The sequence below is a fragment of the Centroberyx affinis genome, unplaced genomic scaffold (assembly GCF_046629955.1).
Source record: "Centroberyx affinis isolate AG114_WGS23_722 - 3 ecotype Tasmania unplaced genomic scaffold, CSIRO-AGI_Caff_v1 ptg004275l_1, whole genome shotgun sequence".
NCBI classification, from domain to species: Eukaryota; Metazoa; Chordata; class Actinopteri; order Beryciformes; family Berycidae; genus Centroberyx; species Centroberyx affinis.
The window spans coordinates 39,335-326,032 of NW_027281998.1; the positions used below are offsets into that span (position 1 = coordinate 39,335).

The window sequence follows — 286,698 nt, forward strand, 5'->3', positions numbered from 1 at the left end:
GACTATATAGGCCTATGTTATATAGATGATAAATATTAGGACATAGTACAAGTTTGTATTTACTGGTACACACCAGTAAACTGTATGTGCAGTGAGGCTGTAAACCTACATATTTAGTGTTAAATCTGCAGATTTACCCTTTTCCCATATCTTTTACGAAAACTAGGCTATAGTAACCTAAATTTGGGAAGGATATTATACTTCCAGATATCACAGCAAAACCATAAGTCCTATAGTGATACCATAGGACATAAAGATATCCATTAAGTACAAACTATAAACTCACTATTGAGCAACGCAGACACAATTCCTACATAGGAATATCATAGTGATTTTTCGTTAGGAATGTAACATGATATATAGCCTAACTACTGAGAATCAAATGTGTGTTTTTGGCCTGTGTCCAATCTCTCATTGTATTCCACTTAACTCCCGTCATCCTTTATGGCTCAGTGTGTCTCCCATCAGACAACCAGTCCAACTTCTTCCCACCGATTTGGCGGCAGCTAAGAGGCGCGTCATACCCAACAATAGAGCAGCTGGCTCATCAGCTTCAATAGGATGGAGGCTTTACAAATTTGCGCGCTTTTTTTTCTCATTATGATCATCTCATTATGATCACTATTAATGTAAGTGTTTTATGCTGAATTTGTGATCGGTAACAACAAAATTCAAAGATGAAACAACAAAACAATTTCAGACGAGTGTATTTTTATTGAAGATCTTTTTGTCATTGACAAAACATTTGAAGCGTCACAAGACAAGTGTTTTTCTTCTTACATGCTGTCAATAAATAATACATAATCCTATTTAACACATAGTGTTTACAGACTATTCTTTTGCACAGACCAAAATACTTTTAAGTCCATCGTGCAAACCTCAAACAAAATAACCCTTGGGGTTTTACAAAAGTGTTGTCTACAACCCATATCTCTGAAACCCCAAAGAGGATTGCATTTAACAAAGTTCATAGACTTTACGGTTTCTTTGAGATCTGTGCTCGTTTGGCCTCTAGCAGTAAACGCGTAATGAGCCAAATGCTGAATTCAAATTATCACACAGCAACTGTAACAATTCTTTTTCTTAATCTCTACGGCTAATGCACGAGTTACTGGAATACAGAATGCATAAATAACATAGTAAAATAAATAACAGGCGTAACAGAAATGTCCATCTAATCTACCAAGGTCTCCACATGCCCGCACTGACGGCCTGCGGCCCCGGCTGCGCTCGGCTGGGAGCTGCAGCGCTGTTGTTGTGGGACTGGCTCTCCAGTCTGGAGCTGAAACTGGACTTGAGGCTCAGGAGTCTCTGCTGGATCTGAGGGAGAGTCCTGGAGCTCTGGGCGCAGCAGTTCAGACAGGTTGGGGTGACTGTGGCAGACATGGACTGCTGGATGAAGTCGTTCACCCGCTGACAGGCGTCCTGGTCCAGGCTCGTTTTGGGAAGCAGAGCGGAGACGCGCTGGAGGCAGGCTTTGTAACCTTCCTTGTAACTGTCTGCGGAATCTGGAGGGAGAAAAGGAAGAATTTGGTTAGTGGCTGTGATTCAAAGTGCACATTCTGGCTTATAGAATTTGTGAAATGCAAATGTAGTCGCCGAGGGTTTAAGAAATGATGCTCACTTTTGACTGGGGTGGAGGGGAGGTCTCTGAGGAACCGGACGGTCATCTCAAGAATATCAGCTTTCTCCAGCTTGGAGTAGCGGGCGTTGTCTTTGCCAACGAGAGGCAGAATCAGGCTCTTCAGATTACCGAGGCTGTCATTGATACGAGCACGTCTTCTCTTTTCCAGCAAAGGTTTCAAGGTCTGGAAAAAAAATTAGGAAAACGGTTATTCAATTGCACTGAGAATCAAATCAGAGTAAAACACTTCCAGTAAGATCAACAGTTGTCTAGTTTCTCCCTTTTCCTTACCTTTCTCAGTTCGTTGGCTTGTTTTCTCTGGGCCACAGTGGACCTTGCAGGGGAAGGCTGGTTAGCCTCTGGCGTGATGCTGGGACTCATTTCGTTTGCTGCTTGTTGTTGTGCTTTTTTAGGGGAGAGGTTTGCTCTTGGAGTGACTGAGCTGAAGTGTGCCGCAGAGCCGGAGAGCCTCCTATTTATGTGGCTCCGGCGCGTCAGAGGGGAGGGAACACAAGCCATTGTGTTGTGGTTTTGACACAGGGGGGCAAAGCCTCTGGGACAGCGGACTGGAGCTGCTATCTGCACCATCTGGTCGTGTTGGGCCGCTGCGTCTACCGCTGGTATGCATAGTTTCATGTTGATGTTGCGCTTTATTGCTTAAATTTTAAAAGCTCAACGCTCATCCAAGATCCAGTTACAAACACATACAAATAATGTAGCCTACCAACATCGTTATCTTGACTTAACAGCTAGAATCATATATGCTACACCAGCAATAATTTATCTGCAGTAATATGCAATAATCATATATGGGCTGTATTTTTGCTTTTGTTATTAAATCTTTTAGTTGTGGTTTATTTTAGCATTGGAAATTACGCACATTTAAACGGCTAGGCCAGTTAAGGAAGGCTTTTTCATTGAAGAAACGCTAGAGCATAGCCTTTATGTGAAATGAACTATAATAAGGTTAAATCATATTTCAGTCAGTTTAATATAAATTATGCTTATGGACTCCAACGTTTGTCTACCCGCCTGAACTTGGAAAAAAACAGCCAGATGAGTGATACTGAGGTAGCAGGACTAATCTATTCCTAAAATTAATAAAGCAGATACCCAAGCCACGCTATGTATGGATTAACATCTGCTTGTGAGCCCTCAGCAGCATGTTTTCAATGTCATGAGCAGGGTGTTTACCTGCAGCAGAGGCAGACTGCTGTGGGGGAGGAGACTGGCGAGAGGGACAACCTGCAGCAACTCAGGCTGTGCGGAGTGATGCATGTATGTTGTATGTATTCGTGGGGGAAATAGTTACTTACTGAGAGTAATAACCTAATCTAAACGTATGTAATGGGTTAGAATATAGCCTACAAAAAGATTGAGCTTCTGTAAGTGGTAGTCCCTTAAAATATTCCATAAATATATAAGATATTACATAATATATATTACATAATATATTCGGATAGTTGGACTTTAATTAAACACATTTTATTTCAACATAAGCACCATACATTTTCAGGTTATATCTGTGGGTTTCCAGAGTTGACTGTATAACCATGTGGTGCAGTGGGTTGCAGTAGGACTCACGCGTTCGGCACGCGCCACAACCGCGCAACAGATGGGCATCATCCCCCTCTCCACCCTCCACCCTCCCCCACCCTCCCAGTCCCACCACTGCACTGCTCCGCTCTGCAGCCCGCTGCTCCCATCAGCAGCCCAGTCTCCGCTCCTGTTTCGTGTCTCTTCACCATTGAGTTTCAACAACGTTTTTTTTGTGTGTGTCTTTTTTCAAAAACCGGGAGGCTTTTCCATCTGCATGGAAACTGGAGGAGGGGAGGCTTGGGTCAGAGCTCATAGACACAATGACGCCGTTATAGCCTATATTAATAGGTCTACTAACACTAATAAATAAACGGCACCGCAAGATAAAAGAGAAGAATAAAGAGTGGAAAACAATATATATAAGAGTGGATACAATAGAAAAAAATAATAGCAAAAAAGCAAGTATATAAAATATGTTTTAATTAGTGAGTTAAAATAATATGATAGTGATGATTATCGTTCAAATCAAATGGTAACTCAACCCAAGGTATTGTTTTGCCTTGATTTTGGAGGCCGCAGTATAGAGATGACTACAAGAATATCATATATTATTGTCGTTTTAACGACTTCACATATGGAAAATAGACGCTTTACGCACAACATTTACGCACGGGATTGTATGTGGTTTATTGAAGTAGTTTTGCAGCACTCGTTTAAACATAAACATAAAACATAAAGCGCAGGAATATGTTCAACATATAAAAATATAAGGTAGGATTTGAATTAATTTACATTCGAAAACAGGGATATTAAACTCTACACACTTGCATCAGCTTATTCCAAGAGGGGCTGCTGTCCGGCTGCAAGCTGGTCTGCTATAGCTTGAGGGTCTTTAACCCTTTTTTTTTTTTTTTTTTTGCAACGATACAGATACGCGGTTTTGCACGCGTCCTGCCCCATGGGGCCCCAAATAACTGCCACCAGGTCCAGTCTGGGAACGGGCCCTTCGAGATAAGACAAAAAATCCAGGAGAGGCTTCGGTTAGGAGCCTTTTTGTCCCTGTTTCAGCGTGGGTATCCATCTGTGCAAGCTGACAGGACAGTGACCCTTTGTTGAAGGACATACAGAAATGTGGAATCTCTAAGAGTTTTGTCGGCAACTGTATGGGAAAGGGATATGATTAGCATCTTTGCTTGAGTTTATGCATAAAATATGCGGGGATCGCATTCAATTCAATAGGCTAGTATAAGCCTAACTGGAGAAACACAAAGGTTTCCTTGAGGATTATAGAGGAATACTATGTATTCCATGTGGCCTAGTAAGGAAAGTCGCACGGACCTTATTTTCTCCAAATTAAGCAATATGAAGTGATGCAGCCACAGTTCCATTTTTTGTCCAATCAAATGGATAAATATTTTAAAATATCCAATGGGATTGTTAGTCTTGAAATTCAGAAGAAAGACCCGCAGGCTTTGTATTGAAGGAAATCCAATATCTAGGTTACCTAAATCTTTTGAGTGACATTTTAGTGTCAGAAAAAGGCGACATACTTGTACCTTTCTTCTGAGAGTGCATGGAATAGTAAAGTTACAAATAGACTGACTCCCAATAGATATATTGTAGCCAAAGATATTTTCAGAAATTGTGTTTTTCCGGTTGCACCACCTAATGCTTTTTCACAAGAGTAGGCTGAATAAAGCCACGGACATTCATGTCAGCTAGTGACTTTTTATCTTGTTTTTTTCTAGAATACATCTTAAATACCAATCTTTGAGTGTGAGAATAAAACAATGACAAGGAGAATTTAAGTCTGAACTCCCTGGATAAACGGCATGAGACCGACACGAGCCACAGCGTCCAGACAGATGGAGCCAGTGCAGATTTACTGAGGCGTGAAACCAAAGCGTCGATGTTGTCTCTATTTGTCTTGCTGGAGGTGATCCTCTCCATCACGGGCCTGCAGGAAGCATCCAGACGTCCCGGATCCAGCCCCTCACATCGTGACGGTGGCTGAAAGGATGTCTGGCATCCCAAGCCAAAATCTACGCCAAAACTATCCACAAAACATGATACTGCAGCATCTGTAGCGCTGCTGATGGTGTTTGGGTCTGAAACCAACAAACAAGCTGGGACATCTGAATTTAAGGCAACCATGTGAAGTGTTGAACTTGAAGTATAGAATGTAGCCATTTTATGATCAAATTCAACTATTCAGTGTTTAAAACTGTTTTGTATCCTAAAAACTTACACCCTTAAACCAGGTTTTGTATACTAAAAACGTCTTGTAGTAGTAATGAAACAACATTACGAGAAATCGTAAACGTGCACGTGTTGATCTGAGTTTTATGCTCATTCACTTAGTTATTTCATCTAAGAGTTAATGAATGTAAGCCTGTGACTGGAGAGACTGTATTCAATTGACTACAATGTATTTAATAGCTCATGCTAACATTGATCAGATCACTATACTAACTACACGTTATAAATATTATGGATATTATGTACGTGATCTACACTAAAATGCTATTATCAGCAGTACATCACACTCACTCACCCACTTTATACTGTAGATAATGAGAAATACAGAGGTCTGGAAGTCTTTTTGAAGCGAGAGGTGAAAAGCCATAGCTTTACTAGTGTAAAGAGACCAGAAACCTGTGACATAAATTTTGATTATATCTAAAAGTCAACATCTTGAATGATCTGTATACTGCTGAACGCAGTAGGTGTTGCAGCTGAACCACAAGCTACAGATTCGAGACAGCTGTGACAGACGTGATTTCAAAGAAAAATACTGATACTACTTTTTAGGTTTAAATGTTTTCATGTCATCACTCACTTCTCAGATTAACATTAATGTGCTTTTCAAAATTTAGGTGGGGTAATGAACTTTGAGGGGCTAAACTGTCAAAATCAACTCCTACAATCATTCTGAAACCTGTGGATAATTCTACTGTAGGCAAACCACTTGACAGTCTTGTTATGTGGGAAGATTTGAGTTAAAGAAACAGAGTGACAGGTAGGTCTAGTAGGTAGAGAGACTGTCCGTAACCAAAAGGTCACAGTTTCGATCTTTACAACAGACAGCATGTCCATCAACAGCCACACATCCAATCAAAGTGTCCTTGAGGAAGACACTGAACCCCTCCCTCCCCATTGTAAGACACTTTGGACAAGAGCATCAGCAGCAAAGTGCCTGAAAAATATTTATGCATCATGGAACTATAATAGTAAGCCTCTGGCACAGTCTGACCAGTCACTAAAAAAGACATTTGGGGCCAACTTGGAAATGTGGTTCTTCCCAGACCAGTGTTTCACTCCCACAGTGTGTTTGTCAGTCAACAGCTTTGTTGTAAGAGAATCAATTAAAGGGAGAAGGGTTGAGAAACATCCTGGGGAAAGTGGAACGGAGAGAAACAGGTTGAAAAAGTATCCTGGCACAACCTCACCCACTAAAAATGGTGCATGGAATGGACAGGTCACACTGGAAAAGAGTCCATCTGCACTCACATACCTTGTCCCTGTTCATTCTTGCACAAAAGCAAAAACAAAACAATGTGGTTGGAAAATAAAAGTGACAATGCCCTAAGGTTTCATCAGGTCATGATATTAAACATGCACATGACTGTCTTAAAGGGTGGAGATCTGCAAATCTATGGGTAACCAGGTGTCTGGAATTGGTTGGACCCACCCACATGACATCTGTCTCAAACCTGCAAAAACAATATGATGCCACATAACTGAATAATTGTCCAAACACTTGATCCACACAGACAGTAATTTTCAAAGACTGCTAAGGCAAGACCAAATTTGACAACACCAAAAACACCTATATGAAATAAAGGACAAGAAAATCTGCGCAATCACAAGCTGTACAATCAGAGATAAATTTCCATTTTCAAATTCACAAAAGGGCATGCGGCTTTCGTGAGTGTTTGAGGGAAAAGACCAAGGTGAACAGAGACTCGGCCACAATTCTTTGTTCAGTGTTTTTGTTGGGGTTTATCCACTGCATTCAAGCCAGTAGTCCTTGATCCATCCTATAGTCTAGCACATCCAATCGATCCAAACCAACACTCTGTACATTAGCACTCTTACAGCTGCGTACCAGTCCCTCTAGCTTTGGGACTGCTTCCTCCAGTGGAGAGCATCCGGCTGGGAGAGACTGTCAGATGGTTAAATCCTGGTGTGACCCATCCACAAGTACAGAATAACTGATAATATTAATTGCCGATGTGATACTCTTCTGATTCCGGGATTCAGGATGTCTTGCTCAAAGACACTTCAGCAAAGTGGAGGCTTTCTGTCACGGGGGATTGAACCCGAAGCTTCTAGTTGCTGTCCTATAGGTCTTCCCTTTGGGCTGCAGCACTCCACAGCTTTCCCCAGTCCAGCCACTGAAAAGTAAAAAAAAAAAAATCTAACAGCTAAATTCAAACTATTTATTTTAAGAAGCAAGTGGTGTGATTCTATCAGTTTTCAAAACACTGTTACCCCAAAATACTAGGCCTTTACATCAAATATTCCACTGTTACAGGTGGCATTCTTACCAACAACTAACCACCAACCTCAGCTGGACAGCCAGGCTCAGCCAGCCATGCGATTTTGGTTACAGCACCAATGTAACAAGGAGTCATCTGCTTACTGTTTACCAGCATGCACTGGGCAGAAGGCAGGGAAACACTCATCATAGGGCCAACATACACAGACAAACACATTCACATTCATATCTATGGGTAATTTAGAGTCTCTGATTCACTCGCAGGTCTTTGGACTGCAGAAGGAAACCAAAGCACCCAGAGGAAACCCACGCGAACACGGGGAGAACATGCAAACTCCACATTGAAGGACCAGGGCTGAGATTCAAACCCAGCACCTCTTTGCTGTGAGGCGACAGCTCTAACCTCTGAGCCACTGTGTCGCCCCAGAACCATTTTCGTTGCTCCTTTTGAGGCTGCCATGATGAGGCCAAATTAAAAAAAAACTTTCCATCCCAGGTGGAGTGGAGTCAGGTGTGGGTGATTGGGTGACCTCTTGGCTTCATGGGATCTGTCAATTGTCTGTGCTCTTTATCAATATGTGTTCTTGTGTCCTCCATGACACGTTTCACATAATATCTAACCACTGAAGCACGATTCCAAAACAAAAGAACGAAAGGATGGAGGACGGATAAAGATCCCAGAAGTTCACTTGCCAGCCCATGATGCATCCAATGGTGATTTGACTGACAAGAACAAATTTAAAGTCCCAAGATTCATTGTGAGAATGACGCATCATGTCCCAGCAGCATTGGAGTCTACAGTACACCTGTTGTAACAGGTGGGAAAATGAACAGCTGTGTGTCTTAAATAATCATATGTGCGACCTGAAGCACACAGTCCATCTCAAACTCGAAGCATTTCTGTGCTCACTTTCATGAGGAGATCGTTCTCTCCAAGACAAGTTGGGAAGAACTTTCTCCACAAGGTCACAAGTATCAACTTGGCATTCGTGGGTTTGATAGTCAGTCTGTGTGTCAGGTGACCGCTGTCCATGGTGCTGAAGATTGGTAGGGTGTTTTGAGCAGTGACTGCTGTCCGTGGTGCTGGATTATGGGTCTGTAGCCACCTGTCCAGGCCAGAGAGCAGCACGAACCCATGTTTTGTTGGGACCTGCCATCACACCTGTAACCACTGGCTACACACACTTCTGATAAAACATGGAGGACAGTGTTTAACTGACTGATTTAAATGAGTTTAGCTGACTTTTCTAACCCTATCACACATCCATTTGTAGTCATCTCTGTGGTTCCCTAGAACTTAAAGTGGATCAGGTTAGTACAAAGGACGAGGTACTGCTGTTGCATCTGCATGTGTATTTAACTGATAATCTGCAGGAGTTGTTTATAGAATGGAGAATAAAGAAGGCGCATGTTCCTGCCTTTTTTTTTTGTGGGGCTAATTTAAGGCATCTGAGGACTGAGATTCCTGTGTCCCTTCAGTAATCAGTCTACTCTGGTGACTTCCTTTTCCTGTCTTTATCAAATTGATGGCTCTAGGTTGGGGATTTGCTTCTATTGAACAGTGCAGAGTAAGAATGGCATCCATTTGATCAAAGTATCCTGTTCAGGTGACTAGAGAGGTTTTACAGAGATGTTGGTGTGTTGGCTGTAGGGCTTCTCTTTGTGTTGCTTAGGGGAGGGAGGGGGCAGGGAGGGAAAATACAACGGTTGGATTTTAGCTTAGGCTACATATTTAAATAATTTAGGTTGCACCACATTGTTCTCTCAAAACTGAGCATGTTATAGCTATTAGAAGTCTAAATCCCTCTTTTTGGAAGTTTATTTGCAATGCAATAGCAAAATTATATTCAAATACAGGTGTCCTTTGCAAATATTTTCATTTGTGCAACGTTGTGTTTGTATTGTTTGTGGTACAAGTAAAGAAATCTACCAATGCATGGGTCTGATCTGAGTGTATCAGGGTCTGATCTGAGTGTATCAGTGTGTCTGCATGGTGTGTGTGTGTGTGTGTGTGTGTGTATCTGTGTGTGTGTGTGTGTGTGTGTGTGTGTGTGTGTGTGTCTGTCTGTGTGTGTGTTGCCTCTGGGGATGTTGGTGTTAGTGTTAGACGCAAAGAAAAAGGTAGACCTATCAAAATTTGCCAAGAAGCTTCCCACGCCTAAACCAACGCCATTTCCCTAAAGCATCTGCCACAGCAGAGACGAAAACTTCAAACTTTTTCTCCTCGCACGAAGTCGATGTGACGTCACTGATTCTGTCCCGCATCTGCCTCGGCATCTTCACAGCTCACGCGCGAAATGAGATTCTAACAAATACGTGTCTATAATCTAAGCAAAAGACATATATCTTTCAATGTTTAAAATCACTTAATAAGCCTACCACTTTGTAAGCTACAGACATGAAATGTTCCTTTTCAAAACACTTTAGCCTATATTCATTTTGGGGAAAACGCTGAAGTGCAGCATTTAAAATCTTTAATGCAATACAATATATACATAACCCAGTCTGTAAAACTGTTATAATTTTGTCAGCTAAGGATTTTATTTGCTTCCTATCATTTAAAACGTAGGCTGTTTAAATTGTAGATTTTGCAAAACTTGGTGTGACTGGATATCAAATTTATTGTCACTATGTTTCTTTGATTTGTGTGTTATCTATTGTTATCGGCACCATTGCATTGGGTCGTTCTCTCAATGTGTCCCCGAGGATTAAATAAAGGTTTGAATGAATGTCATCTAGGAACAAAGTCTACACATGGCTATACAAATTATATCAGTTGGAACTGTGGGCTCCTGTAACACATTTAAGAGACTTGTGAAATCTATAGGTTTACCCAGTTATAATAAATACAAAACACAACCTAAAATGATGGTATATAATAGCTAAAATATCTCGAGGAATCGAATGATGAAGCACAAATTATGGTTATTGTCTGCATAAAGGATGTTATAAGAAAGGCATGAGGAGACTGGGTGCTTCTATATGAATTGTGCCTTAACTTTACAGACATTTTGCTTTTCATTCTGTGAATTCATTTTCCACATTTTCGACATTAGAAATAAAGCGTCCACAACAGTGTAAAGCATCAAGCCTGGCGTCGTTAGTGGATTCAGAGGCGGAGAAAACATTTTGCGTAATTGTGTATAAATCAGATGGATAGCTCAGACAGGATTTGAATATCTAAAGAGCCAACCCAAGCCAAAACCCAAGCTCTAAGGTAGGCTACACATCTGGTGGCGTACATGTTTTGGTCTTCCAAGTTGCCCAAGGTAAAACTATAGCGTCGCATGAGGGATTTTCCACCAATAGCTGTCGTTTCCATGCAGCTCCAGCAGACTCTTAACTCATCCACCTCAACAGAAGCCAGTCTATAGCTTCAATAGAATAGATTTTGCCATTATGCTAATAGGGAACGCATAAGAATGATCAAATGAACACTGGGTAAAGTTCCAAGACAAATAACTGCCTTTTTCTTTATCTTTTCGTTTATAAATAGAGCCCATCGCAGATTAAAGTGGCCCCAGCTCTAGTCGAGGTATTGGACAGCCGGCTTGTTGGCGGGTTTTTTGAATATTGGATGTCTCGGGGGCTTTGGGCTGAATCCATTGTGCGGCCTTATCACGGGCACGAGAACAGCACGAGCCAGCAGAACAAAGGCACCAGATGGCTTTCCTGCTCTGATGAATTATTTTGAAGTTACTGAGATATTGGGACCATTAAGAGTTGTTGAGGGGTGGGGGGAGCTGTCTATCACAAAAAAAAACATGTTATTCTGTATCAACACAATGTCGACTAATGTGATGATGAAAGCGGCCTATCAATGATAATAAAGGCTTATAAATAACACTGAGTAATGTTAATAATAGTAAATAATAAAAGTGATAGCTTTCTTTGGTATATTTGCCTAAGAGATGAATGTTTTTGATTATATTTTAAACTGAAAATGGTAAGAATAAACAGGTTAAGAATAGTGTGGTCTAATTATTGCAAGCATGAGTCACGTTTGCATTTATCATCTTCAGCCCAGAACGAAATTCAACTCTATGGGTTTATAGAACAACTTCAATTCTTAATATTCTACATTTTGCTGTATTGTTGGTCCAAAACAGATCACTCATTATTATCATTACAGCAGTTGTCGACATGCGGCTGAGCCAAGCTGAAAAGAGGGCGTGGCCTGTGCGTGGTGTCCGCCCACAGAGAAAACGCCTGGCTCTCATTGAGCCTCAGCCTCGTGTTGTAAAAGGGCGCTCAATACAACTGCAGTCCTCAACCAGCTTCAACCTGCAAGCCGTCCTGGGCTTTAAATGATGAGCAGCGATGCTACGAAGTCATATTCTGGTAGGTTATTTTTCTACTTTAAAACTTTTATACGTATTTTTACAGACTTAATTATGTTTTGAGCATGTCAGCTAAGGGTAGAATGGGACTTGGAAATGACAAATAACTCTATAGACACCTAATGAAATCACAGCCAGTTCAATGCAATTTGTAGATAATAATGAACAAATGTTTGACAGCTTGTAGCTATAAATGAAATAGTACTTGACTGTTAATATCTAGCAATTGAAATACCATTGTCTGTTCTTGTATAAAGAGCTGTGTTAATCAATTTGAAAATGCAAAAAAAATGTCCACCGCTGTGATAACTTTATGATGGGATTTGTTTACGTTTGGATTAGTTCTTTAAATGGTCATGCTGAAATAAATACCTGTGCAATTCCTTAACATTGTTGCATGGGATATAGCCTAACATCATGCTTTGGTGCACACGTGATTCATGTTAGCATCGTCATTAAAGGCCTATAAGCTATATGTTATAAAATATAATCGATACAGACATCTATATGTACATTATATAGGCCTATCTATCGACTTTTTTACAAATAGTCATTTCCAAAGAAGGATTCGGCTACAACATCAGAGTTGTGCAGCTCAAACTTTTTGACTTTCCGCTGCATTGTTGAAACGTCCGTCTTCATTAGTAGTCCTGTGTCTTTCTGTCGCTAATGAGACAGAGTGTGAGAAAGTCTGACCGTCTACATTCTCACTGCAGCTCACGGATGACCGGCTCGCTGTGGGAGAGACTTCAGTCTGCAGGGTGAGTTGGAGGTGACTGTGTGTCTCAAGGTTGTGATAAAGATAGAAGAGGAGTTTAGGATGGAGTACTGTCACCTGTATTTGTTATAATTCACCCTATTCAGTCACTTGTGGCTTTATCTGCAGTTGTCTAAAGCAGTGATGTAATGGTAAATGAAAAGTTGGGTAAACAATGAGCTCCAGTCACTGATCATCATTAAGACAAACGACTATCAACATAAACAAAAATCAATTAGCCTATACTTTCAGAAAAAGCATTAGCATAATTTATGGGGGGTTTTCCTGAAAAGATCATAGAACTTACATCAGTTTGAGCTCTTACTATGTCAGAAACATTTATGTCAAATTAACTTACATAAATCTTGTAAAAGCTTGGGTAAACTCATGAGTTATGGATTTATCCTCCACTGTTCCTGCTAAATTGCAGTAGTTTAACAATAGCAAGCTTTTTCTTATTCGATATCAATGATTTACTAAATGGTTATAATGATTATAACATGATAATATGTGATTATTAATATGTTGTTAATTATATTGTTAATATTTGAGAATTTAAATGATAGCCTACCATGGACATAGACAATAGCCAAGCTGAAATTTGTTCATGACTTAAAGTAGCTTCTGTCTACTAGAAATGTAAAAAGAGGAAGCTCATAAATGAGACTCAAGGGCTTTTATTAAGATTCAATGATTCTGTGTTCTCTGAGGGTTTTTTGAGTCTGAAAAAGGTTAATCCAATTCACTGCAAGATCAGTGAGAAAAGTCTTACTACACCAAACTGAAAAGTTAAAAACAGTGCCAGAAAATAAATTAGACTGATTTCTCTTCATAGAGCTTCTCAAATCTTTTTTTTTTTTTGCTCCCTTTATTCCAAAACTATAAGAAGTGTCAGAATTTCAGAGAGCATCTTATATTGGGGCAATACTATGCCAATACAGATTTTTGAGCACATTTTGCAGCAGTACTATATTCACACAGTCAACATTCATGAAGAGTTTGACTTGAAAAATAAGCTTTGTTGGAAAGTCTTCACTCATCTTACAGTAACATATCTTAACATATAGCCTACCCTACCTGGATCGGTGCTGTCAAAAATTGCAAATATAAATCCTTTACTACCTCGAAATATAGAAACTCGTTCAGCTGTTTTCCTCTTGTCTTTAATGTGGTTATAAATGTGATTATTAATATATATATACACAGCTCCCGTTTTTAATTTACCAGGCAAGAGTAGCCCATGATGCCAATCCAGGGTTACAGTCAAGAACGAAAGAAAGAAAGAAAGAAAGAAAGAAAGAAGCAGAGAGAGAATAAAGATAGAGGTAAAAAAAAAAACAAAGAAGCAGAGAGAGAATAAAGATAGAGGTAAAAGAAAGAAAGAAAGAAAGAAAGAAAGAAAGAAGCAGAGAGAGAATAAAGATAGAGGTAAAGAAAAAAAGAAGCAGAGAGAGAATAAAGATAGAGGTGAAAGAAAGAAAGAAGCAGAGAGAGAATAAAGATAGAGGTAAAGAAAAAAAGAAGCAGAGAGAATAAAGATAGAGGTAAAGAAACAAAGAAGCAGAGAGAGAATAAAGATAGAGGTAAAGAAAAAAAGAAGCAGAGAGAGAATAAAGATAGAGGTAAAAGAAAGAAAGAAAGAAAGAAAGAAAGAAAGAAAGAAAGAAAGAAAGAAAGAAAGAAAGAAAGAAGCAGAGAGAGAATAAAGATAGAGGTAAAGAAAAAAAGAAGCAGAGAGAGAATAAAGATAGAGGTAAAAGAAAGAAAGAAAGAAAGAAAGAAAGAAAGAAAGAAGCAGAGAGAGAATAAAGATAGAGGTAAAGAAACAAAGAAGTAGAGAGAGAATAAAGATAGAGGTAAAGAAACAAAGAAGCAGAGAGAGAATAAAGATAGAGGTAAAGAAACAAAGAAGTAGAGAGAGAATAAAGATAGAGGTAAAGAAACAAAGAAGTAGAGAGAGAATAAAGATAGAGGTAAAGAAAGAAAGATGCAGAGAGAGAATAAAGATAGAGGTAAAGAAAGAAAAAAGCAGGAAGATTAAAGATACAGGAAAAGAAAGAAAAAAGGAGAGATAATAAAGATAGAGGTAAAGAAAGAAAGGGGAGAAAGAAAGATAGGCCTAGAGAGAGAGAAAAGAAAGAGGTAGAGAGAACGAGAGGTAGAGAATGCAGGAAAGAAAGAGAGAGATGGCACTTTCGGAACGGGTGGGTGGAGAGAGACGATCAAATAAAGCATTTTTCTCTCTTTTTGTGTCTTGGTCTTCTTTCAGTCTACTCTGCTGCCGAAATGCTGCTAAATAAAGTTTTTTTTGTCTGGTCTCGTTTCTCATAAACAGCCTATGTAGCCTACAGCTTGTATTAAATAATGCAGAACAACAGTTTCATGGTTTTTATGTGGGTTTTATGACACAGATAGGCTATATAACCGAAACAGGTTTTATTATTATTATTATCATTAGGCTATTCTTGTTATTATTGTCATTATCTTATTATTATTACATGTATTTATATCAGTCAATCATAGTATATATATATCAATTATATTATATCATATATTCAGATACAGACATGCCTGCTTTTCTTATTCGGCTATTGTTCAACACGGACTGACGGCCTCCTCCCTGCACGCGCCCAGGTTTACTCAAGCGAGAGCAATTACGGCACGCGCCAACCAGCTGAGCCGTTGGACAGATGGGCGCGAGGCCATGCGAGCTAGTACTGCACAGCAGCAGCGGGCCTACTGGAATTTCACTATAGCCTTCTTTTAAATACTGGCTGAAGCCTGCGATGGTGAATAAAGAATATGATTTTTATTTTCTAAACTGGCATAGAGTACCAAAAAAAAAACAAAAAAAAAACAAAACAACATTCAAGTGATGATGATAATAATAATAATAATAATAATAATAATAATAGGCCTAATAATAATAATAATAATAATAATAATAATAAGAAGAAGAAGAAGAAGAAGAAGAAGAAGAAGAAGAAGAAGATTTCTCTTAATACATAGCCTATTATTGAGTTTTTTAGTTATGTGGTCTCAAATCTACACAGCAAATTCTCCAGTGTTCATAAGTCTTTATGCCATTTATTTTAGATTTGAAAGGTATTTATTTTTGAGTTGAAAAGTGTTGATTGTTGGTTGTTTGTCCATTCATACAGTTGACATGACTCTGAGGTGGCTGATCAAAAAGTGTTGAATAACTAAATGGGTGTAAACACTGACATAGTGTTGATTTGTTGGTTTATAACACTGACAATTATGAATAGATTCACAAATTGTTGATTTTTATAACGGATTTAGGACTTAAATCTGGGTTTCTCTGTTCATGGGTTATTTACAGCCATTTTGAACGAGCAGTGCCATTAGGTTGTAAGCAACATGATCTTCAGCAGAAACTGTCTTGATTTGAATGTTCCCGCGTGCAGCAGCAGATGTGACGACAATAGAGGCCACGCACTGAATAATTGCGACCAATTTGAATAACTGTCGCACGTCTGACGCGTGCAAGAAATATCCCAGCTTTCCCAGGCTTTGGGCTCAACGCTGCTGCAGGAAAACCGTTGGCAGGCCTCCTGCTATTCAATGGGGATTTACTCATTGCTTGAAGTTATGGGAGCGTCTATAATGAACCCTGGGAAAAGACTCCAGATAACCTACACATGATTAAACCCTATGTCAAGCTATTAATTACACACAGCCCGCTGCAGCTGCACCATAAAGGCAGGAATTGGTCTAGTTCTATTTATCAAGTTCAAGTATGCTTATTTAAAAAAAAAATATATATATATAGCCAATATATATAGGCTACATAATGGCAGCGCGATAGGTTTCACACGACCGAAGCAAGTAGGCCTAGATTAGTTATAGCTATAGGCTAGGTCTATGAATTTAGATAGGTTAATATGAAAATCTAAAAAAAATCTAGTCATAATCAATAAATAGCTTAAATAAAGAGTTCATTTCCAAAAGACAATAGCCTATATCCATTATGGACAAACATACAGAGGATTCAGTTTGTATAAGCATTATCATTTTGTCAACCAAGGATTTAAGTTACCCACTAGCCTTCAGAAAACACTCAAATCTGTTCCGTTTATGTGCCATCACCAGTCATTTTACAAAAGTGGGTCGGGTGTCACTTTTTTTCAAAGGTGGATAGTCCCATCTTATTTTTGGAACGAAACTCTCCCGAACGAAAATTCACTACAATATCATTGTAGTATAGCTATAATAATCTATAGTGTGTCTGTGGTAGCCCACTCACTGGTGGGTTTATAGTGACTTTATTACACATTATGATATTTTTTTATATGGTAGGCCATTACTGTAACGTTCTTATAATATTACTATATATTATCTATTATCTATAGATAAGGCCTGTAGTCTTGTTATTATATTAATACAGCCTATAGTTCCCTTCTAAAATGTATTACATGATTACTATAGTTCTTTTTCTTAAGGGAATTGTACTCTTCATCAGACCCCTCGTGGGAATTTCCCTTCCCTCCCCCGAATTAACATGGCGCGCGGTGTCTATGACAGTTGGACCTGTGCAACAGATGGTCCTAGGAGGCACGCGCCGAGCACGAGTCTCACCCCCCTCCTCCCTCCTTCACCCGGACACACCCGGCAGAGGCCGCTGGAGCGGAAATCGATAAACCACATAATGATGTGACAGGGTTAAGTGGCTGTGATGTAAGACGACACGTTTTGCTGCTGCTTGTTGTTGTTGTTGTTGTTGTTGTCTCCTAAATGGTATTCCCATGCAAATATAAGAAAACAAAGAATGGATATAAATAACTATGAACACGAGAAGCTGTTACTGACTTAAATGTTTTACTGTATAATTATTAATAATTGTTCTATTTTCTATATTTTCACAGTGGATAAGCATGGGGGTTAGCTTTCTAAGTGGAGAAATGACCCAACTAAAAAAAATCTTACTAGAAATATAGTTAGTGATTATTCACATAAAATGTTACTGTCCTTCAGTGTGTTCGAGGTGGCCTATAATGAATCACAGCACTCAAACTCCTGAACACCTCTACAGGTGCACCTTCATGAATATTAAGCTTTCCTGCCACCGTTTGGTGATGGCAAGTACTGCAATTCATCACAACAGATACATAGTCAAACATCAAGCTCACCCACCTGACTTAACTCAGTCTAATAGGCTACGTATAGGACTATAAGCCTATCGAAACTCATATGGATGAAGTGGTTAATTCTAAATAAAATGAATTGCTGTATCATGTACTATGGCAAGTGTGGAAGCAAGTGTGGAGTTTTAACTGAGGAGATGGATCTGTGTCTAAGACTTGAGTGATGTTGACTAAATAGGACTAAAATGTTTTGTGTAGGCTTGGACATTTTGATTTTCTTTGGTTATAATGGCAGTCACCTTTACCTCTGCAGAATGAAAGCATGAATAACAAAGAAGATTTTATAATAATAATAATAATAATAATAATAGGCTAATAATAACAATAATAATGCATTTTATTTGTACTGCGCTTTTCATTCGCAGTGAATCTCAAAGTGTTAGAGTTAAAAACAAAACAAAACAAAAACAAAGAAAATAATCACCAACAAAAGTTGACATGAAAAAGTTTTATTTCATAACCTCTGCCAGGCTATATAAGTCAGAAACAATCCCGCTATCCTGAGCGAGGAAATTACTGCAGATTGAGTCAATATAAATATAAAGAAGAGTTCTAGCTGTTAATTAAATAGGCGTTACAGGCCTTATATAGCCTAGGTGCAAGAAATGTAGGTGGGCAGGTTTAATCCCCACAGCACCCATCGGGCCTGCCCAGTGGTGGAATGTAACTAAGTACATTTACTCAAGTACTGTACTTAAGTACAATTTAGAGGTAGCCCACTTGTACTTTACTTGAGTATTTCCATTTCATGCTACTTTATACTTCTACTCCACTACATTTCAGAGGGAAATATTGTACTTTTTACTCCACTACATTTATTTGACAGCTTTAGTTACTAGTTACTTTGCAGATTTAGATTATTAATACAAATTATAAATCAACTAATAAATTATGATATATTTTTTATAGGTTAAGCTACCCAGCAGTATATAAAGTAATTCAAATTAGCTCCACCTTTACCAGCTGCAACATTAAAGTGATGAACACATGAATGCATCAATAATTATAGTCCAATAACATTCTGAAATGGGCCATTCTGCATAATGACCACTTTTACTTTTGCTACTTTAAGTATATTTTGATGCTAATACTTTTGTACTTTGACTTAAGTAAGATTTTGAATGCAGGACTTTTACTTGTAACAAAGTATTTTTACACTGTGGTATTGCTACTTTTACTTAAGTCAAAGATCTGAATACTTCTTCCACCACTGGGCCTGCCGAAGTGTCCTTGAGCACGACACTGATCCTCTACTAGCCTACTCCTCAGTAAACAGCTAAATGCCAAAACCTAAACACACTAGGGTTACATTTTGCAGTTTCATTTTTCCTCAGAGCCACCAGGTGGACCTCTGCGGTCTGGAGGCGGTGGATTTCCGCTGATGGACAGACAAGCTGCTGGTTTCACTCTGATATGTAAAATTAATGCCGGCGAGGCTCCATGCAAACAAGACTGACTGGGCGTGTGTTCAAAAGCTCCATTGCTGAATTACTATTTGTCCGTATACTTGACTCCCCACTGCACTTGCATAACTTTCTCTCTCCCTCTGATGTAAGTAGCCCCGTCGTCGTACTGCCCCTTTAACTTCTGAGCCGATTTCCTGAGACCAACAACAGCTATCCTCCCCCCGATGGATTATTTAACAAGCGGTGAGTCCCATGTCGCCATCTGCGATAGGAGGGAAAAAACACTACGGGATATTCTCTGAAGCACATGATACGCAGCATAGTTCGGGGGAAAAAACAAACAAAACAAGCTCGGTTTTTACTAAAGAATAACAACCAAGTAGTGGTTCGGCTTTGCAACAGGTGTTTATCATCCTGCGGGCGAGAAAACAGGCGCACAGGTGAGCTGCATCGTCGGGAAAAATAGTAAAAGGAGCTCGGTTTTTCGATTATATATAGAATATGGATTAATATAGGCCTATGCGCGTATTTCAACATGTAAAAAACGTGTGTTTTGGTAAAAACTGTGTAGCCTATGAGGGGAAACAGCACAATCTATTGAAGGATTTACCTGTCGCTTTTCATCAGACTCTCATTCGGTAAGATGCGGATTGAGAGTTTTTCTTTTCCCCTAAATTAACCCGATGACTGAGATGAACCGCACGCAACTCCTACTACAAACCACGATGCTGACCCCCATCTACACGGTGAACTAATCGGGCTTAACGCGGGCTACTGAGGGAGGGAGTCGTCGGGCTGCAGCCATGGTGGTGGAGAGGACGCTGCTGGCCGCCAGGCAAGGCGACGTGCAAACTCTCAAAGTGCAATTAGCGGAAAACGTGCTGAACGGCGACGTGAAGGATGTGCTGGGGGCTTCGCCTGTCCACCACGCCGCCCGGGCCGGGAAGCTCACCTGCCTGCGGTTCCTGGTGGAGGAGGCCGGGCTGCCGGGGAACTGCCTGGCCAAGAACGGAGCGAGCCCGGCGCACGACGCGGCGGCCACCGGCAACCTGGCCTGTTTACAGTGGCTGCTGACACAGGGAGGGTGTCGACCTGCGGTGAGTGGTGGTTGCTTTCTACAGGGAGGTTGGTGTAAGAGTTGGACTAGCTGAAGGAAATGGCAATAATAATTTAGTTTCTTCTGTCCAACATTCATCTGTTAAAGGCACTATCATGTAGGGTCTGACCGATATATAGACTGAAGTCGACAATAGCCGATACATGTGATCGTTTTCATGCCAAAAACGTATCCAGTGTTACCTCAAGAACTTGATTCTTGTCAGGGAGGAGGAGGAGGAGGAGGAGGAGGAGGAGGCTCTGAAACAGCATTTACACCATCATGGGATACTAAAACTCTCCACTGAAATCCAGTGTATTGAAAGGACTTCCTTTTTCTTGAATGAAAGTCAGTTTCTCCACTGATAATAAAAGATGGATAATAAATAGCTTAACCTCATCCATTAGGGCAGCAACAGTTAGCCCAAATTCATCTCACCTACAAAACGTTGAGCTTGCAAAACGTTGTTGCCATTTTGATTAATCATCTTGAAAGGGAGCATACCCATGGATACTCCCACCCTGATATTATGATGTTAATTATGATGACAGTTGATTCATCATTTAATAACACCAGATTAGAAAACATGATAATTTGACCATATAAACCATCAAGTGTCATTCATCAAGACTTGAGACTGCTGTTCCCGAGAAATCAGGTGAAACAATGTCACCAAAGTATATTTAATCTACATAATGTTGACAGTGTGATAGTTCTCACTGTAGAGTAACAATGATTTGGCTCGTTTAAATTATTTTCCAAACTGATCACCCAGTGGATTGGAAATGTAAAAGCACCCCTTGGAAACTTGTGAGGCTTTTTGACAACAGTTTGATCTGTTACTACTATATTGCACTGCCTCATGTTCCTGTGTTAATGAAGTATGCAAATGGATTTGCATAGGTTATGCATATAGCACATGAAGAATAGAAATACATAATAACAGTTCAATTTAGCATGATGGGGGGAGGTTGTAAAGTAGTATGATGATATTTTCATATGCTGAGTTATGCTAATGAGCCCTTATCATTCAGTTATTTCATTGCCATGCTGCTGCTAGTTGAAAAATAGAAAGTACTCACACACTGTATTTACTGACCAGGTAAGGAGGCACTTTCAAGGGCTCCTACTAAAAGCTGCAAAGTACTACAAAGTGTTCCCCAAAGTAAACCCCAGTATACTATTAACTTTACCACTAAGTCCCCAAAGTACCACAAACTTTCATAAAGTTTCACAGAATACTACAAAATGTACTAAAAAAGTATAGCAAAGCACCCAAGAGTACAGATCAGCTTTTCATTCCATGAATTGTTGCCTCTCTGCATGTATTCCATTCCAAGCAGTTGTCGCCACCATGAACGGTTAATAATTTCACAGAAGGCCTTACTGGCATTGTGGTCCAGTTTGCCCCATTTCAGTGGCTTTTGCTGTAGGATTAGTGTAAAAAAAAATATTTGTTTAACTCAAAGAGTATGTAGTACAACACGAGTCAAGATACGCACCAAGAATCAATCGGGCACTCTATCTGCCCTCTTGTAGTCCGTGATTCTAAATTTGAAACAGGGAGTAATAAGAGCTCTTTCAGCTACTTTTTGTCCCCATCACTTTCAAGGGCTGAATGCCTGATAGAAGAGCAACAAAGAGCGCACCATGCCGCCGACCAGCTGATAAGATACTTGGCTGACATTTAGTGAAACCTCTCAGTTACCACTATAGCAATGCAATCTACTTGATGGGTGGTCTGTGTCGGTTTCCAGTTTTTGCCGTTGTTTCATTATTACACTCTGATCATGATTTTATCTGTTAAAAGTCAGTAATTTGATGTGCTCCACTGCCTCGAACTACAAATTTAGCCTCTGTGTTGTTTGAAGGCTCAACTATTGACAGTATGTGACGGGTAAACGTGAGTTTCAAAGTAACATGGGAGCTGTAACATGCCTGTTTTGAGTAAGAGTAGGATGACAAACTTGCGAAAAGCTGTATGTCTATCTTTCCTTTAGATAAAGAATTATCTTCTTTTTTATCAGTAACGTGGTCATAAAAAGTTTTGGGCCTTTAACCTTTGGAGAATGTGATCCGGGCCCATACAGTACATCTCCCCTTTTCTGGATACATTGGTTGCAGATCAATCATTACTTTGGGTGCAATCATCAATAGTCTGAAACACAGTAAGTTTACTTGCATGAAGAGTCTTGTGTGAGTGGACGCTTTTCTCAAACAAGGGACGCTGTTACACATGAGCTAAGGACCGGGTTCATTTCCTCCATACTTTCAATCCAAATATAAAGAGTTTTAATCTTTGAACCAAATCAACCAGCTGCCAGTTGTTTTCTGAATGAATTACTCCTCCCATACTGCACTGCAAGTGATGTCATTGATTCTGTTTTCCTCATCTTCAACAGTGCTACAAAATAATAATATACTGTAGTAGTGATTACAGTTTTGTAATGATTTTCACTTTATACTCTTCTCCTCATCCCTAAAAAATGACATCATGTCTGTCAGTAAAAGCATTGCCAACAGCACCAATCACTGATACAGGTTCCTAGCCGGCTAACGTTACTTCCTTGTGGTCTGGCTACTGACCATGTGCAACTTTGGTGCAGGTAACGTTTCTATGGTAACTGTGATGGCTCCGATTGATGGGAACTCGCTCAAACTTGTGGGTAGTGTTGTATTTCACATGGAACTCAGGAATAAAAGCAGGAAAAAAACTACATTTCTTAATGAAGTTGAAGGTAGATTGACTGATAGCTTCTGCAGGAACATATAGTTGTTTCACATTCTGATAGCTCATGGAAAGTCTACCTTACACTGTTAAAGTGTTATGGATAATAATCAAGTTCTGTATAGGAAAAATGAATGGAGAAATTGACTTCCAGATGCCGATGTTTCAGCTCTGTTGCTCCTCTGTCTGGTTTCCAGGACAGGGACAGTTCCGGCGCCACCGTTCTCCACCTCGCGTCCCGCTTCAGTCACCATGAGATCACCGATTGGCTGCTGAAGAGTGGCGACGTGGACCCCGGGTCCTCCACGGACACCGGCGCCCTCCCTGTTCACTACGCTGCTGCCAAGGGAGACCTGCCCTCCCTCCGACTGCTGCTGGGGCACAGCCCAAAGTAAGCACAGCCCAACATGATGCTTTTCTCCTCCCAACAGCCTGCAATCCACTTTTCATGTGGGGAGGATTCTAGTGACGCTATAAATGTTCAAATTCTCACCTGACTAAAATTGTGAGCTCTGTATTGTTGGAGATTTCTACAGGCCTCCACCACACACACCACTGTTTCATTTTTATTGACATTGGGAGGAAAGGGAGATGATTACAGGCAAATGGGGGTAACTGCGGTTGGTGTAAGATTTGATACCCATTCGCACAGGGAATGTAAATAATAGTTTTATTTACAAAGCACTTTTTGAAAGCAGATTACAAAGTGCTTTTGAAATTTACAAAACACACCTTATTCAAATGTAGTACTGTAGGATTATGTAATGTTTAAATGTTATCAGTGCTAAAATCTATAGCCTCTGTGCGTCTTCCATCTGATTTGATTGATGATTTTTTTTGAGTATTTTGACTAATTGAACTTTAGAATTCTAAACTGAAGCTGATTTGTTGCAGTCGAGACGTCACATTTATATGATTTATGATAACGTTAGAATATGTCATCCCAATAAGATTCACAATGATATATCAAACAGAATATCTGACATACTGCATCTTTGAGATGGGCTACACAGAACAAATACATATAGAAATACATTATCTAAGTTATTTATATTGCATATAGGATACTAAACTTTCTTAGTTTCTCATCATTGCATAACAGCAGTGTTTTCCTCATTGTGCCTGAACCTGATAACCAATCCACTACTCTCATGGTTACCACTGAAATCCACACTTTTTACTTTCTGTGAGCTACTGCTCTTAGACATTGCTTTGAGCCGTAAAGACACCAGCCCAAATTAGATTTTAAAAGAGCCTTTAGGTTATGACAGCTTTAACTTCAGCACTAGTCAGTTTTCTTATTAATTTGTAACTGAAACGAGCTGCAGTGGATCGGCTGGTCTGGAAGATTCAGATTTCAGATTGCTGCCACTTTAGAAGTCTGACTTTGTCAACTGAACTGTCAGATCTTGAAGGTCAACCAGTCACTGCTTCTTTTTTCTTTCGAGGAGCTTCTTAAGCTTTCCAAAACAATCCATGACTGTTACAGGAACACTGCAGCCAGAGGTTTGGTCAATAGATTGGCTTTTGTTTATACAAAGGGCTTAGGGAGGATTTACATACTGCATTGGTACCAAGGAATCTGAATCTTGCTTTTTTGGTAGCTGTGGAGCAATCTAAATAGCTTCAGTTGAAATCCCATTTGGAAATAACCTCTTTGTGGTGTAATTTCCCCCAAATGCTGCACACCAGCCTAGCCTCAGTTTGCTCTTTTGAATAATTTTCATATTCATAATGTTGCCAAAAGTGGGTGTGAGTGCATTATGTGTAACCAAAACAAGTGTGTGTTCTCTAGTGTTTGTGTTTGTGTGTGTGTGTGTGTGTGTGTGTGTGTGTGTGTGTGTGTGTGTACGCATTCATTCATGCGTGACAGACTGCCCTGTGTCTTACGTCTTACCAAAGTAGGTGTGTGTGTATGTGCTTGAGAGTGTGTGACTGCATTGTGTGTAACCAAAATAGGTCTGTGTGTCTGTGTGCATATGTGTGTGTGTCTGTGTGCATACGTGTGTGTGTGTGTGTGTGTGTGTATGTGTGTGTGTGTGTGTGTGTGTGTGTGTGTGTGCTCGTATGTGCCTGAGCTTGTGTGTGAGTGATTACCCCTAGATGAATGTCATTGCTAATCAGTGCTGTGTCAGAGGTCCATGCCCCATAGAGATAACACCTGGCCATATGGCCCATATGATTGCCATGGACACAGAGAGGCATTAGGGGGCTGCACCCGTCCTTCACCAGGCAGCAGCTGTGCTGACAGGACAGGATGAGGACTGGTTAATGATGCAGACTCATTATAAGTAACAACCAGGTCGTTTGCAGGTATTACCTAGTAAAAAGGAAAGCAGGGTCATAGTCAATTTACACTTATTTTAATCAACTTAATACTGGAGAGGTCGGTCTTTACTGTGATTACGAGTATGATGATGCAACAACGAAGCCAGGTTCAAACCCAAGACGTCATATCACATGGTGCACACCTTAGCCCACTGAGCCACCAGGACACTCACAGCTAGCTGTACTTAATGGGAATTATGGCTGATACATCCTGTTGTATAATTTGAACTTAGTGATAGGAAATCCTTTTGTGTCAGGCAGAGTAAGGGTTCTTCTATTCAGTTTGAAAGAAATTAAATGAGAAGGAATACTGTTTTATCATTGTGAATTGCAGTTTGGGTTTATATTTTGAACTGAAAAGTGAATTGTCCCAAACTTGATGCAGTGGTTACATAATAAGTATTCACAGGCATGTTTCACAGTTGTTACTACCACCCGATATTGTTGACAGTAGCCAAGTAGGCTAATTATTTGTTGCTTCATGATAGCTCTGTTGCGGTCTTACAATGCAATATTTTGTAATATGTAATTTTACAATGGCCTTATTCTAGTGTATTAACCCGTGTATTAGGCTGTGGAAAAGTATTGTAAATGCAGATACAATTTCCTTGAGGGACTAAGAGTATTATTGTCTTCTTACATTGCTTTCCCATAGGTTAATACACACGTTAATACACTGGTGTCTTCACTGTAAGGGAAAGTGTTACCCCTTATTCTAAAGAGAACTGTTCTCTTGATTTCATGAACAGTTTCAAGTTAAAAACCTGCTGAGTAATTGTCATGTTGTTTTATGGTTCATATGTTTTGTTACATGGCAGCCCTCCAGCACTGTATACTTAAGCAAATGCCTCCTCTGTATACATTATACACTTGAAGCATGTAGCTGATACTCTTATCCAGAGCTTCTTACAGTGAGTGAGCAGGGAGTTCAGTGTCTTGGTCAAGGACATTTCAGTAGCGAGGCTGTTGATGGACGCCTCCCCACAGACAGTCAGAAACATGCTGCTGTAACTTCAGTTATTTGGTTTTGTTTAGCAACATTAAAGTGAATACAGTACAGAAACAGATCCCACTGAGTAGCGTTCAATAAGCAAGGCTATTGGCACTGGATATTGCTATTGATACAGTTCATACATATACAGTTCAGCATTATTGATAGCAACACCAGTCACAGTTATAAAAGAATAAAAATGGAAACTACACAGATAACTGCTGAGCCTATGATGGATGTTCTCTGTGCCGGTGTGTACTTCAGCTATCAACAGTGATCACGGACCGCTGCCATAAAGTAATGGAGATAGACAGAAATGTAATTAATTTATTGCACGACCTTCGAGCTAAACAGCCGTGTTTGTTAAACTGCTTTGACTCTGTTGACCTGAGGAGGACGAGGAGCTTGTCCAGGCGCGAACCTCGGGCCGCGCACCTCCAATATTGTCGGGTTGCACCCCAGACAGCTGCACTGCTGCTGAAAATTTAATGAGCCTGAGGGACACGGTAGCTCCCTGATAGCTGGGCTCCATTCACCCCTCTCCACCTCCCCTCCCTCCGCTGCTGTTTACCACCATCTCCACGGCGACACACAGTAGCGCCAACCGGCGATAAGATAATGAGGAAAACAAATACGTTTGAATAGAGGGGATGCTTTGTCGCCACCGGCCTCCGGCTTTGTTTAGGATGGAACTTTGCGGTGGGGAGATAGCTTTCTTGTTTCAGGGTTTATTACAAGCCGTAAAATGTTGTATCGCTAAGTTTTAAGAGGTAATTGGATGGTTTGGAGATTGTTCTACTTTAGACATCACAAGGATAACATGACCTCCTGCCTTACATCATCAATTTGATGACTGGTGGCCTAATAGCAGTACAGATATTATCAGTGAGGTAACAGTTCATACGCTAATGAGGAAAAAACAGTAAACAAGCTAGAACAAGAGCCCACGGGTTTCCTTCACCCTTAGGACACTGAAAGACTTGTACACTGTACTTCACACTTGAAACTGGGATTTGATCAATCAAGACACCGATAGCCGATATTTAGCCATTTTCATGACAAAAAATTACAAGGATTTAGTGTTTCCCCCATAACTGTATTCTTGACAAGGTGGAAAAGCCTCTAAAACAGCATTTAGACCAACTAAAACCACTCGGCCACTAAAACTCTCTATTGAAATACTGAATGAAATTCTTTTAGTTTTAGCAGCTCCTTAAGGCAGAGTGACCAACCACACACATTCAATAATAGGGGGAACTCTAACTCTAACCCTTTAAATGAATAATTAACTTAACAGAAAACATAACTGAACAATTACATGACAAAATGAAATGTACAAAGAAAATCTAATTTAATTGCATGTTTTACAGACTGTTATGTAACCATAAAGGCCAATATCCATCTAACCCTACTTGCAACATCCACTGAGAGAGTTGCACTCAAATTGTTTTATTATATAATTATTGTATTTGCATCAAAGGATTAAAAATGCTATACAGCTTCTTTGTGAGAAGGCCGCTAAAGAAAATTTGGCCTGCTGTAATGGCTTTTCTTCTGAATGGCATGCAGACAGGTTTACTACGCTCTGTGAAGTGAAGCCAGGAGCGGCGAGGAGTGTGTCACCATAAACATGCCGCAGTATTCATCTGTCTGCAATGTGCTGCTCATTAGGCTGTCATTGTTTTTCGTGGTACAATTTGAACGGCACAGATGCGGATTTGCTTCCAGATAGCGATTGTTCGATTTATGAGTCACTTCTGAATTGGTGTTTTGTTCACCCGTCCATCCCAGTGAAGCAAAACCAACAGGCTAATGTGCCGTGTCTCCGCCGATAGCCTTGGCACACAAAAGGCTGAATGAATGAGAAAGAGAGGGAGGGAGAGAGAGAAAGGGGGGGGGGGATAGAGAGAGAGAAACAGACAGGTTATGCAATCAATTAGTGCAGATTAAGATCTTTGGCCTCGGCATAATTCCAGCATGAGGTTGAGAAGGGTATACTTCTGGAGCGGGATATTCTAGAAAGTGAGGCGTTCAAACCGTACTGTTGGACAAACTTCTTACAGGTCGGACTATAGCTGCGCAGGGAAATCACCAGTCTTAGGATTTGGATTAGCCTCTTCAGCCTCGGACTTTCCCCACGTCTCCTTTACCACACTCAGTTACAGCACAGCCGCCTAAAGGAGAAACTGACTCCAATGGTCTTCACATGCTCTAGGATAGTGCAGTTTGTAATGTAATAGGAAATACTTACTTCTGTACCCTCAAAAAGGAGATAGTCTCCCAGAAATGAGACAGGAGTTTATCTTACAGCCAAGTCTCTGATGCTCCAATGATAGAAAATTTGAAAAAGATGATAAAGATGACAGCTGGAACACCTAGGGGAATTTTCTAAGGATATCAGTACTTTTTCTGCTTGAGATGAGTTAGCACTTCTTTAAAATGAAGCTCATTTTGATGTAAAGGTTAAAAGAAAGATTGTATGAATACATAAAGTCAGTCTGCTGTTTATTATAATGTAGCAGCTCAGAAAGGAGTCTTGTTTCTGTTGTTTCCAGCTTTGGGAGAGTTGTTCAAGTTCATGAATGTGGACTGAGCTAGCCCAGGAGCAGAGGAATAGGCATATATGAATTCATAAGTTGGGTGGTGTTTTGCTTTAAGATGGAAGAGTATGGAGAGTAAGGGGTAAGTAGGTGAGGGGAGTATTTCTCCCAGCTGAGCAATAACAGTGGGCACTTATTTCCTTCAGCTCTAATCTTCTTAGTAACGTCTTGGTACAAGTTGGAAAAAAACCTGCTCTGTTCTCCCTCACAAGACGGGTAAACTCATAAAATGCAACATAACACATGCTAGTTGATGGTTGCGTTTATGCAAAATGCCTTACAGCGCCACAAGTGCATATACCTTGTTAGAATATCGTTGTTGTTGGGCGAAAACCGCCAATTTTGGTGATTTTGGTTTTACATTACATTACGTCATTTAATAGACGCTTTTGTCCAAAGTGACTTACAGTAAGTGCATTTGTCAACAGTATTCAAACCAACTGCATATCTCAGTCTTCATCAGCTAAACCTTTAGTAGGAATGGGAATTTTAGCTTAAACTGAAAAATTACATTTTCCTCTGTGGGACAGTTCTGCAATGGTTAGGTCTTTGAAACACTTTGAAACCCACTGGATACACTGAAAAATGCATGATCGTCAAGGTGAAAACAAGACTGTTTTCCATTAGTTCCTGAAAAGTTTATGTGTTGGCGATGCAAAGGTTTGTACCGTGTATCAGCTGGAAACATCCCTCTAACCCTGGCAGCCCTTGACCCAGTGAGGATCACATCAAATGTCTTGTTTTGTCTTCATTTTATTTTCTGATTGATTCTATCTAAATTATTGTAGCCTCAATCGGAAGATATACAGGCCAACCAGAAAATGAGAAATGGTATATTGCCATATTGGAATCTACAAAAACACACTTAGGTCAGACTGTTAAGGAGGATTGTGGTTGGTGCAAAGCATATAATTTCTCCCACACCACTCTTCATTATTGAGACAGGAAAAACCACTAAGGAGGCAACAAGCCTTTATCAGGCAAGGAGACTATTAGTGCGACATCAATTACTTTGCTAGTAATGAAGATAACCTTAGCCTTTGTTACTGTGGCCATGGGGGAGGGGAGGGGACAGTGTACAGACAATTACTGAGGTAAATTACTCATTGGAGCTGAACTGGAAATATATCAAATGTCTACTACTTTGTCACTCAAAGGAAAAAAACACACACTCCAAAGTGAGTGACGAGGTATCGGCCGTTGTGGCACTTTGTCTTCGTGTCGTCACACAAGGCTAACCTCTTTCTTAAGCCCTTTGAAATCTACACCTATACTCCAAAAGCACTTCTTCAGCGAAGAGTGTTCAAGCCTGTGTGCTGTTCTGACAACAGTGGTACTTGCTGTAAGAAGCGTATCGGTTTGACCGTGAAAACACTCGACTTTGTCATTCCCGCTATCTTTGCGGTTGGTATTAATGATAAATGTGAGGTTCTCCCCTGTACGGACCCCAGTGTGCAGGTGAACCCCGGGCCCACTTTGGTTACACTCATGAATAATTAACCCGTCTGCCCACTTCCTGATGACAGAACCGCAGATTACTTCCCCTTCTTATTTTGAAATATTTAAGATGTGCTTGTTTTTTTAGCTGGATCCTTTCCCTCACTCACCCAAACATGCCTCATCACTTTTTCCCCCAAAAGACGCAGGGCTGACCATGCCTCAACCACATGTCTGATTCAGCTTATTCTGTATGACCGTATCTGCAGAAGACGTGTTATTTCAAGGCTGAGCGTCTCCTTTCTGACAGCAAGCCAACGCGACTGGTGGCTGTCCAGGACTAAACGCTTGATCACCAGAAATAAACAGAGGCAGCTTAAAGTGTTGGATTTGGACCAGAACGTAACCTCATCCACACATAGATTAATGTGGGGTCTTTAGTCGGTGCAGTTTTTGGCTTCAAGCTGCAACCTTTTCAGGGAAAACTTGGCAGGGTCATGTTTGCGTCTGCAGGATCCGCCCCTCCGCTTAAGCCCTACCCTTCGTTTTCCTTACCTTCCATCCGCTGGTCTTCCTCTTTACCCTACTCAGTCTCTCTCTCTGCCATTGACGACACTTCGTTAAGCGCAAAGCACGGCGGGCAAAGCCACTGGAGTGCTAATCCTCTTAGGAGACTCCTTTTGCTCATTTGTCAGTGTCCAAATAAAGCATGGCCTTATGGGATTTAGAGGGGAAGCGCTTGTTCACTCCCTGACCTCCCACTGTGACTGGAGAGATCTGGGACAAGAGGGGGAACCGTCATTGAATGAGCTTTCCCAGGGGAGGCGGGGCTAAGGGCCTTTGGATATGAGGGAGAGCTGGATTTGGCTCACTGTCCTTACTGTCTGCGCTCAAAATAGCTCTCCTGTTGTATATGTTGAGTTCAACAGCGGCGTGTTTTCTTGTCACACTTTCCTGCTGCTACAAGTTATGTCATAAGCCTTTTAATATAAACCAGACATTAGCCAGTCAGTGTTCACCAAAGCCGATATGATGGAGGTGAGGATATGATATTACTCAGCAGCTTCAGGTGTGGCAGCTTGTAAAACCTGCAGTGAAACCTGCCTCAGCCTGCCTTAAGGTGCTGATAATCAAATTAAAAGACCTTCATTAGTATGGCTTTCAATGGGGAATTTTACTGGTACCCATGGTTCAAATGTTGTTTCAGAGGCTTTTCCACCCTGGCAAGAATATAATTCAGGGGGAGACATTGCAGCCTTGTAATTTGGGAGACAAAATATCGGTACTGGCCGTCAAACGCCCGTATCAGTCGAACCCTAATTATGAATAGGAGAAGGATAATGGATATGTTTTATCTGACTATTTCTATGCACAACAACAAAGAAGCAAGATGGTGTTTTCTTTCTCGACAAGTTTAGTGTAAAGGTTTTTGCGTTCAATTTAAATGCTGTTGCAGTATGTAGTGCAGTAAGATGTTGCAGTATCATGGGTTGGGATCATCTCAATCATAAGTGACCTCATCTCCGCTTTGTTTTTCGGTGTCTCAGACCTAAAAGGAGGATAGTTGCAAATAATTGAGGATTTCATTCTGCTCCAAACTTTATTATTATTATTGGCATGTACAAGTAAGTACAGGCAATCAGTTATGGATTTCCACAGTTCATTTGCTTGTATGTTTGAGATACTCTACAAAACCCCAAATACTGAATGTGACTCAATGGGTTGTGACCAGCAGATAGATTGTGTTCTACATTAGTGTGGAATCCGTGGGTTAAGACTAGATGACTGAAAATCCAGGCCGTAATTACGAGTAAAAATCCTTTAATCTCCCAACACAATACTTCAAGTTGTTTAGGATCACTTTTGCATTTCACCCCACTGCCTCAAAGCTTTTACCACTGACTGTAGATCAGTCTTGACCTGCTGTCACAAAATGATTTGTGGAATCTGTGGAGACTTTCAAAGAGCAGCTAAAGACTCATCTGTTCAGACTGGCATTTGTTTAGCCTCTGTGTCTGTAATTCTGGGTGTTTATATGTTATATTGTTGTTATGTCTTATTGTTTTTTTGTTTTTACTGCTTTCTGGTCTTATTGCGTTCGTATTTCTTGATTTTTTTTCTGGTCTTATTTTAACCATTTTACTCTTGTGAAGCACTTTGTGACTTTGCTCTGTGAAAGGTGCTATATAAATAAACTTTATTTATTTACTTACTTACTTAAATTGTGACTTTGCTCTGTGAAAGGTGCTATATAAAAAAACTTTTTTTTACTTACTTACTACTTACTTACTTACTTAAATTGCACACTCAAGTTTAACCAGGGTGCTTTGGACAACAAGATCGATAAACTACTAAACACCTGCTGCAATGCTACCAGTCTCAGGACCTTCTTGACAGAAATAAGGTCCTCATCTTCCTCTTACGCACCTTAATCTCTTTCTTTTCCTACAGTGTTGTCAATACCCAAACAAAGAATGGTGCCACACCCCTCTACCTGGCCTGCCAGGAGGGTCATCTGGAGGTCGTCCAATACCTGGTCAAGGATTGCGGGGCGGATCCGAGCATCAGAGCCAATGACGGCATGACGCCGCTGCATGCCGCCGCCCAGATGGGCCACAACACCGTCATCGTCTGGCTGGTATGTTGGAATGGCTGGAACGTATCTGCAGACAGATCAAAATCTAGACGGGACATCCCATACTTTGTGCATTAAACATAAGACTTTTTTGTCATTGAATTTTAATTTATTACATCTTATTTTGATTATACAGAATTGTGTGCCCATATTGCATATTGATGTTATTGAAATTATTGTCGACTACGCGTATAATCCTGTAACCCTGATGAAGGCTGAAACGTGTTGGGTTTTAATAATAAATCAAGCTGTTCTTTAAGAGTTGGTGACTTGTTTTCATCCCTGACGTTTCAGAACATAATAAGTTATTTGTCTCGCCCATCAGATGAGTTTCACAGAGATCAGCCTGGCGGACAGGGACAGCGACGGGGCGACGGCCATGCACTTCGCCGCCAGCCGCGGCCACGCCAAGGTGCTCAGCTGGCTGCTGCTGCACGGCGGCGAGATCGTCACCGACAGCTGGGAGGGGACTCCGCTGCACGACGCTGCCGAGAACGGGGAACTGGAGGTGTGTGTGTGTGTGTGTGTGTGTGTGTGTGTGTGTGTGTGTGTGTGTTCGTCTTACTGCCACAGTGTTGAGAGTTAAACCAGACTTCATGGTAGGGCTGGGTGATAATTCAATATTATCGTTGATCGACTTTCAGTGGAATCATATCGTGATGATATGAAGATATTTTGATATCGTGACACACATTTCTGCTGTCTGAATTGATGATGACAAGCAAATTTTACTTAAAAACTCTGTGAGGTATGGTAGGAATATTATTTGAATATTTCTGTTTTGTTTGTTTGACATCACACCTAACATTACCATTCAGTTCAATGAGATGAACACTAATTTGATTATTTAATGTGATTTTGCATACATGAACCATATCGTGATATATATTGATATCGAGAAAAATCCTTATGATTATCATGATATTGATTTCAACCATATTGCCCAGCCCTACTTCATGGTCACTCTGAGACACAGATAGCCCAAGTTTCAGTTTAGAAGTGGAAAGAAACGCGCTCAAGCAACCAGGGGGGAGAGCTTCCTCCTAAATTGCATAAAGTAATGTGCAACTGTTGTGGAAATCTGTCAAAACACTGGACACATACACAAAATAAAGGCACAGACACTGACGGATTTGAAGATTAATGAGATTATTATTGATCAATAAGGAGACAGAAACTCACACCCAAAGCTTACATCAGTATGTCTCAGCTCAAAAAACAGAATACTTAATCTTATATCGTTTTCTAAGAGACAAAGAAATGATTTGTGATTGGTCAGTGCATATTTTCTTAAATACTTTCAACCAATTGGCATAAAGTCATGAGAGAGCACATGCTCCGATCATGCTCCCAGCTCATGCACATATATGAAGTCATGTTACTGGAAACCTTCAAAACAGGGCCTCAACATCTGGTTCCACTTAAATGTCTCTAAAAGGTTCTATTTGTTTCACAATATAATTGAGAGTTAAATCAGAACAAAATGAATAAATGATAAAACTAGATATTTGACTTACTTCACTTTCACACAACACTCTCTCAATGAAAGCAGTGTCCAAACCTTCAGAGTTAATTATGTCAAAAATATGATATTTTAGGACCTGTTTGGACCTATGATATAATGTGAAAATTACAATAAAAAGACCCTGATCAAAAAAAAAAAAAATGATATTTTGGACCAAATGGGCCTTAAATCACCTAAAAATACAAGAAGGAAAGGGTTGTACAAATATCCTGGGCTCTTGATGAAATCCCTCCAGGCCTGGTGTCAGTTTGCCATTTATCTATCTGTAGACTCCACTATTAAATGGAATGTATTATCTTGTATTAGCATGTTAGCATGAGAATGTATAAGCATGTTGCATTTTACATTGTTGTATAGATATTGTGTTTGATCAGGTGAGTTTTTAGCAGACCAGGGAGTTTGTTTGTGCAGAATATTAACTTTCAATAGTGTTTCCTTTTCCTTTTCTTTATTATTGTTAAAATTAGTTGTAGTAATAGCATAAACGAATACTGAGATAGCCTAGAAATAGCATTGTTATTTAAGTCTTATAGGTCTTATAAGATATACCTTTTTACCTGCCACAGTATGGTTAGCCTTATGATTCTGGGTTCGCTGTCATATTTGGTTTCACATTGGACCATCTGTTTTGAATGAATGGCCACTGGCTGATGGTTTTTGCCACTGTTCAAACCTGCTGCTTTGACTAATGTTTAGTTGTATCCCAGTCTGGTCAGTCAACAATATCAACACAAGCTTGATGTAGTAAACCTAGAGAGAGCTGCATTTACTGCCTGATATTTGCATTGTAGCCAATATGGTGGTTCTTTAAGAAGCGTTTGGGGTTGAAGTGAAAGGGAATTGACCCCGACCCTGACATGCAGAGTGCTGGTCCAAGTTTAGGGGATTGGGGCGAACATTTTAAGAGGCTAACTGAGACATGAGTCAGTACGGGAACACAAAGCTTGCTCAGTCTGTAAAATCGGTAAGAACGGCCAGCTTTAGTCCGGCTTCCTCCTGGCACTTGACAGAGCGTTTCAAAACGGATTCTTTGAACTGTTCTCAAGTTCCTTTGATTGCCAAACAGCCAGGATTTATTTCAGAACAGACAATGATTTGCTCTATCATTTACAAAATAACCAAGTGACTCATAACAAACTTAAGTTTCACACCCGCACTTTCCAATGTAGCTGTTTGATGGACTTTTGGCAGGTGGCTGGGAAGGATATTTAGTTTCCGGTCCTCTATGATAGTGATCTATAAGAGAGATTGTTTTCTGTGTCAAGTCTGCCTTGATAAGACTTGTCTGATATCAGTAAATTAGATGGTGGGACACGTCTGGTCAGTGTATGACTGGGTGATGCTTTACATCCTCCTGTGTACAGTCTAGGTGTAACGACTTGAATTGAAACGTAGCGTTTACATGCACAAGGAACGGGCATTTTTAGATTTTAAACTATAGTAGAAGCAGTCAAGAAAAAGTATCAGGTGGTGGTGCATTCCCAGCAGTAGAATAAGAGGCTCAAATCACTCGAATCACATGCAAGACAAAAGCACACCCTGCTGAAAGCTCTGTGAAATGTTTGGGGTCTTTATACCACCAAATACATTTTAAATCAACATTTGAGCGTCTTCCACTAGGAAGTTGGCAAAAAATCAGTAAGGGAATTTACACCTGCGATGGATTCAGTCCATTTATCTAATCACCCAACTTCAGGTCAGCGCTTTCACTTTCAATCTGAAACGTGTCCAGCAGAATTAATCATCCACATTGCACTGACTGAAGCTAATTTCAAGTACAGCAGTTGAAACAGACGCTCACATTCTCTCACACTGTTGTCTCCTCCATCCTTTTATATCTGGCTTCTACCCTCTTTTCTTTCTCCTCTGTCCTCTCTCTCCTCCTCCCTCCCTCTCTCTGTATCTCCAGTGCTGTCAGATCCTTGTCGTTAACGGGGTGGACCTGGGCATCAGGGACCAGGACGGCTTCTCAGCAGCGGACCTGGCCGAGTACAACGGCCACTCCCAGTGTGCCAAGTACCTGCGCACTGTGGAGAATATGGTGAGACACGCAGCCATGCTCCACATTATGCCCTGCTCACACCTGCCACCTTTACATAGCAGGAGATTGCATTAGCACAGATGCTGATATAGGCGACAGAGCCATTCAAGACCTGTCATTTAGGCAGCTGGGACACCGTAGTAAGTGACTAGGGACACAGCCATTTAATCAGAGGAGGGAATTTCCTTATGGTGATCAATAAAGTACCTCATTATTATGATTTACACTAATGGCTCCAGTCTTCACATATTAACTTAACTGAACACTTATGGGAAGTTCTTGACTGGTGCCTGAGATGGAAAAAATCAGCAAAACACAAAGTTGTTTTCCACTGGAGGAATAGTGTTGCATTCCTCTAGCAGAGTTCAGAATATGTAAAATCAATTCCAGGTCGAATTGAATTGGTCTGGTTTTTCATGTTGGACTATTAGGACAGTTGATGATGACTTTTACCTCTATTTTACACTTAAATGTGTATGTTACCTGTATATGGTGACCCATAAAGCCAAGAATACCACAGTACTCTTTACTAACAGTGCTACTTTTCATCTCATCTTTCACATATAGGAATGTGGACATAATAAATAATAGATACTGTATATAGCAATTCTTATAAAAATGTTTCAACTGACGTACACAAACACATTCAGCCCTCAACTCATACTAAATCCATAGCAGCTAATCCTCTGTTCCTTTGTGAATTCACACCAGCTTATTTGATGATGAAATAGTGTTTAACACCATGGACGCAGTGCTGAGGGCGAGATGAGGGCGACAAGTCCCTCTGTTGGGACGCGGCTTAATTATCTCCTTCCTTCTACTCCGGTTATCTCTGCCTTCTCAGACACACAGTATATTTTTACTCACTGTGGATCAATGTCGGCCCAATTGAGTTGTCTTGTCATTAGCACAAACACCCAACACTTCCAAATTGCATCCCAAACTCTGCGCAACATTAGTCAGCAACTGTGTTAGGTGTTCTAGTTAATGTGTTAGTTTACCCTCCCTGGAGCTGAAGTGAAACCTTGAAAAACACGTCAGGACTGTGCAGACAGCAGCAACAACATACCACTCACTGAGTCAACATGTCCCTCGACTGAGACCAGCTTTTCTCTGCTAATGAACAGAGCTGTTGACACTTGGCGTACTCCGGCTCTCACGGCTCCAACCCGCCGAAATCCCTAAGAGGCCTGAGAAATAATAACACCTCCACTTAACTCCCTTTGGTGTGTGGGCAACATATTTCCCCCTCTTGCGCTCTGTCCCTTGGGGGAGGTTGGCAGATTGAGTTCTGTGCTGTGGGAAAAGCAGAAGGGCCCCAGAGCCTTTTTGATCACCTGTGAGCTGTGTCATTAAAGCACAGTAATTAAACCCATAATGCAACTCTTCCCCTTGTGCAAGTCATCTGAGACTGAGGTGTAGTGGGAGCTAAGAATTTGCACATCCGACTCCTTACAGTTCTTTTGAGACATTGGCAACATTGACTTCATAAAGCTCAATTTAAATCTTAAAGCATCGGCGTGAAAGCTGCTGATCATTCTGCATCTGTCCTGCAAAATGAATTAACCTTTTGCACCTAATTTAAAGTAACCTAACATGTTTCAGTATACAGTAATCAATTAAAGATATGTTTTTGTTTTTATTCTTAGTCATGTCTATCAAAGACAAATCGAAAATTAAACAGGAATAGATAGAAAATAGATAGATAGATAGATAGATAGATAGATAGATAGATAGATAGATAGATGGATGGATACTGTAGATAGAAAATAGATCGGAAGTACCTTGAATACAAAAAGCACTTTTGTGCATTTGTTGTTTTGTGCACTTATATGGAGCATTAATAAACCTATTTTTGCATTCAAGGTACTTCATATCTGTTTATTTTTTTATTAATCTTTGGGCTATCTTGGAAGATCTTTCCCCACTGTTTTTTTTATGTGTAAGTCATGTCTGCAAAATAGAAAGTTCAGTAAAATATGTAGATTTCATAGTGCTTCTATTCATGACCTCCATCCTCTGACAGAGTGTGGAGCACCGCGTTTTGTCCCGGGACCCCTCGGCGGACCTCGAGTACAAGCAGCCGGACTCGGGCCTCTCCTCCCCAAACACCACCATGCCCCCTGCCAACCAGCCGGCGCACTTCGACATCAGTTCGCCCTCCAGCTCGCTGTCCAACTACGACTCCGCCAACTCCAGCCAGTCCAGCACCGGGGAGAAGAGGAGCAGCTTAACGGCCTCACGCGCCCCGCCTGCCCAGCTCAACACCGTCACAGGTCAGGGACAAATAAAATTAAACGTTATGTATTTAAAAATGTTGTCAGAAGTGATACAGCAAAGTAAATATGTCATACTTTGATTTTGTTACTCTTGTTTTCGTTAGTCTTGTCTGATTAATTTTACTTTGATTACAATTAATTTTGTGCTTTAGGTAAATTGAAATCTAACAAGCTGATGAGCAAAACAGTTAACGTAAACAAAGTAGAATATGAAACGTTTTTTATCAGCTCATAGTCAGAATGTTGGGTGAAACAAATCATGTCTTGTTCTATCAGTATTTCTATCATTAGTGTGTGTGTGTGTGTTAGCCACTGTGTTGAAAACAGCCATGAATCCTTCAGTCTTTTACATGCCATTCTTTGGCTAATGCCAAATTTAGCGCCTCAACAGTGGTGGGAACCTCCACTATTCATTGAAGTGGAGCTAATAACATGCAACAGTTTGCATTCTTTTGTTTTGTGTCACAGTTGCGTGCCATACTGGTGCTGCACCCTAGTGGTCTGTTGGCAGACAGTTTGTTTTGGGTAGAGAGATGGAACTTCATTACAGTTAATTTGAATGGTGATTGAGTAAATTGAATGTAGTAAATATTGAAAGGTTTGCTAAATGCTTTGATTCAGCAATTTAAAACAACAGTACACCATTTTTGTATTTGTGTTTCTGTCTTATGACTCAGTAATTTCATGTGAACTCTGAAACATGCCTACCTTGTTACAGGTGCGTCAGAGTCGGCCATTACAGACATGCAGGCCTACATGGACATGCTGAACCCGGAGATAGGCACTGAGGTCCCCAAGAAGGACGAGTCTCCCCCGGCCGCCGCCTCGCAGCTCCCGCCGCCGCCGAGTTTTCCGCCGCCGCCTCCCCCTCAGTGTCCCCCGGCTCCCCCTCAGTGTCCCCCGGCCCCCCCTCAGTGTCCCCCGGCACCCCCTCCGCCTCCCAGCTACCCGGCTCCGGAGCCGCCGCAGGAGCCGGCGTCCGCCGAGTTCCTGAAGGTGAAGAGCAACCTGCGGCACGTGGAGAGTGACACCAGCAAGAAGGAGGTGAGAGAGAGAGAGAGAGAGAGAGAGAGAGTCCTTACTAGATGAAGCTGTTCATGACTCATAGCTGCGTCATGGCTGTCTTCATTTGGAGGGAATCTGTAACTCTTAAGAATTGGAGTTTCAGGCTATTCTTTTCTTTTTCTTTAAATTGGACTTTACCGATTTGTGCTTGTCCATCAAGCTGCCTCACTGTACAGAAATAGTTAGTAGGCTCTCATCTTGTCGTTCATTTTTAGTTGGAAGACAGGCTTACTTATTACGTACAAGTAGATAGCCAAGCTTTTCCAAATGGTTTATATGTTTACCCCAAACAGTGCAGGTTAGAGCATCATTTAAAACCTATAGTAGGTTAGGGTATCATTTAAAAACTGCAGCTCAAAAAAAATCTAAAAGTACAACACTGAATTAACAAACTCTCTTCCGCATATGCTTAGCACTTTAGATATTCCACGTTTATGTTGTTTGTCTAAAAGTAGCTGTTTGCTGTGATATGAAACAATCCTAAAAAAGCAGAGGAACTAGGGTTTTTTGTGTTAAAGGGGCCATCGGGGGCCATTTTCCCTCACGCACCACTAATCAGTTTGGCTGGTGCTCTTGTGCAACAGTGGCCCTTGTCCGGGTCTCTCACAATGTCACAATGTTGTCATTGTGTTAGCACGGCTAACGAGGCTAGCGAAGATGCTCATTAGGGAGGCAGGCCTCTGAGTTGGCACAGACAATGATTGTTGTGATGGATCTGATGTTAATTCCAGTAATTATTCTGGCCACACATGACTGAAAGTGTTTGAAGAGTTGATCAGCAGGTTGAGACTCACCGAAAAATGTCACTTCCCAGCTTGGGAAGGGAGTAGAGTTGTTTTTACTCTACCTTTAGTCGTGCTCATGTAAGGGTTATGATCAAATTAACATTGGCATCAACGCGTCTTAGTTGTAATTGTCACTTAGAGTGCAGGCAACGTTGTAATTACGACTAAGATAACAATTCTGAGAGATCGCTTTCACCTCATGATGCATTTATTTCCCGATGGTTACCATGTCCTTATCTGCAAGACACAATCAGCCGCCCAGCTGTCTGAACATGGTTACAGTTACAGTCATTCCAGCTGTATGTCTGCGGTTTTGCTTTAACCAGAGAGCGTCACAATTAAGCATTTATGGGAGATTCTGAAATCGTGTCTGCAAACATGTTTTCCGTCACCATTATATAGTTGTTGGGACCAGATGACCATTTATTATAAATATGCTACTGACAGTCATCTCCATTAGTGAAAGCATCTTCAGTGTTTGCATTGTGTTGATTATACCTTGTATTTGTCAAATAGAAAACCAAGTGATTAAAGGTTGTCAGCGCTGTTTGTTTTACCTGAAAGCAGAATTACAGAGCCAGTTGATTGAAAAGAATCAAATAAAATCAGTAGCGTAAGAAGAAAGGAAACAAACAAACGTACCGAAAGAAAGAGGATTTGTTTGCTCTCTGCTATACAAAGTCAATTGTTATTAGTTGTTATAAAGCCCACAGGCTGCTATTGTGACTATGGGCTGTGGGGCAGAGTCATACAGGTGTGTGTGTGTGTGTGTGTGTGCGCTCCATCAGTCATGTGGGGGAGGGTTTTTAATTAGCGACGCCCCCTCTCTTCTCCCTGACCAGGTGACCGGCCCGGGGCGCGCCCTCATTAAGAATTAAACAAAATTCTTGCCTCCCCTTTGAACACACACACACACACACACACACTCACTCACTCACTCTCTCTCTCTCTCTCTCTCTCTCTCTCTCTCTCTCTCTCTCTCTCTCACTCACTCACATTCACACTCACACACACACACACACACACACACAGAATAAAGATCTGTGTGCACCATATACTTAGGGAAAAACAATCTGCCCTGGGCGCCATAGCAACAGGGCAGTGTAACCCCATCCTGGGATACAGCTGATCAGATAGACCAATCTAACCTGTGGACTTATTAGAGCCTGAAACAATCTAATTAAAAAAGACATCATTTTGCACCGCCGGTCTAAGAAACCTGTTGAATGTGGGCATCAGTGAGGCTTGAGTTTGAGTTTTTTCTTCATGACATTGTATAGGTTTTCTCCGAATCTGCTTTGTTTGCTTTGCGGCAAGTCAAGTGTTTTGTGTAGCCCGGGCCATACAAATGACTGCTTTGCCTCCCACATTTCTTAGCTTTCTTAGACCTTTTCACCCCGAACACTATGGACTCTGTAAGCTCGGCCATCAACGGTGTATTTTGTGGCATTCATGCTGCTAATTTACAACACCGGAGCCTAGAATATTGTGATAATCCGTAAGCCTGAGAGATTTGAGCGGTGAGGGCAGCACCTGGGTCTTTGTCTCTGCGCTTTGCATAAGAGGCGCTGGGCGGGGCCCGGGGAGTGGCCGGTCAGTGGGCCGGTGGTGATATCACCGTCACCGCTGTGGCCGGCCCGATAGGTTATTGATGAGGCCTGTGGGTAAAGTGAGAGGGCGGGTAGAGTGACAGACGTAGCGCTGAGCCGAGGAAGGAGGAGGCGATCTGGTGACAGAGACTCTCGCTGCTCCTCTGGGCTTCTGGCTGAGGCTCCGTCAAGACCGGAGGAGAGCTGCGGGAGAGGACTGTTAGCGCTAAGGTAAGGTGTTAACGGGGGCAAGATAACTTTGTTGGCAGTGATGTCATGTAACCGTTTGTGCTGCAGGTAGCCAGATTATACAGGCGAGTGAGAATTTGTCTTATTACCAGATACTTGAGCTGTAGGAGCTGCAAAACAAGCTGTACGTTGGACGTTGAATGTGTATTGTGCAGGTATTGTCCGTTTTTAGCTGTGGACGTTTCCTTAGCCTTCCTGTCTTTATAAGCAGTCATATAACTTTTCAATGGTTGTTAAGTGATGCAAACATAGCATATATGACCTTTTTATAATTTGAGGCTCATGCTTAAACCACATGCAAAGTTGTTGAACCATGTCAACCCACATCCAAGCAATACAGCCTTTGATTATGCTTTTGAAAACACCAGACTGTAAAAAAAAGGCAACAATGACTTTATGCTGACAGATAGATCTGTTTAATGGGGAGAATTGTTGTGTGTGTGTGTGTGTGTGAGTGTGTGTGTGGGAGGGGGCGGCTGACATGCTTTGTACACTGGCTATTGTTGGCCCACCTCCCAGGAGGATGACAATCAAACCATCTGTAGTGCTCCCCTGCTCACATTACCCTCCCACCTGATGATCGCTCCTTTGACAGCAGACATGAGTCAACAAAACTAAACAGTCCCATAAGAACTCAGAACATGACACCCACAAAGGAGGGGAGGTCAGGGGTTGGCTGTCAATTATTTCCACTTACGCTGACATTATCTTGGACGTCGGACATCTGCTTGACGTCTGAGGCTCCTGTCTGCGTTTCGTGAGAAGTCGCGGGTGGGGTTCAAATGTAAATGACTGCGTTTGCCAAGTTAATGCTGATGCCTAGATTTGACAGGCAAAGTAATTTCACTAAGATGGTCAAGGCATGCATGCAGTCGACAGCTTCTTCTGGTTATTTCTGAGAATAGACCATAGGAACAACCTTCTTCCTTATTCACATTTGCACTATTTTTCTGATACACATTGTTGGAAAAGATCAGTGGCTTGGAAAAGTAAATCAAATGCAAAGATCTTTGAGCTTTGAGTACTGAATGCAAATGCAAATCCTTTAGCATTAGGAAAATCCACTGCATTTGTAATATGTGCACTCTGACTCACATGTGTGCTAACAAGAGTCAGTGACGTCTTTCTAAGGTTTAGGACTTGGATCTCGAGTCTTTTAAGCAGCAGGTGGTCGGCGTAGAGCTCGGAGCGGAAAGTGAGAGTGCTGGACTGGAAGGGCCGAGTTACTGACCTCTGACCCCGCTCTGAGGACAGAAGGGTCTCTCTTACATTGGACCAAAAGCCACACGTGAATGCTTATGTTGTGTGGCCCTGCAGGCTTTACATGCAATATTAATGCTGATGTTTTACTGGAGCTGAATAAAAGCCTAGTTGTTCTATTATTCTATAAAGCTGCTTTGGCTCTGGTCACATGGGAGAGCTGATCTGGAAAGAAAAGCTACTAAAGAAGTACATACACCTATACAGTGAATTCAACCCACAAATGAAGAGTTAATTTGCAAAAAACTGCCAAAAAAAAAAGTTATTTTGTCAACCAAGGACTTACTTGAGCTACTCTCCTTTAAAAAGTATCACAATCTGTTTTAATTTTCTGCTATTCATCTCTTTTTCAAACGGTGTACTGTATATCTTTTTGAAATAAACCCTTTTAATTTGTAAAATATGAATAGTAGATTACTATGCAAAATGTCACAATAACATATTTTGCATAGTGTGGATTATACATTTTCTATTTAACTGTCCATTTCCTGTATTCAAAGGGAATTTACTGTAGTCATAATTTGGAGGGTTTTTTCACCTAAACATTTAAAAATGCTAAAAACAAAAACAAAGTAGATTTCTCTTACAAAACTCATCTGAAGAAAACAAAACAAAACTCTGAAGTTTAATTTCTGATCTGTGAACCAAGTGATCCAAAAACTTTGGCTAGACTATATTTTGAAATACCTGCAGATGGAAGCCAATGAGAAGTCAGAACCGAAGCTGTGTTCCTTTTTAAGTTGTTCTTTGCTACGTTCTTACTCATGTCTTTTTTCTGTCTCTGGAGCAGCTGAGTCCTGGAGAAAACCCTGATAAACTGCGGCGAGTGGACTCCAACAGGAGGTCGAGGAGCTTCAGCAAGCAGCCCAGCACTGGGGATTACTACAAGACGCTGGGCAGCGACACGGCCGAGCCCCGCGGGAGCAGAGGGATGGCGCCCAACGAGGAGGTAAACATGACCGCGCTGTTTATCACATTCAACAACATCAGCTTCCTCTCTAAACTTAAGTAGGACATTCACAGGGATATTTGAAGTCTTTTTCATTCAGGGATGCTGCCTCCATCTTCCGCTATCTATGTTTGTGCCAGTGAACACGTATTACAAAAAACAATTACATTTCCCCTTTGATATCCTCTGCTTGTTATTTAGAAATGCTATGTATGGGAGGGTGTAGGGAGACATTTACAGCCTGACCACAGCAGGGGTTGGGCCTGTCTGTATTCCTCTGCTCTCATCTTGATTATCATAAAGTGAACTGACGGCTTAAAGGATAATTCCGGTGTTTTTTTAAGTTTGTGCCAATCGTCTAGGTCGCCCCTAGATATATCAGGGCTCGTTTTCTTCTCTTCAGAAAAAGCCATTTGCTTCATTGTGCCCGAGTCGAGTGTTTTCATATCAATGTGTGCATCACGTTATGCTCTGCTTCTGACACCCACGGCAAAATTTTTTAATTTGTGCCAGGAAATAATCCCTCAAAACATGTCGGCTTGTAAATTTTACTGTCAGATCCATGTCTTTCTTATTTAGGGTGTCTTTGTTAGCTGGAACAGGAGTTAATTTGACACTGTAAAGTTCGTATTTTAATAATGGCGAAAACATGTAAATGTTAAAAAATCTAATTACATATGGCATGCATTGCAAAGTTCAGCCAGTCTTCCTGCTGTAAAATATACTACTAAAGTATACTACTACTTGTGCTGTTTAGTGTTGAAGTTGGGCATCTCAGTGCCTTATAAGGTAATTTTCAGGGTGAGGTTTGCCCTGGGTATGGTGTGTTGGCATTAGGTTACCGCACATTGCGCTATTTGCCTGTACATTACGCCACTCGGCGAGTTACATAATCTTGTGTCCTCTTGAGCTTTTGTTTGCCACCTGATGCAAACTGCCCCCTCATTTCCATCGCCTCTTGAGTCTCCACCCCACTGTGTAAACTGTCCAAGAACCTGCAATGGAAACAGCTGAGGGCAATGCCAGACAAAAAGTAAAAGCTTAGCAGCAATTGAACAATGAACAGTAGTCCTTTAAAAGGAGAATACCACTGAATGTCAGTATTTACATGTTTTTCCTGTCAGAGGACTTTTTGTATTAGTGAGTGCTCATGACTTCCCCCTATTTAAATAGAGAGAGAGAGAGACTTTGTGAGAGAGTTTGATTTAACGCTCCATAGAGATTTGAATGGGGGAAAAAAAGATGTAAAATGTTCACATCCACATTAAGGGATTTTATGGGGGGATCTGAAAACACTTTGTAGGAGATAAACACACTCTGGTTCATAACATTTCCTTTGATGCACATTTGGGTGTAAAAGCACAAAACGTCTAAAAAAAAAATATGGTTCTTTGGTTCTTTTGGTTGTGGATGGAGCTGTCATAGATTGGTAAATTAATATGTTGGACACTGTGCTTGTGTTTACTGAGGCACTAGTGATTACTTTGGGTGCACTGGCTCAAAAACATACTACAAAAACATCATAAAAATGCAAAAGGAGTCCGCACACCAGCCAGTTAAGGCATCAATTCTCAAAAAAACACTTAAACACTTATTTTCTTTGTCTTCACTTTTAATTTTTGTACCATGTCAGAAGAATCTTTTTTGAGGCTTGATGTCGAAACTGGCAGGTGTGCAGGCTCCTTTTCCCTTTTTGAAGATGTCTTGTAACTTTCATACGCCATAGGAATAACATTGTGAATTCACAAGTGCTTTAAATAGATAATGGAGCCTCTCTTTGAGCTGTCCTTGGTTGCTGTGGATCTTATGTATAACACTAGAAATAGCTTATTTTTCAAGAGACAGTTTGTGTGAGGATGAGATAAAGACTAAATACATTTTATTAAAGAAAATATAATCCTAGAAAATTACATTTTTATTTGGCATGAGCCCAGACAACATCCAAGTCAAGAGGACAATGACTTGTGTCCATGACTTTTTTTGTTCCCCAAGAGTATTTTCTTAAACCACCTGTTTGCTCACACATAGCTGCACACATAATTGAATACACTCTGTGACACTTGGGTCAGTGTCCCTTGAGAGTTGTTCCCATAATCCCCTGGGTATCAGGAGCGGGGGTGCACTGGGCGATACAGGGTATAATCTACATTGAGCCAATTAAGGCCTCAGTGGGGCCCCTCCTGGTCCCACAGGCTCCCTAACAGATGGACCGGCTAATCAACCGGCAGCACGCGCCGGTGCTGCCGAAGACCCCGTCTGGACACCCCACCCCCCACCCCCCCTCACACACACACGCCGCCCTCCCCCAACTCTCTGGGGGGTTAACCAAGGCAAGGGAGCTACAATGACGAGCACGCGTCTAAAGGAGAAAGGAGAGGGCGGGGCAGAGGGGGGGAGGAGTCGGGTTAAATGTCACGGTCCATTAAATCGCTTCCAGCAGAGTTATGGCACGCTTGCAGAGTGTGTCGGACGCGTGTGTGTCGGGGGGCGGGTGGGGGGTGGGGTTAAAGCACTATCGCTTGCAGTGACAGATGGCTCCGTCCCACCAGTTTCCCCTAGAGATCCAGATTAGGACATATTAGCTCCATTATTAGCGATGGGGCATTATGTCTTTATGAGATGATTAAAGGCGGCAGCAAGCAGAGGGAGGACACATCGTTAGAGTGTCAACACACATCTGTCACCCTCAGTACACTGCCAGGAGCTTCAGCTGACATGCCTGTACAGGCAGGGCAGAGGGCTTCCTGACTCCATCAAGTAATGTGACAAAACAGACTTGGAGCCCCTGACTTTTTTAATTGATTATTGTCCATAAAAAGTGAATCATGAATTTTTTTTTATCAAGTTGACTTAAGGGTGGTGACATCTACTTTGTCGCAGCAAATGTGTATTAGTTACGAAATTAATTAATCTGAATTAATTAATATAAATGTATATGATCCTTTTAAGTTCAAGGTCCAAATGTGTGCATTTTCTATGAAAAGGATGATTTAATCAATTGGCTGAAGTGACATAAGTAGCCTAAATTTAAAATTTCAGATGTGTGTCCCCCTCACACCTTTTCTTCATGCAAGATAACTAAATTCCCGTTATCCTTGTTGTGTTTATGTCTTTCACGGATAAGCTGACAAAATAGATTGGTCCTTGGCTTTTTATCGTACTTTCTGGAGGCTTCTATAAGTCTAGGAAAGAGATCTGAATTTGTTTGTGAAAGCTATACAAAAAGTATTGGCTGGAAGTCCATTAATTTCTTTCTATTATTATTTCATTCTTTGAGAGCTGAACACTCAAGACAAGTCATTCAATTTAGGAAATGGCCTATTTGTCAGTGAAGAAAAAAAGGAAGCAGCCTAATTTGGTTACATGTGCCACCTGTCGCAGCCGTATAATTACTGACCAAATATCGGCTAGGAGACAGTAATACAAAAATGTGGTTGCAGGTAGTGTGAATAGACATTTGTGATGGAGGAATCCCTGCAGGAACCATTCATAAATAGAAATACCTTTCCTAATTATCTGTAATGTATATGCAGCATTGACTCATTCTCTTCTCTCTTCCCCTCTAACTTGACCAGGGCTCTGTGTTATTGGAGGAGCCTGCCGATAGCCCCGCCCCCAACCCGGAGAACGGCACCATAGAGGAGCTGGTCCCGCCCCCACCTCCTCCACCTCCGCCCCCTCTCCCCCCCAGCAACCCGACGCCGACACCCCCTCCGCCCCCTCCGTTGCCCCCGGAGACGCCAAGCAGCCAGAATCACTCTGCCGGCAGCGGCGCCACCAACCAGCGACGCCTGTCCTCCTCTTCAGGAAGTTAGTGCACCTTCACTTTACCTTTCTGTGTCTTTTTTCCTCCCTCTTTCCCCTTTCTCAGTCCTCTTTCATTTTCTGTGTCTCTTCCTTTTGTAGCTCTCCTTTATCTGGCACTTATTAGAATTTGGAAAAAGCATAATTTGGACTTGTGGATAAACAAGAAATAGTTTATCCACACTTGCCCAGTAGAATACACTTCACTGTATAATTATTCCTAGAAAGCCGAGTTCCTGGTATGAATGGGAACACTGTAATCTCACTGGGTGAAGATGAGCTGAGTCTGACCCCAGCATCCTAAATAACTGATTATAAATTAATGCCGCGGGGCTACCGTTACCCTGAGAACTGGTTTAGTGTTCAGCCATTTCCTTAAGTGCCCCTCTGCCCCGGCTGCTGCTGCTGCTGCTGCTGTCTGACATTATGGCTTTACAGGCTGTTCTACCTGCAAGGAAAAACTGACTATCTTGTAATGATGTGAGCTGAAACCCGCTTTTTTAAAACAATAAATAGGACTGTCCAGGGTTTCCACAGGCCTTGACAATCCGTGAAAGCTTTTGGATTTGAGAAAAAAAGGCCTCAGCGATGTCTAATGTTGACCAACGCCATGTTTTACCCCAAATAATGCAGATTTTGAGTCTTTGAATTTCTCCAAACAAGGCCTTGAAAATGATTGAAAAGTCCTTTAAGTGATGGAAGAAGCCTGTTTATTGTTTTCTGCCCAAGCCTCGCTTTTAAACGGCTCACAATATTACAGTAATGCTGTTCCATCCATTTACTGTTGTTCATGTCATTGTCAATCCGACACTCAGCTGTCTTCTACTAACACTCTCTAACCCTGCCTGTCTTTCATCTTTTTAAATATATTTATGTTTGCATGTGCCTCCTTTCTCCTGCTCCATCTCTATCTGTTTCTCTTTGTTTTGTTTTTTTTTTGTTTTTTTTGCCTGCCGTGGTTTTTCTTCACTGCTGCTCTGTCAAGGCGGGGGTCTTCTCTCTGTCTCTCAGGCAGAGGGAGGGGTGCTCAGGCAGATCAAGAGTAAGTACAAACCACTAACAAGTCCTCCAACTGATCAGCACAGTCCATCAAACACAACATATGCCATTTGGGGAACGCAATACTTCGGCCCACCACCACTTTGCTCTAACACGTTTTAAAGTGTTTTCATAATCTGTCACATTTTCATATAAATAAATGTCCGTTTTGCCACTCTCTAATGATATAACACAACAGTGATTCAACCTATAGCCGGTTCATGAAAGCTCTAGGTCTGTCCTGGGTTTTGCCCGATGAAGGTCTTATTGACTGAAACGTCGCCATTAAGTATCATGCAAGTGTAGACAGTGTGCAGGATTGTATTTCTTTCTCAGTATCTACCTCTTTGGCTTTTGTCCTGCACACCTGTCACTTTTAGGTGTGCAAAGATTCCCTTTTTTCCTTTAGGTCTTTCCTGTGAAAAATCCTCTGGTGCACAGAAAGTGACGTGTTTTCTTCCTGTTCTCTGGTTTGAGATCAGATTCTAGAATCCACAACATTAACATTTAAAAAAAAAAGTGAATATTATTATACTGACCTTCTTTCTTATAACACACCTCCATTTTGATATCAGGGAAGCAGACCCACATACGACAGCTTCTGAATAATGAAGCAAAGAGAAATGCTAATTCAGGATTTCTTTTTTGGTGAGAAAACTATTACTATTTTCATGCACACAGCATGTAATGCAGTTCATCACATTAAAGTCAAAGGTTTAACTGAAGGTTTAAATTGCAGTCTAATATGGGATCAACTTTGCATCATAGTAGACAGGCAGTTTATTGGGTTATATACATTATCCTTTATAAATCACTAATAAATAACATCAATTTGTAAACTGTCCGTTTGTTCATTTTACTATGCCTGGTTTTACAAACTGTTTATCTTTAAGCTTTCTTCACCCTTCATCCATTTGACTCTGTATTACACTCCACCTGTAGCCTAACAGTAGAATAGTAATAAAACACTTAAGACAGCTAAAGAATAGCGTCTGGCACTAATTTCCTTATTGGTGCTACACTACTAAGCCGGTAATAAACGGGCAGTTAAGTACAATCAAATGAACGTCATAAAATGAACAGCCACCGAAAACAACTGATGGGTCATGATGAATTTACAGCTCAGATCCCTAATGAAAGGACGGCAACACACCAGGTGGTTCATGTACATTTTAGATGGTTACAGTTCTCTATTGATAAACATGGAGGAGGATTAGACTTGTTCTCTATCTGAAGTGCTGTGTGGCAGTCAGTCCCTAACAGCTGCAGTGGCTTGACCGCTCTTACATTTCCAACCTCCAGCTGTAAACCTTTTGTGTTGTGATCCGCATCATGAGGAGCTATTTGTCAAATGTTCTGTACCTGTCACAGCTCCACCCTCCCTCCTGCTCAGTCCACACCCTTAGCCTAAACAGAACTTAAAACACACACACACACACACATGCACAAGCACTCAGAAAGTGTGCACAAATGTCAAGGTGTGTGCAAGCACATACACAGAGACACCAGCTTCAATCTGAGCAGGACTTCCTTCATCCTGCAAACTCATCTAGTTTGGACTATTAGCTGTTCTGCTGCTCTGCAATGAAGATTTGTGAGGGAGAAATGGGCGAAGGTAGGCTGTATGAGTTACATACCATCACCTTAACAAGATATTCATATAAAAATTACAAATAATCTATGATTTTTTTTGTAATATTTTGTGAATGTAGTCAGGGAAATAGTTATGTAGTCAGGGAAAACTAGAGTTCATCTCTTGGAAAGACGTTTTTCTTACCGCTCAGCAGTTTGACACAACTGTTAATGCAGACTTATTGAACAGTAAAATGTGTTAATAGCAGTGTAATTACTGTGTCGTTGTCAGAGGTCAAAGTCCATGTAGGCTGTTTCCTTTCATCTGCAGGCTTTTCAGTGGCTGTAGGTTGAGTGTGTGCACATGTGCGTGCAAGTGCACATTGTCTGGGGAGGGGGGGTCGATCACCAGGCTGCTAGTCTTGCTGACTGAGACTCTCTCTCTCTCTCTCTCTCTCTCTCTCTCTCTCTCTCTCTCTGTCTCTCTCTCTGTCTGTCTCTCTCTCTCTCACTGTCTTTCTCTCTATCTCTCTGTCTTTCTCTCTCTCTCTCTGTCTCTCTCTGTTTCTCTGTCTCTCTCTCTGTTTCTCTGTCTCTCTCTCTCTCTCTCTCTCTCTCTCTCCCCCCTCCCCCGCTCTCTCTCTCTCTCTCTCTCGTGATAATCCAGTGATTGTGAGGTGAGACCTTGGGGGAGGAAACGGAGTGAGCTGAAGTGCTGAAGCTGGGGATGAGTGTACGCATGGCATGTGCGTGTGTGTGTGTGTGTGTGTGTGTGTCAGGTTTGGTGAGGTGGGGATTGGTCCGGGAGAGTAGACGAACAAGCAAGGGATTGGAGGATGAGTGTGTGTGTGTGTGTGTGTGTGTGTGTGTGTGTGGCTGAGCACATCCGTCCGTGCGTGCGTGTGCATGTGTGTGTTAATTCCTGCCCGGCTTGCCAATGTGTCGCTGTCACTTCCAGTTACCGGTGATTCCTTTAGATTTCCCCCAACTGTGATGATGGGTCTTTAATAGAAAGCTGCTCTCTCTTCCCCTGGAAAGAGAGAGCGAGAGGCAGAGAGAGGGAGAGAGAGAGAGAGAGAGAGAGAGAGAGAGAGAGAGAGAGAGAGAGAGGAGGGGTGGCTGGGCAGAGAGGCTTTATGTTCAACCAGACTATTGTGGTTGCCTTACAGCGAACACTTTTGCGGGAGGCTATTTTGCATTCCCCGAATAGAAAATGAGTGATCGCTGAGGGAGTGAGGAAGTTCAGTTCACTGGGAGTTTGACATTCATTCAAACAGGTGAGGCGGCCACTGGCTCTTTGGTTTATTTGGGACTAAAATGTGTGGAACTGGAATGTTGGCAAATAAATGTGTGTAGCTGCTGGAATAGTTTGATACTTTTGTGCATTTTCCTATTAGATTAGAAGTTTTTTGCATAGGTAATACTAAAATAATGGCTTAATTGTCATGGTTGCATATTTTAGTTCTGTCCCTTCGATATTAAAAATCATTGTTGTTTTGGGAAATCTGTTAGCTTTGTAAAGGAACACATTTTGCATTCATATCAGGAAGTAATGTATACAAGATTATGTGCCTTCACACGTTAGCGCTATGTCGACTTTGCTCGATTGCCATTTCTTTTCTTTTCTTTTTTTGTCTATGATTTTGTCTACAAAATGAACACAAAGTGCCTTTGTCATGGCATTACCAAAGAGACCACAGCTTAAATCTGATCTTGAATCTGATTTTGTAGCTTTGTTCAGTATAAGCAGATTAGGGCCCTTAGAAGCTGGATGTATTTTACCCCAAGCCTGCTTTAAAAAGTTTTAAAACTCAGCTGTAGTTTTGTCGTGTCCATTTATCTACACTGACACTTTGGAAGAGATTGTGTGCCTCCTCTCTTTGGGTTCACTGTAGTGAAATAATTTTGGAGTAGTTACTCCCTGTCCTTTCTCATCCCCTTCCAGCACATTGCAACTCTTCATTCATTAGTTCACTAATGGGCTGAATTTTCACCGTCCTATTTGCAATGGTTTTGAAACTGATCCAAGGGTTGGAGGTGGGGAGATGTTTGATGAATCCAAGTGGTATCCAGCAGTTTCAGAGCACCATGCCTTTGTTTTGTGTCAAGTACTTTAATGTGCTAGTTTTGTGTGTTAAACTTGGTTAATGATACAAATTGTTCTTTGATCATTTAGTCAAATCAGTTTCTAAGTTGCAGTGAAAATGTAGGCATGGTGTTTCCATACTTTTTAAAGTATCTGTATATCTTATCGACAGTTTAGACATAAACTCTTTAGATGAGAGTAATACATGCTCTATTTAAAAAATATTGCTTTAGATGCAACTCACTGCTAAAATCGTATGTCCTGTGTAGATTATGCTGACAGTTGAGGGAAAAAACACATTTCAACTGGACTTGGAAAGTGGCCTGGTGGTTAGGAAGACCGTCCGCTAACCTCAAGTTCACAGGTTCAGTCCCAACAGCCGCTTTTGTTCTGTCAAAGTTTCCTTAAGCAAAACACCAAACTCCAACCTGGGAAGCTGCACTCTGACCCGTCTGCTGAAGTGCGTGTGTGTGTAACAGAGTGACAGGTGAAGGAGCAAATTCAAATGGTTGATTGAAGTGTCCTAAAACACCTAAAAAGAAACCTGTCAAGCTAACCCGTGACAGACAGGGACTCGGTACGCCATAATGAAATAGATTTCTCTCCACACTGACCTCACATCACTGCCCTTACATGCTCCAGGTCAGCATTGTTACCTGCCAGGTCGGATGAAATATTAAACACTGAAATGCCACCCAACCCCTCTCTCTCGCTCTCTCTTCTTCTGTGTGTCTCCCTCTCTCTGTCTTCTCTCTCTCTCTCTTTCTCTCTCTCTTTCTTTCTTTCTTTCTTTCTTTGTACCCGGTCTCACTTTTCTGCTCCATCCTTTTGTCCGCAGGCACAAAATCTTTCAACATGATGTCCCCCACTGGCGACAACTCGGAGCTGCTGGCAGAGATCAAAGCGGGGAAAAGCCTGAAGCCCACGCCTCACAGTAAAGGCTACACCACCGTCTACTCCAGCAGCGGACCCAACAATGTAGGTCCACCTAGGTCCCTCTGCCGCTGCTGTCCATGCATTTACATTACAGTCATTAACAGCCACGACAATGTAGTTGTCTTTTGTAGATAAGCAGTAGTCAGTCATTCTGTTGGCTTGGCGGCTTTAATGTCACTCTGACTCCATTTTAAATCAAGTGCCAGTCACCCTGAACACATGTTGACCTAAACGAATTTGGTAGAGAGGATACAAGCAAGATGGAGGTTGCTCCACTAAGCCATTGAAGGGGATCCCTGCCTGTCCTCTACTTGGTGATGTTAGTTAGTTAGTGAAACCCTCTGCAATGCTTCCTTCATGATCCCGCTTAGAAATCGGTGTTTGAATATGATGCAAAGAATGCAAAATAATTCATGAATGCTGTCAGGGTTCCTACACAAGTCTGGAAATGTATGGAAAAATTGCTGGTTTTCATAAGTTTGGAAATTGCACATGTTTGGAGAAGTATGGAAAAAATATTGTACTGTCTTTCATCTACACATTTTCTGTGGTTATATAGCACTGTCATCTCATATATTCTGATATCTGTCTCTGAGAAGAATAAGGAGTTAGTAGGGGCAAGACGACTGTCTACATAAATCATGCTGAACACCAAAATTTTCAAATCAAATCAAGAAAATAAGGTCTGGGAGAAGTATGTGATTTTGAAATTGAAACTGAGCCCTATGCTGTTCAGTCCACCCTCACACAAACACCCTCACACAAACACAGTTGGCTCTAGTTTGTTAGGTAATTATTAATTAGTTAATAATAAATTACTCGGTTTACTGGCCTGAAAAAAAAAAAACCATAGTCATCATTTGAGGTCACAGTTAACCAGTCTGTGTTTATTTGTCCATGTTGGGGGGATTGGGAGTCGGCATGCAGTTGTTTTGGGGGGTTGCATGCCACAAAGAGTCAATTCTCTGGAGTAGTAGAGTTTCAAATTCCAAATCCCCATCCAAAATATGTGTATGCATTGTGTAGAGAATTCATAGTAGTACACTACACATAATCTTGCATTTGAAGCCAATTTCATATGGAAAATACTAGAATAGAGCCAGGATGCAAACCTCAAGCTTAAGGTAGACTGTGCTTTAATAACATCCCTATTCTATTATGAAATAAACTGCTCACATAGGATTGCAAATATTTGGACCAAAAATGCCCTTCTTGGTTCCATTTAGAAACAACAGGCCTCAGATCAATTCAGCCTCTAACTTTAATACTCTCTGTTCATATTGTCTTGTAAGAGTTCATCAGTCAATTCCTCTTGGAAAGCTGATGGCTTTGGGAACCAAATAGTTGTCAGTTGTTGGATCAGCAGAGAAACGTATTTGCATTTGCTCATGAAAACCACACTGGTTTGACTATTACCATTGCTCTGACACGTAATACCCTATTGCATTATTCCTGATAAACAGTGTGAACTTCTACAGTGTTGCCATTGGTTCTTTAAGGCCAACAAGGAACTGGGATTTCATGACCTCATTCACTTGACACACATGACAATGTCACCATTTAGACTGAATGAGTCAGATGAGTCAACATGCCATGTCGACTTGAGGTGTTACTCAATGCCAACTCTGACATAAGCTTGAATTCAGTGAGTGTGACTAGAGGAAAAGAACCGACTGGAGTCATTATTGTTATTCCTTGTCGGCCGTAGCATAACACAGTCTACACAAAACTGCATACAGTAATAATCTATTTACATGAGTTGTGATGGATCTAAAGGTGTTGTCCTCCCAAAGATGGAAAAAACATGAATTTCCCACTTAGAATGACCACTTTAGAGTACAATTTCTTGCAATTCCTTGAATGAATAAAACAGAAAGTAGCCATTCCAGCCAGCTTTTTGATGTCAGTGTGCTTCTAGAAGGATGTGAAAACAACTAGGAGCATAACTTCAGCATGATAATTTCCCCATTAGATATTTCACCTAGGCCAAATCCATATTCAATTCAATCAATTTGGGTCCAGTGATTGAAAAGCGTTTTACGAATTCAGCATGATGCAGCCAGTAAGGCATTATAACTCTTCTTAAAACAAGACATATTGACACAAAACATGGCTGAGATTGATGCTTTATCTTGAAAAGTTGGCTGGGGTGTCAAGTTTGTTTGTTTTTGCGTTTTTTTTAATCTGGAAGAAAGCTTGTATTTTTCCACCCAATTTGATATGTTAGGCATTAAGGTGCAGATTCATTAGGTTTCTCACAGGCAAGCACTCCCACACACACGCACTCTCTTTGATAGGATTTTCTTTGTAATTAAAGTAAATTTCTAAATCTAAACACAGCATACAGACACCAGTTTGGGCCACATTTCCCCAACCTGGCCTGTTATTTCAATGTGTAGTTCTAAGGATATGGTCAGGTCTTTGGGTTTGATACACAGTTTCTCAAGAGTCCACCACATATCAATCTTCTCCCATCCCTCCACGTGTTTCTTTCCCTCCAGGACACCGCCCCGTCTCCACCAGAGACCCGCACTTCCAGCCCGCCGGCCAAGCCCCCCTCCCCGCCGCCCTCCAACACCTGTGTCGCCTCGCCGCCCGTCACCCCCAGTCCCAGCCCCAGCCCTACCGGCTCCGGCTCTGCCAGGATCCTGTCGTCCTCCACGAGCTACGAGCAGCTGCCCTCCAACTCCGTCATCAATGGGAACGGCGGCACGGCGGGGGCGGGGCGGAAGACGAGCCTGGCGGACGTGGAGGCGCTGGTGCCCACTCACGACGAACAGGGCAAAGCCATCCCCGAGTGGAAGAGGCAGGTGATGGTGCGGAAGCTTCAGGTCAAGATGCAGGAGGAGGAGGAGCACAAGCGCAAGGTAGGTGTGGTGTTGGCAAGGCTGTGGGAAGGTTGAGAAGTTTTTGGTGTGTTTCGGCGATCCCTCTTGTGCTCCTGTAAATTTCAGTTGCTCTGTAACCTCAGTGAAATACGGTTTCACTTTCAAATGATTTACAGGACAAAGGGGATGGCTGACGCTTGCATTTGAGTGTGGATTTTTGTGATTTTGAAATGCAGTAGTGTGTATGTATTTTGAGTATTAATGCATGTCCAAAGTTTTGCTGTTGCTTTTGGCTTATCACCTATCACAGAAGTAGGATTAGTAGTTCACAAGGTCACTTCATGCTTTACTGACATTATAGCTAAAGTGGATATAGACTGTCAAAATATTTGCCCTAGATTTTAGCTTTCATCGTCAATATATTGTTTCTGTGTTGTCACACTAGCCTCAGTGAGAGATTGAATCACTGTTGGAAACTTTTTGCAGTTGCATTACCATCACCTGCCTGATGCTGATATTGGTATAAAAACAACAGATCAAATGCAGTGGTGTCTGAAGTGATTCAAGGGGTTTTCAGTCAGTCCCTTGAAGTTTTTGTGTGAACAGGCTTTGTATCTAAACTCCATGATTTGGCTTTAGAATAGACAATGTATCTACCTCGGTTTCTCTTCTGAGGGATAGTTGCGGTGTGTGTAGTAATATTATGTGTATTTAGTCAGATTATGACTTGATAATTCTGGCTGCAGCAATCTGAATAGAAAAACCTCTTAAATTATTATTCTAGTGTAATACAAGGACTCAATGCACTCGGCCACTGATTCATGAATTATTGATATCAAGGGTTGCGATTCTATTCTCTTAAACAATGGTCGTTCAAGCAGGTAGAGAGCTCTCGCTAGTTTCCTGTAGTGATGTTGACGTGTAGCTTTGTGTTTTCGGTTGAGATACAGAAGCGTCATTATCAGAATGTCTGACTGGCTTTCAGGTATAAAAGGTAGTTTGTGTTTTCAAGCGTGTAAATTCAACATAAATTAGTTGAGTGCTATATTTCCTCCTGTAATCAATAGGCTATCACACAGTGTTACTTTTTAGTAATCACATATGAAACTGAAATGGATCTAGCTGGCTCTAAATGTAGACATTCATGTGCTCGCATTTTTTATGCATGTTTTTTTTTTTTTCATTTTGATAGCCTTTGTAATAACTAGAGACCTTTTGGAGTGCAGTGAATTGGATACTTGGCTACAATGCCCATCACAGCATTAACACACTTGACTAATGGATTCACAGTGTGAGCTGGTGTTTGGTGATGGGAGTTTTGCGGTTCCAAGTTGTTACATGCTGATTCAGTGGTGTGATGCCGGGCCCATTCACACTACAGGTCAACCAATAATAATAAAAATACTAACAAAAATGATTAAAAAAAAATAATAATAGTGATAATAATAACTATATTGGTATACCACTTTCCTTTCTAAAATTACAAAATGCTGCAAATAAAATGTGCACGCAATGTCGATAAAACCCAAATAGAAAATTTCTTTCCAACCACTTCTGATCTGTTAAACTAACTTAGAAAATAAAATATGATTTATCAAAATGGGAGAGGGAAATTGTGGAGAAGGATAAAACGTGGTAATGGATTTGCAGTGTCAAGTGCCTACAATGTAAGAATGTAGACATACTGTAAACCTGTAACACATTGATCGGTCTGCTTATTAATATCAATATGATTAATATACGATTTCCACGCTACTTTCAAAAAGGACAAAGCTTTCTTTGTCTTCTTTGACTTAAAACCAATGTAGGGGGTTTGATGCTTGTAATGAGGCAGTGCCATTGCACCACTAAATCCATGTAAATCCTGTGTGTCGAGGAGGATTTGCACTGAAGCGTGTGTGTTCACACCAGGAACTCCAAGCTGAAGGAATCCCCCCTTCCTTCCCTTTTCTCTTGTCCTTTGGTCTCCCTTGATCTCTGATTTAGTTTGCGGCAAGTGGCCACTACCAGCCTCAGGAATGGCACTACTCCCATGTCCACAATGCCATTTTGGGCCCATTCGGGGAACTGATGACAGAGGCCGACCTCATCCGCATTGAGAAGCAAATTGAGAACCTGCAGGTCATGCACAAGGTGTCTGAGATTGAGAAGGAGCTGGAGGCACTGGAACGAGAGCTTCACCAACTCTTACCAGTTTCTGCTGCCCTCAACCAAGAGTACTTCTCTGTCAATCCAAAGCAAGTACATGGCCAAGCTGAGGATCTGCCAGCCTGGTGCAGCAAGATTTCCACCCTGCTCAAGAGTATGGCCATTATTCTTGCCACCCTGGGGGGCAAACAGATAGACATCATGGAAATTATATCACCTGGATATTCTCAGGAAGAGGCAAAGAACATGAAGTCAGGTCAGTCAGCAGGTTCAGTTGCCACTGGATTTATCGGGCGGTCTCAGTCCTTCTCAACAAGGGAAGATGTGGAGCAGGAGATCAAGCAGTGTGGAGTTTCAGTGAAGAACCTCAAAGCTAACTATGAAATCCAGAATCAGACACAGTTTGCAGATAACGGAGGAAACAGGGTGTACAAACGCAAGAGGTCGCTCCCTGTGGTAAGTGAGTCCGGCTATCATCCTGAGACGATTCCCGAGGATAATGTCCCTTGTCCCCCTGCTGAGGTCCTCCAGTCCCAAACCAATGGACATTTGCCTCCAGTGGAGGAATCAATCTCACCACTTGTTGAGGAGCCTATAATCACGCCATCTCATGCTCCTCTGACATATGCGCCCTCCGAGGTAATGGTCCAGACTAACATGGAACAGTTCAACCAGGTTGTGTCTGCAGACCCCATTCTAAATAATGATCAACTGACCAGAACCTTGGAGGTACAGACAGATCTAAGCTACGTCCAGGAATGCATTGAAATGAGGAAGGAGAGAATTGTCTTCCTGTTTCTTGAACATTGGCGGAAGTACACCCTCTCCGAGTCTTACCGGCCTAAATATACTGGCAGGAGAGGAAATTATCTAGACGTAGGGTTGGACGATTACAACCAATTTAGCGCGCAGATGGATGGGGAGATGCAGAGTGAGGACGACAAACTCATCCTTTTCATGAAGTCAAAGCAGGTCGTAGGGAATCTGATTGGCCACTGGAGGACAATCATGAGCCAAGTGCCCACGCGCCAGATCCGCAGGCTCAGCCGTGCCCAGATGATCTACTGGCCGGAGCACTTCTTGCCACACATCAACGGGTCACCTGTCAGCTATGAGAGCCTAACCCTCGACCTATTCATGCTGGGATACTTCCAGCTACTGGAAATGAACATGTCTCGCAGCGAACGCAAGTTCCGCCACCTCTTGTGCTATGAGATGTTTGACCGCCTCGGCAGCCATAAATGGGAGGTCATTCGGCAGTTCCACAAAGAAGTCATGGAGGAGATTGAGAGAGGGAAGAGAGACTGGGCGGATGGCTTTGAAGACATAAAGCTCAAGTATTTTGGGGACTCGGGTGATGGGGGAGGCATGATGACTGCATCTCTACACTCCATGTCTCCTGACACATCCGTTACGCCAGTGCAGGAACCACCGCCTCCACCACCCTCGCATCCTCCACCTCCTCCACCACCTGCTCATCCTGCACCACCTCCACCACCTGCACAGTCTGCTCCGCCTGCACCACCTTCTCAACCTGCCCCACCAGCCCCACCTTCATCACAATCAAATGGTTCCCCATCATTGCCACCTGCTGCTACCCAGGATGGTGTGCCTGACACCCTGAAGGACACATTGGGGGATAATGCGCCGGGGGATGGAAAAGCCACTGACCATATGTCATCAAATGAACCTGTGGTTTCTAATGGCACAGTGCAGGACAATATGCAGAACTCAATGGCCGAAACTGCAAAAGTTGAGGCACTGCAGGACACAAAAAAAGATATTCCACCTGTTACTGTTCGGATCATAGAGGAACCTCATGTTGATAAACCCCCACCTAGGGAAGAGCCCAATGAAGACTCTATTAAAGTGATCTATGAGCTGAAAGAGTTCAGCAATGAGGAGATCATCAGATACATTGACCGAAGCTTTGCTTTCTGGAAGGAAAAGGAAGCTGAGCTTTTTGATATCTGACAACTCTGTGGACTACCAGTGTGAAAGACTAAATGTAATTCACTCGGATAGAGCAGAGAGGAAATCCATGAAGGGCAGGGTCAAGGAAACTGACCTCCACAGTGGGGTTATGCTGAGAGAGAAAGCTAATCTGGTGCGTTAGCTTGTAGGCCTCATGTAACTTAAGGGACTTAACTACAGTAAAGCAAAGGGCATCGACTTAGCTGTGCTGTCAGTTGTTTACCGTTTGCATATGCCTAAGTGGATGAAAAGGCAATCTCTGATGTCAAAAGACATGGGAAATTGCTACAAGCATTGAATTTTGAATTGCTTATGGACCAAGAGCTTTATGAATCTTATTTGATTGATTGCCATGGTACTTTGCTTTTAAGAGAATAACTTTTTCAAGGAAACGATTTGCCATAAAAAGTGATGCAGTGTGTTTGTTGTTGAAAACTTTGAATGTAATGAAGATGGAGATAACTTTGGTTAACTTTGCGTTTGCGTTGAATACTTCAAATTACACTCAATGTTGAGATAGCCTCAATGATTCAATATTTATCTCGGAAAGGCAAGGCATTGACTATTGAATTCCAAAGACAGATTATCTAATCAGATGGTGACTTGAAATAAATTAATGATGGCTTAATAAAACTTAACCTTTTCTTCTTGATACCCAGTGGGGGCAGAAACAGGTATTACTTTAAGTGCTGTTTGCTGCCGGAGCTTAAAGGCAAAGAAAGTAGGTCTTCAGTGTTGGGTTCGCAAAAGTTTAAGGTTACTCAATGGCTCACATGCTGACTTTGTTCTCAAGCCTGTGGCCTTATGATTATGTAAATACAATGTATGCCTTTCAGTATAGATTACAAAGATTATTGTAAACATGTTATTTAGAAACAGCTAGGCATTTGTTACTAAATGGTTTTTCATGAGTAATTGATCATTTGAAATTTGACATAAGTAAATTTGGGTTAGCAAATTGAAGCGTTTATCTGACCAGACTGGCATCAAAATGAATACTCAGATCAAGAGTTGATAACTGTCCCGTTAAGTTTTAATTTTTTTTTTTTATGTTACTCTGTTTATAATTTGACATAGATGTTTTTGGAGATAATTGATCAAATTTTCCATATTTGAATTTGTGTTCCTTTATGTCTTGGTTTCTAAAATGCTTGCTAGAAATAAAGTTTGTTGACATTTTTGTGATTATATGAGTTATATGAGTTCAGTAATTCTGTGCTGCAGAAATTCTACATTAACTGTAACGGGGAGGAGTTGCTCTTTTAGCGCTTTACTGAAACACATGGCTAACTCGACACTGCAATAATCCGGACAGCAGTCAGAACTAAATAATGGATACTGTACTGCATTAAAACACTTATAAACCAATGCAGAAGCCAACGTGAAACATTCAGCCCTTGAATGTGTAATCCTCGCTGTGAAGACCCACAGTATTCTTATAGTGTCTCTTCTCCAGCCTCAAGATTACCTTTGAATAACCCTCTTAGCACCGCCCGCTGTCATGCTATCCATGGCTTACAGGAGCCATAAGGAGGTTACAGTGACTCTTGATCAACTCTCAGCCCAACAGGGAGGCAGTCGGCATAGAGGTCGATATATATAGATTTGTATACAGGTTAGAATCAACTATTAACAGCAAGAGAGTGTGCAGTGTAGTCACTAATACCTAGAGGTGGAAAGAAACTAAGAAGGCTACATTTACTCAAGTACTGTACTTAAGTACAATTTTGAGGTACTGGAACTTAACTAGTATTTCCATTTTATGAGACTTTATACTTTTACTCCACTACATTTCAGAGGGAAATATTGTCCTTTTTACCCCACTACATTTATCGGATGGCTGTAGTTACTAGTTACTTTGCAGAATAAGGTTTTACATGCAAAACATACGATGCAGGACAACGCAGGTTTGATTCCCAACCCTTTCAGTTTGCATGTCCTTTCCATGTTTGTGTAGGTTTCCTCCTGCACTTAGGTTTCCTCCCATATTCTAAAGACATGCCAGTCAGGTGGATTGGAGACTCTTAAAATGAATAATATGAATATTAGCCCTGTGATGGACTGGTAAACTGTCCAGGAGTCTCGCTGCCTTGCACCTAATGCATGCTGGGATAGGTTCCAGCTCCCTGCGACTCTTAAAAGTGAATGAATGAATACTCCTGTATAGCTCAAATGGGAAGTGCATGACAGTAACACTGCCACAGTTTGGGGTTCAGTCTGCACAGGGGCCACCGATGATAACAGTGTTTCACTGACAGTAATGTAAGTTGCTTTAGATAGAAGCATTTACCACATGGCCTATACTACCTTGGCCATTTGTTGGTTTGATTCCACTCTTGATTGGTTCTACATCTTTTTCCTCATTATGCCATATTGGCAAGTTCTTATTTGCTTTTACAGCTGGTGATGAATTAATAGTTGGGCTAAAAAATGGACTTCTCTATTAGATGACTTCTTTCTATCAATGAAACTGTGTCCCTGCACTGTGACCCCTGTAATGAAATGCATTCATGTAAGACTGTTCCAGATTTGCGAAGAAACAACTTCCTAATCACACTGTAATAAGCTGATTAAATGCTCCAAATTCAATAATTCCCAATTACTTGATCTTTGAAAAAAGCGCCCCACCAATGCATAGTTGACCAATTACAACTGATTTTATGTAGCCTTGAAGGGATAGCTTGTCATTTTGAATTTAAGTCAGTTGTTTATTTCTTTTTGACCAGACGTTTTCTTACAATATGAGAGAAGACACTACTACTTCTATTAACTATAACATGAGACATTGATGAGGCATTGTTACCAATCCTAATTGGAATCGATGGGTACTTAGCCTGGTATCCAGGCCCTATGAATCGCAGTTTTCACCACCTTTCGAATTTGCATGCTGATTCATAAGGAATTATGAATCGCCATGCAAATTCGAAGAGTGCTGAAAACTGCGATTCATAGGGGCTGGATACCAGGCTAATGGCTACGGCTATCTGCAAGCTAACAAGCTACAAGCACCCATTGGTTTGATTGAGGTATGCTAACACTGCTAACAAGCTGTATTTAGGGTAGATGAAAGACAAATGCAGAAACATTTTTTTCCCACAATGTGACAAATGTATATGGTGAAGAAAAATAATTACGTGCCTGGCTGAAATTGACTACATTTCACATGATTACAATTTCAAATGTCAAGGTATTTCTTTCAAAGTCTAGTCCTGTGTAACGGTCTTTGATTGTTTATGTGTCGTGGGTTTAAGGTAATCTTTGCACAACCGTGTGTGTGTGTGTGTGCCAGGTGCGTCGGAGGAGGAGGAGGACAAAGTAGAAATCTGTAGACTCCCACACACTGTCTTCACTTATAAGAATTTTATTAAATGACACAATGTTTTTCGGTCAAGTGACCTTCGTCAGGTATCTCTTATTAGGTTATGTGTCGTGGGTCCCATGATGTGTACCATTTTAGAACAAACACAAGGAAAGCTCTGGCTTCTGCCCAGATGTCATGTAACTGATGGATAAACAGGGAAAAGTGAAGCAGTCCTATTCCAAAGCAACACAGTTCACATCTGACCATATAAATGAATGAACAAACTTTTGGCTCGCTCGCCATAGCAAATCTATCAGTTGATATTTGTTTTGATATTTTTTTTTTTTCGTGTTGTGTAATTCCCAAGGGAATCATTAAAAATTGATTGTGTAGATAATCTTACCTGGATACTGTTTGCCAGGGCAAGTGAAATGCCTCAGTAAGAGGAATGCAAAAGGGTAATGTATCTAGTCAGCTGAAGATGAGAAATCCAAGATGGCTGCCCCCTCTCTCTCTCTCTCTCTCTCTCTCTCTCTCTCTCTCTCCCCCTCTCCCCCTGCTCCACCTCCGATTACAGCCTGAAAGAGAGAAAAGGATCCAGTTACCATGTGTGTGAGTTGTCTGGGATACGTCCAGTAGGACTGCAGCCTGTCCATGTGAAAGGCATTATGTCATTTTAAAGAAACAGGAGAACACTGTCTGTTGTGAGCTGTGTTTGCTGTTTTAAGTGCATATTTCAGCATACACAGTACTGTAAATGCAGGGTTTGGTCTTTAGTCTTCCACTAATGTCAGCTGTCTAAAAATGACATTTGAGTATGTGTATGAACGTATTCACCTACATACGCTATGCTAATATTTCATTCTAGTTCATTCTTCTCCATGCAGATTATTCTCTGCTCTCTCCAATGGGTTTACTTTGTGACACTGCAGGCATGAAAAGCCTCAATACAATACTCAATACAATACTTTTGAATGTGGTTCCCTAAGTCTTTAACATAAAAAGAAAAAAAAAGAAAAAAAAATTAACTATAAGGCCCATTTAGAAATCCTTTCCATCTATTTGGGTGTAGTAATTTTTTGAGAAACCAGTCCAGAGATTCCAAGGCCTGCTTGTGTGTGTTGTTTCTATGCACTCGTAGCAGTTGGGTGTTATTTTCGTGATATCATCAACTGCATTTGTTATCAGTGTTATTAATCCTTTCCAGGAAGTCAAACTTGTAGTTGACTACATTTACAATTTTTTTTGCATTTAGCTGATGCTCTTCTCCAGAGAGAAGGGTTCATGTTACAACAGGACACATGACAGTTGATGGACACACATTGGTTGTTGTAGGGATTGAACCTGTGACCTTTCCATCTCAGTTAGCCCACCCTGCTACCCCACAACTATACAGACCAGTGAATTGAGAGATTAAGGTTAAGGTTTACTTTTATTGTCTCCCTTAGGAGAAATTTGTCTTGATCAGAGAGACACTGCTGCACAGTAACAGACATCTCACAATTCATACTTACACAGAGCCACATAAACGTACAAAACATACAAAACATAAAAGAAATCACATAAAACACAAGCATACTCATGTCATTTTATGTGCTTGAATCTGGTTCCTTAAATCCTTAACAAAAAATGAATAAAAAATTAGAACTAATAAGCCCTTTTATATTGATGGGATTGATATGGATTGAACCTGTGAACTTTCTGTTACAGGATGGTGACAGTCTCTCTAACTATTTGCCCACTCTGCTGCCCTGCAGCTATAAAGACAGAGGCAAATGTGTTTGACAAACAGAAGAGATTAACAGAGCTGGACACTAGCCGGTGATTTAGATCTGGAAATAATTTGAATTTGAAATGGTGAAAGAACCTTAATAGGTTTTTTTCTTCCGTGTTTTATGCCTGTATCAGAAATAAATTAAAAAAATAATAATAATTTGAGAGAGAACTTAAATTTCATTTCAAATTTGAGGCTGAGGTCATTCCAAGTGAAATGGGAGGTTTGGTATTAGCATAATGATCCTTTACTGACTGTTATCGGCTCCTGTCCCTCTCTAAACCCCCCTGCCCCGCCCCGTCCTGCCCCTCTCCCCCTCTGCAGGCCGAGGAGGAGGCGGCCCGCCTGGCGTCCATGCCGGCCTGGAGGAGAGACATCATGAAGAAGAAAATGCACGAGGAGAAGTGAGTGATCAAAGCTGTGTTCCTCTGCACGTCTGTCTCTTCCTCCTCTCTCAGTTTGTCACTGTTTATTGCATGCTGTGTCAACACTGCATATTGTGTCCATTCTGTCCCTGTATGTCTGTCTGTTTGTGTTTTAGCTGTCTGTCCACCAAGATATCCTTGCAGCCACTCAAAGCCGTGAAAGGGGGCGAGGCACAAAAAATAATCAGTGACCTTACTGCAACTAGCCTGAAGGGGCACTGTGAAGCTTTGGCTTATTATATAATTGCCTATAACTCCACTTAAATTTACATCAAGTCATGGATCTAACAAGGTGCTGGAAACAGAGATCTTGGTCCATGCTGACAGCGGCACACAGCTCCTGCAGATTTTTTTGGCTGCACATTCATGTTGCAAATATCTCGTTCCCTCGTTACCTGATGCCAAAGGTTGAGATCTGGGATGTTCCTGGAACCGTCTGGAGATGATGCATGCCTCGTAACATGGCACATTATCCTGCTCTAAGTATCCATTTGCAAAAAGGACTAGACTGTGAAGGGATGCACCTGGTCAGCAAAAATGTGTATTTCATTTCATTTATTCATTTATTTGACAGGGACAGTGCACATTAGAAGAGGAAATGTGTTAGCCAGATGCTAACATTTGTCTCTAGTCCCCGAACAAGTAAAAGCTATAAATACATATTAGAGACTATAAAACATAGGATAGTGCAGAGCAAGAGAGACACACAGAGAGTATGATTCAACAACACAAAAAGCACAATTGCAAAGCGTTATAGATACACAGGAAAAGTATTGCTAAAAACATCAAAGCAACACATAACACTGTTCAGTGCAGGCAAGGAACTGTCTGCAAAGGTATTTTGAAATCTGGTACAGATGCTCTAGGGCTAAGTGTTAGTCAAAATCAGAAGTTTGGTTGTGATTGGTACATGTGGGATCGGCCTATTAGATAATGGCCTGTAACTCAAGTTGGTATTTTAAGATGTGAGGAGTCAGGTGTTGGTGGGCAGACCGGATGTCGAGTTCCTCTGAACTTCTTGTTGTTTCTTATCATCTGTAAAACCCTGAAAAGGAAAGCTGTTTATAATCTGTTTTAACCTTCTGCTCTGTCTTTCAGTCTACTTTCACACGTCTGCTGTCTTCATGTATTGTTTTGTTTTGAAACATGTTTCTTGATCTTCGTCTGCTCACATGATTTTTAATTTCATATTATTTATATACTGTATATGATGTATTATTATTTATTATTATTATTATTATTATTATTATTAGCAGTAGTAGTAGTAGTATTGTTGTTATTATTGTTATTACCATTATTATTATTTTATTTATTTATAGTAAGATGGTTAGATGTAATGGATTCTGTTATAATTTCTCTGAATTGTGTTAACTTGTGGACTATTGCTGTCATTACTACATTTCTTGCTGTGCTTGCCTTAACCTGGTCGGGCAGGGAACTCAAAAGGTAAGAGCATATTTACATTTACACCATAATGCTTCCATAGCATAGAGCTTCCATTCAGAATGTCTCAAATGGTGGGAAGATTTTAACTTTAATCATTTGACAAGGCAGACTGTGAAGCTGAGATCAAGGCTTCCACCTAGTGGCCAGAAACTGTCACATATCTTCCATGGGGATAAAGCATTGCAGTTGAATTACAGATGGCTGTGAAGATAAATTAAAATTGTTACGATACTTTATCATAGCTTATGAGAATCAAACTAAAATACTAACTGATATCGTTGTGTCACTGTATCTGTATAGTAACTAATTGTCAGCTTGTGTTGATTATTTTGTGCACAGGTAAACCAGTTAGTAGTGTTACTTATTCTGATGATTATCCTATTAGAAGGCCCATTTCCTATCATGAAAACCTTGTGTAACCTTTTTGTACAATACTATTTTCTGTTTTTTTTGTCCCTCGTCCGTCCTTTCTCACGGATGCATGCAGAAAAGAAGAGCAGCAGGCGAAGCAGGCCAAGGAGATCGAGGAGAAGACGGAGCAGGAGCGACTACGGACCCTGGGCTACGACGAGACCAAGCTGGCCCCCTGGCAGCGGCAGATCATCCTGAAGAAAGGGGATATAGCCAAACAGTGAGCCCGGCCGCTCCCCCCCCCCTTCGTCTGCTCCCCACCCCACCCCCCTACACACACACACACACACACCCCACGGCCTTCATCGAACGCCTCCCCCCTCCCCGGTCTTCCCCTGTATTACACACTGGAGCATGGGGAAGCGCCTCTCTCCTCTGAACCCTGTCTCACTCTTTGGCCTCCAGAAACACAGGACCAAGCTTCGGTTGCCACTGTCCGCTCAGGCTGTGAAGCTCAGCCTGAAAACACAGTGCTGCGACCCTCTGCCTCCCACTGACCGTCTCATGGACACACTGTTGGTCTTTTAGCATCAACATTAACAGTGTCGGATTCACAGGACTACATTAGCAAGCTGAATAGATGCGCTCCTTCTTATTCTCCTCTCTCAAGACATTTGCTTAAACTAAACGCGTCCGAACGATATCAAGATTATCCTTAGTATCAGATCTTTTAATGACACTATTTGCTTCACTGTTATTAATAGATGCTATTCACATGGATGTCCATAGATTTACTCAAACAGGTTTGTGATAGACTGAGCGGGGCTTGTGTGGGAGCTGTCATTTTTGCCATGGGGAAAATGCCTGTCATTGCATTCATGTTTTCCCGTAATCAGCCACACTCACCAGCATGGAAATCTAAACCCACAGCAGTTGTGGGTAATATTTTTAATTTAAAGATGGCATGATGATCAACAGCAAACAGCTTATTACAACCTGAAGCAGCTAATGCATACTGTATGTAGACAGTGTCACAATCTCCAATAATATCATGTTATGTACTTTGCTTAGTGATGAGATTTTTGTATTGAGCTCATAGCAGCATTTTCTAAATGGCTTCATTTTACTGCCAGAATTGTAATTCTTGTAAGAAAACAGATCCTAACACTGCTCCAATTAATCTGTGTTTCTCTAGGTCCGCTTGTCGTCATTTCTCTGTGGATTTGGAATATTGATATATCCTATTTCAAATCATGTAAAGTTTATGTAGTTGTGCAAATTGAAATTAATGAATTATCATTGGACAAAAAGCCCAATGTTTCCATTTCATTTTTCTATACATGTCCTAAATTTTAAGCTATTGTGATCATGAATGTGAATGTTGTGTGCATGTGTTGCGTAATGTTTATCATGCATGTTGTGATGTATTATTAAGCACGTTTGACTTGGGGCCCTGGATTTTATGAAAGCAGAAAAAAAACACACACAAACACAAAGTCGATTCAATCCTGCAAGGTTTCTTTTTTGATCATGGCCTTTTTAAAACAAATCAAGTTCACAGGAAGAGCAGCATCTTACACCAGACATCTCATCTGCACACTGAATATTGCAAAAGTAGAGAAAAGACATCAGTTAGTTGTGTGTCTTTTTCCGGGCCTTGTCCCACTAACCTTGGGGATAAATCTTTGATGAGCAGATCTCCTTACCGACTGAAGAGAGTGCTCTCTGTCTGCCAGAGACTCGTACACTCACGACCACACCCAGCCTGAGCATACAGTTTCATAATACAGTTTCATAATGCTCTGCCCCTTACATGATGCTGTGTGTGTTTTAGTAAACTCCTCTGGCCGCTGAAGAGTTCACTTTCAATCCCAGACTGATGTTTTTGGCTCAAACCGTCCACGCCATGACTCTGAGACAGAATAAGAGGAACTATATGAAAACATGTACTGTATGGCTTACTGTAGACATTCCAGGCAGAACATTTGTGCACGTCAAACCCCACAAACACATAAACGCCAGGTCGAAATACAACTGTTTTTATTCATCATTTTGCTGTTCTAAACAGTTCCTTCCAGTTCCAGGTTTTCATCAGTCCCTTGGTTTCACATGGTTTAATCAATCTGGGACTAAACGTTGGGAATGTGGGCAATCTGTTTTGGATGTTTCCATAGAAATGAGGCGACACATTTTAGATCTCTGTAGAGCATGAATCTGTGCACATGTTGTCTCTAGAATAACTGGACCTCAGAATCGTGCCGGATGTGTCTTTCTGAATGTGAATATAAACAGACGGGCATCCCCGCATGATGGAAAATATGCTATATGTTTACTTCATTTATGTCGGATGTACATTTTTGCAAATGTAGCGTATCGAACGTACACATGTTATCATGAAAGACATGGTCCTGGTTGGGCAATCATTTGGAAATATTCTAATTCACTGTCATTGGATGCCATATTGATGTTGAAATTGAAAACGATGTAAACGTCATTGCCATTTGATTTTCTATATATAAACTCTGTATATAGTAACCCTCTAAATTTTGTTGTTTCATTGTTTCCATATTACATGATATTACAGTTCTCAGCCTTGCTTAAATAGAATGTTGGCTAATGTATATTTTCAAACTGTCAAAATTGAGGAAAATAAATCTTTAATCACCAAACGTGTTTACTATGCTTATGTCATCTACTCAGTGGTGAGCATTGTCATGTTACATGTATGCATAAATACATAAGAAATGTCATCATGTGTAATACACTGAATGTACAAAATATACACTATTCCTGTGCACTACTCATGAAACACTCTAACGAGGTGAATCAGGCAAAAGCCATTATTCCTTATTGATTTCCTTTATTAAATCAATACCAATCACAAAGGAGGAGATGTACATAAACAGAAGCAGACGAGTTGGAAAAGGATTTTTAAGATTTGAGACACCTGAGATGTGGATTGTGCAAAATGGGCTGCAACTCAGTATCAGGAAGGTGTCCCTAATACAGTATTTTATCCATTCAGTGTATATGTATAGCACAGAAACTGCAATGCAAACTATTGAGCAGCAGAGGGTGGCAGAGAGCCATTTGTTGTCGAACAGGTAGCCAAGATGTTGACAAATGTCCCACAGGTAGAAATACAATTGAAACACAATGGAACATGCAGGAGATTAACACATTTTATGGTCATATATTTGCTAAAAGGTTATGATATAACTATGTGGGCAGGAAACAGCCGAGATTTTGACTGTTTTAACTGCATTTGATAGAAAATCGAACTAGTAGATATATGGGCAAGTCGGACTATATGGTCGTAAACAGTTATCAAGTCGTGGACCAAATAGTAGACTGCTGTCTTGTAAAAAGCTGCTGCAGTAGCTGCAAATCTGTTTTAATCTAAATTGAGGTTTCGACTGATTGGCACTCACCTGTGGTGACGTCAGCAGCACAGATTAAGGGTCCCTGCAAAACAGAAGAGGAAGTGAGTTAGTAAGAAAATGTGACTGAGTGGAGCGGAGGACGCCGCACTTCCCAACTGACTGGACAGCCGCTTCTGGACAACAGCCGCACTGACCTATGGTTTCATTTAAGAAAGCTGTTTACGAAGGCATCTCGAACAGGTAAGGCGGCTATTATACTTCATTATACAACTATTATAATCACAGTGCGAAGTGGAGTGGGTGTCACTCCGCTGTTATGAACCTTGGGAATGTGAGGCAGACATTTTTTCCCTCCCTAATCCGTCTTTCAAGCAGTGAAGTTATTGGAAATGAAGACTGCGATAGAAATCCGGTGAAAAATATAGTTCAGTAACTTCTTAATGTGAGTATTATGGCGCGTGGTCCTACATGTTGAAGCGACTTTTGAAGCTCAGCATGTTAAATTGATTGTGATGAAAGTCATTGTGGGAGTTAGTTGGGAGCTAGTTGCCATTATAATTATATGTTTATAATAGTTTGGCCTACCTGATACTGTGCTGCTTCTGTAAAAGCGACTTTACTCGCGGCGTTTGTATGCGCAGTTTACCACATAGCCTATACTTTACAGGGCGAGTTAAAAGCATTCAGTATGGAAATGCATTTGAATTGTTTCTGGGTGTAGTTTCTGTGGAGCACAGATTTGCTGGAGCAGGTCTTTTGTGTGGGCAAGTGCAGCGTAGTGTAGGAGGGAGCAGTGAGTCACGGGTTGGTTCCCTTGATACGAGTTTGAGGACGGGCAGGACTGGTCCGACTCTGAGGGGGAATGGGATCACGAGTTATTCTCCGATGGGAAGAGATCTGGGAACCCCACTGTAGGTCACTGCTGGTATTTGTGGGTCATTGAGACAAAAACACTCATATTACCCCTGTTGTTTTTCCTTGTCTCCATTTAAAGTGCTAGTTGTATAGATTATCTTATGCAGGCAGTTTGACTCCTGTTCGTCTCCTGTTCATGCATGTAATTTGTTTTTGTCCTGTCATCTTCAGACTCCTTCCATATTGTAGATGCTGAAGAGCTGAGTGGACCGGGCCGAGGTCACAGGCGGAGGCCATGTCCCATAGACAGTCAGACAGCACCATGGGCGACCAGGCCCCTCTCCTTCTGGAGAGCCGCTTCCCAGACCTCCAGATAACTGTGACGGACAATCATTTCAGCCAGCCGCAGCGCTCCCCCACACCCCAACCCCACACATCAATGCCCCAGCAAGATTTAGCGGATGGGCTGGTGGTGCCTCAGCAGGTGGTGTTGAGCACCCAGAGTCCCGCGTCGCTAAAGCTGGGCAGCCAGCAGCTCATCCCCAAGAATCTGGCCATGACCAGCCGGCCCAAGAACCGGCACCACACCACAGTGGTGACTTTCCCGGTGGGACTGGAGAGCGGCGGGGCCCGGAGCCGTCACTCCACCCAGGGGCCCGACCTGTCCTGGGAGGATTACGACAGCGACGGGGAGGGCTTCGCTCTGAGGAGGAACCGCAGGAACAAGTCGTACAGAGCGGCTGTGACCAGCCTGGACATTGAGGCCATGGCGAGGGGACGAGTGGCCGAGACCACGCTCAATCCCGTCAGTGAGGACCGAGCCCCCAGCCCGAGTCCGGCCCGCAGCCCCAGACGCAAGGTACAGGGTTGTGTTGTCCTCAGTCCATTTACCATGAACTCACAGTAAATGAAAAAGAATTGGACAGGTAGTAGAAGAGGCTAATTCAAGTTTAATAGGTCATTTATTTTTCAGACCTAGTACAAGAGTCTAATGGGATGGGTGTTGAATTATTTCAAAAAAGAGAGATAACTTTTCTCTCTAAAAAGCAGCCATATTCAAGCAATAGATCCTCATTTATTTGTAGACTCCACATGCATTGAAACTTATTTTGCTTTGTGTCTTATGTGTCCCTGTATGACACATAATGGTATGAGAGAGCACCAGAACTGTGCTTGATCCCAAATGTAAATATACCAAGCTGATGAATAAATGAAGTCTGTCAGCAGAGGAGCCATGGCCAGATGCCAGTTACGCTCTTCAAATGAAAACAAAGCCCAGTTGATAACCCACACGGCTTTGTCTCTCACATAGCTTCGTAGGTCAGAGTCAGCATAAGCCAATGGTGGTGACTTCTGTCAAATTCTCCTTTAGTCATAGGGGTTGATGGCATGTTTCCACAACTGTTTCCTATCTTCCAGACTGAATACCAGTGTTGAGGAAGTCCACTTAACAACTCATAGGCTATTACTAGAAAATACTTGAAAATTCAGCATTTAAAGAATGAAAGAGGCAGTTTTAGAGAGAATTAAGGAGCAAGGGAAGAGAGAGAGACAGAGAGAAATAATACAAATGGAGTATCTCTGTTGTTATGGAGGCCCATGCATTCCACAGTGATAAACTCAGGCTGTGCTGCTGTCTCCCCTCTAGCGAACCCTGGGGAGAAAGAGGAACCAGAGGCATGGGGGATCCTTCAAAGACGGTATGTGCACTATGTGTCACTGTGTCCACTTCCCTAGATTTTGGTCATAGGAATACAAATAACTGGGAAAGAACTACAAAGTTTGGCTTCATTTTCTTAAAAACTTCAGAATTTCTCTTTGTCAGCAATTGAAAATGTGGAGTGGAGGAGAGTATGAATTGGGATTGATATGCGGATGCCAGAGTCACTATTTCCTATCGCAGAATTGATGCCTTCTGGGAAGCAGCAGAGGACCAAACAGGAAATCATTCACTCTGAGTGCTGTCAGCATACTGAACGTCAGAGTGTTAGGTCCTGAATTTTGAGATTTTTTTAATGTCCTGTACTTTTATTCACCGCAAGATTTCCCATTGCTAATGTGTTGATTTTTTCAGTGACAGTTATTTGGAGTTGGCCAAGTGTTGATTGGAGTGTTGTTTGTCCACTCATAGAGCTGGAATGATGCTGGGGTGGCTGTTCAAAACTATCTAAAAGTGTTAAATAAATTAACTCTGATGGATGTGGACTTATGTAATTACTGGCATAGTGTTGATTTCTGCACTCTTAAGAGAAAGAGAAATTAACACTGATGATTTTACTGTGTATTGGCCCATGAGATAAGTTTATGTCCCAAAGGAGCGTGATGCAAGTGTGGTCAGCTGATGACTGGGAAAAACATCTCAGTTGTTTTCCATGTAATGATAAGGTACCTGATAAAGTACATGATGCCTACACATATTAGACAGACACATTTGGGCATTGTGGGGATTGCACCTGTGACCTTTCCGTTACATAACGCTCCTACCAGCCTCCCCAATAATGACAATGCTCCAGACAGAACTGTGCTTTTAAACCCAACTGAATCTCAGCTTTATTCCAGACAGATGCATTCTCACCTCCTACGCTTCAATTCCCAATGTGGCTCATGTTATTATGTTGACAGATTTCAACAGTGGTTGATCATTTCATTTGTTATACTAACAGAATACCCATAATTTACTTCTCTCAGTAAATGTGACAGATTTATGGTTGAATAATAACAGAATCCTGCATACATAGGCTCATAGCAAGAGAAACATTTCAGATTAGTCCCATATTATCAATACTTTTTATAGAAACCTGGTATTTCCAGAAAGTAAACGTCTAAACTTGCACATTTTTCAGGAATTTGCAGTGTATTTTCAGTAGTTTGTCTTGGTCCCAGGCTCATGAAAGTGCAAAATCGGCTGAATTCAAGTAATGTTTGCTGATGTTGATGCGGCCCTCAGCTACGCCGCGCCTCTACCAGGAGATCCGTGAGCGAGGGCTGCACTCCACCAACCAGGACGAGCTGCTGGACGACTTTGTGGTGGTGGAACCTCCTGTGGAGAACCAGGGCATCGTGGTGAAGAGCTACCGGCCGGCACAGCTCACCTGGAGCCAGCTGCCACAGGTAAACCTCCACCTGCATCGACACACGCACACAATCCTGTATGAATACCGAAGGAAAGGAAATCTACTGAAACATGGAACTTCTACCAAGGTGCTTGAATTGTATAGTGAATTGAGCTAAATTTCACTGAACAAATTCCAGCTGGAGCTTACTTGGTAAACAAGTCCAGAAGTGCTTTTCAGCCATCACAGCCTTCAACAGAGAACACTGACAGCCAGTCGAAGTGTTGTTCAAGTGTAGCTGAATGTTTCTTTTTGTTTTAAGAGCTGTGATATGAAAAGCTCACTGTCTTACATTCGGTTGCCGCTGCAGAAACTCCCACACTCCTTGACCCAGTGTGAAAATGCTGGATAGGTTTGACTAAAATGGCAGAACATCCAGCAAGCCTCTCTGACAGGCTGGAGACATTTTGCCGTTTCATTTTTACCATTTCCAAAACAAGCTCCGTAATCAAGTGTACAGTCACATGTGAGCGCCTAACTTTGGTTTTTGCTCATGTTTTTGCAAAGGTGAAGGACACAGGCATTCTGACGTTGATCTCACCTGAGGAGAGGAAGAGACAAGAGGTCAGTGTGTGTGTGTGTGTGTGTGTGTGTGTGTGTGTATACTGCAGAATGTGAAAGACAGCTAGGTTAAAGGACAAATCCACCCTAAAACACTTAACATTGTGCTCTTGGAAATGTTTTTGTAGTTCTGTGGATATATTATATTCCAGCTATCTAAAACTTCAACAGTAAACAAACATCAGGTTTTGGTGTCAGTCCCTCAAAGAATCAAAAGGGCGAGGGTTTCAAACTAGACTCACCATTTTGCACCGACGTTCAACAGTCATACAGGGAGAAATCCATCGTAGAAGAGAAAGAGAGACCAATTTTTCCTCCCACAGCAGCCTCAATAGACCAGAATGCAATGCAGCCACATGAAGACATATCGTGTTCTGAGCAAGGGGCGCAGCTGCGATCATCCACACATATAACCTACAGCTGAACCATTACACTTTAAAGCTGTTTATATGTCCATACGCCCACCATTGAACGACAGCAACAAGTTCAAACCTGTTTTCTGTCGGTTGCTGAAAGTCAGTCAGGGAAATACATAAACAGAAGTAGAAGTAGACGAGGCAGGTTGAGGAGAAGTGGGTACAACAAAAAAAGTAAATAATATTTTATCTCAAAATAACTCAAAATAATGCACTGATCATCACAAATTGATAAGAGTGTAAGAGTATCTGAAGGTGGATTTTTCCTTTTAATGAGTCTGTGTTAGCAGTCTGAGCTCCTGTGTCAATAGCAAAGGTCCACCCTGTGTGCTCTACAGCACCCTGAATAAAGCCACACCCTGCTAATGTAATCAAGCTTGGTCCCTTTCCTGCACAGGTGCTTGTCTAACTCTTTTGTATCTTTAGCTGGCTCATAGGTCTAGTTCAGTGGTTCTCAACCTTTTTCATATCAAGGACCCCAAATTTAGTCCACATTAGAGCCATGGACCCCCATTTGATGAGATTTTGTCTCTCAGACCCAAATCTGAGACCCCACGTTGAGAACCACTGGTCTAGTTCTAGTGCTTAACCACTATACTACAAAATGGTGCAACAGCTGTCCATAGCATTCTAGGGATATGAAAGCATTTGGATGAAGTTTGGGACAAGCTGGATCAGTTAACAACAACGGAGAAATATTGCTGCTCCACTGGGCATGCTGTAATGTCAGGCACATTTGAGGAGTTAAAAAAAAAAATAGTTGTCCCATTTTACTCTTACAAAATGCTGTGTGTCACCAGCAGACCTCTACAAGTTTCACCAGTTACAGCGTAGGAGGCACATGTCACCTGTTGTTATTTCTGTGGTCCAACTTTCCTGGTAGGTAATGTCTTTGGAGAGCTCAAAACATCGGTACGGATGAGTAACAGAAACTGAAATGTACGCACAACCCTTGAATGACAATGCACTTTGGTCTTCTGCGGTGTTGCCTCTCTTCCGTTCTGAGCCACTTCAGCCTTAACAGTCATGTAGGAAGTAGAGGGGTGGAAGGTGTGTCAGCTCCACCTGTCTGTTAGCTCTACTTCAAAAAATAATAGAAAACAATGATGCCTGATTTTGTCTGTATATTTACAACTTTTATATAAATGTGTTTTATTGGGCTGCTGGCTTGGGTCTGGTAGGTTACATAGATCCTAATTGTCAACAGAGGTGAACTTATCTCAGGGATTGTTCTTAAAAGAAAGATTTTCTTGTTTGGTGGTGGATTTTTCTTATTGCTGCGGACAACTGGCCAAACATAGATAATGCTACAATGGAGTTTAATAGCAGAAAAAATGTCAACTATCTAAAACATCAGGTTTTGGTGTCAGTGCCTCAGAATCAAAGAGCGAGGGCTTCTTTCTAGAGTCACCCATTTAATCACACAAGGAGAAATCCATCGTAGAAGACCAGTCTCTCCACAGACTGCAGCCTCAATAGACCAGAATGCAATGCAGCCAGAAGACATTTTGAATTTTGCGTAAGGAGCGCAGCAGTCGCTTTTTCTTGCCTGGAAAAACTCTCGCTCCGCTATCACTAACACTATCGCTCTCTCCATCTACATGTACTGAATGCAACAAGTTCAGGCACTTTCTCTGGGAGCTGAAAGGCATTCTGGGAACTGTAGGAAATCAGTAACTGAAGGAGCAGTAGACGAGGCAGGGTGAGGGAAAGTTAGTACAACAAAAAAGTAAATTACACTTCATGACAAAATAACTCCTGGAATGCACTGAACATCACAGATTGATGATATCTAACAGTGTAAAAGCATCTGAGGGTGGATGTTTGGTTTAAAGTTTAGGCTGAAATGAGGGATGCAAATGTGAACAGCTCCTTCACATTTGTTAATTTATCCGTGTACATGTGGTCATCCGACAACAGGCCATCTTTGAGATCATCACGTCGGAGTACTCGTACCTGCACAGCCTGGGCATCCTGGTGCGCCTCTTCAAGAGCAGCGACGCCCTGCGGAGGACGATGACGGCCACCGAGCACCATCACCTCTTCTCCAACATCGCCGTCATCCACGGAGTCAGCCAACGGTCGGCACACCGCTCTGCTGTGTGTGTGTGTGTGTGTGTGTGAGAGAGAGAGAGAGAGAGAGAGGGAGAGAGAGAGAGACAGAGAGAGAGAGAGAAGAAGGAGGTTGTGGGGGAGTTTCACCTCCTCAGAGAGAAAAAATCTCATGATGCTATCAGTGCATGAGGCATTATCATAGATTTTTATTTTATCTACGCATCTACTTACACACACACATAAGTTACTTGTTTTTTTTGTTTGTTTGTTTTTTTTTGTTTATTGTTGTTTCCAGTATATACATCATATAACCATTTTCTTGGTGAGGTTTTTTTTTTTTTTTTTTTGGTGCGAATAAAACCTAAAAAAAAAAAAAAACTCCAACCTACGTTGCAGATTTTGGAAGGGAAGGCACATTGTGTCTTGTGGTCGGAAACGTCTTCTCGTCACACAAACTCAATTTTTATTCCCACGCAAGACGCAGGAGGGAGTGGTTTCTGAAGTGGAAATAGGTTCATTTAAAGTTTCAGCGAGAGCATTTCTTGCCCTTAGCATGTCTCCAGTATCCTGTGGGCTCCCTCAGCATGTTGGGACACGCTGGACAAACTGGTTCTGCTGCCTGCTTGCTTTTAGAGGTATTCGCTGGCTTTAAGATGATAATGTCCTCGAGAGAGCAGGCTGTCTTCTGCTCTGTGAAGTGCCGCACGTTACCGGCTGCTGTGCTTTTGGATGAAAATGGATTCCTGTTTCGGCAGCAACAGGAGAAGTCTCCATCTATCTTTTCTGTCTTCTAAATTCCCTGTTGGCATGTAAAAGCTCAATCTGCAAAACTGGCAGGCAGAACGTGTCCCAGAAGCTGCTGAAATATGACAGATCTGACACCCGTGTGTGTTTGTGTGTGTGTGTGTGTGTGTGTGTGTGTCGGTGTGTGTGTGTGCATGTGTGTGTGTCAGTCATTCATAGGTTCCTGGGTTGGGCTGCTGTTTGGGTGTCATTTTACTCACATTTTTTTGTTCAGAAAAAAAAAAGCCGCTTCAAAGGGTGGGGCTGAAAGTTGTTTATCATATGTTATAGTGGACAGCTTTTACAATTATACTCATATTGGACAGCTTTCACACAGCTAGAAATCTAAATCATGTACATAAGATATAAGAATAAAATCAAATTTTACTTAACTTGAGCATTTGGTATGAAGAATAGTTTCTAGCTCATATTAGATCGCTGTAACTGACTTGCCGCGTTAAACATGGACAAATTTATTAATTCGCTGATGGTGCAAGTGTCATTATCATATGCGAACAGTCTTTGAATTTAAAACAAAGTCAAAGCAATTCAGCCTACACATTACATGCCCTCACACAGCTTTGTATGTATGTGATGAATGCATTAGCTTTTATCTCGCTCAGGTAACTGGCCTGTGGGAGGAAAAAAGAGTCCTCTCACTCCCTCGCTGCTCTCTCCCTCTCTCTCTCTCTCTCTCTCCCTCTCTCTCCCTCTCCAGGTTTTTTGAGGACCTTGAGCGGCGTCACCATGACAACCCAGTGATCCGGGACATCAGCGATATTGTGCAGAACCACGCTGCCCACCACTTTGAGCCCTACATCGTCTACTGCTCCAACGAGACCTTCCAGCAGAGGACGCTGCAGAAGCTGCTGTGGGTAGCGGACGAGGGATGCAAATTGCGAAGATGCAGTTGATTCTCTGCAGTAAAAAGGCAGCAGAACTGATCTCCCCCTCTGTCTGTCTCTGTCTTAGAGCCGGTAACACTGCCTTTAAAGAGGCGCTGAAGCAGATAGAAGGGAGCAGTGAATGCGGAGGCCTCCCCATGATCTCCTTCCTCATCCTCCCCATGCAGCGAGTCACCAGACTACCACTGCTGCTGGATGTCAGTCTCAACCCTTACTCTCTCTCTCTATATGAATGGTTCTCAATGGTCTTTTTGGCTTGTGACCCCAATAATGAAGCGATGCCTTTTCATGACAGAAGAGTGCTGAACTTTCCCATTAAATTATGTTGGGTTTTTTTCCATTCCTGGGTATTTTACTTGATTGGAAGAAGCTGCAAATACACATTATTTCCCAAGAGAAAGGCATTCATCACAAAGATTAAAAACAGAATAATACATTTGTATATTTGAAATAGATTTTTTCAGATTCTATAAATATTTGTTATGGTTGAAACCCTAAATTTATCTCTCTAGCCCTCTGGGGATTCATGACCAGCAGGTTGAGAACCATTTTTACTTTTTTATATTATTGTCATTGTAATAATATAAACAATATAGTCCATTTGATTGATTGATTGATTGATTGACTCCCCTAATGATAATTTTTTACCTGTTATTCTAATGTAACCGTGGACTCAGTAGTTGTGGTTTATCACTTTACCTTCATGTTATCCACTTTTGCCAATCTCTACTCCTTTAGAAATCTAATATGAAATTCCCCATAGATTGGCTCCCAAATTCCATAGAATCCACCATCCGTTATACATTGCAGCCAATCATTTAGGAACCTCTTGGATAGTCGGATCTGATTGTTGGATTCAGATGGATGTCTTAGAGGGTTGCACAGACAGTTGTTTTGACTACAGAAGTGAATAAAAGGTTATTTAAGAGCGCCAAACCCTTTCCTCCTCACAGACCATCTGCCAGAAGACTCCAGACAAGACAGCAGAGTACTTTGCTGCAGTCTGGGCCCTGCATGCCATCAGCAAGGTAGATATGCAACACATACAAGCATGGTGATCCTCTGTGAAGTCAGCTGGCTCATAACCTAATTCTTCTCAAATGTACACCCTCTGGTCAATGATCTAGTATCAGACCAGTATATACAGTAAGTGTCTTCCGGACTGTAGGGATGTAAGATAAGACAAGATAAGATAGCACTTTATTAATCCCCTTGGGGAAATTCATGTACCAGCACCACTAGCAGATCTCAGGAAAATAGCAGCCAAAAGTATCAGACAATTTCCCCAATACTAAAAGCTGACATGCATGTGTCAGAAATCCAAGAAAAGTGTTCTCAATTGACACTGGCACTGAAAAACTGGTGTTGATGCATCACTACTAGGTGGATCTGTCACTCTTTAACTCTGTGTTTCATAATTCAAAATGAACTATAAAGATGATGTGTTGCCATGGGCTTGATGATGATTTATGATTATTATGATGATGATTATTATCTTAACAGTTGGTCGCTAGCTGCAATGATGGGGCGAGGCGGATGGAGAGGACAGAGCAGATGTACACCATCCAGAAGCAGATGGATTTTGGTAAGATCAAGGTAAGGGCCGGCCATGTTTTGCTGCGCGCACACACACACACACACACACACACACACACCTTCCATGAAGATTACAGTTGATATAGGGTTTGGTAAATTAGCTTTTAGATTGGCAATGAATGCAGATATGAATGGGATGGAATACATTAGAAGTTGGAAACAAGGTTTAGACTAATTTTTTTCATATAGTAATGATGCAAGACGTCTCAGTCCAATTCAAAATGATTTGTTTGTTATTGCCCACTACAGAAACATTTCTACATAATGAACTTTCCACGTTGTCGTACCCCTCTGAATACAGAGTACACATTAGCTTGATTGCTGACCTAGATTGGTAACACTTGTGTCTCCAGCCGTTTCCTTTGGTGTCGTCATCTCGGTGGCTGAAGAAGTGCGGAGAGCTGGCCGTCTGCACCGAGGAGCTCAGCATCTGGAGGGCTTTCAGCCACAGGAGCTACTACCTGTTCCTCTTCAACGACGTGCTCATCGTCACCAAGAAGAAGAGGTCAGTGGGACTCTGCTGGGAACTGTAGGCTGAACAGGAATACATAAAGGTTGTGTTCAATATTAGTCTTTCATAGAATACAATGACTTTTTGGGAATAGGGCTGAAAGATAATGACAAAAAATGGAATTGAGATTATTTGACAGAATATTGCAATTGCGATTTAATCTGTGATTCGTATCATCACAAGTTTTTCTTGTCATCATATTTTAGAACTTTAAAATTGTTTAAAGGAAAGTGATTTTGTAAAAAAAAAAAATGATGAAAGGTTTTCACCAATATTGTACCTGATCATGGACCAAAGATTACCTGCAGCTCTAAAACACCTTGTTCAGAAATCCATTTTGGACGCTGCTCTCTCTCAAGTAATTTATTGCAGCTTCTGCGATTTGGAAATGGCAGAAGTTCATATTGCGATTTCAAATTTTTTTTGTAATTAATTGTTTAGCTCTATTTGGGAAATAAGCTCTCTGACCAACTTCAAGTCTTGCGACAAGAAGTTTATCCACACTCTCACCTATTCAGTCTACTATTTAATGAATTCCGTGAAGTTTCAATGGATTGAACAAGCTAGTTTTGCAACATTTCAAAAGCGCCTTAAGGCACAGAATAGTGAACACAGAGGTGAAACTGGCATAAGTTCCCATGGTTCCACTGGCTTCCAATAGCTGTAAACCTAAATAAACTCATGTTAGACCGCCACAGTATCAGGGGACATAACTGCAAGATTTTCATAGCCTACTAGCTCGCAAAAATCTCTACCACAAGCTCTCCACCATGTCAACACAATCACCAAAGTGTATCACAGCTTGACAGCCAAAGATTTGACCTTGTAGCTTCACTATAGTTAGAATTCAGCTCACTCTAAGGCCCTTTCCCAGATGGTTCCATAACTGCTATCACTTCACCACTGAGTCTCACTCCAAATGAAGTCACAGTCCCAGCTGTGAAGGGCCTCCTTACTAAGAGACAGGGTAAAAATGAACCGGGAACTGTGGGATGCCCTAGCCTGGTATCCAGCCCCTATGAATCGCAGTTTTCAGCACTCTTCGAATCGAAAACTGGACACCAGGCTAGGGATGCCCTCCACACCATCCACCGGAAGCAGGAACTAGCCGTTACCATGGCTACTGATGGACGGCCTGCTCACCCAGCTGTTGTTATTATATTACCTTCTTGTTGACTGTCCCTTTTTAAATGCACGATAACAACAAAATAACCCAAGGTTCTAAAATGAGATGTGTTTTCTTTCAACAGATAATTAAATATACTTAAGGACCACAGTAATTGCTTCCTTTAGACAGTTCTAACATGAAAGCTATGATTAAAATTATAATTATTAACCACACATTCCCATTCCATGATTGTGTTTAAAGTCCCTGGACTGCGAGGAAAAAGCTACAAAGCCTGATTACCTATGTGCATTACAAAAAATACTACATGACAAAATCACTCAACAGGGAACTTACATTTAGATAAGATCTTTCCTCCGTGTATCTTGCATTTGTAAGATGTTTCCTCCATGCGTCTTCGCTGTTGCACTTCCATCGCGGTACGGTAACGGTGTATGGAAAGTCAGCATCAGTATGGTGAACACCTCATGTGAACGCGGAACAGAGGTGGAGTGGATATATAGGGTGAGGGAGTAGGGGATGGATGAGACGGAGCCCACTGAATAGTAATCTGGTATGTTCATGAGAGTCACTAAAGAGGGAAACTAACTTTTTCAACCTCTGGCCACAGATTCCAAAATTCAAAAGGTACTTTTACCAACAAAATCGCCTTTTAGAATCAAAAGGCACCTGGTTGGGTAAAGTTGCAGTTGGATAGAGTAGACAAACTTACAAACAATCACAAGCAAAGTCCTCTAGAATTTTGCTTGTAGTTCAGTGGTTATTTTCCACCCGGGTGGTGACCCTCGTGGGCGTTGAGCAGACCCAGCTGGTGGCTGGCAGGGAACATGAGAAGCATCGAGAGCAGAAGAAGGAAAGAGCGAGGAGGGAGAGAGAATGGATATGGTGCATGCTTGGCATTCTTAAGTCTCACATGCAACATGTCAACTCAGCAGACCGCAGCTTTGTGTGCGTATGTTTTGAGTTAAGGGAGAAATCAAACTATGTTAACTAAGAGGAAGGAGTTACCCACAAGACTAGAATCACTTTCAGGTTTTGAAAGTTGACCCCATGCCCCTAGCCTGGTGTCCAGCCCCTATGAATCGCAGTTTTCAGCACTCTTCGAATTTGCATGGCGATTCATTATGGACACCAGGCTACCATGCCCCAGTTCTAGGGTCACAATAGCTAGAAAGTGCTGTTAGCAGATGCTCATGGAATGTGCATTTGAATGTGTTGTACATGTGTTAACATATAAAAACCTGGCTGAGCGGCAATTGCACTTTTTACCCAACCTTTGTGCGTCCCCAGGAGCTACAATGTGACATGCAAAAACTTTTGTGTTTCATTGGCATCATTTAATTTCCCTGTGACAATATTTCTGTGGTTGTTCTTGCACCTTGTCTATAGATGAAAATGTATAAATACTAGTAGAAGAGAAGAGAAGATACAACGAGCGCTGCACTGTCCATAAAAAAAATGAAGTTGCTGGAGTCAAAAAAAGGTGCGCTTGGAAACCAGGGAGTTACATCATAGAGACAGATCATGCACTCTATTGCTGGAACATGCAAAATGCAAAAATAAAATAAAAGGGCCATTCTCAAAAAATAATACCAAGGCACACTTTTTGCAGTGAAAAATATTAAAAAGCCTTTATTGTATTGGCTTACACCCCTTCATGAAGGTACCCCGATAAAGGCATGTAAGCCGAAACACGACGGCCATGATCTATCTCTTTTCATAATAAATACTAGCACTTCAAAGCCCCTATTCTCAGCATTTTGAGCCATGGCTTGCTGTGGAGAAATGTCTATAGAGTAAAAAAATAGGTTTATTGTGCTGTCTGTCCAGTGAGGAGAGCTTTGTGGTGATGGACTACGCCACTCTGGAGAAGGTGGAGGTGGAGGTGGGGGAGGCTGTGGAGGGACGGATGTCTCCGCCGGCCAAAGGAAGCTCCAACCATCTGTATTTCAGACTGCTGATGAGCAGGAACAGCGAGGGCAGACCGGAGCAGATCGCCCTGGTGGCCGAGTCCAGGTACTGCTGCTCTCAGCCCCCCCCCACCCATGTTTCATAACTGCAGCTTTTTTTCCCCCTCAAATATGTATTTGCACACATTTCCATTTGAATGCACAGGATTTAAATCCTGTGTGAATGAATGTAGGGTCAATTTCACATGGAAGGATGGGGATTTGGGACAAATAGCTCTGATTTCCTCAGCTGCAAAAGACCTGATTTATAATTCTTTTTGTGGCAGGTTCATGCATAAGTGCAAAGAATCTTGTTATGAATAAAGAAGAAAAAAGTGCACACATCCAAAAAACTTCCTACAGGTGCTGGATCAAAAACATTTTTACAGCGAGAGATAGAATCCACACACTGTATTGATAGCTCCCAATAATTTTGCCATTAAACTTATTAGGAGCTATCAACACAGTGTGCAGATTCTACCTCTTTCTCTCTCTAAAGACAGTCTTGTTGATATTGGATATAGATATTTATTGTTTAGATGCTCTCTGGGAAACTTGGCCCTAATGTGATTTATTCAAAATCAAATTTACTTGTATGCTTTGTAATCTAGCTCCCTCTACTGACAGAACTCTTCCATGCACTTTGTTAGACTCACAACAAAATGGACATCATTTTTCCCTGTGTGATCAGATATATTGACACTGGGTTTGGAGTCACATCTAATCCTGTTGTTTTGTCTCGGTTGCCCAGGGTGGACCGGGCTCGCTGGGTCAGCGCCCTCACAGAGCACAAGCAGGCGGGTGTCGTCACTAGTAAAGATGGTAAGTCAGGGAGGTCTGTTTACCAAGGGCCTCGTTTGTTAAAATGCACTTTGAATTAATCTATTAATCTTGAATGTCATTTTCACAATGCGTGTACATCTGACTCATAAAAACGATAACTCATGATAAATCTGTGCACCCTCCTTTCATGTAAGCACCAGGATCTACAGCCATCTAAAATTTTATCTTGGTCACATTTCTATCAGAACTGAGAACAATGTTCTTTCCTACTTTTTCATACAGTTCTCACATTTTCAAGACCTGGAGATTATCAAATCTGTTTCTCATGTTTTTCCAGATCTGTGTATGAACCAGGGCAAGAAATTAACTTTTTCTTTTTTTCAGAGTGCATTTTTTTCCCCCCTTGACCTGATTTTTAGGGGCATTTTGTTCCTTTCTGGGGGCAATATTATTAAACTATGAAACAATACATTTGCACTGCACATTGCCAAATAAACAATTAGTTTTAACCTTTTTTCCCCCACTGCTGGAACTTGGCAGCAGTCTTTACAGAAGAGGATGGTGCCATTTTCCCCTCTGTCCCCAACCAGTCCATCTTCCACTCCATTGAGTTTTTTTTACAATATTGGTTGTTTTGTTTTGCTGACAGTGGTTTGTGTTGGATGGCATTTTCTTCTACTGTTGCGTAGTGCCACCATTTTCTCCTGTTTCAACCTGCATGCCTGGTTGACATATTTGCAGTGACATTGCAGGCTAGAGTAGGCATAGAGTTGGGAACTTTAACGTTAATGAATAATTCTGATGTAGACTTCGACCCTCATAAATTTTTAAGATTACGCTGTCGGGTGAAAACCTTGCATTCCCTAAATGTTAAACTTTTCAGGAATAAGCCTTATTTTTCCATTGAGGGTGATGACCATTCAGTTTGCAAATTATATAGTGGGTTTTAAAAGGTTTTAATAAGCCCAGGTTTTTTTTCAACCCATCAGAGGACCGTGTTCTTTTTCTGACAATAGGAATACCAAACATTCAATTTTATTTCCAACAATTACACTCTAGTTGGTAACACATGGAAAGTTTGTTCAGCTATTAGCCGCTTCATGTTTTTTGCTCCTTTTTATGTGACAATGAACCACAGTGCATTATGGGAATGTATTTCAGGTCTGCCACAGTACGAGGCCACAAAAGCCTACATGCCCAAGGAGCCAGATGAGCTGGGGCTGCAACAGGCTGAGGTCGTCATCGTCCTGGGGAAAGAGGAGGGTGAGGCACACCGTCTCCTGCTTCACTCACACAAATATCTGTAACATGCTATCCAATTCAGAGGTTCTTAATATCCTCCTGCACGAGTGCCTCATCTTCCGTGTTTAACAAACTGTGTAGAGCTGCTGAACACAAAGCATATTTAATCTTTTCTGCTCTTAGATTGGTGCCATGGGGAGAGGATGCGGGACGGAGAGAGAGGCTGGTTCCCTGCCAGCTGTGCCACAGAGATCACCAACCCTACTGCCATGGAGAACAACGTGCAGCGTATGAAGCGCCTGCGCAAAGAGACCAATGTTTGAGTGGCATCGTTTGGCTGTATTATTGGGGTATATTGTACATGGCATCAAAAAAAATGGACAGGATATACTGGTGAAAGGTGGTGACTTTAACTCAACTTGTACAGCTTTGTCCTGTAATTTTCTTGTGTACAAATGTTGGTGTGAATGTATTTTGAACTTAATTGCTGTAGTAATTAATCTTATGAGACACAATCTAGGGTTGTTGTTTTTTTTTTTAAACCCTAAGTGCTAAAGAAGTGTCTGCATACAGTGTAATGACGAGTTGCATGCAAAAAGTACCAAACTTTCAGAGTCCATTGCCTACATTGTCCCTACTCTGGTCTTGTTGCCTCACCTTAGGATGAGGAACTTAAAAGTACTGAGAAATGTATCCAACATTTAACATCACATTGTAACAGTCAATTTAAAGATGCTATGTGTAGGGTTTTTTCATTATAATACTGGTGTTAAAGCAACTGTGCTAGCACAAAGATTTAGCAAAAAACAGTTCACCATTGCCGTTAGAAAAAGTAGTCTATTAAGTGCTTTAAGGATTTGGTTGATTTTGTGAAATCTTAATGAAACTATTATTTCAACATTATATTTGTCTATAAATATCAAAATGCCTTTCTCCCTTCAAGCATGTTTTGTAACCACCTATTTTTGCTGTCGTCCCCCCCCCCCCCCAAAGATTTTATTGAATTGTCTGCCGCACTCAAAGTAGCTGACAGTTACTCATTGAGATTAAACATAAATCCAATGTTTTTGTGTCAATGTTAGAGCCCATATATGTGACAGAAATAAAGCCAACAGTCGGGACAGTTCTCCTTTGACTTTTATTTGAGCTTGCATTTTGTTAAAATGTTTGAATACATAAAAAGTTATTTAAAAATGTCAAACTGACCAGATATCAAATTCCATTTTTTTTCTTTAAAAACCATTTGGTGTAAAAACTTAGGACCGATTTAGAAAAACATCTGCTGTTTCCCCAAAACTTTTTGTAGCTGTCACGTAAAAATAATGGAAAAAAACAGGTCTGCATAGATTCTGCAGGCAATCGGTGGTAATCTGGTCAAATGCATGGTGCAAGCTTGTGACGATCGTCAAGTCAAATCTGTTTCTTATTGCTCAGATCTTTGATGTTTCTTCTTGTTGACAAAAAAACTGTAAGACAGAAAAAGGGAAAATTAGTCGTTCAGCTGCATTCAGCATTGTGAATAATGAGGTTTGAGTCATGTAGCACACTGTGCACCACTGTGATTGGAAATCTGCATCATTATCACCAGATAGCAGGGAGCGAGTCTAAAGCCAAAAGCTACAGCTCATACGGTAGCGAGACAATGGCCAGAGGGCTGCACTGCCAGACAGTTTGCTTTATCAAATCCACTGCATTACCTCATGCTTTGGATCATCCATCACAGAGCCAATGAAAAGTGCGGATGACAGACTAGGCAGCCTCTTTCACAAAATAATCTCAGTTAAAGGCACAGCTGTTAAAAAAAATAATGGTTTTAACTTCTCAGTATGTGATGTCGACATCCTTTACAGTCAGCTGTATATTTATGTCCAGATAAAGTGGTACAAAAGCTGCACAAAATAATCAACTTTTTGTATATAATTTTCCCCATAAGATTGCTTTTATCCTGTTGTTGCCCATTTATCCTGACATGTTCACAGCAGAGGTCAAACACGTGAAATCAACTATTCATTGCTGTGCCAAAAATCTAATGTCTGGCTTTCATGTCCCTGCATTATTTTAAAAAAAAATTTAAGTGACTGTGCAATGGCACAAAGAGGCCACAACAATTATACAAAGAGCGAAATAACAAGACCAAGAAATTGAAAATGTTGAAATAACCAGAAATGCAATTCCACAAAGTCAATTCCATACTTTACATGAGGATGGCATACAAACATCAAAATACTTTGCTACAAAAACTGAAACGTGATCATGATATGACGGTGTAATCCACACAACCAAAGCAATAAGAAAAGACAGAAGTACTCATTTTACCATGCCAACAACATCTGGACTTGAAGATTAGTAAATGCATCACACTTGTAGCTAGCTGACAAGAGTGAACAGCCAGCTAGATCAACACATGTTGGACAAAGTACATTTACAGAAGACCAAAGACTCACCCGGACGATGTTAAGAGATGGTAGGTGCCGGTGGGCGGGTCGTTTCCTACTCAGCCCCACCCTGCTGGGCCTCGGGAGCGGACGTTTTCTCTGCGGATGGGTCGCCTCCTGCCTTGGCCTCCTTGCCTTCCTGACCGGGTTTGCCGCCGGCCTGAGGGCGTCTGCGGCGGTAGTTGAAGTTGCGGCGGTAGCGTCGCTGGCGGGGCTCTTGGTTCTGGCCGCCCTCACCGCCCTGATTCTCCTTGTCCTCCTCTCCGTCCCGCACCGGTCTGGGACGTGGTGGACCTCTGGGAGGGGGCAAGCACAAAGAATAGAGAGAGTTTAAAAACATAGGCAATGCAGCAACAGGCTGGGATTCACTGCATCTCAAGCCGATTGCATTGCAATAACTACAACATAAAATCTTGCATAAATTTTTGTGCATCACAATGAATGCAGATGTCATGCAAATTACACAGATGTCATCAAGAGACCAGATGCAATTTCAAAGTCACAAGACAATTTTTGTTAAAAAAAAAATCATAAACCGTTATTTGTATGTGCGGCTGCCATTCAAGGTTAGGCTGCAATAAAGGAGAAAGCAGACTTCTCTGAAGTCGAGTGGCATAAATTACTTTAAGGTAAATTTTTAGTAGGAAAACTCCCAATTGATATCAAAATAAGGTTTAGAAGTCAGTATAGCCCATTGTGCTGTTCTCTCCAATGTTGCAGCCCGGTGTCAATGAAGCCAACATGCAAACCTTGGTCTGAACCTTGGTCGGAAGCCTCTGTAGTAGTTCTGCCTCATTGGTTTGTTTCCCTGGTCTGGACCTCCCTGGTTCTCGTCACCTTCACCTCCCTGAAAGCAAACAGATCAGTCAAACAACAACTGGTGGGCGGCTCCTTACAGAGCCAAACAGACAGGGAATTTCCAGTCGGGCTCAAAATAAATTTGAAGATTCGTAATGCGTTTGCCCTACTGAACACGATCTTGAACTGAAATGGTCCAGCTCAAAAGGTTTCGCTGCGAGGCCGATAGAAATGCTAGAGCATAGTATAGCTCCTAGCTGAGACGAGGGCCTGTTTGAGTCAATTTGCGGTATATTGGCCCCCGATACACCAAGATTTATTGTCCAAAACCACGTGAATGTTGGAAAGGAGAGGGTTGAGAGTTGTGTATGACATCACTGGAACAGGGGTCCCAACTTTGTCATGGGACCCCTGGGTGCCTGCTTCAGGATAGTAGCCCTGTGACGGCGTACCTCAGTCATCTCTCCTCGTGGTGCGTTGGTGTACGGGGGCCGGCGGCCGTAGCGTCTACGTACAAAGTATGGAGGGTAGCGCCGTCTGCCAGGGTAAGAGGGCCTGCGCTGCTGCGGCTGCGTCTCTCCCTCCGGGGCGCTCTCTGCCCCCTCGCGGCTGCTCTTGTCACGGCCTCCGCTGCTTGGCTCGCCCTCGCCGTCGCTCTGGTAGTTCTCTGGGTACTCTCCGCCACGGGGTGGGCCTCTCCTGCGGGGATAGCGCCTATAGCGGTTCCTGTCAGCGGCATACTTGCTTCCCTGGACTGGAACGCCTCCTGGGCCGGTGACATTTGCCGCCTCTGCTCCCTGTGCACAGAATGATATGATTTTTATTTTTTTTATTAATATTATATTTTAATTATAGGTCCCAGTGTTGAGGTCAATTAACTACTCAAACACTCCTTTGAATAAATTAAATCCATTAATAATTATGGAATTATATATGTGTTAGAAGCTGCAAACTATAATCAGGCCAACTCCAAATCTGGTCATACAGAAGGTAATTTGATCTTTGATTTTGAATAAATAACCACTTCGTTCCCAACCAAAGCGTTTTGTTTTATTAAGATGTTATAGCTTACCTTCTCCCCTTCAACCACATCAAATTCCACAGTTTCTCCATCTCCAACACTGCGAAGGTATTTCCTTGGGTTGTTTTTTTTGATGGCCGTCTGTAATGATATCATTACATGTGAGATTTCACATTGGAGTTCATTTATGAACAACAACTTAAACACTGGCTATGGTCTCTTACCTGGTGTACAAAAACGTCCTCTTTTGTATCATTCCTAAACAAAGGAAGAAAACGGGTTTCAATTATATCCAGTCAGCAGTAGCCCGCTGAGCCACATTGCATCTGTGGACAGATTGTGACTAAACCAGCAAGTGTAAAGACTAATTAAGTACTGCACGTAACAAGAGCATTGTGACCGGCAGACAAATCATCTGGTCAGCTTTGTAAGCAAATCGAAGCCATAATAGGATTGGGAATGTTCCTACACACAGATCATATTAGTGTCTTTAGGAGGCAGAGATGGGGGTGGGGTCCACTTACCTATTGATAAAACCGTATCCATTCCTGACGTTGAACCATTTGACTGTACCCAAGACTTTTGTTGCTGCAATGAGACACAAAAAACCCAGTTAACCCGGTTTAACCAGAAGTCATTTCCTTTTTCATTTTACACTGCTAATGGGGCGGCATGCTACAACTTCATTGGCCAGTTGCAAACCAGCTTCTACATACTTCAGATCCCTAAGGATGAAGAACAGCAAAGGAATCAAATGACCAGACAGATGATGAAAAACTAAGGCCAGAGATAATGTTGAAGTTATATTTACCCCCCAACTGTCAGCCTTTTTATAGATACTGATGCTTAGGAGTGTTCCATGCCAGCTGCACTTGGTGTGAGGCATGAACCAAAAGCATTATTATTAGCTAGTAAGGACTAACGTTACACTAGCTCTGATCTCGCCTGGACCCAAAGCTTCCTTATGAATTCAGTATTTCAGCAGGTCCATTTGAGAGGCGGCAATAATGTAGAAGAGCCAATAATGTACAACGGGTGAGGATCACTACGGTCACTTGTGTAAACAACGAGGTGATTTGTGGGTACAACTACTGGAGACCTACTGCCCCATTTTAAGCCACATTGCTAAAAAGTACTTGAGCGTTTACACGTGGTGGTGTCGCGCCCTGAGAAGCTAGCAAGCAGGAAGCCAGTTGGCTCGCTAGCATAGCCAAGTGGCTAACTGGGTCTCTCAACCATGTGGTTGGATTAGAGCCAGCAAGCAGAAACTGTCGTAGCACATCGGATATCATCTCTTGTGGCTAACCGTAGTCAAGAATACAATGAACCAGATCTGTTGCCAGAATGGTGTCAACGATTCAGACAACTAATGGACGAAAGACACCCGAAGAATATCACGGCGGACATTTTGGGTGTCCCCATCAGCCATGTAAATAGCAAGCTAGGCTAGCGTCGTTAGCCAGCAGGCTACCATCGCTGTTAGTCGGCCATAATAATAGCTGTTAATCCAAGCGAAATTTGTGAACCTTTTGACAGTTGCGTTTTGGTGAATTGATAAGACAGCCTTAATATAATCATTTAGCCGATTACACCAGCTATGTGGGCCCCGACAGTCTTGACGGAAAAAACGGCTAACACGCAACTAAAGCACATCCCTGTGAACAAAGGGATACCCGGTAGCTAACGATAGCTCGCTAACGACGCAAGCAATGGTAGCCGTGTGAGCCAATTTCATGTTCACATCATGTGTGGTTCACGGTTACAAAACGCTAGATAGCTACCATCGCAGTATAGCTAACATTGCTTGGCTATTTAGCAAGTAATAGTAACGCTAGCACAGATAAACCTGTCATGATCAAGGCCAGAAACAACGTTAACGGTCGGCAACATGGCAATGGCATTCTATGGCCGGGCTGGTTAGGAGGCCAATGAACCGGCTAGATTAACCAACTAAAGGATTAGCTTTATCTATCGTATATTCTCCCTTGGAATTACCATTAGGAGCCGTAATGTGGATATGAAATATTACAAAAAATACGACAAATTCTAAGCAGCACACAACACGTATATCTAACAGATTATGTGGTTGCCAACACCATCCAACGTCCAACTGACATTTTTGAATTTATATCGTTAACATTGCGCTGCTTCACTGCTAACGATAATTAATGAACCCTTGTTTGAGGTAATCGGTTTCCGTTGTAAAATCAGTTAAACACCCCATTTTTATTCAAAAACACTAGTACAACAAACATCGCCAAAAAATGATTCAGAAAACTACTGCATGTGAATGATCGTGTTAGTTAACGTCTATTTCGCCTCGCTACTAGCCAACTTCAAGTAGCTTAACGTTAGCTAGCCGTTATGCGAATTAAGGCAAGTGTCAGACAGTTAACGTTAGCTGGTTAACGTCGTTTAGCATAACCAACGGTTAACATTAACTAGTTAACATTAGCGAACGACGCTTGTGCGCATCAGTTCGACGGTGACCGAAGCCACACGTCAGCTAGCTAGCTAGTTAGTTCGTTAGTTTCCAGCAATCTTACCGATGACCTTCTTATCCCCCGCGGAAGCTGCGGCTGCCGGGCTGGATGGGCTCTCCGCATCGGCAGCAGGCTGCGGTGGTTGTTGCGTCTCGGCCTCGCTGCTCATGGTTACTGGTTGGTAATGGCTTGTGCCGGCGGTGACTCTCTAGTGTGTTTCCCGGTGCTAGATGGTAACCTGGGCCGGCGGTGGTGGGGGCTGCTGCCTTCGGGCTCTCTGCTTCCCTCTCTCCGCTCCCGTTGCCGATCGAACTGGGCAGAATAAGAAATTATGCTAGGGAATATTCCCGGTCATGGGTCCGCCCAACTTCTCTTCGAATTGGCTCGATTCTGCAACGACTTAGAAAACACGCTTCTATTGGTTGAGGAAGCTGTCCATCTGCTGAGAGAAGACCTAGCTGAAAACGATTGGCTAAAAAATGTACCTGTCCATAGTTACCGCCCACAGTGATGCAAAAGCCAGACGAGCCAGACAGACAACCGAGTACTTTTTCTGGGACAGATACTGTTTCCCAGACTGATTTTTAACAAAATTGTCTTTAATCAAGCCAATGCTTTACATACAGACTCGACTGAATACTATGCAATACTAACACAATGGCTTCCGGAATTTGTTTTGTCTAGCAAGGCACCCATGGGGGTTTACCCATCAACATGACTTTGAGACATAGCCTATCCTCATTTTGAATGTGTTTTTGATGTTTGAGTAAAGCAGTTTCAGTTTTCAGTTTCTTGTTCTGCTGAACAAATACAAAGAAGACATAGGCCTACAGTGAATTCAGCTAGAATTTTTTTTATAATTAAACCTTTATTTAGACATGTAATCTCATTGAGACACAGGGTCTCATTCTCAAGAGAGACCTCCAATCAATTTGATTGGAGGAAATTAGAAACTTAGAATTTCAATTTGACTATGTATTGCCATCCAGGTTGTTCACTGCTATCACTGTTGACAAAATATTAAGTGGTTGTAGAAATTCAACATAGTGTTTGTAGCCCCACCCATCTGTGCAGCCCTGTGGAAATGTATAGTGGGATAGTTACTGACCTATATTAAGGAGAAGAGTAGTAAAGCCTCAACGTTTTATTTACTGAACATTGATATAAAGGGTATACTGTATCATAATGATTAGATTCTCACACGCTTGTACTTCTAAAACATCTATATGCATGATAGGAATGGGAAGAGAGCTCCATTCAGTGTGCTGTGCTGAATTTTAAGTCCTCGTCGGCCTATACACAGCGCTTGAATGTCAGCAGCAATGTAACACCTACACAGAGAACAACTGTGTTCATTATTCCACACCATAGGAAATTTCTCAAATAGTTACTATAATACTATAATATATACTGTAATTTAGTATTGCACCTTTTGCAAAAAGATCAATCCAAATCATCACTTGACTGTTTTGGATGTTTTTGTTCCCATTGTTATGTTACAGTGTGTGTTATCTACAGGGGAAATAAGCACCCATGATGAACATTAACCATAAGTCCCTTTACAATTTAAACACTGAGCATCTAATTTTATTGTATCCTGGAATCACTGGGGATTTACGGAGAGGATATTTCAAATATTGCATGCCCTACATTTCTGTTTCTCAGATGATAACCCTTCTTAAATTATAAGGGTATACACACAAAAGCCCAAATAGTCACACGAAATCCTTACGTAATAACATACAATTTGCTTCTCCAATCAAATCGCCCAGCACAGTACACTTAGTTAAATGCAGTCATTATCCTCAGCTTTAGCCAGTGAATTCAGAGAGCCTCCACTTCCAGCAGCACGGAGCAGACAGACCCAGACTGAGTGTGAGACAACCCCCACCAACCCCCACCCATTGTCATGTTAATGCTCCACTGGCACTGTTTATGAGCACTGGTTGATGTGTGAAGAGCTCGTTGTTAATGGCCGAGCCCTGTTCTCCCACACAAAGATGGGCTTTAGCATTGACCCCAGAAAGCCTCCCCACGAAGAGAGAGAGGACCCCCCCACCCACCCTACCCCCCCAAAAAAAAACTCTTCCTGCCTCCATAAGAGAACAGAGCCTCCATCTGAAAGGATTCTTTTGTGCCAAGGGAACGGGGTCCAAGGCAGAAGAGGGAGAGCGCGGGTGGGGGAGGGGTTCTGGTGGGCTGGATTTGTATGTAGGGCTGGGATAAGAGGTAGCCATAAGTTCAGCAGAGGAGTGCTTGGCAGTGGGGAGAGAGAGCGGCTTGGAGGACTCTTGTGCCTCTCACTGTAAACGCTCTCCTTTGAGAAAGACAACGGTGAGGACGGGCTTGATTATTGTCCACTGTGGATGTAGAGGCCGACTATACATATGTGCACAGTCCCACCCTGATAAATCCAGTCTCTTGTGTTTTTCAAGCTATCAACTGTTAGGACAATATTCCCATATTTTCTATGGTTCAGTTGTTGCAGAAACTGATTCATCAGAGGAAGGAAATTAAGCACAATATGACAAACAAGGCTTTAACAATATACTCAGAAAATAATAACTGTATACTCACAAAATAATTCACAATTCACTACTGGGTTCACAATGTTCTCACAGTATCAGAAATGAAGTTGAAAGGTCCTTCATCCCATGTTGTACTCTTACTCTTTTTGTGTGTTGTATTGCATTTTTTTTTTATTGTATTGTGTCACATTTTAACCAACCTGTGAAGCCAAAGGCAAATTTGCACTGCGGTGGACAATAGAGTTCTATTATATTCTATTCTGATATCAAAACAAAGTTTCCAACCATGTGTAGGCGATGAGTTTCAATGCAACAAATGAAATAAGGAAGGCAATGTCTTGTCAGTTTTAGGCGTCACCATAGTTGACAGCAATTCAAATTCCATGTTACTGCAATGCGCCTAATGACAAATCTAATCAAACATGCATACTTTTAAAATTATATACATATATATATATTAGGAACACCTTACTAATACTGGGTAGGTATCAACTTTCAGCTCAGTGTCAACCGGCTACCAAAGTGACATCCGCCTCCAGGTTTGACGTGTTGCATTCTGAGATGCTTTTCTGCTCACCACAGTTGTAAAGAGGTTATCTGAGTTACTGTCGCCTTTCTGTCAGCTCCAACCAGGCTGGTCATTCTCCTCTGACCTCTCTCATCAACAAGGCGTTTCCGTCCGCAGAACTGCCGCTCACTGGATGTTTTTTGTTTTTTTGCACCATTCTGTATAACCTCTAGAGACTGTTGTGTGTGAAAATCCCAGGAGATCAGCAGTTTCAGAAATACTCAAAGCAGCCCGTCTGTCACCAACAACCATGCCACGGTCAAAGTCACTGAGATCACATTTTTTCCCCATTCTGATGTTTGATGTGAACGTTAACTAAAGCTGCTGACCTGTACCTGCATGATCTTATGCATTGCACTGCTGCCACATGATTGGCTGAATGGATAATTGCATGAATAAGCAGGTGTACAGGTGTTCCTAATAAAGTGCTCGGTGAGTGTGTATATATACATATACACACACATTATAATTATTGGGGGTTCAGTCGAACAAACTGACAAACTAACCTAATGATCTTAAAAAGCTCTTTACCCCAGTGACATCTACAGATCTGAGTCACCGCCTTCTTAAACAAACAAGATCTGCTGCAAAGATTTATAAAAATGTAAAACAATTTATTGATCAACAACTTGATACAAAGTGTGACTGAATTATGAATGGGAATCGTTCACATGCCATCTAAGTCTTTCTTGAAGCTTGAACAAAGTCACCATTTCTCATTTGTCCTTCCATCACAGGATACGCAATTGTCCTAAAATTGAACAGAAAGTTTCCACATTACCCATTTTCAAACTAAACCGTCAAACCCATAAATTAACTAAATTCAGTCAGTACAACAACCCACCAGACATGATGTGAATCTGGGTTTTTGATGCATCAGTTAACGTGGAATTAAATCTACCAAACCCATCGACAATCTATGACCATTACAGGAAATGATGCACTGCTGAGTTGTATAATGTACTTCATGGTGCATTATGGGAGATTACATCCCTACAGCCATTCATTTATGGAAAAAAACATCAGGTTGAGGTTTAGTGAGGGAAACTTATGAATGATAAGACACTGGTTCATGTGTACAGAGGTTGTATAAGTTTCACATTGAAACTGGATGGTGTTGTGAGGAGCTGGATCACATCTCTCCACACTGGGCAATGAGGATGGGGAGCTTGGGTTTGTTGTTGGGACCCGTAGGAACGTTCTGTTGGGAGTAAGGAGCAAAGATGTAGGACAAAACACTCGACTCTGAAACGACTACACAAACATTAAACCCAACTAAAATGAGGAATGGTAGTTTATGGACAGAATCTAATCTCGTCTAATCTCTAATTACTTATTGCTAAAATGTGAAGCAGAGTATGATTTGGTTGAATGTCAATATTTCGGTTACAGTCAGGGTGGGACATCAGTTCTGAAAAATTTGGGATTGAAATGTTCTGGACAGCTAGATGCAGCTAAGCAAATTCAAAATATTGAACATGCTTGCTACAGTCTGACATACACAATCCTATTGCAATAATGAATTGCTTAAAGATATGTGTAAAACTTATTGACTGATATATTTCTGCCAAATATAATAGTACATGAATATAATAATGAAGAAGAATACATTTTATTTGTACTGTACTTTTCATTCACAGTGAATCTATATAATATAATATAATATAATATAATATAATATAATATAATATAATATAATATAATATAATATAATATAATATAATATAATAATTTGCTTTAATTTGAGAGGATTTGGAAGAAGTTGGGTAAATTTCTTTTCCCTCAGCAAAATGTTGGACTTCAGCGCTCTACACTGACATTTGTTTCTCTAACGAGCTCCTCAATTGAAAAATGTAGGAAAATAACAAAGAAATTTGGAGCATCAAACACCAATCCCTGCTTTGACAACCAGGTTTCCCTTGTTCTCCTTGACAGTTGTCAAGGCAGCATGAAAATATGTTAAGAGCATACAGCATGTTAGTGACGCTGTAGCAATCTGAAGTGGCGTGTCTTGACCAGCAGAGGGAATGAAAACACTGTTAACAACGGACGGCCATATTGAGCCACTGCAGCATTGTGGTCGCAAGACTAGACACAAAAAATCTGGAGCTCTGCAGTGATACTCAAATGAATTCATCATCATTTGAGAAGTCTGATTGTTAGATAGACGTGATTCTTCTTTATATCAAAAAAAGAGAGCCAAAAACATATGGACACAAATATGGCAAACAATGGGCAGCAGAGGACTATGAGAACATTTTGTACTCTCTGTACATTTGGGGCACTGACAACCCTGAAAATCCCAAACTAATAAATATTAAAATGAGAGTTTTTACCTCAATTTTTCTCATGACCAGCAAACCATCGACCACTTTTCCTGAAATATTGCCATGAATGAAATAATCAGCATGTATGGAAATTCAATTCTGACACACAAATGAATGCAAATACAGTTTATCACAGATAGAATATGGGAACATAATTCACATTGTACTCACCGAAAACCACATGCTTTCCATCTAACCAGTCACATTTGGTACAGGTGATGAAAAACTGACACCCATTTGTTCCAGGACCACTATTTGCCTGAAGGACAATTTTTGGGAGAAGCTTTGTTAGCGTCCAAATAAGAGTAAGACCAATATTACTGTGAAAGACTGGGAGTTTTAAAACATCTGTTTGTCTATCAGGTTTGGGTTCACTTTCAATGAATTTAGATCCAAATGTAAAACCAAGAACATTAATTCTAAATTACTGCATGCAATATGGGATATATTAACTGTTTAGGAAGAAATTCTTTTGGGTTTTGAAGTAAATCCACTTTTTGAGAAAGTACATTGACCCTTTTTGATTCAGGGAGGCAGTGTACTAATATAAGAGCATTGATCTTACACACCATGGACAGAAGACCAGGGGCATTATGCTTCATCCTGAAGTTTTCATCTGCAAACGGACCTCTGTAGACGCTGCAGATGCCAGTGCCATCACCCTGCACAAAAAGACAAACAGTACATAGGTTAGGGCTCGCATAGGAGATTTAGAAAACCATTGAAGCCAAGCATTCATAAAATGAAGATGTAGTTCACCACATGTCCACTACAGGGCGAGAGATGGAAATATTTAGCCTCCTGCTGAATTCAAAAGGCAGCTGGGGTTTTATCTTGCATCATGGTGTCATGCAAATTTCATTCAGGACGATAGGCTGTAGTACTGTAGAGTTTCAGAGTTGTGTAAAAATCATTGATGGTCACTACAACAACATACATATTTCACCATGATCATTTTAAAGAGAGAAAAAACTCCCACACACACTGTCTACTGAACCTTGCAATTACAGCATCTTTATTGACAATGTTTTGGTAGTAGGACCTTCATCAGGTTGTCTTTTAAAAGAAGCTCCCGCACACCATCTACTGAACTTTGCAATTAGAGTAGACAGTGTACAGGAGCTTTATTTTTTTTTTTGGTCAACCTACAGCCTTCTCCCACATACCTGTCACCTTGTACTCAGGCATGAAAAAGCTCAACTATATCATAATGATTTTTAAGTTTAGATTTTTTTTTATGCTCTAAAAATGGCACTCATTTTGGCTATGACACAATCTTGCTTTACCTCAATCGAGCTGTATTATCAGATTCAATTGGATCCATTTGGCAGTGGTATCCTCCAAGAAGTATTCCTATCAGAAAATATCTTTTCTTACTTCTACAATTGAGTTTGCATTGACCTATTTCATCCATTCAGGTGAGGTTCAGTGCTCATAGCAGATAGACATCTAGGGTGGAACCAGCTGAGTTTCTGGTCTATGACAGAAGGTTGTACTGATGGCCTAGCAGCAGGGAGGCCCTGTGGTTACACACACTTCCCCCCCCAACTGGTGGCCAACAAGCTGGATCTCTGTTACAGCCAAAGTGGCCCTGCCCATGCATGTGTACATGTATGAGTGTCTCAGAGATATGCAAGGAAACAAATTCAAACCACAGAAACAAATTAGTTATATTGTGAGTAATATGGCACTTCAGGGTCCTAAAAGTTCTGAAATATTGATTATTACAGCCTTAATCCCAGACAGAAATGTTGATATGGAGAGATGCAAAAAAAAAACATACTTTGAATTGCACTTTCCTAGCGAAAGAGACATCTGTCGTAGAGACAGAACAATAATTAACCAGACAGAGGAAGAAGTGTGTAGGTACTCACATTTACGAAATCCCCTCCCTGGATCATGAAGTCTTTGATCACCCTACCAGGGAGCAATAAAAACACATCAGTAAGGTGCTTTCAGCCAAGCAATCTGTCTGGTTGGTTGTGCTGATAATTCCCATAAAACACTACAAGCCTGTAGTGGTTACTATGCCCACTTCTGTGGTAACCAGGGAACTAGTCAGCTGTTGTTGTTGTTTATTATGTTTGTTGTTTATAATGTTTATTATTTCTCCTGTTTTGTTTTTTATTCCTATGTATGTATTCTTTCAAAAGAAAATTCAGGCAGTGCACATGCATTAGTAACCGCTGAATAAATACCATAATACTCTTGAGGATGTTCTTTAATGAGATTATGGGTGCTTCAGTGCTGCTGACAGGATTACATTATTCCATCTCCATTGTACCCATAATCACAGTACAGATTGTCCACTCAGGTATTATTGCTGTACTGGTGTAAAGACCTTGTGAATGGTCGGCTAACAAAAGTGCTCAACGTGATCAATGGTCGGCATCATGTTCATCACTTTCATTTTGAAAACCTACTCAAAAACATTATTTCAGCAAACACAGAAAAGCTGAACCAGCGAATACAGAAAAGTAATATTATTTAATTCTCCCCAGGATCCTACTTTTCAATAAGTAATTTTTGTGGTTTAGAACAATAAACAGTAAGGAAATATTAAGGTAAACTGGGACATAAACAGTGTGAATGCCAGTGGTGACAGTGGATCCCCAGGGGAGGCTGTTCCTGAAAAGAAATGTTCTACCAAAGTTTAAATAACACTTTACAAACACCAGATGGTTTGGAAATCAGAGATTAAGAGAAACACTGTTTTTCTGTATGATTTCTGGTTCAAATAAATTCACATCACTTTTCCAACATCCCAGTACAATGTGAGCTTGGTATGCAAATCTTACTGGCAGCGTACCTGTGGAATGTGCAGCCTTTGTAACCAATAGGGACGCCATCTTTCCTGCAGGACACAAGTTTAAGACAGAACAAGATGGAGTTAATGGTAAACACAAACATATAACCTGCTGCCCCATCTCTCCACTTCTGTTTTCCACAAGACAGGTTTGGTAACATGTTTGAACTCTAGTTTGGGTTAGGTAGGAGGCATCACTAAATACCTGGGTGGGAAATTAACACACGCCAGCAAGTCCTGTTTATTATGCAATCAATTATCAAGAAATATCCTGGCATAAGTTGTTTTAGGCTACTGAATGTCTTTGTATGTCATGTAAATATTTCAGAAAGAAAGCAGGATAATATACAAGGAGAACTTGATAACTTTTTGCTGTGATTAAATACATGACTAATTCTGAAGAAAAAAAAAAGGACATAACAGCAGCTGAATGTTGCAGAAAACTCAAGTCGCACTGTCATGGATTTGACATGTGACCAATAGCTAGCTAGTCAGCTTAGCTAAACTGCTTAGCATCTAATAATAAAAATCGAGCCCATGTCACACATCCTTTAACCACATGTTCAGTGTAATTTGTCTGACAGTTCCTAAGGTCTCTGGTTGACATCCCTGGACTGACTGAGGTACATCTGAGTGGTGAATATGAATAATTAACACTCTTCCCTCCAACAATTGAATGGTGTCACTGTGAACAATTACAGTGAAGCAGGGCAGTGCTGAAAAAGAGCTCAGCAGACCCTGAATAAACAAAGGTTAAAAAGGGGATATTTCAGTCAAATCAACCTCTGCTTTGTCTTATTTGATTACAAGTGAATGGCCTGAGTGAGAGGGAAGGCTAGGTAAACAAAGGGTAGGTGAACAAAGTAAGGAAAGCTCCTAACAACATATGAATATCAAGTAGCTATATGGGGTAGGGCCACCTACAGCCATTCAATCCTCCTTGGCAAACTGCCATACAAGTCCTGAACAATGTATGGGATATTGGACCTTTCTTTGAGAAGGAAAGCCCCCAGTTCTTTGAGGGATGAAGGAGGTGGAAATCTACTTCTCATGAAAATTAAATGTTTAGATCTGTTAACTGGGGAGGTTAGATTCATCCTGGTGTTCATTAAACCACACTTGAATTTGTTTAGCAGCGTGTATGGTGGCATTATGTTGAAATATGGGAACATCATGAAGGACCAGTGTTATGAAATTGCCTCATATTCCTTGGAGGTTACATTACCATACAGAGCACTCATCAAACCTAATGACTCTTACAAGATGGCTGCCCATAACATTACAGATCCACCACCATGTTTAACAGCTGGCAGCAGACATTGTGGGTTGAATGAGTGATTAGTTTACTCTGCAAGATGTTGAATCTGTGTTTCTGTACCATCAATGAATGTGGCACTTCACCACCTTACCTGAACTCTCCCGTGCAAAACTGCCTGTAAGAGATGGAGAAGCCATAAGTAACATCTTTCCCAATTCAAAAATGGCCTTTATAAAAGCAATACGTTATGCATATTAACATATATGGCAAAACAACTGTGACAATATAAATAAGTATGCTCGATGCTATCTTTTCACATGGGAGATCTTTTAACTATTGATATCACTGTGTAAAAAATTTAACTTTGAGCCAGACAGTGATTGGATGACACAGTGTGAGCAGTCAATTATGCTGATTCGCTCCTTACCGGAAATTCTCTGCTGTCTTTGGAACCACATCAGCAAACAGTTCAATCTTCATTCGTCCGACTTCCTGAAAAACAGTTGAGCGAACTATGTCAAAACAGTTGACCACAAGCACACCAAAGAGACTCAGTGAATAGAGATGCCTAAAAGATAAGGTACACTGCGTTGCCCCAGGGGAACAGGCCCCATCTTTTGAATGGAAACAGGTCATTCGTGCTCCTATAGCTATGCTACATGAAACTGACAGCTTAACCTGGCCCAACCAGTTTGTAAGGCGTGGTACCAGTGTTTCGGTTAAGGATAAGCCCTAGTGATATATGATATATGATACTGAACAACTGCCATACAATTTCTTAGCCTCAAATCCCTAACAATAGCACGCAGCTGATAAATGAATCAGACAAGCTTGTTCCTATAATACGTTTCGGTTCTGTCTTGACTTTGCAGAAAAACCCAAGCTTCGACTTAACTAACATGACAAAACAGCTTCCATTGTTAACTTGCGAGACTCTGTTTCATCTGGACAATACAAACCATTTTGTCCCAATTCTGACGGCATTTACCAATGGTCAGCGCATACATAATATAGGGTTGTGAATGAGAGGTTTCCAAGCTCTTTATGCAACACATTACTGGACAAAAAAATCCTTTATGGGCTTTGTGTTCAAAGTCCTGCTTATCTATCATGCTATTAAATGTGTATGTGTGTGTGTTCAGCAGCCTGGGTGTCTTCCTACAACCCACAGAAGCGTGCAATTGGAGGACAGAAGAGACGTCTGGAGCGTGCATATCTCGGGCTGTCACAGCAACGTGTGTGTGTGTGGTGTGTGTGAAAACAAACAATATGCTGGTATGAAAAGAGTGGTTTGTCCAAAAGACATCACTACACAACTCTCCCTGCTGACGACTCACAGTAAAACTGACCGTCACTGGGTCTCTTGCCTTTGCGGTATAGACCATACATTCATAGTGTCTAGGATATCAAATGTTGAAATACAAAACCTGACTGTTGCAGAGGAGGAAACAATGATCACAAACATGAAAATACTAATCTGTGGATAGCTTTCTCTGGCTGGAGTGTAATGTCCACTAATGTCAAGCTGCCTGACAACAGGTAAGATTAAGCTAATCGTCTAAAAATAACTTTATATAACTTTATATAACAGTTAGCAAAAGTTTTTTATCAGATAATATTTCAAATGGCAATAGGCTTCCCTGTTTTTTATCTTTATATCTAAATCCTGAAGAACTTATATTGTTTAACAACTTTTGTTGCACTTTGTAATGCTGGAAGGTTGCCAAATTTAAAGGATCAACTTCACAGGCCTTGAAGCTGAAACAAAAAGCTAAGGAAGATAACTACCTGAAAAGTATCAAGTACTCCATTTTGAATGCACGGAGATGACACAAAGGTTTCACTCTCAACCATCATGTTAAAGAGTCGAAAATGCAAACTAAAATGGCCACATCTGCCACACCTGCTCTTATCTCTTCTGTCAGACCCTTGCAGCCTGACATATGGGCCAAAACATGTGAACATTAACATTTACTCTGTGATAACAGAGCAAACAAACTAAAGCAGGACCTAGAAACAGGTTGTACAATAATAAGACTGTGAAGTTGTGTAAATTGGCTGCACATGCAGGGCCAAGCAAACTCTTGGAAGAATCATATTTGGAATAGAGCAAACCATTAGTGATTATTTCTGTTAAAATAGATCATTGGTTGATTATATCCTCACTGTTGCAGGATGATAAGTCTATTGGAGTCAATTTAAAATGTTAGCAGCAAGTGTTCAAGTCAGCAAACTGTACAAGCTACTTTTCTGAACCAATTTATATTATAAAATACCCACTTAAATAACAAAAATATATTAGTAAGGTTAATAATGTAACCAGAGGTAAAGTATATATTTTTTTAAAACCCCCTAGGCTACATTTTGACTTGGTTGATTCTGTGCCAGCTCAATACCAGTACATTTCATTAAAAAGTAGGCATAGCATTATTCTTTTTTTGTCTGTTGAGGGAAGCAAGAACTTCCTTTGGCCTCATATGTTCAACACTCGTATGATTTCACACGGTTTCCTGGGTTTCTAGTGTAGTTTTCTAGGGACAGAGCGCAGCTAAACAAACCCAACCAGAAAATGCGGCCTCCACACATGGCATCGTTAGGAGAGGGTGTGATGCCGTCATGCAGTTCATCTACAGCAGGATAATGCAAATCAACATAACCTACCCAAGGTCTAGCCCAACCTCTGGGCCATGTGGGCGGGGAACACCGACAACATACTTCCTTAAAGACACAGCAGGCGTATCATAGAAGTTGCTTGGTTTCACAAAGGAAGGTGGGGCCATAATGAGCTGCCTGGATACAACTACTGTCCTAAAGGGAGTTGCTCCACCTGACACACCAGGCAGTCACACACCTCAACTCTTTCGCTGGCAAGCCTTGACAAGAGCACACAAGGCATCTGGTTTACATAACAGCAGAGAGTTAGGCACTGGTGTAGCATCTGGATCTCCACTGAAACACACTGGACTAGGAAACCCTGGACATACAGGTAGAGGCACATTAGTGTCACACAATGTGGAAGTAACTTAATTTTATTTGTTGTGCTGTGCAGAGTATCCAAATGTTGTATGTTTCAAATGGCAGAACCTGTTTTACCTGCAGTGAATGCTACAATTAAAATGGCACTGCATGTGGAAATACGTAACTGTCCTGCAGTTAAACTCAAAATGCTAGAAATTCAGGACAGTGTGTGTGTGTCACTGAAATGAATGACAACATCGATGTAAGATTTCAATATGAAATACTGACACAACGTATGAAAAAAAGGCAGGTCAGACTATATTTTCAAGATATTTTGGTGTAAAATGACAGCGTATATGGCAGACTAAAGTGTGAGACAAATAATCCACTTGAGAACCATTTGTGTGACAGTATTACAGAACTTCAAGGAGAAGACTCAATATCCTCAAAAAAGACAAAGTGCACCAGCAACCACCAGATCATTACCAGATCAATGATAAACTGTCAACTTGATCAATGTCAGTACTGTATCATAATATGTTGGTGCATTTGTATCAAATGTGTCTGCAGTGTGAAGTTTGCAGAGGCTTTCTCCGGTCATTCTTTGTTTGTCTAGTTCTCAATGGATGATTTAGTTTTTTGCTCTTTCACTAACAAATTTGGAGTGACAATGCTTGTGCCTACTTGAACCAAGTGTGGGATATGACTCCAAATGGTAGTAATAGGTTAAAAAACGCACTGTAGTCCTACTCATAAAAAGCCTAAACTGAATGATCATTAGCCTCTGACAGGGTATAGACACTGATTTAGTTATCACGTACAAATCCATGATGTTTATGACTTATACCAAGAAAGGTATGGGCAAATAGGATATACCATGTTTTATAAATCATATAAAAAATGTGTACACAGTACACACGGTTTCACCTTTTTGAGTTTTCTTGGTAAACCAATGCCAAGTTTTGTACATCTTTGATGCAAAGGGTGGTAAGAATCCAGTCTGCTCTTTTAGTCTACTCAAGACGATTCTGAGCATCTATAGTTTCACATGGATGTTCTGCTCATTTCAGGGCTGCACCTCTACTCAAACCATCCTGCCACTCCATACATGACAAATGACAGACCGCAAATGTCAGCCGATTGGCGTATGAGGTGGCCCACGCAACTACATGAATGAGTGCCTCCTGATAATTGCAGTTTTTTCATTTGTATTTTTGAAGCTGCTAACCATTATCATCTTGTCTTTGACAGCATTTTCTGAAGCATCGTGGTGCTGGACTGAGCATCGATAGAGAAATAGTTTAAATGTCGACTGGGTTGCCAATACCTCAGGAAAGCCACATCGTCAAAATGCTGGGCATCATCGAGCACTGGGACGGGAAGGGCAGCTGTCACGCAGACAACACTGGGCATTATCTGACCCTCATGCTCTTCAAGGCGGGCTTGGATGCAACAGTCTTGTTCCTATGCTGGCGCAGACTGCATACTTCCTTTTTAAGTATGTGCGGCCTGTCCATCGCCATGGCCGACGTGGTGATGGCCTGGTCCTTGACAACTGTGTGGTTTCTTGGGTCTCAACAGTCTCCTGTGTCAGTCTGCTTCCTCCTGGCTCACGCCTCGGCCACATACGCTGCACTGCCGCTGCCCATGATGTGCCTGGGTTTACTGGACTACATCTCAGAGGATAACAATAACAATTGCATTGGCAACCAGAGCCCCTGCTGCAAATCCCTAAGGAACATGGTCTTCACCTTGCTGGTGTGGGTGTTAGCTGTTGTTTACTCCTTCGGATCAGTGACACCTGACCTGCTGGAAATCGAGTATTCAGGAGGGGCAAAGGCTCTGGTGTGTGAAGTGCAGGAGTCGACGCTTGCTGTCTACTTTGTTTTGGGGCTTTTCATAGCAGTAACTTCCACACTGCTGCCCTATTGGTCGAGGATTCCCCGGTGGATGAAAGAGGCCAACAGGTTATCTGACCAGAGGGAAGAACCTCAAGAGAACCAGAAGAGCGACTTGCTGTTCAATTCCATCATGTACACCGAGACAGAAAGTGGTGAGGACAGTTTCCTGGTGGAGACTGTCCAGCAGCGGCCGCCTCTGTTCCTCAGCTTAACACTGGGCTTTGCTTCAATATGGATGCCTTACCTGATCATATCTGTGGTCTGCCAGCTCTTAGGCTTTGGAGTACCTGCCTACATCATCGTCAACCTTCTGTGGCTGGAGAGCACCAACAGTCTACTGGTTGGTGCGGTGTTCTGGGTAAAGAGCAACAGGCTAGGACCATACTGTCGCCTCCCAGACGATGTTTGTTTATGGCGCGTTTACTGGCACTTGAGTAGAGGGACACACCAGCAGAAACTCCCCATCGCTGTCTTTAACCCATCAGAGGGCAAGAGAAACACACTTCTATATGTGTGAGGCAAAGCAAAGAAAAAAATCAACCAACCACCATCTTAGATACAGTAGTTTTAACAGTCTGGAAACAGGTTAATCTCTCCAGAGATTAACCTGTCTGGCCTCTAATGACTAAACCATAGACTTGATATACTGCAAGTGGAGACCATTAATTCAAGACCGGAGGCAGCAAAATTCCACCAAAATAAGGAAGCAACACCACATTTGCTAACATCCATCAATGGATAACCAAGTTCAATCAGACTGTGAAGAGCAAAGCTTCTAACTTTTGCCCGACAGACTGGCTGTAAAAATCTTGACAGGGAGAATGTGTGCCTCTCTCTTCCTTCCCTCAACAAATATCGAAGTGCCCTTGAGCAAATCATTTAACTGCGAAATGTTCTAACAAGAGAAGACTGTGATTGCACTGGGTGGTTTCCAAGTGTGAAGATGTGTGTAGGAAGGTAATGCTGAAAAATGGCAAGAATGTGCAGTGAGGATAACTTTGTAAATAATTCTAGGAAAAAAACTAAAACCCTAAAACGTAAAACCTTCTAGGTTCATGTATGTTTATCGTTAATTTCAAAGAGAATTGTAGAGTATGAGGAAACCCTAATATGATTAATGATTTATATCCAATCCCTTTGATTTTCTGTCCCTAAACATGCATGGCTTGCAAACGGCAACTCAATAAACTACCTGCTATATATTTCCAGACGGCCGTGTTTATGGCCATTATGCATTTTGCTTGTTTTGTTTTAAACTCATAACGCCCAAATGTATAAAAAAAAACTGTCAAAGCATTCTAAATGATCTATGACTCCTCTCCTATGAGGATTTTACAACGTGACTGAAGTTTTTCTGTCATGCTCAGTCTGTATTCACTCACAGACAAAGAGCATAAGCTGCAGACGTGGACTGACCTAGCCTGTTAGGCAGCTATAAATGTAGCCTTATTGGTTGATAATAGTGAATTTTTAAAATTACAAAATATAATACATCTACTAGTGATCACATGCTAAAGCCAATCTTACTGGTTGTACATGACTAGTAAATGAGTTTACTAAGATTATAGATAGACATAAACTCACACAAAAAATAGGCTGTAAAAAAAAAAAAAAAAAAAAAAGTCCTTGTTTACAGCTTACAGACAATTAAATTATTTAAAAAAAAACCAGGGGGCGTCCTGGTGGCTCAGTTGGCTAACCGTGACATCCCGGGTTCAAATCCAACCCATGACTTTTTTCACATGTCATCCCCCTCTCTATCCCCCTGAGCCATTCCTGTCCTTCTCTACTGTGGCTGTAAAAAAAATATTCTTAAAAAAAAAAAAGGAGCCACTGTGTCAACTCCACCTTGTGGTCAAGCTGGAGTTCACCATCTGGCCGATCAGTGGAGTTGTTTTTGCCTGAGTAGAGGGAGAGAATTGAAACCCATTCACCAAATTTGATGGTTCTCAGATTTTGAGGTACAGATCATTTTAAGGCAGAAAATGAATCCTAACAAAAACAATACCATTCCAGCGCCTACAGTGCTTGGACCCCAAAAAAAGTTGATACTTTGTTGGTCCCTGCCTGGGAGGTCAGACCCTATGTGGTATTTTGTGGCTTTTGACCATTGCTAGCTTTAATAGGATGTATCACAACTGAGGAAGCTCAGCAGCTCACACACACTCCTGGTCCATACTTATAGATCAATAATCATCATCATCACATCCTCCATTATCGCCTGGCACACCTCTGCTCCAGCATCTTATCCACCTCACTTCACTCCTCCTCCTCATCCAATGGAATTGCCTGTAAACCTTACTAATGCCACTATATATTATCATGCATTTTATTATTACCTAAACTGATATTTCGCAAATCTTGCCTTAATACAAAAACTGTACAATAGGATGCAACTGTACAACTTCAAACCTTGCACACTGTGACTCACACTGTTTCAGCCATAGAACTATCTATATCCCGTGCTGCTCAAACTCACACAGCTACAGAATGTCAAATGTGCTGTTTATTCATACAGTGATGGTTTCTGTCCATGGTAGATGATGCACTGTATACTACATTCTGTTGTCTTTGCACTGCGTGTGTTAGTATGTACTGTGAAACTAAGCTGTCAACATATCACTACGTCACCAAGACAAATTACTGTATTCATTCCATCTAGCAATTCAAGTGGTTCTGATTCAAAAAGTGCTCATTAATAATTAATTTTGTGAGAAGGATAGACAAGTTTTTCAAGTCTCAACAGTCCCCATACACTGGCATGCAGTAGTTCAGGCAGGTTGTGAGCTACCATCCATCTACTCTTCTTTTAAAAACAGTACACACCTGCCCACCCAACCTGCTTTTCCAGTGTAGTAAATCTGCATATCCTGCTGCCACTCCTATCAAATCTGTCTGAATGCAACAATGGGGAAAATATCTACATCTGTAAATAAATATTACAAGTTAATAAATCTGTATTTATTCAGTAGCCTATCTTCTGTTCGTCAGCTCTTCTACTTTCGGATATATTTTATCTCCAGGAAGATGTTTAATGTGTATTAATTGTATAAAATATAAGAAACGTTTCAAATTAAAGCTTCAGATTTCACATTTTTTGGATTTTGCATTCCCACCTCTCCTCCTGCCTGCGATTTCTATTCTCCCAAGGTTACATCTCAATCTAAGCTTCTTCAAAGATAGCTCTGCTGGATCATTCTACACTGGCTGTCAACTAACAAGTGATATCCAGTTATACATAATATATAAAGCCGGTTTCTCCTCTGGAGCACGGAATTGGATGTAAAGAAAGGGAATACATTGGGTTTCTCAACTAAAAATGTTTTATTATTATTATTTTCTATGAAAAGTCAAAGATGGGAAATTACTCCAAGTAATTCAGAGCTTTCTTAGTGAAATTCTCAAAAACGTGAAGTGAAATCATTTCATGGCGCGCAGTTTGACTCTTCCTGAATAAGACTTCCTTGGATTTCTGGACGTCCTATCGGGTTAAAGGCTGTCTCTTATGATATGGCCATTATGTAAATTGAGTTTTCAGGTGAATTTAACTTGCATTTTCTTAAGAACTGCACAGTAAAATGTCTTCACGTGTCACATTGGCACAGAACTGAATAATGTAAAGAAACGGAATGCACTGGATTTGCAACTTAATACTGACAATACGTCTGTGAACCATCAGATCTTCTCCTACTGTACAAACATAATTTGAGGTTTAGGTTTTGGCTGTCTGTTTTTCACACCGCGCAACGCCGCCATCTTTGACCCTCCGTTGCTTTCGTATCAAGGAGGTTCTGGGTTCTATGCGCAACGCTGCGGAAATACCGTAATTACACGTACTAAACGCGCAACACAATGTAAAGAGCTGAGAAAGCCAAGTCCCTCATCTATAACCTTTGCAATGTTCCCTGGTATAAAACGTTATCTGAACCAAGTTATTAGTATGCTGCTCAAGGTATTCAGGCTTGACGAACGGAGTTTACGTTAGAGAGTCTGGAGTGATGCATTCAGGAGTCATAACAGACTACAGACTAGTGATTGGTCAGAGAGAATCGTCATTATTTCGCGACACGGGACATATGCAGTATGCTAACGTTAGCTACCAGGTTAGCTCACCCTCTTGCGTCGCCTTTGAGCAACTAGAGAGCAGGCTTTTGTCTTGCTGCCTTCAGCCTCTTCTGAAATAAAATCTGTCTCCTTGCTGTGACTAACAGCCACATACCGAGAATCAACACTGAACACTGAGAATATGCTGATATGCTAACGTTAGCTGCAAACTGCAGACACCACTGACAGTGAGCGCTTGTCTCCTTTCACTACTCACCTGCCCTCCAATGGTAATATCGAAGAAAACAATCGGGTTGTTGGGATTTGTTGGCTGGACATTCATGGTGATACTTCTTGCGCTTTTGAAAACAAATATATCACTCAACTATATACAGTAACGCTGCTCAAACGAAGCGCACCAGAACAATTTGAAAACCCAGCATCTGCGCTGTAAGGACCTACGGTGGCCCACAAGAGACATGTTACGGCTCGAGATTTAGGACAAAATGCCACACTTCCAGAAAACCTAGCAAATATGTCATTTTTACTGCCATCTGGTGGTCAAATAAAACATTGCCAATTTATAATGTCACTGCAAAATCTACTCTACAAAAAAAAAAACTCACTGTAAAAAGAATTGTCAAAGGCTGTAGCACCATGCTGTAGCACCATGATCAAGACATTTTTTGCTAAAGGTGTCAAAAGACTAGTGGGTCAGGAAGGAGATAAACGAGCAAAAGCAAAAGGCCTTTAACAAAGAAAATCCTATGTGAAGTTATAAGGTTTCTTGACATTGACGCTGTATTCTGAGAGGGCAGGAGACAGGTCCTCCATAGTTACAGTGTACTTCTTATCCTGTATTGTGGAGAGGAAACAAACGTCACCATCATCCAACCACACTCATCCTCATACACACACACACACACACACACAGCTGTAAAATCTATATCTAATGCATCTGTTAAGCACCAGAGAAGCACCAACCTTTGCCTTGCTCCTGGAGCTTCCTGAGGCGGTGCCCTTCATTTTACAGTACTGCAGTGCATCATTGGCAATATCCGAGATGAACTTCTGAGAAGCCAGGGAGATCAGTCGGATTCTACGGAAAAAAAAGAGCAAGTCATTAGTGTTCTGGTTTTTCCTGTTTGTACTCTGGCAACCTGATCCACACACAATTCACAAGTCTTTGGTGCAGAGGGTGTTAACAGTCCAGGGAAATCCTGTCTGCTCTTTTAGTCTACTCAAGATGACTCAGTTGAGTGTTGCATCTATATTTTCACATGGATGTTCTGCTCATTGCAGGGGCGCGCCTCTACTCAACCAGCATTTCCTGAAGCATCGTGGTGCTGGACTGAGCATCGATAGAGATAATGGTTTAAATGTTGACTGGGTTGCCAATACCTCACGAAAGTCACATCGTCAAAATGCTGGGCATCATCGAGCACTGGGACGGGAAGGGCAGCTGTCATGCAGACAACACTGGGCATTATCTGACCCTCATGCTCTTCAAGGCAGGCTTGGATGCAACAGTCTTGTTCCTATGCTGGCGCAGACTGCATATTTCCTTTTTAAGTATGTGCGGCCTGTCCATCGCCATGGTCAACGTGGTGATGGCCTGGTCCATGGCAACTGTGTGGTTTATCGGGCCTCAACAGTCTCCTGTGTCAGTCTGCTTCCTCCTGGCTCACGCCTCGGCCACATACGCTGCACTGCCGCTGCCCATGGTTTGCCTGGGTTTACTGGACTACATCTCAGAGGATAACAATAACAATTGCATTGGCAACCAGAGCCCCTGCTGCAAATCCCTAAGGAACATGGTCTTCACCTTGCTGGTGTGGGTGTTAGCTGTTGTTTACTCCTTCGGATCAGTGACACCTGACCTGCTGGAAATCGAGTATTCAGGAGGGGCAAAGGCTCTGGTGTGTGAAGTGCAGGAGTCGACGCTTGCTGTCTACTTTGTTTTGGGGCTTTTCATAGCAGTAACTTCCACACTGTTGCCCTATTGGTCGAGGATTCCCCGGTGGATGAAAGAGGCCAACAGGTTATCTGACCAGAGGGAAGAACCTCAAGCGAACCAGAAGAGTGACTTGCTGCTCAATTCCATCATGTACACGGAGACAGAAAGTGGTGAGGACAGTTTCCTGGTGGAGACTGTCCAGCAGCGGCCACCTCTGTTCCTCAGCTTAACACTGGGTTTTGCTTCAATATGGATGCCTTACCTGATCATATCTGTGGTCTGCCAGCTCTTAGGCTTTGGAGTACCTGGCTCTACCTAGCACGGGTACCAGGCTCTGGAGAGATTAACCTGTTTGGCCTCTAATGAGTAAGCCATAGACTTGATATACTGCATGTGGAAACCATGAATTCAAGACCGGAGGAAGCAAAAATCCACCAAAACAAGGAAGCAACACCACATTTGCTAACATCTATCAATGGATAACCAATTCAATTTCAATCAGACTGTGAAGAGCAAAGCTTCTAACTTTTGCCCGCCAGACCGGCTGAAAAAATCTCGACAGGGAGAGTGTGTGCCTCTCTCTTCCTCCCCTCAACAAATATTTAAGTGCCCTTGAGCAAAAAATGTAACTGCAAACTGTTCCAGTGGCCACAAGAGAAGACTGTAATTGCACTGGGTGGTTTCCAAGTGTGAATATGTGAAGATGTGTGTAGGAAGGTAATGCTGAAAAACAGCAAGAGTGTGCAATGAGGCTAAACTTTGTAAATATTTCTAGAAAAAAACTAAAACCCTAAAACGTAAAACCTTCTAGGTTCATGTATGTTTATCATTAATTACAAAGAGAATTATAGAGTATGGGGAAATGCAAACGCTATTATGATTAATGATTTATATCCAATCCCATGTAACTGTAATGTATGTAACAGTATTATGCCATCTGGTGGTCAAACACTTTAACCAACACCCCCTAAACACATAGTACATGGATACATCCCTCAATTCAGAAGCACAAATATACTTAGATTTTAGTTGGTTTTATTTTTCACAATAAAACATTGTCATTTTACAATATCACACAATGCAAATTTTGCTCTACAAAAAAAAAACAAAAAAAAAACAAATGGCAAAAATGACTGCAAAAAGAATTGTCAAAGGCTGTAGTAAAGCACCATGATCAAGACATTTTTTGCTAAAGGTGTCAAAAGACTAGTGGGTCAGGAAGGAGATAAAACGAGCAAAAGCAAAAGGCCTTTAACAAAGAAAATCCTATGTGAAGTAATAAGGTTTCTTAACGTTGACGCCGTATTCTGAGAGGGCAGGAGACAGGTCCTCCATAGTCAGAGTGTACTTCTTATCCTGTATTGTGGAGAGGACACAGATTAGTACACCATGAATAATGAGGAACAAAAAGATGGTAGCACTGTCACCATCATCCAACCGCACTCATTTCATACACGCACACACAACTGTGTGTGTGTGTATGAACTTAGTGAGGTACTATATCTAATGCATCTGTTAAGCACCAGAGAAGCACCAACCTTTGCCTTGCTCCTGGAGCTTCCTGAGGCAGTGCCCTTCATTTTACAGTACTGCAGTGCATCATTGGCAATATCCGAGATGAACTTCTGAGAAGCCAGGGAGATCAATCGGATTCTACGGAAACAAAGAGCAACTCATTAGTGTTCTGGTTTTGCCTGTTTGTACTCTGGCAACCTGATCCACACACAATTCACAACCCTGTAACTGATAAATATATTCAATACACTTGTATTCAGTATCATTGGTAAGAAACTTTCCCCTTTTCATTTGAGTGTATTCATACACTTGTCAAATAAAAACAGTGGTCAGTACAGTTCCTGGAACCGTTTCTTCACAGATTACCTTGCCTACTTTCACTTTCTTTCTGACATTGCTGTGTCACCTAGGCAAGTACACAGACTAATACAGCCAGATACCAACCTGAGGAAGATGCCCCCCCGCCCCACACTCCCATGAGACTAGTTTTTTTAATGGGACAACTGTGAACAGCTGTGATTGTGGAAAGTGACATAGATTTGTGTCAAGGTTCGATTTGGTATTGGACAGATGGACACTTTGCTAGTCGGTCTTGGTAGCACTTACATTCTTGGATCAGACGCCTCAAAGCCGGCCCGGTTGAGGTAGTAGCCTGTCACTGCATCAGGAATCTGGGAAAAACAACGCAATAGACCTCAAACATTAGTTGAGATTCAGTTAGCTTAGATTTCACTGCTACCAGCAACCTATTTTAGAAGAACACCTCTGTCATTCAGTGATTATCTAATGAAAATGTACTGTATGGTACATCCTCTGACCGGGGCAGTAAACTAACCCTCTTGTCTAGCGAGGACAGTGGCTAGTAAATGCCAAAATCCAGCCACCACTTTCACCATTTTACCAGCCAACTAGATTTTTACAATACGACTTCTCGGTGATTGCTGGTGATCTGCCAGTGTGACCAGAAGCATAGGCAAACTTACCAGCTGTTTCCAAAATTAACCAGACTTTGGCTGGCAGCTAATGCTAATTTCCCATGACCTTTGAGTAATGCTGCATTCATATCATATGGGAAAAGAAAGTATATACAATCTCCCTATTTGAAAATTCTGTTCACCTCAGCTTTCAGGTTGTAAGTACTAGGCCTACTTGGGAACTAGAGGTTTGGCAATGGATCCCAATTTCTTTGACTTCCTGAATTCAGACATTTGTCATCACATCTCTTAAAATGACAAGGCAGGACTGAACTACTTACTGGATTTTTAGTTAGTGGTTGACATTGCTATGTTCGGTTTGCCATAATCTCAACAGCAAGTTCATGTGTGAAAAAAGCTGATCGGGAGCAACCAACGTCTACAGAAATCTTCAATCGTGGCATATGACGACTTCAAACGAGTTTGAAAATATGAACACATTCAAGTTAGTGGTATGAATCTTAAGTCGCACTGATTATTCCCATATGACGTGAATGCAGCATAACCTGCCTGACACAACTTGACTCACTGTAGGAGTGTAATCCTCCAACTGCATCAGGAAATCTGCCAGGGGCGTGGTGGTGATGGCAGGCTTTACATCCCCATTAGTGATGCCACCGGGAACATAGACGCCATTGGATACAGATGTGTCTGATGATGGTGTCACCATGGCAGCTGAGGCTGAAGCTGCAACACAAGGTTTAAGGATGGATGCATATTCAGTTAAACGAGAAATAAAAGTTCATAATCATCTATAAATAACAAGAGGCCACAGTTTTTACTCCTGGGGAAAGGTATTTTTAACTGCTTCAAGGTATGTGGTGTACAAAATCCAAACCTTGTTTGCTGGTGTTGCACAGAATCCCAGGTCTACAAATCAAGTTGCATGTCGTGGGAAAATGTTAATTACATTTAAACCAAAAACATCGAACATCCACAACACCCTAGCCTACCTAGAACCATCAGACAGAACTTAGTTGGCCTAACTCACTGTTAGGCTCAACACCGCCTACCTTACTAAAGGTAACGTTAGCTACATAACTTACCATTACTAGTGACAGAAGGGATGCTGCTGACACTGGCTGTAATATTATTATTTGCGATACAATTACTTGAAGTTGAAGACGTCGTCGATGAAACACCTGTTGTGACAGACTGGTTAACGTTATCAATGTTCATGTTGATGTTGTTTTCGTTCTTTGCAGGTCAGGAGCTTGGCAGTGTTAGCTAGCGTGCTAACGTTACCTAGCTAGCTGGCGCAGAGAAAAGTCCAAATAGACGTACACGTTAGCTATTTCGGCAAAAAAAAAACACGATATATATGATACCAATCTTCTACGAACCGTGTGTTGTAAACTAATACTGTTACTGTAACTTATAGCATATGGAAATCGCAGCGTCACAAGCTAGCAGTCCAAATGTTTGTTACTGGGCAGCGAGTTCACACACCGCAGAGCTGACTGAGTCATGTGACCCAGCGAACTGACGGAGATAGCCGAAGTTTTCCGAAAACGTGCTGCATCCGACATTGTTCAAAAGAATGTCAGGATTTAGGAGTTTAGTTTTCGCTTTCAGTTTAATAGTCCGCATCAATCTCTTTTGAACTCACTTATTTCCCTTTTTCGTCTATTTTACAGACAGACAGTTAGAAAACATATGACTTAGTGTACCACTGTGAGTGAGCAGATAATTTTCATTTTGAACCCCCACATGTTTTATTTACTAAGTATTTCTATATAGTGAACCTAACAAGTTCAATGAATTTGTTAAGAAGAGGCGCGGAAATGACCGAAGCCTAAAATGGATAGCTAATAATGCTGCCTTCAGGTACTGTCATATATATTCACAATTACGAGTTGTATCTCACATGCGCGATTACCGAGTTGCAATGAAAGCCGTGTCAACAACTGATGGTAAACACGATGTACATGCATAATGCACATTTCTTCTTGCCGCGTGATTTCTAAAATAAAACAGCTACTAAAAACGACTTTCGTTACAGGGACATTTGTTGTCATTACTTTCGACCAAAACCAATTGAATTAGACTCTCTGTTTGGGGGCTTGGATTCGCTGCTAAATTGTATTCACGACTTCTAAGTTAGGATATGGCAGTTTACGAGGAGCGTTGAACGCAGCAGAAGGACCTTTAGATGGCTCTGCTTTAGAACCAAGGAGGTTCTATATTAACATACATTAGAACACAGTAGGGGGCGATGCGGAACTTCCTGCCAGAATTCTACCGGAAGTAAGTTTCCTTATTGTGGCTAGCTTCACGCCGCTGACGTGTTGCACTGCTGTTTGTGTCACAAGATATTGGTGGGAGTATAATGCACATTGTGTATGTAGGAGGGTCAGACAAGGTTGTAACTTATACGGAAGACAGACAGATACGTTTGGACACTTACATGGGACAAAACAGGTAGCTAAGCAAAACAGGGGGCAATTCTTCAATCTGTCTGTTTAATCAATGATGAGTGTGTCATTTTCATATTATCCAATATGCGATATCGTTGGCCTAATCTGTTGGGTCTTTTAGTAACGTGATTGAAAGGGAAAAGGTGTTTTTGATCGTGAAATTAAAGACGTAATTTACATAATTTCAGATGATGGCTAATCTGTGGTTGTAGAATCTAATTGAAAATAGTAGGGATATGTTTCCATATTCAGCAGGTAATCAATCGCAAGTCCCAAATCATTTCTATGAATAAGATTTAAAAAGATTAACGACTGTTTTAGAGGAATACGGATAAACTAGCTCTCAGCTGTTCATTACCTTGTCAGATATTGTCTAAATCAGTGGTTCTCAACGTAGGGTCCGGGGACCACCAGGGGTCCTTGAGTGAGTTCCAGGGGTCCCCAGCAAATTGATGAATTGTTAAACTTCAGCATTATTTAATTTACAATAAGTTAACTCAATTAGAATATGTAGAAGAAATGTAGAATATTTTGGCCATAGTTTCACTGTTATCTCTCTTCCTACAATAGGTCCTACAGATAGTCATGGGATTCTGGACAGAATCATTTCTTGTAGAGTTACCGCTTGTACCACTACTTAAAAGGGATGCTAGTGTGGCTGACTGGCACTGGAAAAATTTCAAAAAAAGATGTCGATATGCTGAAGAAGGGAGTCATGAGACAGAGGCATAATGCAAAAGAGGTTGTGGTTTTATTAACCAAAAAATAAGACAAAAATCAGGAAACAAAAAGACGCAGCCCCGGGATGCTACAAATATCAACTCAAATCATAAACACTTCCACAGCCTCACAGCAAGCTGTTACTCTCTCTCTACCAAGGTCAGAATGACCAGCTTATATACCTTCCTCAGCCCTACCTTGATTGGACTGAACTATTATCACAGGTAAACACAGGGTAGGCTATACAAGAGGAGGTATCATAAATGTTCTTAAGATGTAAATGAAAAATACATTTTCAAACATTATATAGGTTGACTATCTAAATAAAAAAATAAACAGTCACCATTCTGTGTGGGCAATTTAACTTCCACATTACACTTTAGCCAGGGTAACTCCCTCCCCCATTGCCTTGGTATGGCCCAGTCCACACCTTAAACACAGGGATGCAGACACACGCTGTCCCTTTTACTTTTGGGGGAAATAGGGTCAGGTGAAAAAGTAGGGGAGAAGCCTTTTCACAATCTAACAATAAAAATATTCTCAGATTTGGGTTTGAGAGACAAAATCTCATCAAATAGGGGGTCCGTGGCTCTAATGTGTCGTAAATTGGGGGTCCTTGATATGAAAAAGTTTTACAATGGCTTTGTACTGTTTCAAAGTTCACAGGCTGTTACTATGTCTTCTTCCCCTGTCCGGGTCATCGTGGTGGGAGCTGGCAGTCGAGGGGAGATCTACTCCCAGTTTGCATCCATCCATCCTCAACGCATGAAGGTCTGCAGAGGTTCAGGTCTTACAGAAAGTCACGCTTTACAGCTTCATGTCAACATGCAGGCTACTCATGGAATAATGATTTATGTGGATAAATTAATTTAAATCCTGTTTCAAATGGGTCCCTGAATTGCCAAAGTACTGGTATGTTTTAATCAGCCTGGGTCCCCACAGCAAGACTGAATTTACTCAGTTTGGCTCTTGGATTGAAAAGGTGCACAAATCCATGCTCTAATTCTTCCTTCTAGATTTGTGCGAAATAAATACACAAGGCAAGGGTGTCAAATAGGATCCCTGAATTCTTCTGAAACAGTTACTTGGTAAAAAACTGGTTTAATCTTTTCTAAGGTTGAGGTTGAGATTGACATCAATTATTTGACAATTTGGAAACACTTGATCTCTTTCCAAAAACATTTGGTCACTAACTCTTTCCAAGCCTGGAAAATATCTTAAATTACAACTGCCCAGTTTTTAAGATGTAATATCTAAGACAACAATTATTATGGCAACATTAAACACTGAAGTTGTCAATTTCAGGTTGTTGGAGTAGCTGATCCCAGGGAATTTGCTTGCAAGAAACTTCAACAGCAGCACAATATTGTAGATGACAACATATTTCACGGTGAGCATCAAAAGAAAATCAGAATTTCCCTTGTTTGTTGTCCACAGGAATTATTTCTCTGCGTCATACTAATGAATTCCCCATGATTTTATTCCTAATTAGACTGGTGCAGTATAATAGAAAGAGAGAAGTTTGCAGACGCCGTGTTAATCTGCACTCCAGACCGTCTTCACAAGGTAACTGATTTAAAACAAACTTTCATTCACTGTCAAATCTTAGTTTTAGGTTTAGTGTCTCATTGTTAGTCTGAACTATTTGGAAATGTGAAGTCTGTTATTAACCCTGTTTGTCTTCAACAGGAACCTGCGGTGGCATTTGCAAAGAAGGGCTACCATGTTCTGCTGGAGAAACCGATGGCAGTGAGTATTTTACAAATAAAGCAGTATTTCACCCATAATGCATCTGAACTTTGACCTTACCATGGGTGTAATTGATCCCTACAGATTGGTTTTAACTGAAATCCTTAGTGTGCTAGGTTGTAATGCTTTGTTTTGATTGGAAAACTTAACGCCCTATTCACTGTATTTAGTGTGTAAAACAACTCTTAACAGCAGGGTCCCTCACTGAATCTTTGGCTCTTATTGATCTTTAATCTACATAATTTTATTGATCTTTAATTAACAATACAAAGATTCTGTGTCTTCCAAACATAACACTGGTGAGCAAAGTCAACCTCATTGACTCTTAACAGCTCAATCCAACTGAAATTGTGCAACAATGTTCAAAGTTTTCAGATATGTATAAAGTAGATTTCTGAAGCAGTGGCCCATCTAAAGATGCAGTTTATACAATTTTTAAAACTGAAATGTCCGTAAAATGCTACTGTGAACTGTGAGGGGCAAATAGGACTACATGAAGCTCTTCTGCCTCTGGCCTGTCATCTTAGAAACCCCTACTTCTCTCAATCACCCAGTTTGTGTGGCTCGGTTATTCAGAATGTGTATTGTCGTGCCATCATAAGCCTATACTTATCTGTAGGATGCACATTTATTTTCATGCATCATTTAACCGGATGATGATACGATAGCTTGCAATAATGTTAGACATGAGATTTGGCGAGGTTGTTTTCCTCTGTAAGTGTTTTCCTGGACACTTAAGAATTCTCTCTCTCTGTTATGTATGTGTGTGTGTGGCACTTCTGCCCTCCACGCACATTTGTTAAAATTATTTTAGCAAACTGCCAAAGACTGCACAGAGATTGTGGAGGCTTGCACTCAGAGCGGTGTGATGCTGACAGTGGGTCATGTTCTCCGATACGATCCTGTCATCCACAAGATCAAGGTGAGAACTTTCTACCACATCTTTACCAAAACATATGACAGCTTTTGTGCAGCTTCCATTGTAACAAGAAACAAAATCATCCTCTATGAAGTTGTGTTAACCTAAAGGCATAACTAGTTTTTCAGTTTTAGTTTATTATAAGTTTTCTTCACAAGGCATGTGTCACTAAAGAGCAGTATTGTTGCCATTCCTCATTCAAACTAGCAGTGCATTTATAGTATCAGTATTATCAGGATCGACGGTGATCAGCAAATAAAGCTTAAATAAGAACATGTTTTGACGCGATATAATCCTTTTCCAAGGGGAGGATAAATGTCTCCTGACATGAAAATGCCGAATTGCCTATGCAGGCTAAATGACATTATATTTTTTTATTAGACATAACCAACGACACTGTTGTGTATCTGTTAACTCCTATTTAAAAATATGTTTTTGAAAGTCCGTCAATAAGTTGTGTATGTAAAAAAAAAACAACCGCTTACATTATTTATCACTATTCTCTATTTTATCAATTGCCGCTTTTTCCTGATTGAGGATGACTGGTCAGAATGAATGGTCAGTGCATTCTGTGATCAAATGAATAAATGAACTCAAATGATGCACTAGTTATTTTTTTATAGTAGGCCAATATCGATCGATCATATTGGTTGATCTGCTTAATAAAGTGCTTGGTACTGATATTGATTAGAGGTGAGCCTCTAATTCAAACTGGCTTACAGTCCTAATGCTGAAATTGTGTTTTTGGTTGAAACTGAAACCTTTTCCCACATTGCGACAAGTGGTTAAGAACTGTTGATCTTCTAGGAGCTGATAGATGCTGGAGTCATTGGTGATGTGATTCATATTCAGCACCTCGAGCCGGTAAGGAGGCAGATAGTGGAAATATTATGATATTGTAAATCCTGAATGCTTTTCATTAAACTCTACTTAACAAAGTGGATACTTACTTTAACATATTCCTTTTCCTTATTTCTTAGAATTAGGGCCCAACTGATACAGACAATGTTTTGTCCACTATTGATACCAATAACTAGGGAGAATAAACTGTATCCAGTATACCCTATAATTTTTTTGTGATTACCTGAGATACAGACGTCTCTTTGGAAAATATCTTAATAGAAATTTATTGGTGGAAGACATTCTGCCAAAACATTAAGTTGTGAGCTAATTTAATTTTATCAGTGTATTATTCAGGGAAAATGTACCGATACAGATATATATATGTAATTACAATATACTTGTTTGAGTGCACCTTTTTACCAATCTGGCCAGCCCTTGTCACTCTAACCAAAAGTGTTTCTAATTAAATGTTATATTTCAGTTCTGTGTATACAAGCTGAATCACTCTCTTGTTCCAGGTTGGGTTCTATCACTTTGCTCACTCATTCGTTCGAGGGAACTGGAGGAACGAAGCGGAGAGCTCTTTTGCTCTTCTGGCCAAATCGTGCCATGACATTGACCTAATACATCACTGGGCCGGGGCGCGCAGGTAAACCATCAGACAGCAGTCAATCATCAACTCAACAAGTTTCCTGGATGTTCATAGATAAGATTTGCCTTTATCCAAAATGCCTTGTAGTTGAAGTTTTTTTTAGAAGCAATCGAACCCCTGACCCTGGCAGTTTTGTTGCCATAGAACACTCTTTGAGCTTTACAATATACAGGCAGCATAATAATCAGCAGAGGCTGAGGAAGAAGTCAGACAGCGTTCTCTGCCTTTGAAAGAAAAGTTCTTTGTGGTTTTATGTATCCATGCCGCAGTTGTGGGAGGTTTAGGTTGTTTTCTGCATTTGCCTTTCTGGTTTTCTTGAGATGAATCATTAAGCATGCAGTTTGTACATGGCAGGTGTGTGAAAGTGTCATCATTTGGAGCTGTCAGCCACTTCAGGAAAGAAAACAAGGTGCGTAGTCCATCCAAACTGACCCAGCAGAAAGACATCATGACACTATTATCACAAAGAAATCAATAGCCACTGCACATAGGAACACAGTTTTTTTTTATTTTGGTATTTTTCTTTTTTCTACTGTTTTGTATGTTTTATTGTGTAACCCCTGCTGCCATTTCTTGGCCAGGTCTCTCTTGGAAAAGAGATTTGAATCTCAATGGGACTTACTGGAAAAAATAAAGGCAGTTTCTGTGACTGATGCACCTGCAATTCAGGCACCAGAAAACTCACATATAAAATGTATTTTAATTTTCCTGTTCGTCAATTAGACTAACTTACACATTGAATGAAGGACTCAGTTACAGTTAAAGCCAACCTTACCTTCTCCCAGTAAAAGTTTCATGTGGAGCTGATACTGCAAAAGTATCGAAAAAGTTGAAAGATGGGGATCAGGAAAAGAAAATGGCATCAGGAAAGGCTATTATTCATTTTCAAAGACCATAGAGCAGAATTGGCACTCACATTCACCAGTTACCAATTGTATATAATCAGCCCTAATTAATCAAACTGATTTAAAAACTAATTTCTGTTTTTGTTTTTCAGCTGTATTAAGTCTTTGACAGTTTCTCAATACTCTGCTCTGCTACTAACCAAAAAGCAATGAAATGTCAATATACATTGAGCATAAACTGAAATGTGACATTGGTAGTTTTGTGTCAGCCAACAGGTGCCGCAGATCGCTGCCTGGAGTGTCCCATAGAAGGAGACTGTCCGTACTCGGCAGGCAAAATCTACCTGGACAGAGTGAAACGGGTTATTATTCCTACATGTCATCTATTCCAACCAATTATCTGCTATACTTTTACCATCCATGAGCACTGTGCTGCACTTGGTGGCTAAAAGAGAACTGTGTGTGTGTCTTAGGGTCATGCTGGCTGGCCAGTGTCAGTCATATGCCCTAACTCGCTCCCAGACATTGAGTCAGTGACGGAGGCGCTCAGGACCGGACCGTACGGCCGCTGCGTCTACGAATGTGACAACGATGTCTGCACTAACCAGGTGAGAAAGTACTGGGTGGAGGGCAACAGGAGTCTGAGTCTGGCTGTTGATCTCTGTGGCACAGCATCCCTTTTCTAACCCACCATTTTTGTTTGTCTTAACTGTTCACTATTAAATGCAGCACAAATGCACTGATACTGATGGTATTGAATATACAGTACTGTGCAAAAGTCTTAGGCACCCAAGAGTTTTTGTATAAATTGTGTCTTAGATGTTTATTCATTTTTTTCTGCATTAGTGTCAGTAGACTCTTTATAGTACATTTTTTGATATTTAGAAACCTTTCATTTAATTATTTTTGAAAGCATCTTCGCTTTACTTTTTTTCTTTTACATGAGACTTTTGCACAATACTGTAAGTCTGAAATAGGGTGTAGGTATCAGTGAATTTCCCCAATACTTAAATCCAAAACCAAGAGCCACCTAACATGCCAGAAATCAAAGTAAAGCAACTTTCTGCCTGGGTGGCTTTCACATTAAATAATTAAATATAATCTGGTAATTTAAGATAACATTATGTAATTTCAGGCATAATGCTTCTTTCCATTTGTGTCCTTTTGTCTTATTTTGTTCTGCTTGTCCAGGTTGTGAACATGGAGTTTGAAGGCGGTGTAACAGCAGCCTTCTCCATGGTGGCGTTCACTGAGGAGATTTGTAAGCGAAAGACAACCATCTGTGGCAGCAAGGCAAGATTTTGCATAGAAACTCAAGAAAAGGGGGGGGAAGCGCAAATCCCAAAGATAACACAGGTGCTGCAAAGAAAGGAAGCCGGCAGAAAAGATCACAAGATCAAAAGCTATACTAAAGCTCAGGATGGCAAGGTGGATTTGTGGTTAGAGAGACTGTCCTGCTGTAACCAAATGGTCAGCCAGGTAACAGCCATGTTTCCTAGCAAAGCGTCGTTAAAGAACACACTGGACTCCTACCTGCTCACTCTAGCCTAATGTAAGAGAAGTCAAATCCCTGGACCAGTTGGGAAATTTGGGCAGGGGACGTGAATGATTCATCTCCCATCCCTCAGCAACAACTGTTGTGACAATCATGAACCAGATTGAACCAACCTTGAACCTTCCACCAGAGGACAACTGGTTATACTGAGCCTCTGTGTATAGAGTCAAGCTGGGGCCAAGCCACTTATCGCATTAAAGGTAATCCATTGAACTCTAAAATTCATTGTTGGTGCTGATATTTGCTCCAAAAAAACCTAAAGATCCTAACTGGTGAATAACATCAAACCAAGATAAAGTGCTATAATCTAATTTCTTTCAAAAACCTCTCACATCTGTTAGGAGGGTGTTCAATATTGCGAATCATGGTAGAATAAAGGTCTTGGGTTAATCTAGCTCTCAGTAATAAAACGCATTTCTCTTGCAACTTTAGCTGCAATATTGAATTGTCAACCAATCAAAATCAAGTGTACTATAAATATACAGATAGGTAAAGATCAATTCTGTGGAAGTATGTAAAGGACTCTACTGTCCTCTGAGGATACTGCCTCCACATCTTCAGTATTCATATAGATCCAAGATGGATGCACAAGCAAACTGCTGTGTAATGAATCCTGTCTTCCCACAGGGGGAGCTGTCGTATAACGGCCACGAGATTTCCGTGTTTGACTTCCTCACCCAGAAATCCACCAAACACACGGCGCCCAACAAAGCCCCCTGGCAATTTGGCATGAGCGGGCACGGCGGAGCAGACTACCACCTGATGGATGCCTTCATTTCTGCTGTGGCGGTGATTATGCTTATATTTATTTTTTATGTCCAGTGTTTATTCTTTCAAATCTATACGCACACTTTGAGGTGGTTGAGTGGTTTGGTGCTATTAAATGCACAGAATCTAACCTATAACTGCAGAAATCAGTTTTCAGAGTTTCCTGTAGAACCTTTCGGCCAGATGATGAATTTTCATTTTCTTTATATTTTCTACTTGTGGGGGGCACTGACACTGAGGAAAAGGAAACACTGAGAACTAAATGAAACACTGAGAATTTGATGGTTGATAAGTTGTGTGTGTGTGTGCAGAACAACGATGCATCCCTGATCCGCTCAGGTCCTGAGGAGACGCTGCAGAGCCACATACTGGTGTTTGAAGCGGAGCGATCGCGAGTGGAGAGCAGGGTGATCTACTGTGGTGATGCTAACCATACTAACATCTAAAAAAGCTAAAGATTCAAACACTGATGATATCTGGGTAATTGAAGCCACAATACAATTATGAATGATGGGCGTGTGTGTGTGTGAGAGAGGGAGGGAGAGAGAATGTGTGTGAGTGAATTTTCAATTAATTACTGTGGAATGTCAGCAGCTTAATGGAAGAATTTGATTTTTCATGTAATTTTTACAGAAGAGATGTGAATGTAACATATTTTAATAATTTCTTTTCATAAAAAGTTGCTGATCTGTTTAATTTAAATTGTCTTTGAATTGTGATTTGCTCAAGTGCTTCTTTATGTCACGCCACGCACAATATGACTTTCCCACCTGTGGTTGTATGAATAAAATATCTTTGAATTTTATTTGAATTTTTGAATTTAGGAGTGCTGACAAGTTTGCTTCTTCAGTTCATATAGCCATGCCAACTGTCCTGTGACTCAGATCACTACCTTTATGCATAGAGGCGCTGATTATTAGACCCACTAATGCCAATTTAACATTGGTTCAGTTTATTAGAGAGAGGATATGAATATAAACTGAAAAGACCAATTTACTACTAAGTACTGTGAATAGAAATATGAAGTAGAAACCACTGGCTATCAGATTTCTGTCAAATCCAAGTTCGTTATCTTAAACAGATTATTCCCCGTTGAATAATGTTGTAGATTCTTGGCTTTTTATGCCGCAACATATTCGCATCTATGCTGAGCATGTACTGTGTATCTTTTCTAAAGGCGGGTGCTGCTGTATTTTCCTAAATGCAGATTATATAGCCCTTGGTAAGTTAAAACCACAAAGCTCAGTACAGACTTGTTTCCAGTGGTTTGTGTTGCTCCAGGAAGAGCGCTGTAGGTCACAGCATCTCAGAGGAGCGACACCGGCTGTGAGCTTCAGGACACGCCGTCTTCTCCCTCCTCAGAATCTGAGGGAAAAATAATAGAAACCTTCCGGTTAGTCAAGTCTGCCAGGGAATACAATACGCGGAAAACCTGATGAAATCGATGGATAGCTTTAAATATAGAAATGCCATGGAAAGCAGGTTGTGTAATCTCATGTCTGTTCACTGGTCTTGCTCCTCATTTCTACAAGGACAAACACACTTATCCAGCTGAGCTTTTCTTTGGCAGCTACTATTCCAAAACAGTATATTTGCATTTGATAAAACATTACCAGAAGTTCTGTACAGAAATTAATTCTGTACAGAAGGTTTTGTAAGTAGCAGCATTTTGTCAACCATGAAGTTACATACAATCCTTTAAAAAGTACCATAATTTGGTTTAATTTTGTACTATCAATCATTTTGCCAGAGTAGGTGTCACTTTTTTCAAATTTCAATTTCACGTTGAACAAGAAATTGTTAAGAAATCTTTTCAGCTGTACTCACCCTCTTACTGACCAGTGGCAGTAAACTCCCTCTACTGATTGGCTCATTCTGCTCTTGCAGCAGAGACTCCACATGATCTGTATCATCCCTGGGGCATCAGAGAAAATAATAGTAATAATAATAATCAAATACAACTATATTTGGACATCACTTCTAAAATCTCAAATAAAAACCACAAAAACAATCTCGCTCCACAATGGGCCATAAATGCAGTTTTTCAAGCACACACCAAACAAGCAAGAAGACAACAAGCTGCACTGAGACGGATTAAATGTGACCTGACTAATGAGATGTCTGATACATTATGCTCACAGATCCCAGCATCTGAAAAAACATGTACCCCTGTTGGCCTGGGACTAAACCCTGCCAGAACTTCCTCTCCTGTGTTTCCCATATTGTAAGTCCCTCTCATTAGCCCCCCTTGTCTAAATAAAGAAAAAAACATTTGAGGATTGTCCCTTAAATTGCCCCTTGTTTTGGACTTTCTTTGGCTAGACCTATATAAATTTGGGAAATATTCCTGTAGATTCTTGAAGAACATGACACACATGGAAAAGAAGCATCTACTTTCCTAAGCCATAACTCAAAATACAGGTGTGCTTTACTTCAGTGTATACAAACTTTTCACAGCCCAAAAATACATATATAGTTGTCACATACTGTCAAGAACTCAATCAATCAATTTGAGAGTAAAGAAAACCTCTTCAGTAAATCAAAACATGATGAAAGCAACTAGTAGGGCAATGGTGTGTCGACAGGGGGCGCCATACTACAAAAAAAGCTACTTTGATGTTTCAGTATGATCTGACTGAGACCTCACTTGATACAAATACTGTACACACACTCTTACTCTAAGAATAAGACCTACCCAGCTGAAGGGGCCTCAACTGCTGTGCTCAGGCTGGGAAGAGGGGGGTTTATCCCCAGGAGCTGCCCAGCAATGGTAGTTAGATTGTCTCTGTTCAAATCCTGGAGGCGAGAAAGCAATGTACAGTAGCAACTGGCAGATTCATATTAGTTTATACCCTTTTATGTTGATTTTTTCAAACTGTTTTCACAGGATTGAGCTTGTTACAACACCCCTCAATGGCCTTAAAGGATAAGGCTGGTGTTTTTTAATGCATTGCTTACCGTCAACAAATCCTATGAAAATACCAAAATCAACAATGCGTTTGCTCTACTCCCGTTACTTTCTGACTTCCCACGTACCGTTTTTAGCCTTCAGCCCGGAAGTCATTGGCTCCAATTGTAAGCTAAAAACCTTGAAATACAGCTCATAAAGACATAGTTTCAATTTAAAAAATTGCTAACCATGTTACCATGAAAAGTCAGGCTGTTGTAGTTATTACTAAATCAAATTCAAATGGGAACAAATTCTTCATTACGCCGGGGACTATTTTCGGTGCTACGGAACCACTTTCCTGAGATCACAAATGTGTTTACAGCCGGCTTATTAAGGTGTTTGAGGAAAAAGTCGGCTGGCCCGGTGCATCGCGATGATGAAATATGCTGTCCAGACCAGCGGCAGGGCTCTGTGACGTGTTTTTAATCATTTTTCTAATACAATGGAGTTCTATGGCTGCTGGGACATGGCTTCATTGGGCACCGGCTACATGGACGAGACTTGTTGGCAAAACAAAATCATTGCTGATTTTGTTATTTTCATAGAGTTTGTTGACGGTAAGCAATGCATTAAAAAACACCAGCCTTCTCCTTTAAACATTCAGAAATCTACAATGAAAAGTAGGGTGTTGTTGGTGGGAATGCAAGATACACAGAAACAAATGTGTATGAGTTTAAAATGCACAGCAGAGTGGATGGGATTGACAACTAAGGATAGCCGTATGAATACTCACAGCTCTCATACTAGAAGCTATGTTAAAATCTCCTTTACAGATCTGTGATGATGCCTGCATCTGGTTTGTACCATGCTGTTTACAATCTTTAATGACAGTCTCTCACCTCGCCACTGACCAGGCCTAATATGTCCACAAACCGTTTGGCTGATGTTTTCCTGGGAGCGAAGGTAGGACTGCAGAGTGAGAAGCTCATTGATCCTCTCCTCCACCAGTCCCAGGTAAACCGTGATATTGTGGTCCTGGATTCCAGAGGAGGAGCCCAGCTGGTCGTAGATCACCAAGCTGTCACAGTTGATGTTGTGGAACAACGTTTCCACTCCTACGAAGTGTCAAATGTTGAAAAAATCATTATAATATTCCTACAATTATTGATTACGTCATTACCTTTACCGGTGAGAAAAAACTCTCCTTGTCTGACAACATAATACCCTATTTACTACATAATTATACTTAAATATACGCAATTATACTTTTCACTGAGTAAGCCTATACACATTACAGCTGATTACAGGTTCTTTATTTTTGTAAACTGACTCTGTAATCCAAGATTGCATTTACTAGAGACAGACAGTACACCTACAGCATTTATAACCTGCAACTTGCTGATGTCTGTGTTTCTTTAGATGCTCTCTCCAATAGGTGCCATTCTCTCTTTTCTCTCTTTGTATGGGGAAGCAAGTCACATCAAATTGCATGCCGAAGCCTGACAGTTTATTTCCTTGCTCCCCGACAAACACACATACCTTGTTGAACATAATTCCCCTCACTCTGGTGTAAGTTACATCCAATCCACAAAGCAGCAATTATGTCAATTATGTCAATTTTCTGCTTGCGACTGCCTCCCACAGTGTCCTTTGGTGGAAAAACACAAACGCAATTTTATTGAAATAAGTGCTGCGTTGGGACTGGAAGTACATTTGAATTTGAAGTCATGTTATATAAGATATGTATGTTTGCTGCTGAGGAAAGAAACATTAAACTGCTGAATTTTGACATGCAGTTTGCTGCGACACTTTCTCCTAGTAAAAGGGATGCATACTGAGGCAAGGGCGCCCTATGTAGTACCTTTCTTAAGCTGATCCAGGATCTTATCCACAGAGGTGATGCTCTGTCGACAGGCCGCCAACTGTCCCTCGGCAGCTTCCTGTTTGATGGAAACTCCTGTCAGCAGAGCCTGGTGCTCCTCCTGCTGCCGCCGCTCCTCGCCACCAAAGCTCGCCATCCCATCACAGAGCTTTTAGTCAAAGACATAATGGAAGACAGCTGACAACAGCAATAACACTTTTATACCAGATTTCTCCTTTGTCTGTCTCTCTCTCTTTCTCTCTCACACACACACACACACACACACACACACACAGACGATACCAACCTGAATGATTTGCTCACGAATGGTCTCTGCTTCATTGTGCTGAAAGTTGACGAAGTTCAGTAAAGCATAGTTCTGCTCCTCCACTGTTGGATAAGGGAACATATAACAAGACATTTACATTACTGAACAAAGGCACAGTTTCCTTTTTTTGAAATTTTGTATAGCGCTATCCTTCCACTAAATGCTTAAGCTCATAACGAGATAATGAGATACTTGTTAGATACTTCATTACACCCCAAGGGAAGGCTGGTTCTTAAATTAACCGGTGTTACTGGTTAAATAATATTTATCATCTGCCTCTCACTGAGTGATGTTTGGCAGAGACTCACTCTCTATGAAAGTCCTGGCCAGCTTGTCCAAGTCCCTCTCCCCTGTCTCTTTGTGGATCTTGTTGACAGCTTCCTCAAAAGCTTCCAGTCCCCATTCCCTAGACTCCAGATTCTTGCGCTGCTCCGCTTCGGGGGCAAAGGTCAGAGATGAAAAGTCAAATAAGCAAGAGGGCATTCTCTACTGTGATTATGGGTACGACCAGGTATAAAACGCAGCCAAGAACTGTACGGGAGAATAAAAAACAGGAGAAAGCAAGAAAGATTGCTGACTGGTTTTGGCATAGCAACCAACAAAGCAAACCAGTGGTGTGATATTATCACAACATATGAGGTAATGTTTTTTTAATATGTAACCTGGAGTGTACTTGTTTTCAGCAGCATCCTAGTTTTGGGAGTCATAGCAATCATTGTGTTTAAGTGTTTTTCAGTTGTATGAAACCAAGCATGGGGTGTATGGTCACCTTTCCTGCTGCTGATCCCCTGGGTGATGTGCGCAGTGGCCTTGATGTCGAGGAAAGCCTGGAAGTTGCGGTCATCTGAGATAACTCGTTCCAAGTTGCTCTTCTTTGTGATGTACAGGGCCACGTCTTCAGCAGTCTTGTCCTTCAACATCCTCTGTTTACCCTGGATGTCATCACTGGGCGTGGCCATAAATACAGTATATGACACATTGGACAATGATAGGCAGTGGATATACTTTATCTTTATCTTTTTTATCTATTTTTATGAATCTTTTTTACCAAGGTACTGCATGAGGTACTGTATGAGATATTAGATATTTACGGGAGAGTGAGAATCAGTGAGAATCAGTCTCAGCTGGCTGTGACACAGCCTGTGGCATCTGCTGATTTTCCATCTTCTTTCATGTATTCAAAGAGCAAAGCAGAGGAACACAACTTCTGCACACTTATGTCCATGCAAGTTTCTTTAAACTTTTGGTCTAGTTGACGTGATGAAGACTAAAGAAAATTGCATGGACCTACAAGTGTACAGTAGTTTTGTTCCTCTACTTTGATTCATTTTGGCTTCCAGCACCTTAGCAAAGATAGTCGAGTGTGTGATGATCTCTCTATAGAATGTATTCAAAGAGAAAACATAATATGTATACTAACCTCACAGCTGCATGCAGGTAATGCAGGTAGATTTAGAGCACAGTATTACAGTACGCCTCACCTGGCCTGAAAGGCTGCGGTGCACTTCGTCATCACGTTACGGATGTCCTTGCGAATCTCATGCAGCTCCTGAACGATACGATACGGACTCAATGGTCTACAGTCTAAAATATTAATTCCCCTTCCCTGCCCGTTGGCCCTGACATCAGAACATCTGTACTATCTAAAGCCAACTAAAGCTTGAAGATCAGTGGAAATGACAGGACACAAAGAAACCTGTTATTATTTAAGTATATTCTGTTGTACACTATTTCAAATTCAGATCTGGCTATATTTCCAAGGAGATTTACAAGTAAGAGGGCCATCATTCTGCCACTTCTCCCCTGGTATCTCCCCTTCACACCAAAGGTAAGATGTAGTAGCACTAAAAGGTTAATTTGGATAGAACTGACTGAGCAGAAATTGGACCTGCCTTTTCCACCCGAGAGCGAACATGTAGAAACTGTTTCCTCTCCACATGCAGGATCTTCAGCTCCTCCCTCAGCTGTCCATTCTTGGCCAGTAGCTTACTGAAGCAAACGCGACCCTAGCGTAGAAACATGGGTTTGATTAGTAACAGTTATTATGTTGGAGTCAGGGAATGACAAAAAGAACAGGGCAACGTAAATATGAAGGACAGCTGACAAACTTTTTGAATAAAAAGAAGTCAGCAAAGATCTAATTCCAACATGTGGTTTGAATGGTTTCTCTGTGTGACACTAACCCTCTGCAGTTTGTTTTCCAGAAAGCAGGTGGTTTTCTGTAAGTTGCTCTTCTCTGATTTCCGTCTGAGGCATTTGGTTCCCCCTCCAGTCCTCTGTCCTTCCAGCTTCCTCTCCCATTTCAAAATCTGAAGACAAAGCCAGTAAGAAGGGTCAACTGTGGTCAGAAAGTCAGGAGACAATTCACAATGGGGCATTCTGTGGAGTATCACGTTTCTCACGTCTTATTTGTTTTCTTATCTCACTGCCATTGTCCATGTTATTGTCCATTTTATTGTTTCATTCCAGCACCTATTGCACGCTCAGCTGTCCTGTTGCAGGATCCCTATCTGAACTAGCCTGCCCAAGGTTTCTTCTTGTTTCTGTTGTCAGAGAATTGTAAGACTATAAATGAGTGATTTGATTGAGGGTCTCAAAATGCTAACAGCCTTTTTGTCTTGCTGTCGTCCGACAACAGAAACACAAAGATATGTCAAAGAAAACACCTGCATTGTGTTATAAGCTATGCTGAAACCCAAAATAAGTGATCGCAGACAGAGTCAGAGGCAACAGAAAGTTGGGTTCTTAACATTGCTGGCAATGGTGAGAACCAATCTATACCCTGCAGAAGTACGTCAGCCATGTTTGTGAAGAGCGTCTATTGCATCAATTTGTTTTATGATTGATTGTTGATTAGTTAAGCTCGTTCGCTGTAAAGTCCTTTGAGACACGCTTTTGTGATGAAGGGGCTATATACATAAACCTGATTTGACCTGACTCACCTGATCTTTCAAAAAGGCCACTTCGCATTTTTCTGCTTCCAGCTCCTCATCTATTCTGTCTCTAGAGACCAACATGGTGCTCAGGTCGTGGGTGATGCTAGCATCAGTCCAACGGCGAAATGGACTCTCAGAAATTCTGAGACTGCGTAGGATCTCCTCACGCTCATCCTGCAGCTTGTGGATCTCACGTCTGATGACACACACACACACACGTGTTGGACGACTCAAGCATTCGGTAAAAGTTAGTGAGGATAAACAACAAGAAGCATGCAAATGTGAAAATTTTGAAAAAACAGAACTGACAACATTCAAAGCTACAATGAGCTCCATTCGTATTTGAACAATGACACATTATTTGATGTTTGGCACCATACTCTTACTACTTCTGAATTAATGTTTGCTTGAATTTAACCCACTGTGTAATTGAGAGTGTTCTAGAGCTACTAGGCATCCTTATAATGGTACAGCTGGGCATGTAACCACAACGTCCTGGTCTTCAATCTGGCCCAGAACCCTTGTTGCGTGTCATTTCTCTCTCTCTCTCCCATCTTTCCTTTTGCTCCCTACTGCCAACTATCAAAGAAAGCAGAAATGCAAAATCAGAAATAGAGTAGTTATGAGCCAGGTGTTGCTACAGTGAAATTCTCAGAGACATTAAGTCTGCTGATGTTCATATGTTGCAGACTGTATGTGTTCCAAGTACTTTGGGCAAATCGGGGATCATGCACAAAAAAGGTCCATAGTTCTTTTAAATTGTTCGCTCAATATGAAAATACTCTCAAAATATAGACGACAGTCTGCATTTTAATGTCATCGTCAATGAGTGTGGTTTACATCCACACAGTATTACCAGGATATTGATGTGTATGCAAATGCGTTATTTCACATTCAAAGTAATGAATGTGGAGTGGAGTCAAAACTGTGTCACTGTAAATATACTCATGGAGATTTGCAGTGTTGTTAAATCAAGGCTGCTGCTTACATCTGTGTGCAGATGAGGTCTTGGGCTTTTAGGCTATATGCCCGCTTAGCTCCATCCACTCTGCGGTACTGCAACTGTAGTTTGTTCAGGTCTGTTTCAGCTGCATTGAAAATAGAAGTCAATGTCCGTCCTCATATCATTTGAACCACCATTTAGTGTATCTTTATATTATAACCCTGATCTCTTTCTGCATGCATAGGACAAAGCAGTGTTTCTGTGTTGGTGGTAAAGTAGCACAGGTGAGATTAACAGTATCAAGACAAAAACAGGGGGGGTACATGCAACAAGTGTGCTTGCAACACAAAAGTCCATCCAATGTTACTGTGTCAAATTAGGAATTACAGTATATTGGTGGTGGGTCTGTCTGATATCTTCGGGGAGGGGTTATGAAATATGAGAAATAGAGTAAAATCATGAATGTAAAATCATGTGAATAGTCAAGGCATCTAATATACGAGATGCATAATGTTACCAAGATCAATGTTTAATCGGCTTGAAGAAGAGCGCTGAGCTGATGTCCGCCGCCTCATGTCGCCTGATGATAATCTGCCTGAAGGTAAATTAACGTTAGTTTGTAACGCTACAAACCTGGTGACAGCTACAAACTGAACGTGAAACTCACAATTTAGTAATTGTTAGCCACTGATTAATAATAACGTTGACATTAACTGAATTAGTGGGTCACTAGTTAATGGCATTACTGATGTTATGGCAAATCATCGACATCAACTTTCCCAAACTAGCGTTACGTCAGTTTAGCAAGCTAACGTTAGCTAACATCAGCTAAGTAGCTTAGCGTTAACGTTAACTGTAATTCATCGATGGTTTTTAATGTAACATTGAATATACTTAGCTATATATAAAAGTTAAAAACTAGTTGACGTGATAGTGGAGAGTAAGATATATCATAACTAGTTAACTCACTGTTGTTTATGTTGGGTAATTTAGCAAACTTACCTTCTAAGTTAACTTAGGTGCAATGACTGTTATTTTGAACCCGATCTGTTGTGAAGCTCCCTGCTGTAGAATGTTGAATTTTAGATTGGCTAAAGGCAAAATACACCAACATCTTGTTACACATTACAAATAGTTACTTCCTCATCAAATATATTGAAATAAATTATGAAATACCACTGCCAAGAAATGTATATTGAAATATATGTAATTAGTATTTTCAAAATACAAAAATACAATGAAGAAACTGTAAATGTGCTGCTTCACAACAGGCATATACTGCTGAATGCATTTAGCTATTATTTAATTAGCACCATAGAGATAAATCTCTATGCACTGACTAAAAATAATGTACAAATAAACAAAGTAGTTAAAATTATTGAATATTTGAATTCCCTACACTGGTATGTAACTGATGCTTTATAGCTAGGATATAAGCAATAAGCCCCCGAAAGGCATTGTCAGGCACAACACATTTGTTGTTTATTGGTTGAATAACAAAATGAGTCTATGTTATAGCTTAACAATGAGAAAGAAACCAATATTGGTGATATTGTGCTCATGACTTTATCATTGCTAAAGTTGGCTACATTTGGCTAATTAACTAATTGACTGTGTCTATGTGGAATGTGGAAATTTTTTATTAAAAGTAGCATCTCACTTTTATGAGATGCTACTTTTGGCGCCCACGTTTACTGGCTCAACATGTGTAAACATGTTAGCTAGCTAGTCAGACGATGCCTCCAGCTAGCACTGCTCACTGTTTTCACCATACTTTAATATGATGTTCTGCTGGTTTGGGCCTAATGTACAATACTTGAAATACTACTTGCGTAATATGTGCATAGTGACCTTATAAGTGGGTATAAAGAAGTTTATTAAACAGTGAGGAAGCAGGGGTGGGGTTGGTGAGCCTCCACATCCATCAGGATGGACATGAGTGCTCTCACTGAGTTTTGACAATCATCATTCTGTAGCCAATATAAAGTGTACAGTATCTGAATATGATGATGCCTTTTTTTATTTTCTAAAACCCAGATCAATTCTAGGCAGCACTGTAATTTGAGTAGCCTATTTACACTGCTACCAAAAGTAACTTGAAAAGAATTTTCAATGACAAATCTTGATAAAAAAAAAAAAAAAGTCAAAATACTGTCCATTTTTGACAATGCAGAACATCTTTGTTTGCAAAATAAATCAGCAGTGCAATGAACTTGTCCAAGTCTCTGATTATGGATATACTTTAACACATCTTGAAATAACAGTTGTAAATTATGGTACTAATAGGCTACTCAAACTGTAACCAATTGTTTGTTCAATTGGACATTCTCTATGGCTGTTGGATGCAAAGTAAAACTAATAAAAAGTAATCAGATTACATTACTATACTACACTTAGTTTGACTATCCCTGTGGATTTTGTTATTAATTACAATTTTTGCCTAAAAAGTAGGCTAGGTTGGCTTTAATGATTAATATTTTCCTTCCTGACCCTATATATAACTTTGACCTCATATGACTCACATTGTATCACACTCAACCAGGTAAAACAGCACTCCAATTTTATCATGCCATTAATGAGGGAGGGCCCTTTCAACACATCCAGTATGACTAATTCTGGAGTGCGTCCCAGAGTCCATATTGCCAAATGGATCACGTTGTGTTGATGGCAGGACTGACACCGTTATAAGACTACTGTGGCAATAAGGGTGTGTAGAGTAAACAGACGAAATGCCTTAGTAGATGACTGAATCACAGAAACAACTCTGACCTGGCGCCAGCCAATGGGATTACATCAGTCGTGTGAATGGGCACTCCTTTTGGCAAGCCTTAATTTTCCTTTCCATGTGATGTAATCTTTTTAGTAACCAACTCTGAAATTCTTTGGAACATTTTTGTGAGTTCAACTGAGGACAAATGACTACCATTCAAATTCTGATGGTTTGAAACTGAAACTATAATCTTAACTCCTATCCCTAAATTTGCCCCTTTTCAGAATGAAGACCAAAGAATCTCCTCACTCTGGATGATTTTCCTTATCCTTCTGTCTCTCTGAGCAAGGGTGAAACTAATATTTACTCACATTACTGTAATTGAGTAGCTTTTTTGTGTACTTGTACTTTTTTGAGTATTTTTTAAAGTCAGTAGTTTTACTTTTACTTAAGTACATATTTACTTAAGTATTGTACTTAGCTACATTTATCACATCACATTCATCACAAAGTACAGATTTTGTGTCTCTCCATCAGCATCAGAAACTGGACCATCGTAAACTGACAAATTGTGGAGCCATTCACAGTGAGAAGAGTAATTTGACTTTACTTTATTTGTGCAATTTATTTTGTAACTTCCAAATTTTCCTATTAAAAGAATCTAGTTGAACTCTGTCCTCTAATCCTTTTATTATTGCATGGGAAATATACATGCAACAACGTTCAGTTTTCTAAAAAGTAACACAGTCAATTTTTCTCTGAGTACATTTTAAATTAGCTACTTTTTACTTTTACTTAAGTCGATTTTTACACCAGTACTTTTACTTCTACTTAAGTACAATATCAGCAAAGTAACGGTACTTCTACTTGACTAGGACATTCTAGTACTCTTTCTGTTTGGCACTCATAAGAATAGGATTAGGACACACGCGCACACACACACACACACACACACACTGGGCTGGCTCTTGGAGACAAGCTTGCTAACTGAGTCAGCAGCTGTATTCTTGAATGAGTCAGTCGACCACAGAGGCCTTTCGTTTCTCAAAGCCCTGCCTCATCCCTCCCTCACACACACACAGGCACGTAGCCTACGTTTACTCTGACTGGCCCTTACCTCACTACAGCATCACTTCCCTCCACTTCCAGTTTAATCAGCAACTACTATATGATACGTTCGCAAATAGCCAATAGCAATGTAGCAGTCAGGAATGTCAGGAAGGTATTTGATTGGTCTGGTAAAATCAAGTGAGGCTCCACCAGAGGTAATTCAAGTCAATGATTAAAGTTATTGGAAATGTTATGGAAATATATTTGTTTATTTTAGCTGTAATTGTGTGTATGTGTGTGTGTTTGAACATCACTGTGCTTTTCATTATTATTCAACATTATGTGTCTTTCATTTCCAGTGCTCCCCTTTTTACTTGAAGCCTTATTTTTATCTCAGTAATGATATACAGTACTGACATGCTGCGACGAGTAATGCGGTTTATGATTTTCTGCAAAGCTAATAATCCCATATGATCCTTCCAGTCATTTACCGTATGAATGAGCCATGTTTTACCAGGAAGGGACTCTTACATCTGCTTTGAGTTTTCCAGGATTGTACCTGCTTTCATGTAGTAATATCTCCTGGAAGGCTGCGATAATGTAACACTGCCTTACACGACAGGCGCACGTGAACAAGGAAGTGGAGGAGGAAAGCAGGGAGGGGAGCAGTAAAAACCATAAAACACGGTCCGGTCCATTTCTGCCAGTGACTCAACAGGAAATGATGGAGCGGGAGTGAGGTGACAGAGAGAGATGGAAAGGGAGGAGGAGGGTGGGAGTGAGAAGGAAGATAGAGAAAGGAAGAAAGGAAGACTGACTTTGTCATGCCTCAGGACTCCAAAGCATGTTGGGGGAGAGAGACAGAGAGAGAAAGACAAGAGACAGACAGAGAGAGAGAGAGAGAGAGAGAGAGAGTAAACATCATCAGGCACCATTCCATTTTCTTTTATTTGATACATTTTACTGTATTTTCTATTACACTATACTCTCTGATATAATGTTCTATACTTAACATGGACATCAATCTATTCTGTACTTTACATCTATTGTTATATTACAGCTAGTATTTTTACCATTATTCTAACTGTTTATTGGATTTTTTTTTATCATCATTACTGTTATCATTATCGAAGCTGAATTGTACTTCATGCCAATAAAGCTCATTGAATTGAATTTAATTGACAGAGAGAGATAGAGAGAGAGAGAGCAAGAGAGACAGAGAGTCAGAGAGAGAAAGCAAGAGAGACAGAGAGAGAGTCAGAGAGACAGACAGAGAGAGAGAGAGACAGCGTTCAATGGTTTTCTGAGGAAATCTGTGGGCCGTGAAAACACAGATGGCCTCGTCATTTCTCCCCCCCGCAACTCTGCACAATGGAGTTATGACATCCACACACACACACATTAAATCATCAGCGGTCAAACTGTAATATGAACAAACTTGTGCATTCAGTCATCTTGGTCAAATTGTCACTGGCACAATTCAGTGTTCCGGTGATTCAGATCGACTTTAACCCCAGGACAAGTGTGGACACTGAAAAAAACAAGCAAATATTTGCAGTGTCTCCCTGTCACATCCATTTCCCAAAAATCGTTAAGGATTTCTGGAAGTGAGTTCATTGGTCCATGACCTGAGTGAACTCAAGTGTTATTGACAAAAAAAAAAAGATTTTGTGTTGAAATTGTACCCTGATGATGAGGTGCTTTATGCAGATAGCTCCTTTCAATGAGCCAAAGAATATATTTTTGCGCTTAAAATGTAAAGTCTCTCCTCTCCCCTCCTCCCTCCTTTACCCAATTCAATAGTAATTCCTAATGAATTGGAGAACCTCACAGGGAAGCGGAAGGCCTCCTGCTGGGCCGGCAGACCCTCGGCCCTCACTGAGGCCGGGGACCACGGGTAGGGAAGCTGCCCAGGCCTCCGACGGCGTATCCTGGGCAAACAGCGAAAGAATCGCTCCTTTCATGCTGGAGTCCCGGCCTTTCATTGTCGCTGTCACCGTGAAATCAGTCGTCATGGGGTTTAAATCACTTGAATCCCTGCCACTTCCTCAATCACTGCTTCACTGACGCTCTTCTGTTTCTCCCTGTTGGCATCCTGGGAAAAAAAACTCTTTTGCTCTCTTGTCTTTCATAGGGGCAGCAGTACAGCACATAATGAGCTGTGTGTGCGAATGTGTGTGTGTGTGTGTGTGTGTGTGTGTGTGTGTGTGTGCACCACCTCTAATCCATTAGCTTGCCCGTGGTCAAAGGAAATAAACATACATTACATTTTGTTCACATAACACACATCTGCAGTCTTTAATGCTAAATGTATAATTTTCAAAATTGCAGATCAATTTTGCATCACAAACTGCATCAGCAGCCCAATAAAGTTTTAATCTTCAGTATGTAGCCTATTTTTTTTCTTCTGGTTCTCAGCACAGTTCCCAGTGCTAGCCAAAATATCAAAGGCAGCATAAACATCATCCCTAGCCCATCCTCCTCTTCCTCCCATGGCTGTTGGTTCTTTGATAACTGAGCTGTTTTTCACTGGATGAGGTCAAAGGCTGTGGTGGGTAGCCCACTCAGACATTTGAGGAGTCTGCTTCCTTCCTGACGCCTCCATCTTGTCAGACCAACCAGAAATCCAGAGTTAATGGACTAAAAAACGTGATTCTGTGAAGCGTGTTTTTCCAATCACACCTGTATCTCTGCAGGCAGAATTCCAAAGTATGAATGAATGGTATTAACTCAGAGCACCATTATATCAAACTTTTTGAGACATTTCCTACATTTCTCAATTAAAGACTGCTTATGAAACAGCTAAAACATCTGTCTGAACATATACTTCTGTTGGCAGTCAGCCCAGGAAGAAAAGTGGCAAACATGACTGTTCCATGTCAAGCATAACCCTTAGACAAGGAAATGGTGGGTGGGGAAAAAAGAAGTGCAGTAGGTTAGACGTTTTTCACAAGAATTACTCTCTGGTTTTTCACAATAATTCTGGCTTCAATCTAGAACTGGAGGACAATTCCGCAATTCGCCCCACTACTGACTGAGCTTGCCACTAATGGATAGCAAACATTTTTTTCCCTCTCAAACTGACTGAGAACACACCACCACTAACAGTACAGTATGTACAGTGGCAGCTGTAACTGAGCCATTTTTGAAGTAATCATCCATTACTAAATGTGTATATCTCATAAATGTAACAGTGATATTTTTATTGTTACAAACAGCTTGTAACATTAATTGACAGACAAGACTAGGAGGAATGTGACATGTTGCTGCGTTACCTACTCAGAGGTGAATAACAACATACAAGACAACAGAGAAATGTGTGTTACACTGGAACATGGACTAGATAAACACTTCATGAGTATTCAGATTTCTGATCATAAGACAAATCAAAGATGAATTCTGGTATTGATAATGCTATATCAATCATAGAATCTGATGAAATGCCCCGGAAACTAGTTGCAAATCATTTGGGAAATGAGAAACATTCCTGCAACAACCTCATAAACAGGAAAAAAAATGTAAGAAAATTGTTGTGTATCTTCCAAATAGCAAAAAAACTCCTTATTTATGGCTGAAATGGTGCATTGAGGATATTAAATCAAGTCAACACAATAAAATGTGAAATGCAAAACATTCCTGTTATAGTATCACAACATTCTCATTCTCAATGTGGCAGCAATCACAGGTTTTATAGCTTTGTTTTAAAGAGAAACACATTTTAAAGCCATTCACTTCAATGCATAGTCAAACGTTCACAATAATCATACAGTTTGCTTTGTTTTTCCAAGTGAAAACGAGATGCTCCGTATGCACGTGCACGTAAACATGAACTGTCTGATAGGTTGAGCGTGACGTCCAAAATGGCAGCGGGCTTGTCTGTCTGCAGCCTGTAACGAGGCTCTAATTGCTATTACATGTTTGTACACAGCTGGTTCCTCTATAAGAGAATTCCCCTTGACGCCGTGTCAGCACATCAACCTACACAAATGTATTTACCATGGAACATGTATGTTAACACCTACTGACTGAGATTCTTCATTTCCTATATGGCAGCGTGGGCAGTTGTTAAATGAATAATGGCAGGACGTTTATATAATTAATAGTTAATTCATATTTCTGTGCTTATCTGCAGCTCACAAAACACTCTGGATAGATGTGAAAACACTCTGGAACTGATAGTCTGCAGATGATGCCTTTGGTGCAGAATATCAGGATCCCAAAACTCAAAATCACAAACCATGAATTCCCCCTCCAAGGTGAAATTTCAGGAACTATATTTACTTTTGATTACTACCACAATCTCTAGATCTTTCTTGCCGTAAATCCGCTTGAGCAGCAATTTAAAAAATTCTCTCACAAACGCTTAAGCCTTGATTTTGCTCCAACTTTGATGGTTCAACTTTGATTTTCAAGCAGCATGAGGGAGTTCAATCCATGAGAGAGCAATCCATCACATCTTTTAAAAAAAAAAAAAAAAAAAAAAATGAAAGGGGGAGGAGGGGTGTTCAGATGTGGGAGGTGGGCTTCTGACTGCACTGACAGCTGTGAGGGACGGAGGTTTCTCAACGCAGGAAATGACTTGACCTCCCCTGTGGGAGACTGGCCCACCCTGACATCAACCCCCACAGCTCCGAGCATCCTGGGTCACTGTTAGCGCCTGCAGAGGGAGCAGGGTGAGGAGAACATCTGATGGTGCAGGTAGCAAGAATTTGAGATTTGGATGAGCGTTTACTGAGCAGTTCAGTAGTAGGTGTCTGCTGTGTGTGGAAGAGAATTAGGGAGTTAGAGAATTATTTGAGTCCTGAGATTAAAAGAAGAAGAATTCCCTATGAAATGAACTCACATTACCTTTACTTTCTGGAAAACAGAGCATCTTTAATGGTGACCTCATGCTGCGTCAGTAGGTATAAATATAAATTCCAACCAGTAAAATCATTACAGATTTATTTATTTACAATCCCGCCCCTCCCATCAAATAAAACAGCCTTTCTCTCCCTGACTGATATTCCACTGGTTTACACGTTAGAATAGTAAAGACGCAAGGTGCTTTAAAGTCAGAATTCTGAGAATAAAGTGAAAAATTCTGACTTTATTTATCTATTTATTTATTATTTTCTCAGAATTCTCAGAAAATCTCAGAACGCAAATACATTTTTCACATGCAGCCCGTAGAACAGAATAACAGAATAAAACAGACTAAACAGAAAGCTTTGCAGACCAACACCTTTAAACGTCTTTTAACTTGTAAGGTCGTACTGTATAAGGCGTTTACCAATACGCTGTTTGAGAATCAAGATGTGAGATGTGCTTCATCACTCTTTGAAGTCACTCTTTGAAGAAGATTGATAGCAGTTTCACCTCTTTATCTCTGAAGCACACCGCTGAAACTGCTGCCAACCTTTTCATTGCACAACAGGAAGTTGATCAAACAGTTTATTTGCTTAAAAACTCTTGTGTCACTTTAAACAAAGACTTTGAACTAGTCTGTGGAATGGAGGAATTAATAGACTGGTGCAGTAATACAAGCACATTACATATGAAGTATCTATTTTACAGTTTTATGATGAAGTTATTTAGGTAGGTATTATGCAGCAATCCTTAACATGACATAAGTGTCTTTTGTACTGTATGGTATCCTCTATGACCCTAAACAGCATTTTATTGGAGTATTAAGCAATAGAATGTGACCATTTCGCAATTTGGAGGAAGTTTACAGGGTTATTTGGCACTTTTACAGTTTTATGATGAAGTTATTTATGTATTATGTCGTACATTATAATACTTAATATGACATAAGTATCTTTTCTCCTGTGCTTTGAGGCTCTAGGATTTCCTTTGAGTTTTACAACAATAGGATGACCATTTGGCAATTTGGAGGAAGATTGCAGGTTTATTTTGCATCTGGACTCTGTGGTAAAAACAAGAATGGACTGAATGGACTCTGTTTGTTTGTTTTCTGGTAACTGGCCTGCTGTATCATCATTCCAGTTCTCTCAGGGTGTGTGAGGACAAACACAGATAGTAAACTCCTCTGTAAGATGCAGGCTTCAAAACAAGCTCATCTACCACGACTGGGCTGCTGATCTTGTCCTTGTTACTCTGTCAGTCATATATTGTGGGCTTACTCTTGCCAAAAGAATCCCACACACTTTTTGACTCCCACTCAGTCCACACCAAAATTGTTTACCGCTTTACCAAGGACAATTTCCCATGCATTTATTACACTTGGAAAGTAAAGTGATTCTAATTCTGATATATCTGAATATCAATGGCCATTTTTTTTTTTTTATAATTTAGGTCATTTTATACAAGCTATATCACTTTGTTTTTTTTAATTACAATTTTTCTATTCCATTGATAATGAGTAGGGACACAAATTTTGTGGATAATGACAGCTGCACCCATGGTGATTTTCCTATGTGTGAAGACAGACCTATTTATCCTATTAGTACCAGATATTCTAGTGGAAATCAATGGCACTGACAACAGCTGCTCTAAATTATAAGATATTAAATCAAGCTGTTTCCTTTAGGCAACGCAATCCTTGTCTAATTCTTTGGAAAGCTACATATCACGTATTGATGCAAATGAATCAAGAATGACTAACGTGAATTCATTTTTAGGGAGATTTTTCCCCTTTAAGCAGACTTTGGGTGGAGTTATGTTCAAGGTGCTGGATGCATTTATAAGGAGATGGTGGAAACCCGCGTCACTCTGACTAGATGGATTTCACCTCCCAGTGTTGACAGGCAGGATGTCGCACATGGTTCACTATTGACTGGAAAGTGACTCGTCCCAAGTACATTTTCTTACACCGGCCACAGATGTGATGTAGAAGCGGCGTTATCGTCTGCATTTTCATGGTGAGTAGCTCTACTTCCCGTCATTCGTTCGTTTATTAAATTAATCAGTCAATCGATGAAAACTGGGATTTAATTTAGACTAAATTACACGGACAGGGAGAGTGATATATGTGATATGAATATCGATTTACGCCTACTTTTTTACACTTATTACTTAATATGAAATGCCTTAGTAGGAGGAAATGAACTTAAAGATCGGAATGATATAACGCTATCTTACATACGTTAACGTTATATTTTAGAAACCAAGGTCGACGAAGCATGTTTGTCTGAACCCAGTTTAATTTTTCTGGTTTCTTTGAAGCGGTCCAGTGAGTAAACAATGTAAGCAGTGATTCGGCTAGTCTAACCGGGTTGTATGTGTGCGAGTAGCGGGACTGAGAGTCCTCCTGGCCCGCCGAGACCGAGTGAGATTTGGACGGCTTGGCGCCTCTGCTGTTGGCCGTTAGTGGGCGCTGTGGAGCGAGGCGACCGGTCCGAAACGAGTTGGGTTGTGCATCTGAAGTTCACAAGGATTTGTGGTTGTTTCGTGTTGTTAATTCCATTTTAGCCTCATAAGATCGTGTCCATTACATTTATGACTGGTTTGGGAAATGTAATTGAGAAATATGTGAAATACAGCTATGCTACTGGTCTATAAAATCAGACAAATGTTACCTAGGCAGGGCTCCCACTCTCCTGGAAAACCTGGAAAGGTCATGGGAGTTTAAAAATAGTATTTTCCAGACCTGGAGAAAAAATTATAACAGGGTGAAAGGTTTTTGAAAAGTCATAACATTTTATTTGTGAATTTGATGATTTTCTTGAATATTGTCAACTATTACAAAAAGCCGTGGCTGGCCCTAAAATAGTCTAGACCTGTTGGAGGAAAATATTGCTGTTTTATGTTGACAGAGTTCAAATAATATAATCTTGATTTTTAAAGTGAAAACATACTAATGCTTAAAATTAGTGTAGTGGAGTATTTTAATTCAGGCTCATTAAAGTTTGGTCATGGAAATTTGAAAAGCAGTCATGGAGAAGTCATAGATAAGTTTTGGAATTTGATCAGTGAAAAGGTCTGGGAATTTTAACATTCAAAATGTTGACAGGGTAGCCCAATGTGAATTTGATACAAAATGGACTTCCACTGGAATTTGGATTTTGGGAAGCTAATCTGTGAATAGGTTAACCTATAAAAAACATAAAGCTTTTTCATTCTACAATTATTCTCTCCACCATCCTTGACAGAAATTGAACTAGGACTTGTTTAATGGCGACTAACAAATTACATGTTCTTTTAAAATTACTCTAAAGTGAGTGATGTGATCCACAAGCATGACTGACTGAAACTTTCAGTGTACAGCAGCAGTCACTCACAAACTATCAGATTTGTTCATTGTTCAACATTAAATGTTGCCACACCTGCACTTCCCCATTTGCCTGACTTAAAAAAAAACAGTGAGTGAAGGAGTTAGCAATTCACCTGGTGAATCAGACTGGATATTTTTTCATTCCCACGCCCACACCTACTGAATTGGTTGCAAATCACACATGTCTGCTAATTATCTAAACAGTGCTTGTATGACTCACATCATATCAAATTGCATGACTGCTATTGGGAAGACTAGTTCATGAATGAAATGACCCAATCCCAAAGACCAGTGAATCAATTCTCTACTATCAGTCACACAGCCGAAACTATTTGAGTCGGAGAATAGGAACAAACGTTTAGCAAATGACGAGGAGAACAAACAAGCTGGATTTTATTTGCCCAATCAAATTTGTTGTTCACGCCTCAAACTTTGCCTTCATGAGCATTTTATTCTGACAAAGTGCATTTTCTCCACATGTGGCCACAAGCTTGGGCCATGCATGCATCCCATCATGCCCCATGCAGCGAATGCTCATTTCCCACTAGAAGTAAAAGGAGGCAAAATGGCTGCTTGATGAACTATACCTGGTGGATTGGCCCTGTGGCACCTAGAGAACTAACCTGACACAGCAGACCACATCAAGTTATGCCTCCCACTGGTCTGACGTGTTGGGCTGGTAGAGCACCAGTCACACATTTCCCTTCCTTCCTCTTTTAAAACAAATAACAATTGTCTAATCAAGTGATTTTGTAAAGCAAACTTTCATATAGGCTGCAAAATTATTGTTATGGGGACTGGTCCTTAAACTGTGTCACCTATTATTGTATTATAGGGATGGAGAGTAATTAAGTGTGGAAAGTAACTAAACATTTTTAATTGAGTATTCTAAGTATTGTGGCCTATTTATGCTGTGTTTGAAGTTTTACCATTTAAGGCATTTGATTAGATTTCTTGGTTTATTGCGCAGCTTGTTGTGAGTGTTAGCTGGACACAATAGTTTATAGTGAGTTGCAGTTTGCAAGCAGGTGATGTAAAGCACATACTTTATGCCAGCGCCAATGAAGGCCAATAAGGAAGGTGGGGGTTGCCGAGGACGACACATCAAGGCTCCTGCCTGAGATAAACAAACTGTTTGATGGGCTGTTTTCTCTGTCTGTAGTACTTTACTGTGCCAGTACCCTCAATCTTCCTGCAGGGGATTTGCAGCACAGGCTCATACCTTGGCCATCTCTGGTTGTCTCCATGGCATATCTTCAGTCCTGACCTCATGGGAGAGTTCGCTTGGATTTTCAGGCTTGCTTCACTGCGCACCGAAGTGACACAAAGGCCCATTCATGCCCGAGAGTGGCCTCATTCATGCACACTGAGTAATTGCCGGTAGAATTCATGATTGTTCAGCTTCTTCCATCTCCGAGACTCACTGACGGAAATGACGCCAAAGGCGGTTGTTTTAAGAATTACATAAATATTCAAATAGATGCATAGGTCAGTGTTTTGTTTGTAATGGGGTTTTGTTGCATTATGCATGCTCTGCGGTTTTTGCAGCCCACATCAAGTGTAGACCTAAACCTCATGTATTGGTTACATGAAACAAAGCAAGACCACATTGTGCTGGAAGATCTTTGAAGAATGAACTTATAGTATGACTATAAAATTGAGGCCTTTCATTGTTCTCGGGTCGGGGGCGAGGAGTGGGTTCCTGTAATTAGTGGTTTTTGCAGGTGAATGGGTGCATGATTCAGTTTCCTACATTGGAAACAAAATGTACGGTGCTTTTTGCATGCTGTGCTGTCATTTTATTGTCAAATGTAGATTTTGAGGTGATTAGTGCAATATTCTGTGATTATGAAGCATCAGTCAGTATTATTAAGAAAGGTAGTTCAATTCAATTTTTTAAGAGGTTGGGTAGTCGGACTAGCATTTTGAAAAATTTTATTTTTAAAGCTAGACATGGTACATTCCAGGTCTGAAAACCGATGTGGCTGATAGTCAAAACTCAGGAGTTCCATGCACTACTGATCTGAGTTACCCAAAGCTAAAGTATTGCATTGACATTATAATTCAGTAAACCATCTTTTAAAAATACACACAGGTGGTTCCTAGGTCCTAAGTTTGAATGTCACTTCCTGATCTTGATGTCAAATAAAGATATCGCTTTGGACTTCCTGGTTGTCCAGTTGGGCCTGTTACATACATAACGTAACAGCAATGTGATGCTTCATTCATTCTGTTTGATATTCCTGTTTTTTGCCTGTCTCTTATGAAAAATTTCTACACATCCTGCATTGAGTCTGTTCTTACTTTTACTCTTTACTGCTGGTTCGGTAATCTAAATCAGAGAGAAAAGAATTGTGATGTTGTGCTCTAAAATCAGAGGCAGTGACCTTAATGATCTTAGTTATATCTATCAGAAGAGAGTTACTAAGAAAGCTCAGGATATTCTTCAGGACCCCCTGCACCCTCTCTTCTCTGAGTTTTCCCTTCTTCCCTCTGGGCGTAGGTTCAGGCTCCCTAAAGGTAGCAGCAACAGATTTTGGTGCTCGTTTATCCTTGAAGTAATCCGCAGATTAAATATGGGCGTGGTGTGAAACCAGGGCCTGTTCCCTGCTTATGCATACTGGGAGGTGGGGTGTAGTCCTACAGCTTTTTGTTGGTATAAATTGATATTGTGTGATACTGTCTGTGTTTTTGTAATATGTACTTATATTCCTTTGATGTTTCTAGTGCATTGCAACTGCTTGCTGTGAACTGAATTGCCCCATTGGGAACAACAAAAACAATTTCTACTACTACTACTACTACTCCCTCCATACAGAGGTCAGAGGTCAGAGTTCGAAACAGGGTAGTGAATCAGTGCCTTGCTTACAGACACTTCAGCAGGGTGGAGGCTTGTTGACCTAGGAGCTTGAACCCCGGGCCCCCAGTTGCAGGACAGTCTCTCCAACCACTAAGCCACCTTGCAGACCCCATCTTGAGTAAAATAAACTACACGGCCAAAGAGATCAGGTGACACATAGCTTAGTCAGCCTTCGCATAATGGTAGCATGGCCTTCGCCTGACCCAGAATGCATGTGTTCATCTCCATGCAAAGGGATATCAGTCGGTCTTCGCGTCATATCAGGAAACAGGAAGCAGCTGCCATATGCAGAGTTAGATATTAGAATGATGATCCAGGAACACGGCGGCTGTGTTTGGTCTCCATTCTTGGAGGGATGTAGTGATCCTGACTGTAAGGAAATGGCAGGAAGTCGCTGTAGGCTTTTTTTTTTCTTTCTTGATTTGTTCGGATGATCTGCTGTTTTGGTGGACGTAGTGTTCTCCCTGCAGGGTAAATTCATAGTGTAGGGAGTATGTAAAAGCATATACATTCATCACCAAAACATAACTGTGTATCGATATGTAATTCTTACTCATTAACTATTTAAACTGACTGGACAAACTATACTGTGTTTTTACTTTTCAGACATTCAGATATTTCCCCATATACCTTTTTTTGATTTACTTTTTTTTGTAGGACTGTAGTCCACTTTAACTTACACTTGCGTAGTTGAATTGAAATGCTTACTCATTTTAAGTGAGTAAATTGTTTGTTCAGCTGTCACTGAGATCTGCTATTAACAGTGAAATTCTCACCTTTACCTCCTTAAAAATAAATAATAAATTCATATAATCTTAAAGTCTCCTATTAATGAGTAAGTGAAAGACCTGAAATCTTTAATAATATTTAATAATCAGGAATTTCCTAGACAAGTGCAAAGTAATATATTTAAGTTTAGTTTTTTCTCATTTTCTCTCTGATAAACTCTTATATTCTATAGTCAGTTAGGATCCACAGCAGAATTTGAACTAAACAGACTTCATTTGAGCGTGTGTGTTTGCTCTGTACTTGGTTGCGCTGCCACACTGGTGGAGTTTGTCCTTCAGCATCGCAGGAATGCTGCACAATTAGCCGCTGTCGAAAGGTCCGATACCGCAGGGCTTCCACACTGCGGGCCTACGCAGCATTAATTACTACAGAGGATGGCTGACATGACCGCAGAAAGGAGGGGGGAGAAGGAGTGCTGCCGCCCTCCCACATCTGACCCAGAGGTTGCGCAACACCCCACTCACCAGAAAATGGCTTTAAGCTGGAACCACAAAAGAGACACACATGGCATAAAAGTCAGCCAGGCTATAGCTGCCGCAGAGGAGACTGGAGGAGTGTACTGGGTTTCTGTCATGACTATAGTTTCTTACTATATTTAGGTATGTGGCATTTTGGGACAGATTTAAGATGACAAAAGATCCTGTGCACCTCTCTCGCAAAACAACACTATTTTCATTTATTCACTTATGTTTCAGGCCAGTCGGACCTTCGTCAGAGTGTGAAACATCCATAAACAGGATTGTATATATTAATCAGGCAATTAGGTATATGTTATCTTTTTTCGTTTCCATTGTTTTGTCTCATGGTGATGTATATATTATGCATGATTCCAGCTTGTATAAAATATTGATCTGGATTATTATCTGACCCTTGCTGTGCATACAGCTGATTGTGCTGGTTGACTTGGTTTTTAAGCTATACATACACTGTTTATATGCCCTGTTTATGGACGTTTCACACTCTGACAAAGGTCTGACTGCAACAAATGAGAATACAGTATGAATGTGAACGAGCAGAATATGGGATCTTTTTTATGTTAAATCTTTCATGCTTCCCTCTGACACACCTGCACTAAAAAGGTTTGGATGTGCGAGTTTTCCCTGTTACTCTGGGGAGAAATTAAAAAAAAAAATTCCCAATTCCCAGAGAGATTCCCATACCATTAATTGTGTTATGTCTCTCTCTCTCACAGATTACCACTGGCCAGAATGAAGGTATAATGGTCTTGACGGAGCTGACGTGTGTTTGGGCTTCAGAGCGACACCACACAGACCTTCATGCTCTGTAAGAACGCAGCTTCCCTTTCTGCCACAACATGGCCAGGAGCCAGACTAACTACTGGGGACAGCATGACATGAACAGGTACACAGACAGACACCACTTTCAAACTGAACTGCACAAGATGGCATCAAGTATCAGTCATTATTATATAATAACATGTGACAACAGTACAGAGACTGTATTCACTTTCAGCACACAGCATCAGTAGTTTCGTTCTGAAATGTTTCATATCTATTTTATAAAATACTTGTTACCTGGTATTTATTGTTCAGTATTTAAAAAGCACAGATAATTAAATTCTCTTGCTAGTAAGGATCGGTTTGCATACAAATACAAATTTTATAAAAATGTAGAGTGTAGAATATCTGCCACTCTTTAAACGGCCTTCTTGCTTTTCTTTCACTTAATCAGAATACATTTGTTTCTTAGATAATGATATTACATATAGTACACAAAAAAAATAAAAAATAAAAAATAACTGGTATTGTGTTACATTTAGTGCATATGTCATGCTTGTTATTTCACTTATAATGACTTACTCATGACAGGTTATGTGTAGGAATGATTTACATACATGCTCGGCTCTGTATGGATTTCTCAACCTCTCTTGTTTTGCAGACTGTGCTTTGGCCTGAGTACTGACCTGACTGAGCTTCAGCAGCAGCAAGTGGCCAAGGAGTTTGACTGTGAGTGAACTACATGTCATTTTTTACATGTGTACTCTTGTCTTTAAAACTATTTGACCACACAGACTACAAACTACAGTTTTCAAACTACAATTTGAAAATTTCATTATTAGTACCAGTCCACTGAACTCAGATGCAGCTGATGCTCTTGTTTGTATTTTTTTTTTAGACACTATTGGTTTTCAAGCACAATGGGTTAAAGCTTTGATAGAACTTGTTGTATTTTTCTTATTGATATTTAACTAATAGTTTTAGAAGCACTTTTTTTAATTAATTGCTAGAATAATCTGTGTCACTTATAAGTGAGGAACATTAGAATTAATGGTCAAATCCTTGATATACATTAGACTAGGTGTTCAAAACACGGTACACAAAAGTAGTTACCAATGAAATGAAGTGCTACACAGTATGGTAAAATAAAAGGTGGAAGTATTCTTGTGAGCTGGTGGTCAAGATATTTTGAAAAACCACTAATACAAACAAAACACTGAGATTTTCAGAATACTATTAAGTTATCTTTTATTTTCTTGAATAGGTCATATTTTTGTAGTTTTTAAATGAGGCAAATTTATTGACTCTACCATATATTAGAAGTTTATATTGGCTTAAAAAGCTAATGGCTAAACCACAGTTCATGAATAAAAAGTGTGTAAACTGGGTGTAGGTGAGTTTGCCATCACATCGGTGTTAAAGGAGAGCAGGATGGAGGAAGGGGGCTATCGCTGTCTGGTCACCAGCTGTCCCTGCGGTCTGGGGCACATCGGATGTTTCTTGGGAAGCTCAGCAGAAGGTTATGGGAAGCTCTTTGCGATTACGGCCCGCGTCTCAGATAAAAACGATTCCTGTAGTAATCAGGGTGTTGTGGCTGATGTTTGACGAACAGGGTGATAGGTTAAGCGGTTGTTTTCACCGTGCTTGTACTCCCATTTCCTGTATGTATGATAGGTTTAGCAAAACAGGAGGGTTTTTTTTAAAGGAGAGTGGGCAGTCCACTCCCCATGGTGTTTTTTCCTTCCTACACCATCACTACACACAAATCAAGAGTTGTTTTTTTCATTGCAAGTTGTTTTCCATGTTTCTTCCTCTGAGAATTGTTTCCGCTCGGAAAGAAACAACAGTCCATTCCCTGTGATAGCAAAACCTTGCGTTACAAAGCAGCAATATCAGGTGCACAGTGCAACTCAGGATTTATCGATGACCAGTCTTTAATGCACAATTGTTTTTCCCTCCTCCAGCCAACTTCCCCCTGTCCCAGTCTCCTTTCTACTCTGATACCTATCGCCTGACGTCCCATAACATGCTGCGGCCCCACGAGGGAGACCAGGTGGTCCCTTCTTTCCAGAGGCTGACGGTGTTCGAGGGCCAACACAGAGAAGCCAAGCCCCTCCCGCCTCTGCCCGACCCTGAGGAGCTCATGTTGGTCGAGGCGGCCGATAGCGAGGTGGAGTTTTTCACCAGCGACCGCCGCCGCCTTCTGCCCAAGAGCTGCCCCAAGGCCCTGAGCAGGGGCAGAGGCTGCGGCCGAGTGAATCAGGCCTACCAGGAGAACAGCGGAGGGAACGGCTCTATGGCTTTTTCCTGGCCAGGCACAGAGCATAGCGGAAACAACACGGGGTTCGCACTAGGTGGCGCTAGATGTGGAACCCAGAGAGAAGACAGTGAGCAGCTGGTGGCAGCAGTCAGGAATACTTGTAGAAAACAGCCTGATCACTTCCGGTATTCCTACTCCGGCCCTGTGTACCCCCCTCTCCACAGACCCACCGTCAAGCCTGAGATCCCTCCCCGTGTCCCCATCCCGCCGAAGCCCCCTGCTCTCCCAAAAACCGCCATGGACGAATGGTCCGTCGGCAGCCCCGAGGACGGCAAGCCTCCCAAAATTCCCCCGAGAGTCCCCTTAGTCCCGGTCTGCCCCCCGCGCACCCCGAGCCCTAAAAGCCTCCCGCTGTACATCAATGGGGTGATGCCTGTCACACAAAGCTTTGCTCCCAACCCCAAATATGTGAGCAAGGCATTACAGAGACAGCAGAGTGAGAGGGCGCCGCCTGCAGACCAGACTTCTCCCTGCATCGTTCCCGTCATGAAGGACGGCAGGCAGGCGAGCGCCACGCACTACTTCCTGCTGCCCTGCCGACCGGCCTACATGGACCGACTGGAACGGCTCTTCAGGGAGCCGGACAGGAAGGACAGCGCCGGCATGTGCAGTCCAGAGCTGGGTTGCCAGAACAGATAAAAACCCCCTCTCTCTCATGTCATTCTCACTGTGTCTGAAATCTGTTCAGTACATGCACAATCGACTGCCATCTCTACCGTCCAAACAATAGTGTCTAATGTTGATATTATTTTCAGTGGTTGGTGTATTTTAAGATCTCTTATGTCATGCAGCATTGGGAGTGTTTTTCTGTTTTACTCAACACATTGCCGGTTTAGCATTTTAGTGAAGTCTCCTCTCGTCAAACCTGGAAAAGAGTGTAACATCCTGGTATTTTCAGTGTGTACTAATGTTGGAGAAATATTTGCCTCCTGAAACCATTTTAAAATTGGCTACACTGAAACAGCCTGCTGATAAGAAGGTATTACAGTTTTCACACATGGAAACGGTCTCAAAGTTTCTGGACTGCATACTAAAATCACTAAAACCAACCTGAGATAAAAAATAAAACCTATATTTCATGTAGGTGAATAAATAGTTGCCATAGGTACAAGCTGGGCTTGTACAAAACTCTCCTTCCCATGTGCTTAACTAAGTATTTTTCTGTGACGATGCTGCTTGAAATCCATACCGTAACCGTATTGATATAGATTTATACCGTATTGATATAGATTTAATGATCTCTTTGATTTCTCACATAAAGATACAGATTTTTGGTTAATTTAACAATGGAGAAATTGGATAATATTGGAATGACACAATAAAACTAAAAGAATGTTTTGAACTACACTGAAATGAAAAGACTTCACCCAGGAAAACTGAATTTAACTCATTGACACCTCAACAGCTTATCGGAATAAAATTTTTAATAATGAACTAAGTGGCACTTAATAACGACCCTTTGACAGTTATGTGAAAATCCAGTTCTAATGTTTTAAAATACTTTTAAAACATTTATATTCAGCTGACCAGGTTTAGTTTCAGTTCACCTTGCTGTATTTTCTTATTTTCCTCTGTAAGTCTTTTGAAGGCTTTTCAGCATCTAAGTCCAAGTGTATTGAACACAATTTAAATTTTCTGTTAAGCAGCTCTGATTATCAGAAAGTTGATCGTTTTAATTGTAAGTTACACGCAGCTACATTTTACCTGTAAGATATTCAGATATTCCGCGTTTTCGTTTTCCTGCATTGATTTCTACATCAAACTCTACGCTACTGTGCCCAAATTTATAATTTATTTGCCAGCTGTTGTTAAGTGTTAACCCAGTTATGTCATAGTATTTATGGGCATGGAAAGCATGTTACGTTTATACTGTTAAGGTGCAGACCCGGGTTTACATACTTTGTTACATCAACGGGTTGAAGTTCTCATGAAGGTTCTTTGTGTCTGATTTGGCCTGAGCAAAGGCTGTCTGTAAGTTCATGATGTTGTGTTTGTTTGTGTCAAAAGTAAATTCTCGTGAAATTATGTATTTTTAATCTATTTATAGAAATAAAATAACTTATTCAGTTTATGATTGGCTCAATGTCATTTTTTTTCCACAACGCACAGTTTCTTTGTATTACTGACATTCATCTTATGTCAGTCTTCAATTTTTTTTTTTTTCTCCCTTTGGATCCTCACTGGCCTAATTTACTACATAGCTGTCCTATGAAAAAAACACAAGAAAAATATGGCACCTCTTTATTTTGCCATTGTTATCGTATCAAGATGTGTCATTAGTGTCCAGGGATGTAGTTCATGTAAATATTCTGCTAGTTTGTGACAGAACTTTGAAGAAGGTAATAAGGAGGAAGCTGGACTGTTGACGCTCCAGTCAAGTTTTTGTACTGATAGTGAATCAACTGTGAAGTGTATCTGAATACCTGCTGAGACAAAACTTACTGTAATGCAGGCAAACTGAAATCCTAAATGCAGTTCTCTCATCTCTCACATTTTCTCCAATCAGTACTCACTTCCACACTTGACTTATCATTGATAAAGACCAATCACTGATATATGACTTACCACTGTTAAATAATAAGTGTGAAGCTGATTTTACTGATACCAAGTTCATATTGATAAACACTAATGTTTGGGGGAAAAAAAAAGAGCAACAACCTGGGTGAATACGTGAACACATTCTCAATATTTAACAAAAATCACATCTAGTGTTCATGAGGAACTGTCAGGGGAAGTATGTCATCTTCACTTGAAAGAAGACAAATATTTCTAACCGTTTCATGCGTTTTGGAGGATACAAAGAGTGATGTTTTGTTTGGCTGCTTTTCTGAGAGGATGGAAAAAACACAAAAACTAGAGGTCTGAGACCACAAATTTTAATGGCGCACCAAGAGTAGCCGATAGTGGATCAAAGCAACTCACAAACAAGTTGCAGGACACCTGATACATATAAAATATAGGCCAATGATGATCATTCTCTGCAGTCAAACGTGATGGTGATGACAGCGTGACCGAAGCTTTTGGTGGAAGAATCTTCAGGAAAACACAAATGGACGATTCTTGTCCACGCTACATTTTTTCCTAGTATTCACAGTTCGTTTGCCATCAAAACTAATGGCATCTTGGTGTCTTGGTGACTCAGCAGGCTAAAGGACATAACATACAACAATGGTATGGTAACAAATCATGCTCACGTTTGTTGCATTATCATCATGTCTCTCTCTCTTCTCTCTCACCTCCACATTTACTGTCAGTCTCCATTAGAACTGTCTAATGAGGCAGAAATGTCACGAAAATAATCTTGGGAAAAAAAAAAAAAAACTAACTCTGTCAAAGTTTCTAACTTTCACATGTGCAGGAATTTCCGAACTCCACAATTTAACAAATTCAAAATTCCTTTCATTCATTTGTAATTACGCTCAAGTGTTAAACAGTTAATCAAACTGACATGTCACACAAAAAAATAATTTTACCATGAAATTATTTCTTGTGTTTGCAAAATAAGTTAAAAAAACAAACAAAAAACAAATGAAACCTTTAACAATCCCTACTTTCACCCCCACCCCCCGACCCCAGCAGTTCCACATGGGCCTTAATGAACTTTGACCTTTGTTCTTCAACAGGTACGGCCTCAGCGGTTCCGTCTCCATGGCCTGAGGTCTCTATCGGCAGCCTTGGGGTTGTCAGAGATGGGATTTTGCCGCTCAGTTTACCGCCAGGCCCGGTTGAGCAGTTTGACTTCTGCCAGCCGTTTGCTGATCATAGTGGCAAAGAACAGGGCAAAGAGGACGCTGCTGATCAGCATGTAGTCGTAGTCGTCCTTCAGCACGTCAAACTGCTTGGAGGGATAGACTCGGGTTTGGTAGATGTCAAGACCGTATGCCACCACCTGCATGAAAAAAAACAAAACAGTTTTTAATTTAACGAGGGGAAACAATATCTCAACTGTATCAAAAATGCCCTGTTTTTAGAATTTTTTATATATATATTTTTTTATATATTTAATTTTATATATAATTTTAGGTCTTCATTAAGTAAAATACAGGTAGTTCAGATTAGGTAAAACAGGGAGTCATTGCTCTGGATGTTCATGATTGACCCTAAATAGTGTCACAATGTCCTGAAATATTGGTACATGGGACCAAGATGAACTGATAAACGTTTAAGAAGTTGAACACCACAAATAACACGTTGTATTGTTGCGACGGAAAATTAGGATTTGGAGGCCTCCTCCTGCTTAATTTTTGCCTACAACACCAAGGGTCTTTTTTTTTATCATTTTGTCAAAAAATTTAATGTAAATGAGGATATTGGTGAATTTGCATGGAACTTTTATCTTGGTAATAGTCAAATGCGGTTGCCAGTATTGTAATGCCAGACTCACCAGGCAAGTGGATTCCAGTCCAGAGGGGGCGGTGTAAATTCCTCGCACTCTTGACACAGTCTGGTTGTAGTTGATGAACCACTCTGTACGGATCGGCATCTCTGGTGCATATGGTATCAGGTTCTCTTCACTGGAGACCAAGTTAATAGATAAGTTAGATAGATAGACGACTAATACACAAGAAAAAAAGTGAGTCAAACAAATGCTTCACGCCAAATTTGACTGCAGTACGTACCGGCTTTGCTCAGATACTATTTCCGGCCTCCGTGGGTCGAGGAACATCTTGGGTAATGACAAAATTGCTCCTGATGGCAAGCCAACTGTGACAAAGCATTCCCAGAGAAACAAAAAGGTAATGGGTTGAAGAACGTTGAAAAGACATTTTTGACTAGGAGAGAAGGCACTTTGCTTTGAACACACTGAGCAATTTTATATTGAATAGCCGTTTAAAAGACTAAATGGTTATTGGTTATGGACGTCTAGGCTAAAATGAGGCTCCATAGGGTTTAAAAGTTAAAGTGCAGTAGACGTCTACATCTTAGACTACATCTTCTGGGGTAAATGACAAAAGCATGATCTTGTTCTTCCCTGGTGCATATTTTGATATTTACAGCTGTTTTTGCATAATAATGTATTTACTGCTTGGTCTAAAACATCTAGTGCCCCGTGGCAAATATCTGAGGTTTTAAGGGCATCTTAAAGGGAAAATTTGCCCAACAACAGATGAATCATTTTCCTAAATTCTATACTGTTAGGTCGTAATTTGTCAACATGAGTCAAGTCTCTCTCAAACACACAAAAAAAATATGACTGTTGGACTCTGCCTCTCTTTAAAAGGATGTTGTCTAGCAAAAATCACATGCAGTCTTGGAAAGTTGTTACATCACTACTGGAAATTCGAGCACATATGGTCTCAAATCTCTCATCAAAAAGAAAATACAGTGTCATCACCCTGGATACACAGCCAGCGACCCCAATGTTCAATTCCTCAGAGTAACACAGCGAGTTACGAATTTTGAACGTTCAATTTAAGCGGCCACTTGATCGGGTGTTGAATCACTGAGCGCTTCGGTTTGAGACCGACACTCACCCAGCAGATGGCGGCTGGTGATGCCCTTCTCCGTCAGAGTGGCTTCCAGGGTGGAAATGGAGGAGGGGAAAATGTAAGACTGCTGAAGCACCTGGGGGGGATGGGGCCGGTCCAGTGAGCTGAACACAGTGCTGTTGTACAGCTCCATTCCCTCATAGAGTTCAAGCACAGAGAACTCATTCCTTCGTGACTTGGTGCTCCAATATTCGTACTGTAGAAACAGAGGCGGGGGGGCGGGATGGGAAGAACACATTCGTTAGTGAGAGAACATCATGTATTTCTTGTCTGTTACACTGTCACAACGAGGGAAACATTGACACAATATGTCTGAGTAGATTCATTTCAGTCATCCACATAGTAAGAAAAATAGAAACAAAATCCACTGGATCCACTGGTGAAACGTCTTCAAAAGTTGAAGACGTTTCACCACTCATCCGAGAGGCTTCTTCAGTTCTAGTTAGGGCTGGAGAATTAGAACTGAATTAGAATTGGTGGTGAAACGTCTTAAACTCTTCATTTAAAGTTCAGTGGATTTTGTTTCTATTTTTTTGGCAGGGGGGACACTGACACTTCAGTTCAAAGGTAACCTGAGTAGGAGGGCCACATGACCCTCAAGGCAATGTCTGTGTTTCTCCTCTGTTGTCAATGCATTTTACCTCATCTTGTGATGTGTTAAATGTTCAATTCTGGGCGATTTCTACATGTGAGGATTTTAGCTGACGAACAGAATAACAATCTCTCACTTGAAGTCATTTTAATGCAATTTCTGTGAGCTAACACTTTACTGATAATTATGAATCATTTTCATGAACTACCAAGCAACAAAGCAACAGTAAAGATTTCTTATTCCAATCCCTAGGAATGGGCTGTCAGTAGTTGTGAAAAATACTCACCACCACCCAGTTTTCAGAGTGCACCAGATGCACTGGCCCTCTGGCCTTCCTCTGAACAGCCTCATGGATGATGCGACCCGTCACGCCGTCGATCAGGAGGATCCCGACAAAGCTGCGCTCCTGGTGCAAGTCTGTGCTTTCAGTCACCACAGCCAGTAGATTGGGGTTCAAGTACTGTGAGAATATGAAACAAAGTAACAGTGAGCACCATAACTAATGATGAAATAATGTTTGTATTAATGGGCAAGAGTGTAGTCAAATCCACATTTCCCTAGCTATTCACTATTTCACCAGCTGACCTAACTTTTAGGATAGTAAGAACCTCCATGTGATGGTAGTTTATGTGCCAAAGGGGCACAAGATCTAAAAGACACAGCCAAAATTTTTTGTGTTTGTCTCATTTTAATTTCCCACGATGACCATGCCCAAGATGCTGACTGCCAAATTTTTCAAATGTATATTGTTGTAGGTTTAGCCGATTACACCACACATGTGGGCATCAGATTCATAATGAATCAAATAACAAGGCTGCTCTACTAACAGGACAATACATTTGAGATTATTTATAGCTACAATTCAAAATGTATTTGACCATCTAAATTTTGGTTCTTGAGGAGTTTGAATTGTAGATAGAAAATAAGCTTTCTTGAAACTACCTTAACTCATCATGACTCCAATACGGGACTGTTTCAGTTTCATGTTCCAAACATTTCAAATGTAAACAGCCTCAAAAAATAAAATGTCATGTTTGGCTGTCAAATTCTGACAGTTTATAAAAAAGCTTGAACAATTAATTGTGAAATGTCTTTGACCCAATAAATCACTAAATAAAAAAGCCAGGGTTTGGGTGACAGTGTTTGAATAGGAGGCGACGTTCTGCAATTACAGATTTGGCCTTTAACTCAGTGACCAATGGAACAGAAGAGATATGTAAATGTTTTTTCATGAGTATGATGACTAATTTTTATGCTATATGTTTGGATTTAGCAGAGTGCAACAGTATGATTAAATTCCTAGGTCACCAAAATTACAAGCAAGGACTAAATAAGGAGTGCATGACTCCGGGCAAAAGTGACCACAATATTCCTGCGAACATAAAATGATGATGTAAGAGAGAAGAAGCTGGGAAAAGTAACCAAACAAAAGCTAGAGATGAGCTAAAAAGATAGAGGGGATTTTTTAAAATTTTTTGAGTGGAGGGAAAGGGGATATGATTCACTGGGGAAAAGGTGATGAGTTAATTCTGGGAAAGCCGGGTTTTCAGCCTGCGGTGGAAGATGGGGAGTCAGTCTGCTGTTCTGACTGGAGTGAGAAAAACATTCCACCACTGGGAAGCCAGGAGAAAGTAGAGACAAGACCGGGCCGTGCAAACGTCAGCAATAACATCAGTCCAACATTTCTCAACACCACTTCCATACCACAATACTAGTGTGGGTTTGGGGCAGGTAAGCAGTGAGCGTCTTACCTTATAGAGGACACTGCGGTCTCCCATCACTCTGCCCTGGGAGTGCACATGCTCATTGGGCCTCTTCCCTTTAACCGTGACGATCCTCTGCACCTCCGTTGGGATGATCACCTCCCAGATCAGCTCAGTGGACAAGTCCTGAGAACACAACAACAGCTTCTGGGTCATTTCTTCCTGTAAATCAGCCATCTGTTTTTTGTTTGTTTTAAAGATTATTTTTTAGGCATTTTTTCCCTTTATTAGACAGTTCAAAGTTTAGAGAAACAGGAAACAATGGAAGAGAGAGGGAGAGGGGGATGACATGTGACAAAGGTCCTGGGCCAGATTCGAAGCCAGAATGTCACGTTTACATGGTTTGCGCCTTAGACCACTGAGCTACCAGGACGCTCCAGTCATTTGTAATTATATAATAATTTCAAGGTAGTAAACCGAGGGAAAAAGAAAAAAACAAACAAACAGACCTAATGCTGTAATTTCTCATTCTTTTCATATTTAAGCATTATTGTGTGATACTGCCAGCAGATCAGAGCAATCTGAGCAGACGCTACTGAACCAATCACCAACTTTGTTCAAAACACTTGCCACATGAGCAGTGGACCCCACAATCAAATGCTCATGCTCAAACAACCTTGAAATAATTCAGCAAAAAATAAGTTTCACTTGCCGTGCGTAACCTGTAGCCAGACAGTCTTCCCTGGTTGGAGTCGACAAGATAAAAGAAAATGGAGCCAGCCATCTCTTGGAGCTGCTGCAGTACATTCTTTGTAGAGGGGAAAGCAGACACCTGGAGAAAAATGACATGAATAACATGAGTACTCTGTAGAAAGAAACAAACTGATTCTGGGGAGCCACTGTCACTGGCTGAAAAGATGGGGACACCAGAATCGACTGTTGAACCTGCTGGAGGTGATGTGGGCCTCGTTCAACAAAACAATAGAGATGGGAAGGAGGGGCCCACTGGATCACCCTAATACTAACACACACACACACACACACACACTCACCCTTGTTTAATAGCACAAGGGATCGCTACATCACATTGTGTGTAATTAGTTTATGAATGCTGGGTCTGGAGAGATTAATACCAATAACTAAGACAACAGTATGCATTTGTATACCACTATCCTTACAGTTACAAAACACTAAACATCAGCTATAATTGAGGGAAGATTTGTGATGCTGACCCTATTAACAGCTGCAGTTTAACATGAGTTTAACACAAACATAAAATAGGGTGGTTTACAGTTTGACACTAACCTTGTACTGGTCGTCGACGAGAAGCAAGACCTTAGCGTAATCCTGGTCAATAAGCGGCAGCATGAGTGACTGAAGTATTGGTTGAGGCAGAGCGGGTGGGGTGATGTGACTCTTCCTTCCGAAAATGGGATTAAATACGTGGAGTGTGGCGAGTCCCGTGTCCTGGACGAAAAATAAACCGAGCAGAAATCAATAAAATTAACAATGTTATCACCACAACTAGTTTTAGTGAAAGGACATCCAATTCAACTTAAGACAGATATTTTTGGCCATTTATATTTAAGACTTATATTCTTGGATGTTTGCTGGGAAAATCTCTATTGGAACAACTTCCACTGATTGGGTTTAAGAGGCCAAAAACATTCGTCCATTTGAACATGACTACAGCTCCCAGACCATACACCCATCTCATGAGCGAAAGGTCAAAGCTCTAATCTATCATACCAATCTATCATAACAGTTCTCTATCGCTCATAAGTGGCGGCCATAGCCTTGAGATTACAGAAGGGAGTAAGTGGCTGGTGAATAACCGATCAAATCCCAGGTCTGGATGTGAAAATCTAGGCTTTGAATGAGCAATACTCACTTCTCTTTCAGCAACTACCATAAAAGTGCCTTTGAGCAATGCACTTGACCTCAAACTGCTGCAGTAGAGCTGCTCAGTTTCCCACAGTAGGAGACTGTGGTTGTATTGGGCAACTTCACTGGACCTCAGATTTCACATCCTGTCGGGGCTGAATGCTAATACAGAACAGATATTCTCAGCAAAACCTTCACTCGGTCAATAAATGTTTAAAAAAAGCTGTCCTTTTCTCCTAAGGCACTTAAGTTTCCCTTCACTCCTTATTCAGCAACGTAGACAGCATTCTGGTCTGTTGTTTTCACTCTAATTGGCTTTGCTTTCTCTGTGTTTGTAGCCAACAAGACACTGAAATTGGCTGCCACCACTAGCTGAAGCCCCCTACCCCAATTATTCAGTACCATGGCCCTTATACTCCCCCATTTTACTCTGTAGTTGCTATTAAAAAGTTCCCAAGGCTCAGCTGAGATCCCAGGATCAGTGTCTCACCTTGTCTTTGATGAGCAGTGTGCACTGTGGGGGATGAGGGAAGTGTGCAGTCGTCCTTTGCACCATCAGCTTGAAGGCTGCATTAGACGGGATGTTGTCCAGGTAGTGCCTCCATAAAATTGTGCCAGTCTTGCTGTCGATCCCAAAGAGCTTAACACAAAAAAACAAAACAATAAACAACTGATGAATTGTACAGAACAGAAAAGTGACTTTAAAGAGGCCTGTAGGAGTCTTTTTCTAATATTTGTTTCTTAACGGAGGCTTATCTGAACTTATAAAAGTACACGAGTGGTAATGCCAATAAACGCCATGGGAGCCATTTTTAGTGTGCAGACTCTATCTTTTAAATATTTATCTGAACTTATACTAATGTAAACCACTCTTCCCTCCTAGTCCAAGCAGACTCTTAGGTCAGCAAATAACTATAACTGCACAGTGCAGTTTCTCTCTCCCCTGAACAGCAGTGAAACCCAAGAGTCTCGTACCTTGCCAGAAGCAGTAACCATCACCATCATCTTTTGCAAGTTGAACTCATCTCTGGACAGGTTCTCGATGGTCACGTCGTTTTTCACCTGACTGCGGGGTTTGCGTGCGTCGTAGAACAGCTTCCAGAGATGGGCCATCCAGGCCTGCAGCAGAATGAGCTGAGAGGAAAGCCTCTTCAGCACCATGGACAGCAGGCCGTCTACACAAATTAAAGGGAGAATGCAAACGGTGTTAAACAACTTTCAGTAGATTCTTATTCACCTTTTAGGATTTTAGTTCATGATCTTGTACAGAACTTGACATTTAGTGATCTACAGAAATACTGCCACCCTTTCAGAACATGAGACGAAATGGCCGTAAAAGATCAATGCAAATAATGATTTCTATCCTACGCTCAGAAATTTGAGTAGCAATGAGTTGGGGGTAATTTTGGGCTAAATGGATGTTAAAATATATTATAAATTGTATGATGTTTTGAACAAACCTTGAACAAAAGAAAAAAAAAAAAAAAATTCACTAGGGGTTTGTGTCCAACAGACTTTTTTTTTTAACCAAGGGCCGACACTTATCAAGGGTGCCAATAATCCTTTAGGTCACTGAATGTGTAAAAAATAGAATAAATAAATACTTGTATAGCAGCATACTTATCACATGATTGATAAAGCAGTGCAAGAAAAAACAAGACAGAAATAAGGGAGGATTTGTAGAAATACAAGATGACTAATACTAAAAGCTAAATCAAGTGATGGGACAGGGTGATTGAAAGGAAGGTTCAGTGGATGTTGGTGGATTTTTGGTCAACAACAGCAGAGAAGCGTCTATGTTGGGAAGATTGTTCCACTACTGGAAAGCCAGGAAGAAGAAGAGATCAAGACTGGGTGGGTGGACTGAAAATCAGATTGTAAATCAGATCGTAAGGGCTCAGTAGCTGCAGCGCTGGGGCTGAACCAGGCCAAACAGGTAGTGAGTTTTGATTCCCTTTGTGGCCTTATACGCAAGCACTGAGGTTTTGGATTTGATGAGGGCAGAATAAGATGGGAGTCGGCCTAGGGAGCACAGGCGGGACATGTCAAAGAGTGAAGAAAATGTAGGTTTGTAAGAATTAAGACACAAGCAAACATCAAAAGCAGAGAAGCGCGTTACCTTGAATGGCTGAATCCAAGCGCAGCAGGAAAAACAGAACAAAAACAGAGGAAAGTGAAGCTAACAGTAAACAAATAATTCATAAGCCCAGTTAACACCCACAAGGCCCAGTTATTAACTGGCCATCAAGCCTGTTGAAACTTTGAAATTATTATCAAAACAAGAAAAGTGTGTGACACAAATGCAGGCGTAGAGCAGCATAAGTAGTTAAAAAGTATAACTGACAGTTTGCTGATCTGAATCTAGACATTAGTGATAAATTAGTGGCCATTCATGAATATAAATCTCAGGATGATGAAACATGCCTGAGGAAATAAGCCTAGAATTAGGAATTAGACAGTTGTCTTAGGTTCCTAAGGTTGAGAGAATTGGAGAACAATACATGAAACAACACATGAAATACTGATCAGAGCATTAATTAAGCATTTTTGATTAGATTTTGTCAACACTACTTCAGGGCCAGGAATTTTGGGGGAAAAATGTTTTCGAAGGGATTTATGCAGCATGCATTTCAGAGCTGTTATCTCCTTATGTGCAGAGGTGTAGTCTTAGACCAGCAGACGAAACTCTATCTTGACTGTTCCAAAGGCCAGATTCAAGACTAAAGGTGATCAAGCATTTGCAGTCAGGACACCAAAACTTTGGTACAATTTGCCTGAAGAAATACATTCATCTAACTCTAATTCTTTCAAGAACCAACCGAAAACTCACTTTGCTTTCAATTTATACTTTTGGAAATTATTATTTTCATTTTCTTTGTATGTCTTACGTATGTCCCATTTGTGTATTTACGTGTGTTTTTATTCTTTTAATTGTGAAGCACCTTTTACATTGTGTAAGAAAAGTGCTATAGAAATGAAGTTTATTATTATTTTATAGACAGAAACGTGGTAGGACTAGTTCATTTACCAGCCTTTTTGCCAAACTCTCCCTCCAGCTCTGCCTGTGTCCCAGTCAGCGGCAGATCCACCATTTCCATTGTCACCACATCAGACAGGGCTTCCTCTCTTGTCCACATCACACGGCCTGGAAAACAAGAGTCATTATTATCGTTTTGTAATCATTCATTCCACTTTCCGCACCCTGTAAGAGTATACAGTTTGGGAGACGCTTCCCATAAATTAGGAGGTTGTTTTTTCCCCTACGCTTGTGGAAAGGACACATTTTTGGGTGCATTATGAAAAGGGTCTGTGTTTTGTGCTCCACACAGTGGTCAGATGCTGGCAGCATTCATGATAATCAAAATAATGTCTCATATGTTACATCAATGATGCAGGCAGGTTAATATTACACACCTTCAGTGACACACAACATTGGTTTTCCTTTATTTTTTGAGCGATTTGAGAATTAAAGTGAAAATTTGGTCTTCAATTATAGCTAAATTATATACTGCACTTTTAATACTTACATATTTTCTTGACAATATATTTTTCATTGCTTTGATTTCTGTTTAATTTTAGATTTGCTATCAGCTACACATTCTACCAGCTTTTCAAAATATTCGTTAGCGATCTAACTCAGTAAATCATTACTTTCAATCTTCAGTAATCAATAACTGAATAGTTTTCATAATGCTCAGGTAATGTTAACCAGTACAGACTGTGTTCAGAGTGTTCTTTCCAACACAAACCATAAACCATCTATGTTTTGGTGTTAAACTCAAACTATACCTGGCTGCTGTATGAAAGTGAGTGTGTGGTCTTCTGTCTGCACCATGACCCTGTAGCCAACAGAGTCATCTTTCTTCAGAAATGCCTGTACATACAGCTGCAAGACAAAGTACAAACGGTTGTATTCTCTTGTAAAAAGAAACAAAAAATCTGAGCACAATTCATAAATAAAAACAACAATTGTTTGCATCCTAATGCTTAGAGTGAATAAATCACCTCCCAAACCAGATCGATCTGGTCTGAATCTAATCATATTAAACTTTGATCCAAAAAACAAAACACAAAGCTAATGAGAGTTGAAAGATGTAGTATCACTGGGAAGAGATTTAAAAGCACATGTGAAAATAATGGAAAAATGGCCCTCCCTACTCTTAATATTTGTCATCATTATAATTCATTATTCAGGTTTACACTCACCTTCTCTGGTTTCCCACCATTGGGATCCATGTTAAAAATGAGTGTTGTGTCTAAAAGTCTGCGTCCAGATTCTGCACTAAAGAGATTAAGACTGCAAGCCTGGGGAAGAAAACAGTCCACAATGGTTGACAAACAAAAGACAAACAGAGATAATGGATAATTTTCTTTTCATTTTAAAAAATGACTTTACTTGAAAAGACTATGTAAAAGACACTTTGTCACTTTGTTTTCAGATGGCCACAGGATAAAAAGTCCTGACTGAAGAAATGTTTCTTAGCTCAAGAAAAAAACTCTTTTGACTGTTCATCAAACTAAAATATGGATCAAAAACCATCCACACAAACAGACAACCAAGATTGTCCTAAATCAGCTTTAATGCATTGGGAGGGTATGATCCTTTGAAAATCCCTTAAAAAAGAGACCCCAATGGAAGAAATTTGAATCTGTGATTTCACAGTAACTCACAGTTTTATTCTTGGGTGCCATGACAGCTGCAACAGTCTTCTCTCCAGTAGTTGCAAAGGAAACCAACAAAGCCTATGGAGTGAGAAAAAAGTGATCAACAATGTTCACCAACTGTTCTTTTAACATCATTCTGAATCGCAGCATCTCAGATAGTATGACAAATTGAGATTTGCCCTTCAATAAGTACAATAGGAAGAATATTAAATTCTGCAAACCGGCCAATATTCCCACTTAGTGTGAACTCACACCTAAAGATCTTGGTCTAATTTATCGCTATCTGACAATTCCACACAATTTTCCAAGAGCCCATGCTCTTGAAAGTTTGACTGGATTGCCCCCTTCAGTGCTTAAAAAAAATAAAATAAATAAATAAATAAAAATATGAATGTGTAGCTTTGGCCTTACATATACCCTGCCTACTAGTCAAATTTCCTCCTGTTTCCCTCTAGTAGTGAATTACGTGTGAGAGAAAGTTGAGTTACATTTATATTTTAGGCATGTAGCTGACACTCTCAGTTCTACGATAAGTTTAAATTTCTTTAATGCCAACATTAGAAGCAACAAACAGTAAGGACTCCAAGGGTCAGAACCATAATAATGTATGATAGAGAAGTGCAGGGTAGAGGAAGAGTTCCGTACAGGCTTGAAATCCCTCAGTGTAACTATTTGACCGTTGTTGAGCTGCAGCAGCAGATGGTGGTCTGGGCCGAGCTGGAGGAAGAACTCTGACAGCGGGGGGCGAGCTGGGTTGGGCTGGGTGGACACCAACACCGGCTGGAAGCCTGGGGACACTTCAAGGCCAAGTGACTAAGAAAAGAGATACAGGGAATGGTAAAAGATAGCATTGTCAGATAGAGGGAAAGATGGAGGGACAGCAGGTAAATTCATTGTTTGTTGAAATAGAATGTCATTGAAAAATCAGGAGGTGTTTTGATTTTGGGAGGTACCTGTAAGGGGATCTGGGTCATCTGTGATTGTTCTTCTAGGTCAAGTGTGTACAGGGACACGGTCGCAGGGTCGACACATGTCAGCATCCCCTGTCCAACCACTGCACAGCTGGTCGGTATGTTGGACAGCCATGGAGCTTCGACGGAAATCTGAAGACAACAACACAAGCAACAACGTCAGACATGTGAAATTTGATGAAGATAATGCAACCCTTAACATTTTGGTTTGCTTTTTCGCTGCACCTGGCACTTTGGCAGCTAAAAAAAATATAGTGTTTACTTTCCTTTCAAGCTATATAAAAAGTCTTTGTCTTATTTTAACTAGAATTTAGACTAGAAACACAGCATTTCCTTTACTCATCCAGCAAAGGTGCCCCATCCTGCATACTGGAAAATTTCTCTAGACTGGCTTGCAAATGTAAATGAAAATTAATCATCTGGGCTTATTATTCGCCCAATACATGCAAATACACACCAATTATTGCACAATTATTTCTTATATCATTATATAAGAATCCAACTAACACACATAATACAACGACAGGTAGTGAAACTAATAATGCTGTTTGTGTTGGAGCATTGCCAGTCATTGTACCAAACTGAATCCCACTTCCCCACTGCTACTGTTATTAAAGATCTACTAACAATCCTAGAGGAAACACTGAAGGATTACCTGCTTGGTAATCTCTCCATCCTCCACACTGTAAACAACAACAGCAATGTGGGAATGGGGAACGACTCCCAGTGTGTAAACTTCCCCATTTCCTCCAGAATAGACAGCCTGGTACTGCACTGTTTCACTGTGGGGTCAAAAAGACAAAGAAGTGTTTAGCATTTTCATAATGCATAAATTTCACAGCGTCATTCTGTCTTGGTAAGTTCTGCTTCTACAGATACTATTTTGTACATCCTGTTAATGCTTGAATCCATACTTTTTATGCACATTTTCATTCATTCATTTCTACTTAATATGTCCAAGTGTTGGAATTGTGGCTTGAATAGATTTTGTATAATCCTATTCTTCTTTGATGTTAACTATTACTATTTGCTACTGCAACAGACCATTTTCACCACAGGAATCATTATAGTTTCATCTAATCAAATCAAATTGAATCTAAACTCATGTAAATAATAATAATTATTTATTATATGCTACCTGTGACGCACTGCTAATATTTCCTCAATATTTTACAGACCAGTCTTAAAATGCAAAACCTTTTTTGCAATATTGATATTATATCAAATGTACTATAATTAGACTGTACATAAGCTAATGATTGCCACCGATATGTCATTAATGTCCGCTTACCTCTCTGGAAGATTCTCCAGCCATTTCTGATGACCATTGGAGAGGTAATGGAGAGAGATGGCGGTTTTCTTCAAAACAGCCACATACTTCACAGAGTCTTGCTGTCCAACAAAACATGCCGACTGGAAACTAAAATGTACAACAAAAGCAGTTAATATTTGGTAAAAACAAGGATGATTATAGACTTAACCAATGCCAGTCAAGATGTTAATCACCTGCCAGAGTCGAGCACAATCTCCCAGTTCAAACCACCAATGTTTACTTCCCAGGAACGAAGCACACGGCCATTACCAGCAACTAGCACCGCATCTAGGAGACAAAAGGAGTTTATTTAGTTATCTGCCATCAGTGAAGGAACTTAAACCTCCATATGAGCAGCTGCCACGCCAAAATTACCTTGTCCATGCAGCAGAAGAGCGTCAATGTTTCCTTCTGGCCCGGTCTTGTCCACATGTCGCCAGTCTGTAACAAATATAGAGTACGTAGTAATATAATTGAAAAACATTGAAGAAACATTGAAAAACATGGCCTCCTTACCACCATCAGCCATTAATTCGATTCACAACAAACACATTTGTTGTTCAGATTTAATAACTTGCAAATGTGATTTAATGTGTTTGGTATTGAATATTGTGACACTAAACTTCACATTGCACTGTGGGATGGACAGGGAGGATCAAACTATGTCAACCCAGGAACCAACCATCTTCCTGCACACAGCACAATAAGATTTATCTACTGTGGCAGTCTGACAAAATACTCACAGAGGTCTCCAGTCCTGGAATTGAGAGAGGCAAAGACGTTCTTCTCAGTGGCCAGAATCACCTTTTTGGATGACTGCACATGCATGTCGAAATGCGCAAAGCGAACCTTGCCTACATATTGCTGTCTCCTGCAAACAACAAGATACAAACATCATCAAAGAGAACAAACAGCATCAGACAATCATCAAGCTCGACTTTAATCCAATTTTATCCAATCCAGATTAAAGACTACATAAAACGAATTTCTTCCCAGTTGATGACAAGATCTACCACCCGGGGACTACAGATAAAAATGAGCTTTTAGCTATATATGGAGCAACAGATTTTTTTGTGCATTGTCAAATATACAATTAAAATAAAATAAAATATAGCTCTGATAAAAAAGGAAATATTGGTAGGAGTTATGTGGGTTGAACAGTGGAGTGCATATCACGTTGGTGACAATGCTAGCCACATCAGATGCTCACAAACCAATTTTCATCACACTTTACTTTAACTTGGTGAGATCAATGTCTCTCTTCTGGAATCGCCAGCACGGTAAAGCCAAAGTTCAGAGTATGACACCTAGTAAACGCATTTCCAGCACATCAAGCTTGCTAAGACAAGTCATTTCAATGTAGGCATAGTTTTTAATTAATTTTGGGGGATTTTTTTGGCCTGTGTCATTGTGGTTAGGTCATTTAACAGCTAAATAAAAGTCATTGTTATTCTCTGGGATTTTCCACTTCTGCCAGGTTGCCAACAGACGCCGAAATGGTAGGAGGGATGTATATTTTCCGTTGCAAACACGGCAATTGAACAAGAATACCAGTTCATGTACAACTGATCCAACCTAGCACTGGCTGTATGGAGACATTATTATTCCAGCCCACACCGGGTCGCAGCTAGTGCCAGTGACAGGTGTTAGCATTAGCATCTCACCATTAAAAAAACGCCTCTAAAATAATGACAAAATGTGATAACTCGCAGGATTTCTCTTACCAGTCAAATTTTCCGACTTGGTCCTCAAAGACAGCATCGGCAATGCTGCATAAAAGGACGAATTTAATACATAACAATATTAGCTTTGCCATTACAGCAGTAGCTAGCTAGGTCTTGCTCTTCGACGGAAGGAGGAAGTGGGAAGTTGTGTCGCTTCCTGTGTTCCTAGCGACAGAGACGTGCTGCCCCCTACAGGTGAGGATGTCGTATGGCATGTATGTACTGTATCTATCTGTATGTATGTATAACTTTAAGCAGTGGCTAACTTTCCTTCTCTATCTCTAACTGCTCAAACACCATAATGCCATTCTACCATGACTGAACCAGCGTTTCTCCTGGGTAGATCAGTTGTCTTTTATCTCTTCATACAGAAGTAATTCATAGGTCTAAAAGAAACCTCTATTCACTCTAAACAGTAAATAGACTGAAGCAATAGAATGTTTTTTTTTTTTATCCAGGGGGAAACAATTGTGTGGCCAGAACTGAGTGGATTCTAAGTAGCATGCGATACAAAACTATAGGTTTTAAGGTATTTATTTTGCACAATGAAAAATGCATGCCTCCTTTTATAGCAAATACATTTTTACAGTTTAGTAAGATGGAATATAGGAAAATAAAATAAAAGAAAAAAATAAAAGTTTCAAAGCTATCACTGCCTGCAAAAATGAGTTGGCTATTAAATTCAACAAGCCATCAGTCAGAAAATCAGATAATTCTCCATCTCATTTTCTCTCAAATGTGCTCTTCTTCTGAAACCTATTAATTCACTTTCATATTCGTATTCATCTTTCACGTTCGTATTCACCTTTAGGATTCAAGTGTATCATAAAGAATGTACCAGAGAGCAAAACTGAGAACACATTTGTGTTCTTAAGATATTGTACAAAGATGATGCAATGACTTGATAAATGGGACCAGACTCTATTTCAAAGGTTATTTGAATACAGTCTTGTCCCATTTTTTTATTTATTTTTTCATCATCTAATACCCTGTTGGTAACTGCTCTCAGAAATTATAGAGATAAAGCCGGAGAAAAGTGACTAATTCTGATATACATTCACAGGTCCATGTAGCATTGTGTACTGTATGACCAGTGTCGACAGGACAGTTCCACCATTGAAATCTATATAACACACACAGGTGTAATAAGGCAATACAAATAATTTCTATCTTCAGGCATTGCTCTGAGAGTAAAACGTTGCTCTTGATGAACAATATTGATTAACAATTTAAAACTTTGTTCGATGTACAATATCCACAATTCTACACATTCCAGTTTCAAATAATGATGTAATAAATGTTGTTACAGTGTGAGCGCCCCCTGTAATTTACTTTCCGTTTACAGTTTTCTTCTTCCAGTAGCTAGTTTTTTCTACGGGATTTCAAGATGGCGTCGAGCGGAGGAGATGGGGAACACGAATGGACAGCGGCTGTACGACCGCTTTTATCAGCTTCGTACACAGCTTTTGAAACGAAAGAGCTACCTCAGCTTATCGGGTCTATAATCAACAGGTAATCGGTTATATGTCAATGAATTGTGGATCTCTGTTTACTTGGATATTGGCCGTGCCCACCATGAAGTCAGCTGGCTGGCTAACTTGCTAACTTAGCTTGGTAGTTAAGTTAGACAGCAAACGTTACCTATCTAGCTTAGCTACCGTTAGCGGCTAGCTAGCTAGCCAGCTATTCGAGTGTAACTTACACTGGCCTCGATTTATTTACTGACGTTAGCTAACATGCTAGCTAACTTACGCAAAAATGCTATTAAGCCCACTGTAGCTGATAATGTATAAGCTGCTATACACAAGGCACTACCTATGTTTGACGAACGCTGACATATCTTTAATGTGATGGTACACAAATGTTGTCCAGCGTTGCAGTAAACGGAAATTTGCTTTATCATTAGCTAGCTAACACAAACATTAGCCAACGAGCTAGCTAAGGGGCCTTGCGAACTGGCTGGCTAACGTATTTGAGTTCATAGGGCCGAGCAACAGTAATAGTTGGCTACGTCAGCTAGCTTATTCGATTCCGTTAGTATGCTGAGCTTGCCGTATCACTCTTGTTTGGTCTACTCATACTCTGTCAACATAAACTACAAGCATTAGCCATCTAGCAGGTTAGCTAGTCAGTTTATCAGACGTAGGTATGTGGGTGGCTGGACTGAAAATGTAGGCGGAGACCAGGGTTTCTCCACTCATTTTGGGACGAGGTGGTGATGGGGCACCGTTGATGTAATCAAACGATAACTTAGCGCTACTCCTGTTTAGTCATTAAGTCAGTAAGTCAGAATGGCTGATTGGAAACCCGACAGGGTGCTGCTGCTAATCACAAGGAAGGTGGTGCAGCGCTGCTGTCACTCGGGGAGAATTTGAGACTAGTGTCACGGCCAGCCATAATTGTCAAGAGCAGTGAGAAGTTTCAGTGATCTCTTCATTAATGTTGCTCGAAAACTCTATAGTAGATACTCAAGCCATACTACAAACACATGCAATATGTCAAGAATATCAGAATGCTACGATTACCGAGAGAGGTCCACATAGAGTGGCCAGGTTGTCATTTGACACTCCTACTCAGATGGTGGCGACATCAGCTGAGCCCTCTGGGGATTCAGATGAAACGCTACCATGCTTGTTGGTTTCATTTCCAATGAAACGACCTGCAAACAACAAAACTGCAAAAACGGCAAAGTTGCATTTTCTGCACAAGTCTGCAGACATTAAAGAACCAGCCTTACGTTGCTAAAGGATTAAATGACAAAGCTGAAATAATTGACAACACTGAGTGAAAATTAGACATTCTCTTGACCAAAGACAACATGCATGCACATACAGCTTTTGTTGGAAATTATGTGGACATGGTTTGAATGTTGAATCCAAACACTTGTTCATTGATTCATGCATTTACATCTAATGTAGCCAGACCCACATATTGTAAAATCTTGATTTCCACATAGCTGGCAGTGTGGTCACAGATGACACTATGTTGCCCTACTAACAGCCTGCATACATACTGAGCGATTGCCTTGCAGAATGCTGATGTTACCAGCAAGTTTGTTGTCAGTAGCAGTTCTGCATAGTTCTTGGTTTTGGTCAAGAACATCATTGATAATGTTGTTGGATATACCATATTCAAGAAGAAGACATTGTTAATAATATAGTTATGTGTTCCAATTAAAGATATTTTGCTGTTGTGGAGAGATCAAACCTACAAAGAGAATGTGTTTTTCCTAACTACATAAAATTAACAGGAATTTGTCTTGGCGACATTGGTGCAGGGACATATTGACAAATAAAATAAGTAGATGCACACATGGTGCAAGGACAAGGAGCCCCACACTGAAAAAAACAGTAGACTATACATAGCACTCTGCATATGTACATCCATCACTATGTGCATTCAGGCAGTGTGGCATCCATTATGGTCGCAGCTGTAGAGAGGGATGGTGAGTGTCCAGCGGTGCATTGGAATGGTGTATACTGAGTTATACTGAGCATGATAAAAAATAAGAAATAAGTTCTCAACATCATATAAACTAACAGTACTGGACTAAACAGTAGCATGTGTAACATTACAGTCACTTCCAGAGGGGGAGTCCAGAGATTTGTATGGGTTAAGTTTTGGGGGGGCTGGTTGAGTAGGGTAACAGCTCTTGGGCAGAGGCTGTTGAGGTGGCTGGTGGTTTTGGTCTTAATGGACTCATACTGTCTCCCAGAGGACATTTTTTGAAATAGATGACAACCTGTGTGTGCAGGATCGGTCGCAATCCTTTCAGCAGTGCGGACAATACATTGGAGAAAAAGGAGGCAGAGGAAAACTACACTGTGATGGAGAATGTTAGGCTGCTTTTGATTATTGACTGGTAAAATTGGACCAGGAATGGTGGTGAAACATCCTCATTTGTTACAGGAAGAACATCCTTGGAGTTTCTTAGTTAAGCAGAGATGTTTTCATTCTATTTGATGGTTTTAGTGATGGTGGACCGGACCCATGGAACTTGAAGGACTCAGCTGAGTTCACATCTGAGCTGATAATCTCCAGGGCTTAATAAGCAGGCTGGTTCTTTTACAAATCAGTCCTTATATCCATAGTTTTGAGTGTGTTCACCACCAGGTTGTTGGCACTACAGCATGATGTGAGACTGACCTCTTTTTCTGTACATGGACTAATCATTGTCATGGTGAGGCCTGCTAGGGTCGTATTGTCCCCACACTTGAGCAGTTTGATGGATGGGTGGCTGGAGGAACAGTCATCGGTGTACACAGCATAGAGGAGGAGAAAGAGAGAGCGCACATCCCTGTGGAGCACATGCGCTCACAGCAGCACGGACTGCCTTGTGTCAGTAAATGATCACAGATCACAGATTGAAAAGGTAGCATTCGGCTGGGGGCAGTTTGCCATGGACCAGTTCTGATATGATGTTGTTAAACACTGGTGAAGTGTACCAGCAGGATCTTGGCATCAGAGCCAAGGGTGTCCAGGTGTTCAGGGACAAAGTGTAGGCCCATGTTAACTGCGTCATCCATAGACTGGAGCGGTCATGGAGTGGATGTGTGACACATTTGATGTAAGGCTCAAAATCCTTCATTATGGCCAAGGCCAGTGCCGCATATAATGTCACTGCACCAGTACCCAGGGTCATGTCAGGACATTTTTTGATTCAGAGCTTGAAGCTCATATTCATGAAAAAGACAGCAGAGAATATGCGAGAATAATTGGAAAGCATTTATCAATTCTCATTTCTTGTAAACTAATGAAGTTTTGTGAACTTTTGGCTGTATGCCTAAAGCTGTGGCTAGACAATGATATATTTTACATGCCGTTATGTCTGAGAGGCTTTTAATTTATTTAATTATCCACCCCAAACAATTGCCGACAAACACTGAAGTTAATCTGAAGTTAATATAGTGTAATTTCACACAATGTTCACTTTTGGTCGTTGTGGGTAGTGCAAATAATGAGAACTTTTTCAGCACTTGTTCTCGATACACTTGGTAAATACAGGGCTTGGTTAAGTTATTCGACTGAATGTTCCTAAATGTCTTAGGTGCTCCATAGCTCAGCAGGCTAAGGTGTAGCCTATATCATATCCATCCCATGTCATCCTCTCTCTGTGTTCAGTCTTTCCCATCACCCTTCTGCAGAAAGACAAAATGCCATTACAGTATTATATGAAAATGCATATTTCACAATATTTAGGCCTAATGAGATATTCCAATTGTCATTTGCAGTGAATCAGAGATTCTTCACCACGACAAACAGTATGAGCCTTTCTACTCATCATTTGTGGCTCTCTCTGCACATTACATCACCACAGTATGTGGACAAAGTATGTATATCTTCATTTCCTCTTTTGCTGACAGTAAATGTATTTGAATATAAATTCTATTTGTAAAAGTGAAACATTTAACGGTGTAGTGTAACAGTTTAGAAATGAATAGTTTGACTGTTACTTAGCCAATTAGTTTAAATGGTATAAGCTGCATGTTATTTGTTTCTTCCAGTGTGCTAATTATTTTTATGCTGTTTCTTTAGTTCCAAGGAATCAGTTGCTGTCGGTCGCTGCAGCATGTAAAGTACTGATTGAATTCTCATTGCTGCGCCTGGAGAACCCAGATGAGGCATGTGCTGTGTCACAGGTAAGAGAAACAAACTACATTGGAGTATTGTTTTGGGCTTACATTCATCAGCACTGAACATTTTAGGGCAATTTTAAGCGAGTGGGAAATATATAAGTCCACCAATATTTAGTGGTCTTACTGTAAATACCTAGTCGACTAGAAAAATGGTGAAAGTGGCTGGAAAATTTAGGGTCTCCTGTACTGCCTTTAACCTTTAGGTTTAAACTTCACTAAAGGCAGTTTTTAGTGGACAGGAATTTTGGAATCGTTTGTGATTACATGATTTTATTGCCAATAATACCTTCCACATATTCTTAAGACTAAACTTTGCAGGCAAACAAAAGTAAAGCAATCCCCTTCATTCTGATTAAATAGAAATTACCTTGCTTTCTCAAGGAATGCACATCTGTTTTCTCATTTCATTTTGAAATTACATCCCTTATAACCAGTTGAATTCACTAAAACTCTTTATTTCTTTTTCTTTAGAAACACCTGATCCTTTTAATAAAAGGACTTTGCACTGGCTGCAGCAGATTAGACCGCACAGAAATCATTACTTTCACTGCTATGATGAAGTCCGCCAAGTTGCCTCAAACCGTCAAGACCCTTTCAGATGGTAAGTGGGATGGGCAGAGGTTATTCAATACTTCACTGGGTTTGTTACAACACTACTGGTAATGTAATCATTCATTTATTCTTAAAAAAAAGACTGAATAGAAAATGTGTGAATCAGTCAAAAGTGGAAAACGAAGCTATCAACTCACATTCATGGGAAACTAATAGTTTTGCGTTGCTTGTGTCCTTTTTAATGTAATAGTGGAAGACCAGAAGGAGTTGCCCAGTGCTGTGAATCCAGAGCTTCGACAAAAGGAAGTGCAGATGAACTTCTTCAATCAACTGACTTCAGTTTTTAACCCTGACCTTACCACCATCTTGGCCTCTCCGTCAGCAGGACACATGCAGGTTTGTTTTATTAACCGACTGTACAGCTCCAATACTGAAGTTCATCTCCCTAATTACCAATTTCAGCATCAGAACTTGACAACTAAATCTAACCACACCAGCCTCGTAAAAGTTTTCTGCTCATCAGCGTTTTTCCTGACACTAACCTCTGACTCAGCTGTAATCTAACATGCAGCTTGACTAACAGCTGTTCTGTCAAAGCTTTGATAACTGTAATTAATTTTGTTTTCTTAAAATGTCCCTCCAAATGCAGGCGGAGAGTGATTGCGATGACCAAACAACAGATCAGGCCATTCAGGCCAAAATGAAAAATGCCTTTGTCTCTCAGAATGTGTCCAGCTTACAGGAACTAGGTGAGTAGGCGTTGGCATTGTGGTAGCACACTGTTGGTTTATTTATTAGTTTGGGCAGTAACCAGGCAATATCAGTTAAGTGTCAGTTGTTTTAGTAGTCCTTTTTAACTAATAACCTTAAAGGTAACTTGATTAGTGATGACTCTTATACTTGAAAGTAGACATACTAAATGTATCTGGATTTGAAATATTATCCCACCTCTAATATGTATGTATGGAAAACTGCTAGGGTTTGTGCATATAACCGCAAAGTTGGATTGGGAAATTACTTTAATTGCAGATATTTTCCTCAGTATTTTACTTTCCTTAGATATTTTCCTCAGTATTTTCTTTAGTCTGGAATTCAAGATTTTGTGAGATCGACTCAACCTTCCACAGTTGTTGTTTTGTCTGTGCTTTGAGGTTATAATGTCAAATCACACAAGGGTTTTCCCCTTTTGTTCATTTTTTATGAGTTGCCAGTTCATTTTTTTCCATAATTTATCTTTCCAGGTGGGTCTGAGAAGTTGCTACGAGTGTGCCTCAACCTGCCCTACTTTCTACGCTACATCAACCGTTTCCAGGATGCTGTATCGGCCAACTCCTTCTTTATCATGCCTGCAACTGTGGCTGATGCCACTGCTGTCCGCAACGGGTATGTTTTTTTTTTAAATATATATTTTACAATTATGGGTAGGTACTGAACCTTATTGTTCTAGTTTTAATAGAACTCAGTCTTTTACCAGTGGGGAGAGGAGTAAACAGGAAGGGCTGGGTGAGAAGTATCAGCCATGATCTTACGGCTTTTTGCTTGAGGTATCAAGTAAGTTTGGAAGCAGAGAGCACCGCTGCTCCAACTGCTCCTTTTCCTGGCTAGCAATATGTACATACCAAAAAGTGATGGAAAACGATAACACTTTCAATAATCACTCTGAAAAACTGAGTCATGTATGAGTACATAATGCTTAAAACATCCATAGATTTTTGGTACTGCTGTTCTTTTCTGTGTGGGTTTATGCCACCCATTCGTCTTTTGTCTTTTGTTATTGACATGTCATTGTGTAATGTCTTAGTGTAATGTCTTGTTGTTGTTTGGAAGGGTCTGGGGAGGTGGGGTGGGGGAGGAGGAAGGAACATTGTTTGTTCTTGTCATTTGTTCTTATAAAGAAAACTAATAAACATTGTTTACAAAAAAAACAAAAAAAAACATTTATAGATATCATGCTAGATCTATATGTGAACTGTATTACATTTAGTGGGGACATGTGAGGTAAGCACAACCCAATACGTAAACACTGACGGATGAACTGACTGAAATGTTGTAAAGCAAGTGTCAATGTAATCTAGTAAGTAAGCATGATGAGATGTTGAAATTAATTTTATGATGATGTCATCCTCCTTGGATGGGCAATATAATGTAGTATATAGTGGATGAGTAGTATTTGTGTTTGGGTAGTTCTTTTCCATCCATGCAATTTCCTTATTAGTATGTATCTTAAACCCATATCCAGATTCCATTCATTGGTGATAGACGTAACCATGGCTTTGGACACACTTTCCCTGCCTGTCCTGGAGCCCTTGACACCAGGGAGATTACTGGATATGACTGTGCTGGCTCTGAGCTGTCTCTATGCTGGTAGGTAATAACTCTGTTTAGGGCTAAATATGGTAACAATAAAATGTACTTGCTATCTAATGAATCAAACTGCTGTTGAGAGGGTACACTGGGATGAAGTAAAGAATAGAGTAGTGGTGAGAATGGAGGAGGCTTAATGGTGACTAACACAGCTATTACCTATGTACCTTGCACTTCTGGGTCCATTTTGTTGTTTGGTGGTGTATTTTCTTTTTCCTGTGGATAAGTGGCTAAAGGACGATGACATGACAACACGTTGAGATATTTCTAGCGCAGCTACAAGAGTTTTTAATGGCAAAACAAATTCAGCTATCATCAGTAAACATCAGGTTTTGGTGTCTCAGAAATAGCAAAATAACTCCTGGAATGCATTGAACATCAGATTGATGATATAGAACAAATAATTTTGATATCCAGTCCAACCTGTGTGTTATCTTGTGCTGGCTTCTTTAGTATCAACCATGCTTAACTAAGAACTGTTTTACCCTCTCAGGTGTGAGTGTAGCCACCTGCATGGCCATTTTGCAGGTAGGTAGCGGCTTGCAGCTCCGCTCTGCCTCCACTGGGACTAAAGAAGAGGACTATGAAAATGATGCAGCCACAATTGTCCAGAAATGTGTGAGTATTTTCATTACAAAAGACCTGCTACATGCTCACATGTGAATTTTATAACATAATTTCTGGTTCGGCCAAAATAAATGCTCTTCACTGGCTAGCATGTCGTGACTACCATGTGTTGTTCACATGGGTCAAAATCAGTGTTGGCTGACTTCAAATAAGAACAGAGATTTGTGGGGAAATACATTTGTATTCAGACTTGGGCTGTGGGGGTGACTCATTCATATTTTGAAAATTGCATCAAATCTATTGAAACACATTTAGTTTTGGAATTGGGTTTTCACTTTGTCCTGTGTGCTCTCATTTAAACAAATACACGTCTTTAATTCAAAGAACACTGATGAGTTTGGCCATTTGTATTGCTTGAATAAAATGTAACGTAGGCTTCATGTAAGAAGATTTGTCACCTTGGATGTTTTTGATGAATGCCATATAAAAAGTCAATTACTAATAGGCCTATTTGCCTGTTATGACTACAGTAGGTTGGCCTACCATATTTGTTTGGTAGGACATGGTATAGTACATTAAAAGGGTAATGAGTACAATATTTGTGTTTGAAACAGCTGGAGATCTATGAAATGATCGGGCAAGCCATCAGTAACTCCCGCAGGGCTGGAGGTGAGGTGAGTACCAGGTTTAAGTGCTCATATGGTATTGGGGAAGCTGCTTAGATATGAAGAATAACACTAGTTCAATGCAGTTTAGCAATACTGAAATGTTTTTAGTTTAATTTGACTGTGCCACTTCATCAGTATAGCAGTTTTTAGAGTGTTGTCTGATTGTTTTAGTTTTTTGTAGCTTTTCTGTTGCATTCCCAAATAGTAATAGTATTGTGCTACATTTCTGCGTTCAACAGCATTATCAGAACTTTCAGCTGCTGGGAGCCTGGTGCCTTTTAAACAGCCTGTACCTGATTCTCAATCTGAGCCCCACCGCCCTGGCGGATAAAGGGAAGGAGAAGGATCCCCTGGCTGCCCTGCGAGTCCGGGATATTGCAGCTCGCACCAAGGACGGAGCAGGATCGCCTAAACTTGGTCCTGGCAAAGGGTAAATGTCAATGTATATGAAATTAAATGTAAGAAAGAAAATGAATGAATGTATTTTTTATAGCGTCACTGTGTGTTCAGTTTTGTCCATTCATCTGCCTCCTTTGGCGTTTTGAAAGGTGGAACTGTGCAGGTCTGCCATTTGGTACAATGGAGATGTGAGAAGTTGTTACTGTATTAATGTGACAGTCATTCATAATGTCACTTCCAAATAACTTAATAATCTTGTTGAAGCTTTGTGGGGCTCCTACAGGCAAGTGCACCTCCATTTGAGCAGCTGTATCTAAACAAGATTACCAGTGACGTAGCCTCTATAATGAGGCCAGGAGTGATGTCTGTCTCTGTATCAAGGCCAGATACATTGCTTTTCAGTTGGAAGAAGTGATTAATGTGTAGTATCTGTTCATTTTTCTTTTTTTTTTCCAAGACACCAAGGGTTTGGAGTTCTGTCCGTAATCCTGGCCAACCACTCCATCAAACTCTTGACTTCGCTTTTCCAGGATCTGCAAGTCGAGGCCCTGCACCGGGTAAGTGAAGCAACAAACAAATTCACTCAGTCTGCCGCCATGGAGAGTCTTAAACACTGACCAATGCTAAAATCCCCGGACCGAATCTAGAATGGAAAATATCAAAACTAATGTGTCCTATCTCATGGTATATATATTTTATATATATATATTTTTTTTTCTCTATTAGGTGAGGTTTTTAGATAAGCCCATAGAGGGTTTCTATCTCACCTGCACATGTAATTTTATTTTGATTTTACTTTTCTTTGTTTGTTTGTTTCTGTTTAAAAAAAATGTGCAAATAAACATAAAACATAAAACATGGTCAATAAACATCTATATATGACCAGTCTCTTGGCAGTAAAGAGGGGCTTTCTTATGGTGTCATACCCTGTTAACAAATGCTAACAAGAGGTGTTTGCTAAACAAAATAAATTAAAGGTTTAAAATTTCCACCTTAATTCAATTAATTAGTCAATCATTATAGCTCTATTCCAAGGGTTCATACTTGCATCTGGAAAATGGAGAACTGATAGTCTCCAGTGCTTGAAAAATCAGGTTTGGAAAATGCACTAAAAATCTGTAAAAATATGCAACACATTTCACATAATCTAGTAATAGTCATGAATAATAATCACCAGATGTGGAATGATATGTCCAATGACCAAGATTTTCAAATCGAGTCAAGTAATTAAGGTCTGGAAAGATGATGGAATGTTGAAATGGGACATGAGTAGAAAGCCTGTGTTCCATTAAAGCCCTGTTTCCTCATCCCCACCCCACCCCACCCCGCCACCTACAGGGTTGGGCAAGTGACGGTCCACCAGCCGAGCTCAACATCATGGCCCAGAGCACCTCCATCCAGAGGGTCCAAAGGCTTATCGACTCTGTGCCCCTGACCAATCTGCTCTTCACCCTTCTCTCTACTTCCTACAAAAAGGTGCAATCATCATTTATACCCACATACCTGTAATATGTACTATTGCGCATTATCTTGCATTATTTGTTCTAGCTCAGTTTCTAGTTTTTTACCTACATATATTTTCACAAAATTGACTTCAATGTCAATTTTGCACTTTGTTTCCATAACAAATAGGTGCCGTTACGTTGACATCGTAGTTCTAGTTTGGTTTGGTGCACGTTGTTTGATCATGGGCTGGCTTTGGCCAAGAGACAGAGGAGGGGGGTTGCAGTCCAACTGTCTCCTCTTCATTCTGATTTGTCAGCTCACAAAGTGTGGTCCACATCTTGTGCTCTCCAAAAAGTTGAATTTTTCTCAACTTAAGTAAGCTTTGCCAAAAAAGAAATGAGGCGCAACGCTTTTTCCAAAGCAGCTGTTTCTGTCCACTTACTGTTTTGGTAACAAAGGCAGTGGCAGTTTGAAAAGAAAGTGGAGTAGTTTGAACACACCTAAACACTCGTCTTAATTCCTGTTTCCATTAGGCCTGTGTCCTTCAGCGCCAGAGGAAGGGCTCAGTCAGCAGTGATGCCAGCGCCTCCACAGATTCTAACACCTACTATGAGGATGATTTCAGCAGTACAGAGGAGGATAGCAGCCAAGGTACTGTATTATTCTGGATCCCAACAAATACATCAGCTCTTTAGAAACCTTCCTAGAATTGCAAAACTCATGCTAGAGAAACTGTGCAACCACATAGCTATAAGGCGCTTTCGGTAAAAGCATCCAGTAAATTGCATGTTATGTTAAGTTCATATACACAAAAAGGGCATTAACAAGTTCATTCCTCAGGCAATTGTCTAGACATTATTGGCTGTTAAATCCTGGCCATAGAAGTGTAGATACATGAACCAATGCACATCTTGTTCTTGGCAGCACTGATAACTGATAAGATGAGACAGGTCCAACACTGTAAGAATTTGGGGGGTATATATGGGTACATTTTATTCAGCTTGAAATTATTGTATTGCTATTAGAGAACTTGCATTGATATGGCACAAAAATAACAATCATTTGCTTATTAATGGTAATTAATTTGTCATTCCATGCCATAGAGATGCAGTGCAGCAAAATCGCCTGCCAGTGTGTTCTTTAATGTTTTGTGTGTTTCCTAAACAACGTAAACAGGTGGCTATGTCAAATACAGTTGAAACTTTAACCACTGGTGATAAAATGAGGGAAATGATAAAATGATGCAAAGCTGTGTCATGAGGACAAGCTATATTGATATATTAATATGATCTAGAAGAAAATATACTAGAGAACATGTATATGTGCATCATGAAATTAAAGTATCGTCAGGCATCATGTTGCTAAGTTCACCAAACGCTGCGTTTTCTACAACTCCAAAAATCCTGAATTTTAAATAAATATTGTTACTTAAACGCATGCCGTGACATTATGAGTTACAGTTAGTTGTCTTCACTCGGCATTTGCCTCGTTAGCGGAAATAATATGTGAGCATCCTTCAGCCACCTTAAACGAATGTGGCAATTTTTTTGGGAGATTGTCCCGTTGATCAGCTTACCTGTTAAGTAATGAGAACATAGACACCACTGTCCTTGGTATATCGATTGCTCCAGTGCTCCACGCTAACACTTTACCATAAGCCATGCTGAGTGATCGTAGGCAACTAGAATTATCTCAAAAGTGAGAAATTAAGAACTTGTAGCAGCTCTAAAGCTAAATGGTAAGTTATTTCAAATGATACACAGCCAAGTTCTACCAGTTTTGTGTAGGAGATTGGTAAAATGAACATGAAATGTGATAACAAAAATAACATACTGTACTACCAGGACTAATGTCCCAGTTGAAAGGTCTCTCTTCCCGTGAGACTTGGAGCGCTACTTGTTTTGTTTGGGAGACTGTGTACAGCTGAAAATGACTGTGCAGCGGAAGAATATGTTGCTTATTTAAAATGGGTCCAAAAATACACCGTGGCTACATAAGCTATTTTGAAATGCTAAAGTGTTAGCATGAAGCACCAGAGTGAAAGATCTACTGGTGTGTATGTTTTCATCACTTAAGTGGTAAATTTACCAACGGGCCAACCTCCCAAAAACGTGTGTATTGCTTTAAATATCTTGTGAGTAACGCTAGCAGTTGTCATTGAAATGCTGACTTTGTAATGAGGAATGCTAACAAACTGACTCATTTAATGGAAAACTGGAGGCTTTTCACCACAATGCGCACCTGTTGAAGAAATTGCTAGACTTAAGATTTAAAACCTGTAGGTATGGCTTAATTTGTCTACATGGCAGTGTGAACATGGGTGCTGAAAGCAGAGTCATGTTTGTGTCTGATCTCTGAGCTAGTGTCAGGGCTGAGCTGTGTCATGCTGTGTCAGGACGCATTGAAAAAGTTGTGCTGTGTAGACCAGTGTAAATTCACTGCGGGAAAAGACCGCAGCGGAGTCAGTCCTCTTGGGAGTCTAGAAACAGGTCAGTGAATTCATGGCAGCTTATGGTAGCAATGTGAGCAGTCACAAGCGTATACATGTGCACACACACACACACGCGCACACACACTATACTAATTCAAATTCTTGTCCCTTCATCGCACAATGACAGTGTAGTTGACAGTGTTTACTATTTCAGCAGAGAGAAGACAGGAGAAGACAAGTGCAGCTTGTGTCTCAGGTCAGCAGTTTTCTGTCCTCAGGTCAAAGACTTGGTGTCCACCTCACTGTCCTAGATTTATTTTGTTATTGTATGTCTCACAATTTAGGCTCTGAGCTGTGGCCCTGTTAGCTTAGGAAATAACAGAGCCACAGATGATGGGACTTTGGCAAGACAGCCTCTACTCTGAAAGGTGCTGATTTCTGTTGTAATTGACATGGGCTAAATTATAATGTTTTGTCAAAGAGGTTCATCTGTGGCTCAGAGTAGTGCAAAGGATAATACCAGTGGTGTTGATATGCGGGTTCTCATTTTTGTCTTGACAGGAATTAAAACCTCAGACCTCTGTTTTGTTTCCTTTTTCTAGGTCTTTGGTCATCATTTTATTCTAATTTGTCACTGCCATAGAATTGGACTTCGCCAGTGTGTCTGAAAATGTATAATTATATTTCTGGGAATGGTTCTCATCCTCCTCTTTAGAAGCTGTATTAAAGCACAAGAGGGCAATTTCTCTGGGGAAAAGGGACAGTGGAGAGATTAATACATTTGCATCAAATATGGTGATTTCTAGGGGGTGGGGGTTTAGGACCAGAGCATTGCAGAATAACAGAATGAGGGATTAACTCTTATCGAGGCAAGAATGATATAGGGCCAATGTCAAAACACTGGTATTATCCTTTAATATAAGTTCAAGTTATGCTTGTGAACCATGGGCTTAAGCACACTATGCTACGTCTTGCTGTCACTTGAAAAGCTATGATTTCCGTATGTTGCATGCAAATGTGAATATCAACTTAAAGTGATATTCTTTCAAATTTAACGTTGCTTCCTGTTATTTGAATGAATCTGACAACTGGCCATACTTCTGAATTGAGATCCCTTTGAGGCCTGTGATTGTCATATTATAATATCTTACTGTTGGAAATAGATTTCACAGATTAACAGTTTCTGAACCTGGAAATTCGCTTGTGTATCTATTGGCATGTTTAGCTACAATTGGAGGACTTGCAGATGTAAAATAAATCTTGGACAACATTCAGATCTCCTTATTTGAGCATTTGCAAATAGTACAAGCACAAAACAAACAGCTTCATAATATTTTAAATCTTTTGATTAACTTCTTTCTCTTTTGAGCACTGTCTAAGCTCAGTCTCCAACGTTTTTAATTTTCTTTGAAAGTAGGTGTTTGCTATACATATGCTCATAAACAGGAGGACAGTACTTAAAATTACATTTCAGTTGACTGGGTGCTGATTTTTCAAGACTATCTTCATTGTGTTGTGTAACAGGTGTAACGCATTCAGTGTACGCGCATTCATTTCTCATTTTTCATCATCAGTTCAGAACAATTGAAAGGAATCACAATAAATAGGGCCAATGAAATGTTATCATGTTGGCATGTTTTATTTTTTTCATTTATTTTTTTATAAGCCATTGCAGCTTCTAGTTTGTATCACAGTGCTTCAAAGAAAGTTAGTTGAACATTTGTGACAGAATCCACCTTGCGTTATTACACCAGGATCACACTTAATGTACAATGCATTTTTGTTGCTGCAAACTGTGCAGAGTTCTTTGCAACGATATTGTGCTGAAATGTATTGAGATGAAACGCATAAGACATGATTATTGTTTAATTCTTGCTAGCTCTTGAAGTCTTTGTGATGCAAACAGAAACTTCAGTGGGGCATAGATATAACATTTGTTCTAGTTTATGCATGCATTATCAATGCACAAGTAGAAAACAATCCAATGCATGTGACATGTTCATTGCAACGTAATGCATCTGCAGTGGAATGATGCAGCAGTAGCAGATTTTCTCAATTCAAATGAATGAACTTCCATTGGAGACTAACGCATTCAATGCATTAATTGTGATCCCAGCGATACAGATTTTTCCCAAAAGCATGTACACGTAGACACACACACACAAACACACACACCCAATCCCACCCCACAATGGTTTCTGTTCATCTTTTTGTGACAGAAATCACTCAAAATAACTGATATATTAGGCTAGTATTTCTTCAACAATTTCCCTAAAACCTTACCATTCTGTGGTATTGTGCATTTAATGCCAAATTCCTTATTTCAACCCAGATTCCATGATCCCATCTATGTTTTCCACAAAACAGAAAACATAGTTTTTGCCTTAAGCCTCCATCGGCAACATACACAGCTTACTTTTGGATTATACTTTTGACATATACCACCTTTCTGAGTGCACTGTATATCTTATTTTGATGAGTATTAGCTGTGTTAAATCGTGGAGTTGCTTTTTAGCTTTTCAGCAACTACGACAACGCAGTGAAACACTACAGGGTGAGCTCTGTCATTATCGTTCCACTAGCTCTTTTGAAGGCAGGCACATTGAATAATAACATTGTAAAACAATAGAAAATAAGTTGTCTCTCCAAAAACAACTTCTGAGAAAAATATAAATTCTGCTGAATTTTCCAGTATTCCTCTTTAAGTGGATATTCACCAATAGAACTTCAGTATAAGTTCACTAGTTATGGTGATGGCAGTCTTTGGCTCTTGTCTACCAGCTGCACAGCGTTGTAGGTGTCATGAAGTAGTTTGACGCTTTTGATATTTTGCCTTTTGATGTCACTACCACTCAACAAATGTCATGTAATTCTTGGCACATTTCTTACCTCCACTCCAAGGAATTCATGTAAAAGATTTGTGTGTCTTTTCAGACGATGACAGTGAGCCCATCTTAGGGCTTTGGTTTGAAGAGACAATCTCTCCCACCAAAGACAAAGTGGCTCCTCCACCCCCTCCACCACCCCCGCCCCTGGAGACCTCCCCCAGACTGAAGAGCCCCAGCAAGCAGAATCCCAGCGAGAATGGCAACATTTTAGCTGGCCGCAAAGACCCAGAGCTGGTGAGGACTTTTGTTTTGATTCTTTTTTTCTCTAATTGACAAGATATTGAATAAAGCTGCTGCACTGAGGCATGGGTACACATTGCAAGAAGACATACCATGGGGGTCAAAACACTGGAATTTGTCATCTTAAACATGTATTAACATTTGTCCCTGAACAGGGGAAAAGGTGGAAGTGTGTGTGGTCTTGAACATTTTTGTTCATCCAGTTTTTGGTTTTTACAATGATAGAATATTTCTGGTTATCTCTCTTGTTACAGCATATGAGGGTTTTTCAGTAGTAAACTCCACAACTCAGACAACTTTTTTTCCTCTAGTTCCTCAGTTTAGCCTCCAGCATTCTGAACTTCATCACCACCTCCATGCTCAAGTCCAGAAACAACTTCATCCGCAACTACCTGAGCGTGTCTCTTACGGAGCAGCACATGGCTACACTGGCCAGCATCATCAAAGACGTGGACAAAGATGTCAAAGGTAAGCAAGGAAAAAATGTCTGTTTATTATAAATGTCACATTATCTCAACACCCTAATTTTTATTTTATTGGACTTGCTGTAAGACATTTTGAAATATGGGCCAAGCTACGTTTTAGTCGGCTGGTCTCAGGCAAGACTATAACCACTCCATTAACGTGCCCACCAGAATTAGTAGTTCCATTGACGTAGAGGAGTTATCAAAGCTTGATCAACAACACAACCTACTCAACACAGACTGTATTTAAATATTTAAGACTAAGATGGTATTTCCTATGATAATGGGCCCAGGTCTGTTAGTTCTATGTTGAATTGGAGATGATCACTGTAAGAGTAGCAATGGCCATGTATAAGAAGATTTTTACTTGAATGACTTTTTCCTGTGGGACACCTTTACTGAGGCTGTTGTGTAATATAATAATACAATCTTTAAACATGGCTAAAGAAGGCTTGATGCTTTTTTTCAGGCGCCTCAGACGAAGTATTTTCTTTAGCTCTGTATCACTTCAACCACACCCTGGTGACATCAGATCTCCCATCTCCAGCCCTGCAGGTAAGGATTAAGTAATTACTTCTTTATAGATATTACTTTGCCTCCAGTAGCTCACTCACCAAAAGGAACACAGACCAAATAAGCTTGTGATAAATTAAACCTTGTGCAACGAGAAGATTTTTAACAGTTTCACCTCTCAATGTACAGTGTTTGCTACAATACATGTTAAAAGCATGCCGTATGTTTAATAGACAGTACAGACAAGCTTAGCATTAACTCAAAAACTTTACTATACTGTATACCATACATATACTTAATCCTCAACACATGGAGTTGAAACTGCAACCGACCTTCTCAATGCACAATGATAAATTGATTAACACTATTTAACACTAATTAATTAATGCTTACTATTGTATCTGTCTTGTCATTTCCAGAGCACCCTTCTTCAGCAGCTGGGAGTTGCTCCCTTCTCAGAGGGTCCATGGCCTCTCTACATTCACCCTCAGTCATTGTCAGTCCTGTCTAGACTTCTCCTCATATGGCAGCACAAAGCCAGCCTGCAAGGAGAACCAGATGTGCCTGAGTGTATGAAGGTCTGGGAAAGGTATGGCAACCATTGCTTTCTCATCTTGGAAAACGTATTTTATCAGTGATGCTGTGGTGCAGGTCAGTCAGATGAACTAATCTGTCCACTCCATCTTTGACTATTTATGTCAACATCTGAGGAAAAATGTATACTATGTATACTACTGGAAATACATATCTTATCTACCAAAGGCAGAATTTTTTGGTCACAATTTACAACTCTGTTTGACATGCATTATGCTGTACTTTTACAGTGTGTTTTGAAATCATTATTAGCTAAATGTTTGTAGCTTGCAAAACCACAAATGCACCGTGGGACTGCAGAATTTGACCTTGTTCTTGAGGTGTATACTAGGTTATATTTGCACACAGTTTATCTTATTCTTTCTGTACTTTTTTTTTTCATTTTCTCCTCTACCTATGCTACCTTTCTCTTCCTGCTCTCATAGGTTCTTGGGCACACTGAAGCAGCACACTATCCAGGGCTCTGTTCACGGGGAGGACGACCTCAACGTGGAGCACCTCCAGCTCCTGATGCTTCTCTTCCACAACCTGTCGGAGCGCGGCCGGCGGTCCGTCCTCACCTTGGTCACCCAGGCCATCACTGAAGTAGCGCAGAGCAGAGACTCCCAGCTGAAGGCTGTGCCCCTCAACCTGGCCCGCCTGTTGTTGGTCTTCGACTACCTGCTGCATCACTACTCCAAGGCCCCCTTGTACCTTTTTGAACAGGTTGAATGCTCATTTTCTAATTATGATTATCCTGACTCTTGTCTTGTCCTGATAGTGAATGGGATAGATTTACCTTGGTTGTTTTTATTTGATGGCTATTTTTGTTACATTTGATTTATTTTTTTAAGTGGAATACTGCTTAGGATTCATATAAAAAAAATCACCATTCCAAAACAGTCCCAGAAATCTAAAACCTGCTTATTAATAATAAGGCTCATTGGGGTTTAAAAAAATCCCCACAATCCCCGATTGAATGCTTAGGGAGCAGCAGCTCCTAGTTTTACATCTTGATGATGTCACTGATTCATGTCTTAGTTCTCTAGTTTTTGGATTAGGTAGACAGTTGTCTGCGTTCAAAATTTTACTTACAGGACTGTAGGAATAACATGAACACCCAAATGAAGTGGTATTCAACTTAAATTCACACAAAACATCATTGTTGTAATGCTGAATCATCCAAGGAATGAGGTTGTGCATGTGGGTCTGAAGAGAGGAAAAAGAGATTTAACTACTCTCCGCAATGAACGTTATTTGTAGGTGCAGTACAATCTCCTCACCCCACCATCCACCGGGCCAGGTTCTGTTCAGGATGGAGGCAAGCGCAACAGTCTCCCACTCTACTATGGCTTCAAAGAGGTGGAGGAGAACTGGGCCAAACACTGCTCAGCAGGTAAGACCAGGGCAGGAAATGTACCATCCAAAATTCACCAATTTAACCAATCAAATTGTTTATCAGAATAGAGCAATGGTTGACTACCTGCCAAATCATGAGTTTGGAATTATAAGGTTCTATCTGGGTGGAGTGCAAACAAATATAATAGCTTGTTATTGTTTATAGTGCCACAACCATAAGTATACTTGAAAAATAAATATTGTCTGCTGTAATATACTGTAGTGAGCATGTACATTTTTCCTGTTCAGGAGATAATAAAATGATTTACATTAGTCAGGATAGGAGCCCTTGCAGTCAAGTGGCATTCACAGCAAAGTGCAGAATGATTCCGCTGGAGGTTTTTATGCAAATTCTAAATCTTGCGAAAAGCTCCAGAAACTTATACATATACATTTAGATTTTCCTCATCTGTAATGAGGATATAACTATTTTTGGAGGCACTAGGTGAGGCACTAATGGTATATTTTCATGTACTTTACCCTTAGATTCAACCGTTCAGCCTAAATTCTACTGCATCCTGTCCCCTGAGGCATCTGAAGACGATATCAACAGACTTGACAGCAAGGTGAGACTCTGACCCTTGTCATATCTTGTTTAAAATTAGATTCATTCATACACTTGTGTGACGTCTGTCTTGTAGTAAGTCTGTGTTATTGAGATGGCATATTGCACACTTTGAAAGGATTTACAGCAGCTATTTTTGCATGTCTCTTTTTTGTGTTTCATTGTACTTCATTGTATTTCAACATTACTCTTTTCTGCTAGGTCTTTCCAAAGCTCTTTAACGGAGCAGTGAAATACGATGAACTGTATTCCTGGCTCATCTCACTCCTGGCAGCAGGCTCTCAGTTTGACACAGCAAGGAGACAGGAGAACAAACCCATCACACCTATGGTAAGAACCCAGGAGTCAGGACACAAACAAAGTTATTATTTATGGAATATTATTTTCCATGAACCATTTTTCACGTGTACCACAATAATGATTAAATTGTAATAAATACTATTTGTATTGTACTTGCAAAAGTTTACAAATGGCTTTCCATAAAACCCTACAAACTAAATATAGGAATAATAGGAAAAAATATATAAGGATGCTTAAATTGGAGAGCATTAAATTGATGCAAAATATCATCCCAAATGTTGTGCTTGGAGCAATTCTTTACACTTTGAATTAGCAGAATCTCACTACGGTTAAAAGTAGAGAAGGTCTGCACTCATTTTCCATGTAAAGATCTGGTTTATTCAACATTGTCCCTCAGAGCCTCATCAGTGTGACTCTCACTACTGAAAATCCTGACACCTTATTGAAAAAGCCTCTAGCTTGTTACTGGAGCATGTGTTGTGCAGAGTCTGTTAACATACGAGGTGCGAAACTGGACTTTGAAGTGGCATTTGAAGTGGCGAAATGCCCGTTGGTAAGAAATTACATCCAAAATCTGCATCTGCTGAATGACTTTGTGTTTTGTGTGGCACAGGAGGCCTGCTCCCTTCAGTACTACTTCCTAGTGCTGTGGAGGATCCTGGGAGTTTTGCCACCCTCCAAAGCCTATATGGAGCAGCTGAAGGCTGGCTGCAGTGATCCAAGTGAGAGCGACATCCTACACACACTGCGATGGTCCTCACGTCTCCGTGTGTCCACCTACGTGAACTGGATCAAGGTCTGTTGATGTTTGCATGGACAAATGGCTGTTCACTTGCATGATAAATGCCTAGAACAGATAAATGACTAGTTTTTAGAAATGAATGCAATTTTTTTTTATTTCGTGGCCACTATTATTATTTTTGGAATTTGACTGACAGTTAGTTTGCATTTTCAAAACAAAGCAAATTTCCTTTTCTGAAATAATTGACATCTAAAGCTTTCAAAGTTTGAATGCCTTTGTGACTCCTTTGTGGTTTATTTTGATGTGTGACTATGCCCATGTCGTCATTGGCAGGAACACTTGGTGAAGCAGGGAATGAAGGCAGACCAAGCAGCTTCTCTGGTTGAGATGACAGCTGCTAAGTGTAGCACTGTCAAGTATGATGTGGAGCTAGCAGAGGATTACATTGCCAGACAGGTAATGACAACAACAAAGTCGGTGACGAACTGTGTGTATCCATTGTTGTCCAAACTGAAGTTTGAACACAATGCTCACTTTTTGACGGCTTGTTTCTGTTGCAGATTTCCGCCTTTTCCAGTGTGGACCCCAGTGTTATCCTTCCACTTCACCAGGTGCCCTCTCTACAAGCCATCTACACACTGGATGCAGTCATTTCTAAAGTGCAAGTTTCTCTAGATGAGCATTTGTCCAAGGTTGCTATTGAGGCAGACACCCATAAGTCGTCTGAGATCACCAAGAACCTGCTGCCTGCTACACTACAGCTCATCGATGTTTACACTGCCTTCACAAGGTGAGACAGGGGATTCCCCCACATCCCACCTTCTGCATGTGTTGTTCACCATTAACACGGTAAAAGTAAAAGCCTGGGTCATCTATTAAATCTAGCATTGTGAATACAAGGATGTGATTATTTTACCTGATGCTTTTTGGCATTCTATTATTTTTTTTACAGGTGATTATTGTTGTCTTGTTTTTTCCTGATCCTATCCCTGATTTAAGTAGCCTAATAAGCTGCCTAACATTGAGAGAGTCATTCATTTGAAATGAAACTGCAGAGGAAATGATTTAAACTAAACTTGTGTCGTCTAGGTCTTACCTACTGATGAGCCTTCCGGAGGAAGGGGAGAACAAGTTGACTGATGCCAAGCTCCAAGGTTATGCAGCAGTTCTCTCCATTGGTTCCACACGCTGCAAGGCCAACATGCTGGGTATGTGATAAATTTACCCAGCAACTTCTTAAAAATAAATTTGCACAGTCACCTAGCAACAGGTCTCATATTTTGTCTTTGGTAATTGAGAGAGTATATTTTTATCTTGTGGTCTAAGGCGTGAATTTTCACCAACTGTTTTGATGTGATCTTTATTTTTGATATAATTTCCCAGGCCATAGTGTTATGCAGAACTTGCCTTCGGCTGTGCAGACAATATGTGAGACTTGGAACAACATCCACACCAATGAATTCCCCAACATTGGCTCATGGGTACGTGACTAAAGTTGATGCTTATGGTTCAGTTTGTCTCTGTCCCTCTCTCTGAACACTTTTCTTTGCATGAGAGTGGGCAGTCTACTCACCTTTTTAAAATATTTTTATTCTTTATTTAATCGGTGGGCAAGTACTTAACCATTTGACTATCTGTGGACACAACACATTTTGTTTAACCACTGCAGAGGATATGATGGTTACTGTTTGTTTTGTTTTGTTATATTAGGGTGTGTGCCTAAGTAGCAATGTGGTTTAGATGTTAGGGGTGTGGATGAGAGTGTGTGCGCCTCACATCACAGATGTTTTTGAATCACATGAGACTTCCAGAAGGCTCATCTGTAAACAAAACCACCCACGCCTATTCCCATTCTCAGCACTAATCAGACCAACACAACACTCACACTGCATGCTCACACTGTATAGCCCACAACATCTCACTAAATAATTTCCACCCTCACCATTAATCTAAACTGTAATAAACAAATGTGATGTTGACTGAGTATTCTGTCTTGAAATGCCATACTCAGCAGTTTAGAAACCATATTGTACCAACAATCAAGAGACTAATAGTCTGGGGTGTTTTACTCCTTAGCGAAATGCATTTGCCAATGACACCATCCCATCAGAGAGCTACATCAGTGCCATCCAAGCGGCCCACCTGGGCACACTGAGCTGCCAGTCCCTGGCCCTGGCCTCTTCTCTCAAACACATCCTGCTCTCTTTGGTTCGTCTCACTGGAGACCTCATTGTGTAAGTGCCTGTTCAGTCCTTGTTCCAATCTGGATCATTTTAACCCGTGTGATAAACGAATGTAACTTAAAGAAAGACGTGAACTTGGCAAATAAGCTCTATTATCAACTTTGATAATATTCTGACAAAAATATTTGTAGCTTTTTTTGCAGTATTTAGTGTGCTATATTTCTGAGATGATGCTAAACTAACTTGTGCTGTTCACTGAAGATACAGTTTGGAAAGTGCTAGCATGCACTATCGCAATTAAATAAACACTAGTTTAACTGCTACCAATCTTCTCACTGCACAATGGTAAATTGATGAAAGAGTTTATTTGCCAAAAGTTCTCTGTAATCCTAATAAGCAGCCAATAGTCCATCTAATCTGATTGGTAGCTGAATAAAATGCGTAGGTATGAAGCAGTTGGGTTTATCTCTGGAAAAACCTGCCAGCTCTAGTTAACATTACCACACCTCTCTCTCACCTCAGCACAGAGGAGCTGAATCCCTCACAGGTTGTGCGCTCTCTGCTGCCGCTCCTCCTGGAGAGCAGCACAGAGAGCGTGGCAGAGATCAGCAGCACCTCGCTGGAGCGCATCCTCGGCCCATCTGAGTCGGACGCCTTCCTAGCCCGCATCTACGAGCGTCTGGTGACTGGCTGCTACAACATCATTGCCCACCACTCAGACCCCAATAGGTATGACATGGGTTAATGTAATGCAGTATTTTATTAAGCCCAGTAGGGAAATTTTCCGCATTGAGGTCAGAGCGCAGTTCCGTATTGGGGCTCACTAATGGCTGATTAGAATATTACCAAGCTTTTTTGAAGTGATTTATTGTTCAGTGATTATTGTTTGACCTCTCATCATTTTAGTGGTTTGGATGAGTCTGTGCTTGAAGAATGCCTTCAGTACCTTGAAAAACAGCTTGAGAGCAGTCAAGTCCGCAAGGCCATGGAAGAGTTCTTTTCATTCAGGTAAATGCCTAACTGACATCACAGGCTACATTATAACACATTTGATACAGCTGCGTCACTTATTTTGTGCTTCTTCTTTCCCCAGCGGTGAGCTTGTCCAGATTATGATGGCGACAGCCAATGAGAACCTGTCAGCAAAGTTCTGCAACAGGGTGCTGAAATTCTTCACCAAGCTTTTCCAGCTCAGTAAGTTTACCGTTATCAAAGTTAAATAACATCAAAGAATATTAGCAATCTGTAATAGTCTCAGGTATTTGAAAAGCTGCAGATGCATGAATTGCTGATTTTACTAAATATAGTCAAGTGGCACTTTCTGAACTATGTAATCCCTGTTTAATCTTCTCATCTGGATGGTTTTGATTTGCTGTACTTTACAACAAATAAGGTCAATAAGAATATAGTACTAGATTTTTGTTGTTGTCAGATGAGAAATGTACACATACATAGCACAGTGTAAAAACAAGAAAATCCACAAGCATTTTCAAACACAAGCTCCCTTGTTGTTGGTAAGCTATGATGTCGCCCTCTGGTGGTTGCTTTCAAAGCTCATGAGACATGCTTTGACTCCTCCATTGGGAATTTGATATGTAGTCATTTTACAAAGTGCACCGAAATTATACATGACAGGGATCCTATTTCCATATAAAAACATTTTCCTATATTGATTGGAGTTGCTTGCCAGCGGCTAAAGATAAAATGCATTGAACTTGATTTTAAATTGCAGTTCATAAGCTGAGAAATTTGAACTTTATTCATAAATGTTTTTTTTTTTTTATGATAAATAACTTTGTTAATGAAAATGCACTGAGATTTTCCCAGACATAAACATAGCAGCTGCACTATTTTTCACTTTCCTTCCCTGTCTGTTTGATGACTGTTTGATTGTCGGTAAGCTCAACCAATAACCTGAGCATGATGCTGTCCTCTCCAGCCGAGAAGAGCCCAAACCCCAGCCTGTTGTGTCTGTGCGGCTCTCTGGCTCAGCTGGCCTGTGTGGAGCCGTCGCGCCTGCAGTCCTGGCTGACGCGCATGACGGCCACCCCGCCAAAGGACTCGGAGCAGCTGGAGATAGTGCAGGAGAACCGGCAGCTTCTGCAGCTGCTCACTACTCATATTGTGCGTGACAACAGCCAGGTGGGCGAGGGAGTGTGCACCGTCCTCCTCAGCACGCTCATTCCCATGGCAACAGACATGCTGGCCAATGGCGATGGGACAGGCTTTCCTGAGCTCATGGTCATCATGGCCACGCTTGCCAGTGCTGGACAGGGAGCCGGCCACCTGCAACTGCACAGGGCCGCCATCGACTGGCTGACTAGATGGTAAGAAACGAGGCTCCAAATGAGGCTTTCATAGACAAAGCTTACATTAAATTAGTGAGCTGCATGGAACTTTTCATCAACTCTGCTGGGACTTAAGTCTTTTCAGTTTCAGTTTATCACCTTTGAGAGAAGAAATATTAAATGTTTTGCATTGGGTGACCTATCTCTTTAACCATGATCAAGCAGCAAAAGAGTCTCAATTTGCTGAATATCTATTAGACTACTCTTCTTTTTTTGTGCAGCAAGAAGTATTTGACACAGAAGAATGTTGTGGAAAAAGTGAGCACAAATTTGTCCCAGGGCAAGGTAAGTTTTTATTCCAGCACTATTTTTAACAGAGCTTTTCACAGTTCACATTCTTTGACTCAATCCAGGTTAATTTGACTCCTAACTCTGGCCTAACAAGTGCTTTACATTTGATAATTACAAAGTGATGTGTCTGTGATTTTAGTGTTTTTACCCCAGGGTTAGTTGGCCCTGCTCTAGAGCAGGAACTCCTCCTTTTGGTCCGGCTTTATTGTAATTTCTCCCATTAGTCTCATGTTGTGGTAGCAGGTACCTGTTTCATAATTCTTATTGACAGAACAACAACATAGGCTCTTCACACCAGTCTTTTGACAGGAGAGGTATGATATCATATCATGCAAAGATCATATGGAATTGGCTGTGTTCTGGCCAGCACAAGGTTAATGGAGTTTATGAAACCAATTAAGCTAAGTGTTAACCCAGCGTTGAATATAGCCTCCCTAGGTCAAGCATGTGCTGTGTGAAAAGCCCCTATGTGCTCTTCCTTCTCCTGAATAAAGTGATTATATTTGTGTACCTTTTCCTCGTTTTCAGCACGCCAGCATGCTGGAGTGCTCGTGCCACATCATCTCCTACCTGGCGGATGTGATGAACGCCCTGAGGCAGAGCAGCGGCCAGGGCTCCTCAGCACTTCTGATGGAGGGAGAAGAGAAGGCCATGGAAGTGGACTCCGACTGGGTGGAGGAACTTGCCGTTGAGGAGGATGATTCCCAGGCAGAGGACTCTGTGAGGATCTCTTCCCCCCATGTCTGTCTGTTTGCAAACAAGGCCCTATGTTTTGATCGTGCACGGCATATAGGCATGTTGGAGAAACTGCTGCAGAAAAATGTTTTTCATCAGTAAAAAAAATAAAATTAATTTCTTAGGGCCCTAAAGATAGGTACAGTCTGGCTTAGATGTAACCCTCATCTCTTCTCATATGGGACTTCATCTGGAGTGAGAGCTAAATTCTACATGTTTACATTATGTAAAATGTAAGTTTCTTAACTAGATGAAAAAGCCAGTGAAGCAAAACCAGGTGATTGGTCCAGGGAAATAGAAAAAGAACAAGATTCCACTTCAAACTGGTTGCAGACCATTGGTCCCAGAAAGCTCCCTTAACCTGTCCCTGCTTGCATCAAGTCAAAGTGATTCATAAAGTGCTTTAATCAAGCAGGTTTCTCTCAAAGTTTCTTTCAGAAAACAAAAGATACAACTGTCCTCTCTCCGCTGTTCTGTAGAACAGAGATGCCATAAAACAGTCTTAAGATAACAAGGATAACATTATTAGCTGTACCTCCCTACAGATTTCCTGGGGGAATGAGCAACCATTATAAATCTGGATACCAGCAATTATGTTTGTGATTTCCCTACTGATTTCCCCAAAGAGTTTGGTAGGAACATTAGTAGGGAGACACAAGCATTAAATTGGTTGTTATTCAAGTCAGTCTTTAAATTCTGTAGCGGGAACATGACAATAAGATGTTAAAAGTCTGTACCACTTGATTTTTGCAAAAAAAGTTTTTAGTTAAAATGCCCAGTAGATGGCTCTTATGTCGCTTTACTCAGTTTTCAGTTGCATAAATTGCAGCTAAATGGAAAAATTCATCTTGAACATGTTTGTCTTTGTTTGACAGGATGAAGACTCCCTTTGCAATAAACTCTGCACCTTCACCATCACTCAGAAGGAGTTCATGAACCAGCATTGGTAAAAGAAGCGTCTCCTTCCCCATGATCTCTTTTCTTTACCGTTATCTGGATGACACCAGATTTTGATTTTTATTAATTAATTTTTTTAATACGTTCAACCTTAGAGGTCTTGAGACGTTCAAAGGTCCGTTTGTGTAAACTAGGAGGCTATTATACCTGAAACCAGTTTTTAATGAACAACCTAGACTGATAAACGTATTGCATAGATTTACAGTATCTGGATCAGTAAACTCATGTCATTAGCATGCGTTAAAGTCTTTGGAGACAGGACAAGAACCCACTATTGACCCTGTGTAGAAATGAGCCACAATATGATATAAATTAGTCTTTGAATGAATCTTTCAATGTATGTTTTAGTGATACGTACATTTTTTCTTAGCAGTATTTGTGTTCTTGCAAAGCTAGTGTGTTAGAAAGCTAAGAAGAGAGAAGCGGGCAACCGATGTTAGCGAAGGATCTGCTCACACTATTTTGCTTTTTTGTGAAAAAAGTACTGTCTCAGCTACAGGATGATGTTGTGAAAAAGCAGTTTGTGTCATGGACTTCGTTTCCATAATAGCGTCAGACACTGTATTCAGCGGGTGATAACATGCAGCGTTTTGTTTACATCTTGGTTACATTAGTGTATTTTATTTGACCATGGCAGAGAGAAGACAGCAAGTGCTTACCTAGGGCCATATTTACTATTGCGCTGTCCTTAAATGTATTTCTTTTCTACCCATATTTGAGTTTTGAACTACTTGCATTTTATTTCCCACGACCTGAAGACATCCAAAGGCAGCAAAAGTGTGTCACTTTGTAGAATCTAAACCAAACTTGGAGACAGTCATCATAGCTGGAGACATCCTCAAGGTTTTGTTAGCTAAACTTCATAATTCAGTTCTTGAGAAATAATCTGCTTGGATAGCTCTGCAATGTGATCATGTTTTTGTCGCCTCTGTTTTCAACATACAAGGAAGCATGGGAAATGATCGATTTAACTGTGGGCATAATAAAATGCCACACGTTTCCTGCGATGATCGCTGTCTCCAAACAGTGTTTAGAGCTAAGCAGGTGGTGTGTTGACTATCGTTGCTAACAATTGATGTGCTAGCTCAGTCTCGCCTTGGTCCTTTCGTTCCGCAGGTACCACTGTCACACCTGTAAGATGGTGGATGGGGTAGGTGTGTGCACAGTGTGCGCCAAGGTCTGTCACAAAGACCATGAGATCTCCTATGCCAAATACGGCTCTTTCTTCTGTGACTGCGGTGCCAAGGAGGATGGCAGCTGCCAGGTGAGACCGAATACCTCAGGTCATCATGGGAAGAGAACAACAGCGGTAACTTTGGCTTGCAAATCATTCCCCCATTGACTTCCATCCAGTCATTTCATTTGGTCAGGGTTCTAGCTAGCCCACACATATGGCCAGAAATGAGAGAATTCATGTTGCCTGTGTCTGTTGTGAATATTTTGTACTGAAATGGCCAGCTCTCCCAGTTAATCTTACATGAAATTAAGGATTTGTCAATATGTGCATGTGATGCTAAACAAACCAACATCAACTGCACTTAACCTTTAGCTAATCTTAAATTTGATAAAAGTGTGATAGGCCAAAATCTGCATCCTGTCTTTGTGTTTCTGATACTTAGTGACTGAGTGTTTTCAGTATGTGTGCTGTGTGTGGTTTACAGCATTTTAGATAACTAGTGAATGTGTGGCTCTGGCTCTGCTCTCAGCTTTTTCTCCTCTGCTCAGGGATGTCAAACAAAACAAATCATTTTAAGATCACTTTGTTTTGATTTGGTCATGACCATAATTCACAAATTTTGTTCATTTTGCATCAAAAATATATACAGTGTGAGTTGAGCTTTGATATTTTGCACCAGGATTTCACAGTGGAAGTATGTGATACCGGCATCTAGTAAATTCCAATGGTGATCAGTTAGTAATTGTTCTAGTACCGCCCAAAGATTCTGATCAAGCCATGATTTTCATTAGCCTTCGGAGGCAGTTTGGATTAAAAAAAAAAAACCCATCCAACAAAATCCCTCTGACCGTTCATTTGACTAACTGCATGCTCCACAACTTGGAGGAGCTAGCAAAATAAACACAGACTCAGGGTCTGTTTGTTGTAAATAAGCAAAAGAGAAAGAGGCTGAGAGGGTGACCACTTGTGAAAAGCTTGTACATACTACCGAAAACCGGTATGATGTCTATGTGCATATCTGCATTGTTTCTGTTCTCATTGCCCTCCTGTGTGTTCTGTCATCCCCAGGCTTTGGTCAAGCGCAGCCCCAGCAGCGGCATGGGCTCCACTCTCAAAGAGTCTTCTGCGTTCCAGAGTGAGCTGCGTATGCCTGAGAGCGCCATCCGCCACCAGAACGCCTCGCCCTCCGACAAGGGCAAGGTCACCATCTGTGATGGCAAACCTGGCGATGAGGACAGACCTAAGAAGAGCAGCGTTTGCAAGAGCATCGAGGGCTGCCAGGAAGAGTTGCTGGCACAAGTGGTGAGAGAAAGGGTTATTATTAAGTAGAGTGTAATGCAGGTTTACCCCTGAGTCAGTCTCTTCTCTCCACATCTGTCTTTTTATCTCTCTGTGAGCCTCACTGTTCCTTTGTTTGCTGAAAAGATTGCCTAGAGGACCTTACATTGTGGCACTTCTCGGTCCTCAAAGTAGATTTACCCAAGTAGAAGCATCTAGTACATCATGTCTGCGATGTGTACTTTGTGTGACTTGTGGTTTTCGATCTCTTTCTCTGTGCCAGCTGGGGTCGTCCACTGCAGCAGTCATACTGGAGATGCTCATTTTTCTCATGGATGCGATCCAGACCAACTTCCAGCAGGCGTCAGCTGTGGGAAGCAGCAGCCGAGCCCAGCAAGCCCTCAATGAACTGCATACTCAGGACAAAAATGTGGAGATGACTGACCAGTTAATGGTATGATAACCAGTAGGGTTTGGATTTTGATATAGAAATTGATATTGGCCAGTTGCATTGATGAAAAATACATGAATATACAGTATGTTATGCTTTTGTATTCATATAAATGTCTAGCAAAATACTTGGAATTATCATTTCAGCTATTTAAACCCTGTTAGAAACGAGACTGTATTAGAAATGATTAAAAGGCTCAGTGTCCTGTCCTTCTGTTCCTCAGGTTCCCACACTCGGCTCCCAGGAAGGAGCCTTTGAGAACGTGCGGATGAACTACAGCGGCGACCAGGGCCAGACCATCCGCCAGCTCATCAGCGCCCATGTCCTGCGCCGTGTTGCCATGTGTGTCCTGTCCTCGCCCCACGGCCGCCGTCAGCACCTTGCAGTCAGCCACGAGAAGGGCAAGGTGTGCCACACAAACCAAGAACCTGAATCCCTCAGTTGTCCTCGCGGCTCTAAAAGGAGCATGAGAGAGGAATTTATAGTTGATTTTGATTTGAAATCCGCAATGGATTTATAAGGCTTTTGGGGTTTTGGACACAGAAAGATCCCCATGGCTTCCCCACAAAAGCAGATCTGAATCAGCTTGAGTAACTTATGAATTACTACTTTATTGGATATATGTCAAAATACTTAAAGCAGTTAGAAACGGAGGACCACTGACAAACAAAGTTGCACTTCTACCCAACTACTCTCAAATTAAAGCTGCAGTTTCCACTTTATCTTTATATCTTTGTGTCATACAGCATGACATTCAATATAATAATAGTGTGGAGTCAAAAACCTTAATGTGTTGCTGTCCAAACACTCACTGGATAGAAAGTGAAGACACTTTCCATTTACACTGCCTTTAATGTTTATTAGTATGGTTTTGTATCACTAGTACTTTTACTGTCATTACCAAAATCACTTTAATAGTTTTACTACATGATTATAGTTTATATGAATTCTGTCACCAGTGTCCCTCTGTTTGAACACCCCTAACCCTTTCTTCCCTTTTCCCCTCCCACTCGACAGATAACGGTTCTGCAGTTATCCGCCCTCCTGAAGCAGGCTGATTCGAGCAAGAGGAAGCTCACTCTGACCCGCCTGGCCTCTGCACCCGTCCCCTTCACCGTCCTCAGTCTCACAGGAAACCCTTGCAATGAAGATTACCTGGCTGTGTGCGGCCTCAAGGTCAGAAAACCTGTTTTTTAGAATTTCTACCGCCGCATGATTGTTTGTCTCCAGTTTATTAGTTTGTGTTCATTTTAATAGCTTTATTTACACAGAATCAGTTTATTTACATCAGAATCACTTCAATCTCCAAGTACGTTGACAAGCACCAGGAATTTGGTACACATACACATGGAAAAAAACATGCCTAGACATACCAGGACTACTTTATATATAAATGGCTGTGCACATAGGGATTAGGTATTTGACTGTCTCCTCTGTCTCTCTCTCCCCTCTTTTTCCCAGGACTGCCACGTACTAACTTTCAGCAGCACCGGCTCTGTGTCAGACCACCTGGTGTTGCATCCACAACTGGCTACCGGCAACTTCATCATCAAAGCTATCTGGCTGCCAGGCTCTCAGACTGAGCTCGCCATCATCACTGCCGACTTCGTCAAGGTATGCATTAAAAGAAGGGGCATCTTGGTGGCTCCGTGGCACTAAGGCACATACAGTGTATTTGCAATATCTTTTAGAATTGTTTGTCACTGCTCACTACCACCAGCCTAGCTCTGAATCAGTACTCTGCTAGACGTTTTACATTCTGAGCTTGAGTCCCGTCCAGCTGGCCCCACTCTGAAGACACGTTAATTCACAACCGGCAATAAAAAAGATTCTGCTTTGACTTTTGTAACTTTAAACACATTGTAAGAAACTTATATTTGTCCTATCAATGGGTGGTGGGTGACGGGTGATGAGTGCTGTGTCCAAAGTGCCAAAAATTCAACTTTAAAAGCTATCATACCCCCTAAAATCATTCATTTTCCCAATATCACTGCCACTCACAGTACGCCTTACCAGGAGTTATATCACAACCAATTTTAATGTATGTGTGCAGATGTAGGTAATGACTCTCAGCTGCGTTGTTGTCACAGACAGAAAAAAAATCAATAGTTTTTGGAAATTAAAATATAGACAACATTATTGATCACATTTACACAAAGCAGCATATAACTTCTTCCTTGTAATTGGGCTTAATCTTTTGAGAATGTTTCCATTATAGGCCTTACTGAGTGTATGTAACTTCAGTTGTTAAGTGGGAGTTGTGAGCTATTATTGGTGATTTGCTTTCATTTTTTATATTTTCTTTCACAAGACCCTCACAGCTGCCAAGCATGTAACCAGCACTAAGTTAGATTTCACTTGTTTAAAAACCACTTGTCACTACTTTTTAACTGAGGCAATCCTTCTGATACTTTGCCTTTTAACGTGTCACTTTTTCTTGGTTATCTCCCTTGCCAAACAGATTTATGACTTGTCAGTGGATGCCCTCAGTCCCATGTACTACTTCCTGCTCCCAAGTTCCAAGATCCGTGACGCAACGTTCCTTTTCAACGAAGAGGGGAAGAACATAATCGTCATCATGTCCTCAGCAGGTTACATGTACACCCAGGTCATGGACGAGTCGAGCAGCGCCCAACACGGCCCTTTCTATGTCACCAACGTACTGGAGATCAACCACGAAGACTTGAAGGTAAGTGGTTTTTTTTCTTCACTTGAGGTCTTATACTATAACTTAAAATGTAAAAAACAACCCTTCCTTGTGCATTTAAAAACTATGTTTCATTTCCAGTTCAAAATCAACTTAAAAATCCTAATCCTAAAGAAAGCAGTGTTGAGGTAAATTCCTTGTTTGTGACTCCAGGATAGCAACGGTCAGGTAGCCGGAGGCGGTGTGTCGGTCTATTACTCCCATGTGCTCCAGATGCTGTTCTTCAGCTACAGCCAGGGCAAGTCCTTCGCTGCCACCATCAGCCGCAGCACCACCGACGTCCAGAGGCTCTTCACCATCAACATCAAAGGGTAATCAGTTCTCCCACACCATACACTCTCTCTTCACCTCACTGCCACTGCACTGAGGCTGGGAAATTAGTCTGGGAAAGTCTGTCTGTCTCTGTCTTACTACTCGTGCCTTTGTTTCTCTCTCCTATCGCGCTATCTTTCTTTTTCTTTCTGTCTCCCTCTCGCTCTCTTTAGCTCTAATGGCGGCAGCAGTAAGATGTCTCCTGCTCTGTGCCAGTGGTCCGAGGTGATGAACCACCCAGGTCTGGTGTGCTGCGTGCAGCAGACGACCGGCATACCGCTGGTCATCATGGTCAAGCCAGACACCTTCCTCATCCAAGAGATCAAAACTCTGCCTGCCAAGGCTAAGGTAACGGCCACTCACTGCACTGACATGCAACATTAACTGGCAGGTTAGGAAATGATAATGGTTTTTAAATTGCCAATGTATAGCCTTCACAGTCATGGAAAAAAGAACACTTTATATTTGTTATATTGTATTATTATCCTATTATTATCTTTCCTGTCTGTAACTTTCTGTGCTGCTGCCATCTTGGCCACATTTACCTTGAAAAAGAGATTTTTAATCTCAATGGGATTTACGTGGTTAGGCATTTAGCTACACTAATTATTTGCACATTAATAAAACACAGTGATAAAACATAATGATGAAGCACCAAATTACAACACTAATTGTGGATCCATCTATAGGTTTCTTAATGAAAATTGCCACACACTGGGCTGATTTCAACACCATTTCCTAGCGATAACATTCCTGTATTCTCCGTTTTTCTCAGATTCAAGACATGGTGGCTATTCGCCACACTGCCAGCAATGAGCAGCAGCGCACTACCATGATTCTGCTCTGTGAGGACGGTAGCCTGCGCATTTACATGGCCAACGTAGACAACACCTCTTACTGGCTCCAGCCCTCGCTGCAGCCCAGCTGTGGCATCAGCATCATGAAGCCGGTCCGCAAGCGCAAGGCTGCCGCTACCAGTGAGTTTGAGGGCAGGAATGTAAACTTACTTTTAACCACCAACCACAGTGGCCAGTGGATCCTCAAAAACATCTGCCGTTTTCATTATTTTACCAGACAAATGTGATTCTTGGAGTAGAGCAACACTCCCAGGCCGGTTTGCCAAAATGGGAAAATAAAAAAATGGAAAATGTCTGGAATTTTAAAATGGAAAATGTCTAGAAACTCCGGGGGTCTGGGTGTAATGTGGTAGAAGCAGATTCGAGTTAGACACTCTGATTATCCTCCATAACCTAATACTACGGATAGGTATTGAACTAATGTGGTTTGCATCCTTTATGATACAGTGCAGTGCAGCTTAAACCTTCTCATCAGCTCCCTTCAATAACCTAATTCAGTAATTCATGCTTATTAGCGGGCTAGTCATAATTATAATTATATTGTGGTTGTATGGCTTTTGTTTTTCATTAATTTGGGACAGACTTGGGCTGTACGACCAAAATTGTCAAAATTGTGGTTATATTTTCCAGTTAGATTAGGGAGACACCAAAACCTAAATATTCCCCAGGTCCCCAAAGTGAAGGTCCTCTGTATTTCCATCATGGTGAATTGATGATAGCCCAACTAAATTGCTCTCCTCTCCGATTCTTTGAAGGATTGTCTATACAGGAGAAATGTTTAATTATACAGACTGTATCTATGCTAAATCATTATCCCCTTTACAGAAAATAGTGCCAGCTAAAATTCTTCCAGTGCGTTGTTAAATGTAAGGACTTTACTTCCAGCCACCCGGACCTCCAGTCAAGTGACATTCCCCGTCGACTTCTTTGAACACAACCAGCAGCTGACGGAGGTGGAGTTCGGGGGCAACGACTTGCTGCAGGTCTACAACGGACAGCAGATCAAACACAGACTCAACTCCACTGGGATGTATGTGGCCAACACAAAGGTAGGAACATTTTAACAAATTGATTCTGTGTAAGGAAAAGCTCCAAGAGATGATTTTGCTATTGCCCGAGCTAATGTATTGCCATAAAATGGCAATGCATATTCTTGAATGTATTTGTTGTGCTTTTGAAGGTGTGTTTTACATAACAGCAGAAAGTGAGATGTGTTTGATAAGAACTAAAAAAAAAGGAATACACCAACAATTTGGATAGTACGCTCTTTGAACAACTTTATGTTATGCAGTGATGTTGGTAGTGTTTCAGTTCTGTGAGTACTTCTCTGAGGTGATTCTATTGTATTCAGTGCTCTATCGTGCATCTGCTAATGCCTATGATGATGCTAAACTCTGGCTGTTTCCTCCTAGCCCGGTGGGTTCACCGTAGAAGCGGTCAACAACAACAGCTCCATGGTGATGACCGGCATGCGGGTGCAGGTCGGCACCCAGGCCATCGAGAGGGCGCCGTCCTACCTGGAGATCTTCGGCCGCACCATGCAGATAAACCTGACACGAGCCCGCTGGTTTGACTTCCCCTTCACCAGAGAGGAGGCCCTGCAGGCTGACAAGAAGCTCTCCATCTTTAGTAAGAGCAAGAATCTGCAGCGATGATTATGATGATATCTGGCCACTTGTTGCGCATCTTGACTGGCAGATGTTCTTTGTCATTTCTATCAGTGTCAATTTCTGTGAATTCCTGTAAAGCCGAGGAACTGGTTGGATTTGAAATTACTGCTGCCTCTGATGGTCATTATTAGGGATTTGTGTAGCGTCTTGATATAGTTTACAGGATTTAGGTGAAAAAATGTAAACTAAAAGCACACCATGGAGGTCTGTGTCTCTTATCTGTGTCCCTTGCATGCCTAGCCAACTTTTCAAACCTTGACAAAAGAAAATTAGGTCATTATCTAATGTGTATTTGGTGGTTGTACAAACTTAAGCGTTTCGACTGACATGGGAGTGAGTAGAAGACAGAATTTACATTTTGGGGTGAACCATTCCTTAATTTTGGATCTCATGAAAAGCTCCTCAGCTCCTGATTTCATCTTCCTGTCCTATTTTTTTTTTTTTAAGTTGGTGCATCAGTTGACCCGGCCGGCGTCACCATGCTCGACTCCATCAAGATCTACGGTAAAACCAAGGAGCAGTTTGGCTGGCCTGAGGATCCACCGGAGGACTTCTCCTCCGCTTCTGTCAACAACGTCTGCAGCCCCAACCTCAACCAGGGCAACGGCACGGCGGACGGAGACATAACCACCCCCACCACCACCAGCGGCAGTGTGCTGGAGAGGTACGAGCTTCAGGGGTCATGGGGTCAACACAAAACATTAGTGTCCACAGCCTCTACCAGTTCAGTTAACCACACTCATGTTCTGATGTGGTCTAGCAGCAGACAGAGAGAGGATTTCTTTTGACTTTCCAATGGAGCAGTTTGTGTCTCTCATCTGCTAGACTTCCTTTTATCTATACTTATAAATGTTACTGAAATTAGCATGGAAGGAAGCTATTGGCTCATAGCTGTTTCTTTGAATAAATGACCAGAAAAATGGGTATGGGAATAAAGATCGATAGAACATTTATCTATTACTCTTGATTAGGGCTGCACTGATATCAATGCTGGCATACAGACACCAGGCTAAAATTGGGTAATAGTATCTGAGACTTTTTCAGATACTGAAATCCGATACCAAGAGGCATGCATAACAAGGGTTGATATTCTGCCTGTCCTAGACATGTGATGTTGCATTAATGTGTTAAGTTTATGCTCAGTAAAAGTAATTGATCACATTTGTAATGGTTATCGGCCAATATATATAAAATTCATTACTCAGTGTCTGTATATCACATTGAAAGTGTTATTGGTGCACCTCTACTCTCGATGGGTCACTAAGCAGTGTAGGAGTGTAACAGGAGCGTTGAGGATGAGCCTGAAGTGGTAATGATGGTGGTGCGGCTCTCTGTGTCTTTAGATTATGTAGCGTGTATAATGCATGGCTATCCTGATGTCATCTTTTCTTGCATGCTTCTCTTCTGTTCAACTGAATCATTTACTTTCACTTGTTTCTTTCTGTGATCCTCACACTTGTTTTGTTCTTTTTCTTTTGCTCCCAAAAATACAATAAAAAGTTGTGAAACTGAGTCCTTATCAACCTTGGACCGGTTAGTAACTGCCCTTTCTCTGCTTGTTTGTATGGTTTTGTGCATGTGTGCCAGTTTGTGTGTCCATGCCTGAGACTGTTAACATGCCATGTGTCATCTCCACACTTCTAAAAGAACATAAGTTTTATTTTATTTTTTCTGACAATCATTTATTCTTGCATTTGATGTTTTTATTTTGCATTTAGATTAGCACAGAATGCAACAGGTTGAGATTTGGTGTTATTTTCTTTGTTTGGTTGGTTTATTTTAGGCAAAGTCTGCAGTAGAAGCAGTGTTGATCATCTTTCTCACTTTCAGGTTGGTGGTCAGCTCCCTTGAAGCTTTGGAAAGCTGCTTTGCAGTTGGCTCCTCCAGTGAAAAGGTAAAATGAGATGAGGATTTTTTACTCTTCACTGCTTTAAATGGAATGATGCATGTTAACGAGGATTCCTGTGTGTCTGTCTGTCAATCTGTCTGTGTAGGAGAAGAACAAGGCTGCAGCGCTGGAGTTGGCTACTCTCCTCCTGTCCATGCCGACACCTGCAGGTGTGCAGCAGCAGACCAAGGGACTTCTGGCCAGCCTGCACACCAGCCGCACTGCCTACCACAACCACAAGGTAAAAAAAAAAAATCCTGTGTTTCAGAGTAGGCCGAAGGCAAAGTGGTAGCATCCTCCTCGTGCCCTGGGTTATATTGTCTCCTGCAGAAATCATTGATATACTCTAGATAACACGAGGATCACCATTAGCTCAGTGATCCTCATGTTAACTTTGTAAATAATGAAACTTTATAAAAGTAATGAAGTCAGATTTATGTAAGTACTTTTAGCAAACAAGTTAGTTTAACATTTTAAACACTTTAAAGAGAGCAAGGGACAAAAATACAGATTAAAACAAGAAATTCCGAGATTGGGTGTTTGTGTAAAAAAGGTAAGAGATACGGGCTGTCAATAGAGGTGATATTATTCATTGGTGTAGAGTTAAACGTGTAAACCAATTAATGAAAAATCAAAAATGTCAAAAAATTTAGGGGTGCAAAAGTATGAACCCTGTATAAAGGAAGTAATCTAAGTTCATGGTAGAATAGAAAAAATTAGCCGCAAGGGGAATTAGTCTAGCAGTGTGCTAGTAAGCAGCAGGAAACAAAAACAAACGGTGCTTATTCATTGTACAAATTTGACAACAGTTTATCCATTAAATATATAAATTACACAATTTATTCAGAAACCACAACCTTGGAAGGGGATAATGACATTATAAACAGAATGTTTGCTCATGTGGGGCTCATCTACGCCAATTAAAAAGCACTAATGTGGCCCCCGCCCACTTCCTTTCCTCAGGACCAATCCCTGCTGAGTAATGCAGTACAGTGTCTGAACAGCTGCAGCCGTGAGGGGCGGGAGCTAGACCCCGATGTCTTCCAGAGGCTGGTGATCACCGCCCGCTCCATCGCCATTATGAGACCCAACAACTTGGTCCACTTCACAGAGACCAAGCCACCGCACCACGACTCTGGTAAGCAGCTGCTCTGCTGGTGATGCATGGTGATCAAAACTGGGGAATAACAGTTACATGTAAAAGGTCTATAATGGGTGTTCATAGCATCTCTTATTGTTTGTAAAGCATGCTTAAACTCTTCTGGGAAATTGTTGGTTGAATATGACTATCTATGGATTTTAGCGGCAAAGTCACCTAAAAGTACTTTGAATTACTCCAGAGGCTATGTTGCAGATTACCATTTTTAGAAGGCAATCAGTAATTTGTATGAGCCCAATTTTTTTGCCAGTTTTTGTGACAATTTTATTTTTGAGAACTTGTTTATGTAATGTATCTTGTCTTTATCCAGAAATGACAGAGGATGGGCAAAAGCATGTGGATGGCGAGAGCTGCAATTTCATCATGCAGCTAGTGAATAACTTCTGGAAGCTTCATGCCCTCAAACCAAAGAACGCCTTCCTTGCTCCTGCTTGCCTGCCTGGTAAGCAAAAAACTTTAGGAACACAACTTGAAAGCTTGTCTTGTCATATTGGTTGATAATAACAAATGTCTAGGTACTAACATAATGGTTGATGGTTGTTTACTCAGCGAAATTGTCACATTATGTATAAACATGTGGAATTTGTTTTTGGTACCATACACCTGATTGAAAAAGGACTACAAATGAGTGAATTTTGTTGTTGTTTCTAAGGTCTAACTCATGTGGAAGCAACAGTAAATGCCTTGGTGGACATCATCCATGGATACTGCACATGTGAACTGGACTACATCAACGTAGCCTCCAAAATCTACATGCAGATGTTACTGTGCACTGTAAGTATTTCTGTTGATCACTAGCATAATTCACTTGGAATTGGAAGAATGGGAGACGTTGACAGTGAATCATGACATAAACGTTCATGTGCTGTTTTTACATGCACATTCTTATTTCAGAATTCTTTGGAAGGTTTGAGTGTTTTAGTGAGTTATGAAAGTGAAATAAATGGCTTCAAGGTTTATCTCCTTTCCTGTGAAAAGTGTTGCTTGTACCGAAGTGGGCTGTGTATCATTATAATAGCATTTATGGGTATAATCTTATTGATATTAAACCTAGTCCTGACCTTTGACATTTTTAAAACACACAATAAGCAGTCACTGCTGTTCACTGTTTTCATTGTAGTATTCTAAATATTCAGTTAATGTATGCAGGACTATATATGACAAGGATATGAAGATGCATATAAACTTGGACTTATCTACAGTTGTATATCTTATACTAAGCTTATCCCAAATAAGATCTCTTAACTACGATATAAGCTATTAAATGGAATGCTGCATTTAAAAGTACCGATTGTTTAATGTTACCAATAGGGCAGGAATGATTGGTATTTACTTCACTGATGTTTCTGAGGAACAGGGACTGTCTGTAGTCAGGTAATAAAACATGCTCTGTTTGAACCGATTCCAGGATACGTCTGTGAGCTTTGCCTGTAAGCAGGCACTGATCAGAGTGCTGCGACCAAGAAACAAACGCCGTCATGTGACCCTTCCATCTCCACCACGCTCCAACACACCCATGGGTAAGAAGTGCACAGGCTTTATACGGAGTTCATACTCCTGTCTGGGATAGTGTGGGGAAATTAATTGGATTATTTTCAGTCATTAAAATTTGGGGGTTTCCATAAAAATTCAAGACTAATACTTGTTGTTCTGTCCCAATACACATGTGACTATGTGTCATACGACTATGTTAGTAAAATGTATTTTGACTATTAAAACTTAAACATGTGTTCATGTTCTTGTGTCCAAGAGTGGCTTCAGTCCTTAAAGACATGTTTGTCCACTTTCTTTTTTCAGGAGACAAAGACGACGATGACGACGACGATGCTGATGACAAAATGCAGTCGTCAGTGCTGACCGGAGGAGAAGAGGGAAGACAGGAGAGTCAGGAGCAGAATGAAGTGGACCACGGCGACTTTGAGATGGTGGTGAGCAAAGACGGGCAATTCTAAACGTTTACTGGCAGTGACCCGAACAGAGGGCTGCAGATATACTCCAGAATGTCTTGTTTTGTAAAAAGGAAAATAAATTGAGATTTTTCAGTTTTATGGTTACGGTACGGTTTTATGGTGTGTACTGAGGGATAGTGGCATAACAACTACTGAAGATCAAAATGAAAAATAATTAGACCTAAATATGATATCTTAAAATTAAGAGAAATATGGAAAATAAACTAATATAGCCATGAATCTTTGGTATGTTTTTGTTTTTTATTCACCCTATGAAGAAAAATGGCATGAGCAGTTATAGATAGTGGACCTTGTTCCTCTCCCCCTACCAAATTACTTTATGGTCAAATATAAATCTCGCCTTATACACTGTTTTTTTTCTCGTGTTTTCTGCATAACACGCCTTTGTGTGTCTGTCTCCTCAGTCGGAGTCCATGGTGCTAGAGACAGCAGAGAACGTGAACAACGGAAACCCGTCTCCCCTGGAGGCTCTGCTGGCTGGAGCCGAGGGTTTCCCCCCCATGCTGGACATCCCTCCAGATGCAGATGATGAGACCATGGTGGAGCTGGCCATCGCTCTCAGCCTGCAGCAGGATCAACAAGGTCAGCAGCAAAAAAAAAAAAAAAAAAAAAAAAACAGTCAGTGGTAACTGTGCCTGGCTGGGAGTCCCCATCACATAGTGGGTGAATGTTTTGGCAAATAAACACTTTAATCAACCTAATATGCAACGGGGAGATTTGTAGTAGTTTCACCTGTGTGTCTCTGGTGTTTATTTAGTTCAGGAGAAGAAAACTAAACTAACTCATACTGTCCCTTTAACCACCAGTGTGCTAAAGTGTTAGCATGCTTTGAAACTACACAATTAGCAATCTACAGAACTACATTAATACTGGGCACACAACAGTACTTGATCAACAAGCTTTTATGCCAAAAATCAGTTTTTGGACACGGGGTAGACAGATGTGAAATGTTTCTAGCTCACTTTATTGGCCTGTAGTCAGAATGTTCCTGTTTGGTTAAAGTACACCTCTAAATGGTTGGCCCCATCTTTATCAGGTTAAACATCAATTAGGAGATCAGTTTTTTGAGTCTGTGCTCTAACTTAGTGTATATATCTTTGATGGTTTCAGGCAGTAGCAGCAGTGCCCTCGGCCTCCAGAGCCTCGGCCTGTCTGGCCAGGCTCCAAGCTCTTCCTCACTGGATGCTGGCACCCTCTCGGACACCACAGCATCAGGTAATAAGACCACCTCCGTCAGAATGTGTGAGAATGTGTTTTTGTCTACAGGTCACAGTGTCTTGTGACTTGTGACTATTTTAAGTGACTTGTCACTTAAAATATTTTTCTGCAAGCTACAGTTTTAAAATGAAATGTGACCTCTGAATGGTGGTTGGCTACCTTCCAGTGTTTGGTAGGATAGACAAACTTGGCAGCCAAAATCTACCAGCTTTTGTCTGGTGATGATAATTTCCCACCTTGAGGCTCAAACATTATCATCACCCCTTCTGATATTTTGATTTTTTCTTTCTTCACCAGACATTTGACATTTGTCACATTTTAGTTTATAACATTGTACAAGTAGCTGCAAGCTAGGCAGTTAATTTCAAAGTACACCTTTAATTTTATATAGTAATACCCATCATAGGGCCACAGGAAAAAAGCGACCATTAACAGCAGGTTGAAGAATGTCTTGATTGTATTGCATGTGTGATGGTTTATAAGTTGTTGGTATAAATGAATCTTCATGTATCCTGGCCAGATGACTGCGGTGTATTTACTGTTACAGCTATTGCTATGATTTCAGCCCCGGCGTCAGATGACGAGGGCAGCACAGCAGCCACTGACGGCTCCACGCTGCGGACATCTCCAGCCGAGCATGGAGGCAGCGTGGGCTCCGAGAGCGGAGGCTCTGCCATCGACTCTGTCGCAGGGGAGCACAGCGGTGGGTGATCAAATATATCGATCCTGAACAGAACCAACTAATAGCTAATAAACTTTTTTTTTTCATATCCAAAATTTGATATACAGTATCTATCCTTGAAATAACAAATTTCCTGAAGTTCATTTCTATAAAATATGGAGGAGCCATTCTCTAAAATTGTTATCATTTTAACTGAGCAAAAGCAGATATATTTAATTTTTTCACTTATCTTAATGAGTTTCCAATTTGCTCCTGCGCGTGTGTGTGTGTGTGTGTGTACAGTGTCGGGCCGCAGCAGTGCATATGGGGACACAACAGTGGAGGGCCACCCTGCTGGTCCAGGCAGCGTGAGCTCCAGCACCGGGGCCATCAGCACCACCACAGCCCAGCAGGAAGGCGAAGGCTCAGAGGGAGAAGGAGAGACCGAGGGAGACATCCACACTAGCAACAGGTCAGTATTACCAAATGAGAGGCAGCAGTTTGGCATAGAAAGTAGGGAGACTGTCCTTCGCTTGGAAGGCCTGAATTGCCCCCTTGACAACTAGCATCTGCCCTACTGAAGTGAAGCCCTTCATCAAGACACTGAATCCCCACCAGCTGTAGCTGACCCTGGAGAAGGGAAGCAAGTGGAAGAAGTCATTTCCATTCCAACATCAGTAGATTATCACAATAAATAAACTACCAGAGCACACTAAGGTCAGCTCAGTAAAGAAAAAATGTTGTCAACTTTTATTAATTTGGTGTTTCTCGTCAGGCTGCACATGGTTCGTCTTATGCTGCTGGAGCGCTTGCTGCAGCACCTGCCTCAGCTCCACAACGTAGGAGGAGTCCACGCCATCCCCTACATGCAGGTTATCCTCATGCTGACCTCCGACCTGGACGGTGAGGACGACAAGGATAAAGGTGCCTTGGATGATCTGCTTGCACAGCTCATCGCTGAACTAGGCATGCACAAAAAGGTAACCACATCCACTGACTAGACTAGAATTAACTAGACTGTGATTAGCCAGGCTTGATGTGTCATCGTTATATTTGCTCCGCCTCATCCTCCTTACAGGACGTCTCCAAGAAGAATGAGCGCAGCTCCATCAATGAAGTACACCTGGTCATCATGAGACTGCTCAGCGTCTTCATGTCTCGCACCAAATCTGGTTCCAAATCCTCCTCTGAGGTAAGTCCTCTCATTTCCCATGCAATGTGGCAATGCTTAGGTTTGATGTGCTTTGGGCATTCAAAGACTGACTGATTTTAACAGAATCTGTCAAAATACCTAATGGAACAGAGAACTGTTACTGGTATCAGCCCAATACCAGGCTGAAGTACACACTCTAGGTATTGGTGAAGGCCACAGAAAGCAGAAACTAGTACATTGCTATATAATTATGCTGTAATGACATTTATGGTTTGAATTTATTTAAAAAAGAAATGGGAGAATGCGTTTTGATCAGATTATATTATTAAAATATAGTATTTTGTCTAACAAGATTACTTTTTTGTGCAGATTAACAAAGGTGATCAGTGTCAGTAATAGAACATTTCATGGGTATTCAAATTTAAGTAGACATACTTGTACTTTGTGTTTTTGCACCACTGAATTTGGGACTCCTCCATAAGTCACAGATGTTCTTCTTTTCTCTCTCCCAGTCATCCTCTCTGATCTCCAACGCCACGGCGACCGCCCTGCTCAGCCTGGGTGCTATCGACTACTGCCTCCATGTGCTCAAGTCCCTCCTGGAGTTCTGGAAGAGCCAGCAGGGTGAAGAAGAGCCTGTTGCCACCAGCCAGCTCCTCCGCCCGCACACGGCCTCCTCTCCCCCGGACATGAGCCCTTTCTTCCTACGCCAATACGTCAAGGTATCAGATAATAGAAGACATCTCTCTCTCTCTGACAGCTCTTTTTTTGCAGTTCAGTTCAGTTCAGATCAGTTCAAATATAAATGAACTTAAAACTTTTATTAAAAATTGGCAGAATTGGGAAAGACACAAAAATAGAATATATTCCAAGAGGATCAGTTTCTTAATCTTTGCTATATTGTATTGTGTTTTCTATTCCAACTGCTGATTTAAAGTGACTGTGCTGCTCCCCTCTCAGGGCCACGCTGCTGATGTGTTTGAGGCCTACTCCCAGCTGTTGACTGAAATGGTGCTCCGGCTGCCATATCAGATCAAGAAGATTGCCGACACCAACCCCCGCATCCCACCTCCAGTCTTTGACCATTCCTGGTTCTACTTCCTGTCTGAAGTAATTCAATCACTTTACTAAATTTAGCACCATGCTTTAAACATATCCCTAAAAGTTTCTTTTAACAACCCCCATATGGAAATACAGTCAGGGTTTATGAATGTGTTATGACATTTTTTTGGGGGGGATTTTTTAAGTAACTTAAGTAACTGCAGTTCATCTATGGTTGTAATCAGTCTGCAGAGCCTCTAAAGGTTCTGCATAGTCCTTTTTGAGTGTATCAATTAATGTTTTCTTTGCAAACTTTGACAAACAACATAAAATCAACCCCTCAATTCTCTCCCTCTTTTTCTCCCACAGTATCTGATGATCCAACAGACGCCATTTGTCAGGAGGCAAGTCCGCAAGCTGCTGCTGTTCATCTGCGGTTCGAAGGAGAAGTATCGCCAGCTGCGGGATCTGCACACGCTGGACTCCCACGTGCGCGGCATCAAGAAGCTCCTGGAGGAGCAAGGCATCTTCCTCCGGGCCGGTGTGGTCACGGCCACGTCTGGCTCCGCCCTGCAATATGACACCCTCATCAGTCTGGTGAGTGTTGTTGTTTGTGTCCTGTTGTTTTTTTGCTGTTTTTATTCTGTTTTTCTTTACTGTATTCTATTACTGTTTGCTGCTGGAATTATCAAATTTCCCCCCAATTTCCACGTTTTTCCTATGTGGAAAGAAAAATTATTGTAATACTGAATGGTATTCTTATTTGTAGGATGATTAACATCTACAGTGTGTGAGTGTGTGTGTCTTTAAGTTTAAACTTTAAGTTACTTCATATGCTTGTATTTAACTTGCTCCTCTGCTCTTGGTGCAGATGGAACACTTGAAAGCTTGTGCTGAAATTGCCACTCAGAGGACCATCAACTGGCAGAAGTTCTGTATGAAGGATGACTGTAAGTTGCTTCAGAAATTATATCTGTGCAATATTGTTGTAAGTGAAAACAAATTCCAGTTTTAAGGCTTTACATAGATTTATAGTGTTTACATGGTTTGTGTTTGTGACCTGTCCCTTCTCTCTCCCTCTGTTCATTCTCCTCCTCTTCTTCTCTCTTCTTGTCTCCTGCGCTCTCCTCTCTCCAGCTGTGTTGTACTTCCTGCTCCAGGTCAGCTTCCTAGTGGACGAAGGTGTTTCCCCAGTACTTTTGCAACTGCTCTCCTGTGCCCTGTGTGGCAGTAAGGTGCTGGCCAGCTCCTCCTCCTCTTCCTCATCCTCAGGAGGAGGCAGCAATGCCGGACAGGCAGGAGCTTCCCAGTCCTCTCAAAGCAAGTCCTCTAGTAAGAAGAGCAAGAAAGAAGACAAGGAGAAAGACAAGGAGGGTGAGGCGGCAACACAGATATTTGTCATCCTCAAGCACATTTTGCTTTAAGATATTTTAATCGGGCAGTTCTGCTTGTTTAGACAGCACACATTGGAGAATGAAAGGAAAGGTTTGAGAGAGTGAGATAATATGCGACAAAAGGCCACTGTCAGATATGTACTCAGGAGTTTGAGATTACATTGTATTTACCTCAGCTGCTGAGTCAGGACATCCATATTTATTATTTTCTGTACATACCAGAGTACGTGATTATTTTAAGCTGGCCTCAAAAAGCTTTATTGGTCATTAACATGTCAGTAGAAAATTGGCCTTGGCTCAGTAGTGTCAGATAGAAGCCCACATAGTAACATTGGTACATCCGGCTGGCTCATTAAGGCACATATCTGTGCAGTATTCGCAACATCCTGGGCTCAAATCAATTTCTAGACTTCTGTCACGTCAGAGTGAGAAAGCAACACCTGCTACCAACCAAATACTGATAAATCTTGACTGTGGTTGGTAAGTTTGTTTAGTTCACCAGCACTTTGATAGTTCACTGGCAATATTGTTTGGAGTTCAGATCTACTTGTCTGACAAAACAGTGAAAATAGCTGGTGAAGCAGGACCACGAGCCACTGTGGCCGGTGGAGAGAAGTTAATTTCTTGCATGTTATCTCCTCTCTGTTTCTCCCATTTTTTTCTGTCTCTCTATCTAATAAAACAGAAATTCCTTAAATTGAAAAAAATGCTATAATGAACACACAATGGTGTATACAGTGAGTGCTGTTTTAATGTATTCACTAAGCGTTGTTTAGATGAAGCCAGTGTCCTGACTGTGTTGTGTCTTTGGGGACTGGCCACAGGCGATGGAGTTGGCAGCCAGGAGGACCAGCTGTGTATGGCTCTGGTCAGCCAGCTGAACAAGTTTGCAGACAAGGAGACACTCATCCAGTTCCTGCGCTGCTTCCTGCTGGAGTCAAACTCATCTGCCGTGCGCTGGCAAGCCCACTGCTTGGCACTGCATATCTATAGGTACGGTTTATACAAATATACACACACACAGACAGCTTAGTTTATCCATAGACCATAAGTCAGTCTCACTCTTTCTTTCTTGTACTCTCATTGTGTCACACGCACACTCAGAGCCCAGTTTATCCATAGTCCATAATGCAGCCTCTAACTTTGCTCTCTCTCACACACACAGACTAGTTTAACCATAGTGCATATGAACACAGAAGCACACAGTGAAATGAAGGAAAGTTTAAATCATAACTGGGCCTTGTGGTTGACTTCTGGCTCTCCCTCTGTAGGAACTCCAGTAAATCTCAGCAGGAGCTGCTGCTGGAACTGACTTGGGCCATCTGGCCTGAGCTCCCTGCTTACGGCCGCAAAGCCGCCCAGTTTGTCGACCTGCTTGGATACTTCTCCCTCAAGACCCCTCAGACAGAGAAAAAGGTTTGTTTGAATTCCACATAGGATACGGTTCTATTTGTCATTTCAACTTGATAATTATGTTGCGATCTAATCAAAAAGATCTGATGTTATGAGAACACAAAGTTAGCTATAACGTTGGAAAGTGTCTCTTGAAATTCTTTTAATTGTTCCCTTTTCTCTTCCAGTTGAAGGAGTATTCCCAGAAGGCTGTGGAAATCCTGAGGACACAGAACCATATCCTAACCAACCATCCGAACTCCAACATCTACAAGTATGTCTACACAGATATGCTATCAGTAGCAAGGAGAATGAAATTTAAAGTAGCGGATATCAGCTGCTGAAACCTGTACTCACCTGTGTCTTCTCTTGCAGCACTCTGTCAGGCTTGGTGGAGTTTGATGGCTTCTACCTGGAGAGTGATCCCTGCTTGGTGTGCAACAACCCAGAAGTTCCCTTCTCAGTATGTACCATCCAACCTCTTTGTATAGAAACCATGTCTGGTTCCTACTCCTTGTCGCATAAAGTATACAAAAAGTCAAGCTAATATATTTTTACACATTTGTAGATTTAAATGGCTTTTTTTTTGGTTAAGGGGTTCGCAGCCATTAATTGAGCACAACTGAAGATTTTTTTTTTCCACCTGACTGAATTTCCAATTTGGAGCACATTCTCAATTCCCAGCCCTATCTTGGTGGTTCAAAGTTAAATGTTTGTGCCATCCCTGGAAGTGTGAATTTGGTTATTATATGGTTATTACAAGGGTACAAAATGCTTCTCAAAATTTGTTGAGTGTGTACAGGCCACAGTGTGGGATTGTGTATTCAATCCTTACATCATTATCTATGGTAAATCAGGTGTTGTTGCCATGTTGGCACCTAATTTGTGTTGTTTGACTGAATGAGATGATTTGGTTCATACAGTCCAACATTGTTTTCCATATATAATCTGTCTTCTTTTGTCCCTCCAGAACATCAAACTGTCATCTATCAAAGTGGACACCCGCTACACCACCACACAGCAGGTTGTCAAGCTCATTGGCAGCCATACCATCAGCAAAGTCACAGTGAAAATTGGTGACCTGAAACGCACCAAAATGGTCCGCACCATCAACCTCTACTACAACAACAGGACTGTACAGGCCATCGTGGAGCTGAAGAATAAGTGAGTTTCATATGATCTGACTGTTTCGCTCACTATCTTTATTTTTCTGTTTCCCTATCCTCTGTCCTGTCTTTCTCCATCTCTCTCTCTTGCACTCCCTCTCTCATAGTAACATGAAACATAAAATATAAAAGTTAACTCTGACACTTTCCATTTAAATCACTTATACTAATACTAAACGTTTTGCTCTTTCCTCCTCTTTTTTCCTCCATCACTAAACATATATTTCGACTTCATGGTTAATATACTAGACTGTTAAGATATAAAATATGTTTGAATGCTTGGGTAAAAAAAAAAAATTCCCACTCAGCTAATATCTGAAGCATATCAGAATCACTTTAATTGCCAAGTTCAATCTATGTATGGGCATTTTTGGTGACAATATTGCAGGAAATATTGAGAAGTCATGTTGGAACTTAATTACAAATTGGTCACTTGGCACAGAGGAAACAAAACCTCACAACATAAAACATTGAATATATATGTAGATTATTGTATAAAAGATTATATTAGGATGTATAAAGCTAAAACTCTTTTGCCCTGTCTGTCCCCAGGCCTGCTCGTTGGCACAAAGCCAAGAAAGTTCAGCTGACCCCAGGACAAACAGAGGTGAAGATCGACCTCCCCTTACCCATCGTCGCGTCCAACCTGATGATAGAGTTCTCCGATTTCTACGAGAACTACCAGGCGTCCACCGAGACTCTGCAGTGTCCACGCTGCAGCGCCTCTGTGCCGGCCAACCCCGGGGTGTGTGGCAACTGTGGGGAGAACGTCTACCAGTGCCACAAGTGCAGGTGAGCAGCGGGGTTCCCCATTCAGGTCTGGGACATTTGGGAAAAGTATGGAGAATGAATTTAGTAGTTTCCAGGTTGGAACTGAATAAAAAGTCTCAAAGTATAGCCTGATATTCAGACTGAATGGCCACTTGTTACCACTCCATTATTCAGCCTGAGATTGCCTCCTAGTTAGCTGTTTTCTGTGTGGATTGATTTTCCCCTAACCAGTCACTAGTGACTGAAGTATCTGGCATTACTCTGACGTTACTTCAGTCGACACTGATGCTGTGCAGCCAGTCAGCCTCTACATCCATGGTTAGGCAGCGTATTTACCAACTTTACCAAGAATGTTGGTCGATTTTGACAAAAATATTGTCATCATCATTGTCAGTCTTCAGCTAGAGAGTGAAATGGCCTTGGTGACATTCATCCAGTCAAGAACTTAAGGCCTGGAAAAAGTATAGCTTGTTAAAATGGAAAATGTGCAGGAGCCCTGGAGCCAAACATGCCAGTGAAACAGTTGGAAGCATGGAAGTTGATTTTGTTTCAAACTGGTGGCTCTCCCCTCTGTTAGGTCCATTAACTACGATGAAAAGGACCCCTTCCTGTGCAATGCCTGTGGTTTCTGCAAATATGCCCGGTTTGACTTCATGCTGTATGCTAAACCGTGCTGCGCTGTGGATCCCATCGAAAATGAGGAGGACAGGAAAAAGGTAAGCACTTGTTTGAAGTAGAAAAACATTAAATTTGAGAGGAAAGGATTCACCATTCAAAATAGCATCTTGGGATTCCAAAATGTAATTTATTCCGACCCACTTTTTTTGCTCAAAAGGAGACAAACAAAGTAGTTGTCCCTCAGTGAATATTGGATGATTTTAACCCTCCATCTTGTGCTTCTCTTACTTGATGTGCATGTTGTTTTGCAGGCAGTGACCAATATCAACACTCTGTTAGACAAAGCTGACCGGGTGTACCACCAGCTGATGGGCCACCGGCCCCAGCTGGAGAGCCTCCTGTCTAAGGTCAATGAGGCGGCACCAGAGAAACCTCAGGTCAGTGACAAGAGGGGCCTGACCCATATGATTTTTGGGCATCATACTGGATATTGGGTAAGAGATGAGCCTTGAATATCTAGACCACGAATATCTAGGACCTCTAGACCACCTTTGCCAATATAGATGTTACTGTATTCAGGATTTGAATTTCATGTTTTTGAATTTGATTAATTATGTAGCCCTTGTAAGAAAATTAGATGTAATTGATGTATTTGCTGATACATCACAGATATACCTGGGATTTTGTTTAGATTAGTTCTTCACAGAGTTTACAGCAAATATGCAGTACATCTGAAAAGTAACCATAAGCCATCTTTTTTATACTAATCGGTATGTTATTTTTAGAACAAATGCCTATATATATCTGTCATGCCTTTGTCATGAGGCCCTGCAGCAGAACTGCCTGGAGTGTGACACTTGGTCATTTTATCAGTTAGTCTTGTTGTTCATTTGTCATGTTTATTTAGCATACTACATGGCAAAAGGAACTGTATCTTGTGAAATTCAGATTCTTAACCTGATTCCCACAATCTCATCCTGTGATATTATTTCCTCTTTTTTTTTTTTTCCTGTGATGCCCCCAGGATGACAGTGGAGCGGGGGCGGGACTCGGCACATCCTCAGCCAACGTCAACAGGTACATTCAGCAGCTGGCTCAGGAATACAGCGGAGACTGCAAGACATCGTTTGACGAACTCTCCAAGATTATACAGGTTAGAAAGAAATCTTTTTTTTCTCCTTGTTTTCCAAATCATCTCCCAAAAAAAGGATTCCCCACCTCCCGAGTCATCCTCTAACTTAAGTCAGTGGGTGTGGATATATATAGAGGGCATAATGGTTCTTATTACTGGTTCTGTGTCTATATTTACGCTATTGTGTGTGTGTGTGTGTGTGTGTGTGTAACAAATTCCTAGCAACTTCTGTGCATGGCAATGTTTTTTCTTATTCTGATTTTTACCAATAGTGGTGGTTTCTCCCCACTTATTCAGGGCAGAAAACTTTATAATGGGCCAAAGTAGCTGGTACATCAAAAAATTCACCATTCTCTTTGGCTATTTTATCTTACAAATGGATGTCTAGAATAGATTAGTTTACTTCCAATTGATGATTGGTTACTCATTAAAAAAAAAACCTTCCAGCCAAAGATTTACAAATGTTTTTCGGGTGGCTTTTGTTTTCCTTCCCTGCACACACGTCATTATTCCCTATTCCCTTTGCTCGCAGAAAGTGCTTGCGTCCCGTAAGGAGCTCCTGGAGTACGATCTCCAGCAGAGAGAGGCCGCTACCAAGTCGTCCCGCAGCAGCAGCAGCCACCAGCCCACCTTCACCGCCAGTCAGTACCGCGCCCTCTCTGTGCTCGGCTGCGGCCACACCTCCTCCAACAAGTGCTACGGCTGTGCCTCAGCCGTCACGGGTCACTGCATCACGCTGCTCCGCGCCCTGGCCACTAACCCAGCGCTCCGGCAAATCCTGGTCCTCCAGGGGCTCATCCGTGAGCTGTTTGAGTATAATTTGCGGCGAGGTACAGCAGCCATGAGGGAGGAGGTGCGCCAGCTGGTCTGTCTCCTCACCAGGTATGTCTTCCTTCCCCCAGGGTTTTTCTTCCTCAGTCTTCTGGGCTCTCATAGTTAAGAAAGGGAAGTAAAGTAGATAGATTTTCCCTAACTCTAGCTCAGTGGGTAAAGCATGGCACTAACTACTTATGCTATTGTCAGGTGCTTTGGATAAAAGTGTCCAAGTTTTCGCAATATATTACACTTCCACACTTATCTCTGTATAGTTTGCTGTGTGCCGACTTTGTCACCAGTGGAGAGGAGTCATTGTTCTATCTCTTTTGTTTCCTCCCATGTTTCCTGGTTCAGAGATCACCCAGAAGCCACTCAGCAGATGAATGACCTCATCATCGCCAAGGTGTCGGCTGCCCTCAAAGGTCACTGGGCCAATCCTGACCTGGTACGTCCTCTTATGTGTCCTCCAACTGGACTGAAATATTGTGCTTCCATTGTTAAGTTTACACTTAGAAAAATATCTTATCTTCCCAAGTAATTTAATCTTAAATTAGGTCTGAAAATCAAATTTTAACAAAACAATAGAGCCAATGTGTTGAGCAGTTTATGTTGTTTGAAGAATTTTCTATTTTAACATTATTGCATGTGTTTCCCAACAGGTTAGTAATTTGCAGTATGAGATGCTGCTGCTGACGGACTCCATTTCTAAAGAGGGAGGATGCTGGGAGTTACGGTTGCGTTGTGGTAAGCCTAAATTTTCCTTAGCTGACTAATATAAGGGCTTTAATTTTAAACCTCATTTCCCCATGCATTCTCATTTAGAGCAACAGCCAGGGGGAATAGTCTCAGGTTAAGCCTTTATGCTGGGATGTCATTGTAACTGATTGAAAGTGAAGCCTGCATCTAATGTTATTGTGTGTTTGTGTCCTCTTAGCCCTCAGTCTGTTCCTCATGTCGGTGAACATAAAGACACCTGTAGTGGTGGAGAACATCACACTCATGTGTCTGAGGATCCTGCAAAAACTGATCAAGCCTCCTGCTCCCACCAGCAAGAAGAATAAGGTAAACATTCTGTAGCTCTGCCATTTAGCCACTGCTCACTCAGGGTTTTCCTCTGTCTTTAGAGGGATTTATGTGGTAATGTTACTGGTATAGAGTAATTTCCAAGGTGATGGGGGGGGGTTGAAGACTCATTTAGATGTCATAACATTCTTCAGGAGCAAACATAGGACTATTGGCGCCCATTTTGGTAGCCCTAATCGAGAAAAAGAACCATTTGGATCTCATTCACATTTCAAATTTGATATTTCATTTAGCTGGGTGGGAAAAGTTGGCCATTTAAGAGTTCAATATGCAGTCAGTCAGTGACGACATGACGCTCTATGTTGCCTGTCATGCTCACTTAAACAATGGTGTGTGTGTGTGTGTCGGTATGTGTATGCTTTGTGTTGTATGTTTGTTTAGGATGCTGCTGTTGAATCCCTGACCACAGTCAAGCCCTACAGCAATGAAATCCATGCTCAGGCCCAACTGTGGCTCAAGAAGGACCCCAAAGCTTCTTATGAGGCCTGGAAAAAGTGTCTCCCAGCTAGATGTAAGTCAATGTTTTTGTTGCATCAACAGTATGTAGTGAACTTGTTATACCATACTGTTCTTTGGTTCCAGTTTACTCTAAAGCAGCTTCTAGACGTAATGACAGAATCTTTCATCCATATCGAAATTTATCAGATTAGTTTTGTTTGTTCTCACATAAAACACTCTGATATTTACATCAATGCTGCCATGACTATGAGATGACTAGAACATGACTGGAGGAATTAATGAAAAGTCAAATGATGATAAGCCTTTCGTTGATGAGTTTATCTTGCTGACCACAGGCCAGGAGACAGTGTCTAAGCCTCAGAACAAGGCTGAGTTGCGGAGGCAGTACCTGCTGGAGAAGTATGTGTGGAAGTGGAAGCAGTTCATGAGGTCCAGGACCGAGGGCCTCTTCCCTCGCCTGCTCAAGCTGAGCCACAACAACTGGCTGCGCCAGGTAATGAAAGTCCACCGCTCTTAGGACTGAGGCCATTTTGTCACATATTATGGATAATTCAGCTCTGCTTGTCATCATGATTAGTCTTTAAATGCACATACCTGGAAGATGTAGATATTTCAAGAAGCATGATTACTCAGCCAGATAATTAGAATATTTTCATATAGCTTTTGTTAGTAATCAGATTGATAAGAGCCAATAACTGTTTAAATTTGAGAAACTATTCAGAACAACAACTGCTTAATCCAGCTTCTTGAAATACCGCTCTGTAGTCAACATACTTGTAGAAATTGGTGCATTATTTTGGAGGCTTTTTGGTTGACTGAAGTTATATTTGTTCCAGGTCCTTTTCACCCCTGCCACTCAGGCAGCCAGACAGGCAGCTTGCACCATTGTGGAAGCCCTAACCACAATCCCCAGCCGCAAGCAGCAGGTCCTGGACCTGCTCACGAGGTATGAGCTTCATACAGGAAAACTAAAACATCACATCATCACATCACATTATGCGACATTAGGGATACTGGTATTAGATGTATTAGAGGTTATCAGAGAGTTTTCCCAGTACAAAAAGTTAGTGACAAGTGTTGGCAATAAAAGGAGAATTACTTATCATGTTATATAAAAATCTAATGGAGAAAAGTGCATTCTATCACAAACATTTTTGTACAAGCGATGGTGCTATTTTCAGGCTACAAAGAGGAATGTTGTCTCAACCACATAAGTTACACACAATCTCAAAAAGATGTAAATTACATTATCTACAAACCACATTAACCTTGTTAGCTCCAAATATCATTTTCAATGGCATGCTGCAGCTTTTTTGAGGGTTAACCGTTGTCTCAAGCAGAAGTATGAAAACTAACATTAAAATATTCAAGACTTGGAAAAATGTGGTTTGGAGTCTGAAAGTGGGCTGGAGCACTTAAAGCCCCGGTGTTGCCATGTAGAGTGTAAAATTTCTTTCTGTGTCTGTGTGCCGTCAGTTATCTGGACGAGCTGAGTGTAGCCGGGGAGTGTGCGGTGGAGTACCTGGGTCTGTACCAGAAGCTCATCAAGCCCGCTCACTGGAAGGTTTACCTGGCGGCCCGCGGAGTCCTGCCTTACATCGGCAACCTGATCACCAAGGTAACTTTTTAATTCTTAATCCACAACTGTGGATACTTGCTTACTTGAAAAAGTCCTAAGTGTTTTTCCCATGTCCTGATTATTGGTAACAAGCCCTTTTTGCTTTTATTTTGATGATTATCTGCTGTGAATTGGAATACTGTTTTTTGATGCCACAAGGGCTGGAATTCATTGCCAATTTTTCATTATCTGTTCTGATAATAGAAATTCCATACTGGTTATAAAAAATGCCCTTTTTAATACCTTTCTATTTTGAATGAGAATATTACATGCTAGCATTGAGTAAATATTTTTTCACGTAATACTTGTAAATGCCATTGGCTTCTGTAAATTGAATTAGTCCACATTCAATATATATTCTTGTATATAAATGCAGATAAATTAAAATTGGAGATGTCATTGCAAGAATCCAGCATTTTGGAACTTAACTTTTCAGTATCCAGTCTTTGTTGCCAGCAAAACTGATCATGTCATTTCTGTGTTTAGGAAATAGCCAACCTGCTGGCTCTGGAGGAAGCTACGCTGAGCACAGACTTGCAACAAGGCTACGCCCTCAAGAGTTTGACTGGTATGTGCCAGTTTCCCCTCAGCTGCTTGGGTTGGCTGTACTATTACTTATGTGGCACTAATATAATATGACAAGGCAGGATATGGGTGGGATTTACATCACCATGACACCACAATAATTAACATTATTTACTTAGCATAGGAATAAACTTATTATATCTATACTATACATTTTACATTTTATCATACCTTAAATTAAGGAAAATTTACATTTAAAGACACTGTCAGTATATGTATCTATTTTCAAATATCCAAATGATTTGTGTGTGTGTGGCGTCCCTACAGGATTGCTCTCTTCCTTCGTGGAGGTGGAGTCCATTAAGCGCCACTTCAAGAGCAGGCTGGTCGGCACAGTGCTCAACGGCTACCTGTGTCTGAGGAAGCTGGTGGTGCAGCGCACCAAGCTCATCGATGAGACTCAGGACATGCTGCTGGAGATGCTGGAGGACATGACAACAGGTCAGCACTGAGTCATGTTTAGCAGAACTTAAAATCTTAAGGTCATATTTGTTTAAAACATCAGAATTGTAAATCTATTTATGCTATTCTCAGGAACTGAATCTGAAACCAAGGCCTTCATGGCGGTGTGCATAGAGACTGCAAAGCGTTACAACCTGGATGACTACAGGACTCCCGTGTTCATCTTTGAAAGACTGTGCAGCATCATCTATCCTGTGAGTTCCCTTCCCAGATCTTACTCAAGGTTCCCACGAAAAACTGTAACTTTTGAGACTGACATCCCAGCCAAAGACAACAGACAATGCATGGAAAAAGAAGAAAATGTTGTCTATCACTAATGACCTGTACAAACTGATCCAAAGTCATAAAATGCATTTACATATGTTAAGCATCAGAACAATATTTTGGACTATCACATCACTATAACATTCATTTCCACTGAAAGGACATTATCACATCACTATAACATTCATTTCCACTGAAAGGACATTACTTCATCCAAACGGTAATGATGCTAGGCTTCAATAGACTATACCTTTGCACGTTTGGATTAGAAATGTCCCAGAAAATTATTCTCTAAAACATTTTGGAGGTCTGTCACTGTAACTAGGGATTTGTCATTGCCATGGGTTGAGCTTGCACTTTATTCTCTGTGTGTGTGTGTAGGAGGAGAATGAGGTGACGGAGTTCTTTGTGACGCTGGAGAAGGATCCTCAGCAGGAGGACTTCCTCCAGGGCCGCATGCCAGGAAACCCCTACAGCAGCAACGAGCCGGGCATCGGCCCTCTGATGAGGGACATCAAGAACAAGATCTGCCAGGACTGCGACCTGGTGGCGCTGCTGGAAGACGACAGTGGCATGGAGGTAAAATGAACATGTTTTTTTAACCACTTTTCTTTGGAATTTGTTTCTCTTTTTTTATATGATACTGCTCCTTGTTTTGATTCCGCTTTGTAAAGCACTTAAGCAATCAAACTCTGATCAAATGGAGCTCTGTGTAGAGAATTAATTGAATGCACCTCCATTAACCAGAACTGTGGCTTTTGGTGTGTAGTATGTTGAGATTTTACTGCAAATTCAACATACTAGAATGTAAAATGTCCATGTTAAATGTGTTAAATGTCCTGTGCGTTAATATTTTATTGCAAATTCATTGAACTACTACACATACATTGTCTGCATTTGATTTTTAAAGAATTTGATGGGGTCTGTTTGGGGTCTGTTTTTCCCCTATACATATCAATAATGCAAAGGTGTAATTATAAAAAGCGGATCTAAAAGTGGATTTGAGCAATTCATTTGATGCCATTCCTTTTTTCCCCAGCTTCTGGTCAACAACAAAATCATTAGCTTGGATCTGTCAGTGGCGGAGGTCTACAAGAAGGTCTGGTGCCCGACAAATGAGGTGAGCGTCGGACTGAGATTGTTAAACCATGGATGTGTAGATGTGATGAGATCAAATGTTTTTTTTATTTGCAACACTTTTCGTTACAGTTGCCTTATTCCAGTTTATTAGCATGTCTACTAACCTATTTAAAAGTATGAAATATATGTAAAGTATGAAAATATCATCTAATATGTAGCATACTTTCAGAGGTGTAACAGCGCAGTGGAAGTATAAACAATTACAGTTGTACTCTTTGTCTTTAAATTATAAGTACATTTATAATTGTGTAGAGTTTCATTATATGTTTAGAATTGCTTTGTATTTACAATACTTTTCCCTAGGCTGTAAGTGTAACAACAGTTTAATAAAGCAATTGCAAAGTGTTACACCTTTATTTACTTAATTTCTTTTTCAAGGGTGAGCCCATGAGAATCATTTACCGTATGCGGGGTCTGCTGGGAGACGCCACTGAGGAGTTCATAGAGTCACTGGACTCAACCACAGGTAAGACTTGCTATTAATTGATGTTGTCATTCTTGAGGTTACGTCAAAGGTAGTTTGTCCATTTCTGTCTTCATCTAATCTTTGTTTGTTTAGATCCTAAAGCTCTCATATTTTAATGCTGTTAACTAAAGCTAAAGCCATTTGCCTGAAAACATATCCTTTGCCATTAAAAGCGCTTGCAGTTAAGACCTGCTCAGAAGAGTGATAGAAAAGACCAAAATACAATATCTGAAAAATCACAGTAGTTAAAAAAGTTTCACCCCACCCTTCTACAGATGAAGAAGAGGATGATGAAGAAGTGTACAAGATGGCGGGAGTGATGGCGCAGTGTGGAGGACTGGAGTGTATGCTCAACCGGTTGTCTGGAATCAAAGACTTCAAACAAGGAAGACATCTGCTCACTGTAAGACAACAGTCTGTTCACCACAAAGCTTTCTACAACAAGACAGCAATCCTTCCTGTCTTCCACTACTAACAAACATAATGAAAGTTGTCAGGAAATCTAAACTTTCTTCTCAGCTTTTTATTCCACTGTCTAAAATTAAATGGCTCTAAACAATATAATCACCACTTCTGCACAGGCTATACTTAAAGCAGGGCAGAAGATGCACATGGAAATCATTATTCTCACTTTCACTATTCTTTACTGGTTACTGGTCTTTGTAGAGTCGACTAGATTTGAAGAGTTGAACAGTGTGTATCTGTCTCACTCTCCAGGTTTTGCTGAAGCTGTTCAGTTACTGTGTGAAGGTGAAAGTCAACAGGCAGCAGCTGGTCAAACCGGAGATGAACACACTCAACGTCATGCTGGGAACTCTCAACCTGGTGAGTGAATTGTTTTCTCCTTTGGCCTACTCTTCAAAAGAGTAAGTGTGGATGCAGTGACAGTATAATGCTGGTGTTGTGTAGGTGAGTATGTGTCTGATTAGTGTGGAGGTGTTGAGTCTGGAGCAGCAGAATTTACTGTTGAGCATTCTTAACGAGGCTGTCACTGTAAATACAAATAAATTCTTAACTGATCTAAAGTAAAGGTTAGGTGAAATAAAATGAAATGATACGGCTTTGTAGAAATATTATCCACAATATGGTGATGGTGAAGGTAAGAAGAAAGTTGATAAAATGTACATTTTCAAAATATTTTATTTCTTGAGAAATTGCTCTGGTAAAAACTTCTTACCATAAAACAATGTAAACAACGTTGTGCCATAATTGCCAGTGGGTAGACACACCATATTAAATATTGCCTGTAATTTTTGATGAGTTAAATGTGTCCGAATGCTGCATCTTGATGTCTTTTTCCTTCAGGCTCTGGTGGCAGAACAGGAGAGTAAAGACAGCGGCGGAGCCTCGATAGCGGAGCAGGTTCTGAGCATCATGGAGATCATTCTGGATGAAGCCAATGCTGAGATTTCAGAGGACAAGGTAAGCATCTAATGGCAAATTTTTGGTTTGAATAAAAAAAATACGGTTCATTCATTTAATCTTGAACCTTTTTTTCCTCTATGTGGTGAATTTGTGAGTCGTCTAAGATGTTTGATTTGGATAATCAAACATTTGTCTAATCACTGGTAATATGGGCATAGTTCCACACAGCGGAAAGAACAGGCTCAAATGGATGTACATTGGATGGCTGAAGAGGCCAATTTTTCATTTTATGACATTTCTGCATAATTTTCAGCATTTTTTGATCAGTAGTTTGTTCAACAAAATCTAGTTTTGAAATTTATTATGGGGAAGGCATTTTCTGTTGCTTTCTTTTAAACCATTTCTATTGGCTTACAATTGGAAATGCTAACAATGCTAGGGTATGTGAGGGACCAATGTAGAAACTTTTGCAACCATAATGCCCCATGTGGCAGAGATAAATACTACTACTCCAAAATTCAAAATGTAAATGTATATTTTTAGTTTGTTTGTAATAACCTATTTTGACCAGTCTTCTGTTTGTCAAGAATCGCATTTTACCATCTAGTTTTGGGGTTTTTTTCCATTTTTTGTTGTTTTTTGTTTTTTTGTACGACATTTTGTACAACATTGGGAGCAAAATTGTATGCCTGAAATAGAGACTGGTTTGTGTTTTCCAGGGTAACCTGCTGCTGACAGGAGACAAAGACCAGCTGGTGATGCTTTTAGACCAGATCAACACCCCGTTTGTGCGCTCCAACCCCAGTGTGCTGCAGGGCCTGCTGCGCATCATCCCATACCTGTCCTTCGGCGAACTGGAGAAGATGCGGATCTTGGTGGAACGCTTCAAACCATGTTGCAGCTTTGACAAGTGGGCATCTCCTAATTTCCCACCTACAAATAACACCTACTGTTCCTACACATCTGAGAAGTTTTGAAAAGTTATAAAAATGACTTTTACAATGTCCAGGACTTTAAAAGTATGGAAAAACACAAAATAATCATCAGCCTTTGTAATGTAATGTATTCCGCTGCCACACTACATTTGCAAGCCTGTAGGAAAGTGTATGTAGGCTTTTATAATATGACCATTTAGTCAAAGGTATAACACAACAAGCACTAAATCTACACTGGCTGAACAAAGGAATAGTAGAATTTTAAAATAGTACGTGTAGGAATTCAGAATACAATATTTGTCCTTTATGTTAACATCTAAGGTTGGGCTGTACAATTATGTATAGTTGTATATTACAATTTTAGTTTCCACAATAAATAGCCATAGCATATCAGAATATTGAAACATTTCACTTCACTTAGAACATCCACTATAGTTGAAAACAGTCAAGATGCTGCTATAAGATGCAAAGGAGTGGAGTCATTTTTTTCCCCAAATAATGATTAATCATAATCATCACTGAGTTGATAATTGTGATCACAGTATCTAGCAAAACAATCAGGCTTTTTTGAAAGTTCATTAGGTATTGATGTTTGTGACAAAGCCGTACTGACCTCTCCCCGTGTTTCCTCAGGTACGACGAGGAGCATAGCGCAGATGACAAGGTGTTTTTGGATTGCTTCTGTAAAATTGCTGCTGGCATTAAAAACAACAGCAACGGCCATCAGCTGAAAGACCTCATCCTCCAGAAAGGCATCACACAGAGCGCCTTGGACTACATGAAGAAACATATCCCCAATGCCAAAAAGTAGGTGTTTCTACTTCTGGGAGCGATCAAACCTCATCTATCAGAATGTTTGATGAAGTATATGTGTAGATGGGTATGTGAACTTTTTTCTCTTCATTCTGATTTCTCTTATTAGTCTGGATGCAGATGTCTGGAAGAAGTTCCTCTCTCGACCAGCGCTACCCTTCATCCTCAGATTGCTCCGTGGTTTGGCGACCCAGCATCCCCCCACACAGGTAATGAACATTTTGAGTCCTAACCTCCAATTCAGGGGAGCAACTATAGTATAGCATATCAGCAGCTGGAATAATCTGGGGAGTATATAAGAGATTGGCCATTAAAGATTAAAGCATCCCCCCGAAATGGCAAAAAAAAAATCTCTACACTCGATTCAAGTTCCCAGTACTTTCTTAAAGCAACAAAGCCTTTGTCAACCCTGACTGGATTTTTGACAAAGGCATTGCAGGGGGAAATGTTGCTCCAGTAATGTATAGCACTTTTGCATCTATTGTCATTCGTTTTCATTCAAATTGTGTTGTATTTATCATTTTGCATGTATTCTGGAGCATTCAATAATTGCTTTGGCTAATTTTTCAGAAGAGTTTCAATGTAGAAAGATCTTAATCCAAAAAGACAAAATGACCTAATATTAGTACATTGTTAAAATAATAATAATGACAATGCTAATAATAAACTTAATCGCAGTTTTCAAAACATTGTTATCAAGTATTTTACAAACAAAAAAACATTAAGCCAAACTTCAAATCCTCTGTCCAGGTGCTGATAGGAACAGATTCAATCACCAACTTGCACAAGCTGGAGCAGGTATCCAGTGACGAAGGCATCGGCACGCTGGCAGAAAACCTTCTGGAGGCGCTGAGGGAGCACAGCGACGTCAACCTGAAGATCGAGGCGGCCCGCAGGGAGACCAGAGCGGAGAAGAAGCGCATGGCTATGGCCATGAGACAGAAGGCCCTGGGAACACTGGGCATGACGGTATGTGGCAAAATGGCTCTTTTTTTAAATTTCGTCTCTTCTTGTCTTTTTATTTTTTCCTTTTGTTTTCCTGTTTCGTTGTTTCATGCTTTTCATCTTTCTTTATCTTCATCTTCACCTTTCTGTCCCTTTTTTCTCTGTGTCAATATCAAAGTTGTGTGTTATTTTGCTGCTGTTTTTTTCTACTATGGAGCCCTTTTGTTTGTGTTTCAGACCAATGAGAAGGGTCAGGTGGTGACGAAGACCTCACTGTTGAAGCAAATGGAGGAGCTGATAGAGGAACCAGGCTTGACCTGCTGTATCTGCAGAGAAGGTTACAAGTTCCAGGTACAAAAACTCAAACTAGGATCATTAGAAGATTACAAGTAATGAGATTACAGTAGTCTGATTAAATAAATGGTTAATGGCTGTTATTTGTGGCAATTGTTGTATGAATCTTTTTTCAGATACTATTGAAGCACAAAGTGGTTACTTATGGGATTGGCCAAAAACTTGTTTGAAAAGAAAAGGGCTTTTTTTTTTTTGGCAGGTGATCAGTTATATAAAACATACTGTAAATCGCTCTGGATTAGAGCATCTGCTAAATGCCTAAATTGTACATTTTGAAAGTCATCTTCCCAACCCTTAATACAATCAGATGACTTCACAATTCATTCTGTCCTGTGTGTCTCTCTCATCCCAGCCAACCAAAGTCCTGGGTATTTACACCTTCACCAAGCGCGTGGCCTTGGAGGACTTCGAAAACAAGCCTCGAAAGCAGCAGGGCTACAGCACCGTCTCGCACTTTAACATAGTCCACTACGACTGCCATCTGGCAGCTGTCCGGTAGGAACAAACACAAACACATGCCTGTTCATGTTTAGTTTGCTTCAAAAATATTCTCCCACGATACCTTTCGTTTAGTCTAATCTGAGCATTGAACTCCTTCCCTTTTCCCCGGTCTAGGTTGGCTCGAGGGCGAGAGGAGTGGGAGAGCGCTGCGCTCCAGAACGCCAACACCAAGTGCAATGGGCTGCTCCCTGTGTGGGGGCCGCATGTGCCAGAATCAGCCTTCGCTACCTGCCTAGCTAGGTAAAGACACATACATAAACTCACACAAAAAAAATTTCATTCACAGACACATGTAAGGAATCATCCCCAAACCATTCATCCAAACCCGACCCGTTCTCCTCCCCTCCCACAGGCACAACACATATCTGCAGGAGTGCACAGGCCAGCGGGAGCCCACGTACCAGCTCAACATCCACGACACCAAACTGCTGTTCCTCCGCTTTGCCACCGAACAATCCTTCAGCGTGGACACGGGCGGAGGAGGCCGAGAGAGCAACATCCACCTCATCCCCTACATCATCCACACTGTGCTCTACGTCCTCAACACGTACGTACCGTTTGGCCGTAGAAGCCGATTCCCATCACAAAGTGTATTTCCCCACCCTTCTTACCTTATTTTACTCTCTCTCTCTCTCTATGTCACCGCAGCACGAGGGCCACGTCCCGGGAGGAGAAGAACCTGCAGAGTTTCCAGGAGCAGCCGTTTGAGAAGTGGGTGGAGAGCTCGTACGAGGTCGACGGACCGCACTACTTCACCATCCTGGCCATGCACATCCTGCCGCCCGAACGCTGGAGGAGTTCACGTGTATACTTCCTGCGAAGACTCCTGGTCACCGCACACGCCCGCAAGGTCTCCGCAGTCTGCACCAACAAGTAAGACACATTTGACCCTTTCTGACTTTTTCATTTTTCTGTTACTGTTTGCTTTACAAATTATCCAGTAAGTGATGCTGCAATTTTGTCTGCTAGAGCAATTATTCCCGTACATGAATTTGGATCAAGTTGGAAATGGGGCAGCACCAAATGATTCTACTCGTATTGTGTTTTCCACAGGCTTTTAGGTTAATAGTTAAATTTTAGACATTTAGCCTACGCTCTTGCCCAGAGCAACGTACATTGACTGCAACAGTAGAACAAGCTTCAGTGTCAAGAGCAGAAAAGACAATGTACATGCATCTCCAGAAGCGCTGCTAGTATGTTTATTGTATCAGTTTGGGAAATCTGTTCATTGTGGGCATGTCTGATATTCTGGTGGGTCGCTACAAGCAAATCTATGTAAGGAAAACACTGAACGCTGTGTATTCTTTTTAGGACTTTTAGATGCCATTTAAATACTGTTTCTCCCTGACCTGCTTCTGAACTAACTCCTGCCTCGATCCTCTCTGTTCTCTCCTGTCAGACTCACAGATAAAGCACCAAAGGAGTACGCAGTCTATCGCTCCCCTCTTCTCTTCTGGGGCCTGGTGGATCTGGTCTACGACATGTTCAGGGTAAATAATGATAATAATAATACATTTTATTTACATAGCACTTTTCAAAACAAAGTTACAAAGTGCTTCACAGTGAAAAAAATACAACATGAGTTACAAGAAATAGAGGAATATCAATATCAAATGTGTTACAATTCCAGACCTAATGCAAACCAGTGTTATTCTGCGTATATGTGCATTGTATTTGGCGATGTATGCTGTCTGTGTTAGCTAGGTTTCTTGCTTATGAAATTAATCTGACACTATATACATTATTCTACTTATACTGAGACAGAAACATATCAAATTTATTAGGCTGTCTGTTGTATTAAAATGAAAAAGCCAAGTAGGCTAGAGGGCACAGGATTTTTTGTAAAAGCCAATAATATCTTTTAATGCTATGCTGCACACTAATAAAAAAAAAAGTTATTGAATAAATGAAAAAGAACTGTAGACTGGAGAACAGGGCTTTGCAGTTGTCAAGGAAACTGTAATTATATAAATAAGCATATAATTGGTATAATCAGAATTGTGAAAAGACAAAGCAAATCTTATCTTTTCAATCTTGGTAAATTGGTAGAAACATGGCTGATCCAGCTTTTTAGTGTGTTGCTGAAGGTCTAAAACTGAAGCAGAGATAACTCTTAAATCTTAGATACAGGCTTGGTGAACAGAGACGGATGAATTTTGAGGCCAACAACAAAAACCTCTGTCCAAATTTAGTTGAAGGAAGTTTTGAGACATCCGGTCCTTGACTTAAGCTGGGCCGTCGCGCAATGTCACCAACTTACTGGGATCAGTACATCAGAGAACATTTGAGATATCTGGTATTAAAGCCTCTGTGTGTTGTTTCCCTCTCCTCTCTGGCCGTGCAGAAAGTGCCCACCAGCAACACGGAGGGGGGCTGGTCCTTCTCACTGGCAGAATATGTCCGTCACAACGACATGCCCATCTACGAAGCCTCGGAGCGCGTGCTCAGGGCCTTCCAGGATGAACTCATGCCCGCTGAATCCTTCTCAGAATTCCTGGATGTTGTAGGTTAGTATTCAAACAAACACATGCACACACACTTCAATCAACTACGTGCACATGGTTATCAAAATCATAAAGATCACACATGCTTTAAAGCCAGTTTTGCATGTTGGCGGCGCCAAATGGCAGCGAGAGGGAACTGTTTGAAAGATTTTAACTTGAATACCCAGATGAGAGACGAAAAGATCTAACGTTGGTGGGTCAAGCTTTCTCTGGACGGAGTGCTGCTCACTGCTGTTTAGGAGACAGTTTGTGTTTTTCTCTTTAAGTTTTGATTCGTCACTGAATTGTCCAAACCCAACAACAGAATATAATCTTGGCAAATAAGACGAATGTACGGGGTCTAAATTAGCAGGGATGGGACTCTCTTGTCTGTTTCAGCCCCACCTTGTGATTTAGACTGATAAGGCCGGTGTATTTTTACAAAATCTTGCTTGCTTTAGCTTTACGCTATAGTGCGCTGTGTACCGCAATATGAAACTTAACGCAATGGGTTTTTTTTCCAGGTCTTCTCTCCGATATTGCGGACCCAGACCTCTTCCTGCAGGATTTGTTGAACTCTGTGCCCTGATGGCCACCTCAGCCCCCCTGCCCCCGTCCCCCCAACACATCATCCCTGCAAATAACGCTGGGACACCTAACCAGCTGAAACCCCTTTTCTCTTTTTACACACACACACACAAACACACACACACACACACACACTCACTACACACACACACACACAGAGTACACACCATGCTTCCTACTCACTTCATTTTTTTCCCCCCCTATATGACATTTTCAAATTAACTTAAAGCAGAAACTCTATATGTAGTCTGAGAAATTCATCCACTTATGGCAACGTCTCTGTAACATTTAACACAATAAACACAATGCTGTTAAAGGAAAGAAAAAAAAAACCACACTAAAACAGAATTCACGCGTTGCCCCTCTGATCCCGACCCTCCTCCTTCAGTCCAGAGTTGTGGACTTCACCAAGTTTCTCCCCCAAAAGTAGAGACGGAGATCCAGGACTCTGCTGATCGTTTATTCAAGAGACATTTTCTGGAGCGGTTCCACTGGGAGCGGACGGGAGAGCGAACTTGTAGACGGAGTGACGCTACCGGGGTTTTGGTATTTTTTCCGATTCACGACCGTCGGCGCCACAAAACCTGAAGCTTCGCCGTTGTTTTGTCTTTAAAGGACATCACAGATTATCACAGAAACAGTGGTCTGCTTTCTGTCTTGAGTAGAGAATCTAATTATTCACGTTAACGGATATTGAAGATATTAAAGAGCATAGGAATAACTTGTGAATTCTATTTTAGGGTGGATTTTCTTTTTTTGCTTTAAATCCCCCCAATGTTTGGGGTGCAATGTTAAGGTAACTAAAAAAAAAAAAAAAAGAACAATGTTTTGGGATTTGACCCACCACATATTAAGAGTGGCATTTGATTTTATCTTGTTATCCTTTTTGTTGGTTTAAGTTTGTTTTTGGTCAGGGCTTTTTAAAATGGCAAAAAGGTCTCAGTGTCACATGTTTGTGAGCGAACCTGTCCGATTCTCCCGGGCTTTTGCCGTTTGGTCTTCATGTAGGTTCTAACTGGAATTTGAGTGATGGGCAGAGAAGAAGTGTTTTGATTTAGTGTGCATGTGTAAGGTTTCTTTTATCAGTTACAGAAGCAAATGAAAAAAAAAAAGATGAATAAAAGAGTTATTTTTATTTTATTTTCTTTCGCAAAAAGCCATCCCTTGGTGACGAAGTAAACTTTGGACTTGTGAATGATTCCATCTGTTGCAATGAAACATCAGACCTGTCTAAATTAATAATAATAAAACGGACCTGCATTATATCCTTAGAATACATTTATTTTTTCTTTGACTAATGGTTTTGTCATTCAGTTTGATTTTTCTTCCAACAATCCACCGGCATTTCCTTTCTCTCCTGGGTTTCTCTCCCTTCTTTAGTTATCCATTGGTCTTCCCCATTCTCACTGGCAACACTCTTCTGTCAATCCCCAGAACAGTTTTCTGGTCTAAGCAAGGTGCCGCTGAGTTTTATCCTCAGCGATTAATCAACTCTTCAACTTATAGATGCCGTTAAAACGGTGTCCTTGTACTCAAGAGCCGAATGCATGGTGTGGAGTTCACCCGATTTATTGTTAATTCGCCTATTCCCGCTGCTACAATGTTCAACTGTTGCTGAATGTCTGCTTTTTGGATTTAGCCTATGATTAATAAAGACGTAATAATTCCAAATCTGATCCAGGGTAAGCTCTTCTGTTCCAGCTGTTATTTACACCCATAAATAGGATGCATCATTTTCACATCTGTGTCTAGATTGAGACAAACACATTTGTTAATTTTCAACTTAACATGATGGTATACACGCTATTTCTGTTAACATGTTGTGTTAAGCCGCACAAACTAGACACAGATGTAATGAAAATACAACTCTTTTAAGAATGTAATAGGTTTTTTGCATTTTTATTAGGTTTAGAACATGATTACTGTAGTCATGATCATTTAAATTAAATTATATTTCTTCACCAAATACAAAAGTCATCATCAATATGCTAAATAACTAAATGTGCAGGGTAAGCTACATTAGATAAAACTTCCAAAATGCTTTCATTTGTTATCTATTCCATGGACATGAAACCAAAATTGCATTTCAACCAATTTAAATTTTAAAAGCACCAAGAGGCTAAGAGGCATCTTCTGCAGAGTGGCTCTTGATTCTTTTCAGCCCAAAATAATTCAAATGAAGAAAAATATTTGTGGCACGTTTTTCTATTCCCAGAGACTCAGGACTGGATTGCTGCACGTCTACCACATCTATCTGCATGTATCATTAAATGGTAAAATAAAGATGTGCAGAACATGCCCAGTGGATGGGGATTCCCTGCACATGTCTGAGGGGATCCCTAACCTGCCATGTTGCCCTTGAGCCAGGCATTTACAACTCCACAGGCCCTAGGAGCACAACCTCCACAATTGTGTTGCCAGCATCTTGACCATATGGATCAAAGGATAGAAGTAAACTGAATCAATATATCTTTTACTGATGGAAAAGATTTCCAATACTCCATTGTATGTTCTATTTGTTCATGTTAATATCAGTTTCAGTAGAAACTCCCACCCACTTTTCAAGTGTGATGAAAACTGGAGAATGCAGAAAGGAAGAGGTTGTTGCAGTCTGTCATACTGGTTATGTGGCCATCCATTAGAAACTTCAGAAATACATGTACAGACCACTAGAGGGCGTTATTCATTAAGATGTGACATGGGAGTTGCGAGGTCCCCCCCCCCCCCCCCCCCCCCTTTCAATGTTTACTGTGAATAAACTCAAACAAAAGCCTCCAATTACCAAATGAATAATGAAATGTATTGGGCCAGGAACTTGACTTTTTCATCCATTAACCACAATGGCTGATGAATTTCAAAATTCACTGGCAACTTTCACTATTTAACCAAACCAGTTGAGTTTTAGAATAGAAAACAACCTCTGAACAACAGATGGCTACCTGAACAAGACAAACTTTCCAGCTGCATTTGAAATGTATTTGACTTGTATTTGGCTGATGGTTTGTGTTAATTTCGCATTCTGGCTTGAGGATACAATGATTTTCAACACAAAATAAGAAAATAACAGTGAAAACATCTTTACAGCATCAATATCAATTTATTTTTAACTTGCATATCAAAACACGTTGCACATTTCACATATGGCTTTCAATATTAAACATTTCATACATGGCAACTAAAAAAGACACATGACATCTTAAAGACATTTAAGAGACTATTCATACAGTATGCATTGGCATAAACATTTCCCCTTTATACAAAGGAATATGGCTTTTAGTTTCACAAAACCTTGACAAAGCAGTCTTCAAATGACCGACTTCAAGGAGTACTAAGGCTTATTAAGGCATATAATGCACATTTTAAGGCCCATTTGTGGACCAATAAGATCACAGTGTAGATGGTCATAGAGAATGAGTCACAAACTCCATCTTCTCCACCTTTTTACACTTAGACTGTGGACTGAAACATCCAAGTCATCATTCCTATAAAAATAGCTTTAAAATAGAAAAATAGTCTTTGAAAAAAAAAAAAAAGATTTACAGTCTTTTTTCTTCTGAAACTTTTCCACTTGGAAACTCAACTTGAAATAGTGCCGTTCTGTTCAGTGCTTCACAGCTTGTAGACATTCGACTCTCCGTCATTCATGCAGAGTCTCTTCTTCACACTTGTTCCATGCTGCTCGATGTGTTTCTGTGTGTTCAGTCTTTACTGGCAGCACAGCGGCGCCACGTCCTCAGCCGCCGCTGGGAACAGGCGGATGGCCTCTCTGGAGGATTTGGTGTAGCCGTTATGGAAGAGCAAGGCCTTCTTCACCGCGAAGAAGGAGACGGTCTTGTCCCACACGTCGGTGCTGGAGATCCCAGAGTTCAGCTGGCTCTCCAGCGCCGTGCGAAGCCTCACCGCCCCGTCGCTGCACTTCCTCTCCAAACTCATGATCTTACACATGCTGGGGAGAAGAGGGAGGCAGACGTCAGGTTAAATGATGAAACGTCAACACCCATCAGAGTTAATTTAACACTTTCCAGAGCCATTTCAGCTGTATGAGTGGACAAACAACTCTCCAATCAACACAAATAACTGCCACTGAAAAATCAACACTTTGCTGTGTAAGCTTCACAGTACAACACTGATGAAACAGCATTATTTGTAGTGTATGCTATGACATTCACATTTGCATTTTAGGCAATTAGCTGTAGCAGTAGAATACACTTAAATTTCTAGATCACCAACATTATGAGCAAGAAATAGTAAAGAGTGAAAGGGTCAGAGCCTTGGTGCCCTTTACCAAAATATTCCTATCACCCCAGAATGATCATGGACAAATTAAAAAAAAAAAAGAAATAAGAGCTGAAGATCCTGTCCTCTCTGAGTAAAATAAACATCTCTGTATTTCTTCATGTGATGTTACCTTGTCTGCTGGTCCCTCATGTTGAAAATGCTGTGAGATGGCGTCCGCTCCTCCAGGCCTGTGCGGGATATCAGAGGTTATGATTTTACCCCCTTAAGCCCTCCTTCTACTTATAGCAACTCTCCCATCGATTTAATGCGACGCCGGTTCTCACAGCATTTGGCCAATCACAAAGCGGCATTATGGCAATAGGATGTGCATGAATTACTTGAATTCATGGGGTGCGATGGCCCCAATCCAAACAAACAGGTGGGAGGGGCCCTGCGCTGCCCTCCTGTCACTCAGCCGATGTGTCAGGACAAGGGGAAATATCCTTGTTATTGTTTCAGCCAGGAGTGATATGTGGTGGGAACACGGAGAAAAACATCTGCCTGAAGACATCCTGCCTGCAACTAACAAAACAGACAAAGATGTTAAGCCTGAGGTTCACTGGCATGGAGACTGAGCTTCCACTTTTTTACTCTGCTGCTCAAATTCAATTCAAAATGTCAAATCACCATGGTCTTAATCACTATATGAACGTGCCGTAATGCTAAATAGAAGGTTGCTATGGAAGATGACATACAGCAGAACTTGTATACTGAAGTAAGGAACTGAGACTGTTTGCAACATCATCAGTAACAACTGCAAGTAAACCCATACATGTACAAATGCTCCATACACTTTCCAATATTTACCACTCTTGCAGTCTACCGAAATGCTGAAATTGTTGGCAGCATGTATGTGTGTATGTGAATGTGTGTATATATGTATGTATATATTATATATATATTTCTTGTTATTACTATTGCTTTAGAAATGTTGCTATTTTCATTGTTTTTGTGTTTAAGTATATTTTCTGTGTGTGTGTGTATGTTTTCCTGTGGTGTACAAATAAAGTATGACTTATCTTCTATTTTCTTTCTCCTTGCTGAATTCTATTATTTTTGCTGCTGCAACGACCTAATTTCCCAATGAGGACCCGCAAAGTTTCATCTTATCTTACACACCTCATGATTTTTACATTTCTTTCTTTCACACACACTTTGACAATCTCAGATCCCCTCATCATACTATCCACAAAGTTTCCCAACCACCTTCCATGCCAATCCCCCCTCCCCACCCACACACACCCACCCACACACACACACTCTCTCTCTTCTTCTTATTTTACTTTCTGTCTCTATTTCAGCCTCCCCGATTCTCACGGTGAGCGTCTCCCATGGTTGATTGGCCGACAATAGCGTACGATCAGTCCAGATGGTGTGCCTGGGAGCCTGTTGACTGCACTGTGTTCCTGGGTGGGGGTGGGGAGAGGGTGGAGGAGGTGGGGTGGGGGGGTGTTTGGTCACTCAATCTTTGTTCGACGGGGCACACTTCCTTTGTGCCGCCGGCCTCAGTGTCATTAACACTGAAGTGTGGGAAGCCTGGGACCACAGCGGCTCCCACGTTCCACTGAGGCAGGAAGGGAGCGTGTGACTGAGACGTGGCCAGCGGCAGGCAGGGCAGCCAGCTGTGTGATGTGTGTGTGTGTCTCTGTGTGTGTGTGTGTGTGTGTGTGTGTGTGTGTGTGTGTGTGAGAGAGAGAGAGAAAGAGAGAGACGGTGAATGAGAGTGAGAGTGTGGCTGTCTGTATGAGTATGTGGGGGTTTGCCTGATGTGTGAACATGTGCTGGGAGCGTGCTGGCCAGTGAAGTGTGGAGGCTGTTAGGATGGAAATATACAGTTTGCTCCTGATTCTTTAACTGCTCAGACTCCAATCAGCTGCCATCAAATTCAAGCTGGCAGGCTGAACTTTAACCTCCTCGTACTGAGTCCAACAAAATTATAAGTGCATGTACAGCAACATCTCCAGTGTTTGTACGTGTTGGTTTTCCAGTGACAGTTATTTGGAGTTGGCAAGTGTTGATTGGAGAGATTTCGGTCCACTCATAGAGCTGATATGGCTCTAAAAGTGAAGCTAAAACTATCTAAAAGTGTTAAATTGACTCGGATGGGTGTGGATTTATGAACACTGGCATGATGTTGATTTTTCCACTTTCCAGTTTAATTAACACTGACGATTCTGCTGTGTGGAGCCAAACCACACCGAAAGGTTACGTTTAAAAAGACTCCACACATTTGTATCCCTTCATCAAAGAGATTTCATTAGTTACAACCCTTTTATTAGTGCTAAAACGTATTTTCTGTTCAGCTCCAAGTCGTCTACAGTCTTGCGTTAACTCCAGCAGAAAGACTGCCGTGTCAAGCCGGTGGAAGTAGCTGCATGTTGGTCTTTTCTGATGGCTGGCCCTCTGTAACACCCACGTGTGCCCGCTGGCCGAGGCACTTTGTGCTCAATTACGTTCTGCTGGAGATGACATGAGACGGCGGCGTGCTTCCCTCTGGGGTCACCACTTTCCCATATCAACAGAAGCACTGGGTCAGTCTCCCAGCTACACCCCCCCACCCCCACCCCCACAGCCCCTTTAGTCTCTTTCTCTTGCAGTCTATTCCTCCACCTGCTCCCCGGAGACACACTCATTGTCCCCACGGCAATAAACACTTCATTGAGCATGTGGCAGCCCAGCGTTCCTCAAAGCCCTTCCCAGCGCTCCCATTGGCTGGGGACTGTGAGAAACTCCAACAAGCCCAAGACCCACACATTCATATGGAGATTTTGGGGTATAAATACAGGGCCGAGGCAGAGGAGAGGCAGCACAGATCCAACTGGCTCTTCACTGAGACTATCAACTGAGCAGGACAGCCTGACTCCACAGCTATGGCACCCACTGTTTTTGGACAAATGAGCTACTCTAAGGAACACCTGACTCCTACTCATAAGGTAAACACTATTTCTGCAAAGTTATATCTGCCTTTTTGCATAGTGTACACATGATATAAAAAAAAATTCAGAATGTTCAAGTTGACTAAACCTTTTTCTTCTCTTTTGCCCTTTTCAGCTGAGAAAGCCAATGGTGGAGAAACTGCGTCGGGATCGCATCAACACCAGCATCGAGCAGCTGAAGTCCCTGCTGGGCCCCGAGTTCCTCAGGCAGCAGCCCGACTCCAAGCAGGAGAAGGCGGACATCTTGGAGATGGCCGTCTCCTATCTGAGAGGCTGGCAGCAGCAGAAGCATCAGGCCGGGACCTCCGGCCCGATGGCAGCCGGCGACGGTTACTCCCGCTGTGTGCAGGAAGCCATCGGCTTCCTGTCCCAGTGCGAAGTGCAGAGCCAGTCCCACGGCCGGCTGCTCAGACACTTCCAGGGCCTGCAGGCCTCCAGCAGGACCGGCCAGACTCCCTGCAGCCTCTCCCCCCCCGGCTCACCAGTCCACCCAGTCAGCTCCAACAAGGGTGTGAGTCCAGCCAGCTGCCTGCTCTGGAGGCCCTGGTAGAGCGGAGGCACCTTCACCTCCACACAAACAGAACCAAGTCTGTGAACGTCATGGACAGAAAGTTGAAGACTGACAGAGTTTCTTTTGCATTAGCAAGAGATTCTATGTTGCTGAGTGTTCACCGGTGTGAAGAAAAGGCACAGTGTGCCAGTATTCCTTTGGAAGAACTGAAATGAGATGATTCAGGTTATACTGAATATGTACACTATGTGTATGCACGTTACACACTTTTTAATAAGAGTGTTACTCTGTGATACTGTTGATTGTTCCTGTGGGAAAAAGCGGATCCTGAAATTATGTTTGTTTTGCAAATGCTCCTGAATTCGTCTGCTGTTTTATGACCCACATTGGGTTGAAATTATTTTGGTGTCTGAGACACTGTTTGAGTTATGTGTTCAAACTATAGTTTTGATATCTAGTATCACTGCCTGATACATTGCATCAACTTGATGTTATGAATCAACAACATCCCATAGTGGATCCAATGGATCTATTTTTACTGTAAATCCTATTATGATTATACTTCAATATGACTATTATGTAACCATTATTTGGCTTATGTGTTAAGGAATATTATTGATAGCATTCTAACTGTCGATAATTATTCAGTTGTAATGTTCAAAATGGATGTTTTCTGCATCTTCTAATTAATACCTTTTATAAAGGAATTTTGTTTTGTCAACTTAAGTCTTTGTTAAAAGAATCTAATTTCTTCATTGAGAAGAATGCCTTTGAACATATGAAAAATAAATGGAAAACTTCAAATGAAGTTTTGCAAAAGTAAACAACTTTGGTGTTTTTTCTATCTCTTTCTGTCAGCAGTAGTACTTTCCACAACACACTACATTAAGACTTCACACATTTACATACAGACATTCACACCTGAGGGTTTCTCAGTGCTTCACTCAACACTGCAGCCTCACTGTAGTTCCTTGCTCAATGGAACAGCGGCAGTAGTGTTTTGAAGGAGGGCAGAAAGGTTTGATTCCTGTAGCAGACAGTGTGTGTCCAGCATCTACGTGTCTGGGCCAAGTGTCCTCTAGCAAGGCACTGAACTGCTGCCAGCTCACTCAGTTTAGTCACTCTGTGTATGACAGCAGCTAAAAGATTAAAATTTAAATGTAAATCCCTCTGGTTAACACTTAAATTTGGCCAGTTTGTCAGAGAATTATAACTGCCTACTTCTCTAACATCTAGGCTTCCACTGCCCCAAGTCATCACGTTAACAATTTGAAAAACTGGTATAAATATATTAGGATTTTTGACCTAATCATACCTTAAAGTCAGCAATGCGACTTTAAGGTATGATTGACGCGACGATGATGCAACTCACTAGAGAAATGAAGGAGGAAAGGAGGCAAAGGCCACTTAACTTCACCTAGGTCTTTGGGAGGACGATTTTATCCAAAACACCTTGAGTGGACACATTTTTAGTGTGAGTGGACCCAGTGGGAACTTAACCACTAACCCTGGCAATGTTAGTGTCACACTCTACCCGTCTGTCTCTACTTTTGTGAATATAAAAAACTAGGTAGTAAATAATTACTTTCTTACAATCAAGCAGAAGGTTAATCAGTATAAATTTGTGTTGTCACGTGTATTGATGTTTTCAGTGTACTTAGTGGACATTTGTCTTTTTTTAGTGTGATTCATCTTGATGGACTTAGCTGATTTTCAACAGAATATGTGCTCATACGCTAAGCCTGATATGCTTTAATGGTCAGAAACATAATTAATGCCATTCGCGAAATATTTTGAGGTAACTGCAGGTACATGTAGATTCGTTTCTTTGCTGTATTTGCTGCTGCAATGACCCAATTTCCCCACAGGGATCATTAAAGTTTCATCTTATCTTATCTTATCTTATCATTTTGGTGCATAAGTGTAAAGGAAGTCCAAAACACCGAAGTATGAAAACACCGAGCACAAACACTGCTACGTGTCACCATGCCCCATTTCTGTTGTTGTGGCACTGACAGGCTGTCTAGTGCCTGAATTGTATCACGAGTGTTACAAAAAAGTCTTTCACAACTATTTGTCTTTGCAAAAGTTGTGGAGACTCTGTTATGCCTGGGAGTTTCTCAGGGTCTAGTTGGCTAGGCCAGATGGTCTGGCTGAGGGTGCCCCCCCTCCACCCCCCCACCCCCCCTACACACCCACCCCCCTTCAACAAGAGATCAAACACCGTAGCTAATGTGATGTGTAACAAGACACACTTCTATTGTCCCCGTCTAGGGGCCGATGAATAGGCCCAGAGTGTGGGAAACGGGAGATACCACACTCACAGAGAGATGGCTGACGGGAAGCCGCTCCGCTCTGCCACAGGTCCGACTTTCTGCCCAAGACTTTATGGCAGGAATTCAGCTCGCTCAGTCTGTCGGTGGGTGGGTGACTCGTCTTCACACACACTTGTAGACAAAGGCCCCCAGCAGCCACCCAAACTTTTTGAAGGGGGCCACAAATTCACACACACACATGCCCACAATGCAACAGAGAGGATAGATAATATAAACAGATATGGAAGTTACTTGGCGGTAACTGAATTTTCAATGGAAGGAAATAACATGAATAAAGAGGGAGATATGTTTACCAAGGTATGATCTATGACACAATTTGATAAATCATAAACAAATACTACAAATGAAAAGCAAGGGAAAAAAACATGACAAATTTGAAATATCTGATGGTGCATGTGTCTTCCTTCAACTTTAATGTGGCTCCATCTCAGTCAAAACCTTACTGGAAGTGTAAAGCATCAAATCTGACTTCCAAAAATATCAGCAAGTCACTTAACAGTAACAAAACTCCCCAAATGGACAAATCAAACGTTAAATCAAAAGAGTTAACGTAGACCAAAGCCAGACAGTCTTGGCTCTAGTGCCAGTGTGTGAGGCCAGTTGACTTGATTTTTCCCAGATGGACCGGGACACAGAGTTTCTGTTTGTCCTGCAACAAAGGATCAATTAACATTCCCAGCGGAGCATTGAGGAGCGGCATGGCTTTTGTAGCTCATTTACCCTGATGTTGGGGACTGGTGGGAAAGCGGGGAGACGGGGCTACTCACACTGCGCCCACAAGGCCGGCTTCACATCTGGGACCGCAGAGGCATGCTGCCAGCCCGGCCATAATGCCATTAACTTGACACTAACTTGACACAGTTCATTTACAGAAAAGGGCCTGTAGACCCTCGAGGGAGGGGAGCCAAGAGCTGGAGGTAAAATGTTGGCTACACTATAGCAGCAGCCAACACAGTGTGTGACTAAAAACAACTATAATACAAATATAATATGTGCATTCATATAGTTATACATTTAACCGTATGTTCAAATCTTCAGGAAACATACACATAAATGTAAAGTTTTGGACCTTAGCAAGATATTTATTACTTGTAAAAAGTGAGACTGTTGCAAAACTATTTGATAACAAAGTATTAAAACGTATAATACAAAATTATAAAAACGTACAAAATTGTAATACTTTTTAATGGTAAACTAAGTCCTGGGTTGACAAAATTATCATTTTACAGACTGATTCCTCTCTAGTTAGACATACTGCATGATGGACATTTGGTCATATTTTTCTCCAAAATGTTTTGTTTTGGAAGTGAACTCTTCAAATGTAGGACTACTGCCATATTTTGACTGATCTGATGGGACTCAGTAGAGTTAGGCTACACTATCTAAGTGTTACAGGTGTCAATCATGTTCGCCATGACAACAACTTCCTCCAATTTTTTCCCCAGTCTCAAACACAGCATGGTAGACACTGGCACTTCTGATGAAGCCAATTTGAGAGTGCATTAATGGATAAGTAATATAAGCAATAATAAATAGGCCTAGCAATATCTATTATCCAGGCCCAATTAAACCCTGTCAGTTCCCATTATGTAGGCTGCTTCATCAGGAAAATGCAGTTCTATGCTTCGGTGATTCCAACTTTTTTTTTTAATTACAACTAGTTTCTTTTTTCTGTTATGTATTTATTTATAGTAAGCCTGTGCATGTGCTGTGCTGTTATTGCAGAATATAGCCAGCGCACTTGGACAGATCCCCTGTTTGTGAAGCAGTGAATTCATGTTAGTTTGTCAAACTGCGTCCGCCCTACATTCCCATTAATAAGCCAACAGTGTCAGCAGTGTCTCCAGCGGGCTGAGTTTTCCCACACTCAGTGTCCAGTCAGTGGGAAAGCCTGGATTATCGCCAGCCAGAGCGATGGCACAATGGCATAATGGCATAATAACCCGCCTGTCAGTCAGCGTGGAGAGCTGCGTGCCGGGAGCGGGACAGGAATGTGGAGGATGCTCGGCAGCAGCCGGAGCTGATCCCTCCCGAGACGCCACACTTCTCCAGTCTTCAAAGAAAACACACTTCTTCAGGCGGCGGTGTGTTTCTGGGCAGCTTCCCGCTGGCTCACCCGTGCTGCAAAAACTGTTTTCAAAAAAATGTTTCAACAGACTCCCCAAAATGTATTTGTGCATGCAAATATTGGCCACACATAATATATTTCGCATGAATGTCATCTACTTGTGCAAACACATTTTTGTCCATTTGTTTATGCGCACGCACGCATAATCCAGTTTAAAGCACAATAAATTCATTTGCATGGTGATATTACACGCTCATGTCCTTGATTGGTTTGAATCATTCTGCGAAACAACGAACTAAAGTAAGACTAAGTAAATTTCTGTTTTTTTAAGTGAATGTGAGACAACAAGGATGGCAGGATGCATGCGTAAACACTTGGAAACATTTGTCGCCTCCGCACGGGTCTTTGATGTGATGTGCGCCTGCAGGAACATGCGCCACTTGTCGGCTTTCACACCTGAGTCACGAGTCACCAGCAGCCTTTTGATAGCAGTGTTTTCCCTCACATTATAACAGTGTTTTTCCTCAGATGACTCCTGTCGGAAATACTATGAAGCCTACAGGCTTTAGGGTGACAGCGGACACCGATCCTACTGTTCATGAAGCAACAGGTGGAAAGTGAGTTTGGCCTGTTGAACTTCTCATTAAGGCTCATTAAGCTGCATAAAGTTAAACTGCTTCTACCCTACAACATTGTTGAATCTGGTGTGGTTGACCTTGTACCTGCTTCTGCCCTCCATCATATTAAGAAAGAAAGAAATCTCTCCTTACATTTGGTTATCATTCTAAACACGATTTAATTGTTATGAGCCTATGACCAAAATGCTCTGCAATTGCAAAGAGTCAATTAATCTTCTTTAAACTGCAACTCTATGTATCCAAATGCTTTGGTGCGATGCAATGCTTTTAGGAGGAAAGTATGTTTCTTTGAAGAGAAAATGAAAGGCTTCCTGTTAAGCTATATTGTTTTATTGCTGTGTAGCATTTGGCCCCTTGAAACCTTTTATATCTCTCCTTAATTGCTGATGCCCCTCCTTTGAAGATTCTCACCTCTTGTGTGTGTCATTTGGTTTACATCTAGACCAGTCTAATTTTTTAGTTCAAATTGATTATCAGTCTATATGACAGAATCTGTGATGACCTCTGGGTAATGTGTTAATTACCTGTTGCTTATCTTGGGAAACATTCCACGCACAGACTACTTGCCCTCTGAGTTATTGATGTGTCTCCCATTGTTGTGCTGGGTGTCCCACTGCTCTCAGAGTGTGGGAACCCCAGCCTCGCCTCAGCCACATGGCTTTGTTATGCTAATCTGTCACTATAAAATGGGGAGCAGCTCCTCCAGTGGGATCAGAGCTCACACTGTCGTCCAGAAGGAGCAGGTCACTTCACCTCCACAGACATGGCTCCCTGCTCCACCAGCTACTCCTCCATGCACCACATCAGGATCCCTGAGAGAGACAACATCAAAGTGAGTATCAGCTGGGATTGAGACATTTTGCATCAGCTGCTACAAATATCTGATTGTATTTGTGTATTGATGATTTGAATCACAAACTTACCCGGCTGCCTCCTCTTCCCCCAGTTAAGAAAACCCCTTGTGGAGAAAATGCGCAGAGATCGCATCAACAGCTGCATCGAGCAGCTCAAGCTCATCCTGGAGAAGGAGTTCCACAAGCAGGAGCCCAACGCCAAGCTGGAGAAAGCCGACATCCTGGAGATGACGGTGAGCTTCCTGAGGCAGCAGCTGCGGCCCGGCCTCTCTCAGAGGGACTACAGCCAAGGCTACTCCCAGTGCTGGAGGGAGTCGGTGCAGTTCCTCTCCGTCGACTCCGTCTCTCCTCTGCAGGGCCTCCGGCAGCAGGAGCAGCAGAGAGCCGGCAGCTCCTCCCCAGGCTCCTCCGCCCTCAGGCCCACCGCGCTGCAGGACAGCAGCAGTAAAGGCCCGGTCTGGAGGCCTTGGTAGAGACTCTGACACACAGAAACTCCAAAACCCTGAGGGGACGACACTCTCCCTCACTACGTAGGAAATACATATTTCCAACCTGCTGATTCTTGGTGGGTTTCCTTATTGTCTCATCACATTGATGGACAAGTAGCAATACTGAAAGAGAAGGCTCTCACTTTTTTTTTGAAGATGGTCCTGCCTGGACTTTGAATCACATCCGATATTTTGCTTTTCCTTTGCGTTTAAGAACTGGAACTTGATTTGGAGTGATGATCTTTTTGTGAAATCTTGGAGCTATTGTGAAATGATTGTTTACTCCAGTGGAGTTCATGTTTGGATTGCTTGATGTAACAGTATCTACTGTATTTTACTGACAGCTGCTTTTGAGAATATTTCTCTTCTGTTTCTGTTCTGAATTAACTATATTCCACATGTTTAAATTTATGGCTGATTGCTCATGTGTGTTTGTGTGTGTGTGTGTGTGTGTGTGTGTGTGTGTGTGTGTTTGTGTGTGTGTGTGTGTGGGTGGTTGTGTGTGTGTGGGGGTGGGGGACATGGGTGTGCATGTTCACATTTTTGTAATGGCATGTTGCTATTTCTGTGTTGCTATCACATTTACGCTCTTAAAACTTGTTTGTAACGTTTGTATGACAATTAATAATAAAAAGCTACAATCATTAAAACATCCTGCTGACTACTTTCCCTTCATGATCCAGGAGAGAATAATATAGTGTTATAGAGCACTCCTAAAGCCTGTCTTTATAATTAATTGATGTTGCAAATAAAGAAAAAGTTCACAGGTTCACATGTACTCAACCATGAAATAGAATAAAAAGTAAAATACCAGTATCTTACACTTTTTAGCTGAATTTCTTCATAAAACCCTGTTTTTAGTTCATTTCTCATTGCATGTCATGTTATTATTTTGGACAAGGTCACATTTACACCTATGAATTCCAACACAGACATTTAACCTGTGATTCAAACCTTACTTATCACGGAACTTGCTACCATTTATTCAAATTATTATTATTACCGCTGAGGGAGAATATACGCATATGTGCACACACTTGGCCAACTGAGCATGCATTTGTTAATTTTTTTCTCTTGTGTTGAGTGACCTCAGTGGTAATAATAATAATTTGAAAGGAAGACATTTGATAAGAATGGTTTGAGTGACAGGAGAATTCAAAGGTGTAAATATGAATATATTGTATATTACAGTAACCAAAAATCACCCAGATGACAGGCACTTCCTTGAACAAACATCACATGACCTCATCCAAAATTAACCAACAACCAACAAGCCATGCAATGGGAAAATAACTAAAGATAACACACACACACACACACACACACACACACACACACACGCACACACACACACCCACACACACACACACACACACACACACATGCTTTGATACTTGTAGTTTTGTACTCAGCACCGCCAAGTCATATTCCTTACATGGAGTTTACCTGGCTATTAAAGCTTGTTCATGATTGTTTGTATTGTATAAGCATTATATGCATGAGTCACACAACATTTAGTGAAAATTCAGAATATGTTTTTTATTAACAACTAATGAGGCCATGGCCAACAAACCAAGATATCGCTTCATATTTTGGGGTTGAGAGAAACAAGATTGTGTTCATCTGAATAGTACAATTATGGCATAAAGAGTTATAAGCATGTATTTCTCCTCGTGCAGTACATGGTCATATAACTGCATAGCACATAGTATTCAAAATACGTGGCATTCAGTTTTAGTAAGGCTGTGAATATAATGCACAGCATCCACAAATGGACTGTTACACAGATGAACTACTGACCTTTGGTATTTGTCAAATACTTCCTTCCTTTATAATAGGCAAATCAGTCACAGCAGACATGATCAATAAACAACTCTAGTTTCCAATACAATTTGAAAGAAATTTATAAATTCACTAGACAACTTTGAACAGCTTCACATAATGAATACATGTTTGATTACCAACATTGTTAGTGTAACATAATGAAACAAAACTTATAATAATCCTCAATGTGAGGACTGAACATTGCAGTATAATGTCACTCTAAAGAGCTTTTGTTGCACACTTGTGGTGAAAGATCTCCTTCTGATAAAGAGCATAGAATACCTAATACATATCTTCTCATCAATATGACGAAACAATAAAATCACTCAATTACTGAGCAGGATGGAAATGTATATTTCCTACGTAGTGAGGGAGCGTGTCGTCCCCTCAGGGTTTTGGAGTTTCTGTGTGTCAGAGTCTCTACCAAGGCCTCCAGACCGGGCCTTTACTGCCGCTGTCCTGCAGCGCGGTGGGCCTGAGGGCGGAGGAGCCTGGGGAGGAGCTGCCGGCTCTCTGCTGCTCCTGCTGCCGGAGGCCCTGCAGAGGAGAGACGGAGTCGACGGAGAGGAACTGCACCGACTCCCTCCAGCACTGGGAGTAGCCTTGGCTGTAGTCCCTCTGAGAGAGGCCGGGCCGCAGCTGCTGCCTCAGGAAGCTCACCGTCATCTCCAGGATGTCGGCTTTCTCCAGCTTGGCGTTGGGCTCCTGCTTGTGGAACTCCTTCTCCAGGATGAGCTTGAGCTGCTCGATGCAGCTGTTGATGCGATCTCTGCGCATTTTCTCCACAAGGGGTTTTCTTAACTGGGGGAAGAGGAGGCAGCCGGGTAAGTTTGTGATTCAAATCACCGATACACAAATACAATCAGATATTTGTAGCAGCTGACGCAAAATGTTTCAATCCCAGCTGATACTCACTTTGATGTTGTCTCTCTCAGGGATCCTGATGTGGTGCATGGAGGAGTAGCTGGTGGAGCAGGGAGCCATGTCTGTGGAGGTGAAGTGACCTGCTCCTTCTGGACGACAGTGTGAGCTCTGATCCCACTGGAGGAGCTGCTCCCCATTTTATAGTGACAGATTAGCATAACAAAGCCATGTGGCTGAGGCGAGGCTGGGGTTCCCACACTCTGAGAGCAGTGGGACACCCAGCACAACAATGGGAGACACATCAATAACTCAGAGGTGAACTGGCCACAGGCTGACCGGCGCAGATAAAACCCGTTTCAAGATATAGATCAGACTGAGAATAATATCCTGTCAATCTCTGATCAGTGGCTGTTCCTTATCTCTTCCACTCCAATTAAACCAGGGATTCAGAGAGCGGCTCCTGATGTGGATCAAATTAATATTTTAATAGGGGATTTCATTCTGCAGTGGCCTCCGGGGAAAAACCATTAATAGTAAGAAGTGTGTTCTTAGAGATTTGATTCCCATAGCACACTCATGAAAGATTATAGTGAAATTATGCAAAAATACTATCATTTAGGACCTGGACATTACTTTGACACACATTATAATAATTTGGATAATTAAACATTTTGCATGTTTTTCCGCTTCAGATTCTCTGCTCAAGATTTCCATTTTTTCATTTTTATCTTTGCTAGTACAAACTTACATTTGCCTTTATGTTTAGTTGCCTTCTAATATCACAATCACAAATGAAAGGTTTCACTTGAAATTAGATGATCACCCTTTGAAAAATGCCACACAGATTGTGATTACTGACATGACAATAACATTCATTATGGAATATCATTGACGTTATTAGCAATAACTTCCACTCCACTGCACCTGCAGGAGCTCACGTGACTTAAACAGCCTCTAGAGGGCGCTTTGTTGAAGCCAGAGCAAGAAAAAAGTACCTTCTATAAACTATACACTTCTGCCTGTCCAGCTGAAAAGTGTAATGGGGTAAACATGATTCTGCATTCCACAAAAAAAAAATTTATTTGTTAGAAATTGAAGATCTTGGGCATCTTGAGTGTCCTGAGGTCGTCTTTTTGAGTGAATTTTGACCATATATATTTTGTTTTGAGCTGGAAATCTTATTCTTTCCTACCACGTTACCTTAGTTTAAAACACAAATAACCTTATTCCCGACCACAATCCCCTCCAGAGGAAAGTTGAGCAGAGCTGGTTAAGGCCTGTGGATTCAGCCACATGTTTCAACATATTGAGTGATGAATATAAAGTTTCCAAAATGAAATGGACATAGAGTATTGTGAAATGAGACTCGTGAAATCTTCCCACTGGCCCTCATTGTGTTCCTTTGGGTGCCTGCAGTAAAACTCCCGCTTGTTCACCCATGGCACACTTCTATTGTTGACTGCAGGGTTTAAGCTGTGAGTGGACAGAGAGACTGTGGGAAAGCCAAGCTCGGACTCTACTCACACATCTACTGGTCAATAGGCTGACCTCCTGCCACAAAAGGCCCTTTCATCCCTGCTCTCAAACAACAGCCAACCGCAACCCTGTGTGACTGTGTGTGTGTGTGTGTGTGTGAGATTGTGTGTGAGTGTGTGAGTGTGTGTGTGCTTGCACATGCACACACTCAGACACAGGCAAAGCCAATTGTGCATTTATTTGATATGTGATGAGATATTACGTCATGCTGCAATTATGAAACATTTTTTTGTGACCTCGCCATCTGCCCCTCAGTTGTGGAATCTCACACTCACACCGACATTTCTGCACTACAAAAATTCTTTATGTTTACTCTAATGTTAAAATCTTAAAATCATATTTTTCTACAACAACTTGTTCAAAGATTTTTCTTGATTATTATCTTGATAATCTTGATACTAGAATGATCTCTTTTTTTAAGATACTGTCACAAAAAATTCTTGAAACGAGTGAAACTTCATCAGAAAGTGAACGTGAAATTACCTCACCCCATTGGCAGATTTCTTCAATTGTTTTAGGATTCTAAAACATTATTGATTCTGGAATCAATATTAGTGTTACAGTCCATGGCGCACATCCCATCACTGTGATAGAAAATAAGCGCTCCTACAGCCACAGCACTCACAACTGTAGCTGAGTGCTGCCTCCTTGTTTTGTGTTTTGTCTTGTTTCTGTGTTTAAAATACATTTCAGGTGCTAATATTTATTTGAAGCAATATAAAATTTAGTTTTACATTGAATATTTTGGTTTATGCATGGATACAAGGAATATGTGCCTGAAGGCTGAAATGATAATCTGAGTTTTGTAAATGTGAAATACTGATGATTTTGACAACGCTGTTGATGGAATATGATTATGTAACTTTCATTATTTGATGAATATGCTTAATAACGTAAAAAGGACTCATGCCTGTTCATTTGCTTGTCTGTTATATAACACACACACCAGTTTAGATCTGGATTGAATTTAAGAGCAAAAAACTGGAAGCCAAAATATAACAAATAAGTAATAAAAAACATAAATAGAGTCAAATATCTCCAAAGAGTATTGCTTCTGTCTTCTGTCTGCCCTCTGACTCACATCACAGGAAGTGCCTTTAACAATTATATCAATTCACATGGGCATTTTCTGTGATATACATCAGCAACCTCAACCATGTTAATTATTTAAAGGAAAACCTAAATGGATCTACACTGAGCTGCATAGCCACAGTTTTATCACATTCAGACACCAGCGATCTGCCATGAAATTTACAGTGAGATGTGTAATTATTTTAAAACAAATGATCAGAGGATGACTGGAGGGGAAAGTTAACTTTTATTTTTTCATATAGTGCAGCAGGCAGCCTGGTGGTTAGAAAGACTTTCCTTCATCCCTCCCAGCTTCCAGGGTGCTGCTCTGTAGCCCTGACCTCTGACCTCTGACCTGCCCAGAGGAGGTCAGGTGAAAAGAGAACTTCCCTAGTGAGATCAATATAATATCACATTATTTATATATTTGTTGTCAGATTTGTTTACAAACAATTCAAATGTGAACAAATAATTTACAGCATCAACACACAGTATATTTCATGTTTAGCTGCCATATAATATCAATCCATATAAGAGATCAGTCAGTTGGTCAGTCAGACAGACAGACAGACAGACAGACAGACAGACAGTTAGTCAGACAGACAGACAGACAGTTAGTCAGACAGACAGACAGAAAGACTTTTGACAGACAGTCAGACAGACAGTCAGTCAGACAGACAGTTAGACAGACAGTCAGTCAGTCAGACAGACAGAAAGACTTTTGACAGACAGTCAGTTAGTCAGACAGTCAGTCAGACAGACAGACTGTCAGACAGACAGACAGACAGTCAGTCAGACAGATAGACTGTCAGACAGTCACCAGATAGATATAAAATTGTAAATCAAGCCAAAGTTGCTGCTCCTTTCATTTTACCTGCTCCATTACAGCATTCCTAAGAGTTGTATCTATGTTTCATCAAATCAAATGTTTCTACACAGCAGTGCTTCATTGTTTGCTCATGGTGTACATCTGAATACAGTTCTGGAAATGGGCGGTTGTGTTCATTTGCGGCCTGAGGACAATAATATAAATCTTGGGCAGGAAGTAGCCACCGAGGAAGACCAGGACGCTGGACAGTATGGCGAGCACGTGGGCGGCCTGGGTGAACGGGCCTCTGCTGATGAGGTAGAGCGTGAAGAAGCTTATCCAGGAGATCATGTAGACCATGAGGCTGAACGTGACACACTTGGCCTCGTTGTAGTTGGCCGGCAGGTCTTTCCCCATGTAGCTGAAAGAGAAGCAGAGGGCGCTGAGCAGGGAGACATAAGCGAGCTCCAGCCAGGCGCCGGGGGAGAGGGTGTTACTGCACTCCAGCACAATGCTGTCCGAGTAGAAGCCAAGATCCTGGGACGGCTGGGGGGGGTTGAGGGCCACCCGGAGCACAGAAACGAGCAAGATGGTGGCGGACACCAGGAGAATAGTAAACTCCGGCCCGTGGTTCTTGGCCCACGTGTCGTAAGCCTGTGGCAGCTTGGACGCCAGCTTAAAGATGCAGACGACCTGGAAGGCGCGCACCGATATACAGGCCAGGCACACACTGAAGCTGAAGATAAATAGGGGCTGTTTGAGGAGGCAGGCCGGCCGGGACGGCGGGCCAAAATGGCACAAAGAGCTAGCGGCGGCGGCGGTCAGGGCTGCCAGCATCAGGAGGCAGGTGCGGCCGCCGGCAGACTTGGCCACGGGCGTGTTCAGGTGGAGCAGGAGGATCAGCGCAGAGCCAGAGGTCATGAGGAGACACAGGGCCAGGAGGAAGAGCAGGGCCACAGAGAGGGGGGCGTCCCAGGCCAGCAGCAGGACGGTCCGGTTCAGACACTGCTCGCTGAGGGGGGGCGCCCACTCCTCAGGCAGGCACGGCTGGCATGTGGTTGATCCTGAGGAGGAGGAAAGTAAAAAATAAAAGCTGGCTTGTGATTCGGTCCTGTCTGACAGTGTTTGAATGAATTTAACATTTTTGAGTTCCCCCCCAAAATATATTTTATGGTCCTCGAGAAGAGAACAGCATTGGTTAGAATTGGTATAATACATTAATCTGATATTTTTAGGCACAATGTGGAGGGAGACACAGACCCATGAACTCCATGAGGTAGTCTCACACCTCAGGATATTATATGAACACTCGGCACCACCTGCTGGTCAACTTCACACACCACAGAAGAAAACACTTCTGTTAGCATGGATCATGTTGTTCAAACCTGGCCATCACTTCTCTCTTCCTACTAACTATTAAAATAGCAAAATTAGCAGGGACAATCAATTGTTAAAGTGCTACAGAACTTAGTTAAATTGTTAAGTGTTATACAAATACAGTTACTGCTATTACTACTAGTAATAGTAAGTATCTATTAAGTATTGCTACTACTAAAAATAGCTACAGATGACTTGCCATAGACATATATTCATTTCCAAAGAGGTAGCGCTGAAAATAAGAAACCAAGAGTGTGGTTGGACTATGAGTTTCTGAATTCATACTACCAATGACTACTTAACTAATGATTGAATATAGTCTTAATCTGTCCAAATACATGTGGCACCCTGAAACGGGATGCTGTAGTTCTCTCCCTGCTAATCTGTCATGGAGCAAATATCTAGGCAACAGAAATTAAAATACAATCTCAGTTTAAAGTCTCACCTCACCTAAGACTCACATGACCAACTGTCCTCTCACTTATTTTAGATTTTTCTGAATGTTTTTTTCAATCAACTGTCATGGATTTTTGTGTGTGTGTCTTCAATTTACCACTTTTGTTGAGGAACGTGGCAGCAGGACAGGCCAGGCAGTCGAAGCAGCACTTGTGCTGTCCCGTCTGCAGCTTCCTGTGTCCTGCAGGACAGTCTGGAGAGCAGATGGACAGAGGCACCTGGAGGAACCCACGACCGGCAAGGTTACTCTCAAAATGAGATTAGTTACAGATTACGGATTAATGATTATCTGCGTAGGACTGTAATCAGCAACCTAATCCACTGGAATACTCAAACTCAGTTATGAATTCTGATTGTTTTCAATTAGTTTTGGCTCTAAAATTCATTACATAGGTAGTTAAACAATTTATACCCAAAGGAGGGATCTATTATCAGAATCAACCATTAATTGTAGATGTACAAAATTTTGTTAGCATCTATAATTTCAGAAGCCTTTTTACATCAAGCAGGCTGCTGAATAATCCAACAAGTAGGCTAATCACCTTTTTCTTCAAAAGTCGCTATCTGTAATTCAATAATGGCATTTATATGAGTTCTAGTTTCCATTTTAATAATCAGATTACTGTAACACCAGTGCATATAATCTGTTACTCCTCAAACATGGTAACCCATACATGAGATACTGTATGTATGAGGGCTTAAATTACTTCCACTGAACTTGGAACTGAAAGAAGGCTAAAGCTGATAGTCAAATTAAAGTTAATTTGAACTGATTTGAACAGATTTCTAAAAATGCAAATTGTCTTTTAGTACGACATATAATAGTGTAAACACTGAAATAATTCCTGGCTCTTACTGATCCTGAAGTTTCAGTGCCTGGCCACTCGATCTGAGCAGCGTCGACTGTGAGCTGGGTGGGATCAGGAGTGAAGGAGCCCACGACTCTGAGAGACCAGTCTGTCCCCCTCCACACCCAGGTCACGATGTCATATCCTGTGGGCGGGTCTCCGTTCTTGTCGAAGTAGACGGAGGTGTTCTCCAGAGTGAATCTCACCTGCCGGAGCCATGGCAGTAGCTGAAGGAGAGAGAGAAAGTAATTTCTGTATGTTTAACAGAGAACAGTTTAGATTCTTCATTTGGCTAAAATATTTAGTCCTCCCTTAACGAGGCATTAAGTAAGTTTGAATCTTTATCGACTTTTATCAGTGACCAGAAGGAATTGCAACAACATCAGTAGGACTTATCTCCTACATACGTTTTGTGATTTGTTAATTGTTTTGTGAAATGGCGTTGTGTTTTGCACTTCAGGGCCACCGTAGTGTACGGGCCAGACAGTGAGTTTAGAAAGACAAACTTTTTTGCACCTGGCAAAGTAATCATTGAGTGTTTGATATTGATATAGGTCTTTTAACTCAGTGGTTCTCAACGTGGGGTCCGGGGACCACCAGGGGTCCTTGATGGCGTTCCAGGGGGTCCCCAGCAAATTGATGAATTATTAAACTTCACCATTATTTCATTTACAAGAAGTTAACACAATTAGAAAATGTAGGAGAATTACTATTTTGATCATAGTTTCTCTGTTATCTCTCTCCCTACAATACAGATAGTCATGGAATTCTGGACAAAATCATATCTGACAATAAAAATATACTCAGCTTTGGGTCTGAGAGACAAAATCTCATCAAATGGGGGTCCGTGGCTCTAATGTGTGCAAAATTAGGGTCCTTGATATGAAAAAGGTTGAGAATCACTGTTTTAACTAACAATATTTTACATGTGCTCACCTGCCAGGGATGAACCGTCTTCTTGTGGCATTCTCCAGAATCACAGCCGAGTGCCTGGTGCAGGCCATGAGCCACCGCGTACACCGCCTTATACACATTGAAAGAAGAGGTGATATCATATTTCTCCAGAGAATAGTTCTGTTTTGCAAAGCTGTACAGGTCTGTGCTCTGCAGGCAGGCCGCACCCAGGTTCATGGCACCATTCGAGGATTCCTGGGTGTCACTTTGTTGCTTTGAAACGTCAGCCGACTTTCTCTCAAACTCCTCAAAGCCGGATATGGCAGTATTTTTGATGGACACGCCCAGGACGGTGCCAATGGTGTGGATCCCGGGTATCCCAGATATCAGAGTGGCCACTGACCAATCCTCTGTCCCGATCCACACCTTACCTGTCACGTTCCTCTCAACGACAAAGGGGAAGAAGCCGCTGAGTTTGGACTTGCTGGAGAAAACGACAATAGTATTGACTTTGGTCTTCAGCATGTTCTCCACCATGCTCCTCATGTACTTGTCTGTGTCGGCGGTGCGTTTGGGGATGACCCCCTGGTAGGCGATGCAGATGTCGTGCTGCGCCGCCTGCTGGGACAGGCTCTGCATCCCCTGCAGGCCGTAGGCGTTGTCGCTGCCCAACAGAGCGATCCAGGTCCACTTGAAGTGAACCAGCAGCTGGATCATGGCTGCCACCTGGTTCTTGTCGCTGGGGATAGTGCGGAAGAACGTCGGGTAGAGGATCTTGTTGCTCAGCATCTCGTTTGATGCCTCATAAGAGATCTAAAGGTTTTACCAGAGAGAAACATGAGGAATGACTCTGGGTTGTGTTGAATAACTCAAAAATATGTCTCAGAAAGCTTTGCCAGGAGAGAGAACAGAAGCTAGAAAACTTATGAAATGAAAAATGGCAAGAAAAGGATACTGAAAAAATGAAAAAATGGAGGAAGAAGAGCAATGAGACATTCTGTCAGCACAGAGAAATCTGAATTCCTTACAAATCATTTTGCACAAATCCATATAGAAATTTGTGATAGAAAGCTTTGAGTCAAATTGCTGAAGAAGCTGAATTGAACAGATACTACTACTACTACTACTACTACTACTACTACTACTAATAATAATAATAATAATACTACTACTACTACTACTACTAATAATAATAATGATATTTTATATACTGTGGCACCTTTCAAAACCAAGTTACAAAGGGCTTTACCACAAGAAAAATAGAGTTTAAAAAGTCAAGAAAACATCATATGAGATAAAGGACTTAAAAACAGAAAAGAACACCATCTAAAAGACGGATTACAATGAAATGGAAAACAATAAATAGTAAAAAGAAATAAAATAAGTTGAAATAGAATACAATAAGTTAAAATAAATGCTAAGAGAAGGCCTTTACATAAAGTATGTTTTAAGAAGTGACATATACACTATATATGCTCATATGCAATGTGTTAGATTTCAAATGTTGCATTCCTTTTCAAAGTCAGAAAGAAATCAGCTTCATTCCCTCTGGTCAGTTAGAAACTTACCTGTGGCACCAGGTAGGCCCCTAGTAAAGCAGCAGGAGTGAATGATTTGCTGCTGCTGTCTGGCCCGATGACAGCCACGGCCCTTTGCCCTGGGTTGGAGTCTGGGTTCGGGTCTGTGTCTCCCTCTGTCTGGTGCTGCTGGCCCAGCAGGTCCAGGGTGGCCAGGACGCTGGCCGGGACCGAGCAGATGTCGTAGACCTGGTAGCCCAGCTTCACTCCTGGTAAGAGAGGCTGGCGTCCGGTGGAGTTACTGTTGATTTCTTCCACAGCAAATCTCAAGGCTTGCATCAGGAAATAGCCATGTTTGTTTTTTCTGCCTCTGGATATGATAACATGAAAAAAGATTTAAGAAATATTAACTTTTACTCTAAAAAGGTGACAATAATTGGGTTGATTTTCAAGACAGGTGTGGTGAGATGCAGTGGTAGAAAGAGTTCCTTCTCAAGTAGAAATATTACTTTGCTGATATTTTACTTAGGTAGAAGTAAAAGTACTGATGTAAACATCTACTTAAGTAAAAGTAAAAAGTAGCTCATTTAAAATGTACTCAGAGTACTCTTTTTAGAAAGAACTTTTTTAGATGTGATCTTTCCCATGCAATTCTAAAAAGATGAGAGGACAGAGTTCAAACTGGGTTCTTTTGATTGGAAAATTTGGACGTTACAAAATAAAGTGCACAAAGCCAGATTACTCTTCTCTTCTTTGCTGACTGGCTGTTCACTGTGAATGGCTTCACAATTTGTCAGTTTACTCTTGTCAAGTTTCTGATGCTTATGGGGAGCAACAGAATTTCTACTCTGTAATGGATGTGATTTAAATGTAGTGAAGTACAATACTTAAACAACACAAAAACATACTTCAGTATGCCCTCAATAAGCCCTCAAAACCCACCTATTCACTCTTGCTTTTGACCTCTAATCTTCTTCTCCTCCCCCCTCCCCCGTTCCTCCCTATGTATACGTCCTTTTCTCATCTATTTCTATCTTTTATATATATCTCTATTAAATTTGTTTTATCCTGTGTTTGTAAAGCGTCTTTGAGCACCGAGAAAAGCGCTATATAAATGTCATGTATTATTATTATTATTATTATTATTATTATTATTATTATTATTATTATTATTATTAAAAGCAAAATGACTGACTTTCCAGTGTAGCCTACTCACTTATTGCAGGTTGCCAAGGCAGGCAGACCAGAGCCAGGTGGATCAGTGTAGTGGAGAGGGAAGAGTCCAGCGATGGAGAAGTCTCCCTGTAGCTGTAAACCTTTTCCCTCAGAGACCGAGTCCAGTTTCCCATCAGATAACAGCAGCATCAGCCCGACCAGGGACAGAAACCCAGCAGCACCACACATGTTCACACGTCCTCACCTCCACCTCAGACAGCTAGTGTGGAGCAATGAACCTTTCGCTTCACGTTTATTTCTTTTCAGTGTGGCTGACAAGATCGGTTAAGGGGCGTACTGAAGGTGGGGATAGATGGAGGGAGGGGAGAGAGGGTGGGGAAGGAAAGGAAGGTGGGGAAGGAAAGGAGGGTGGGGAAGGAAAGGAGATGCGGCCGGTTTTGCATCTTTCCGGGGGAGTCTTGTTTGAGCGAAGCATATTTGCATGTAGGAATTTGCTTTTTTGACCGTAGAGTTTCCCTCCCATTAAAATGAATTGCATAAATGTAATAAGCCATGAAAAGGGAGACCGGTGTTTTTTCATTAATCTTTGACAAGTGACAGACAACTGTAAACCAGCTAGGGCGAAGCTATAGGCGGTCTGTGGCTCAGTTGTGCAGATTTATTATTCATAAAGCTGTTGGTTCAGTTTATTAAGGGAATTAACAGGTGTTTTTTAGGGAGTGCTTTAAAACAACTTGTCACCCTTTTCAGGGTTTAATAAAATAAAATCTATATATACTGGAAATACATTTTCCACCTAAAATTCATCAGTTAATGTCTCAAAAACACAGATGAGTGTGTCAACAAACAATAAGTATTTTGTGAGCAAAGGACTTCAGATGACTGAAAACTTTAATAGTTGCCCATAATGTACTTTACTTTGGCAGCAGTCATTATGAGTAGGTGTCAAATTTTCAGATTCTATTTTTGTACTGTTTTGTTAACAAACAGCATTAATTTCTTAAGATTAAAATTAATTAGTCAAAACATATAAATCGATGCATTTTTCAAAAACACTGATACCACGTCATAACTTTACATGAGTGTTCCACTATGTCTTTCCTTGTTAAGATTGTATTTTGACAGATAAATTATGTTTAATTACATTAGCTTGGGTCTAGATGTAGATCTTATATGGTGCATAAGGTCAAACGTGGCCATACAGTTATGCAGAAACCTCATGGTTCTGGATGGCAGTAGAGAAGAGTAATAAGCACTTTCACTCAAGTGCTGTGTTTGAGTTAAGTAGGAAGTAGTAGTAGTAATTGCATTTGCTGCCAAATATCGTACTGTTTCCCCTTCATTTATCTTACACCTGCAGTTACTAGTCATCCTTAAGAAAATGGTTTTGTTGGTAAAATATGGTCAGTTCATAAAAAAAAAAAATCTTTTACTTTTGCCATTCATCTTGAAGAGGAAGCAACCAATGTGAGAATAAGTGGATCCCTGAATACTTAAGGCTTCTAGCTTCTAGCACTGAAATGGGAAGACGTTTGATTGAATATGAAATTCTGTCGTTACTAAAGTATTTAATATAAAACACTTCAGTATTTTTACTTACGATGCATTTTGAATTGAGGACATTCATTGGAATACTATTTGATGAAGTTATGTACTACTATTACTTCAGCAGAGAAGTTTTGTACATCTTCCTCCACTGTTGTTTGGTGAACTGTGGGCTAATGGGGATGAGCACCATTTCCTAATTTCACAAAAAGGTGAAAGCTAAGTAAACAGAGGATGTGGTGGTAAAATCAGGTTTCCCACCCAATACAGGTGTGGCTGGATTTGCCTTTTGGTTGATATTTGAGGCTCATTTCGTACCGTCTGTGTAAACACACCTGCTGTACTGACACGCAATTTGCCTGATCGTCACCTGTGTGCAGGACTAAGAGACTCAAACCCTTTGTTTTGACAGCAATAATGTGCATTTTGTCAACCACAGTATTATGGAGGCAAATGGCCATGTAAAGTATTGCTTGGTGGAGTATTTCCATGTCAGAACAAACACTAAGATTTCAGTGAAAATATTTGCATTAAGCAGGGTTTCTCAATATCACAGGGCAAAGATGCTGAAACTTTTCTGATCATCTCTGGTCAAATGTAAGGAACATAGGCAGCTGATTTAATTACTGTTTACTTGACCTTACAGAAAATATTCACAAAGCAACAGTGTAGGAATAAACATACATCTTTCTTAAAAAGATCATTTTTGTTTATTTTTCATGAGTAACAGTGTAATGGTGTAAAACAATCAGTCAGTGAATCTGCAAGGATCTCCTTCCTGAATGCAACAGGGAGGAAAATCATGAAAATAATCTTTGTTACTTACTTTGTTTCTTAGATGAATCAATACTGTAGATATTATGAAAATATAAGATGAACAATAAGGAAAACTTCAAGGACAACTTCCACATGCAGTTTCCATTGAAGAAACTCATGCTGTGCACCATCAGTGTTGACTGAGCACCATAATAACAATATGAGTTTTCAAAACCATTTTTGGATTCAGCATAGCAGCCCAATTACAGATAAGAAAAATACCAACTTCTGGGTATTTTTATGGTCCACATGCAGAGCAACATCGGATACACTGACTGCACAAACACTGCTTACATACAGTGATACATACACACAAAACACAGAGTGACATGTGGGGGTATTATATATAAATGAAAGACCATGTTTGCTAGAAATCCTTATTGTTCCCTTAACTTTATGGTTGTTACATTTGTCAACTGTATTACAATATGCTTTCAATTCAGTTTTAAAGACATTAAAAGAAGGTTTGCTTGTTGACCATTTTGTTTTATGAATCAGGTATCTTCCCAATAAAATAAGGAGATTATAAAATATTTTTTATTGTCCATGTTGATTCATTCTGAAAATAGAATAGAATGTCCTTTTTGTAAATTGTCCATACTCCAAAATTCACTAACATAATGACATTTCCAAAATAAATGCTCAATTGTTCCAGGGCAAGAATTACAAAATACACATTTGTCATCAAAGACAACTCAAATCTTTTTAAACTGGAGGGGTTATGACCGTTCTGATGAAAAAAAGGTTGCCTGGCTCTGCCTACGTCATCATTGTGCGACGCACATGCTGAGGTGAAAGTGCAAGCTGCCATCTTCGAAGAGATCTTTCTGATTAGTTAGGCAAGCAAACAAAAATTGTGAGTTTCATGATAACTCTTTTGCAGTTTTGTCCGATTTACCAGCATACCGAATAGATATTTGAACATTTATTATAGAGAGTCGGTTTCTTTACACCCGGTTAGCGTGCTAGCTCAGAGCTGGACCGATCTGCTGATGGCTGCCTAGCTTGGCTAGCTAGCTCTGGCTGTAAACAAACACTACTGACAGTGTCGGCTGTTGCTGGCAAACGACCTATAAAGTCTTCAGCTTCGTTACTCCGTCAACAGATCGACTCTGTAACCCAGTCCGTTAAAGAGCTCGGTGGACCGGACAGTTTGAGACAGTTTCACGCTCTGCACGCTGCATGCCTAACCGGGCTAGCTAGCGACACAACTTCAGTTTTGATGACATTGCGAGTTTCTCCAAACTAGCTCAAAGCTCAGTTGGTTAGTCTCCAGTCGGTTGGGTTAGTCGGGTCACAGGCACACCGTCCACGGCCATGTCGTCCTTCTCGGAGTCGGCTCTGGAGAAGAAGCTGTCGGAGCTCAGTAACTCCCAGCAGAGCGTCCAGACTCTCTCTCTGTGGATCATCCACCACAGAAAACACTCCGCTCTCATCGTCAAAGTCTGGCACAGAGAGCTGAAGAAAGGTGAGGAGAGCTTTTCATCATGTTGACTTGTGGTCTGAGACTGTTCTGCTTGTTATAAAGTCACCACCATCCTTAGTAGTGTTATGTTGTGCTGCTGCACATCATCAAACCTTATTACCGGTGTTATGTGACGTTCAGGTTTATGGGTGATGCTTCTGGACACTATAGTGAAGAAAATGTTATCAATTACTGTTTATTACTACAACTATTAAAGGAAAACATCATCATAAAACACTTTTAACAGTTACTTTCAGCAGTACGCATCAGGTTTTTGTCTCAGTGCCTCAGAATCAAAGAGCATGGGCTTCTTTCTAGACTCACCATTTTATACTGAAGTTCAACAATCATACAGGGAGAAATCCATCATAGAAGAGGCAGAGAGACCAATTTCTCCGCCAACAGTAGCCTCAATAGACCAGAATGCAATGCAGCCACAGGACATGTTGACTTGTATAAGGACAGAGACTCTTCTCTTTTTCTGCTCTCGAAAACCTCTCTTTCTGTTGTCGCTATATTGCTCTCTGCACCTACTGTTATAGCTGAATGCAACAAGTTCAGGCTCATGGGGGTTGTTGAAAGGTATTCTGGGAAATGTAGGGAATCACTAACTGAAGTAGAAGGCAGGTTGAGGGAACTGGGTACGCCGAGAAAGTAAATTACAACACTCCATCACAAAATGAGTCCTGGAATGCACTAAACATCACAAATTGATGATATCCAAGAGCATAAGAGCATCTGAGGGTGAATTTTTCCTTTCAAGTCTTGAAATGCGGCACCTGGAATGGATATGAAACTAACTGCTGTTATATTCTTGATGTGTCCTTCAGCCAAGAGCACCAGGAAGCTGACGTTCCTCTATCTGGCCAACGATGTTATCCAGAACAGCAAGAAGAAAGGACCGGAGTTCACCAAAGACTTTGAGTCTGTCCTAGTTGATGCCTGTTCTCATGTTGCCAGGTAGGTGGGAATGTGATGCTGCTGCTGTATGCTTTCAGACAGCTGAAAATGTTGGTCAGTGTGTATGAGCAGTGGTGGAAAAAGTACTCAAATCCTTTACTCAAGTAAAAGTATCAAAACCATAATGGAAAAATACTCCAGTAAAAGTAAAAGTTCTGCATTCAAAAGTTTACTTCAGTAAAAGTATAGAAGTATTAGCAGTATAATGTACTGAAGTATGAAAAGTAAAAGTACTCATTCTTTCAGAGTGTTAAATTGATGCGTTAACCTGTAAGAAGTATTTTAATGTTGTAGGTCAAACTGCTCCATATTCTGTTTGGGAGTTTAAACTCTAACAATGCAACATATTTTATGAGCTTATTGTATGTTTTTATATGTAAAACCGTATTCTGCAGAGTAAGTAGTAATAACTACAGCTGTCAGATAAATGTAGTGGAGGAAAAAGTACAATATTTCCCTCTGAAATGTCTCATAAAATGGAAAAACTACTGAAGTACAGTACTTAAGGAAATGTACTTAGTTACCTTCCACCTCTGCCTAATTGTAAAGTGCCGAGTGCCTAGAATGTAAAATGTAAGTAATAATAATTTATGATAGGCTATTCAATCTTCGTCTGCAGTGAATTTTCCATTTCATTTTTTGGTAATGAAATCAGATGGCTAATAGTTGATGAAAGTGTATTTCAAGTTCAGCCTTTGTAGTCTATTTTTCTTTTGTATTTGAATAATGATGAAAGGACTGAACTGATAGAAAAACCCTTTGTATGACAATGAACTTCCTGAATACAGTAGCAGAAGAACAGCCAATCACAGAAGAGACCTGTGGCTCTGTCCTGGAACTGGTAGAACAAAAAGTTGGTGAATTGCGGAAGAGAAGTTGCATTGCTTTGGCTGCTGTCAGAGAGGAAGAAAAAACTTTGAATGAAGGCTAATGCAAGTTAAGCTGACATTTCCATAAGGCGAGAGTATTCATCATCATCACCACCATCTTTCTTCTTCTTCTTCTTCTTCTTCTTCTTCTTCTTCTTCTTCTTCTTCTTCTTCTTCTTCTTCTTCTTCTTCCTATTCATGATTACACCGGGCCATTTAATAATACATGATCATTCTGGGATTGCAGGGATATCTTGTAATATTTATTGTGGTTCTGACCCTTAACCTCAATATTTAGTTGCTTATAATGTTGGCAATTTAAGAAATTAAGTTTTCTCCCTGTTTTTTCTCATTATTTTCTATTGGTTGTGATTAAAGGCTGTGTCAGAGTCACATTTTCGAACTTCACTCCCCTTACTGCAAAGTTAATACACCCATCTATATCAAACTTCAGCAATATATTAAGACTTCTTTTAGAGCTACATTATATGAGTAAATTATTTTGGACTAAAATGTCAACTGGAACATTAAAATTCCAAGGTCACAATGTGACTCCAGGGTGAGATAAATGTAGAGTAACATGGAAGCTCCACTTCCATTTCTGAGTTTGATCGTTTAGGAGAGATAGAAGTGATGGCTCTATTTTTAACAGCATTTAAATAACAAAACCACACAAACAAACAACGATAGTCTAGTTACACGTACACTATTGACTGTAGTGGAACTTACAAATCTCTACAGAAATAAAATCATACAGGCAGCACATTGTTTTCGATATCACTATTGATATCGTTTATTTAGAAGAAATGCAAGACAAAGGGTTTATGGGGGGTGGGGGGTGGATATGGATGGAGGGGGGGTTGGGTGTGTGAGCACAGGTGTTAATGTGCTCACATTGAAGAATTGGAGGATTTGTTAGAGTCTGAGTTGAGAGTTGACTCCATCTTGTCCTCCTTGTTCTTCTTCTTTTTCTCCTTACGCTTTGGAGTAAGGGCATCAGCGATTCTACGCAGGAAGCTCTGCTTCTTTTTCTTCTTCTTCTCCAAAAGTTCATTGAGCTCCCTCTCCAGAACAGCAAGCTTATCCACCATGAAGGCTTTTCTCTTTGCCCACTCTCGCTCTTTCACCTCCAGGGCCTGCTCATTGTCAATTTTGGCCTTGAGGAGACCAGCCCTCTCCTCCTGCTGCTGGAGGAGGCAGCTCTCTAACTTCTGCTCAGTGTGCTTCAGAGCAGCCGTGATTCTGGTTTCAGCCTGGGCCTGTTCCTGAGCCAGTTCCTGGGCCTGGACCTGGACCTGTTCTTGGGCCTGTTCCTGGACCTGGACTTGGTCCTGTTCCTGGGTCTTTTCCTGGGCATGGACCTGGGCCTGGGCCTTTTCCTGGGCCTGTTCCTGGGCCTTTTCCTGGGCCTTTTCCTGGTCCTGGGCCTGTTCATGGACCTGTTCCTGGGCCTCAACTTGGGCCTTTTCCTGGGCCTGGACCTGTTCCTGGGCCTTTTCCTGGGCATAGACCTGGGCCTGGACCTCGGCATGGGCCTGTTCATGGGCCTGTTCATGGGCCTGTTCCTGGGCCTTGACTTGGGCCTTTTCCTGGGCCTGTTCCTCGGCCAGGGCCTTTTCCTGGGCCTGTTCATGGGCCTGTTCCTGGGCCTGTTCCTGGGCCTTGACTTGGGCCTTGACTTGGGCCTTTTCCTGGGCCTTTTTCTCGGCCTGGACCTGTTCTTGGGTCTGTTCCTGGGCCTTTTCCTGGGCATGGACCTGGGCCTCGACTCTGGCCTTTTCCTGGGCTTGGACCTTTTCCTGGGCATGAGCCTGTACTTGGGCCTGTTCGGCCAAGCCCAGGAACATGAACTGGAGCTGGGTCTGGGCAGAAGAGTCCAGGTCCAGAATCTCCTTAAGATGTTCATCTGCCTCTCTCATAGTCTGGTATTCCTGGCTGGTCCATTTCCTCTGGGTCTGTTGCTGCTTCTCAGCAGAAGAGCCTAGGCCCAGAGCCAGCTTGAAATATGCTTCTGCCTCTATCATCATCAGATGCTCCTGGCTGCTCCATTTCATCTGGACCTGTTCCTGGACCTGGACCTGTTCTGCCAGGCCCAGGAACATGAACTGGACCTGGGTGTGGTCAGAAGAGTCAAGGTCCAGAATCTTCCTGACATATTCATCTGCGTCCCTCATCGTCTTATAGTCCTGCCTGCTCAATTTCGTCTGGGTCTGGGCCTGTTCCTTGTTCTGGACAGAAGAGTCCAGGCCCAGAACCAGCTTCAACTGTTTTTCTGCCCCTATCAGCAGCAGATGTTCCTCGCTGCTGGAGACTGGGTCCAGGAGCCCGGTCTTCCTCTCCGCAGGGAATTCCAGGTAGGTCTGCCGCGCAGTGCTGTGGGCGGGGCTTACCTGGGCATCCTCCGGCTCCATGTTGTGCTGGATCTCCATGTATTTATTTCTCTTGTCTCTCTTTCTCTCTCTTTTTGTCTTGTGTGTCGCCTCCATTGTGCCAAAAATTGAAATGTCTCTGTGCTGTGTGCATTGGAATTCTAACCTCACACTGCATTCACTGCCCTCGTTGTGACACCACAATATATGAAGTTAGTAAGATTCCAAGTTCCCCTTGATTGACAGGACTGTCAAAGATTCTGTGTGTTTTATTTGATTTGATTTTTTTGTGTCTAGCTTCAGTTAAGTGAATAAACCACTGCACTATGTCATCTAACTAATGTCATCTACACACAGAGGTGGTAAAAGTACACAAATTCCTTACTCAAGTAAAAGTGCAAATACTCATCTAAAAATATACTCTGGTAGAAGTTGAAGTACCGTTTCAAATCCTTTACTCAAGTCAAAGTATAAAAGTACATGGTCTTAAGTTTACTTAAAGTATTAAAGTAAAAGTCATTCTCCAAAATTCATTTCTAATGTTCTAAATTGGTTCTCTGTTGAGCTTTCCTCTGAATCACAGATGAGAGTCTGCAGCTCAAATCACAAACGTTAATTCTAGCAGCTGAATTCACTAACGTTAATTCTCTCTGTCTCTCGTTGCTTCTCTCTTCTTCGTGTTGCTTCTCTCTCTGTCCCTTTCCTTCCTTTTTGGTGTCACTTTGCTGAACAAGCAGCCAATCACATCTGGCTCTTGATCAGCTGCTTCCGGGATGGAAGCTGTCTGATGTGGAAAATAAAAAAAAAAAAATTGAAAATCAGTTGATGATTTCCCAAGAGTAACAAGTTTTGAAAATGTAGTGAGTAGAAAGTACAGATTTTTCTTTTGAAATGTAGTGAGTAAAAGTAAAAAGTCTTCAGTGAAAGAAAAACTTGAGTAAAGGACAGATACTTGAAAATCCTACTGAAGTACAGTAATTAAGTATTTTTACTTTGTTACATCCTACCTCTGTGTATGAGTGTGTGTGTTTGTGAATGGGGGGTGGGGTGGGAACACATGTGCATAAGTGCCACCCTTACTACTAGAGTTTATGTGAGAAATGGCGGCATATACTGTATCTCCAGCAGTGGATTGTTCAGTCCTTTGCCTGTACAACTGAAGTTAATGGCATTCCTCCTTTTTTTTTCATGTTGACTACAAAGCAAATTACTCATGGGGATAATCATGTTTTAAAGGAATAGTTCACCCCAAAATTCTGTCATTTTCTACTCACTCCCATGTCAGTTGAAACTCCACTGAAATTCGTTAGCACCCGTAGTTCCTTCTCAACCTTCTCCCAAACTATTGAAGTTTCCATCAATTTACACACACTGCAATTGTTTGTCTACAAAACACTTGGATTATGCTGTTTGGATGTCTGTTCCTCATTCCTCTCCTCATTCCTCTCCTCTCCTCATTCCTCTCCTCTCCTCTCCTCTCCTCTTGTCTGCTGTGTCCCAGGGAAGCAGATGAGAGCTGTAAGAAGCACATGGAGAGGCTGCTGAACATCTGGAAGGAGAGGAGCCTCTACAGAAACGACTTCATTCAGCAGCTCAAACTGGCCATCGAAGACTCCAACAGCCCCAAACCTGCAGGTTGGTTTACAGCCGGAGAGCCTGCTGTTTGTTAGACCTAGACCTGCTACAAATATGTGTATCATAAATCCATGAACTGTCTTAAACTCACTCTTTTGGTTGTGTGCTAGCCACCAACATCAAAGACTCTGGTGAATTACCTGCCATATTATTTTTCATTAGAACTGGCTGTGCAGCTTGATGGTAACTAGGTGGAATGTTAACGGACAGAAAATGTAGTCAATATTATTTTTTATCTGAATGGAGAAAGGACCAAAACTTGTCTTCTGTGTCTTTGGCCCTTGTGCTCCCTGATGTTTGCTTGGTGTTTTGGTGATATAGAAATTTAAGCTTATTCACCTGTTGAACTCATTTTAAGTTGCCCCGAGGAAGAGTGCCAGTTAAATGCTTAAATGTAATGTAAACTATTATGTAAATGTATTTCTGATCCATATTACACATTATAGTGGAAAAAACCAGAGAGATTGTAATAGTGATAGTTGTCGTGTTGAAGGCAACTTTGACTGGTGGTCACTTGATTTGAAAATCTTTTTTTTCTGTATTTTATAGCTGGTGAGTGGTGACTTATTTGGCATCCTACTATAACGTAACTTGTCTTATGATTCTGAACTCAAATAAATTTGGGGAAATTTTAAGAAAATTTAGATTTTTGCAGAATAACAACCTAAAAGTTTTGTGGAATTTCCCTTTAATACTCTGGCCAAAACAAAGTCAAATAATTCAAGTCAAAATTATTGGTATTATGAACTAGTTAGTCTTTTGTGCTGTTGACCTACAGTATCAATAGTTTAATATGGATGACCTGTCATTTACTGATGTTATACATGTTTTTCTGTTCTGTGGTGTCTAAACTTGACTCTGCAGAAGAGAAGAGACCTGTGAAACGAACCTATCAGAAGGTCCAGGAAGAGGAAGAGGATGAAGATGACGACTACAGAAGCCACTCCTCGCCTCGCAACTCAGACGCCTCTGCAACTCTGCTGGTAGGAGGCTGACATTTTGACATTTTGTTTGAACGGCTTAAAATATTAAAAAATGATCCCTCGCAATCAGTAAAGCTGCACTAGGCAACTTCGCACGTCGGGGGTTACAAATGGCAGCGGGAGGTAACTGTTTGAACTTCAATACCTAGAAATCACGTAACGTGACGTCAGTAAACGCACGGCTGGTCTGTGATCTCCTCATACCAAGGGATACCACAGGGACAAGAGAGGCAGATGATCTACTGGTGAGTCCAACTTCCTCTGGACACAGCGCTGCTCACTGCTGTGTAGGAGACACTTTGTGTTTCAGTCTTCAGTTTCGATTCGTCCCTTCATGTGGACGGAGAACGCTCTGTTCTGTTGCAGGCCCGCTTTTTGATTTAGGCCGACGAGACAGGTGTATTTTTTTTTACATAAAAATCTTGCCTAGTGCAGCTTTAATGTGAGTAGGTAGGTGGGAATGTGATACTGCCGCTGTATGCTTTCAGACAGCTGAAAATGTTGGTCAACGTGTGTGTGAGTGTGTGTTTGTGAGTCAGGGATGGGCTGGGAAGATGTGTGTATAAGTGGCTACTATTATTATACTATTAGAATCTATATGAGAAATAGTGACATACTGTATATCTCCAGCAGTGGATTGTTCAGTCCTTTATAGAAACCTGCCTGTACAGCTGAAGTTAATGGCATTCCTCCTTTTTATTTCATGCTGACTACAAAGCAAATTACTTATGGGGATAATCACGTTTTAAAGGAATAGTTCACCCCAAAATAAAAAAATTCCATCATTTTCTACTCACTCCCATGTCAGTCGAAACTCCACTGAAGTTCGTTAGCACCCGTAGTTCCTTCTCAGCCTTCTCCCACACCATTGAAGTTTCGATCAATTTACACACAGTGCAATTGTTTAAATTGCTTAAAATTTTGCTTGCTTTTCTTGCATCTGACTCTTTTCCAACTCTCCCTTCTTTCCCCACTTCCTTCCATCCTCCCCCCTTCTCTCTTCACACACACTTCCCCCCCCAATTAATTTTCTCCCACCTCCTGTCCTCCCATCCCTATTTCCCAATCTCTTGTTGCTCCCTCTATCCTCCTCTCCAGACAGAGGAGCTGGTGAAGGCCCTGCAGGACCTGGAGAACGCTGCGTCGGGCGATGCAGCCGTCCGTCAGAAGATCGCCTCGCTGCCTCAGGAGGTTCAGGACGTTTCCCTGCTGGAGAAGATCACCGGTAAGACCTGACAGTCTTTTTGGACTATTTTGCTGGGTTATTGTTTTTTTTATGTGGAACTGCTGGAATATTTTGAAATTCCACACATGGCTCTCTTGCAACCATTAAGCCAACATTATTCTAGATGGTTAGGGTTATTTTATTGAAATAGGTCGTGGCAGCAGCAAATGTAATAGGGTTCAACAGGGGGAAAAAAACAGTATAAGAATAAGTATACGTATAAGTAGAGGAATATGCACAAATGGAATCTAAAATAAAACTGTAAAGAATAATAAAAACAGTAAAACAATAAAGAAACTAGAAGGGCACTCGGAGAGCGCAGACCAAGGTTCGTACTATTATTGCTTGTTCGTGAGTCGGATCCGGATCCGCTCCAAAATTTAATGGGTTCTTCCTTGGCCCATGCTACACCCTTCCACGAAGTTTCATGAAAATCGGGCCAATAGTTTTTCCGTAATCCTGCTAACAGACAAACAAACAAATGGCACCGAAAACCTAATAATATAGAATGTAAATAATTGTAGAGTTACATATATGTATGTAAGATGGTAACAATTTAAACACATTAAGATTTAGGATTGCTAAATTAGAAATATGTGCTGTATAAAAATGAGTATGCATAAACATAACAATATATAAATAAAGACTGGAAAAGTATCATTATATATACGTTATGAAATAGTGGGAACCATTATGAATATTGAAAATCATTATTTGCAGAACATAAGAATGAGAGATATGTGAAACTGGAGGAAGCGAGTATGTGAATTTACAGCAGTATATACAGTATGTATTCGCATTAACAAGTCTACAAGTTTCCTGCCTTTTACAGCAGTGAGTGTGTGAATAACATCATGCCCTGTGGCCTGATATTCCCCCTCTGCCTCCATCCAGACAAGGAGGCGGCAGACAAGCTGTCGAAGACGGTGGACGAGGCCTGTCTGCTGCTGGCGGAGTACAACGGCCGTCTGGCCGCGGAGCTGGAGGACAGGAGGCAGCTGGCGCGCATGCTGACCGAATACATCAGCAGCCAGAAGGAGGCGCTCAGCGAGAGGGAGAAGAAACTAGAGGCAAGACGCTTCATATACAAACATAACACAGTCAGCAGTGTGAGGACGGGGACAAAGATCACTGTCTCAATGCTGTTGGCTGTGTGTCTGAATTTGTTTGTTTGTGTTTAGTTTGTTGCTCACTTATTCATAAACGGTGTGAAATATCCTGAAGGTTGTATGCTAATATCCTGAACTCGGCTACGTTTACACTGCAGCTGAAAGCGTCCCAGTTCAGATTTTTTCCCTCTCAGGGGACACAAATGTGCTATTTTCTAGTCAGTGTGAACAACAAAAACCTTTTTTTCAATTCCACTCTGGAACACATGGATTTGTGGTACAAAATCGTATCCTTTAGATTTGAACACTCAATTCAGAATTTGTCAGCGTTGCCAAGACAAAAAGTAAATCTTACATTTACCGAAGACAGTTGTCATAAATTTGGTGTTGGCATGGAGGACGTTTCAGTCATTTCAGTCAAAACTCCAAGGTACTTACTGCAACCAAATATGTTTGAAAACATGCGGGAGAAGCGTAGGTACGAACATGGATTTCACATCTTTTGTTAGGGCGTGTCATTTCATATTGGTATGGCATACATCCTAGAATAGATATGAACAGTCATCTAAAAAAAAATCTGATATGAGCAGCAATTTGCAATTGAGCTTGAAGGCCTGCACTGAACAAAGCCCATGTGGCTCATATTCGACTAATTTGTGGGATTAATTGTTGGCTGCTCAGGGCAAAGAGACTAAAAGTTAGAAAGGGTTTTAAATTATTGGTTTAAATCTTGTCTAACACCAGTTTCTATTGCACTTGGCCCCTTAATAGCCAATGAACTAACTAGTCTAATCCCAGTGCCTTGTCTTCTTAACTGTCTTCTTATCTGTGCCTCACAGGAGTACAAGCAGAAGCTGGCGAGAGTGACCCAGGTGAGGAAAGAGCTCAAGTCCCACATCCAGAGTCTGCCGGACCTCTCCCTGCTGCCCAACGTGACGGGAGGCCTGGCCCCTCTCCCCTCGGCCGGCGACCTCTTCTCCACCGACTGAGAGCCAAACTCTCCCCGCGTTTACTCCCCGAAACCCCTGCGGTGTCCCCGACCCGGGGAGCGCACACTGTCGGACCCTCCCTAACCCCCCCCACAGACTAGCCAGCCACCTTTGCTAACTCCAAACCTGCAGGGCGAGAGAGAGGGAGGAAGGGACGATGGAGGTTTTGGTGAAATCAAAATGCTCTGCGGGGGAAAAAAACAAGAGACTCTTTCATCCCGCTCTCGTTCGATTGTCAAAGATTCTACTCCACCAGCTTGGAACAAGTTTGCTTCCTGTTTGTTTTTATTCTCAATTTTTTATGCTGGGGATGTCAATGATTTGGGAGGGAGGGAGGGGGGCGGGGGGCAAAGATGCTAAGCTAATACAGACATAAATGTTGGTTGTCAGGGAGTGTCAATCGAAGCATGTCTTTCTGTATAGTCTATTTTGGTGCTGATCGAGGATGGTCGGCTGCTGGCTCTCACACTGCTAATAGGATTGTGAAGAGTGTGTACCATTCATTACTTTTATTTCATTGGTTTTCAGTTGGTGGCTTTTTATTGACACATAGTCAACTAGATGGTCTTGATGTGTTGTATTTAGAGAAGATATGGGAGAAGAAGGGGGTGCGGGGGTTAATGTGCATCTTTTTTTTTTTTGGACGTTTCATGAATGTTCATAGTCAACAACTGTTACTCAACACACTCATTTCGGCAACAATTCCCAGGAGTCTGTGATTAAACATGTTTTGTGGTAAAATCCTGACAACAGGCCATGCACAGTTGATGGAAAAGCCTGAGTTTTCAACAGCCAATAATTTCCTCTCATTTAGTGTCACAGCTCCCATCTGCAGCCATTTTACAGCATCCGTTTTGTGTCCCTCTTAGCAAGCATTCAATTTGATTCATTTCCAGACAAACAGTGTTGCAATCCATATCTTTTAAGCAGTTGGTTTCCATGCTGACTTTGGATGTTACATTCATGAAGTTAGCGTGTTCTAGTAATTATTCACCAACAGGGTTTATTCTCTATAAAAGCACAGATCCCGAAAATCACAAAACATCTCAAAACATGGCCTGGTCTTTACTTTTTAAATGTGTAAACCCTGCGCTTCATATCTTCAGTTGTAGTTTGTTCTCAAGAGTAAATTCTGAGAAGGCAGTAAGGTGAGAAAAACTGAAGAAATCATCAAAGCTGTTTGAGTTTTAGTCCGTGTGTGTCCAGTGTTGAATTGTTTTACTAAAAAACACAGCTTCAGCTCTGCAGCCCCTTTCTCAGGTGTCCATTCACAGAGTAACTGTCATAGTTTTTTATAAATAGCCGACAATCCACATTACAGTTCCTTTAGTTTGGATCGTAGGGTCAGCAGGAGTAAGATTCCCAAAGCAGGTAGGCAAAATGGTTTGTGATGTAGTTTTTCTGTCAAAGCCACAAGAGAATATTGTTTGGAGAATTCATATTTGATTTTCAAGTGTCTGTGTACAGAAACAAAAGTCATTTATTGAAATATTCTATGATACAAGGCTTGAGAGATGCGAGACAAACTACTTATGCTGCGAAAGCTTTTGGAACCGACCGTGGATCCATCTGCTGGTGAGAACAAATGTTTACCGATGTTACAGAACAGACAGAGGTCAAGTTTAGTCATAACTCATCTGCTGTAGACCTGCGACACCACAGGCCTGGGGGAAAACACTGCTGCAAATCCTTTAAAAAAAAAAAAAACCTTCTGTGATTTGATCGATCTTGCCTGGCAGAGTGGAACCAAAAAATCCCTCATAGAATAGTCAAAAATAGTGTGAAGCTTGGCGGCTTCAGTACAGTGTTCTTAAACTACAGGTGGGAACCCAAAACGAGTCTTGGTGGGTTCTCATATGATCTGATAAAATATGATAAAAGATCTAGTAGGTTATAATGAGCCCGGCTGTTTAAGAACGTTTAAGAGTAGAGAAATTTCTACGTTTCCCCTTTAAACTCCACTTTACCTTTCATTTTGACTTGGGGCTGGGCGATATGGTTGAAATCAATATCATGATAATCATAAGGATGTCCATATATATATCACAACATGGCTCACGTATGCAAAATCACGTTAAATACATCAAATTAATGTTCATCCCATTTAACTGAATGGTAATGTTAGGTGTGATGGGTCAGACAAAACTGACAATATTCATTAAAATGTTTCATCCCTCATTTTGTCAAGTTTTTAAATCAAATTTGCTTGTTATTTAGACAGCAGAATTATGTTATATTCATATTATTCCACTTAAAGACGATAAACGATAATATTGAATTATCGCCCAGCCCTGCTTTGACTCACAAGTATCACTCAAAGATTAATGAAATGGGAAACAAGGTTTTAAAACAACCAGAACGGGGAAAGCAGCTGTCCAGCTCCAGGCCAGATGTTGAAATTATTATTATTATTATTATGAGGAAGGATTTCAGTGACGTTTTGACCCAGGCTTGCTTTACTGTAGATGTTAGTTAGATCTTTTCTTACCTACTTACTGTGTGGCATGTGTTTCTCTGCAGAATCATACTGTACTACCAGGAGTCTACCAGTAGTGGTAGTTTTTTTTTTTTTTTTTCTGTAATGAAAGTGATTCGGTGGATGCCAATAAAATGGAACCATTTGAACAAATACCTGCATCTTTCATTGATTCATTGTGGAGCACAGTCTGTAAGATAACTGTACAGACAGAATACACATACAGTGGTTATATAGACTACTACATGTGTTGCTTGTTGGAGAAAGTAATTCGTATTTTTCTGTGAAACTAGGACTTTTATTCAGTTGTTAAACCGTGTTACCACAAAAATAACCTCTTTTAGTACACAAATACAAAATATAAAAACAACAATAACTCATTTTGTACTTATGCTGCATGATCAAATACTGGAACTGAACGCAGTGACACTACCAAGACTAAATCTCCCAGTTCATTAATGTCACTGATTACAATTTTCGGCAGGTAATCAGTAATCAATGTGCAAGATTACGTTTTGAAAGTAGTCTTCCCATCTCTTATATGAGTATTACCCATTGTAGCCCACTGGAACAAACATGGATGTTAGTGCTGTGATGCTTTTGGGAGCCCTGGCTCCAGTAACGCACATCACTCCTTCACCACAACGGTGATGAAGCTCTTGATGTTCCTCAGTTTGTCGCTGTCAAAGTTCACCAGGAGCACGCTGGAGCCGCTGCTGGTCGGAGTGAACTCGACAGCGGCCTTGGCTTCCTGCTTGGGACCCACAGCTCCAGTCCTGGAAGAAGAAGAATATGAAACAGAGATGAGTTTGAACTGTATGTTAACTCTTGTGCATCGTTTGATTTTTATTATGTATGTATACTGCTTTGAAGAAAACATTTCAGTTAGTACACATGCGTTGGTAATCATAAATGCCATAATACTCCTTAAGATTTTCTTTACTGTGATTATGTGTAAAAATCCTGTCAGTATGAAATCCTTCAAGATCTCATATAAACTGATTTCCTTTTTGAGAGGAAAGATTGAGGGAGTCACTCTCAGAGAAGTTATACTGGCTGACCAGAGGTGTCACTAGTGTGAGAGTGACTGCTCAACATCTTTCTTTCTTTTCGTTTTTAATGTCATTTTATGTATTTTTTCTGTTTTATGTGAAGCACATTGTATTTGCCTTGTGTATGAAATGTGCTATATAAATAAAGTTTGCCTTGCCTTGCCTTACTTTGGTGCTTTGGTAGTAAGGATTTGCCTCATAGCTGCATCAACATCATGCACATAATTACAGTACAGAAACACCATCCTGTACGGAAGCGTAATGCATTCACTTGAGAAAAAAAAAATTTGCCCTGTTTTTCTGAATTAACGAGATAATTATCTCAGAATTCTGAGAAAAGTTTTCATGGAAAAAAAATAATTCTGCTCTGTTTTTCTGAATTAATGAGATAATTATCTCAGAAAAACAGAGCAGAATAATTTTTTTTTCTCAAGTGAATACATTACGCTTCCGTAATCCTGTGCATTAAGCCAGTGGTTCTTAAACTGGGGGTTGGGACCCCCTAGGGGGGTGCAAGATCATTTTGGAGGGTTGTGAGATGTTTTACTGAATAGGATAGGAAAAAACATATTTCGACTATACAAATTTATGTTAAATTTTTCAGATTTTTCTCAGATTTTTGAAATACTGAATAGTTTTCAGACTCAAGGCCTCCTCTGCTAATCAGATAAAACCACCTGAACTGTTCACCCCGAGTAGGGAGTGAGCGAGTAGGCATTGTTTCATTTTAAGAGGTTACGAGCCAAAAGGTTTAGGAAAACGTATAGGAAAGAGAGGAGAAAGAGTTGCCACAAACTTAATGAGAGTCACAGAGGAGCGCTAAGAAGCCATAATCCACTCTAAATCAACTCCTGTATCCTGCATCTACAGCTGGGCTGAGCTGACGTACTGCAGTGTGACGGGTTTGCCCTGCGTGAGGCCGACTCCCTCGCAGGTGAAGCTGCAGTCCTGCAGCGGCTCTGGCAGCGGGTTCAGCAGGCTCAGCTCTGCCTTCACTGCCTGGTTCACTGTGGCTTCTCCCACCAGCTGCACAGAGGTCATTTGGTATTTAGATAATCAGGTGTCATCATGTTTGACATAATATTAAGAAAAAATTGAGAAAATTACGACCAGACTCATATATTGATTTGAGATATGGACTAATTATAATGGGTTACAATCAAACCTGGGTCAAGTAGTATTCACAATACAATGAGTGCCAC

General features: G+C 41.1%; 15 protein-coding genes and 4 pseudogenes across 32 annotated transcripts; 10 read left to right on the top strand and 9 right to left on the bottom strand.

Annotated features, from left to right (window-relative positions):
• Positions 1-1,179: 1,179 nt before the first annotated feature.
• On the bottom strand, positions 1,180-2,032 carry LOC139664435 (transcription factor HES-2-like). The gene is made up of 3 exons (XM_071543261.1): positions 1,916-2,032; positions 1,625-1,808; positions 1,180-1,508 (listed from the first exon to the last, which is right to left on the bottom strand). The coding sequence occupies exons 1-3, from the start codon at positions 2,003-2,005 to the stop codon at positions 1,180-1,182; spliced, it is 603 nt and encodes a 200-aa protein (XP_071399362.1). The 5' UTR covers positions 2,006-2,032.
• Positions 2,033-20,135: 18,103 nt separating this feature from the next.
• On the top strand, positions 20,136-68,942 carry espn (espin). Its single transcript, XM_071543250.1, is given in 14 exon segments — positions 20,136-20,429; positions 23,354-23,547; positions 32,964-33,150; positions 33,473-33,655; positions 36,582-36,713; positions 38,740-38,915; positions 39,670-40,036; positions 44,731-44,889; positions 48,465-48,699; positions 54,228-54,367; positions 56,827-57,192; positions 66,675-66,754; positions 68,210-68,221; positions 68,709-68,942. Coding segments are annotated over 14 exon segments (2,673 nt in total). The 3' UTR covers positions 68,857-68,942.
• A 3,122-nt stretch (positions 68,943-72,064) lies between these two features.
• On the top strand, positions 72,065-88,857 carry arhgef16 (Rho guanine nucleotide exchange factor (GEF) 16). Its single transcript, XM_071543251.1, has 15 exons — positions 72,065-72,195; positions 73,042-73,669; positions 74,459-74,510; positions 75,758-75,921; positions 76,431-76,487; positions 78,821-78,981; positions 80,457-80,609; positions 80,711-80,840; positions 81,597-81,671; positions 82,147-82,239; positions 82,593-82,744; positions 85,707-85,892; positions 86,577-86,647; positions 87,770-87,871; positions 88,034-88,857. Exons 2-15 carry the CDS (start codon positions 73,106-73,108, stop codon positions 88,171-88,173), a joined length of 2,100 nt encoding a protein of 699 aa, XP_071399352.1. The 5' UTR covers positions 72,065-72,195; positions 73,042-73,105; the 3' UTR covers positions 88,174-88,857.
• A 117-nt stretch (positions 88,858-88,974) lies between these two features.
• ybx1 (Y box binding protein 1) lies at positions 88,975-94,897 on the bottom strand. 4 transcript variants are annotated; one of them, XM_071543255.1, is made up of 8 exons: positions 94,651-94,897; positions 92,629-92,692; positions 92,329-92,362; positions 92,156-92,245; positions 91,599-91,880; positions 91,047-91,132; positions 90,295-90,581; positions 88,975-89,316 (listed from the first exon to the last, which is right to left on the bottom strand). In XM_071543255.1, the coding sequence occupies exons 1-7, from the start codon at positions 94,754-94,756 to the stop codon at positions 90,341-90,343; spliced, it is 903 nt and encodes a 300-aa protein (XP_071399356.1). In that variant the 5' UTR covers positions 94,757-94,897; the 3' UTR covers positions 88,975-89,316; positions 90,295-90,340. The 4 variants fall into 4 exon arrangements, with proteins under 4 accessions (XP_071399356.1, XP_071399355.1, XP_071399354.1 ...); XM_071543254.1 differs by having other exon boundaries at positions 91,035-91,132; XM_071543253.1 differs by having other exon boundaries at positions 91,536-91,880.
• Positions 94,898-98,670: 3,773 nt separating this feature from the next.
• On the bottom strand, positions 98,671-113,433 carry ppih (peptidylprolyl isomerase H (cyclophilin H)). The gene is made up of 9 exons (XM_071543237.1): positions 113,255-113,433; positions 104,502-104,566; positions 104,226-104,249; positions 102,820-102,864; positions 101,885-101,927; positions 100,580-100,672; positions 100,182-100,269; positions 100,020-100,060; positions 98,671-98,884 (listed from the first exon to the last, which is right to left on the bottom strand). Exons 1-9 carry the CDS (start codon positions 113,318-113,320, stop codon positions 98,816-98,818), a joined length of 534 nt encoding a protein of 177 aa, XP_071399338.1. The 5' UTR covers positions 113,321-113,433; the 3' UTR covers positions 98,671-98,815.
• On the top strand, positions 105,480-111,966 carry LOC139664419 (probable G-protein coupled receptor 160). Of its 2 annotated transcripts, none has more exons than XM_071543241.1 (2): positions 105,480-105,613; positions 108,284-111,966. In XM_071543241.1, the coding sequence occupies exon 2, from the start codon at positions 108,338-108,340 to the stop codon at positions 109,448-109,450; it is 1,113 nt and encodes a 370-aa protein (XP_071399342.1). In that variant the 5' UTR covers positions 105,480-105,613; positions 108,284-108,337; the 3' UTR covers positions 109,451-111,966. The 2 variants fall into 2 exon arrangements, with proteins under 2 accessions (XP_071399342.1, XP_071399341.1); XM_071543240.1 differs by lacking the exon at positions 105,480-105,613 and adding an exon at positions 106,891-107,060.
• A 236-nt stretch (positions 113,434-113,669) lies between the features above and the next one.
• Positions 113,670-118,889, bottom strand: taf10 (TAF10 RNA polymerase II, TATA box binding protein (TBP)-associated factor). 2 transcript variants are annotated; one of them, XM_071543239.1, is made up of 5 exons: positions 118,470-118,889; positions 117,953-118,110; positions 117,056-117,120; positions 113,962-114,076; positions 113,670-113,832 (listed from the first exon to the last, which is right to left on the bottom strand). In XM_071543239.1, the coding sequence occupies exons 1-5, from the start codon at positions 118,600-118,602 to the stop codon at positions 113,743-113,745; spliced, it is 561 nt and encodes a 186-aa protein (XP_071399340.1). In that variant the 5' UTR covers positions 118,603-118,889; the 3' UTR covers positions 113,670-113,742. The 2 variants fall into 2 exon arrangements, with proteins under 2 accessions (XP_071399340.1, XP_071399339.1); XM_071543238.1 differs by lacking the exons at positions 113,670-113,832; positions 113,962-114,076 and adding exons at positions 115,962-116,290; positions 116,473-116,587 and having other exon boundaries at positions 118,470-118,885.
• Positions 114,402-115,253, top strand: LOC139664415 (uncharacterized). Its single transcript, XM_071543235.1, has one exon. It carries the CDS (start codon positions 114,402-114,404, stop codon positions 115,251-115,253), a length of 852 nt encoding a protein of 283 aa, XP_071399336.1.
• An 842-nt stretch (positions 118,890-119,731) lies between the features above and the next one.
• On the top strand, positions 119,732-128,670 carry LOC139664423 (putative oxidoreductase YteT). Its single transcript, XM_071543247.1, has 14 exons — positions 119,732-119,844; positions 121,220-121,331; positions 121,866-121,950; positions 122,053-122,126; positions 122,250-122,309; positions 123,124-123,231; positions 124,036-124,092; positions 124,590-124,720; positions 125,078-125,132; positions 125,838-125,930; positions 126,042-126,176; positions 126,760-126,861; positions 127,751-127,912; positions 128,203-128,670. The coding sequence occupies exons 1-14, from the start codon at positions 119,753-119,755 to the stop codon at positions 128,335-128,337; spliced, it is 1,401 nt and encodes a 466-aa protein (XP_071399348.1). The 5' UTR covers positions 119,732-119,752; the 3' UTR covers positions 128,338-128,670.
• A 517-nt stretch (positions 128,671-129,187) lies between these two features.
• On the bottom strand, positions 129,188-142,594 carry LOC139664432 (outer dynein arm-docking complex subunit 1-like). The gene is made up of 11 exons (XM_071543257.1): positions 142,476-142,594; positions 135,913-136,102; positions 135,154-135,279; positions 134,863-134,976; positions 134,452-134,519; positions 133,740-133,915; positions 133,279-133,404; positions 132,950-133,032; positions 132,643-132,811; positions 131,715-131,896; positions 129,188-129,256 (listed from the first exon to the last, which is right to left on the bottom strand). Exons 1-11 carry the CDS (start codon positions 142,592-142,594, stop codon positions 129,188-129,190), a joined length of 1,422 nt encoding a protein of 473 aa, XP_071399358.1.
• A 4,737-nt stretch (positions 142,595-147,331) lies between these two features.
• On the top strand, positions 147,332-158,086 carry LOC139664425 (ERBB receptor feedback inhibitor 1). The gene is made up of 4 exons (XM_071543249.1): positions 147,332-147,472; positions 153,666-153,835; positions 154,373-154,440; positions 155,676-158,086. The coding sequence occupies exons 2-4, from the start codon at positions 153,789-153,791 to the stop codon at positions 156,668-156,670; spliced, it is 1,110 nt and encodes a 369-aa protein (XP_071399350.1). The 5' UTR covers positions 147,332-147,472; positions 153,666-153,788; the 3' UTR covers positions 156,671-158,086.
• A 400-nt stretch (positions 158,087-158,486) lies between these two features.
• On the bottom strand, positions 158,487-174,495 carry emc1 (ER membrane protein complex subunit 1). Of its 6 annotated transcripts, none has more exons than XM_071543232.1 (23): positions 174,372-174,495; positions 173,391-173,518; positions 173,023-173,088; positions 172,842-172,935; positions 172,627-172,755; positions 171,991-172,117; positions 171,318-171,467; positions 171,010-171,177; positions 170,367-170,442; positions 169,906-170,069; positions 169,489-169,585; positions 168,728-168,844; positions 167,819-167,827; positions 166,675-166,874; positions 166,190-166,339; positions 165,121-165,282; positions 164,528-164,647; positions 163,864-164,001; positions 162,399-162,572; positions 161,506-161,716; positions 160,651-160,735; positions 160,416-160,545; positions 158,487-159,920 (listed from the first exon to the last, which is right to left on the bottom strand). In XM_071543232.1, exons 1-23 carry the CDS (start codon positions 174,461-174,463, stop codon positions 159,741-159,743), a joined length of 2,967 nt encoding a protein of 988 aa, XP_071399333.1. In that variant the 5' UTR covers positions 174,464-174,495; the 3' UTR covers positions 158,487-159,740. The 6 variants fall into 6 exon arrangements, with proteins under 6 accessions (XP_071399333.1, XP_071399332.1, XP_071399335.1 ...); XM_071543231.1 differs by having other exon boundaries at positions 169,906-170,019; positions 170,287-170,442; XM_071543234.1 differs by having other exon boundaries at positions 158,488-159,920; positions 169,906-170,004; positions 170,371-170,442.
• Positions 174,496-175,758: 1,263 nt separating this feature from the next.
• Positions 175,759-242,799, top strand: ubr4 (ubiquitin protein ligase E3 component n-recognin 4). Of its 4 annotated transcripts, none has more exons than XM_071543262.1 (104): positions 175,759-175,883; positions 179,603-179,700; positions 179,907-180,010; positions 180,479-180,608; positions 180,810-180,955; positions 181,209-181,308; positions 181,801-181,942; positions 182,799-182,923; positions 183,417-183,541; positions 184,105-184,164; positions 184,398-184,588; positions 185,015-185,114; positions 185,896-186,033; positions 186,537-186,654; positions 191,369-191,556; positions 191,874-192,030; positions 192,496-192,581; positions 192,959-193,128; positions 193,559-193,838; positions 194,376-194,508; positions 194,997-195,076; positions 195,277-195,405; positions 195,989-196,171; positions 196,451-196,573; positions 196,678-196,907; positions 197,207-197,325; positions 197,501-197,598; positions 198,194-198,351; positions 198,823-199,029; positions 199,207-199,308; positions 199,394-199,494; positions 200,240-200,627; positions 200,870-200,933; positions 201,468-201,659; positions 202,550-202,620; positions 203,748-203,940; positions 204,877-205,110; positions 205,370-205,540; positions 205,761-205,943; positions 206,555-206,713; positions 206,999-207,151; positions 207,999-208,226; positions 208,398-208,555; positions 208,730-208,904; positions 209,332-209,533; positions 210,299-210,462; positions 210,826-211,042; positions 211,531-211,747; positions 212,914-212,977; positions 213,078-213,212; positions 213,935-214,109; positions 214,441-214,572; positions 214,783-214,904; positions 215,539-215,650; positions 215,928-216,058; positions 216,505-216,682; positions 217,211-217,315; positions 217,884-218,021; positions 218,283-218,451; positions 218,755-218,959; positions 219,058-219,171; positions 219,645-219,854; positions 220,093-220,242; positions 220,543-220,770; positions 221,045-221,123; positions 221,311-221,547; positions 222,392-222,560; positions 222,839-222,983; positions 223,148-223,233; positions 223,335-223,422; positions 223,930-224,123; positions 224,678-224,917; positions 225,474-225,612; positions 225,826-226,008; positions 226,539-226,667; positions 227,179-227,528; positions 227,817-227,907; positions 228,122-228,206; positions 228,397-228,524; positions 228,927-229,056; positions 229,340-229,497; positions 229,841-229,950; positions 230,481-230,622; positions 231,109-231,190; positions 231,475-231,648; positions 231,742-231,863; positions 232,315-232,512; positions 232,973-233,053; positions 233,452-233,539; positions 233,815-233,942; positions 234,257-234,364; positions 234,845-234,961; positions 235,603-235,814; positions 236,473-236,646; positions 236,762-236,861; positions 237,403-237,621; positions 237,835-237,948; positions 238,304-238,446; positions 238,567-238,692; positions 238,805-238,999; positions 239,101-239,325; positions 239,852-239,942; positions 240,797-240,959; positions 241,460-242,799. In XM_071543262.1, exons 1-104 carry the CDS (start codon positions 175,759-175,761, stop codon positions 241,522-241,524), a joined length of 15,591 nt encoding a protein of 5,196 aa, XP_071399363.1. In that variant the 3' UTR covers positions 241,525-242,799. The 4 variants fall into 4 exon arrangements, with proteins under 4 accessions (XP_071399363.1, XP_071399364.1, XP_071399366.1 ...); XM_071543263.1 differs by having other exon boundaries at positions 235,624-235,814; XM_071543265.1 differs by having other exon boundaries at positions 225,826-225,951.
• Positions 242,800-248,465: 5,666 nt separating this feature from the next.
• On the top strand, positions 248,466-249,287 carry LOC139664420 (transcription factor HES-5-like; annotated as a pseudogene).
• A 5,668-nt stretch (positions 249,288-254,955) lies between these two features.
• On the top strand, positions 254,956-255,617 carry LOC139664424 (transcription factor HES-5-like; annotated as a pseudogene).
• Positions 255,618-257,876: 2,259 nt separating this feature from the next.
• Positions 257,877-258,538, bottom strand: LOC139664430 (transcription factor HES-5-like; annotated as a pseudogene).
• A 3,177-nt stretch (positions 258,539-261,715) lies between these two features.
• Positions 261,716-268,231, bottom strand: tas1r1 (taste receptor, type 1, member 1). Its single transcript, XM_071543259.1, has 6 exons — positions 268,044-268,231; positions 266,879-267,197; positions 265,353-266,123; positions 264,425-264,643; positions 263,666-263,786; positions 261,716-262,799 (listed from the first exon to the last, which is right to left on the bottom strand). The coding sequence occupies exons 1-6, from the start codon at positions 268,229-268,231 to the stop codon at positions 261,874-261,876; spliced, it is 2,544 nt and encodes an 847-aa protein (XP_071399360.1). The 3' UTR covers positions 261,716-261,873.
• Positions 268,232-271,181: 2,950 nt separating this feature from the next.
• On the top strand, positions 271,182-282,270 carry rprd1b (regulation of nuclear pre-mRNA domain containing 1B). 5 transcript variants are annotated; one of them, XM_071543242.1, is made up of 9 exons: positions 271,182-271,832; positions 272,660-272,789; positions 275,944-276,012; positions 277,529-277,662; positions 278,527-278,645; positions 278,795-278,890; positions 279,744-279,870; positions 280,765-280,940; positions 281,819-282,270. In XM_071543242.1, the coding sequence occupies exons 1-9, from the start codon at positions 271,682-271,684 to the stop codon at positions 281,966-281,968; spliced, it is 1,152 nt and encodes a 383-aa protein (XP_071399343.1). In that variant the 5' UTR covers positions 271,182-271,681; the 3' UTR covers positions 281,969-282,270. The 5 variants fall into 5 exon arrangements, with proteins under 5 accessions (XP_071399343.1, XP_071399345.1, XP_071399344.1 ...); XM_071543244.1 differs by lacking the exon at positions 278,795-278,890; XM_071543243.1 differs by lacking the exon at positions 275,944-276,012.
• A 2,404-nt stretch (positions 282,271-284,674) lies between these two features.
• LOC139664416 (protein-glutamine gamma-glutamyltransferase 2-like) overlaps positions 284,675-286,698 on the bottom strand; it is a 12,314-nt pseudogene continuing 10,290 nt past the window's right edge.

Excerpts from the sequence above, each read along its gene's own strand:
- LOC139664435 (XM_071543261.1), bottom strand. The coding sequence starts at position 2,005 with ATGAGTCCCAGCATCACGCCAGAGGCTAACCAGCCTTCCCCTGCAAGG. Across the intron at positions 1,809-1,915 it reads AAGCCAACGAACTGAGAAAG|ACCTTGAAACCTTTGCTGGA; the intron begins GTAAGGAAAAGG and ends TTTTTTTTCCAG. Across the intron at positions 1,509-1,624 it reads CCCCTCCACCCCAGTCAAAA|ATTCCGCAGACAGTTACAAG; the intron begins GTGAGCATCATT and ends TTCTCCCTCCAG.
- LOC139664425 (XM_071543249.1), top strand. The coding sequence starts at position 153,789 with ATGGCCAGGAGCCAGACTAACTACTGGGGACAGCATGACATGAACAG. Across the intron at positions 153,836-154,372 it reads GGACAGCATGACATGAACAG|ACTGTGCTTTGGCCTGAGTA; the intron begins GTACACAGACAG and ends CTTGTTTTGCAG. Across the intron at positions 154,441-155,675 it reads AGTGGCCAAGGAGTTTGACT|CCAACTTCCCCCTGTCCCAG; the intron begins GTGAGTGAACTA and ends TCCCTCCTCCAG.
- ubr4 (XM_071543262.1), top strand. The coding sequence starts at position 175,759 with ATGGCGTCGAGCGGAGGAGATGGGGAACACGAATGGACAGCGGCTGTA. Across the intron at positions 214,905-215,538 it reads TGCAGATGTTACTGTGCACT|GATACGTCTGTGAGCTTTGC; the intron begins GTAAGTATTTCT and ends AACCGATTCCAG. Across the intron at positions 222,561-222,838 it reads TTGGCACTGCATATCTATAG|GAACTCCAGTAAATCTCAGC; the intron begins GTACGGTTTATA and ends CTCCCTCTGTAG.
- LOC139664415 (XM_071543235.1), top strand. The coding sequence starts at position 114,402 with ATGCTGGGCATCATCGAGCACTGGGACGGGAAGGGCAGCTGTCATGCA.
- emc1 (XM_071543231.1), bottom strand. The coding sequence starts at position 174,463 with ATGGCAAAGCTAATATTGTTATGTATTAAATTCGTCCTTTTATGCAGC. Across the intron at positions 172,756-172,841 it reads ATTGTGCTCGACTCTGGCAG|TTTCCAGTCGGCATGTTTTG; the intron begins GTGATTAACATC and ends TGTACATTTTAG. Across the intron at positions 172,118-172,626 it reads CTGGAGAATCTTCCAGAGAG|TGAAACAGTGCAGTACCAGG; the intron begins GTAAGCGGACAT and ends TTGACCCCACAG.
- LOC139664419 (XM_071543241.1), top strand. The coding sequence starts at position 108,338 with ATGTCGACTGGGTTGCCAATACCTCAGGAAAGCCACATCGTCAAAATG.
- ybx1 (XM_071543252.1), bottom strand. The coding sequence starts at position 94,756 with ATGAGCAGCGAGGCCGAGACGCAACAACCACCGCAGCCTGCTGCCGAT. Across the intron at positions 92,363-92,628 it reads GGATACGGTTTTATCAATAG|GAATGATACAAAAGAGGACG; the intron begins GTAAGTGGACCC and ends TCCTTTGTTTAG. Across the intron at positions 91,881-92,155 it reads ATGTGGTTGAAGGGGAGAAG|GGAGCAGAGGCGGCAAATGT; the intron begins GTAAGCTATAAC and ends TTCTGTGCACAG.
- tas1r1 (XM_071543259.1), bottom strand. The coding sequence starts at position 268,231 with ATGTGTGGTGCTGCTGGGTTTCTGTCCCTGGTCGGGCTGATGCTGCTG. Across the intron at positions 266,124-266,878 it reads GGGCCTACCTGGTGCCACAG|ATCTCTTATGAGGCATCAAA; the intron begins GTAAGTTTCTAA and ends TAAAACCTTTAG. Across the intron at positions 264,644-265,352 it reads AGACGGTTCATCCCTGGCAG|CTACTGCCATGGCTCCGGCA; the intron begins GTGAGCACATGT and ends TCTCTCCTTCAG.
- LOC139664432 (XM_071543257.1), bottom strand. The coding sequence starts at position 142,594 with ATGAAAGGCCGGGACTCCAGCATGAAAGGAGCGATTCTTTCGCTGTTT. Across the intron at positions 135,280-135,912 it reads TGGCCTTTTTGAAAGATCAG|ATTTTGAAATGGGAGAGGAA; the intron begins GTGAGTCAGGTC and ends CTTTGTCTTCAG. Across the intron at positions 133,405-133,739 it reads GGGGATCAGCAGCAGGAAAG|CGGAGCAGCGCAAGAATCTG; the intron begins GTGACCATACAC and ends TTGCCCCCGAAG.
- taf10 (XM_071543239.1), bottom strand. The coding sequence starts at position 118,602 with ATGAACATTGATAACGTTAACCAGTCTGTCACAACAGGTGTTTCATCG. Across the intron at positions 117,121-117,952 it reads TGGAGGATTACACTCCTACA|ATTCCTGATGCAGTGACAGG; the intron begins GTGAGTCAAGTT and ends TGTTTTTCCCAG. Across the intron at positions 113,833-113,961 it reads GCTCCAGGAGCAAGGCAAAG|GATAAGAAGTACACTGTAAC; the intron begins GTTGGTGCTTCT and ends TCCACAATACAG.
- ppih (XM_071543237.1), bottom strand. The coding sequence starts at position 113,320 with ATGAATGTCCAGCCAACAAATCCCAACAACCCGATTGTTTTCTTCGAT. Across the intron at positions 101,928-102,819 it reads AAAGGCTGCACATTCCACAG|GGTGATCAAAGACTTCATGA; the intron begins GTACGCTGCCAG and ends GCTCCCTGGTAG. Across the intron at positions 100,673-101,884 it reads AGGGAGGGGATTTCGTAAAT|GGTGATGGCACTGGCATCTG; the intron begins GTGAGTACCTAC and ends CTTTTTGTGCAG.
- LOC139664423 (XM_071543247.1), top strand. The coding sequence starts at position 119,753 with ATGCACATTGTGTATGTAGGAGGGTCAGACAAGGTTGTAACTTATACG. Across the intron at positions 123,232-124,035 it reads CTGTCATCCACAAGATCAAG|GAGCTGATAGATGCTGGAGT; the intron begins GTGAGAACTTTC and ends TTGATCTTCTAG. Across the intron at positions 126,862-127,750 it reads CAACCATCTGTGGCAGCAAG|GGGGAGCTGTCGTATAACGG; the intron begins GCAAGATTTTGC and ends GTCTTCCCACAG.
- rprd1b (XM_071543242.1), top strand. The coding sequence starts at position 271,682 with ATGTCGTCCTTCTCGGAGTCGGCTCTGGAGAAGAAGCTGTCGGAGCTC. Across the intron at positions 271,833-272,659 it reads GCACAGAGAGCTGAAGAAAG|CCAAGAGCACCAGGAAGCTG; the intron begins GTGAGGAGAGCT and ends TGTGTCCTTCAG. Across the intron at positions 272,790-275,943 it reads GCCTGTTCTCATGTTGCCAG|CAGCAGATGTTCCTCGCTGC; the intron begins GTAGGTGGGAAT and ends TGCCCCTATCAG.
- arhgef16 (XM_071543251.1), top strand. The coding sequence starts at position 73,106 with ATGTCCCATAGACAGTCAGACAGCACCATGGGCGACCAGGCCCCTCTC. Across the intron at positions 76,488-78,820 it reads AGGAGAGGAAGAGACAAGAG|GCCATCTTTGAGATCATCAC; the intron begins GTCAGTGTGTGT and ends ATCCGACAACAG. Across the intron at positions 87,872-88,033 it reads CGTCCTGGGGAAAGAGGAGG|ATTGGTGCCATGGGGAGAGG; the intron begins GTGAGGCACACC and ends TTCTGCTCTTAG.